At 46.4% G+C, this 243,793-nt stretch overlaps 2 protein-coding genes across 2 annotated transcripts; one reads left to right on the top strand and one right to left on the bottom strand.

The window, feature by feature from the left end:
- Nucleotides 1-513: 513 nt before the first annotated feature.
- Nucleotides 514-121,468, bottom strand: IQCA1 (IQ motif containing with AAA domain 1). Its single transcript, XM_059475865.1, has 21 exons — nucleotides 121,402-121,468; nucleotides 113,574-113,760; nucleotides 101,757-102,081; nucleotides 98,492-98,605; nucleotides 95,981-96,163; nucleotides 95,187-95,258; nucleotides 83,002-83,174; nucleotides 58,792-58,876; nucleotides 52,590-52,709; nucleotides 48,564-48,639; nucleotides 41,263-41,369; nucleotides 40,990-41,082; nucleotides 33,296-33,357; nucleotides 30,777-30,859; nucleotides 28,318-28,425; nucleotides 25,731-25,927; nucleotides 16,132-16,218; nucleotides 13,403-13,580; nucleotides 10,301-10,539; nucleotides 5,633-5,680; nucleotides 514-609 (listed from the first exon to the last, which is right to left on the bottom strand). Exons 1-21 carry the CDS (start codon nucleotides 121,466-121,468, stop codon nucleotides 514-516), a joined length of 2,700 nt encoding a protein of 899 aa, XP_059331848.1.
- A 32,316-nt stretch (nucleotides 121,469-153,784) lies between these two features.
- On the top strand, nucleotides 153,785-159,527 carry ACKR3 (atypical chemokine receptor 3). The gene is made up of 2 exons (XM_059476478.1): nucleotides 153,785-153,946; nucleotides 157,527-159,527. The coding sequence occupies exon 2, from the start codon at nucleotides 157,554-157,556 to the stop codon at nucleotides 158,646-158,648; it is 1,095 nt and encodes a 364-aa protein (XP_059332461.1). The 5' UTR covers nucleotides 153,785-153,946; nucleotides 157,527-157,553; the 3' UTR covers nucleotides 158,649-159,527.
- Nucleotides 159,528-243,793: the final 84,266 nt, after the last annotated feature.

The raw sequence follows: 243,793 nt of genomic DNA, 5'->3' as shown, positions 1-243,793 counted from the left end.
GAGACTACAGAAGGTGTTTTCAAATAGACTCTGATATTTTCAGTGCTTGAAGAGGGCCCGACTACATGACACCTTTTTTGAAGCCCTGATTTACAATGGCCCCAGGCTGAGTGCATTATAATTTGCTGCCAGAAGTTCCAAAGTCACAGTACTTTCAATAATGAGGAGAGAAACCCTAATACCAGAAGACTTTTCCCTTTCTTTCTTTTTTTTTTTTTTTTTTTTTTTTTTTTTGGGGCATTGTGTTTAATGAAAAGCTAAAAATGTGCTAATTTGTAAGTCCTGTTGTGGTAGTGGCATCGGAGGCTTTTGAAATGCGTTACTGACTTGGGGAGTATTAAGGAAAAATTACATTTTGCTACTAGCAGAAAAGTCAATTATAATGTTTCCACACTTTAGAAAATTGCTGATGCAGGATGGGAGTTAATAGAACAGTCAGCTTCACTTTGTGTTACCGGATTTGGGGGGTTTTGCTGAGAAACCTCGGCTTGTTTTTTAATTCTGATGGCAGGTTCAATCCCGGGCTGCCACGGGTGCTGTGAGCCTGGGCTCAGGCAGGCTGGGATGTGTTCCCTGCTTGTTCCCACCTGGAGCTGCCAGCCTGGCGTGCTGCAGAAACAGGGAAATCAGCATCAATGAAGATTTAGTGCTTTGCAGTCCCTTTGATCCATCCCTGGTGGTGCCGGAGCTCTGAGCCTGCTGCACTCTGCAGAAGAGCCCCGAGCACTCATTTCAAACATTTACAGCCAGAAACAGGGGAAGGAGCTGTCCTTCCCCACTGTGCTCCCAGTGCAGCCTTTCCCCCTCATCTCCTGGGGAAGAAAACAGCAGAAAACTTTTTGTGAGCTCCTTGGGGAAGGAGGGTGGCAGTTCTGTTAGAACAGAGTTTCAGTGCTGCTGGTGAATCCCTGTTGCGGTGTTGTGAGGGTCCCCAGGATGAGGTGAGAGATGAGAATTTGACTCCATATTCTCAGGAGGTTGATTTATTATATTATGATATTATATTAAATAAATTATATACTAAAGAAAGAGAAAGGAGACCTCAGAAGGCTGGAAAGGAATGAATAACAAAAACCTGTGACTGATCAGAGAGTCTGACACAGCTGGACTGTGATTGATCATTAAGTAAAAACAATTCACATGAAACCAATCAAAGAGGCACCTGTTGGTAAGTAACTTATGGTAAGTAACTTCTAGACTACATTCCAAGCGATCAGATAATTGTTGTTTATGTTTCTTTTCTGAGGCTTCTCAGCTTCTCAGGAGGAAAATCTTGGCTAAGGGATTGTTCAGAAAATATTCTAGTAGCAAAAGCCCAGGGCTGGAGCTGTCAGGCAGGCAGGGGCAATCCCAATGATCCCATCTCTGGGCTGGCACAGGTGAGGAGAGGAGGCAGAGCAGCTCATGTTCTTCTACTTCCAGCCCTTCCCATGGGCAGGGACACCTTCCACTGTCCCAGGGTGTTCCAAGCCCCATCCTGGCCTTGGACACTTCCAGGGATGGGGCAGCCACAGCTTCTTTGGGAATTCCATTCCAGGGTCTCCCCACTCTCCCAGGGAACAATTCCTCCCCAATATCCCACCTAGCCCTGCCCTCTGGCAGTGGGAGCCATTCCCTGTGTCCTACTCCAGGCATGGCCTTGGGGGCTGCATTTAAAGCACATTAAAATCCACAGGGCAGGAAATTCCTGGGTGTTCCAAAGAGGGGTTCCTGCTTGGTGTGGTTAAAATTAGAGGGTGGGGGAATGAGCATGAAGACTTTTCTAAAAGTCATGTCATATGTAGTTCTCCCGAGTTTGCAGGAAGCAATTAAGGCAATTAATTTATTGGTAAATTATCTGATGATGAAGTACAAAATAACTGCAATGAAATGCTGACATTCACATTAATACCAAATTAGTTACTGTATTATGACTGTTCTTACAATGAATGCCCAGTAATTTAATAGTAATGGGACATTTAAATAATTTAGCTGATCATTCTCTAGATCACTTCCATATATAAATGAGCATGACAGCTTCTCCTCTCAGCTTTGCTGCTGCTGGATTGCTGCCACCTCCACACCAGCAGCCTGGCCCCCTCTTTGCTGTCCCCCAGAGCTCCCCTTTTGTGGTGTTTTCTGGGGATTCTCGTGGCAGGGAGGAATGAATCTGACTCTATGCTCTTAGAAGGATATGATATTAAATTAATTTTATATAATAAAATACAATAAAATTTATTTTATTATTTTTATTTAATTATTCATATTTTATTATTTACATTTTGGTATTTTATTTTCATTTTATTATTCTATTTTAATTTTATTTTTATTTCATTATTTTGTTTTATTTTATTACTTTAAAATTTTCATATTATTTATTTTATTTATTTTAAAATTTTCTTTATTTTATTTATTACTTTATTTCTTATTTTATAAATAAAATTACATATCTTATTACATTAATATTTTATATTAATATATAATATATATTAATAATTTTATAAATTATTATTTATTATTTTCTTTATTTTATTTAATATATTGCTATACTAAACTATACTAAAGAATAGAGAAAGGATATTTACAGAAGGCTTAACAAGATGATAATAAAAAACCTGTGACTCGCCAGAGTCTGACACAGCTGGCTGTGATTGGTCATTGAGTCAAAACAATTCACATGGAACCCATCAAACATTCACCTGTTAAATAAACAATCTCCAACCACATTCCAAAGCAGCAAAACACAGGAGAAGCAAATGAGATAATATTGTTTTCCTTTTTCTCTGAGGCTTCTCAGATTCCCAGGAGAAGAATCCTGGTGAAGGAATTTTCCAGAAAATGTGACAGAGGAGGGCAGAGCTTTTCTGCTTTATGGGATGGTTTGGGTTGAGGGGACGCTAAATCTCATCCAGTTCCACGCTGTGCCATGGGCAGGGACACCAACCTGGCCTGGGACACTTCCCCATCCCTTTGTCACCTCCTGCACCCCTGGAGCTGTTTGTTGAACCAGCTGGGGCTTCTGGATCCTCTCAGAGAGAAAGAAATGCAAGCAGCCACCAGTGCAAGCTACACCTAAAGGAGACATTCCCTTTTTTTATTTCTTGGTTTTATTTGGGTTTTTTTTGTGTTTTGGTGGGTTTTTTTAAGGGGGTGGGGGGAGTTTTTTTTTTTGTTGTTTGTTTGTTTGTCTTTTGTTTTGGGTTTTTTTTTTGTTTTTTTGGGTTTTTTTTTTTGCGGGGGTTTGGGGGGATTTTTGGGGGAGGATTTTTGGCTTTTGGTTTTTTTTGTTTTTTGGGAGCCTTTTGGAGGCAGTTTTTTGGGGAGGTTTTGGGGTTTTTTTGGGGGAGTCTTTTGGTGGGTTTTGGGGTTTTCTTGGTTTTTTTTTTGTTTCTTGGGGTTTTTGGGGGGGTTGGGGGAGCTTTTTGGTGGGTTTTGGGTTTGTTTTGGGTTTTTTTTTGGTTTTTGGGAGAGTTTCTGGGGGCGGTTGGGGTTTTTTTGGGGGGGTGGGGGAGTCTTTTGGTGGGTTTTGGGGGTTTTCTTGGGTTTTCTGTTTCTTGGGTTTTTTGTTTCTTGGGAATTTTTGGGGGGGTTGGCGGAGATTTTTGGTGGGTTTTGGGTTTGTTTTGGGGTTTATTTTGTTTTTTGGGGGTAGTTTTTTGGGGTGGGTTGAGGGGTTTTGTGGGGTTTTTTTAGGGATTTTTGGGGGTGTTTTTTGTTGTGTTTTTTGTTTGGGTTTTTTTGTTTGTTTTGGTTTGTGTTTTTTTTTTTTTTTTTTTCATTTTTAGTTTGGTTGGTTGGTTTTTATTTGGTTTGGTTTGGTTAATTTTATTTTTTGTTGTTTTTTCCCCATGAACTGGTGCCTATCTGGCCAAACCTGGAGGTGTGTGGAAGCTCAGCACCCTCGCTGTGCCCCGGAGATGGATGCTGCCAGTCAGCTGCTCTTGCTCTGCTATTGAGATTGCAGTGAGGCTGCTGAAATATGAGTTAATGGGCTTGCTTACATCCTCCTGAAATGTGCTCCTTCCATCACCCCAGCCCTGCTGTCAGCCCTGGTGTGCAGAGGAGGGCTCTGCTGTCGGCAAGATTGAGGGCAGAATTACCCAAATTAGTTTCCCTGTGCATGAGAGCAGAGATGAGGGGGTTTTAAACACCAAGCCTGTCAGCTCTTTGGAGCTTTTCTGCCCAAGGATGAAGTTAGAAGTGCCCTATTTGATCAATCTGGGGTGTGCTGCTGAGTTTGGGCACCCACAAAGAAGAAGGGATGGGAGGCTGATGTTTGCAGCTGCATGCTGCCATGGATTGAAGCCAGGGGCTGGCAGCTCCTAGTGTGGGTTATCCCACATTATATCCCTCTTGTGGATGTTCCAGCAGCTGGATTTCTGCTGGGGGAAGGGCTGGTGTCCATCAGGAATGCCCTGAGGGGTGCCACAGGGGAGATGGAACAAGAATTCCCTCTGTTGATGCTTGGATTTCCTTGGTGGGGCTGGAGGTGCAGCCTCGAGGTTGGAAGGGTGAAACCATGGGGAGCCCTGAACCAGACTGTGAAATACAGCTAGGAAGGAGCAGAGAAATCCCAAACTGGAGTGGCTCCATCCTGTGTGCTGGGGTAGCCTAAAGGGAGACAATTCCCTTTATCAACCAGACCCATCCAGTTCACAGTGACACAACTGCTTGAATCCTTTTCTGTGCAGTCTGTTACACCCAGGGATCCTCCCAGGCCCTCCTGTGCCTGTCATGAAGGTGCTGCTGCCTCCATCAGCATCCTATGGGGTGTCCCAAAGCTTTAGAGTGTCCTTATAAATCCTTTGCCCTCAAAACTGCTGATTTTTAAGTAAACAAGGTGCATTAAACAACAAACATGTTGCTTTTTATGCAAACAAGCTAATCAGGCATTACTTTCTATGGCAAAATAGATTAAAACCAGATTTTGGTGGCCATCCACCCAAATTACCAGCTAGCTGCTTGGCTTTTTTCTGCTGATACCCACAGATATGAATTTGTCTGTGCTAAGGCCTCCAAAGGTGCAAGTGCTGTTCCTCCTGCAGCTGTGTAAATATCCAGCTTGTGGTGGATTGCACCAAGTGCCTCCTAATCCATCCCAATTAAAAAGCAGTCTTTAGAGCTGTAATGGTTTTATTGAGGACTGTAATGCTTTAGACCCACAGATATATAAAGCAGTTAGTTTTATAAAGCATATAGGATATTAAAGTAATGAAAGACATTAAAGTGACATCAATTTTTAAGGAGAGTTACTTGCTGAAATAAATGAGTATGGCCTAAAAGTTGATGGCATGTTACAGGCCTGAGTAATGAACCCTTCTGCCCCCTAAAATCTCTTAGAATAAATAATGCTTGAGCAAGTCAGTGGTCATTAACTCTTTATCCTCTGAGAGCTACATGTTACATCTCATCTGATTTTCTTCCCCTTTTTTAACTTTAAAAAATCCATTCAGAGAGGAATTCTCTTCCCTGGAATACCTATAACATTAATTTGTCATGCCTTCACAGAGAAATAGAGTTATGACTGGTATGGCCAGGTGAAAAATCCTTGAGGAAGTTACTTTTTCCCTTTTCCTTTCCCTTTCCCTTTCCCTTTTCCTTTTCCTTTCCCTTTCCTTTTCTTTCTTTTTCCTTTTCCTTCTTCATCTGTTGCATGTTCTGCGAGCCACGCTTTCCCCAGCGGGGTCTTGCCATACCAGGCCTGGAGAACGAAAAAAGCATTTAATAAAATAAAATTAAAAAAAAAAAAAAATCCCCAAACCTCTTAAAATCCAGGCTAGCTGGTGGAGAAGCCAAAATGAAAGCCTCAGATCTCTTGAGAACATGATTATCCCAAGAAGTGCAGCAATTGATTGAGCTGAGTCTCATTAACAGCAATACTTAGCTGGGCCATTTGTGTTGCTATAGTTATGGAAATGTTAAATTCCATGATCAACCCCCATTTCCAGAGAATATAGCTCTTGTCAGAGCTCCCTCTGCTCCAGACTTGGCAACAGACAAATCATCCCCTCCTCGTGCCTCTGCAAATCGATGCAGACAGCTTTGATTTCCATGAGGGAGCTCAGGAAGCCAAACAAACCCCCAGCATTAAGAACCTGTTTATTGCTTTCAGATGCCTGCTCACAGGCCTGTGACTTGTAAATGATTCCGCTGGAGCTGCTCTGCACACTTGCCCAGCTCCTGGTGTCAGGGAGGCAGCTCTAGGCTGTGTCAGAGTGATGGGGAATGAAGGATAAGGGGAGGCTTTGAAGGCAGCCCTGGGTGGAAATTACTCCTTCCTTACTCCTTCCTTACTCCTTCTTCCCTACAGGAACCTCACTCAACAAAGTCCTGCCTAAACCAGAGATTCAGATTGTGCCAGGCATTGATAAAATTCCTTCCTGACCATGGGCTGCTATTTAATCTCACATCTCTGCCCAGGTCATCTCCAAGCTCCCTCCCAGTGTGGCATCCTGCAAAATCTGCCTTTTCCATCTGCTTTGCCCCAAACCCTGCTCCCAGCTTGAGCCTCTTCAGGCATCCCTGAAGAATTTGCCTTCTCCAGTGTGTGTTACAGGAAGAGAAGCTGGGAGAAGAGGTACTGGAAGGGAATAGGGAAGGAAAACTCAACATGTCCCTCTCCTGACCCCAGATGGTCCTTCTTGGTGCCACCTTCTCAAGGTGGGCTCAAACATCCACTGCAGTTCTGCTTTAATGATCTGAATTAGCTGAGCTCCTCACCTTCAAAACCCTGATAAGAACATCCTCCAGCCTCCTGGGTGCCCCCATCTGGGCAGGGCGTGGATGGTGGTGGGCAGGAACCCCAGTGAAGTTAAACTTTTGGCTCTCAGTGAAGTTGAATTTTGCTGCCTCAGTCCCAGGCCAAACTATTCCAGGTTTTGGGAGAAGCACAGAGCTGGGCTGTGTTGCTGTTTCTGGTCCTTCCCATGAGAGGGATGAGGTGGGGATTGTGAATTTGGGCTCCCTGGCAAAAGCTGAGGGAAGCTGGGAGAGCCCAGTGATGTCTCTGGCCCTGGATGAGACTCCACGATGCCACAGAGATTTTATTTGCCCCTCAGTTTTGTCTCCTGGCTGTAACACCCTCCAGACCTTCTGTGGGAGGTGGAGAGGGTGGGAAAGCCTTGCCAAGAGCTTTCTGGGAGCTTGGTGGGGTGGAAAGGGCTGTTTGAGCATCTCCCTGCCAGCTCTGGGTCACTGGCAAAGGACTTGAGGCATTTGGCAGCAGAAGCCAAGAGACCCTGGATGTCTCTTTTTGTTCTCTTCCCAATTCTTTGCACAAATATTTCAGTGCACAACAGTAACTTTTTGTCTATTTAGCTGGTGGAGCTGTTCCATGAAATCAGCTCCTCAGACACAGCTAAAATTAAAGTCCATTTATCACCAGCAGCTGCACTGGGGATGGAAGTTACTGGCAGCAGTGACTGATCAGTGTTAAAATATTTGGCTTTTGGAGGAATGATGTCCACAGGCTTTGGAATGGGTTCTTTTAGGTATTTCTGTGGCTGCCACATCCCTGGAAATGCTCAAGGCCAGGCTGGATGGGGTTTGGAGCAACCTGGGATAGTGGAAGGTGTCCCTGCCCATGGAATGGGGTGGAACAAGGTGGGATTTAAGGTCCCTTCCAACCCAAACCGTTCCATGATTTTGGTCCAGTCACTACCAGGCAGAACTGGTGTGGTGAGCTGGCTTTGCCTCTCCAGAAATCCTTTCTGTGTAAGGATTTATATCAACCACCCTGGCGCACTAATTTATAATTTCAAAAAATGGGAATGGGTAATTGGGGCAGAAATTTGAGTAAATGGAAGGCAGAAATCACATTGTCACCAAATTTTGCATTATTTATATCCATTTTGGAACACTGGCAGAATATAAATGTCAGACTGGGAGATTCATGCTTTCAGGGAAGAAAAACCCAAGATTCATAACAGGGCTAATCTTCACTTGGAACACAGAGTTTTAGCTGCCCCACTTCCACAGGGGACACAGCAAAGCAAAGGGAAAGGTCCAGAAATGGCAGTGATTGGAAGCTTGGGAAAAGAGGTTTCTGTGTGAGGAGAGATGGGGATTACTGGAGTTAATTAATGCACAGGGCTATTTTGACAATCCTGCTCCCCTGTGCCATATCACAGGTGCTGCAGCAAGGCTCCATGACATTTAAAAGGGAAACAAAATTCCACCAGATAAAAGGAAATACTTTCTTAAAGGCTGTAATTAAAGCAAGGAGATGATTGCCATGGGATGCTGAGGACAGGATCATTTGAGCTGTGTTCCAAATGAAGGGCTGCCTGGGCACTTTGTGCTGTACAAAACAGGAACATTTTATAGTGACTGGGATAATATTTTCAAGTTAAACTCACACTAAATACTTGCTCTCATGTTTCAGGGTACAAATGGATTACTACTTGGAGCTGGGAATGATGGAGTATTTTTTTTCCTCTTTGCTGTAACACTGAACCATTAGCCTTTCCCTGAGGAGAGATATTGGTTTAGTGAGCAAGCATGAGGAAAAAAAAAAGGGTAATTTGCCAAATATCACAAATTCTGCATGTGTTGAGTGAGCCAAATGGCTCTAAATGGAAATTGGGAAGTACTCAGCAGGGCTGGGAGAAATGTGCACTGTCATTAGGTCAGCAGTGGGAGAAGCCTTGGAGAACACTGTGGGAATCAGCATCCTGGTTGTGGTGGGAGCTGCTGGGGGGAGCAGGACAACAAGGAAACCTCCCAGCCAGGAAAGGTTCCTGGCTGAAATTAGATTACAGGAATTATTCCAAATAATTCCTATAAGCAGTAGGAATTATGGGGCCATGGGATGGAGAAAGCTCTTTTGGGGTCTCCTGGAGCAGTCCAGAGGTCTCACCTCACTGGGAGACAGCAGGGCTCTGCCCAGTGCCCAAGGACCTTGTAGCATTTATCAGGCTGGAAGGTGATCCATGGGTACTTGAGGCATGTGTGGAATCACAGAATCCCAGACTGCTTTGGGCTGGGAGGGACCTTAAAGCTCATCCCATCCCACCCCCTGCCATGGCAGGGACACCTCCCACTACCCCAGACTGCTCCAAGCCCCATCCAGCCTGCTCTGGGACACTTCCAGGGAGCAGCAACAGCTTTTCTGAGCACCCTGTGCCAGTGAAAAAAATACACCTCAAACTCTCTCAGTTCTGCCCTCAAGATTTTATAGCCCTGAGGGATGGAGCTTGAGGCAGAAACTCATTTATTTTAAAGCCTGGAAGGAAAACTTCTAAAGAAATTATTTTTGAAATTATTTAAGAGAAGGGCTTAGAATGGATATTGAATGGCCAGGTGTTTTGCTTTCTCAAGGTGATGTATCCATGCCTGCTGAACACCTCAGCTCTGGAAGGAAAAGGACAAATGCATGGAATTGATGGCCCCTGTGTGTTTTATCCATGCATGTGGACAAAATTCTGCTCAACATGAGCAGCAGCAGGTTCACCAAAGCACTCCGCCAGCTGTGCTGCCAAAATAAGGACTGGTTTGGCACATCCAGCTTGGGGGAGATGGGTTTTGGTGCTGTTGAGCTCTAAATCACCTCTCAAATGGTGAGGTGCCAACCCACCAGCACAGTGAGCAGGTCCCTGCACCAAGTGTGGCTGGACATAGCAGGGGATGTGTCCCAGACTGCAAGGCACGATGTATTCTGCTACCATCTGCATGGCAGTTGTCTTTTGTCAAGTGGGCACTTTTCCTTATCTCTTCCACACCCACTCCTCCCTCTGGGGAGACACCTGCTGATAACAGCTATTGAATGTCACTGCATGGCTGATAAGAACTACAGCATCCCACTGGGAGATGTGAGCCCAGAGGGAGGAGCCAAGCATTGCTACCCAGATATAATCTGGAGATTCTGGAACACCAGCACGGCTTCTCCACTGGATTCCCAGAGGAACAGCAGCTGCCTCTCCTTCCCCTGGATCTTCAGAGGAACAATACATCCTTCTCTACAGGATCCCTGCTCCAACAGAACCACCCCTGACACTGCAGGAGGGCTGCAGCCACATTTCCAATGGGACTGCCACCAACACCCTGACCCACAGGGTGTCAGGCTGGGTTCTGACTCTGTCAGTGTTGTTCTAGTGTACTGCATTGTTTATTTTATCCTTTTATTTTCTTCCCTATTAAAGAACTGTTATTTCCTGCTCCCATATTTTTGCCTGAGAGCCCCTTAATTAAAAATTTACAGCAATTCAGAGGGGTTGGGGAGGGTTTACATTCTCCATTTCAGGGGAGCCTCCTGCCTTCCTTAGCAGACTCCTGTCTTTCCAAACCAAGACAAATGACAAAAGACGTGAAACAGAGAATTCACCTGGAACGCTGCTTCCTCCTCATTGTACACTGGGTCGTGTCTGGCCAGGGAAGTGACAAATTCAACAGTCCTCAGGGGCTTCCTGGCCATCTGCAGCAGCCTCAGCTCAGTCAGCACAGTGTGCACCACCTCCACAATGTGGCCCTGGGTATAGCCATCTGACATGTGGGCCAGGCAGTTGAGGTTCAGCAGCTTGGTGAGGGTCCCACCACCCTGCAGAATGTAGTGCTTCCATAGGGCTGAGCATCAGGATATGCAAAAGAGACAATGCAAAGACAGAAAATCAATGAAAGCAGGAGAAAGATATTTTATTATTATTTATTTTATTACTGGAACAAGAAAATAAGGACTATCAATCAGGAAAGGCAAAATTCAAAATTTTTTTTGTGTGCTCTCTTTTCTCTTCAGATTTGCAGCATAGGGCTTTTAGGCATGTGTGCTTTTAAACCCTTACTGAGAATTTTTGGTTTGTGCCAGTGCCTTTCACTACTGAATTTATGGTCTAGTTATTCAAAGGCAGGCAGGAAACAATTAATTTAAAGAGGAAATCCTTATTTCCAGAATAAATCCTTATTTCCAGTTCAAATATAATAACATTTTATTATTATTTATTTTGATACTGGAACAAAAAAATAAGGACTATTGATCAGGAAAGCCAAAATTCAATTTTTTTTTTTGGTGTGCTCTCTTTTTTCTTCAGATTTGCAGCATTTGTGCTTTTAAATGCTTACTGATAAATTTTAGCCACCAGTCAGTGTTTCTCAACAAGTCCTTGAGGGCACACAGAGTGGGCTGGGTATGTGTGTAAGAAGGGAAAGAACCACTTGTGTGTGTCCACAGAACCTGGCCAGTGCTCCCATTTGGATGTGCAGAGTTTAATACCTTTACCACCAGCCTGTTTTTATTTCTCTGACCCTCATCACAGCTTATTCCTGCTGAGCTGAGGGGCTCCATGTCCCAAAGGCTTCCAGCTATCAGGCACATGTTTAAAGGTGCAAATTTTCTGTGATTGGGGTTTTGCTGGTTACTTGAAAGGTGAACTTGGTTGTATCTTTTAGCTGTGAACTTCTGTGACCTGATTGATTTCTTTGGGGTTGTGAAGTGGCTGAGATTTTGTTCCCAAAGAATAGGAATAACACCAATTTTTTGCTTTGTTTTATGTTGAGTAAAGCTCTATTTCAGAGAAATTTAGGAGAACTTTGATGTGGTCTCCTCAGGCTTTGCTTTAAAGCATTACATAGAAATATTTGGAAAAGATTAGGAGGATTATGGATAAGAGGTTAAAAAGTTCCTTGAATGAGACATTTTGAGTTCTGCTGTGCCTGAATGCTCAGATGTAGCATGAAGATGTTGGGTGGAGGTTGGTGCTGCTGGAAAAGCTGCCTTGTTCTCCCCTGGACATCAATTCCATGGACTGGAGCCCATAACTATTGACAGCTCTGCTCTGCATTTCTCACTCCAGCAATTTGTGGTCTCCCACTTGCCTCGTGCTTGTGCTCAATAAATGTTGGCTGAATCACTAATTCATAAAAGAGGAATTGATGCACACAGGCAGATATTGTGTGCTGCAGCTCCTGGTGCAGGTGTGTAACACAAGGCACTGCCTTGCTGGGTGATTAATGGCAAGAAATCAGTATGGGATTGTGAATCTTCCAGTTTAATGATTTCCATTGTATATTTACTGCTCCCACTGAGCACAGATTGGAATCCTCTGCTCTGTAACCAGAGGGAGGGCTGCAGCACACAGGTAGCTGTGCACTGTGTGTTACAAGTATTTGTTATGTCATTATTTTTCTGTCAAAACAAGTTTCTTTCCTTCTCAAAGGGGGTGTCAGGCACTGAAAACTGACAGCACTGGGAGCTGAAGATCCTATTTCCATAGAACTTCAGGGAAGCTTGGGGCTGAAGAACAAGCCAGGCACTGTCTGAAAAAGGGCAACATCAAAGAATTAAAGCCACACATTTATTCTGCTTTAAAATGCCACAAGTTAGCTTTTTTGGGCATTCTGAAGTGTGCAGTTGAAATCCCTTGAGCTGGCCATTTTTTTGGACTCCAGGTTAGTGGTGACAGTCCCAGAATGTGGCAGTTCAACCCCCAGAAGTGAGCACAGCTCAATTCAGCTGCTGTCACCTCCTTTCTCTGGGTTTTGCTCATGTCTCCTTATCTCTCAGCAATTCCTCGGAGCTGTCACCTAACATGAAACACTTGTTCCCTTGCTTGGTGACCATTTCCCATCCACAGCAGGAAAATGATGCAACCTGGGAGAGGTTTGCAATGTGCTAGGCAGCCAAACTCTGTCCCGGGCTCACCCAGATGTGCAACACCTGGGTGCCTGAGCTGCCCCTGAGGGATGCAGGATGGAACTGGACTGCACAATGTGTTTGTCAGAGTTTTGTAACAAGGTGGCACTGGACAGAGCAGAGAGTGCCTGTGTGCCAAGGTCCCTGACCCAAAGGGGTTTTCTTTTATTGCTGTTTATTGCAGATTTCAGGGTGCTTAAAACCTCAGAACATTGGAGGTTTGTTTTATTAGAAAAAAAACCTGTTTTCCTTGAAAGCTTTGAGTCTCAGTACATGGAATATTCAATGATTTTGACAGAATTTGGGAGGGCTTGTTTATCACTGTAAACATTTGATAGACCAAACATGCAAAATCATGGATGCCTGTACAATTATCTCGTGATCTGTAAGTACAAAAAGTGGAATTTGTGAGAGAGAAAATTTAGTCCTCCTGACGTGCTTTGGTTTTGGAGAGGCTGAGAAGCTGTGTTGTTTGGAGTATGGAGACTGGAAATTCAGAACTGCAAACTGGAACCAGAAATTCAGAAGCAATGTGTTAAAAAAAAATTAAAATATAAAATGTGTGCTGAGAACTCATGGAAAAATGTGAATTGGTGGTGAAGAGTATTTTAAATTATTCTCCCAGCTTCCACTTTTATTATTTGGCCTTTGGAGGAACCTGTATTGATTTAACCTACATTTCCAGCACTTGAGACACACCAGGGGCATGACTTGAGCTGAAGGGCAGTTCTGAGGATGACCAGGCAACAAGCAGGGATTTGAAGCACTGGGGTTAACCCCGAGGATGACTGAAATACTTGCCAAATCTTGTCAGGTAGTCAGGCTTTGAGATGAGAATGATTTTCTGGTAGACTTTGCAGAAAGGTCCCACATTGGCATCAAAGGGTCTCCTGGTGGTTCCCACGAGCAGAACCCTGTCCTTGGGTTTCAGAGTCCTCAGGAACTGGGGCAGCAGCCTGGCCAGGCGCTTGAAGTTCACCTGCAGCACGTGGGAACAGGAGAAGGAAAGAGTTGTTAAGGATGATGACAGCTCAGAGCTAATGAGCTGGAGCTGGACCTGCTGCCTGCAACAGGATTTTGGGGTTTTTTCAGTGCTCTGGTTGTATTTGGTGTGAGCTGGTGAGATATCAACACAAGTAGGAAGATTCTGCCTCCTCAAATTCAGATAAACACTTGATTTCTGCTTCTGTTTTTGTTTTGGTTTGTGCCAGTGCCTTTCACTACTGAATTTATGGTCTGGTTATTCAAAGGCAGGCAGGAAACAATTAATTTAAAGAAGGAAATCCTTATTTCCAGCTCAAGGAGAAATATTGCAGGGACCTGCACACCTGATGAACCTCGACAGGTAGAAAATTGTAACCTGGTTTGGAATCCTCCCAGCTCTTGGAGGTTATGATTTTCTGACTTCTAAGTGTGAAAAATGCACTCCCCTTTTTTTTGCTGTGCTTTTAAACTTTGCTGAGGCTCTGAGAACAAAGGTTCTGGGAGCTCAGGGTTCATTTCTTTGCAATAATTTACTGCTTGACTTTGTAACACATTTTTAACTGCTGCTTACAGAGCAAATGAGTATTGAGCACAACCTTTTATTGGAGAACCTTTTATATCAGATATTATTTATATTTGATAATGTTCAAGTGAATATTGGCTGGAGAAGCCTCACCAGATTGTTGTGGTGTCATTAGTATTAATCCATAAGCTTTCCCACAAGTTTTGGGGTAGAGTAGCACTTTTTTTCTCCTAAATAAGCTTGTCTTAACACAATACATTTGGTGGGCCATTCCTTTTCTTCTCATGGTCATGCTGTGCATTTCTGTCACCCTGGGCTGAGCACAGTGACTGATGCTTGCTTTGGCCTCTGAAGGCTGAGCTTAGCTCATCTTTTAGGATGGGCCTGCTCTAGTGGAAGATGTCCCTGCCCTGCAGGAGGTGGAACCAGGTGAGCTTTAAGGCCCCTTTCAACCCAAACCATTCTCCAAAATTCCAGCACTCTGCCTGTCCTCTCAGGTCCATGCTCTCTCCTCTAAGTGTTGGGTGTGCTGTGAACAATTTGGGATGTGTGGGATCCCAAGCCTGGAGCCAACAGGCTCCCACCAAGGGGGAAGGTCTTGGGATGGGTACCAGGGCCAGAGACCTGGACTCTGAAGTGGGCAGGACAAGAAAGTTTTCTACACAGATGGCAAAGCAAGCAAGGATCATGAGTAATCCAGGCCATTTTGGGCCCCTAATCTTAATTTTAGTCCCCATCTGCATTTTCTGTCAGGGTTTGAGCCCAAGAGAAAGCTTCCCTCCCACTGTGGGGACCACTAAGGGTCCCTCTGATGCCTTGAGAGGCTGCCCTAGAACAGAGGCTGGAGAGAGTTACAGAATAAAGCAGGGATTTATTAAAAGGATCTCCTCAATGGACACACCTTGGGCAGCACAAGAGCCCAGAGAGGGCTACACCCAAGATGAACCAAAATGGTCACAAAATGGGATGACTGGTCATGGGCTCTCTAACTTTTAAAAGTTCTGCTCCATTTGCATATTGGAGTTAATTGTCCCACTACAGCTTTAGGTTATCAAATCTCATCCTTCTTGTTTTTCTCTCTCTAGCCCACATTGTTTGTGCTCTTGGGCTGATAATTGGATCATTTGTCCTTGGTGCCCAGTTAGAGCAGGAATTGTTTTGTCTCCCTGCTCTGTGCACAGAGCTCAGCATCCCCTAATACGCAGCTCAGACCCACACACTAAAGCAGCACAGAATGTGAAAAATATAAAAGCTCAAACCTGAGGCATCACCCCTAAGGATCCCTGCACAGCCACCACCTCACCCAGCCCTGGCAGAAGGAACAGCCCCAGCCAAGGTTGGGTTGCCTTGTGCTGCCTTTCCAAAATACATTCTTGTGACCACCCCACAGACACCCTAAGAAAAAAAGGTTCAATTTTTCACATAAAGCTCTAATAGCAAAATATTCTGCAGGCAACAGGAACTGGGGTGGTGTGGTTGCTGTGAATATGGGGCAGAATTTTAATTTTCTTTCCAATGGGGAAGCCCCACAGGAGAGGAAGGAATGGAAGCAGTGGCATTAGGACTCCTGAGAACCCAAAGAAAATAATCTGTAATTGTAACTATTTAACACAGGCTCATTGTTTTTGCAGTGGAAATCTATCCTTGTTACTTTATTGTTCACTTTGGCTCCATCCAATTTCTCAAATTAATAGAGCTGAACAATTTAAGCTCATCTCAACTTTTAGCTTTTTGCCTCATATTTTGAAATTCTCCATTATTCCCTTTTACTTTCCAGGGCACTGATGAGCAGTGACTGGACTATTTTTAAATAAAGCGAGGATAGGTGGAAGAGAGAAATGTGACCTCTTGGGGGCTCTTAAGAAGTCACAAGACTTTCTTACAAGCTAAAAAAAAAAAAAAAGTTAGTGAGACAAGCTATTATCAAGCAAGCTTTGGCAGGTCTGGCCATAGTGGTATGTGCTTTGTGTGGGCTGTAGTGCAACAGGAGAAATTATCTGCACTGAAATAAAGAAGAATTCACCTCATCTTCTCCCTTCGTTGCCCCTTTGGAATATATTCTCTCTGTGTCTCCAATCCACACCACTGAAGGCTGCAATTCCTTGCCCACCTAGGAGAAAAGGCAAAGAGTTGATTAAAGCAGCTGCAATTTCATACCTGGGAGCCTGTCACTGGGCTTTTGTATCCAGATTGCAGCAGCTCAATTAGCCTGGCTCATTTTTTATCCCTGGGAATGTTGAGCAATCACAGATAGCAGTGCTTGGCAAATCCAACTCTTTCTAGTTAGGAATGGAGCATTAAGAGCCCACCCCAGACTGGATCATTTTGTCTGTTATGCTTATCTTTAATTTCTCAGCACACATTCAGTTGTGCTCCTGCAAGAGGAAGCCTGGATTTGGTGTTCAGTGGAAAATCATGGTCCAAGGGCAGCTTTAGGATCCCACCCTGCTTTTCTGGATGGTGAAACAGGCAAGGCACGGCTGCTGCATGAGAGGGAGGGCACTCTTCATTAAGCAAAACAGTTTGTCAATCTTCTGGTTGAAACATTTAATTTCCAGTGAGCCCAAGAATTAAATTTGAAGGAGTGGGGGGGGGGAGGGGGGGGGCATTGCCCAAAACTGGTTTTTCCTGCTCCAAAGTGGGAGGCTCGATACCCCTGGTTCACAGCAGGATGGCAGCAATGCTACAGGCTTTTTCCACATCCTGCACTCTTCCCCATTGCTATAGAAACGCCAGAGGCTGAGCCATTCCAGAGGTTTAGACACTCTGCTGCCAAATTTTAATCACTTTCCAGTGGCTCTCAGAGTTTGCTCAGCAGCAAAAAGTGACGGCTCGAGGAGTCAGCGGTAACGAGAGAGAGAGAGACAGGCACAGCTTCTTTCTATCCTGCCTTTTGCTTTTTTTATTTTTTTTCCTTTAATTCCCCCTAGTTGAAGCTGCTGCTTCCAGGAAGGCAGCTGACAAAACCCAGGGGCTGTGTACATCACAGGCTGCTGGCTGATTGGCAGCCAGGCAGGAGGAATTGAGTTGTGAACAGCACTGCAGCTCATTTTGGTGGCTGTGCTTCAAAGAGTGAGTGTGGGAGTGCAGGAGGGGTGGGCTGGGGATGGGAGAGAGCACGGGGAACAAGGGCTGGTCACTTTGTTTGCTGTGCTGCTGGTGGGGTGAAGTGGGAGCAGTGCCACCTTCAGTGTGTGACACTTTGATGGTGGCAGCTGGTCAGTTCTAGAATATGTCAGGTGATACCTCCAAGTCCAGTTGGACTGTAGAATCCTGGAATGGTTGGGGCTGGAAAAGATCTTAAAGCTCATCCCATTCCACCCCTGTGCCACTGTCCCAGGGTGCTCCCAGCCCCATCCAGCCTGGCCTTGGACACTTCCAGGGGCAGCCACAGCGGCTCCGGGCACCCTGTACCCGGGCCTGCCCACCCTCACAGGAACAATTCCTTCCCAATATCCCATCTAAACCCACTCTCTGTCAGTTTAAACCCATTCCCCCTTGTCCTGTCCCTGCAGGCCCTTGTAAATAGCCTCTCTCCCTTTTTCTTGTAGCCTTTTAAGGCACTGGAAGTGATGCCTCAGGTTTGAGCTTTTATATTTTTCACATTCTGTGCTGCTCTAGTGTGTGGGTCTGAGCTTCATATTAGGGGATGCTGAGCTCTGTGCATAGAGCAGGGAGACAAAACAATTCCTGCTCTAGCTGGGCACCAAGGACAAATGATCCAAATATCAGCCCAAGAGCACAAACACCGTGGGCTGGAGAGAGAAAAACAAGCAGGATGGGATTTGATAACCTAAAGCTGTAATTAGACAATTAACTCCAAGATATAAATGGAGCAGAACTTTTAAAAGTTAGAGATCCCATGACCAGTCATCCATTTTTGTGACCATTTTGGTTCATCTTGGGTGCAGCCCTCTCTGGGCTCTTGTGCTGCCCAAGGTGTGTCCATTGAGGAGATCCTTTTAATAAATCCCTGCTTTATTCTTTATCTGACCTCTGTTCTTGGTCAGCCTTCACAGGGGCACTAAGGTGACCCCCAAGCCTTCTCTTTTCTGGGCTGGACAATCCCAATTGTCTCAGCCTTTCCTTGTAGGAGAGGTGCTCCATGCCTCTGATCAGATTGGTGGCCTCCTCTGGGCTCACTCAACAGGTCCATGTCCTTCCTGAGCTTTTTCCTTTGGTGGATGGCAGAAGCTCAAACATTTAATGCTAATAGTGAAGATGGAAAAAAATAAAACCAACTTATTTGAAAAGATATCACATTCATGGGGAGCTGCTGCAGTGGGAAACAAGGGCGGTGAAAGGTTACAGAGGCTACAAATGCTGTTGGCAAATGTTGGACACTGCTGGTGTCTCTCTTTGTCGTTCTGGTGGGGTCACCACAGGCTGGGAGGTGCAGGTATTCCTTGTTTGGCTTGGAGATGGTTTCTGTGCTGAGCATCCTCCCTGAAATGCAGCCCCCTGAGGTCTGAAACCAGATTATACCTTCCTTTTAACTCTTACAGGATAATGCTCAGTGTGGTCACATCTTTCATCTTCTTTGCCCCCTTTGTTTCTCCACTAAGTGGAAATAGAATGAATAACCTCAGTTTTGGCCCCTAAAGAGAGAATTCCCTGTGTTTTCTGTTTTGAGGCAAAGAGCTAAATGGAGAAAATGGCCTGCATGTGTTTGTTGCCCAGAGCAGCTGTGGCTGCCCCAGGATCCCTGGAAGTGTCCCAGGCCAGGCTGGACATTGGGACTTGGAGCACCCTGGGATAGTGGGAGGTATCCCTGCCATGGCAGAGTGGCACTGGATGAGCTTTAAATCCCTTCCAACCAAACCATTCCATGATTTGTCAGGTGTTAATAGACACTCATATAACCCAATTCAACACAGTGTGTTTGAGCCTGGCTGTTTCTTCTTGGGAATCCAGATGAGACCCCCAGAATCCACTGGCATCTAATTTAAATTGTTGGCAGATCTGTAGCTGCCTGTATATCCCCCTGTGAAATGCTCCATTTGAATTATCCACGGACAGTTTGAATCCATGGATAATTAAATGCACTGTACATAATTAATTTGTAATTGAAATTTTATTAGCTTCGCTGCAATTCCACAATTTGTTGGAGCTGCCAGCAGATGGCCCCTTAACCCTTCTAATACCACACTGAGTGAGATTTGCTCTTTGGGAAAATCATTATGGGGAAAAAAAAATAAAAATCCCTCTCATCCTGCTGTCAAGAGTCACCAAAGATCAAACAGCACTTTTGAAAGCCTTGGGTTCAGCTTTTCAAACCTGGGAGCCAGAGTTTAACAGTTAAATTGTTACACTTGAAAATGCAGGAATGTGATTCTTGCCCAGGACATATTGCACAAGGCTCCTCCAAACTTGAAGGATTTGATGGAATTTTTTTCTGAAGGCCCAAGATTTTCTGGAAGCTCAAGTTATTGCTGAAAAACTTAGTGCTCTGTAGTTTATACCCCCAGAAATGCTGCACTGAAAGCTGTGATCAGACCTGATCAGCCGGAGCATCACCAGGTAAATATTCCTGTGCTACAGAGATGATGCCACTGCATTCTGGTTTGTGAGGCAGAAAATGACTTGAACAGGATAAATTTAACTTTTAACCTTAGGGTAACACAAGTTCAAGCTGCTTTCTCACAGAAATAATTGCATATTTGAGCACTGTTTGATACTTAACACTTCAAGGATCTAAGAATTCCAGCAGGCTGAGCTGCACCAAGAGCAGAATTGTTTTGGATGCTGGAAGAAACACTCATTGTACTGTTCCCAAATTTTAGCTGTGGTGGGAGAGTCTTGTGGCATGGAAATGCTAAACACACACAGAATTCTGTCAGTGTACCAGGACAAGCTCCTCAACCTGCCAGAACAATGGTCTGGCTGACAATACAGCAGTGCTTATGAACAAATGAACACAAATCAGTGGGAAAAAATTAAATTAATGGCAGACTTCAAAATTCTGTTGCCTCTAAATGCTGGAGTTGTATCATTTAATCTAAATAAACTGCATCACATCCCTTTTTTGGGTGTAACACTTGTACAGTCAGCTCTGAGTGGCTAAAGAGCAGACCCAAAGAGGCTGATAAGAATCCCCCAGCACTGATGGTGCTGAAATATTTCTGGACAATATTAATCTCTGTGGCCCCGCACAGCTCACACCGAGCTGACACATACACACAGAGCTCCCCTGCTGGCATTTCCTCCTGGCCACCTCTCCCCAACCTTTCAGCCTGGCCAGAGCTGCTCTGCGGAGGTTTCCCCAGGTGTGGCTCGGGGCACAATGAGCTCTGTGTGTGCTCTGTGCCCGCAGAGGGGATGGCTCCCTCTGCTAGTGATCAACCCCCTGCTTGGCATTTCATTGCCTGCAGCTAAAGCTCGGAACTACCTGCGCTGTTGTGTCACTGGGTTGGGCATTCTCCCCTCTGCCCGTGCTCCTTTCTGAGTCTGATTTTGCTTCCATGCCTCCTTCCCTGCCCTTCCTTGCATCTTTCCAGGATTTTATGGGGACATAGGAGAGCCAATTGGCACAAGCTGGCAGCTCAGGCTGGGAAATGGGGCTTAATTGGAATATTCCAGGGTGGAATATTTCAGTTAATATTGAAATATTAAATAAATAATAGTTCATTAAATTGTTACATAGAAATTATAAGTTTTTACATAAATATTACATAGAAATAAAGAAGTTTTAATATTGAAATATTAAATAAATAATAGTTCATTAAATTGTTACATAGAAATTATAAGTTTTTACATAAATATTACATAGAAATAAAGAAGTTTTAATATTGAAATATTAAATTAATAATATTTCATTAAATTGTTACATAATATTATATTATTATTGTATTATATTATAATGTATAATGTATAATTATTATTGTATATAATATTACATCATACATATAATATAATATAATATAATATAATATAATATAATATAATATAATATAATATAATATAATATAATATAATATAATATAATTCTATAATATGATAATATATAATTATATTAAGATATATAATATTATAATATAATATTATTATATGAAGATATATAATGTGATTGTATTTTATTTTATTTTATTTTATTTTATTTTATTTTATTTTATTTTATTATTACACATTAGAAATAAATAAGATTTAATATTGAAATATTAAATTAGTAATATTTCATTAAATTGTTACATAATATTACATTATTATTGTATTTTATTATAATGTATAATATATAATTATTATTATAGATATTATATAACATATATAATATTATACATATTATTATAATATTCCACATTAGAAATAAATAATATTTACTATTTAAATATTAAGTAAATAATATTTCACTAAATTGTTGGGTAATATTACATTATTATAATATTATATTGTAATGCATAACATATATTTATTATAATATAAAATATTATATATTATACATATTATTATATTCCACATTAGAAATAAATAATATTTAACATTGAAATATTAAATAAATAATATTTCATTACATTGAAATCATTACATATTACATTGAAATAAATAATATTTCAGTATTATTTTATATATGATATTTCAATATTCATTTTATAATAAAATACATAAATATATTTTATTGTAATAAATAACATTACAATGTGGAATATTCTGCTTCATGCTTCAAGAGTGAGTTTTCTTTTGGGGGGGGTAATTTCTGGGAAGTGCTTCTCTGCTCGACACAGATCCTCCCCTTTTTGCTGTGAAGCAGAGCTGCCCTGGCAGGATTTGCTCAAGCTTTGTGTTTGCAGTCTCTTTCAATAGTTTCCCTATTCAATATCCACCTCCCTTCCATCTCTGAACAGGCAGATTGAAACACTGGTGTTTCTGCTCTGCTATGAGAAGTCATTTCCTCTGGATGACATTAAAATGCCTGCCTGGAGTCACACTCGAGCCTCTCTTGGATCAGGGCTGCTGTGTCTCCTGTGAGTCCCCTCCCTGAGAAAGGGAGGGGGGGAAAAAGAATTTTGCTTTTGCATCTGAAACAAATTAAATTTTCATTTTTTCCCCAATCCTATTCACTTGTTTAGGGCGTCTCCCACCAAACAAGTACCAGCAGCCAACACTTCAGTCATGGAGGGAAAGTTTCCTCATGGTCATTTTATGCTCTCCAGAGTTTCCTTTCATTACAGAAACTCTTTTGTTTGCACATAGGACAGGTAATCAAAAGTGTGAGGTAACTTCACCTATCCCACAGAGCACCATAAATCCTTATTTACTAAATCCTGGTTGTGTGGATGAGAATTTAATAGGCAAAGAGCTGTCATGTTTCCTGTCCTTCACTCACAGCTTGCAGTGCCAGGTCTGCATTTTGCTTGACTAACTCTCCATAAAGGCACTTCTGGGAAGCTGGAGTACAAAGCTGCCATGACAACAGTTGCTGTTTCCAAAGAAAAGCTGCCCAGAAGTGCCTGATTATGGAGATTTGGGGCATTTTCAGTGATCTCTGCACACAGGGCCCTCAGATGGGGGGTACTGTGATGGGTCAGGTAAGACTGAGAGCTGAGAATATTAAATATAAATTATCAGCTGCAAGCTACCAACAACTTCCATGGTTTGTCTGCCACATGTGCCACTGTCCAGTGTAGTCTTACATTAACCAAATAAACAGATTTTTGTACCATGGTGGAAAATGAACTTTTTGGGGAGGGCAGTTACCAGTGCTCAGCTTTCTCTTGTCAAGGAATTTGTTTTGAACGTGTCTTGTTTCCTTCAGCTTGGGTAGCAGTAAATTCCTGCAGGATATAGGAGATTCCTTGTCCTTTAGCTCCTCATAAAACTTTCTCCTTAATACACAAACAATTTTCCTTGTCGCTACCTGTGCCCATTTCTTCTTGTCCCATCTCTGTGCACTCTGGGCAAAGTCTGACTCTGTTCTCTGTGTTATCCCATGAAAATCCTGAAAACAGCAGCTAAACTCCCTCTCACTCCAACTTTATTTTAGCCCCAAACAGCTGGATTTGGCAGTCCAGTTGTGGTCTCATAAATGCCCAATAACAGGGAATAATTAATTATTTTAAGGTGTTTGCTATATTCCTGCTGGTACAGGCAGGTATTTGGCTGAGTTAGTGCTGCTGGACTGGAGCAGAGAGAGGGGGGAACGAGGCACATTTGGCATTGTCAGGAATAAAAAGGTGGAAATTCTGTGGGGGCAGGATTGTTTCCAGCCTGGCTCTGAGAACCTACAGGCTCTGAGCTGAAATGCTCAGCCATGGGGACAGCAGGTGAGAGGAGAGCTGAGACCACCACAGGAACTGGGAATGCAAATAGAGCACAGTGGATTTGGATGCTGCTAGGACAGGCCAGACTGGTTTGGGTGGGAAGGGACCTTAAATCCCATCCAGTGCCACCCCTGCCATGGCAGGGACACCTTCCACTGTCCCAGGCTGCTCCAAGCCCCATCCAACCTGGCCTTGGGCACTTCCAAGGATGCAGGGGCAGCCACAGCTGCTCTGGGCACCCTGACAGGGAAGGATTGAACACCCAGGAAAGAGAAACCCTGTGCTGTTCAAGCAGCAGGGTTTGCAGCAGTGCTGCAGTTGGAATAAGTCACCTTTTGGTAAGCAAGGGTGCCAGGGATGCTGTATTTCCTTTGCTGTGCCTGCTCAACATTCCTGTGAGAATTTATAAAATTAGAGGGTTTTGGGAAAGCTGTAAGAGGTGTGCTTATTGTGATTGCATAAAACTACTGTCAATATGCTTTTACTTTATGTGATTAGTCAAACAACTTTTAAAGTAAGTCGCAACATTAAGTTCTTAGTCTGCTGCCTGAAATGTAAACTGATGGCATCTTCCCATTGTCATAACCATGTAATAAAACTGATGCTAAAAAACAAAACAACTCAAGACACGCTCCTAGCAATCCCATCCTGTTTGTGATTTGTACATAACCCACAACCAACAACACATTCCCACTCTGTCTCCATGGCTGCTGCAGGTAAATTTATCCTGGGCTGTGACAAATATGATCCATCACCTGGGAAAGCCTCAAACTGGGGAAACACAACAGCCCTGGAGAGCTCTGATTCCATGGGCTTGTGAGCGACTCTATCCCAGGAACTCATGGGGGCTCACCAAAGTGTCACTGTCCTTTGCAAGAATTTAAGTAGAGGGAAATAAGCTTGGACTGCTCCCCATGGTTTTGAGGAAGGAGTTGGAGAAGTGTTTCCAGTTATTTTTAATTAATGTGGGAAAATGCAAGGGTTTGAATGTACCTGCAGCACACACGAATACGTGACGTGTGTGTATATTCTTATTAAAGTGTATAAATACACATCTTATGCATGCTCCTCTTATTGTTCATAGTATTTATATGCAAGTATCCAAAAAATCCCTTGCTATCTTCAGCTGGAACCTTGTCCAGGAGTACAAAGGCTTCCCTCATTTCCCCTGTGCCCAAAGCCCTTGTGCTCTGGCCTGCAGCCAGAGCTGAGCTCTGCCATGGGTGAGGGCACAGACATGGAGTGCAGAAAGGTGAAATGTGCAGAGAGGAGGGGCTGCTAGCTCAGGATCATGGCTCTGAATCGTGCCAGGGAGTGCCAGGCCCAGTGCCAGTGCCACGGCACCACAGGTGTGTGATCACAGCACTGCCACTCCTCCCTTGGCACCACCTCCTCAGGGGTGGCTTTGCTCACCTGTCACAAAACCTGCTCCAACACTGGATTCCATGAAATACAGCTGATAAATCCCCAGCAAGGCCAATTTTAGTAGACCACTGGCACTGGAAAAATATTCCCTTTGGCTTTTTCCTAATTTTTTTTTTTTGTCTGGAAATGTTTACCAGCTCCCATGCAGAGCAGAAATACTGAGCATTTAAAATCTGGAAGAAATCTTGCCAGGATAGTGTATTTTTTAATTTTTTTTTTTTTGGAGGAAGGTTTGGGCTGTGTTCTTCACAGTTCATATGCCTGCTTTCATTTCCAGACTTCTCATACATTTCTGTTCCTATAATCCTGAACCAGGATTCCTTCTTTTGAAGACCTTGCTGATAGGTAAACAGAGAGCAATATAGGGGAGAGAGCTCTTGTCCAGCAACAGCCCCAGAGAGGAAATTTCTGACCACCCCCAGCCTAGCATTTGATTAAATGCTGCGTGGCAAGCATTCCTGGCTGATGTGCACATAAACAGAGAACAGAATTTTCTTTATCTGTGCTGCTTTTCATATTCAAGGTAACACAAAGCTCCCATAAATCTTAATGTGAAAAATATGGCTGCTCCCAGTGATTTCTCCTGGGGCATTAAATCCTCTGCAGAGCTGCACACACTGGCTGTCAACAAGTGGTTTCACAGAATCACAGAACCATTTTGGTTGGAAAAGACCTCAAAAATCAAGTCCAACCTTTGACTTATCACCACCTTTCAATTAGTCTAGAGCACTGAGTGCCACGTCCAGTTGTTCCTTGGACCCACCACTCCCTGGGCAGCCCTTTCCACCAAGAAATTCCTCCTGAACACTTGAAGGCAGGGAAGGAACTCCAAATTGGGCTAAGCAGCTTTGCCCAAGCTGTGTATGTTGCTTGTTATGGAGGAACTACCATTCCCTGTTTGTCCCACAAAAGAACTGGGCCACCTTTGTAGAGAATTGCCCACCTTGAGAATCATGTGAAGCAACATGATGAGGCCTTCCTTGCCTGAATAATTCACAGTGTTGGAAGGAGTGAGGCTGAAGAGGTTGGCTCCTGCTTCTGTGCAGATGGCATGGACCAACATTTTCTTTCCAACACCAGCAGGTCCTGCCAGCAGCAGGGATTTCACCAGAGGAGCATTCTCATGGACAGTTTGGGAACCTGTAAAAAGTCATAAGGCATTATTATTGCTTTCATTTAAATCTGCCATAAAGGTAATGGAATGATTCCTCCTTTTTTATTCACCATAAATAATTGATAACATGAATTAATTGTTTCCTTCCTATGGCATGAGTGCTCTTGAGTTCAATTCTGTATAACCTGAGCTGAGAGCCCAGCAGATTTAACATTTCTTTTTGGAACAAGACTCACCCACCCTTGTTTGTACCTCCTGGTGGGAAAACTTCACCTGTGAGCTAAAAGAATGATTTTGGGAGTAGAGGAAATGTGAATGCCAGGGTTGCTGTGCCTGCTCAGCATTCCCACTCTGTCTCCATGGCTGCTCCAGGTAAATTCACTCTGGCTGTGACAAATATGATCCATCACCTGGGAAAGCCTCACCTTGGGAAAACACAAGCACAGACAGGCTTAGGTGGTTGATGGGGATGGAACTTGTCTTCCCTGCAGCTGCCACCACATGAACTGAGGACAGGGGAACCTCCAGAGGTGCAAGTGGCAGGAAATGTCAAATGTTTTGTCCATGCCCCCTTTGCCTCGATGCCTAAAGATGTGCTGTGTCAACAGTGGTGCTGTTTAAATGTGTTTGAAAATCTCTGGGAGCATCCACAGCATCTGGAGGTCTCTCAGCCTGGTGTCCACCAGATTGTGGGAGTGAAACTGGCCCCAAAACTGATGGGCTGCAGAGGGAGCCTTTGCCTCAGCCTGGAGAAGCCCTCTGGCTTAATGGGGATGGCTGCTATTTAAAACAAATCCAATCAGGGTGGTTATCTGTGTCCTAATGGTTTAACATCCCAAATAGATGGCAGGGAACTGAGCACAGAGACAAATGCCTTTATTCCAGCACGGTGCAGGGTGTAGGAAGTTGTCAGCCACCCAGGCTTTATTAATTTTTGGTCATTCCACAGTAATCCATTACTATTGCACAAAGATTTATTAGGAGGGGAGCAGCAGACTCCTCTGTGTTAAAAATGAAGTATAGCTTCTACTATTCTTTCTCCTTTCAGCTGCTTGTAATTTTCTTAATGCCATTTAAGCTGGGGCTTTCCTTGCCATCAGGTGGCTATTTTGAGAAAAACTTTCACTTCTGTGATACACAATTATCTCATGATGAACTAGTTTGGAGACCAATTAAGTGAAATGTCATCCATAACAGATCACCCCATAGGTGAAACCATTCCTGAACCTTTTTTTTTTGGCTCATGTAATGGCTTTTGTTACTCAAAGGCATTTTTCAAACTGCTCTTGCAAGTACCTTTTGTTTGTTTAACTAGTCCAGGGTCTCCTCTCCCTAGAATTTTTACCAATTGTATAAATGGCAGAAAATTTATGGGTTCTCCTGATTAAGGGGTGTCTCAGGGCTTGATTTCCCTAGATCAGATGGTGTCAAAACACAGCTTTGGAGGAGTCTGGGGATAAGTGAAACACATTGTGCAGACAGAGATAACTGCTTAGCAATCTCAGCTGACTGCAGTCAGACCTTCAGCCTTACGCCAAACCAGCTGAGGGCGTTGCTCCAGGTGGGAAGAGCCCCATCCAGGCTGAGGAGAGAATAACCTGAGCACTTTGGGAGGAAGGGAAAACAGAAATTCTGTGCTTGCTTTGTGTTCCAGGGTGGGAGGCAGGCAGATGTTGGTGATTTTGCCCTCTCAGGGGGTTGAGCAGACACTGACACAGCCTGGAGGAGTTAAAATCTCCCTGAGATCCACTGAGATTCCATTCAGGAATGGAAAAGGAGGCAAGTGAAGTATTGAAGCTGGAAAATCCAATCAGGAGTGGAAAGGGGCTCAAACGAGGTTTTGATAAAGGCCCCCCGAGACAGGCACTTCTTGCAATCACTGGAGTTTGGCACAAGGCCATTCCCAAGTGAAAAATGGGATAGATTTTACATTAAAAGCAAACAACCTGACCCAGCAAAGCCTTGCTAGATATTGGCTAAGCCTGGCATTAAAACTACGAGGGCATTTACAACTGTTTTCTGTGATGTACAAAATGTATCCAGGCTAATTCCTCCAACGATTGCACTGTGCAGCACCAGTAACATTAGCCAGCTTGTAAAAGGTAAATTGCAACCTTAGCCCTTGCCTTAACTTGATTAATTTTGATCACCGGAGCTTGTTTGAGTTATTATCTTTCCCAAGTGGTTTCCCTTGATGTGCTGCCATTCACAAACTGTTGCCATGCAGGCAGAGATGGGCTGGGGAGGGCATGCACTCTTCAAGGGATCCAGCCCTCACTCTGAAGGCTTCATTGAAAAACAATTAGACTGCAAAATGCTTCAGATTGCCACTAATCAACCTTGTCAAAGGCAGTAAAATGCAGTTCCTGGCAGGGAGCAAAGGCTCAGAGTGCTCTGCCCTCTGGTGTGCTCTTACCCAAGGGCAATATTCCATAGAGTGCCACGAGCTGCCTGACTTCTGGGATGGAGGGCATGGGCTGGGCCCCTGTCTCACGAAGCAGGGTCCCCAGACAGTCGTAGTAGCCTGTGAGGAGGAAGCAGGAGCTCAGCAAATGTGCCAGTGTCGTTGCAGAAAGCATCACTCAGGGAATGGGGAGCTGCCACAGCACAGGGCTGGGGCACACACTCAGCAGTGCCAGGCTCAGGGACTCAGGCTGGGCAACCTTCTGGTGGAATGTGGCCCTGAGAAAGGTGAAGTGCAGAGGGAAATTGGAGCTGAGCAGGCTGTGGAAGTTGTTCAGCAGAGAGCAGACGGTTTGCAGTAACCTTTGAAAGGAACTTTGTGGAGAAGAATCATTAGCAGCGCCATAAATCACGCTGCTGGCAAAGCATTCCTGGATTTGGGATTTTGCAGGGCTAGAATCCCAGTGAACCATGAGCTCTCAGAAGGATTTCAAAAAGGGGGAAAAGCTATTTTAACAAGCTTTTCCCTGGCTGGGTCCCATCTCAGCTCCTCGCTGTGTCACCTCATTTGGTGGGGCCCTCTGCTTTGCAGTTCACCTCTTCTTTTTTCCCCTCTTTTGTTCAAAAAAACCTCCACAAAACAACCCAAGGAAACTAAAAATCCCTGACACGAGCTGAAAGGATCTTGCCTTGGCTCTGGTTGCAGAGCTATAATCACATTGCTTGCCCTGTCAAAGCCCATATCCAAGCAATGTTGGAGAACAAAGATACAGGAGGATGGGCCACAAGCAGGAAAAGCAGTTGTGATGCAGTCAGTGATTATTTTTAGCATAAATTACATGTGATTATGGTGATTATTATTGAAAAATAATAATATATTATGTTTTACTGGAGATAAAAAGGCAGAGGGCAAGAGGCCTCTGGAGCAGAGGCAAATTAGCAGTGGGTAAGAGCAAAAGTGGAGGTATAATTTGGGGGGAAAAAGGCAGACAAGGCCTGGTGCAACTGCCCCCTCCCCTCTGAAGAATAAAATTAATTTCAGGTTTTATCTTTTATTTAAGGAGAAATCAAAAGAACGGGATAGGAATTAATCTTCACAGATTTAATTAGAAGGCATCAAAGGGTTTAATTGCAACTGCACATAAATCACAGTGGATATTCTCTGACTAATTTAGATAAGGTCACCAAGAAAATTAGTTCAGTGATGTCAGTTTGTCATAGAGGGGGGACATTTCAGTGCCTTTACTGGCTGGGTAGCACAGTTCCACTCTTTGTCCTTTCCCCAGGAACTGGAAGTGACCTTCCTTAGGCTCCAGCCGTGGAAGGCTGAGCAGATGAAGGCTTCTTTCTCTGTGTCCTTGGAACCTTCAAAAGACTTTTTCTGGATTTCAAAAAATGGTTGGAGATGTGCTGTTTTAAAAGCATTTGTGGTGGGGGAATGTTTGTTGGACAAAAGTGACCTTGATAGGTTGGGAGAACAAAGGAAGAATGGAAATCTTCCTTTACTTGGTGGTCTTTAATTAGCATGAAGTGGATGGGACACTCAATTGACAGAATTCACAGCTCTTCAGAGGGGTGGGCAGAGGCTCTGCAGGCTGAACTGGTGCTTCTGAGAGTTTATATAAACATGGCATTTGGGGTGATAGGAGAGAATTTGTCTTTTCTGCCTTGGCCTTGTACTCTCAGCCTGTAGCACTTCTGCTTCTGGATAGCAGCAAATTCAAACCATGGCCTTTGACATAGCTGAATCTTGGGGTTTTTTTTGCTGTTAAGATGCTGTGATTTCACTGTGTGTCACCAAATGTTTGTGGGCATGGTGTTAGACACCTCTAAAGTCTGCAAAAGTGGGGTTTGGGGTTTTTTACCCCTTTTTTTTTTTTTCTCTGTAGAGCATAGATAACCAGGTCTGGCTGCAGTTGCAGCTAACAGAAACCAGACAAGAGGAGTGTGAAATGCAGAACTAGGCAGAGACACTTCTTACTCACATGAAGGGCCAGATATGCCTCAAAGCACTGCTCAAAGTTCATGGGCAGTCAGGGAGGTGCAGGGAAAGGGCTGAGCCTTTACAAAAGACAACAAAAGCTGGAGGTACAATTTTTGCTGCTCTCTGGGAAATATTCTGCATTATGGATTATGACCCCTGCTCTGTTAGACTGGCACTGTCTTGCCACTGCCTGGCAAGGGCTCCTTAAAGGGTGTTGTGGTTCCAGCTCAGAGTGGCTGTGACATCCACAACCCTTCAAGGCTGCTGCTGTTGCTGCCTGGAGTCAAACACCAGCTCTGCAAACAGGTCCTGCCTGAATTCAGCAGCAGAAGTGAAAGCTCCTGAGCAGCCTTGATTTGCATACCTGGCCTTAGATATTCAAAGTGCAGTGACCTGAACTCAGTCCTGACTGAAAATAGGGGTCAGTGAAGGTGGAATGGCTGGAGGTCTGATCAAACACTACATTTTCTCTGAAAGGGGTACTTTACCCATGTAGTCAGAGAGATTCACATTCTTGACTTGGATGAGCAATCTTTCTTCTGCAAGCTGCTGGTACAGGGAATCAATGCTCCTGCAGGCAAGAGACATCACTCAGAAATGGTCAGGAAAGGCTCAGTGCTCTCAGACCTGAGCCAGCCTGGGTGTTGTTTGTTTGCCCAGCTTTATAAATGCCCTCTGTGGCTCAGAGGAGCATGATTAGTGCCATCAGTGTGAAATCAATAAGCACAGCTTCTGTCTCGTGCTGAGCAATGTCTTTCCCTCCCTCCCAGGCTGGGTCCCCCTCTCCTGCTGACTCCATTTACCCATTTCAGGTGATGCCAGATCAGTTATGACTTGTGTAATGGACTCATTCATTAATATCAATTACTGGGAAATTATTTTTAAATTACACAATAATGGCAATCCTAACACTACCATACCTGTTCACCCAGCTCTCCAATTAGTACTAATTCATTAATTCTTCTTGGAATTTACTGTGTTGGCAACAGACAGCCTCATCTCTCTGGGAGCACATTGGGAATGCTTTGCTCAGATCCACCACCTGCAGGGTTGTGGTCAGAGGGGGATTGGGGCAGAAATGTCCAGTGGAAGTGTTGCCCCATCCCTGGTGGTGTCCAAGGCCAGGATGGACAGGGCTTGGAGCAGTCTGGGACAGTGGGAGGTGTCCCTGCTCATGGCAGGGGTGGCACTGGACGGGCTTTGGGGTCTCCTCCAACCCAAACCAGTTTGGGATTGATCAAATGGGCAAGAGTTCCCCAGTAGAAGCTTCTCCCTATCTCCATTAGTGGCTGGAAGTAGATCCCAATAATGAAGGAGTTAAAACACTTAAAATTGTGTGTGATTTTCTCTTGATGTGGATCCTCTCTATGCTTTCTTTTGGAATTCTAAGTATTAATTTCAAGGACATTTCTGGCCCTTGGTTTTATGGAGTAATACTGCTTCCAGGATGATGAAAACTGAATAAACCTGTCAGAAATTCTCAAAGTATTGACAGCATAAACAATATTGGTTTTAGTCTTTTTAGATCTCTCAGTGTTTTTCCACACTTTTCACATTCTTTCCCCTCAATTATTTTGTCTTTCTCACCTATCTTAATTGGGATGTCCTGGTCTGGCTACAATAAATATATTTAATAGTGCCTCTCAGCTGGCTAATAAACCTCCAGGTATAATTTGAGGTCTGCAGCCTTTTTTTCCATTTCAGCTGAGGAGTTTTATGTTTATGTAGTCTTAGTGGCACAATTAATGTAGGAGCAGCAATAAGCAAATCCAAAATTTAATGCACCTTCAACAAGTTTGATTTTGCTGCTCTGACTCTTGCTTTCATCCTCAGTGGTTTTATGTTGGGAATGCATCATAAACCAGGCAGAAGTTGGAATGGGACTAACCTGGCAGCTCTGGTGGGAACAGGACTTCTACTTTTCCTGGTTTATTATTTTTACTGTGCCAGGTAAATGATGCATGTCCCCTCTAGGGGAGGGGGATGTGACCAGTCTGGGCTGGCTGGAGCCCCCTGTGCCCCCTTCACTGGACCAAAAGGGACATTTTGAATCTGTTATTCAGCCCCTCTCTGGGTTATTTCTGAAATGCTCAGCAGGGAAGAGCAAAGCAGGGAGCCAAAATGCCAGATAAAAAGCCAGCTACTAAAAAGCTCATGTTTTCAGCTGGCTGTGTGGTAAGTTTATATCTAAAGAAGCAGGTATGTGCAAGAGCAGTTTTAAAAGCAGGGAATATACCAGATTTTGGCACTGTTCTGTAGGAGAGGTCCTGCTCTGTTATAGTCCATGAGACATGGATTTTAAATATCTGCTTGGAGGTGTTTTTTAATTTTTAAAATATATTTTAAAGCAGGTAAAGAGATCATTGGCTGGTTGTGTGGGGCCAGCACCCAAATGATGGAGTCCAGGTCTGGCTGTTCTTGCACAAATGGGTTTTGGGGGTGAATTTCACTGATTGTGTTGGGCACTGTGCTGTTCTCCAGCCCTGCTCCTGGATCAGCTGCTGCCTGTGGTGATGTGTACAGGTGAAAAATGGCTGGATTTTCAGGGAACACATCACTCATTGAAAATGGCAGGGCAGAAGGAGAACTCCTCTCAGATCCTCCAAATAAAATAAGAGTGCTTCAAAGAGCAAGGGTCCACAAGAGGAGGCCAGGTCTGGCCTGATTGATCCATGGGACTGATTTATGGCATGGACACCACAGCTCAGCCATGAGGGGATTTGGGGACTGTCTGCAGCCTCACTTATTGGGATGGAAAATCTGAGAGCCACCAAAGCAGCCAGGTGCTTCTGCACCTGCAGAGACGGGGAAGAGGCACCCAGGGCCTGTCTCCTGCTGAAATGCTGCATGTGCTGAGCTCTGCCAGCTGCAGTTCACCTGCCTGCAGGGCATGGACTGCTCCTGCTGGTGTGTGACAGCACAATGGGGATTTTAATCTGTGTTTGTGGTGAAGGTGAGGAAAACCAAGGCTGATACTGGAGATGTAATGCAGAGAGGTTCTCCTCACCTGCCAGGAGTCAGATCTTTCTCCAGCTCTGATACCTTTTTCTTCACAGCTGCCTTGCTTACCTGAGGACCACACAAGCAAGCAGGAGTTAGTGAATTTAGAACAGATAAATATTTTTGGATGTACTGAAGCCAAGTGAGGGCCAGAACAGCCAATGTTTCAGTGTATGAATGTAGCCCAAAGGGAAAAACCATGTCCTTAACCAGCAGTGCCACTGCTACATAGCAAAGCATCCCAGGGTCATTTTGCTCCGAGGGAAGAAGCTTCTCTCCTTCCTTTTGCTTGGATATTAAACTTTTTTTTTTTTTAATTGGCACAGCTGTCCAGGACAGAGGCGGAAGCCCCAGCCCTGAAGGAATTTAAAAGCTGTGTGGATGTGGCACTTGGGGACATGGTTTAGTGGTGGCCTTGGCAGGGCAGGTTAAGGGCTGGACTTGATGATCTCTCAGAGACCTTTTCCAGTTGTGTGATTCTTATTCCATGATTTTTCTGGAACCCACTTCTGTGGCTGAGGGGAGACATGGCCCTTGCTCAAGAAGGAAGCAGGAAGGAAAAGGGTGTGGGGTCCAAGTAGCTGCTCCAGAGACTGTTTACACCTTTTTAAAAAACAGATATATATTAAGTAAATATAAATTTACTTAATATATATTTAAGTAAATACATATTTAAGTAAATATATATTTACTTAAAATAGATTACTTATAAATATTAAGTATATATATACTTAATATATATACTTAAATATATATATTAAGTATATCTATCTATCTATCTATCTATATCTATCTATCTATATATACTTAAGTATATATATTAAGCATGTATATATATAAAGTATATATCTATATCTATCTATCTATCTATATATATATATAAACTTAAGTATATATATTAAGTATATATATACTGAGGGGAAAAGCTCCTGAGACTCTGGCTACCCTCCTAACCACTGGACATCCTTCTCCTCCCTAATGCCTCAGGGAAGAAGCTGGAAGAGGTCAGAAAAACACAACCTGCTCTTTTCATCTTTTCACCACAGTTTCACCACAGAAAGATTTTGACTCGTGTGCCTCATTTCTTTACACCCTAAAAAAAAAAAAACTCCTTGCAAACATAAAAAAAGGAAGATGTGACTCAGGCTTGTAAAGCCCCTCCATTAATTACAGCTCAGGAGCCATAAATATGGTTAGGGATAATTAGTAGTGTGGAGAGGGCATCATTAATCCATGTTAGTGCCCACCACTGGTGTCTGAGCTCCTTAAAGCACCTCAGCATTGCTCCAGTGGAGCTGTTTACACAGAAACCTTGGGGCACCAGGGGATTTCTCCAACAGCTTAAATTTAAGCACGTGCTTAAATGCTTAGTTGAACAAGACAGCTTATTCTTTCCAAAAGTTTATGTTCACTTTCCTGGGAATACAGTCATTTACTTTGCCTTTTTTATAAGAGTGAATACTTCTGCAGAGCTCTGGAGGCTGTGTTGTTGAGTTTGAAAAAAATCCTATCCAATTATCTGGAAAATGCTGGGCTTTTTCATAGAATGGATCAGCAGCCTTCAGGAATACATCAATTTCAGGTTTTTCAAGATAGACACAATGTGAGGAACCTGTGGTTCAATCACCTGTTCCTGTTTGTGATGCCACAAAGATAATGCAGATGAAAATGCAGCTTAAGCCCAGCACCACATGGATCAGCTACTGAGAAAAGGAGATGGTTTGGGTTAGGATAAAGCAAACAACTCTGTATTTGGAGAACTAAACCTTGGGTTTCTTTACATAAATAAGTTTGGCAGCAAATATTCGTCCAAATGTGCCAGGGGGATATTGTTTTGAAGAAAAGGAATGGGAAGAAGAAAGCACACGCCATGCTGTTTTAACAACTGTGGAAATATTGAGGCTGTCACTGGTTTATTTTTGCTGTTCCTCCTGTTTTGTCTTTTTAACTTCTCTTCCAACAAGCCAGAAATTACATATATTTGTGTCTGACTGGGAAGAAAAGCTCGTTTCAACCTATGTAAAGACACGAAGCATATGTTGAATTTATTGGCCAACTGGTATTGTCCTCAAGGCAGCTTCACCAATAAAGTAACTCCAGAGCAAAACAAAAATGAACTGTGTGGAGGAAAAATGTGTTTTCCTAATTAACAACAGCACTTGTGGGGAATTTGGCACAGGCTGAGATGTGATAAGAGCAAATATGAATTGTAGACAATGGCTTGTCTCCAAAATGTCTTGCTGGGAACTGCTTTTATTTAGGAAATGATAATGTTTAATGGATGTGAACACGCTGCTCATTTAGAATGGAAATCTCTGGCTGCTCTGCCTCAAGTGCCAGCTGAGCTCCTGTGCACCATGCCCTGACTGGGTGATTGCCTGCTTTGCTGACCCCACAGAGTGAGCTGCACCAGGTGCCAGCTGCCAGGGACACTGGGCTCTGTCCTGTGCCCAGGGGGTGCCTTCTCCCACCCAGCAAAACGTTTTGGGCAGCTCAGGGGCTGGAGCAGACAAGAGCCTGATTTCAGACCCAATTCCAGAGCCCTGGCTGCTGCTGGGGTGGCAGCAGGAGGGAGAGGCTGTCCAAATGTGTCCCTGAGGGGAATGGATGAAACTGGAGGATCTGTGACACCCTTTGGCTGTGATCTCATAGTCCTGGCGGAAGTTATGGCCACCACAGGAATCATGGCATGGCTGGTTTGGAAAATCACCCAGTTCCACCCTTGCCATGGGCAGGGACACCTTCCACCATCCCAGGGTGCTCCAAGCCTTATCCAGCCTGGCCTTGGGCACTGCCAGGGATCCAGGGCAGCCACAGCTGTTCTGGGTAACCTCTGCAGGGCCTGCCCACCCTCACAGGGAGGAATTCCTTCCCAATATCCCATCTAAACCCATTCTCAGTTGGAAGCCATTCCTCCTTGTCTGTGGTGTTTGTGAGGTTCCCAGGAGGAGGTGAGAGATGAGAATCTGGCTCCATGTTCTCAGAAGGCTGAGTTATTATTTTATGATATTATATTAAAGAATGCTATACTAAAACTGTACTAAAGAAAGAGAAAGCTTAACAAGAATGAAATAATAAAAACTGGTGTCTGACTCCTCAGAGCCTCAACACAGCTGACAGTGATTGGTCATTAATTAATAGCAATTCACATGGAACCAATCAAACATTCACCTGTTGGTAAACAATATCCAAGCCACATTCCAAAGCAGCAAACACAGGAGCAGCAATCAGATAATTACTGGGGTTTCATTGATTCCTCTCTGAGGCTTCTCAGCTTCCCAGGAGAAAATGCTGGGCAAAGAGGATTTTTCAGAAAATATCAGAGTAAAACTTGTCCCTTGTTGTAACAAGTCCCTCTCTGTCGTTCTTGTAGGTTCCCTTGGGGAACAGGGACCGGAGGGAAGTGCTCCTGTGGCTTAAGGGAAACAGCAGCAGCTGATGCAGTTTTTTAGGGGATTCCTTGGATCATGTGAGATGTTTAAGATGGGAGGTTGAGCAAGTGAAGCTTTGCACTGGGCCTGGGTTGAGAAGTCCGTTCTGGCAGGGCTGAGATAAAACAAGCAGCTTCTGACACTGCAAAATGCTCAGACAAAGATGCTCCCACTGATTCATTAACTTGCTGAATGAGGGACTCTGCTCTGCCTTCCCTGCTGGATTTAGGATCCAAAGAGGTGACAGCTCCTACAGCTGGCTGAGGGCTCTGGGTGCAGCAGTTACAGGAAATCCAGCAGGGCTTGGGAATCAGAGCCTTCAAACCGAGCCTTTCTTCAGTTCTCACCCAGCTTCTCTCCTGGCCTCCATCTATATCTATATCTATATCTATATCTATATCTATATCTATATCTATATCTATATCTATATCTATATCTATCTATATACCTATAAATATATAATATCCATATAATATGTATTCATATATAAATTTATATTTATACACATATATACATTTATATTATAATGGTATATAATTATATATTGATTTAATTTTATAATAATTATAATATATTGATATATAAAAAGATAATATTTATCTTTTATAATTATTTATATTTATATATATATATATAGATATAGTTATATTTACAGATATATTTATACCTCTTGTCAGTATTTCTGTCACAGCCACTTGTGGTTTTCTTGCTTCTACCCAGTTTCACCAAAAAGGAACCTCCAAAGCTGTGTTGAGGCCTAGCCCAGAAGCAAGTTATCCACACTTAGCTTCTCATGTCCCCTTTTCCTGGGTTTTCTGTGTCTTTTTTTCTTTTTTTCCCCTGAATTCTGGCCATGCCTTTGTGTCTGTGTGGGTGTGTTCATTTCCAATGCATTGCTTTACCTGCAGTGGGGATCAGCAATAAATCCTTGGGGGAGCAGAGCAGGAAAAGCAGCACAATGGGCTTGGGAGAAAGAGCTCTGATAAGCTCTTAAATGTAACTTCCAGATCAGTGCCTGCCATGTTCCTCCCTCACAGGACATCTCCCTGCCAGCCCTTCCTCAGCCTGGCCTGAAACTGAAAATGCAGTTTACAGCAGAGCTGACCCAATTCCTCTGTTCCTCTTGTGTCCCCATCCCCTTCCCAATGACAGTCACGGGACCAGGGGCTGTCTGGAAGAATCAGAGGAAAGCAAAGTGTGTCTCAAACAGAGCACTCTGCTCCATCCCTGGGGGTGGGAAGCTTCCAGCTTGGAAACAGGCACAGGTCTCACAGACATACTTTATGAAAAATCTTTTCTGACAGGATTTTTTCTCCTGAGAAGCCTCATAGGAAAAGAAAAACAACAATTATCTGCTGCTGTGGAATGCAACAGGTGCATCTTTGATTGGTCCATGTGAGTTGTTTCTACTTGATGACCAGTCACAGTCCAGCTGTGTTGGGACTCTGGTCAGTCACAAGATTTTATCATCATTCCATTCCTTTCTTTGCTAGCCTTCTGATGAAATCCTTTCTAATATTCTTTTAGTATAGTTTTAATGTAATATATATCATAAAATAATAAATCATCCTTCTGAAACATGGAGTCAAGGTTCTCATCACTTCCCTCATCCTGGGACCCCTGTGAACACCACCACACACAGGATCTGTGACTCCAGTAACAGCACTGTGCTTTATTGACTATTAGCTGCAATCTAATTAATTTTGCTATTTCCACATCAGTCTGCTGCTCTGGAGACCCACTTGTCATGAGAAGAACAATTTTTTTCACCCAGGTTTGTTCTTCCACACAGCTGCCAAATGGAGGATTTGTAGTTTTACAAAGTTTATAGAGAGAATAGCTCTTGCAGGTGAGTAATCTTAATTTCAGCACTGAGAATGGTGGGGATGGAGGAGGATGGGGTATTTTGGTAAAGGAAGACACTGCAAAGAAACTCCTCTTATCTTCAGGAGCTCTAAGAGCAGCTCTTGGTAGGGCTAAGAGTCAGCTTTTAGCAGTAAGTGGTGTTTGAAGGTTTGGGAATCAGTGATAAAGAGCTCATGGAAATAAAGGAGTGGTTCTGGATAGGCCTGAAGATGTTATATCTTGTTTTTCTTAAATCTAAGACCTGAGATGTCTGGAACACTGAAATTTCCCTTCAGATTGCAGTTCCAAAATGTCCTTGCTGTATTCCCCACAAAAGGGATTTTAAAACTCAGATTGGTTCTTGTGGGTCAGGCAGACTTTTTTGGTTTTAATATGGATTTGACATAAATTTTCTGAGTTGAGAACTACTCATCTTAAGGCTTGGGAAGGCACAGAAGCTCTGGTAGGGATTATTCCCTGACAAAGAGAGCAGAAGAAATCCCTCCCTAAAACAGAGGGAATGGCCAAATATGGCATCAGGAATTTGGGATAATGGTCTCTAGACACAAAATTCCACCTGTAAAAGCTCTCCTGAAGAAATTCCCCTTTCATTGCCCCTTGCCCACTGCCAGAGTGCAGGAGAAGGTCTGATTCCTCTAAAGAATGTTGAATTCTCCTGAGAATGCAGAATATCCCCTTTGTTTTTTTGGCAGGGGGATGTTTCACACTGATCTCAGCCACACTCCTGGCTACAATGAGAACCTGAACCTGTTATTTTGTGCTGCATAGCTGAGGGGAGACATACGGAACTTCAAATGTTGCTTGAAAAACTTGAGATTTTTTTTTTGTTGAATAATAAATTAATGAGCTATTTCCAAAACTTTCCAGCTCATATTATTCTTATTATCTAGAGCAGGTTATCCTGAAGCAGATCTGCAGTCTGTGTGCACAGGTATGCACTGGTTTGGTTTATGGCTGAGATATTTATGCAAACACTAATTGGAAAAAGCCTTTGCCAATGCTGAATGGACATTTTAAATGGTTTTGCACAGGCAAGATGTGTTTTGACTTAAACTGCACCTTTCCTTTGGTTCCTCATCCCTCAAATAGAACTGTTTTGGCTTGGGTGGGGTTATTTTAGATGAAATCTTTAAGGAATTTCTATTATCTAATTAGTGCTTCTTTCCCTGCCTCGTTCTCTCAGGCTACTGGCACAACTTGGGAAGATAAAAGTTAAATAATCTCCCTCCACCCTAAGCTATTCCAACAGTACACTGAAGGGAAAAAAACAAACCCAACCCAGCCCTAAGATAAAGCTCTGTAATTCCAGTGGGACATTTTGCAGCAGGGCACTGACCAGCTGATCTAAATGTGGCTGCCCATGAAAACTTGGGGGAGATTGTTGCAATATTTTGTCTGTCTGTCTTAAGCCCCCCCCTATTTTTGAAGCAGATTTAGGAATCCAGTTGGGATCAGCTTTCAGAGCTGCCCCAGTCTTTTCTTATTAGATAGTCCCTGGAGTTTTGTCAGGTGAAAGAGCATTTTTAAAGATAATTTGAGTAGAAGTAGAGCAACAGCAAATATTTGCATGCTAAAAGGTATTACAGAAATGAAATACAGCATGAGATTAGGGCTGGCTATTTGCCCTGAGGGTTTTAAGTGGATCTGCTGATTGAGTGGTGGGCTGTAAGCTTTGAGTGATTTTGCACTGACATGATCTCTCATTTAAATGCTTTGGTAAGGAATTTTAGGGAACCACAAGCTGTGGAATTCTTCATATGATAATGCTGTAAAACTAGATGTGAACATGACATGTGCTGTGTTTTGGGGAGGGTTTAACCTATTTTTTATGCCTAAATAAACTTGGCTTAATTGCAAATTCCCAAACCCTTCAAGAGGATGTAGTAACATAATGAGTACCTGGCTGTGTGTGATCTATGTGGTGTTACAGACAAATGAAATGTTACATCAAAACATTCAGAGGGAATTTTTTGGGTGTATGGTTCTGAAACATAATAACCAGTCTTATTCAGGAGGAAAACAGCCAGCAGCTGGAAAACTCACTGGCCTCCAGATCCCTGTTTTCCTTGGAAAACTATAAATCTGAACTGGTCAGGCTAAAGAGAGGGATTGCTTCCATTTTGCTGTTTGACTGTATCCAAGGATTTCAGGAAGGTGAAAATCTGAAATACCTTGTAGTGATTTATCTCTGGAACAGCTCAACTTGCCCTAAGAAATATTTATACAAGTTAAAGAGAAAAAGCTAATGGAGAAGGCCCTGGAAATAGCCACAGGTGAAGAGATTTTCAGATGTTCCTGACGTGAGATTCAGTAAATGTTATGGGGGGCATTTTGATGATTGTCCCTGAGGTTTGCACTGATGGAATTGAGGCTGCCCCTCAATTCCCCACCTTGCTGCTCTTACCTTCTCTTTGACAGCTTTGACCTGACCTGGACCTGTCTCTCCATCCACAGCCTCTTTGACTCTCAGCAGCTTCTCCTGCATCACTTCATCGACCTGCCCAAGACAAACACAGAGGGACCTTCCTCAGCTTTCTGTTCAGCTGAACAAGCACAGAACAGGCAGCAGGGACTCTGCAGGGAGGGAAGGGCTGTGCCAGGGCCAGTTCTTGCAGCTGGAGAAAAATCTCCCCAGGTAATGCACGTGAGCAGTGTCCTCTTGCTATTATAAGCTCACCTGCACTCTGATCTCCTCCTCCACTTCTCCCCGTTCCCCTGCTCTGATCAGCTCTGGGTCATGATCCTGGAGAAAATCTGCTTTGTTATCTCTGTTCTCCCAAAAGACTGTTAGCCAAAAGAAAGAAAAAAAAGGGGGAGAAATTACAGAAGGCATTGGTTTCTCCAACTGTTTCTGGAGGCAAAAGAAAGGGTGGTTGTAGGCAGCTTTTATTAAATGATGAGCTGCAGGAAAGCAGCAGGCTCTAGGGACCCTCACCAAGTTCAGAGACCTGTTGTCACCATGAGATTTTCTGAAAAGTCCCTTTGTCAGGATTTTTCTCCTGAGAATCTGGGAAGCTTCAGCTTCTCCATGTTTTGCTCTTCTGGAATGTGGCCTGGAGATTGTTTATCCAAATATATGAATTGCTTTTAATTAATGACCAATCCCAGTCCAGCTGTGTCAGACTCTCTGAGTCGTCAGGGGTTTTTATTATTCATTCTTGTCCACCCTTCTGATGTCTCCTTTCTCTTTCTTTAGTATAGCATTTCTTATGATATGATATGATATAAATAATATCATATATCATATCATAATATATCAGCCTTCTAAGAACCTGGAGTCAAATTCTCATCTCTCACCTCGTCCTGGGGACCCTCACAACCCCACAACACCCTGTTGTGTTAGGATCTGCAAATCTTGAGGTTAAGGGATTTCTGCTTTTGCCTTGGCTTGCAGAATGGGATCAGAATTCAGGAGGATTTTGGAACAGTGAGGCTGTGAAGCTGAGAGCCTGGAGAGTGCTCAATCTCCATGAACCCTGTCCCGTGCCTGATTTTATTTTATTTTATTTTATTTTATTTTATTTTATTTTATTTTATTTTATTTTATTTTATTTTATTTTACTTTATTTTATTTTTTAAAAGTTATTTATTTCATTTAATTTCACAGCACAAGGCTTCAATCTTTTCCATGAAGAAGGCACAGAGGTGGCTCCTGCCCTGAAGGATGTGCTCTCCACCAGTGTCACATGGCTTGGGGACCAAAGGAAGGGGGTTAATTCAACACACAAATGTCCCTTTTTTTTTTTGATTTTCCCTCTTTTTTTTAATTCAACCCACATATTTCTCCCCATGGCTCAGCTAGAGCTGCTGCAACCTGTGGAGCTGCCCTTTGTAGTCATTCCCAGGAGGCTGAAATATGGGAATAGGGGCACTGGAATGGGAATAAAACCAGCACTGAGCACCTGGAGGTGGGAGAGAGGAGGGGACAGTGAGGGTGACAGAGCAATAACCTGCAGCTGACCACAAGGGATGCAAGGCCACACAGAAACTTCACTTTTTAAGGAGATTTTAAGCTCAATTTGGAAGTTAAAAGGCAGTTAAGCCCAAAAGAGACAAGACCCACCTGATCCAGCCCCTCTGTTTTAAAGTGCTGTGCAAAGGAGAAGTAACAAGGAGACCTAACACCCACTCACAGTGAATTTGTGGAACTGGGGATGAAAAAAAAGCTGTTTATGATAAAGTACCTAATGATCCTGAGGTGCAGCTCGTTATTTTTGTTGAGGCAAACTGCAATTTGCTCTTTAGAAAGAAAACTAAATGAAGTCTGACGAGCTCAGTGCATATCTGAGTTCTCTAAGTGCTGGTTTTAATGCAAACACCTTTTTTCCTACACTCCTTGAGATAATTTGAAGGAAGACAATTCATATCTTGCCTTTCAAGCCCTGATTGTATCTTCCTAAATGACAGCTAATCTGCAGCTGTGTGCTAATTCAATTTCCTGATGATTTGAAATGACAGTTTTCCACTTTCAGATGTTGGCTCCTGTATGAATCAGTTTTGTACAGATATTATATTTGTACAGACATTCTATTTGTACAGATATTCTATTTGTACAGATATTATATTTGATATTCTCCCCTGCAGCCCTGGCCTGCTGAAGGCACTGTGCAAATTCAAAAGGGTTTTAACATCCAAGTTTTAATTAATCCAAGACCGGCTGCTCTTTCCATCCCCCCCAAAAATTTTTCAGGGCCCAGTTCAGGCAGAGGATTTGGAGTTTTACAAAGTTCATAGAGGGATTAATTCTTGCAGGTGAGTAATCTTAATTTCAGCACTGAGAATGGTGGGGATGGAGGAGGACGGGAGATTTTGTTAATGGAAGAAACTCCAAAGTACAGACATTTAATTTCTTTAAATTACTTGTGGGTCATCAGAGGGCATGACAGATGGCATGTAATATTGCAGCAGGAAAAGCTGATTTGCCCAAGTTATGAGGTAGCTCCTCCAGCCTGGAATTCCAGCCTTGGGGAAAGGGGACATTACATAGGAGTTATGTGAATTTTTAAACACTTTCCTGACTGGGTCAGCAGGTTGCCAGTGCTATGTTTTCACAGGAGTACCAGGCTTTGGAGATTTATTTTTCATAGTGGGATCTGTAGGTTTTTCTATTCTGTTTTTTTTTTTTTTTTCCCCCATAATTGTTTATTGTCATTTTGTAGATTGATTAGTGGTTAATGCCCACTGCAGGCAAAGCAGGGAGGGTCCTCCCAGACCCTGGGATTACCTGGCAATGAGTTATCTCAGTGTTATATTAACCACTGGGTTAGAGGGGCTTAATTTTAGTAGAGAGATCAATAACTCATAGGTGCTAGATGCTCTGTTATTCTTTTATAGATCAACAAAATGTTTCAAAGTTAATTTTAAAGGAGGGTCAGGAGGCTAAGGATGTTATGTTTTCACTGGCTGGTCAGCAGAGTCTGGTATTTTGTTACAGGCAGGGTCAGCCAGCTCCAGGAGCTATTTCTGTGCCTGTGTGTGTGCAGTGAAATTGATGTCACCTTTTCTAAAATAGTGTATGCTTATTTTGGGATTGTTTTATATGCAGAGCTGGCTCAGGGCTCAAAGGCAGCCCAGAGCACTCCTAAATCTGCATCCCAGCTCTGCAGGCCAGTAGGGAACTCCAATATCCCCGAATTTCACAGAACAGCCTGTTAATAACAATTCTAAAATATTTATTTGAATCATGAAGCTTCTCTTGAAATGGCCACTTTGAACCTCCTGGCAAAAGGATTTGAATCTTTTGAAGGCTGGTTAAAAATACAGAGTATCACCACACCTTCAAGGAATATTTGGGCACACCATGGAGTATTTGAATTCAAATATCCTCTGTGATACAGAGCAAATCATAAATATAATCTGTAAAATGGGGAAAATAGCACATTGTTGCCTCACATTGCAAAAATACACTGCAAAAATACAGAGGGAGGAAAAGGCTCAGCCTTACATCTGCCCCCTGTAAACTCTGGCTATTCCAGTGTGACAGGAGATGCCACACAAAGAGGCTGTTTCCAACCACATCATTCAAAATAAATGTTTTAGGGCTTGGCAAGTGGAGTTTAGCCACTAGAAAAATGGCCAGGTATAGCCTAGGAGGAAAAAGGGCTTCCAGTGATGTTTAGGCAGCTGCTCTAGCTTGGTAAAAGAGTTAAAAACAGAGTGAAATGTTTAGATTTTTGTCAAAACTGATCTAAATTTTAAAAAAATATTTAAGAAAGCTAGGTATAAAGCACTAATTTCATGGGATGGGTACACTTTCTTCAAATTAAGTGTTGGGGGCTGTGACAAAACAAAGATGTTTGTTGTTTGGTCAGCTGTCATTTAGGTGAACTTTAGACACACTTTGAATTACTCCTGATACAAACAGGAGCTTTGAATTAGTCCTGATACAAACATTTCTTAATCAGGCTCTGTTGCTTCAATCATGTCTTCAAGGTTTCTGCACTAACAAATTTCAACTTCTGTGCCAATGCTGATAGCAAGTGACCTATTTCTGTATAAGATTAGGGAAAAAAAGTTCTCAGTAGAAAGTCCAAACTCAGACCTATTTTTTCCTGCATAATTCTGCTACTGAGAGGAAAGCAGCCCAAAAATTAAAAATACAAGAGTCTGTGGTGTTCTGGGTGGATGTTTTTGTAGATTTGATTCTGATGAAAGAATTTGATTCAAAGGATCCATAGTCAAATTAAAAATAAAATCATTTTGGACAACACCCAGGTAGTATTGTGTGAGTGCCCTGCAATGAAAAGCCCAAACGAGCTAATTACTAAAAGGCTAAACCAGCTAATTACTAAAAATAAGTGTGGTGTCAAATAGACCTGGTTCACCAGGAAAAAAGGAGGAAAAAATATCTGCACCTGAAGTTGAACTGCACAGCTACAGACTCCTCCTGTGCCTAAGGCAGAGCTGCAGGTATCCTTTGAAGCCTGCAAGAGAGCTTTTCCCCTCTGAGGGCTCCTGCTTGTGCTCTCTGCAGAAAAGGGCTCCTTCTCATGTGCCTTCAGAGCTGGGGAGCAGCTGGCAGCCCCAGCAGGATGGGCTGGAGGTGTGGGGTGTGTAACTGGGAAATGGGAGCCACAGAGGCACTCACACCGTGGGGATAACCCCCAAAGTTCTGTGTTTGGGAATGGGAGCCACAGAGGCACTCACACTGTGGGATAACCCCCAAAGTTCTGTGTTTGGGAATGGGAATCACAGAGGCACTCACACCGTGGGGATAACCCCCCAAAGTTCTGTGTGTGCAGGGCTCAGAGCAGGTGTCCTGGTGTTCAGATACAGCTTGGTGACAAATCCCCCATCCCCTTCTAACCCCCTGGCTTCTCATAGAGAATAGTTGTGAAATTTGGGAGTCTCCACTGCTGTCAAAGTCCCCACTGTGGTGTTTTTATTCCTCACTCCTCTCAGGTTTCTGTGGTTGAAATGACCCCTGAGGTATTACAAAGTCTCTTTTTTTTCCCAGCCCCACAACCAAAGAAGTAGTTGAGGCTCCTCAGCTCTGCTTCTCACGGTTGTTTAATTTTCCTTATCTACTCCTTTCTCTGACCTGCTGAGATCTGTCCAACAGGTCAGATTGTGGCACAGTGACCACCCTTGGGGTGGTGTTAGCTTTTTATACCAAGAACCATGTGTATTTTATTTACCATAATTTTCCAATACCTATCTGTTGGAACCCAGGACATCCCTCTGGCTGTCCTGGATGGCTCCAGCCCCTGCCAGGGGGCTCAGAGACCTTGGCACAGAGCCCAGGACACCTGTGCCTTTGATTTTGACCCATGGAGCAAATTACCACCTTTATATGAGGAATTACAATTATTCAGTAGAATAATAGTTTCTCATGGGGTGAAAAATAGATTTTTGGGGTTTTAGAATGAGGGCTCAGGGTCCCAAGATGGAGGAATTTTGGCGTGCCCTGTCCTCCTTCTTCTTGGCCTCCATCTTCTGGGTGATGTTGGCACTTTTGGATTGCTTTAAGGTAGAAGCTCACTGTCTAACATAGGTGATAGGTATTGGTAAGTTGTGGTAAATAATGTACACATAGTTTTTATTATAAAAAGATAACACTGCCCTGAGGGTGGTCAGTGTGCCTCTGTCTGACCTGCTGAATGGACCTCAGCAGGCCAGGAGAAAGAATTTTATAGATAAGAAAAAATAAGCAACCTTGAGAAGATAACAGAAGAGTCCTGACTCCTCCTTCCACAGCCAGGCTGGGAAAAGAGACTTTCTGATACATCTTGGGGTCACTCTGACCAGCAGAGATTCCAATACCTATCACCTATGTTAGACAGTCTGCCTCTACTCTAAACCAATCGAAAAGTGTCACCATCACAGCAGAAGATGGAGGACAAGAAGAAGGAGAAGAAGGACAGGACATGCCCAGATTCCTCCATCTTGCCTCTTGAACTCCCATTCTAAATCCCCAAAATTCTACTTTTTCACCCTGTGATAAATTCACTATCACTCTACTCAAACCCTTGTGGTTTGTAACTCCTCACACAAGGTTGGTCATTGTTTCCATGGGCTAAATCAAAGGCACAGGTGTTTGTGACTCTGTGCCAAGGTCTCTGAGCCCCCTGCCAGGGTCTGGAGTCCTGCAGGGCAGCCAGAGGGATGTCCCGGGTTCTGACAACTCTGGTAGCCACAGCTGAGCTGAGCTCACAGCCAGGCATGTTCCCTCCAAGGCAAACCCCTCCTGCCCTGCCCTGGGCACTGCCTGGCTGGAAGCCCCACTCTTGCCAAGGCTGCCTTTGACTTCCAGGTGCCATTTCATGCTTGGCCAGCTCAGGAAAGGAGTTTGGATGGATTTGATGCTTATTTAAAGCTCCTGCTGCCTTCAGCAGGGTTCTGACGTGCTAGCTGAGAGCAGATGGGTTGCAAAGCTCCTTTTTTTTTAGCCAGAAAGCTGCTCTGTGATTTATAAGGTGTAAGAAAATCCTAATTGTTACGAGTCAGAGGTCAGGCCAAACTACTGATGCACATTTAGTAAGTTTAAGTTCACTTCTTTCTCTCCAGCCAGCTGAAACCAGGCAGAAAACTTGACACCAGTAATTTGTCAGCAGGAGGGAATAATGGAGACTTTTCATATGAGGGATTTTAGCAAGGCACTACCTCTGAAGAGTGGAGAGCAGAAAAGATATTTTTCCACATTGTATCAGAACAGGATCTGCAGAAATACAGCAAAAATAACCTCATTTTCCACTTTAGACAAGTGCAAGACTTCCTAATTCATGTGTGGATCAGGCTGAGCACTGAGTACAAGTGCTGAAGAGATAAACAGAAATATCAAAAGCAGAGGAGGGGATAGAAGAGATCTGGAAAAGAACCAAATGCCCTTTCATGGTTTTTATTAAAAAATCCCTGCTTTTTGGGGCTTTCTCCAGGTGAAAAACCAGGCAGACCCCTAGCTCAGTCTGAATTATGTTTTAGTTTCACACACTTGGCATGAAGCAAGGACATTCAGAGTTTCATGCCTCTGCTTGGGAAAATGCTCCTTCTATTCAAAGATATAATAAAAAATAATATGAGCAGCTGTGAAGGAATCCATGGACTCTTCCCTGAGTTCTCACTCTTGGAGGACACAGGACAGGTAGAATTACAGGAGTATGAAAACATTGATGCTAAAAATTCATCTACAGTCTGCTGCTTTTGAATTATTGGCTATTCTGATGTCATCCTTGTTGCTCTCAGAAAATCCTAAAATGCCTTTTTTTTTTGCTTTTTGAAGCACTTTGCTTCGAGTTTGTCCACTTTCACCCACAGAAATGTCCCTTCCTGCATGATTAGCTCAATGGTTTTGACAGATTCCTTGGAAGAATTGAGGTCCTGAGAGCCTCCCTTCCTAAACACCATTTTTAATGTAACATCCTAATTTTTATAACATTCCATAGTTTGGGCAGCTGCCCACTTGACCTTATAGGAATGATACTGCCATTAAGCTGATCTGGGAGAGCATTCCAGCTGGAATTGTTATCTTTTGCTACTGACCTTGGTACTGAGAGCTTCCTTCCTCCAGCATCAAAAGGAAATTGCTTGGAGCCATTTTCCAGCCTTCATCCACTACCTAGATTGGGGGGAAAGTGAAGAGAGGAATTGCTGACAGCATTGTTTCACACAATTATGGAATGGGTTGGAAGAGGCCTGAAAGTTCCCATTCCACCCCCTGCCATAGGCAGGGACACTTTCCACTAGTCATTTTATCAGCTGAAGTCACCAAATTAAACAAGAATTAAACTCCAGCTTGTTTGAAGATGTAATTTAGGTAGGCGACTTGCAATATTGAAATGGAATTTCATTTAAATGCCATTTTTCTTGTTACTTTGCCACATTCCTGAAACAGTTTCATTTAATTGAAGCAGTATTTCTGAGGGAAAAACCTCCCAGAAAATTATCAAAGTTTCTTCACCTTGTATCAGTCATAAGTCTCAAGATGTGAGTAAGGTAGCAGTTGATAAAGAGAGATTAGATCACTGTTTGGGAGCAGGTGTATGTGGATTTATACCAAACAGGATCAGGATTTTGCTAAATAACCTGCAAACCACTTGTTATCAGCAAGATAAAATATCAGCAGCTCGTGGGATGATTAAAACTAAACACTCCCTAAATTAGCTCTGTAATTAGGGAAATATCTGCTACCTGTAGGTACAGCTGCAGCCCCATTATGGGAGTTATCAAATATCTGCTTTTAATTAAAGTATCATTACAGTAATTCCAGTATGGGCCCAGAAGGACAGGAAAATAATACATTTATCACTTCTACCCTATAGATGCATTTGAAAGAGACTTGGGAGGTTCTTGACTGAACATCAAGAACTGTTTTGTTTTAGAACTTTATTTAAAGGATAACAAAAAGTTCGAGGATTTGAGCTCAATGTTACTCCAATGTATTCCCAGTTTCACAGGGTGTGGTTCATCCTTGGATCATTTGCAGCGGGCAGAATCCTTCTTTTACCATTTTTTCCATGGTATTTTATAGAAAATGATTCAACCACGATGTTCTGAGAGGAAATGTGTCAACTATTAAAAAACCCAACAAACCTATTCCCCCCAAACCAGCCTAAAAATGGGTTATTCATTTTTAGCCTCTCAATACCACAGGACACATCAACATTTTATTGTTATAAATAAGCCCATGAATTGTTTTAGTTATTTGCTTCAGTGGTTTTAGACACTGATGTCAATGATATCATTGTGTCAATTTAATTGATTTTAATCAAACCCACTCTCTTGTGTCTTAGGGACAGTTGCTGCTCTGTTTTCTCTTGCCTCAATTAACAGCCTAAGAGTCAACATAATAAAAAGAACTTTTCCTTTGAAGCCAGTTCATATAGTTTTTGATTTTCAGTGGATTGAGTCCATGCTTGTTCTGTTTTACATGAGTTAAGGCCCCTTGAACCAGCAATATAAGTTTGAATTTAGGCAATGTAATCTGAATTAATTAAGAAATGTGGAAATAAGAGCCTCAATCTATTTCTGAGGCTTTCCAAAGCTAGCTCCACACCAGGTGATTCCCACTGGACAGCAGGGAAAACTGAATTAGCTTCACTGTGCACATTTCCTTTGGAGATTTCCCTCAGAGGTTTCACCAGGGACGGGAATGTGCCTCACCATTTGACATTTCTGGGTGAAATTCAGGGATGCACAGCACAGCCTTGCTCCCATTCAGTGGGACAAGCTCCAGCAGGTTGCTGGGTGAGGCAGTCCAGACTGCTGCTGCTTTTGGAAAAAGGGATTTTTTGGGGGATGGAGGCATGGGTTGTTTTTTTCCTTAAGGAAATCAAATCAGCACCTTGCAGAGAAAAGAAAAAGTGAAGTTCCTTTGATATCAAATACTCTTTGTAAAGATTGCTATCAGGCTTTTCAGAAATACTTAAATTTCCTTCTGGGATCCAACTTTTGTTTTCTTTAAGAGCTGAAGTTGGGAGCAGAGCTTTTTTCTGCCTGCATCCCTATGACTTATAGCCTACACTTATTTTAATAAGAGTCCTGCTGTTAGAACTTTTCCAAATACTTCTCAACTGGTCTAAGACACTCTTTTTTTTTCCCCCTGTCAGTGCTATAACCTTGGAGAGAATGTTCCCTTTGTTGTTTCTCAATGAACCATAGAGAACCTGATATAATGGCTCAGAATTTTACTTGACAGGAGTTGTGATGGCTGAGGAGATGGAAATGACATGAAGTTATAAAACCCCAGAGCTCCACGCTGTTATTTCACCCCAATTCAAAACAGCCTTGCAGAGGCTGCCGGGGGATCGAGACATTTCTGCTGTTGTTGGTTCTTACCTTCAGAAATGTGCAAAACCAAGAAGGAATCCAATTTTATCCTGGGCAAGTCAGGTTTTTAAGCAGATGGGTAAGGTGCCATCCAGTTTCAAGAGTTTCACCAGGGCTGAGACAGTGTCACCCAGCAAATTTGTCACAGTAACAAGGGACTGACTGAAGACATGTGTGACCAGAACTTAAAAATTTGGTTTGCACAGGAGCAGTCACAACCTTTCCTAGTTACCAAACTTAAGCAATCAGGCTTAAAGACCTTGAAAAACTTTCATGTAATTCTTCCTTCAGTCTGCTGTGTATTTTCATTTACATTTTTGTATTTTCATTTACATTTTTATTTAAAGAAAAAAACCCAAAACACCCCAAACCCCCAAATAGTATTTTCAAGATGCTCATTTACAAGTTGACATGCAGGTATCTACCTTCCAATTAAATTGACTGATGCTTCCTAAATTCATGTAATTTAGGTTCCTGGCTAGATGTTGTGAGAGCTTTGGCCAGATTAATGGATGTTGTCCAAGAAAAGCATTTTTTTGGAAATATATTTGTTCTAGGGTTAGGCCTTCAAATTAATTTGTGTAAAACTTGCAGTGAAGAGTAAGCTTTGCCCTAGAAAACTCACCCTTCTCCTCCACATATTTAGTGAGAGATTAATGACCCTTATTAAAAAAATATATATTCTTTTAACTTTTGTTTATACTGTGGAGGTAAATGAGAAACAAAAGCCGCTGCTTCAGCAAAAGCTGACCATTTTTGTTGCACAGCTTGCTTTTGAAGATGCCCTTTGGTCACTGCTCTGTTCCACAGGTGGTTTGCTCTGTGAAGATGCTCCTGAAATAATCTGCAAGTGTCTTTTGTGAAAGCAGCCCTTTACCTCAAACATTTCAGGGGGTATATTGTACATTAAGTGGTGTCTATTGACATTTGAAACAAAACTAGTTCCTACCCTGAGGACATGGAAAATGCATGGCTTTATTTATGCATGGCTGATGGGGTTTAAAACTTGGTTTGAAATCCACACAAGCTCTGAGGTTTTTAATTCCTAATTTTGCAAGGGGTGGCAGTGATGAACTCCTCTGCACCATTAAATTCTTTCTAAGGTTCCCTCCAACCCAAACCATTCTGTGATATTTACCTTTCGGGATGTATGCTGAGTACATCTGAGTGCTGTAGAAATTCTACCATATTCTGAAATTGGGAAGGGTTTTCTAGTTTATAATCTCTATTTTCTGTGTGATTCTCCTCCTCTGATAGGGTGCAGTTCTTTGGGGTGATGTGGCTCCTCTCACCTTTTTTTGGTAGCAACTTCAGCTTATGTCAAAAAACGAGGTGAGGAGAACACAATGCCCATCTTTCCATGTAAAGAGGGTCAGGCATTTACTGAGCAGTCAGGGATAGCTTGGATTTTCTATGGAAAGAGGACCAGGGAATGCTTGGTTACCACTTTGTGCCCTGGCAATGATCTCAAAGCCCCAAAGTGGATTTTTGCTCTCACTGATGTCCCTGACAGTCTGCACGTCCTCAGCTCTTCTCACTGAGCTCAGTTGTGGCCATTCCTAAAATATAAGAGGTAAAAAGTTCCCCAGAATCCCTGAGGTCATGGGAAGGCTGAGAGAGACCAAGCTCAGCCAGTTCTTGGTGTCCTGAACCTGAGCCTGGAGCTCTGGTGACCACTTTAATGTCACTTTCCAGTCCCTGCCCACACCTGAGGCTTCACAACCTGCTTTCATTCCTTACCGGCTTTTCAACTTCTGGCTTTTTCTCTGAGGCAGGTTCCTTGGCTTCTTTTTTCTTCTTATCCTTTTCATTTTTCTGTGCCTCTGCCTGTGCCTTTTTGGCAGCCAGCTCCTCAACGATCTGAAAGAGGCAGGGAGGAATGGGATTGGGAAAACACAATATCCAACAGGCTGCACTCTCTGAATTCCAGACCATCCCAGAGAAGCCTTTTTGTGCTGCCCAACTCCAGGACAGGTGCTGAATATCCCAATTTATCATTAGGGAAAGGCTGATTTCTCTGTCCCAAATCATGGGGGCTCTTATGGAGTAAGACCAGCTCCTGAAGCTGTCTAGAAGCAGAATATTCTAATGATACACAACTCAAAGTTCCCTCTGGACACAGACCCAGATGATGAATTCATAATGAATTATCTCAGACCCAGATGATGAATTTGTCCCGGTGTTTGTAAGGCAGATTGATTTTTACAGGGATGGATTTTGAGAAGCTGCCCTGAGGTGTGTCTAATGTCAATATATGGCTAAAGACTGAAATTGTTCTAGTGGCTGAAGGAGATTGGATGGAGATATTGTGACAAACCCTGACAGATACACAGGGATAGCTCAGCATCTTTATCCCTGCCAGCAAGAAGCAGCTGATAGCTGGGTACAGCTCCATCAATTCCCATATTTTTAGTTCCTGGCCAATTATACTTTATTATCTGAAAAAGGCAGGGAAAAATTTGCTGCTTCCACCATTCTGTTGTTTCTAGGCAGCTTTCTTGTCCCTGAGAGGAATTCTAAGATAATTTACTAACGAGTCTAAATCAGAACACCCATTGAAGTTTACTAATGGACCACTAATACTGGCAGTACTGTGAAAGAGTACAAAATAAAACATTTCCATCTGTAGGATGTTTTTCCTGTAACAGTGAACATATTTGTTTTCTCAAGTATACCTTTTAATGTACTGAGCACTGGATGCTGGAGGGGGACAATGACAAGGGCTGTGCTTTGCAGCCATTAGTGGCAGTTCCATTAGTGGCTCTCCCCGAGCATTTCAGTACCTTACATTTAATTAAATATGGTAATTCAAGCCCTGAGCACTGCTCAGTCACATCTTGTGCTGATAAGCAGCGAAGCATTTCATTCCCTGAGATAGATTAACAGATTGACTGGAGTTCAGAATAGGTTTTTAGTGTCCCAGCAGGCCTGTTGGATCCAAAACCAACACAGCTACTCTGAGTGTATCCTTTACTGCAGTGCTCCTACACAGCCAGAACCCAGCCCTGTCACCTCTGCTCCGCCTGCAGAGGGGAAGCAGAACCATGCCCAGCACCTCTGGATACCTGCACAAACACATGGGATTGACAAAAGGTCCCACTTTGCAGCAGGGCCATTCTGCAGCAGTATTTCAGTGCATCCACACTCTGCTTTCATGTTTCTGCACAGAGCAGTGATGCTGGAAGGGGTGAGCCAGAGTTTGTGTTCTCATGAACCTGCTGAGATGGCACTGGGCAGCTCAGGTGTCCTTGTGCCTCTGCCTGGCCTTGCTGCAGCTCCTCCAGCTCTGCTCCAAGCAGCTCCAGCATTGCAGAGCTGGGGCAAGCTGTGTCCAACCTTGAGTGGCTTCTGCTCTTTTATCCAGAACCACTTCCCCTCCAGCTGCAAGGTGTCACTGTCATATTGTCTGAATAATCCCTTCACCAGGATTTCTTCTCCTGGGAAGCTGAGAAGCCTCAGAGAAAATGAAAACAATAATTATCTGGTGGCTTCTCCTGTGTTTGCTGCTTTGGAATGTGGTCTGGAGATTGTTTATCCAACAGGTGAATGTTTGATTGGTTCCATGTGAATTGTTTTTACTTAATGACCAATATGGTCCAGCTGTGTCAGACTCTGAGTCAGTCACAAGTTTTTCTTATTCATTCTTGTTAAACCTTGTCTGTATCCTTTCTTTAGTATAGTTTAGTATAGCATAATATAATAAATATAATATAATATAATATAATATAATATAATATAATATAATATAATATAATATAATATAATATAATATAATATAATATAATATAATATAATATAATATAATATAATATAATATAATATAATAATAAATCAGCCTTCTGAGAACATGGAGTCTGATTCTCAATTCCTCCTTCATCCTGGAGACCCAGAAAATACCACAGCAAGAGGATGCCTGAACAATCTGACAAAATGGGAGGGAAGAAAGGGAATGGCAAGCAAAGGTTAGTTTGAGATTAGTAGGCATGTCACCCACATTTTAGTGTAGGGTTTTTTTTTTTGCTCTGGAGAAAACTTCATGGTGGAAAGAGAAGTAGATATTTTCTTAAGTTGTTTCAGACTCCCCTTTTCTTTGCTAGATTGTCTAGTTTTCAAATGATGCAGAAAGTGGTTAGCAAACTTAATACTGAGGAAGAGACTGTGTTTCAATAGGAGCAGATGAATTTTTGCCTCTTTGTACTTTTTCCCAGTCCTTCTTAGAACTCCTGTTGTACCAGTGATGATTCTTCTCCAGTAACATTTTCTTCAGTGGCTGAAAAGACATTTTCCTTTAAAACTGATGCTCCATGAAAGTTGAATTGACTTTTGTATTCCTATATCAGTTTCTAGAGTCTTGCAGTGCAAATCTCCTTTTTTTTTGGAGGCAGGGGAAGAACTGGGCACTAAACCAGAGTGTAGCCTGTGAATGAAAATGTCTAATGCTGGTTTATATGAGCCGAGAATAAGAAAACTTCAGCTGCCAGCAGGACTCACTTGTTCTGCTGTCCTCAGACTCAGGAAGTTTTGGTGTTGGCTCAGGTAAAAGTTCTTCCTCAGGAATAAAACCGTCCCTTATTCCTTGAAAGAAAACCTTACTTGAACTTCTTGCCTTTCAGAGTTGTGGGCACAAAAGAAAAGCAGGGCTGGAGTGAGTTTGGGAATGCCGGATCTCCTGCTGTGCAGGTGAGAGCAGCCTCAGAGCCTGGCTCTAACACTGCACAGGGACACAGCCCAGTGTTCCTTGGAGGGAAAATTCCTCTCTTGGAATATTAACTCTACTGAAAGAAGTTTTGCTGGAATCTAGGAAATGTTTCTTCTTTATGGAAGATTTTTGGTGGGGATTTTTTGGGGTAGGTAGGTTGATGTCTGTAGGTGAGTGTAATTTAACAGAGGCCAAGTAGAGCTTCCCTCCTGCATGGTTAACTAGAAATATTCAGAATATTTAAAGGCTTTTAGTCTTTCTCTGACATCTTTCTTTTTGTTTTTTAATGTCATTTAATATTGGAAATGAGGAGCTGGGAGAGGGGGAAGTGCCTGTGAAATGGCAACTCTCTTGGCTTATTTTCATGGTGATGAGACTTAATGAGCTACAGGGAAAGACCCTAATTTTGTTGGCAGCAGGATAAGGGCAAAGCTAAAAATTGTCACAACTGATGATTATCTGTGGAGCAAAACATAAAAAACCATTAGGGACAGAAATCTGGAACAGATGCAGGGAGATTACACCAATGTCCTGGAATGTTAAATTTCTCTTGAAGAGCAAGTAAAGTAGAGAAAAATCTTCTTTTCGAGGGACAGCACTTCTTTTTCTGACTAAAGCACCAAGTGCTGTGCATTGGGATGTCTTTGGGAAGGTATTTGTAAAATGTCATGGAAGCAGTTTGTGCAGAAGGCCAGCTACATCACAAAGTCAAGTAAGGTCAGGGTTGTCAAAGGATCAAGAAATATAGAATGTATAATAATGCAGCAATGGTTCGTGAAGTGATTAATTTGTATTTTATTTTCCCCAAAGTGTCTTTACTGAAGCCTTATAAAATGCTCCCTTTTTAAATACAGCTCAGTCTTGATTTTTCATGGAGTTTGACTTGGGAGTAACCCACCCCTGCTCATAGAGGAGCTCAGACAGACACGAGGTGAACTCCTGTCCCCCCTGGAGTCAAGGACAAAACTCCCATCAGCTTCCATGGGGCCAGGATTTCCTTCCCTACGTTGCCCAGCAGACCAGTGTGTGGAACAAACCCAGTGGCCTCAGGGATTTTTTAAATATGCAGCTGACTCAGTGGAAGAAAAAATGTTTTACTTGTCTGGCATTCAGGTAAAATCATGATTGCACTGAACTTTCTCTGGCCAGCTGCACTGGGGAGATCTCTTGAGGCTGTGACACACATTCTGCTGGCTAAAAAGGGAGAAAAAAACAGGCCCCAAAATTGGTGAAAATCAGATAATTGATAGTGAAAATTTGTTAGGAAAATAGAGGAAGGTTTTTTTTTTTTTCCAGAGTGCAGGGAAAATGAGGAGTAAAACAACCTCTCCAGACTTTTGGCTTCCATTTTTTCATGCAAAGAAAAAGCAGATGCTCAGGAAAGGCAACAAAACAGCTGAAGGTGGGAATTGAAAGCAGGGAGCATGACAGGGAGGTTAAACCCATTTATCCAGAATCTACTTCCATATCCTGTATTGCTCAGTATAATTCCTTGCTGTGTTTTCCTCCCCAGCTGTGTTAATCCTTGATGCTGGCAGCTGTTTGGCACCACATCCCCCAAACCCTTCCCCAGCACTCAGCCCCACTTGCTGGGTGGCTCCCAACGAAACCTTCTGGACTCTGGCAGGAGTTTCTGCTTTGGAGGCTGAAAACTTCACTGAGGGTCTCCTTCCCTCTGCCTGCCTGAACAGAAATGTCACTGTCACATTTTCTGAAAAATCCCTTCACCAGGATTTCCTCTCCTGGGAAGCTGAGAAGCCTCAGAGAGGAATGAAAACAAGAATTATCTGATTGCTGCTCCTGTGTTTGCTGCTTTGGAATGTGATCTGGAGATTGTTTATCCAACAGGTGAATGTTTGATTGGTTCCATGTGAATTGTTATTAATTAATGACCAATCACAGCCAGCTGTGTCAGACTGAGGCGTCAGACATGAGTTTTTATTTTTCATTCTTGTTAAGCTTTCTGTCAGTGTCCTTTCTCTTTCTTTAGTACAGTTTTAGTATAGCATTAATATAATATAATATAATATAATATAATATAATATAATATAATATAATATAATATAATATAATATAATATAATATAATATATATCAGCCTTCTGAGAACATGGAGTCAGATTCTCATCTCTCACCTCATCCTGGGAACCTCACAAACTCAGCAGAGCAGAGCCCAGCAGGGTTTATCCCCTGAACTTGGTTAAAGCAGGAGCAAGCCCCAAACCCAGTTTTAGTGGGGCACAGGGAGCTGTTTGCAGCAATTTTGCTGTGTTTTTAGCAAAGCTGGCTGATGGTTAGTGCTGTGCTCTGTGCTGTCCTTACACCCCCAAACCACACAGAGACTGCTGTGTGCCCCAGGGATCCCAGGGAGGACTGGATCCAAAATTCTCCATCCTGGAAGCATTGAAGGCCAGCCTGGATGGGGCTCTGAGCAACCGGGGCTATTGGAAAGTGTCAGGGTGGCTGCAATGAGAGGATTTTTACATCCCTTCCAACCCAAACCATTCTGTGATTCTACAAAAATCCTCTTTTACCATGCACCAGTTGCAGAAAAATCACACAACAATCTCAAGGATGGGGCTTTCAGGACCACAGAATTTGGGGTTTGACCTCTTAGTTTTGCTAGCCCAGCACAGTGGTTGACTCAGGGGCCAAGTCCTGCTTCCTGCTCTCCCCCACCAGAGCCATGACCCCCTTGGCTCCTCGGGATGGGTGGGAAAGGCTCCAAGCGCTCAGCACTGCCTTCAGCTGGGCTTAATCACTTTCCCTGTGTGACACCCAGTGATCAGAGGAAGAGATTATCAGCCACTTCCATTAGCCAGAGAAATCAGGAGAGGGATTTACCAGGAAAAACAACCTACAACACACAAGATAAACTGAGATACTTCCTTTGCTGGGATGCTCAATTTGCTTAATGAGCCTTGGCAGTAAATCAAGGCTTAGCCCTGCCTGCACTGGAAACTCTCCTCTGCTCTTGTTCTCTACTTCTTTCCCATCACCTGAGCACCTTCAGTGGTGATTAAGTGGCTGCACAGCCCAAACGGGAACAGATTTTAGCACCTGATGAAAACACCCTGGGAAAAAACTTCATTCTTTCATTTGCAACAAAAAGCTTTTAACCATAAGGGTCTTGGAGAACAGGAGCCACTGTTAGGGAAAATTGCTACTTAAATAAACAGACACGTTTTGTAGCAAATCCTTCTGCAACCCCATGAGTTTTTTTTCATTAAAAGAGGGACAGTACCTCCTCTGGATGTTTTTCAACAATAATAGCCTTGGAACCACCTGCCTTCTCAAGGGGATAGTCAGGAAACCTGCCTGTGACATGCCTGTGGGAGAAACAAAAGTGGAAGAGGAATTAGAGTTCATCATTTTTCACCTGGTTGATAAAGATGTTAGATAGCAGGGAAGCTTCTTATGGCAGTGGTTTCTGCCCTGTAAATTCATTAAGACCAATCCGTGTCTCTTATCCCATGGCCCAACAAAAACTGCAAATTCTCAGGGAAATTCCTAAAACTGCAGATTCCTGCCTAGCTGAGAGATGGAGATGAAAGTGTTTGTGCCTGGCAGTGCCCAGAGCTGGGTTGGACAGGGCTGGGAGCACCCTGGGACACAGGAAGGTGTCCCTGCCCATGGCAGGGTGGGAATGGGATGAGCTTTAAGGTCTCTTCCAACCCAAATAATTCTGGGAATGGTTGTTATGTTATTTTACACTATTTCATGTTCATAGCCCAGCTCTCTGCTTTCAACATCCATTTTGGCTTTTTTTTTCAAGAGTTATTTTGCTTAAATCAGGATTTAATCTCTAAATGTCAGGATTACCACTCCTAAATTTCCAGTGGACTTGGTGGTGATGGAAGCTGGGAAGGGGCAGTTGTGACTGTGGGAAGGTTTCATGGGTAACACAGGGAGCTCCCAGACCTTTCAGAAAGGGATTAAAAGATACAAAAAATAACTTCAGCCCCAAGGCCGTTTATACTGATAAAACCCTTTAACTTCTTTCCCTTTTGTTGCTTGGTGGAATATATTTGTAAGATTTTCTGTTTGTTTGGTAATATCAGGAAGATTTTTCTGTTCCAAAGAAAATTCTGACAGTGCAGAAAACCCCTTGTGATACTTTCAAACAGCATGGTTATATTTCCTCTAAATGAAATTAAATTTCCCTGGAGAAGAAAAGAGCTCAGAAAGGTCAACACTATTCCTAAAAATGTTTTCTTTTTTTTTTTTAAACAACTGGTACCTTAAGGGACTTTGCTAGGCTGGTGTTAAGCTGCAGGCTCAGTTTTAAGCTGAGATCATTGGAACAGAGCATCTGTTCTGTTTCTGTAGCACCACGTGTAGGGCTGGAATCTCTTGCTGCTATTAATGCAACACCAATTAGGGCAGAATCAACAAACATTCATCTGTGCTTGGGAGCCCTGGCTTGTTCCACAGTTACAAGTTCTACATGCAAACAGATGCAAATCCTTGGTCACTGCATTCCCAGAAACCAGCCTGCATCAACAAAGGGCTGTGCTTGTCAGTGTGTTTTTTAAAAATCCATTAAGAATGGGATTTTGGCCTCAAAACCCTGCCTGATCTATTATTTAATGTTAGCTTGTGTTCCATTTTTTGCAGACAGCCAGAAAATAGCTCAGTTTTATATTAAGCGAAGCCTTAAACGCTGTTACAAGTCTGGTAACAGTAAAAAACTTCCCAAAATTTGTAATTGAGGTTGTAGCTACCTCAGTGCCAGCTGGGAGGAAAGAAAGGCAAATGCACTGTGGGTGAAGAATCAGCTGGGAGACCACTGAACATGATACCAGGGCCAGCTGCCAATAATTATTCATGTTACATTTGGTATTTGTACTCCCTTTTTCACTTTTAAATCATTTACAGCTCTTAGAGATGGAGGGGGGATGGGATTAAATTCTTTTTAAGGTTCCCTCCAACCCAAACCATTCTGTGATATTTACCTTTCGGGATGTATGCTGAGTACATCTGAGTGCTGTAGAAATTCTACCATATTCTGAAATTGGGAAGGGTTTTCTAGTTTATAATCTCTATTTTCTGTGTGATTCTCCTCCTCTGAGAGGGTGCAGTTCTTTGGGGTGATGTGGCTCCTCTCACTTTTTTTTGGTAGCAACTTCAGCTTATGTCAAAAAACAAGGTGAGGAGAAGACAATGTCCATCTTTCCATGGAAAGAGGGTCAGGCATTTACTGAGCAGTCAGGGATAGCTGGGATTTTCTGGCTGAGGACACTGCAGGATGCGATTTTCCATGGTCATCAGGGACCTCAGAGCAGACAGTACCAAACAGTTTGATGTTCTAATTCTTCCAGGGCATCTGCTTTTTTCTTGAGTGTATCCACTGCTGTCTGACGGTCTGGAAGCAGCACTCTTAAATTTTATTTCCCTACCCACCCTCTTGTGGGTTTTCCTCTTTCTCTTCTGGGTTGAAATGACCACAACTTCAATCTTGTAATGCCTGGGAATTCACATGCATGACCCCCAATTGGCAAATTCCTCCCTTCATGAAACCCACTGAGTTCAGAGGTTAAACCAGGGATTCATCTGGCCTGTAAATCTGCCCAGAAAAATGCAGCCATTCATCTTCCTGGTCAAAAGTCCACTTTAAACATAATGAATCTCAATTTTCATTCCCCCTTTACTTTCTGGCAGCGTTCTACTCAGAGCCATCGCAATGGGTTGCCTCATGCATTTATCTTAGGATGTTCATTTGGATTCAACTGCACCTAAATTCCTTGGTTTGCAGTTGGAAACGCCAGGATAAAATGAGCAGCCAGAGAAGCTGTGGCTGCCCCCCAACTCTGGAAGTGTCCCAGGCCAGGTTGGATGGGCTTGGAGCAACCTGGTTTAGTGGAAGGTGGGACTAAATGGTGTTCAAAGTCTCTTCTTACCCAAACCACTCTATAATCTTAAATTCTTATATCTTTGTGCCATCAGATAAGCTGCACTTCATCTAGGGCTGAAGAGGGTCCTACCAGGTGTGTCCCATGAACAGCTCTTGAATTAGGAGGAGCTCCCAAACACTGTGGAAGGATTCTGAGCTTGCTTCACAATATTATTTGTTCAAATAATTTTTAACTGCCTTCCCCTTTTGAAACTTCCTAGAAACACTGAAGTATTGGTGATTAGAGGTAATAATAGGGTAAGAAAATGATCCCAGATGATGCAAGAAGTTGCTCCCAACTGGAGCCCCAGCAGGCTGCTTTGTTTTGTGGGAAGTGTGCAGGGGAGCTTTGTGATGAGAATCCTCCCTGGTTCCACTGCTGATGGGGAGAGGAGGATGTAAAAAGCTTAAGCTCTTGATAACAGGAGCATTAGAGTGTGTAATATATTTGAAAGCCATGGTACATGTCAGAGACACCTAGATCCGAGTCAGAACTCTGTGAATCTGTTACTTATTACTGTCTCAGCATTTGCAAGGGGGAAAAATATCCAACTGTACTTTTCCAGCATCTCATAAAAATGTGTAAATGCCAGAACTGGAAGAAGCAACTCTTATTTTCAGTGTGATTGCTTCAGTGGGAGTGCTGACAACGTGCTAAGCACTGCAAGCAAAAGCAGAAGCAAATTGTCCTGGATTTCTTAGGGAGGACGCAGTTCCAGTAAAAAACAATTGCCTGAAGGAACAAATGAAGTTTATAAAATCCCATGGTGGGACAGGACTCGGTGGCTGAACAGAGTAAAGAAGGGGAGATGGAAGGACAGGGCTAGGAGGAAACCTCCTCCTTGTGAGACAAACCCCAGCAGCAGCCTGGGGAGGCCCTCAGGAGCCCAAAGCCTGCAGGATGGCTCAGGAGCTGAGGATGGCTCCTGGGGGTGACCTGCTCCTCGTTTTCTGCTCCCAGACACCGGGCAGCAGCCTCTGCTTGCACTGCTGCAAATAAAAATGAGGAGTGCTGGAGCTCACAGCAGGCAAGAAGATCCTTCTTTGGGTCAGAGCCACTGCTTTAACACAACTGCTCAAGGTTTCTGTGCTGAGGAAGATGCTGTTGAAGAAGGGACCTTTAGAAATTGTGGTATGTGAGAAATCCATCACTTTTCTGGAAAGCAGTGAAATCCTGTCAACGGAAGCAGAGCAGGGGTTGGAAAGCAGCTTTACAGAAAAGCCATCTAATTGGGATTAATGGGGGCCCTAAATCTGAATCAAAGCAGCTCAAGTGGCAGAGTAAAGGGATGAACAAGGATGGAGGGGTGAAAAGATATGATCTTGCACTCCCAGCTGAAAAGGAAAAGGATGTGATGAGGTTTTTGTGCTGTTTCTCAAATTACATTATGTTCTCTGGTTCACTGTTACTGCTCCAAACCTATTCCTCTTACAATAACTCAGACCTGTCAAGTGTAATTGAAAAAGAATGATCTTTTATGGTCTGCAGTGCAAATCCTTTTGTCTATGATCTGTAGCAAAGAGTTCTGGCTCTTCTGGGCTCAATATTTGTACAGCACAAACCCCACATAAATGTCCAAGTTTTAACTAGGTTCAAATGGTTCTGTAATGTCTCCAAATCACCACCAGGCTGGGACGAGTCGGGGTGATTGGCAGGCTCTGCTCAGCCCTCAGTGCTGTGGCACCTCCATCCTCACCTGTACAATAAATTCTTTGTCTGGGAGATGACCCTGCACTGTGCTTCTCTCATCTGCTGCTTCCTCCCTTCCTCATTTAGGAGCTTCAAATTTTTCTAAAGTGTTTTCTCTCTATTCCACATTGCTCAGGGATGGTTGTAGTTAGGACTAAATATGGCTTTTGATTTATGAGAGCACACCATTGATTTAAACATTTTGTCTGGTAATAGACTCAACAAGTTCCTACCTACTCTGTTCTCTAGCGTGGTTTTACATGTGTTATTCTTTCTTTTTGGCTATGGCTTCTCCAGCTAATTGCATAAAAGGCCTTGTCAGGAAAAATAAATTGTTCTTTGGAGGAACAAGAGCGTTTAACTCTTCTCAAGGGAAGAAAATATGCGGGCTGTGCGCAGAAGAGGAGGCATGAATGATGGTGAAGGCTCCGAGTGGAGGGACACAGGGGTGTTCTGTGCAGAAAAGGGACACAAACTAAGAGGGGGGAGCTCTTAAAAAAATAAAACCCTCCTCAGTTATGTAGTTCTTGCCTGTTTCTGTAATCCCACCTGATATGGATTCTCTCAGAGTGCTTAAATAGCAGTGCTGGTTTATTTTAGGTGTCTTTGCTGCGATGCTTTTTTTTCCCCTTTTTTATTTGTGCTCTCTTTAGCTCTTTGAAAATCACTTCCAGAAAAAATAACCATGGCAAATACAGAATTACTTCTAAAGTGAGATTGATTTCCACGGGCTTCTTATCATCTTTAATGAGTTTGGACACAGACAACATTACAACTGATGTTTTATCTCAGGTCCTGATCCTCCCAGTGTTTGCTTGTATGTGTGCTTGTTATGCATGGAAGCATTTCAGTGCAGGGTAATTGGAGGATCAGAAACTTTATTGTTCTGCATAAATATTCAGCTTTGAAAATTGAAGATCAAGTGTAGTGAGGCCAACAATGTGCAAGGGAAAGCATTCCCATGGAGGAATCAGGAGGCAAGGTTTGTGGGGAAAGGTGATATCCTTTATTATAGTAACTATCATAATTAGAATGGTCTTTTGAGTCCCCAGTGCCTGCCTTAGATCTGAAATGGGAGAAGGGAACTTCAAAGCCAAGTAATAGTTGGGAACAGTTGTTGGAGGGGACAGAGCTAAATGAGGAATGTGGTAATTCTCCCTGATAGTTTTATTACACGTGGTGTTACTGGCCAGGAAAGGTAGACCTTTGGCTGACCCAGTGCAGTTGTTCATAAGCTGCTTGAGTTCTTACAGCAAAAGAGTCTGTTCTGCTTTGTCATGAAGTTATTACCTTTCCAAGGATCCTTCTGGTGTTTTTGGGATAGCAATAAGTAATTGATGTAATGGAAAAATGGGAATCTCTGTTCCCCTTCAGATGGGCTGGGGCATTTCTCTGCCAGGACTCCTGGTTAACCTGATTCCTGCTGTAAAACCCCAAGGGAAAAGGATTTTTAATTTTTTTTTTATCTTCAAAATTCTGACAAATCATTGCTAGTTTAAAATGGGATTAGGTTTTTCTCCTTGAGATAATTGGAGACATGGATGATAGCACTGCAAATGGCTCCTAGGTTTTTGAATGGGAATAAAAGGCAGCTTGGGCATGAATAATGCCAAGGAAAACCAAAGCCACTTATTCTTCCAATGTTAGCTTAAGTTAAAAGAAAACCTGCTACAATCTGAAGAAAAACTGTGTAATATTGACACTGATGGAACGTTCTGGTGCTCTGATTTTGCATGATCCTCCACACACTCAAAAATTGTTGCCCAAAGTTTTCTCAGATCTCCCATTTGAATGAACTGAGGATTGGGAGAAATCACACCCTGGCTGATAGAACTGAACTGCTTGGCAAGAGCTGATACCAACCAAGCTGTGCTGAAGGTTCAGACTAACCTAGAGAATACTCAATGTACCCACCAAGCATGGAAATGGGAAGATTAAAGGGGCTGGAAAGCAGATCCCTGGAAGGTTATTTCGGGTTTTTGGCTTGACTGCTGCAGTGCAGAACAGCTTTGGGCAGAGCTGCAAGGTGTGGAATAACATTGAAAGCATCTCCTGATGGATCTGAGGACACCTGCATGTCCCACGCCTGCACCTGCAGGGAAAACTGACATCCAGCACTACCCCATGCCTGGTTTTCTAGCTCTGAAGTTCCTCAAGTGTGTTTCCTTTGGAGAAGGAAACTCTTTTGGAGTTGTTGATCACCCTGTGTTTACCAGGGCGCATTCCTCCAAGGATGAAGGGCTGCTCCCCCTCTTTCCCAGGCTGGCCGTCCCCAGGCTCCTTTCCAAGGTCAGCTTCCTGGTGGCTGTCTCCAGCCTTTGTGGGAGAGCAGGGTGAGCAGGGTGAGGAGTTCTTGCTGAGCAAGAGCAGGGTGAGCAGCCCTTGCTGAGCAAGAGTGGGGTGAGCAGCCCTTGCTGAACAGGAGGAGCAGCCCTTGCTGAGCAGGAGAGCAGCCCTTGCTGAGCAGGGTGAGCAGCCTTTGCTGAGCAGGGTGAGCAGTCCCTGCTGAACATGAGAGCAGCCCTTGCTGAGCAGGAGAGCAGGGTGAGCAGCCCTTGCTGAGCAGGAGAGCAGCCCTTGCTGAACATGAGAGCAGCCCTTGCTGAGCAGGAAAGCAGGGTGAGCAGCCCTTGCTGAACAGGGTGAGCAGCCCTTGCTGAGCAGGAGAGTAGTCCTTGGTGAACAGGAGAATGGGGTGAGCAGCCCTTGCTGAGCAGGAGAGCAGCCCTTGGTGAACAGGGGAACAGGGTGAGCAGCCCTTGCTGAGCAGGAGAGCAGCCCTTGGTGAACAGGAGAGCAGCCCTTGGTGAACAGGGGAACAGGGTGAGCAGCCCTTGCTGAGCAGGAGAGCAGCCCCCAGGGGCTGCTCCAGGGCTGGGGCCTCGCTGATGGAATAGCTCCCATTAAACTCTCATCTGGTTTGATTTTCTTGTGTCTTTCCAGTCTCTTCAGAGCAAGGTCAGAAATACAGAAGCTGGCTCAAAGAAACACCAGGTCAACTCCCACTGCATTTACTGAATTCCTTACCTTTGGTCAGCTTATCCTGCCAGCACAGAACACCCAGTCCTGGCTCAAATTTGGCAGAATTTCCAGTGCTCAGCATTCAACTTGAGAGACTGAAACAATTATGGGCAGTTTTAAGCAAGATTACTTTAACCCAGACTAGAAGCTTTGTAAGAATAGTTTTCCTGCAGAGTCAGCCAGAGGGAATCAAGAGTACTTTATTAACACAATATGAATCCTGTAAAGAGGAAAATAAAGCATGCCATTTTTTTCTAGCAAGGCCAGCCAAAAGAAATAACTTGCCCTCCAACATCACAAGTTTCTTTGGGATTTGGAGTGAAATGGAGTATAAGAGAGCATTTTGTTTTATGGGATTTGTTTATGAGAAATCTGAGCAAATGTTTTTGCTTCTCAGAAGTCAAGGTGGACCAAAATGCATCTCTACAGGAGGGGAAGAAGGCTCTAACCTGGCTGCTTCACCCTGCTTTGCCATGGCCCATCACTTAAAACTGAGGATAACGCAGTGCTCCCGGGGTGTGCCAGCCTCCCTGTGTGTGCTGTGCAAAGGGACACCCTTTATATCTGCCTGGAAAACTGGGAATGGGAGCCTGGGAGGAGCACAGAAGCTCTGTGCTTTCATCCTTTTTTCCAACACTAGATATCTAACATTCCAACAAGGAGGACATGTAGGAGTGATATGATGATTAGACGAGCCTGCTTGTGGGTAAATGATGTGATTTTCATTGATGTAATTTTTGCAAGGTGATGAAAATGGATGGATCTGAGGTGGCATCAGACAAATTTCAGTATTTCAATACATTTCAGTATTTCTATCTCTGCCTTATAGCTGTGGTATCAGTGCAGAAATCCAGCCCAGGCTGGCAGAACTCATTTTTTGCCTCTCAGGATTAAAATGATGCCAACCACTGTGCCATGGCTGTCCCACTCACACAGGAGTTTAACCTCAGGAGTTTCCAAAGGACAGAGTGTGACCAGGTTCATCAGGCACTGCATCACTGCTTGGGAGAGTGGCTGGAATTTCATTTAAAATTTGAATCACTATTTGCACCTAAGACTGAACTGCCTTGAGAAGCACTTGTGATGCAGCAGGAAAATGTCAGTGGGAAAGGAGAAGCTGAAAATGGTTTTTAGGAATGACCAGACACTGCTTTCTCTTTCACTGCCCAGAATACCAAAAGGGGCCACAGTGAAGGTCTGTCCAGCCTCCCTGCTCCAGCAGGGTCATCCCAGAGCACAGGGCAGAGGATTGTGTCTGGATGGCTCTGGAATATTGTCGTACACATCTTTTTGTGAAAATCCTTTCTTAGGATTTTTTCCTTCTGAGAAGCTGAGAGGCCTCAGAAACAAAATGTAAACAATGGTTATCGGCTGCTGTGGAATGCAACAGGTGAATTTTTGATTGGGCCATCTTAGATGTTTATAGTTAACGGCCAATCAAGGCCGAGCTATCTCAGACAGATTCTGAGAGAGCTCCTTTGTTATCATTATTTTCCTTTCTATTCTTAGCTAGCCTTCTGAGATGAAACCTTTCCTTCTATTCTTTAGTATAGTTACAATGTAATATATGTATCATAAAATAATAAATCTAGCCTTCTGAAACATGGAGTCAACATTCTCGTCTCTTCCCTCATCCAAGAACCCCTGTGACCACTGTCACAGAATATGCCCAGTGAGGGAGGCTCCACAGCCTCCCTGGATGCTCTGTTCACTGCTCAGTCACTGCCCAGGGAAGGATTTCTGCCTCCTGCTCAGGTGGAACTCCTGGGCATCAGCACCTGCCTGCTCCTCATGTCCCACTGCTGGGCCCCATGGAGGAGCAGAGCCTGCTCCATGCTCTGGGATATCCAGACATATAAATATCCGCCCTTTGGATATTTATACACGTTACAGAGGTCCCCTCTCTGCTGTGGCTACTCTTGAGCTCCTCCTTTCCTCCCCAGAGATGCTCCAATCCCTCCATCACCTCTGCAGCCTCTGCTGGACCCCTCCAGGAGCTTCTTGTCCTGAGGAGCTCAGAAGTGGACACAGCACTCCAGAGGTGCCTCCCAGGGCTGAGCAGGGGGCAGGATCCTACCCTGACCTGCTGGGAGTTCTCTTCCTGATGCACCACTGACCTTCTTGTCCCTTAGGGAACACTCATGGCTCAGGGACAGCTCCTTGTCCACCTCAAGAGATCTGGTTCTCTGTGGTTTATGTGAAAGCATAAATGAGCTATTTAATGATAATTCTGAGGCAATTTCATGCAGATGAAAGCAGTCTCGGTGCTTGATTTTTCCATGTACATCCCAAGTGGCTTTTGCAGCCTTATTGCAACAAATCCCCATCAGGTGTACACAGAGTGTAAAACCAGGGAAAACAGGAGAATGTTGCAGAACCCATCTATAAAATTAGAGATGTTTACACTCCTGGCCAATGCTGATAACCAAAGAGCTCACTAGAAAGAAAAATAATTTAGAACCTCTACTTTGGCATTTTAGAAGTGTGGGAAAAGACCAGGAGAAACATTCCAGATGAGCTCAGCTCTAAGCCAGGCATGGTATTAAGAGCAGCCATTTATCAGGAGTTTTAGCTCAAAACCCCAGTCATCTCTGCAGTCCAAGAAACACACTGTAATGCCTGGAGGTGCCAAGTTCCTTAACTATCACCTTTTTAGTTTTGAGAGGGAAAAATTGGGATGTTCTAATCCTGTACCTCTTTGGTGTGGCTCTGGTACATGATCTATAGTTTCTCAAAATTGGCTGGAATTGCAGACTGATAGAGTTGAATACCTTTTGCCTCTCCAAATGACTGATTCCTTCTGCACATTACTCAGTGGGATACACTCAGATTTAATCAAAAATAAGCACAAAGTGCAGCTTTTTTATTATTGTTAATTTAAATGATGGCTTAATAATGTGCTTTTAAACAATTTCTTTGGTAGATGGGGTCGGTGCTGCTGAGAATTGCTGGCAACGTGGCAAAGAGGTTGGAAAACCAGGGATGAAAGGGATATTCTCTGGGAATTTGGAGCTGGAGCCCGCTCTGGGAAGCAGCAGAGAGCACAAGCACAGGTAATTTCCCCAAAGTGGTGGAACAGGCAAGGTGGGGTGGGACGGGCAGTCGGGAGGTGAGCCCTGCAGGGCAGCTTTGCTCAATCTTTGGTGTTGTTTTCCAGGCCTGGAGACGTGACTGTGCCGCTTGCCAGGCCTCTGCAGAGCATCAGCTGTCTGGGATGGCCTCACTGCAGGAAAGCAGAGCTCCCTGGGGCAAAGGATGGGAGATTTGGGCAGAAGGGGATGCAGGCACACACGTGGGAGAGGCAGCAATCAGCCGCTTCCACCAAACTGCCAGCCTGGCACAAGGGACAGGGACAGGGACAAAGCCACGTGTCAGATGGGGTTTTTCAGGAGTGGATGGAGGTGGGAGGATTCTAAAATTCCAGAGCCAGAGCTGAGCCTGTGATGGAAGTACACCTTAGCACATGGCACAGCTCTGGCTCTGGAATGTTGGAACATTTGTGCTTTGCCTTGGGATGCTTGGAGGAGTCCTGCAGCTACACTAGCTTTAGCTCACAGCCAGGCTTTCAACCAGCAGCTTCAGGACTGGATGCTGGATTAGAGAGGCTTTCCAGAAAAAAAAAATAAATCTGGGAAGAGTTGTTTTAGAGCTGGTTTCCCTGTGTGATGAGGAACACAAAGCAGGAGAGTAAATTTCCTTTTCAAGCCACCAAAGGATCACTGAGGCAGTAAGGGGCTCTGGGAAGAGACAGGGGAGTATTTGAACAGATTTCAGGGCCAGCAAGTTTCCTGCTATTCCATAAATGCCTCAGGAAATACTGAACCAGCTTTTTTTATGCTTCTACACCTTCTGCTCAATTGGGGGAATCAAGGGGTACTTTGGGTTGGAGGGACCTTAAAGTCCATCTCATCCCATACCCTGGCCAGGGACACCTTCCACTGTCCCAGCTTGTTCCAAGCCCTGTCCAGCCTGGCCTTGAACTCTTCCAGGGATGGGGAAATTCAAACACATTTGTATTTGGCACAAGATCTTACTGATTTAGTTATTATTACTGTTGATATAGTTATTTTGTACAAGTAGAGCCTAAGAAGAACCACCTAAACTCCCTTATATGCCATTAAATGTCTTTTATTCAGCCTAGGATGATCCTAAGCCTGTCTGACACAGCACACAAACCATAATAGCTGGGTGTTTTTAGAGTAAATGCCTATAAATAATTAGAATTTCTGTTGTCTCTGCACAGAGCTGCAATGCAGCATGACTTAAAAGCCCTGGACTCTGACCTGGATAATAAAAACAACCTGCCTGATGGAGTCTGACTAATCTCCCCCACGCTGAAATTCCCAGTAAAACTGAAACACATTGGCTCTGGAAGGAATGGATGTGACTCAGGTTTCAGGCAAGTTCTTGCTCTGCCCACAGAAATACTGCCATCAAACCTTTCCAGCCTTGAATCTGAGTACACGATTTGGACAGAGTGGCTTTAATGTGAATTTTCCCCTGGCAAGAGCTTCCCTAGGTGCTCACCAACACACACTGCCCAGCTAACAAAGGAGCAGCCTGGTAGTTCTTGAGGGAAATTATCAAATAATTTTTGAAGAAGCTTTGTCTCAAGTGTGCTTGCCATATTTCCCAGCCCTGGGACTGCAGCCAGTGTTCTGCTGTCACCTAGAGCCTGTTCCAGCTATTCCACCATGGAGATGTTGAGGTTTAGGGGATAACCTGCTCCTGCTGCCTGGGTCCTCCTTCCCCCTCAGCTCCGGCTCCTTGGATTTGCAGAGTAAGCCTGGAATTTTCTCTGCTGGGTGTGGAATTCACTTGGAATTCAGCACTTGAGGAACTTGTCAGCAGGCTGTTAAATAATCCTGTTGGCACACTGGAGCCACAGTGCCCTGAATCAGCCTCGTGCTCCAGCAGACATTGCCCTGCCATGGTCCTCAGGGTGAAAAGTGGGAAAAAGCCCCTGCCAGTGAAAACAGGGAAACAACTGGATTTCAGAATTGAACATATCCTTCTTCTCTTGGGGGAAAGAATAACAGGCTGTCATCCACAGCCACATTTCCAGCCATAACTTGATTCCTTCATCTTCTCCAAGTCAAATCTGTTCTCTTGGCAATCAAGTCTTTTTTAATATATTCACCTGCCACAGACATTTGGGAACTGCTCTTTTGTCTTTGCCTTGGAAACACTTCCTATTTTCTGTCAGCCTTTGGTCCTAACTGTGCCTATTTATCAAAATGGTAACTCATAGGGTTTTTTCCCCCCAGTTTTAAGCCTCTTTCATCCCTTCTCTTCTGATTCTGCCTCTCCAGCTCCTCGTGGCTGCTTCTGCTATCCCTTTGCTCTGCTTGTGTCAGTCCATGCCACGGTTCTTTTTTACCCCACTTGCCTCCTTTCTTCTTTGCATTCTACAGAGCCAAGGCTGAAAATGCCTTTTCCAGCTCCTCTGCTTGCTTCTCCAAAGAGATCCATCTGTGGAGCAAGGGCTGCAGCTTGGGAGCCACTGCTCTGTGCTTCATGCTCATTTTTATTCTCCCTAGTTCTGAGCTTTTCCCTCAGTCTTTCTCTTCCCAGAATATCCATTAAACACCTCTCCTCTGCCAGCCACTGGCTCTTCAGTGCTTCTACCAGGCACCAGTGGGACTCCTGGCTCTTTTTTCTTTGCCTGTTTCTTGTTTCTATATGCCAGCAGATCTTTGCTTGTTGGAAATGGGGAAGTGGGAAAAATTGCTTCTTCCTCCTGCTCTGTATTAACTTGCTGGAGAAGACACCTCTCCCTGTCACAGTAGAGTGAAATAATAGCTGGGCTGGGTCTCTTCCCCTTCCCCTTGGGATTCATTCCCTTCTTCCTTTCTTTCTTTCTCGTTGATTAGGACCAGGCTGTGCTGGTTAAACCAAGAGCAGATCAGATGGCAGAGCAGGTTCCCCTGGGCCAAGCCTAGTAGGTATCTAGCAGGATTCCTGAAAGAGAAGCCAGCTCCAAGGTGAACATCAGGCCCCAGTTAGCAGTTTGAAACACCCCACTGCTCTGTTCCTGCCTTCAGAAACCCAGCCTGCTGTGTTAGGACTCTGCTTGAGAAAGGAATAGAGGAGGACAGCAGCTTAACACACTCACTGAATGGGCACAGCCTGCAGGATTTTCCAGGAAAAAAATTTAAAAAAAAGCCCAATCCTGCCTTTCAGACATGTAGAGCTTTATTATAACAAGCTGCTGGCAAGTGTGAGTCCCTGGGTGCCACTGATGTTTGTGTCTGGGTGAGTATCTATGACAACAAATAAACCTAATGTTTGGGAAGTGTCCTTGGGAATTTCACTGGGGGGGTTGCTGCATTAGGTTGGGAACACTTTGCATTTTCAGACTTTTAATTCCTAAGTATTATGGAGATGAGTATGAAGTGCTTTAGGAAAATGAACTAATTAGTCACCAGATTTTATTTTTCTTGTGTGCAAATGGGCCAGCTCAGACTAATGCTATTTACTTTAGCTGATTCCAGACTTTTGGATGTATAAAGGAGGGAATATTTTTAGGAGCTTTAATTCTAAGCAGGAGGCTTAGCCTCAAGGTCAGTGGACTGTGGGTATCCGTGGGTCACTTGCAGCCATTTGAAGAAAGCAGGAAAGGGAATCTAGCCTCAATTTTTTGTAATGGTCAGTTTTGCTTCTAGAGTGCTACAAATCAAAAATTGGGAAGCCTGGAGTTATTCTACAGAGCAGTGCTCAGGATAGGCAGGTCTGTGAGAATGGATCAATATAGTTAAAGGCATAATAATTATGCTAAATAAATGAAAATGTCTATAATTGGACCCATCTTTTTGCTCACAGGAGTTTTACCTTTTTCTTTGGTCCTCGTGCCTTTTGGAACAGAAATGTCTCTGCTATCCCTGTAAAAATTCACACAGGCTGAGGACAATCTTGCCTTTGGTCTACAGCTGAAAACTACAGAGACAGAAACTAGGGCAGGAATGGGGTGGGGAAAAGGTAAAGCCTTTTTGGGCAGAGGGATTTGAGAGCAAGCAGGTTGAGGATTCTGTAGAACTGGGCTTGTGACTTTGCTGATGTGGGGCTGTTGAGATCTGAATGAGCTTTTCATGTTGCTTCTGCATCATTTGTGTGCAAGTGTGGCAAGAGGTGTGCAGTGCAAATCCTGCCTGATGGAGAGCTGGGTATCAGCTCACAAATGCTGGAAGTTCTGAGCATTCCTGCAAAGGCAGAAAGCCCAAAGTGCCACGGCACTGAAATGTGTTTTTCCCTGGTTTTGCATTGGTGAACTGCTTGGAGAACAAGACTGTGATTCTGCCTGGCTGTAACAGCCTTGAAAAAGGCTCAAAACCAACAATGTCTTATTCTCTGAATCCCTGTGGAAGTCAATGGGAGTCTGCTTGGAATGAGGACAATTAAATAACATCAGGACCTGACCCTCTTCCCAGTGAATGCAAAACCTCTCAGGAAAAGGAGAGATCAGTCAGGGAAGGTCCCTAAGGGCTTTGTGATCTGAGATGGCTGAGTGTCTCTCTGGAAAGGAATCACAGTGTTTGGAAAGCTGGTGAAGATGTGCTTATGTGCAGCATTGGTGCACTTGGTGATTAAATAAGGAGCATGACTTGTTATGTTGAAAACCCCTTGGGGAGCTCAGTTTGCACCTATGCTGCTTTAAGAATCTTCTTTTCGTTCCTTAGAAATTTGGATAGTTGAATGAGCAAAATCCAGGATTGCAAAGAGCCCTTTGCATGTGTTTTCAATCACTGCACAGAGGTGGCAATCATAAATCCAGGTGTCAAACTGGAAATAAAAGGTTATCTCGGAGTTTGTGGTGATTTAGAAAGCAGAATTGGTGATCTTATCAATGCCTCTCTGGAGATGTGACACCAGGGTCCAAGTGGCCTTGCTGTTTCAGATAGCTGCAGCCAAGATTTATCTGTGTGTGGGAAATAGATGAATCCAGGGGCTTCCTGCTGGTGCCCCCCAAAGCCATGGAGCTGCCTCCATTAATGTCAGCACTCTCGTAAATTCTGATCTTGCACTGAAGGAGGCAACTTCTACCATTGCACAGAAGCTTCCAGAGGTGTCCCCTGCCTCCTGTAAATCCATGGACACCCAGTAAAGTGGATTAACTGCAGGTGGACTTCATAACAGCTGTCCCTCCTTTGGAATTAGAGGGGTTCACACTTCTAAAAAGATGATCCCATAAGCAAGAAAGGCCTGAAGGGGTTTTTGTTGTTGTTTTGTTTTAAATGGCTTTCAGGTTAGGTAGCTGATTCCAATCTATGGGAAAACAGGTTGCAGAGCTGTTGGCTCCACTCTCCCCTGCCATAAACAAACAATTCTCTTGTTTCTGATAACTTATTTCCCTTCTATTAAAGGAGCCCAGTGGGTTATTTGCTTTGGTTCACTCCTCCCGTGAGCCAGTGGTGCATTTGCATTCCATCCCCCTGCTCCCTCCAGCCCTAAAGATGCCTGCCAAAATTAGTCAACAGATAACTACACAGTGGAAGCTTTTAAGAACGTGTTAGGAAAGGCTTGAACATTACCCATTAATGTTTACAGCTCCTAATTATCTTAATTAATCAGTCTTGGAGGCTGTCTGAGCCGGGAGCCCAGAGGCAGCATTTCAGTTCCCACAGATGGTCTTTAAGTCACTGCCATGGCTGCTTGCAGCGAGGAGCTCAGCAGGCTCTGCCTGCCAGGATGTTTGTGCTGGGTCCTGGGCAGCCTGTGCTGGGGGGTTCCTGCTGGAGACTGAACTCCCAAAAGCACCTGGGAGCAGGCTGGGCTGTGCTCAGGGAGAGGGATGCTGAGTGGAAGCTGTCCCTGCAGAAATGCCTCCTGGCAGGGGACAGAGGCACTCAGAGAGCACCAGCACTCATTGTTGGGATACAGGGATTGCTGCCTTGGCAAAACCTGGGATTGCTAGCTCTGTCAGAAAACAGAGGTGAAACTACTGACAGAAACCCTATCCCCCAGATATTGCCTCTTCTAACAATGTTTCTTTACTTCTGCAGGAAGACCAAGTGTTTGGGCAGAGGACACTCCAGGCTGCGCCATCCTCTTTCAGAGCTTCATTTCCATAATTCAGAGCTTGTCTTCACTCTCCTGAGGAAAACCAGGAGATTTGGCTAAGAGACACAACCCTGCAGAGGAATTCAGAAGGAGAATCTGCTTGTTTTGTGCTATTCCCAGAAGAATTTGGTTTGTGTAAACTGCACAAAGTACAAGAGCGCAGGGGAATATGTATTCAACTCCAGGTGAGGACAGGAGAAAACATGGCGCAGGTACAGATCTCTTTCTAATTTAGTTCACCTCATCCTTGTCTGGTGGAATTAGCAGACAACCACTTATTTATACCCAAATCCTGATTATTACCATGAGCTCACAGCTGCTCCTAGCTGGTAACTTCTGCTCCTGGGTGGAATGCCATGTGCAAGTGGTTTGTGAGCATGTGACAATGATGACAGGGAAAACAGGTAATGAGAGTTTTCATTAGGTGAAAAGAGAATGGTTCTTCAGCCATCTACAGACAGCTCTTGTGGGCAGCAACTCCTCTCTGTGCTGAATATCAAGTGCCAAATACCAAAGAGGCATTTTTTTGGGTAGGTTCCTACAGCAGGAATGCCCCTGCAGTGTGGGAAATGGATTTATAAGGAATTTTTTAGAAGGTTTACATAGTATGTATTTTAATGTAAATACAAATTTCAGCAGGAGTTCCTGCAGGAGTTCCTCCAGCAGGAATGCCCTGCAGGAGTGGCAGAGAAGAAGGGGATGGTTCTTCCAGACTCACAGGGCATTGCATGGAAAGAGGCCTGTGATCAAGGGGCTCCATGTCTCTGGTTGTGTTCCAAGGATCTTAAGCCCGGCACTTGCTTTTGGACAACTGTCTGCTGGAGAGGCCTGTGCCACCAAACCTGGTTTTGAAGCAATTTCCCATCAGCTGTTCCAGGAGTGGCAGCCATGCTGTGTGGAGGCTGCAATCCACACTCCTGGGCTGTTGGAAAGCAGTGCTGGCAGGCTGAGGTGAGCCAGATGGGACTGGAAAGCGCTGCGAGCCCGGCTGGGTTTGGAGCCGTGATTCCCTGGTCTTGTATTGGACTAAAGGCAGGAATTGTTACACCTTGGAAGCAGAGCAGGGGGTGCTGCTGCTGGCACTGCTGGGGTGCCATCCCTCTCTGCCCTGTTGGCCAGGCTTCCCTGCTGAGGGATGGCCTGGCACCTTCACCACTGACTCCAAAAAAGCAGAGTGCATGGAGTGGGAAATGGGCAGTGCCTGACACTGATGCCTCAGGTTTGAGCTTTTCTATTTTTCACATTCTGTGCTGCTTTAGTGTGTACTTCTGAGCTTCATATTATGGGATGTTGAGCTCTCTGCACAGAGCAGGGAGACAAAACAATTCCTGCTCTAGCTGGGGACCAGGGACAAATGATCCAAATCTCAGCACCAAGAGCACAAACAACGTGGGCTGGAGAGACAAAAACAAGAAGGATGAGATTTGATAACCTAAAGCTGTAGTGGGACAACAAACTGCAATATGCAGAACGGAGCAGAAATTATAAAAGTGACAGACCCTGTGACCAGTCATCCCATTTTGTGACCATTTTGGTTCATCTTGGGTGCAGCCCTGGCCGGGCTCTCGTGCTGCCCAAGGTGGATCCACTGAGGCCTCCTACTAAATCCCTACTTTTATTCTTTAACTCTGTCTAGTCTTTGTTCTAGGTCAGCCTTGACAAGGCATCAACACAAATGAACACTTTCCCTGTTCTGTGGGGTTTCAGTGCAAAAACCTCTCTCTCCATTCACCTCCCTCCTGCCTCCCCCTTCCCCAGCCCCTGCTGCCCAGGGAGCCCCAGGAACAGGAATATTGGCAGTAAACTCAGCTCTACAAAACAGGCTGAGGAAAAAAGGGAAACAAAACACCATCACTTCCTATTTCTTTCTCTTCCCTCTGCATCAAAGCCTGGGCTGGCTGTCAGGAATGTTCAAAATGAATAAATAAAGCACAGGAACCCCCCCTGCTTCAGGAGGAGTCTCATTCACTCACCATGAAGCTTGGCCAATTCCTTTTCTGACAGTACTCGAGTCAGCAGGCAGAGCAAGAAGATCATTCAAAGCTAATCAGTAAAGTGTAAACCTATTATGGAAGCACATTTACCCCTCACTGCCTCCTCCCTCCCGAAAACCAATCCCCAAATCTGTGGGAATAACACACAGCCTCCATAAAAGTTGCTATTACTTAGATCCCCTGTTATTAGGTCAGTGATGGCACTGATGAAATGCTCCCCAGAGCTCTGAGCAGTGGTGGATAAATCCTGCCAGAAATTCATGGAGTAATTTGTTACAGCTCGAGGGCATGAGGCACAGCACAGCAGAGCCCGTGCATGAGGCTCTCCCCTGTGATTCTGGAGGCCATGTCTGGTAATAAAAATCTCATCTTGATTTCTCATTCTTTGTATTGATTTCTGTCAGAAAAGACTTGTCTTAGACAAAGATACTGCTGTATTTCTCTGGATAATAAAGGGATCCTTCTCCCCTTTTCTGCCCATCCCTTTTTGAAATTCATTTTAGGGATGACTCTAACAAGACTCGTTCTTTGGGAACTGGTTTATTCTCTGGGCAAAGAGTTCAGAAGATGATGACTGCCTTTGCATATTCAGCACAAAACCCTAAATGTGAAATTACAGAAAAATGGGTTTGGTTTGGAACAGGAAAGGAAATTGAAGCTAAAACCCCAGCTCTGCTGTATCTTAATATGAAACTTTGTTATTAATTGAATGGATGGAATGTGTGGGACTCAAGTGATTACCATCCAGACTCAGATCTATAGAATCATAGCAACTGCTAATTTTGGATCATTTGTACTCCTGCTGTTGGAAAAAAAATAAAAAAAGGGCAGGTCTGTAGGTAAACTGTACAATGCTTCTTCACACAGCATTTATAAACAACTATCTTTCTTTTCTAGTGTGGCTGGACAAGGCCACATGTGTGGTGGTTTGACCGGAATAAGTGGGAATTCTGGGATGTTCTGGTCAAACCAATGGGTGCTTGGATTTTGATATTGGCACCTGGGGTAGCCAGTGGGTTTTAGGACACACCTCCGAGAACACCCAGGGGTTAAAAGCAGAGCTTCGGCCCTGGGAGGCTCTCTTGGGACTTCGAAGGACCGAGGTCGGAGCTCTCCCCCGTCCAGCCGCTGCCGCTGGGCGGGGGAGGGGCAGCCATGCGGTAGGCCTGGGCCTGGACAGACATGGGAGTGAGGAGGCCTTGGAGGATGGAAGGGTGGAGGAAGAGCCCTAAGAGACATCGGACAGCCTTCCCCCCCCCCCCCCCCCCCCCCCGGAGACAGATAGAGAGAGAGAGAGAGAGTGCAGCCTGTGTTAGAAATTCAGTAAATATGTGCTGGCAGCAGGCAGCCCAGCTGAGGAGATGGGGGGGGGGGGGGGTGCAGCCAGGAGTCCAGCCGCCTGGAAGAGTTTTTAACCCCTTTTGGACAATGAAAACCCTACAGAACATTAACCCTTCCTAGACGTGTGATAAGAGTGGAGGAGGACAAAGGAAATGAACCAGTGATGGGGGTCTGAACCAGAGAGGGAGTGAGAGATGTTGAAAGAAGGGAGAAGATGGAGTGGCATTTTATGCTGGACTCTTTTGTGTAGCCATGGACAGAGCCATGTTTCCGTGAGATACAGAGACTGAGTCCAGGGGGAGAAATGTCCCAGTGCCAGAGAAGATTCAGTGTGGGTACCCCTCGGCCCCAGGGGGTATATAAAATATGGGGGGGATAGATGTCCCAAAGGTGAGAAGGTGAGATACTGTGTTTTTCTGGAACTGGTCAAAGCAGCCTTAAAAAAAGACAACCCTGGAAGCAGCCCTGATCCCTGTTCGGTGGTGAGAGCACCGGAACAAGGACGGAAGAGGCCACCACGACACACAGAAGGACTCACTCTCCTCTTGAGGAGCTGAAAGTCTGAGCAATCTGAAGGGTGGTGTTGGACCTAGAATTGGTGATTTGGAGGATGTATTGTATTGGGAATTTAGGGGGGAGGAGGAGGAGAGTGTTTTTGTGAGGTTTTCATTTTCCTTGTTTTTTTTTTTTCTCTTTTGTGTGTAGTTTAGTAATTGTTTGTGTGTAGCTTAGTTAATAAAATTTTCTTAATGTTTAAGTTTGGAGCCTGCTTTGCTTATTCCTGGTCACATCTCACAGCAGACACCGGGGAGAAGGTGTACTCATGGGGGCTCTGGCTTTGCCAGGCCCAAACCATAACAACATGGAAATCTGGAAGGCTTTATGTGAATAATTTGCAAACCAAAAAGAGCAGCTCCACAGAAGTCAACCCAGGTAAATTGAAGGATGGATGGTAAGACTGAAAAATGCAATGTTATATCAAAATTATTTTATCTCCTCTGCAGTAGGATTGATATAAGCAACTGGAACAATTTCATTTAGTCCATTCCTTTGGGTTTTGCTTTCCTTGGCTTTTATTATAACCTCTCTTCCTAAGAAGCTGCTTTGGGTCTTGAAATGACTGAAGCTGCTCCCTTGTGCAATGAAAGCGATAAATATTTACAGCAGCTCTTACAAGTTGAGAAATTTAATATGTGCTCATTCCTTTTGTACTCTAAGAGTAACTGTGCTAAAAGACAATGCCTGCTAATTGTATTTTCTATCACAGTCCTTTCAGAGTGAAAGATAAAATATGGAAGTTTGGCTTTATTTTCTACTCCACACAGCAAAATTTATTCAAAAGAATCTTTGTTCCCCTTTATCTGTTTATTTAATAGACTATAAAAAATAGTAAACTCTGTCAAAAAACCTAGTTGAAGAATAATTTACAAGCTACAATTAGCTGTTGATCTGTCAGACTGGCTTAGGGGAGAGCCAAACTATATCCTGGCAGGTAATAATTAATGCAAACCTTGACACTTCAGGCCCGGCCCTCTGTTGAGCAGGACACAGCTCCCAGCTCTCTGGCAGGAAAGCCTGGCTCTGCAGGATACACACACTCCCCTTGTGGAGAAATAAGCTGATTTTTTTTTTTTTTTAACCTATTTTGGATGCCAACAAATGTGTCTGAGGGGAAAGTGATTGTGGTCACAATAAGAAGAGGCCTGCTGTGAGAAGCAGGGCTCAGCAGCTCGCTCTGGTTCCTCTCAGCTCTGTAAATCACTGCCTCACTCAGCCAGAGTCAAATGAGCCCCAGCACTGGGCCATGGCCAGCCTGTGCTGCAGCTGATGGCAGCTCTCCCACTGCCTTCACCAGGGGCAGGATTTCATCTGCTAAATCACCACAAGAGCTTTTATCAATGAGAGCTGTCTGGGCTTGGCTGAACCATGCACTAATGATTTTTAGGGGTCATGACAGAGAGTTAAATTGCAAGGAGAGAGTAGCAGGGAGTATGATGGGGCTTGGAGCAGCCTGGCCTAGGGGAAACTGTCCCTGCCCATGGCAGGGGGTGGAATGAGATGAGCTTTAAGGTCCCTTCCAGCCCAAACCACGCTGGGCTTCTCTGATCAAACACTCACTGCAACCAGTGTGACACTGTCCCTGTGCCACCTGCAGATTGCAGTCCCACTGTCCCACTGCAATGACCCTGCTCTCAGGCAGGCACAGAATGGCACATCTTGAGCCTAAAAGCAGTTTTAAGCCTAATCAGACCATTTTGATAGGAAATGGTTAATGGTTAAAATATGATATTGTTTCAGATGGGTGGGTTATTGTACAAGGTTGGAAGGGAGCTGTTTTCTCACTCTGTCTCAAATGCAGCAGAGCAAGCCTGACTGGAGGCTTATCTCTAAGCACCCTGTGGGTGTATCTTAGTCCCATCTAGTGTAATCCCTTGCTCAGGGGATTATCCATAAAACTATCCAAGAACAGTTAATGTGGTGCTTAAATTCCAGCATCTCCTTTAATCTTTGTTAATTTTCAAATCTAGATGAGATTCAAGACTACTGAGCCTGACTAGGCAGACCAGAAAAAGGAATCCTTGGAGCTTGCTTAATCAGGTATGTTCACATGCTGGGCTACTGGTGTGCCTCTAGCAGTGAGTCTCACCGGAAGCTGAGATATAAATGTAGCAAGCAAGTCCCATCCTGCTTGTAAGGGCTGCAAAAAGAAAGCTCAGCACTTTACATGCCACCTTAGACAGGAACATGAGGCTGAGGGCGCCCCTGAATCAGGCAGCAGGAGTTTTGATGAAGTGCCCTCTCTGCCACCCCTCTGCACCTCCCTCCACTGAACCATGGCTGCAGCTCCCTCAAATGATCCTTTGGATGACTTAGGCTGCTGGTTGGCCCTGCTGTTAAGGGTCTCTGTGGACCAGATTTAACTTTTAATAGTGTCTCATAATGTCTTAAAAGAGGTTTATGGCTCAGCCTGGTTCTCTGGGAGATTGCCTGCTCCCTGCTAATCTGCTACAGAAACATTGCCATTGGTTCCAGTATTTCAGGGAGTTCTCCCCCAGCTCCACAGCCAAGTTAATTGGACACAATTGACCTATGGTAGAGAATGACTATTAGGTGAGGAATATTAAGCAAAGGGAATAAGATCTTTCTGTAGCTCAGAACATGCTGGGAGCTGTGGGGAATGGCAGGAAATGGCAGCTCAAGGAGTGTGCAGAGCAGGCCCTAGGAGAGGGCTGATTTAAGGAATGGGAAAGTGCTTTGCAATAACTGAGGTTTGTAAAACCAGCGGCTCTTTCCAAAGGAGAGTAAAAATACACTGCAGTCTTGAGAGTCTGTAAGAGGCAAAAGTGCAAGAAAGAAGAGAAATAGGTTGTGGCAGACCTGTGAGAGTGCTGGTTTTGATCATTCTTTCTTTTTTAACAAGCACTTCACTGGAGCACAGCTGCCCAAACCTGACTGAAGGAGTCAAGGAACAAACAGGGCAGGATTTTATCAGAATGCATTTGTTTCCCACTGGAAACTGCATGCTGAAGGCAAGTCCAGTACCCCGAGCAAACACTCAATGATTAATGGGCATGACACTGGTCCATAAGACAAATATGAGCCCTGTAACATCCTTGAGCAGCTCAAGACACAAAAACAGTTTGCAGAGCAGCTTTATGCAGAGCAAATGAAGCCTTGCTGCCAAATCCTGGAAGTTTTGGTAGCTGCTTCCCAATTTACTTTCACACACTGATCCTCTGGATGGGGTAAATCCCATAAAATTATCAAACCAGCCCATATTCCTTAGGGCAAGAGTTCCCAGTGTCAGAATTGCCAGTCTCAAAAGTTCTTTGGCTGAAGTAAACTCCATGAGAGAAGCAGAGGCGTCAGCAGAGGGTTTAAAACTGTGTAAGTACATGCTTAACTCTACTGAGACGTGAAGTTTCCCTGAGATCAGCAGAGTCAGGTTCCATTTGGGGCAGTGGCTCCAAGGTCAGGCCTCAAGAACTAAAGTGTTTCAGATTCATGGCTAATACCAGCAGCAGGATGGCAGTGCCAGTGACGTGATGTGACTTGCTATCAGGCGAATAATGGTCCTTCCACCTCATGGAAGAGTGAGTTTCATCTCTTAAACCTCAGGGAGAAAAGTCACTGCTCCTGAGGTTTAGAGTGTGCTGCTTGCAATTCCAAAGACTGGGCCCAAGGTAATGTGCAAGGTGAAGGTGTCCCACTTGAATATTTGTGGCTTTGACCCACAGCCAGTGACTGAAGGAGCACCTCTGAGCCCTGGCAGGAGCTCTGGTCTCCCTGGTCAGGAATCCTCCAGCTCAGCATTTGGGCTTTGCAGCTGGTGCAGAGCTAACTCCTCACCTGGGACTGGCAGCACTGCCTTAAAGATCGGTTTTGCAGTTTGTAGGAACTCAAAACCAGACACTTGGGGGCAAATGGACTGGTTCAGGGGTCAGTGTTTCTGCTCACCTGCACTCGAGGAAGCACTGGGTGATCTCCTCCTGGAAGGTTTCCTTGATGTGGGGCCCCTCTGCTGCCCTCAGCTCATGTGTGAAGGAGTAGTTTGCTCTTTCCTGGAATTCACCTTCCAGGACATTTGTTTTCTGCAAGCTGATCATTACCTCCAACTCGGGAGGCAGGCTCTGAAAAGGAGAGGAGAAAATAAAAGGTATGAATGAAAAGAAATTTAATATTTACTGGAATGCCAGGTTGACAGTGAATCTGAGCTTAAGCCTTAATTTACTTGCAGGAAGCCAGGAAAAAAAACCAACCCTGTGCTCATAAAAAGTGCCTGGATGCACACAATGGTCTATTGTTGGTATTTCAGCATTAATTAACAACATTGCAATGTACAAAAACAACCTTTGCAGCGTGGGATCCTGGATCTCAATGCGACAGGTGAGAGAGCTGCTGTTCTGCAAATGCCAGCTTTATCCATGTCAGAAGGGTGCCAGAGAATTTTTTAATTGAATTTTCAAATGTCTGGACTTCCCATTGGAGCTTTTTAATTAGCCAGTATTGTTTTTAATTTGTGCACTGAAATTTTTATATGCACACTGCTTGGTCAGTGGTTTCCTGGTATTTTGTTGCAGCTGGTCAGACTCCTTTAGGAAATCAACTTCCCTTGAGGAACAACAACAACAACAAAAAAGGAATAAACATCCCCCCCCCCCAACACTATAACAAAAATCACAGCTCCCCAAGTTTCCCATTATTTGATAACCTTGGAAAGAAGGGCTTCTCAGCCAGTTTCAAGTCCTACAATAACTTCTGCTCTGTGATTGATTTTACACATGTAGTGTGAGGGAGAAAAATGAAAGTCTTTCTGGTATTCAAATACAGAAGCATGAAAAAACCCATCTGTGTGGGTGGGCTGAAACTTTGCATTTTTCAGCTTGTAATCATTGATAAAATTAAGATGTTCCCAGTGTTTTACAAGCTATTGCTACCTTGTAAGTGTAGAGGAAAATCTATTTTAAAAATCAACTTGTGAACTGGCTTTGTGGTTTTAGGTTTTCTTAATTCTGGAACAAATTGTTTTTTTCATGTACTTGGGAATTATGAATCATATTGTCTGATGGCATATGACAAATTTAAGAAGGGAAAAGAGGAGAAAATATGACAATCTGGTTTTGTAGTACAATTTTATTTCTTTTCAAAGTTTGTAACTGACATGGGTGGCAGCATATGTGAACAAAAGCTTGGTTTGCATGAAAAAAAAAAAAACCAATATAATTTTGCTCTGATCTTTCAACTTCAGGGCATACAGAAATTGTCCTTAACTGGCACATCTCAAACTGATTCAGTAATGCATTCTTCTTGCTCTGGTGTATTTTCTGGTCTGCTCCTCAGTTCCTGAGGCCTCCCATGAAGACAAAAAGCTCTGTCAAAGCTTTGGCCAGCTCATATTTAAGATCTGTTATTCCCTGGTTTTCTGTGCTTCCACCAGGTTCCAAAAATCACTAATAAGTGCCAAGCAACTTTGGTTTCTGAGCACCCAGAGGGATCCCCCACTGTCCAAAGCAAGCACACAGGCCCCATTCAGAAAAGCAATTTACTGCATCTGGGATGTGTGACTTGCACTGTGTTCCAGGAATGGGTCAAGGCCACCAGGGAGAAAATATTCAGGAGGAAATAAGAACAGCAGTGTGCTTCTGAAAGGTGGCTGCACATGTTCCCTCCCTGAGTATGTGACCCCAAGTGCTGCCTTTTACCCTGAGATGTTGCCTCTGCTCCATTCCAGGTTTTCAGGGAAGTTGTGTTTCCAATCTTCTCCCTCACCAGCACCTATTTATGAGTATAACACAGCTACTATTGGCAGTGTTTACTTGTATTTCACCATTGCCTGCCTTCCTGATGTTGAACAAAGCCCAGATGTGATGCTGCTCTCTCAGGGGCTCCTTTGGGAACCAGAGGAGCCCCCACAGGGCCTGTTTTCCAGACTGAGATACAAAACCAACTCCTCTGTTTGTTACAGCAGTCCTCAGGGGATTCCTGAGAAATTCCCAGCAGATGGGCACGAGGGTGCCTGCAGCTTTAGGGAGGCTGATGGACAGAGACAGGCTCCTCTCCAGCACAGCCTGCGCACTGAAAGGTGCAATGTCACCAGGTGACCAGGGAAGGGAGGGATCCTGCACCACCTCAGCTGCTGGGTGCATGATCCCTCCCTTCTGCCCAGGCTCTGGCACTCACCTGAGCCTGCAGTGAGCCACTTCAGCTCCCTAAAAACTGGAAAATAATCCCTTGTGTCTTTTCCTCTCCTCCCACCTCCTCAAGTTACTAATTTCCCACTATAACAAGGTGGATCAGCCAGCTGAGGGCCAGTGCCACAGCAAGGGCAGTGGGAGCAGAGCAAGGTGGGGAGAAGCAGCAGCACAGGCAGCAGAGCTCCTCCCCGCCATCCCAGATGCTTTGCAGCTCCTCTGAGCTGCTCTCCACTGCACCTTGAGGGGGCCTTGCATGACCAGTTTGTCCCACTGTGACTTTATTCAGCAGCCCCAAAACCAGACAAGGTAAGAGCTGTTTGAAGTGGCAAACAGGAGGTGCCAGTGTGAGATCAGCACTAGGAAATTCTTATCTCAAAAAGAGAATTGCTACAGCCCATATATGATGTCAAGAAGCTGCTGTGGACACAGCCCAGGTAGCTCTGAACCAGCTGGCTCAGATGCTGACAACAACAAGGCCATGGGAAATGTTCTGGTTGGCAAAACCCAGCTCAGCCCTGGGTAAATATTTGTCCAGTTCCCTGTCTGAGCACCATTCAGTTATCAATACATCTGCTAACAGGAGTTTATCAGCTGTACTCAGCACCAAGGCTGGAGTACAGACATAAACCTGCAGAACAGCTTATGAGAAGCTCCGTTGTATTTAGTTTTAATTTTTTGTTTTTCACAGTCCGTTTTACTAGAAGAAAAAGAAGAAATGAGAATTACTTCTAGAACAAGACCCCAGCCATTCACCTTCAATATTTCCCCAAAGAAATGCATGAAAGAGAACTGAATTTGATAAGGCTGTACTCTCTCTTTCCCCCAGTCCTCCTGATTTCTTCTTTGGCAGTAACACCCTCCAGCTGTGATGGGAGCAGGACACAAGGAGCACATCTGACTGTGAGAAATGAGGCCTGAAGGACTCAGGGCTGGCTGATGAGGAACTTACACAGAGTAGTGCCCTGTCCATGGGGGAAGAGCAGGAGGGGTCAGGAACCCAAGGCTGGCTCCTGCTCTGGGAGAGGAGAACCAGGAGGAAAGCACTGGCTGGCAGTGAGGACATCATGCCATGGGCACTTGGTTTTTAAATAAAACAGCACAGGTGCATATACAGCTGGCTTGGCTCTCTGTTCTGTCACTTGGAAATCAATGCAGTCATGTAAACAAAAAATGAATGGACTTGAGGAAAACAATGATGAGGAGACATCAGAAGAATTTATGTGTACATGGGCCAAGTGAAATCGGAACTATGTTAAAAACGTAAGAACTGATCCAAGAGTGTGGATGCTCAAGGAAGTGAATTAATTGATTAGGGAGGGAATAAGAAGAGGAACTAGACAAAACTAAGTGTGGAAGGGAATTTAGCAACATGACCTAGACACTGGGGCAGTGGGAGCTGCTAAAGAGATGCAACAAGATGTGCAGAGGGTGGAACTGTCAGTTCTCTACCATTTGTCAGGAATTTCCACAGAAAATACATTTCTTCTGTCGAGTAAATGATGATAGAAAATGTTTTAGACTATTAAAACACTTTAAAAGAAGAAAATAAGCTATGAATAGCATAGGTGATACCTTCCAGGTTTGAAGAAAGCTGCTCTGGTAAACTTGTTTTATTTTGTCCACAGTGTTCTTGACATAATCACAGAAGCATGAACCTCACCAGCTTCAGGGTTTTGTTTGCCATGGAACCTCTATAACACCATTTTCATTTGGGGGGGTTGGAACTGGATGGGCTTTTAGGTGCTTCCAACCCAAACCATTCCATGGTTTTATGGTTTCAGCATAAAACACATTCCTAACCCTGTCTCAGGGTTAGGAGGAGCCAACTGCACAACCTGTGTGCCTTGTGTTCATCTCCAGGTGCTCCTGGGCCTTCAAAAGGAGACAGAATCTCTCCAACAGCCCTGCTGGAGGTTCTGTTCTCTTGCCAGCCAGCCGAGCTCAGAAGGAAACAGGTCTGAAAAGCTTTGGCCATCTGAAGATGCAAGAGGGAATAGGAAGTGAAATGGCTGGAGAGTGCCAAGAGAGAGGATGAATTCCAACAGCTCCAGAAGGAATGCTGGAACCCCTGCTGGCCAGCCTGTGACCTGTGCCATGCAGCATCATGGAAGAACTCTCCATGTTTCCACATGGCTCTCAAGGAGCTCTGAAGTTATCTGAGTGTGCTTCCACAGCCCTCTTATGTGCATGGAAGGAAGACAAAAGCCAATTTATCTCTAACATCCCTTCTCTCCACGCCTCTAATGTTCCTGCTTCTGAATCAAAGGGAGGCATTCTCCAGGAAGATGCTAATAAATAGCTTTTCCTTGGGGGAAGAAGCATTTTCCCATCTTTAAGAAATTTCTCTGGCCATGTGAAATTCAAATTTGTTAACTTGCCCTACAAACAGCAACTCATTTAGAAACAAATTACAAATATTAGATGGAGACAGTGAACTTGATAATGCAATGCTGCCACATCAGTTGTAAAATAATGCATCTTAATGAAGGCTTCCCATGTGAATAAACCATTATATTTACAAGCTTTTCACAGTTAATGACCCAGAACTGGATAACGAAACTCACATTTTTAGTGTGGTCCTCTGTCAGCAAAAGTGTACATATTAATAATTGATGTTGCTGTAAAAATAGGACATATTATGAAGATTCCTGAGTTTGTGGGAAAATAGGACTACATGGTCCATTAACTTAAAAGGCTTATCTAATGTTTGATGGGCTTTGTCTTTAAAATCCTTGTTTAAATTAATAAGGCAAAATGGACATTTGTCTAAAAGAGAATTTTATTTCAACTCATCAGTCACGAGTGTGCTGCTAAGATTCTTCTGTTCTGTTCTTTACTCATTCCCCAAAAGAATTTAGGTTTTAGGGAAGGGGATGATGCACCAGCAGAAGGGAGAAGACATTTCCTACAGCTGCCAGGTGAGTCATTGGGATGAAGGACCATGTGGGTGATGAGGGGACTGGAGAATCTCCCATCTGGAGACAGGGTGAGGGAGCTGGGCATGTTCAGCATGGAGAAGAGAAGGTTGTGTGGAAACCTCAGGGCCCCTTCCAGTATCTGAAGGGCTTACAAGGAACTGGAGAGAGCCTGGAATGACAGGACTAGGGGGAATAGGTTCCAACTGACAGAGAGTGGGTTTAGATGGGATATTGGGAAGGAATTCCTCCCTGGGAGGGTGGGCAGGCCCTGGTGCAGGGTGCCCAGAGCAGCTGTGGCTGCCCCTGGCAGTGCCCAAGGCCAGGCTGGATGGGGCTGGGAGCAGCCTGGGACAGTGGAAGGTGTCCCTGCCATGGCAGGGGTGGCACTGGATGGGCTTTAGGGCCCATCTCAACCAAAGCACTCTATGGTTCCACAGAACTGGGCCTGTGTTCCCTGCCCACCTCAGGGCTTTGCTTGCTGGGATCCCTTTCCTGGCTGGAAAGCCCTGCCTTGGTGCTGAGCCAGCTCCCCAGCAGAGCCTGTACTGCTCTTTGTGAAACACCCAGAGGTGTGCAGGCTGCCTGAGCATCCTGGGGCTGCTCTTCCTCACAGAGGAGGAGGAGGCCCTGCTGTGGAACTAACTGCTCCTCAATTGTTCCATCAGGAGGGCAAGAGGCTCGGTGGCAGTGAAATAAATACATTTCATTTCCCTCCACGTTGGAAGGCCAACGTCCCTATTATGCCTGAGAGGTAGATTTACTGCAGCTTTTATTGCTGGGTACTTAATTTAGGACAGCTTCTTGTCGTAGGCCTGGAACAGCAGAGCTGAAGCACATGCTCTGTGGCTTTATGGGGCTCCAGGAAATGTTCTGCCACAGCCAGCATCACCCCCAACCGTAAGATTTCAAAAGATGGACCAGTTGTGCAATATTTTTTTCAGTACATTTACAGTTTGCTTCTCTGGGGGAGAAGCTTAATTTCCAGATATTTTTAAAGTAAGTAGTTGTAATAGTCACTTATTTTAACCAGTGAAAGTGAAATTCTTTTTTTTATCCATTTGGATTACACAGGCATGAAGACTAAAATAATTTACTGTCAGAGAAGCTGGGGTCTTGTTCTTTACTTACAACTCTTATTCTTCAGGCAGAAGGTGTCCCTGCCCATGGCAAGGGGTGGAATGAGATCATCTTTAAGGCCTCTTCCAACCCAAATCATTCTGTGATGCTATGATACGATTCTGCTGAATTTTGAACTGTGATCCAAACTGCATTTAAAAGTTTGCTGCAGGATTGAGCTATGTCCTTGCTTTATTTCCTCAATATAATTTGTCTGGCTGAGGGAAGAATAGATTTTTAAAGAGGTCTCTTATCTTGTGAATCATAAAATCACAGAATGGTTTGGGTTGGAAGCACCTTAAAGCCCATCCAGTTTCAACCCCCCAAATGAAAATTGTATTAATAGAGGTTCCACAGTACACAAATGGTGATAGCCACATCAATTATATGGCTGAATTCCTAAATTAGGCACAAAAAAAAAGGAACAAGTAAGCAAAATATATTGCATTCATTAAAGCTTCCCTACTCTCTGACTCACTCCAATGGCTTTGCCAATTAAAGTTATTGTCATATGCATTCAAACAAATCATTTGTAGTAAGAGGCCTTGCTAAAAAAATACTGAAAATGGCTGGTTTAGAGATTCATATCATACATATTTAGAAATATATTTACATGTAACACCTTTTAGGAAGATAAAGAAAATTTGAAGGTTTACATGCAGGGCCAGATGAGTTTACATAATTTGGATTTTGTTTATTTCTGATATGATACCTGGGCATGCTGTTAAACTTGACTAAACATGGCAAGCATGTTTTGGGCTCTGAAAGGCAGTGATTTCATTGTTAGTGTGACTGCAGCCAATGAAAGCCAAATTATTTAGAATTCTTTCTTCCCAGAGTCTTTCTGTTTCAAAAATAAGCAGGCTTAACATTTCTATTGAAAACAGGACAGATTAGTTATCACTGCTGAGATGTGAAATAACAGAGGACTTTGTGCTGACACCCAGGAAAGCAAAACTCATTTTAATCTTAAACTTGGCAAAACCAGGCCTGATCTGCACCACTGCTGTAGCTGCCCACTCTCAAGAGCTGATGAAATATTTTAAATTTCACTTGATGGAGTTTGTACTTTGTTAAATCCTGTGTAATATTTATTTAGCCATAGTCTATAATGTTTACACAGAAAGCTATTCTGGGAAATGTTGATTTTTTTTCCTTTCTGACTGGATGAAATGAATTATATTTATCAGGAATTCAGAGAAGGAGGAATGTTTGGCAGCCTGTTTTTTCAGATATAAATAAAGCGTTAACCAAGACAACATGCCTAAATTTGGGTATGTTTAAAAGAGGTACGAAGGAGAGAAAAGCTTTTTATTTAACACCACACAGATCCTTTCATGTGAAAAGGCTCGTGGAATGGTTTGGGTTGGAAGGGATCTTAAAGCTCGTCTTGTTTCATCCCCTGCCAGGGCAGGGACACTTTCCACTAGCCCAGGGTGCTCCAAGTCCCATCCAGGCAGGCCTTGGATATGGAGGAAGGAAGGATGTTGGAAATACCATGTCAGAGAATCACAGAGCAGCAGGTGTTACTCCTCCAACTCTTTGGAAAGGGCTCGAATTTCAGGATAGACCTCTGTAAAAGTAAATTCACAGCTGTGAGACCCTAAACTGGGGTTTGGCTTGTCCTGCAATGTGTTGGAAGTCTGATATCCAGGGAGATGTGTTTCCATGAGGACCTTTAGGAGAAGCTGGATCTGGTGTGGTGAGGAAAACCTGATGCTCCAGTGGGAACCACAGTGGCTCCACACGGCTCATGCATCCTGCTGCACTGTATCCCTTTGAGAAAAATGACAGAAGGAACCATGAGACTTTGTGCCACTAAAAGGAGAATTCCTTAAGCTATGGAATGTTTACTTTTCTGAAGGGATGGGTTTCTGGATGTGCTGCTGGGATTGCAGTTCTCCTGGTGAAAATGGAAGGAGGGGCTGCTCTGACTCAGCCCAGCCCAGGGAGAAGCAGCTTGGGGGCAAATGTATCAGAGCACTGCAGGTGGAGAGAGAGACTTGTCCTTCTGTACCCTGTTTTCCTGGACTCCTCTAATTCCTGCTCAGCAGGTTTAGGGAAGGTAGTGTGATTTACTCTGGGTGTGCAGAAACAACAAAATTCTCAGGAGCTCCAATAACAACTTTTACTTGCCAACATTGGAACAGCCTGACAAAATAAGGCACGTGGCAAACTTTAACTCCTCCAGACACAACAGAGGATTTACCAAAGCATTGACTGGAATTTTTTGGCCTGACTTCCAGAACATTTTGAGAAGAACAAGGTAGAACTGGACACAGCATAGCCTTGTTCTCTGTCATCAAGTAAAAGATGAAATAAAATCAAATTCCAGAAAAGATACATACATTTTTTTTGTGAAGCAAGTAGAGAGTAAAGAAAATAACAGACTGACCAGTGCCCAGCCCAGGGCAGGTACACAAAAGTGCCCTTGGCCACCTGGGCACTTGCTGGCTTCATGTTCTTCCCAATTAATTGCTTTAAACCAACTGTTCCTCCAGTCCCCAACATCCTCCTACCCTCCCATAAATCAGTCTGATGGCAAGCTGTTTATCCTAATGTTTTAGGTTGAACCCAGCCTTTCCTCTTTCCAGTAGCCTGTGCTGTGAGATTAAAAGTATAACTTCCTGCAGGAGAGTGCTGAGGGGGATGCAGGAGCAGTCTGCACTAGCCTGAGACACAGCACTTGCCAAAAGCCAGGTCACACAGCTCTGCAGCAAAATTCAACAATCATAACCTCTGAAGGGGGGGCTTTAGTGACAGGGAATCTATAAATGCCAGAAGAACAGGGCAGTTTAAAAAGCTGGTGTGTTGAATTGAGCTGGGAGGGTAAAGCAGAGCAAGGAAAGGCAGGTTTGCCCAGACAGCACGTCTGTGTTTTCAGACAGCTCAATGTGTTTTCTTGCCACATCAGTGTGGTTTAAACACAAGCCTGTGCCTGGAGCAGTGGTTCTGGTGGTCGTGCTGGAGCTGGCAGTAAACAGCCCTGTGGCAGGAATGTGAGGAAGATCAGGAAGCAGCTCAGGATACAGTTATCAAGATATATGTGCTCTTAGGAGGCTTGCTTCTCTTCGCAAATTAAACTGGGACTGCAAAGTGTGATTTATCGGGGCTTTGGAGAACGGGTGCTGAGGGGATCATGCTGTTTCTGCAATTAGGCTTTAATTAATAATAATAATAATAATAATGAGGCTTTATTTTTGAGCCAAGAAAAATCTCTCTACCATAGGCTTGTTCTGTCATCAAGCAAAAGATGAAACAGAATCGAATTCCAGAAAAGACACGTAAATTTTTTGTGAACCAAGTAGAGAGTAAAGAAAATAACAATGAATAAAGCAGAATACTGGACAATTCTTGGGTTTGACACTTATTTTCCTATTTTTTAGGCCAACACAACTGAATTTTCCCAGAAATCTTTTACAAAGAACTTCAGATGGATCAGCTCTTTGTGCAAAGCAGTCTTTGTCTGAAAGTAACACAGACATTTTTTTAAAAAAGCCCTAATTATAAGAGAATTTATATTTATTGCAACAAAAGTCAAGTCTCCTTTGGGATGGACTTGGAGTAATGGATGGTTGGGTCTTCTAATTTATCTAAGTCGTGAAGCATTAGAAAAGCAAATTCAACATATTTACACATGAAGATCTGTGGTCATTTTTTAGAGGGCTGACGTGATCATACATCAAAGGGACTTGACCTTTGGAGCTCCCTGCCTATCTATCAGTGGGAACCAATGTCTGCCTCCTTTGGAGACCAGGGAAGGGAATGCAGCATGAAAAGGAAAAGGGAATATAAAAACCCTGGAAAGAAGAACAGGATTTTTAAATTTTTATTTAGAGTTATCATTTTTTTCTCTCAACATGCTTTGATTATAAACTTGATAAAGAGCAATGAGTCAGAGTGCAGAGGAGCAAACATCAATTCTCTTGCTTTTTAAAGGAGGTCAGGAACTGAATGCACTCGATGTGTTTGGTTTTAATTCCCCTCATCCCTCTGATGATATAGATTACATTATGCTCCCCATAAACCAGGCCGTTCACATCCTAGTTTCCAGTTCCTCCCACACTGGCCACCATGAAATGAGGGCTTGGCTGTGAATCCTCAGATAACTGATGCCAGATTTACATTTCCTTCCTCGACAGAAACATCGTGGGATTTGACAGGAAACAATCCCTTGTTCTGCAAAAGGTGCCCTTTCCAACTCATTTTCAGTACATCCCAAGTATTTAGGTCTGCACTGGTTAAAATCTTTGAGAATTTTGTCTTAAACAGAGGCAGAATTGGCACCCAAGATTCTGTTTAGCTGTTGGAGACCAGCAGATACTAAAGGAGTAATCCCTAAGGTGTTACCTGTATTTAACATGGCAAAGCTTAGATAAATGTACATTTTCCTCCCTAAAGGTAAGGTATTAATGGTACTTTTAACTGATGTGAGATGTATTCCCTAGGCACAATCAGTTTTCAGAACCCTCTAAAGCAGCTAAGGGCAACTCCATTGCTGGGCAAGAAAATCCCCCAAACTGCCTGGGAAAAGCAGAAAGCATGTTTTAAATCAAAATTAAGTTATTAGTTTATAAATTAATCACTTAAGAACTGTAGACCATGGAAGCACAAATAAACTTAACAAATGCAGAGCAGTGCTGGATGTTTCTGTGATGTGCTGCTGCTTTAGTAGAACTTAACTTGGTACAAGGGCTACTAGAGCTTGGTACAACTGTGCTATGTGAAAAATGGATTTGTAGAAAATGTTTAAAATTTGATAGCAGAAGGATACACTTATAAGGTATTATAATTAAGAAATAATTAGCTTCTAATAATAATAACATAAATTATAACATCTGTATTATCTCATCCTTCACATAAAACTAAAAATAAAATAAAAAGTTTTTAAACACCTCTCAGTTACCCCATCTCTAAACCAAAAAAAGAGTTACTCCAACAGTGCTACTGCAGCTGGACTTGGGTGAGGCTTGACACCTGTTAATGCCTCCAAAAACTTGGAGGGGGGCAAAAAAAGGTCAACAGTAAAGAATTTATCTTATTTTTGGGGTGTTTGTTGCAAGGAAGGGGGTGGGAGGAACAGATTCCTAGTGCAAAGGATGCTCTGATTTTTCTCCTTCACCCCTGTGCATTTTAACTCACCATGGGCAGCTGTTCACTTCCCTGTGCCTCTGCAGTGTGATGTGAGGCAGATTTTGATTATTTTTATATGGACTTAGAGAAATATTGATGGATTAACATGCCAGTTCTTAGGTTTCTCTTCCCTGCTCTTGACATACACAGGCAGTGGCTTGCAAAGGGGTGGGAGAAAAAGATTTTGCTTCTTTAGTTTAATTGGATATTAGAAAAAATTAATTATTTTAGCCCACTCTAAGGGTTGTCAAGCATTGCAACAGGCTGCCCAGTTAAGTGGTAGAATCACCATCTCTGGAAATGTTCAAAAATGTGTGGATGTGGCACTTGGGGACATGGTTAGGGGTGGGCTTGGCAGTGCTGGGTTAATGCTTGGACTTGATGGTTTTAGAGGGCTTTTCCAACCTTCATGAATTCTACTCCAGACATAAGGCAGCTCACCACTCTTGAAATCAGGACTGAAAAGCTGATTAACAAAACTTCCTTGCTGATCATGCCTAGGTCAAATTTCCTGGAACCCAGGGCAAATTCTCCACAGGCAGCTTCCACATCTGCCACACACATTGGAGAATGTATGGACAGCACAAACCCATTCAGCAGAAGACAAATTGTGCTACTCCTGTGCCATTTATCATTTCAGCTGAGCTCTGTATTCCTTGGAGACTCCTTTTAAAATAGGAGGAATCATAGAAATTAATTTCTCCTCTTGGGCTGAATGATAAAAGCCTGAAGAACAAACAGAGTGTGGCATTTTGTGCTCTGGAGGCACAGCCCCACTTACCATGCCCAGAAATATCATCTCCTCCTCTCTCAGCCTCTCTGTTTCCTTGCGCTGCCTGTGCCCACGCCAGACCTGTGTTGTAAACAAAACTCTGATCAGACAAATGGGCCTTGGTACAGCTTCCTTTTCTGGGGCAGACACAGGAAAAAACAAATAGAGGAAGGAAAGGCACAATACACCATTGAAACTATTGCTTTTTAACAGGTTGCCATCTGCTATTCTTTTTTTTTTTTTTTTTTTAACAAATTTTGAGGTTTGTTATCTCCTCATGCTGCTCTGGGTGGCTTCTAAAAACTGCCACTGCTTCATGAAGTTCAGACATAAGATTTAGGCTGAGCTCCTGCTCTCATCAGGCTGAATTGTCTGAATTATTCATGTGCAAGAACTCTTTGTGGAATTTAGCACTGACCTCCCTCTGTCCTTTTTTCCAGATATGGGATGAACTCTTCCCCTGGAGATCACAGAAAAAGGCATGGATTCAGAGATGCACTGAATTCCAAGGGGAAGCCAGAAAGAGCAACTGAGGTCATAAAAATCAGAATGGAAAAACAACGTGTAAGTTACAAAGTCATCCTGCATTGCCAGTGCAGGACTGGTTCCACTGATCTTACATCTGGGGGTCCTGTCTCATTTTTTTAATTTTAAATGATATATTTCACCTTGCTGGACACCCTAAAAAGGATCATTTCAGAAAGCTCTCCATCGTGTGAGCTGTGTTTCTGCCTACAGCTGCTCTCCTGACCAAAACACTGTCATTTGGCTTTGCTAGAATTGTTGCTACACAAGAAACTCACCTTTTGAATGCAAGTGGCAGCTTCATCTGGACTTTTAGTCTGTTGCTCCTGTGTTCTACTTTGCCTTTTCTCTTCAAGGAAAATTCTCCTCATGAAGGCTGCTCGAGCGCGGCCCTGGCGAGCCCGTTCTGCCACCTGGATCACTCGAATGGCCTCCTCGAGTGTCATGGCTGTGACAACTTCCTTCAACAGCACAGCCAAAAAAAGGGAATCAGCAAAGCAAAGTTATGTTTTGTAAATTGCCTGCCTCAGTTAGAAAATGGTATCTTAGCAAACAAAGAGCAGAGACTCCTGTTGATGTGTGAGGTGGAAAACCTGCTCTGCTGGGAAGCCACAGTGGCTCATGCAGCCCTGCTGAACTTGATCCATTTGAGCAGAAAGGCACAACCATGGGGCTTTGTCCCTCCAAAAGGAGAGTTTCTTAGGCTGGGGAATGTTTTCTTTCCCTTTTCTGAAGGGAGGGTTTCTGGAGGTGCTGCTGGGATCACAGTTCTTTATCTGAAAATGGAAGGAGGGGCTGCTCTGAGTCAGAGGGGAAAAATGGATCAAAACAGAAGGGACTCCCCCTTCTCACTCCTGAGACCCCTCATGCTCCCCATGGAAAAACTGAATTAGTGTTTCTTGATGTTCATCTCCCAGCTGGAGGCAGCTCATATTTAATTATTATATTTATATTGTGTAGCACTTACTTTCAGCAGGGCTTTCTAGGACACAATTACACAGACTAGATTTCCTGAAAAGAATCCCATAAACCATGTGCAGAGCAGACTCCTGAGATGAACTCTGCTGGTTTTGATTTATGTTGGACTGCTCCTAACAGCAGTGCCATGGACATGGAGAGCTCCAGTTGGTTACACAGCAGCCAGGATTTCCTGAGAGGATGAGGTGCAGAGGTGCTGACAGCCCTGCAGCAATCCCAGTGGTGAGTGAGCTGGAAGTGCAGCACAGGACACTGGGTTTGCACTGGGTGAGGTGATTTTATTGCTGTTTATTGAATCCCCTGGCTCCCTGCAGCAGCCTGGACCCTGCCAGAGCTTGGTGCTCTGCCTGAGCTGGCTGCTCACTAGACAACCTCATCCCTAATGGATGCCACGCTGGAAAGGGGCAAGAACAGAACTCTGGGGAGCAAAAAGGCTCCAGGATAAACTGTGCTGAAACAGGATCTCTCCAGAGCAACAGCAGGAGAGCAGAGAACTCAAAGAGGGGAGCTCTGCAGCTGCCCAGCAAAGCCTCTTCCCAGCAGGGAAGCCTGTGCTCTGTCTCTGCAGTCTGCCTGGGGCTGCTTCCATCCCTGGAGACTTTCCCTCTGTTGTTTTGTGGGATCAACAGGCACAATTACTGCTGGAGAATTCAGGGCAGCACTGTGACTAAGTGGGCCATCAGCAATGTCTCTTATGGCTACAACACCCATGAATCCAAGTTATCCAGGCATGTAGGCACAGTTGTTTACTTCAGGGGTCAACATGCCACTCCCAAAAGGTCAAAAGTATATCAAACCCAGAGCAGTCCTCACTGCAGTGCTTATGTATTTGTTTGTAATGACTTTTGCTCTGCCAAAACTCAGTTTTCTGCTCCTCCCAGCAGCTGCAGCTCTGTAGCTGCACGGGGGAAACTGCACTCATTGTTCAGAGGTTACAAACAAGTGAATGCCAGCAGTTGTGCTGACCTGAACTCTGAGTTCTGCCTGCTCCAGTGAGGAATCCTGGGCCAGGACAGCTTGGTTTCAGTAGTGATGCTTCAAGTTTTAGCTTTTATATTTTTCAGATTCTGTGCTGCTTTAGTGCGTACACTGCTTTAATCTGAGTTTCATATTAGGGGATGGTGAGCTCTCCTCACAGAGTAGGGAGACAAAACAATTCCTTCTTTAGCTGGGGACCAAGGACAAATGATCCAAATCTCAGGCCCAAGAGCATAAACAACGTGGACTGCAGAGAGAAAAACAAGAAGGATGGGATTCATAACCTAAAGCTGTAATGGGAGAATTAACTCCAATATGCAAATGGAGCAGAACTTAGAAAATTTAGAGACCCTGCGAGCAGTTGTCCATTTTTGTGGCCATTTTGGGTTGATCTTGGGTGTAGCCCTGGCTGGGCTCTTGTGCTGCCCAAGGTGGATCCACTGAGGCCTTCTAATAAATCCCTGCTTTATTCTTTAGCTCTGTCTAGTCTTTGTTCTATGTCAGCATTCTCAAGGCATCAGTAGGACTAATTACAAGATGAGGGTTAGTTAGACAAATAAAGCACTGACTTGGCCAAAGTGCTGCTCTTTCTGACACTCTCACACACAGAAAGCAGAGTAGAATCATTCCAGTCTTACCCAGCCTTGAGATGTGACTGGATATTGTTTGACAGGGAAATCTAAGGTTTCTTTCTGCTTGTGCCTTATCTGTAAACACACTTTTACTTCCTCACTGCTGTAAAAGCACTTCTCACCTCAGTGTCTCATGCTCAGACACATGTGGCTGTGAACTAAACAAACCAAGCACAATATGTAGGTATGGGGTACATTTACCTGTTCTATCAAACCAGCATTCAGCAAAATCTCATGCAGGTATTTCTCCCTGTACTGCAGGATTCCCAGGTTTTCTTGAATGAAATACTTTGGGATGGGTATTTCTATGTCTTCCTGGAGGAAGAAAGTCACAAGATGCTTTTTAGGACCATATTTAAATCACATTACTGATTAATTGAACACCTCTACAAAGTCATAAAATAAGGACAGAGGTTGTTGAGTATTTTTTTGAGTATTGGGGAATTTGACCTTTGTAACAGCTGCTGTTATTTTTCAATTACTTTAGACCTAATTCAACAAAAACAAATAAATCAACCCAGTTTGTGAACCATGTGAGCCCAGAAATCTTTCTTCTTATAATGGCTCAATTATATTATCAAATTGCTAAAATATTTGGCAGGGCTGCTAGAAATTTAAACATGATTTCCACCGAGCTGAATACCTATGGTTGTGTGATCATCCCACTTCTTGGTTTAATCAACATGAAAAATAGATCTGCTCTCTTGCCATTTTTTTTTTACCATTATAAGGAACCAAAGCATAATTCTAGAGTTTTTTATAGATATTTTGAGCTGTAGACAGACTCTGTAACTGTGGTATCTCAGACACTTCTTAAAAAAATTCTGTAATTAGGAAGATGCAACTGATTTGCATTTCCCCCAATTTCATTCCTCACTCCCTCAGCTGCACACTGAGGGACATCCCTACCATGACGCCACAAGAAAGCCTCCAAGTCGGGCTGTGCCGATCCCTGATGATTTTATCAGTGCAGAGGTCTGCTCTGATAAAGTTTCTAAATATTTGTCTTGCTAAGCTCCCTGTTTGCACCTTCCAACAACCCTTGGCAGTTGATGGAAATGATTATATGCTGTACTCTGAGTGCAAATCACTCTGGGTGGATTAAAATCTGGAGGTTTAAGAAATCAAGGGTTTGTCTGGACACCCTCCTGGACGATGAGAGGATTTTTAGGGAACAGAATCAGTGTAGGATTATCTCTGATGTCTCACCTCTCTAATTCCAAGTGATTCTGCATTGTGACTTTTACTGACTGGATAAAGGAGCTCAAACCCCCAGTGCCAGGGCTGGAAGGGGTGGGGAGCCTGCTTCTCTTCATAATCTCTTTTTGGGGCCCAACATTGAAAGGTCAGGCTTGGGATGTTTAACCTCAAGTCAAATGTGTGGCTTTTTAGCCACTCCCAGCTCCACATGGGATTTATGGATCCAAATACCTTCACAATTACCCCAGGAAATGGAGTGACTGGATGCTGGAAGGCAACTGCACAAAAACACAATTTACAGAACTGGGGAAATAGGAAAGCTTGGCCTTGCAGTGACACAGTACAAACCAGGCAATATCATCACACAGAATATAAAATATTGTGTCCTCTGCCTTCACTCCTGCAGGATTTTAGCACTGACAGTAAAAGGAAAGGAATGACAGCAGATATCCTTTCTGGGCAGATCCTTGAGAAACAGGAGTTATTTGTCCAGTAATTTTGTTATGTTACCAAGAATGTTTAAATATTTTTTTCAAAAGAACACCCCATAAATCTATATTCTTATCTAGCATGGAAAAATTTTCTTTGAAAAAACCTGAAATCTCCTCAGTGATTGATTTCTTTTGTGGTAGGTAGGTATGTTATGCCCTCTTAAAATTAAGGTGTGGTGCAGGAATTTGAATTTATGCTTGTTTTGGAGGAGATGTCAGGCATGACTCCTCAGACTTGCCAACTTTTTGCTGCAGATGGATTTACTGCTGAGTCATGAAAACAGCAGGGCTAAGGATTTGAAAATATGATTTGAAGGATTGTTTTCCCTGGAGATGTGTTTAAAATAGTTTAAAACAGTGCTTAATGCTGAAGGGAAAGGGCTGGTGGAAATTCCTGGCAAATCCTCTCCTAAATTTGCAGATGTGCAAACAGAAACACGATGCACATCTCAGAGTGATGCTATAATGATACTGGGCAATTTATCTCGGAGCTGCCATCCTATGAAAAGCAGGAATTTTAAAGCACAAAAAGCAGGAATTTCAGCTGGTTTTAGCAAAGCAGCGGTACCTGAATGTGACAATAGATGGAGCTGTCTGCGAGAGAAGTAACCCTCTTTGCCAGCTCATTTTTCCTGCGGCTTTTAAAGCACAGCTTCCACGCTTGGCCTCATTGTCATATTCACAGTGCTGATTTCACCGTGCCACGAAGGGCAGGCTGCAGTGGACTCCACTTTACTTATCAGTGGCCCATTTTCTATCTCACCCCACATTAAAATCTGGCAGAGTCAAGCTCCTGACACTTAACAGCAAAGCTGTGAAGTTATTACTGACAGAGACAAGGGTTAGATGGGATATTGGGAAGGAATTCCTCCCTGTGAGAGTGGGCAGGCCCTGGCACAGGGTGCTCACAGAAGCTGTGGCTGCCCCTGGATCCCTGGCAGTGTCCCAGGCTGGATGGGGCTTGGAGCAGCCTGGGACAGTGGAAGGTGTCCCTGCCATGGCAGGGGTGGCACTGGATGGGCTTTGAGGTCCTTTCCACCCCAAACCATTCTGGGATTCTGTGAATACAAATTCATGCTGTAATATGGAACCATGGAGTGGGTCAAATTGAAAAGGGACCACAAAGGGTCATCTGCCCACCCTCCTGCTGCCAGGCAAAGACTCCCCTCCCTTCTGAGAAAGGTGGGTGCCAACTGATGCCAGCACTCCTGGCACTGCACAAGCCATTGCACTGTCAAAACCCTCAAAATTATGGTGCTGACACCAGCTGGGGAGCCATCTGCTTCTTTCCATATCTCTGCTTTCAACTGGAAGTATCAGGATCATGCCCCAGAATCCCTTACTAAATGTTCCAGAACCCTGAAATCATTTGTGATCACCCTCAGACTGTGTGTCACCCTTTCCCTGCCCTCTGCATGGAAGATCAGGTGCGTGGGGTGTGAAAACTTGGAAGTTTGCTGGTGACCCCAGAGAGGCAGCAAATTAAACTAGGATTACAAATACAAGGCCTACAAAGAGAACCCATCTTTCCCGTGAAGCAGCTCCCCGTGGGGTGTGAAAAACTTGGAAGTTTGCTGGTGGCCCCAGAGAGGCAGGAGGCAGGGTTACAAATAAAAGGCCTACCAAGAGAACCCATCTTTCTCATGAACCAGCTCCATGTGGGGTGTGAAAAACGTGGAAGTTTGCTGGTGGCCCCAGAGAGGCAGCAGAATAAACCAGGGTTACAAATACAAGGCAGACAGACAGAACCCATGTTTCCTGTGGAGCAGCCCTACCGGCACTCGCTGCAGCTCCTTGAGGACGGCAGCCATGGAGTGGCACTCGCACTTCTCCAGGGCCACCATCTCCCCCTTGATCTCCAGGATGCGGCCCATGACGCCGTCCAGCGCCTGCCGCACGGCCGCGCGCTTCTGTTGGTGGATCAGGGGGGCGTGGGCCTCGTCCAGCTTCCGCAGGATGGCCAGGTACTGCACGTAGGCCGTGGCCAGCATCTTCATCACCTCCTCAGGGTCCTCCTGGGGCTCCTGGAACTCCTCTCTCTCTCTCTGCAGCATGGCGTCCAGCTCTTTCTGGGTGTCTGCCCATATCTGGCAGCAAGTGCTGGTTGGGAAGAGGAGAATTTCGTGTCAGCCGGGTATGAAAGCAGGAGTGAGCGCACAGAGCCAGGGCTCTGAGGATGTGGATTTCTCACAGAGCGAGCCTGGAAGTGTCAGCCATTACATTCATAAGGAGGTTTTTTGTGGTGGTGTTCACAGGGGCCCCCTGTTTCTCATCTCAGGAAGAGAATCTTGACTCCATGTTTCAGAAGGATGATTTATTATTTTATGATATATATTATATTAAAACTATACTAAAAGAATATTAGAAAGGATTTCATCAGAAGGCTAGAAAAGAAAGGAATGGAATGATAATAAAATCTTGTGACTGACCAAAGTCCCAACACAGCTGGACTGTGATTGGTCATCAAGTAGAAACAATCACATGGACCAACCACAGATCCACCTGTTGCATTCCACAGCAGCAGATAATTGTTGTTTTTCTTTTCCTCTGAGGCTTCTCAGCTCCTCAGGAGAAAAAATCCTAGCAAAGGATTTTTCAGAAAATATGTCTGTGACAGTTTTTAACTACAAAGTATTTTGAAAACCATTAGCAGAAGTTTCTGGGTTTGTTTTATTAAAACAAGCTTAATACTTTAAAGCTTTCCAACTTCATTCTAAAAGGCTTGAAGCATCCTTCAAATGCTTGAAGTTACAACCCCCAACAGTGCCAGGAGTTTTATTCAGCTGTGCTAATTGAGAAGATGGTTTAATTGAAAAGGTGTCTCCCTCCAATGCCTTTTAATAGGCATTTTAATAGTCCTTCTCCCTATTAAAAGGGAGAAGGACTATTTGAAACTCTGCACTTTTGGGATCTGGACCAATTTGTGTTTCTAAAGCTGTTCTGCCTTTCTGAAGTGGTTGCTTGGCATTAACTGCAGGGTAAGGGTGGGGTTGGTGCAAATGCTGGAGTGAAGCTGGGGGCCCTAATTCAAATGTGAGGTAAGGAAAATAATTTGATTTATTTCTGTGGTAGCAATTGATGCAGTCCAAGGAATTGCTAAATGTCTGGTCTGGTGGCCGTGGGATTATGTGGCATGGAAGCTGTCACCTCAGGCCATCTCCATATCCAGGAGCAGTAATGCTGCTCACTTGGTAGTTTTGGTAGGAATAGGTGGAGTTCTGAGGTGAGCATGGACTGGCTGTCAGTGGCTTTTCATGGGAAAAGCAAATCAGAATGTCCTGGGGGATAAGCCTAAAGGAGCAAGAAATGAGCCATGAGGTTTTTATTCAGAGAAGGGCTCAAACAGCAGGTTTGCCATGCAAGGGTGTTAATAACACCTGTGGCAGAGAAGACACTTTTAGGTCCTGTTCTCCTTTGCCAGATGGAGACTCTTGGCAGTGAAAAGTGTTAAAAAATCCTACATCTTTGAAAATGCCTCTCTAGGAACAGAGCAAGGAAATTCCTTCTGCGCTGAGCCATGGTTGTGTTGGGAGAAAACCATTCATTCATTGGGGGAAAACAGTGGCAATGGAAACAGGGACAGCTGACTTGCTCCTTAATCCCAGGAATGAAGGCTTCAATGGTGCAGTCTAGACCCATCCTTGCTGAACCAAGTTGCTGTTCCTAGAGCTTCTCAAAGAGGGATGAGAACAGCAAAAAGCCATGCCTTTGTTGGATGAGCTTTGAAAGCAGACCTTGCATTGGGGGAGTGTTGGTTTATTTATCCTGACCAGAAAGCTGGACAGATGTTAGCATTGTTTGTGCATGACAATAAATGCTGGAGCTCTGTGAGCTGATCTTATCATTGCCAGTCCTGGAGGTCAGAGTGACCCAAGGCTTGTGCTGCAAGAGGGACGTGTGGGGTGGGACAGGACAAACTCCAGCCCTGAGTGCCCCGAGTGTGGGGTGCCCTGGGTGGTGACAGGGCTGTGGGACTCTCCCCTGCAGTCAGCAAAAACACCAACAACCAAACCCTGCTACTGAATTTGCACCATTAACGTTTTAGAGGGCATATTATACACTTCAGCTGACCTGGCTTTCTGCAGGATGCAGCTGGCCTTGCTTTTCCTAATGCTTCTGCAGCCCACCCAGCTCTTTTCCCCTTCCCTTTTTTCCTACTTCATTTACATCCCACTGCACCACCCGTATCAGTCAATTGCGGCAATTAAGCCAGGTGCAGGAGATAAACAGAACAAACCCGGCCGAGGGGAGGAGATGGGACCGAGCAAGGCCAGCAGGGCTGGAGCCAGGGCACGGAAGGATGTGAGGCACGCGGGTTTTCCAGCGCGGGAGGAAACGGCGTGGTGTCCTGCGTACTTTGTGTGATTTCTCACGGATAGGGCACAGCTTGTCAGCCTCGGAGGAAGCCCGGCCCTGTGGGGTGTCCCCACAGCCATCCTGCTGACTGATGATGATGAGCCCTGGGGATGCTGGGGCTGGAGCCTTTGCCGTGCAGGTTGCTCTGTGCACGCAGAAGTGACCGGTTTACAATAATCTGCCTTCTCTGAGTGAGGAATGTCAAGTGGTTCCTCCTGCTGAGCCAGCTCATATCCAGTTTCTTTTTACATTGGGAATGGCTGCTGGAGGGAGGAGGGGAGGGGGCTGCAGGACGTTTCCATGAGGCACTGCAGATAGGACATAATTGCTTCCATAAAGCATTAGTTTATCAGATAAGCACAGGGATGATTGCAGGCACGGTTGCTGGGGGTCAGATGTTAAGACTATGGATATTATGGGATGATTATGGCTTTTGCAACATGAGGGCAAAAGAAACGATGGGCCCACTGGAAAATGAAGTGCTGAAGGAGAAGGTGGATGTGAAAGTGGTAAATTTGTAGCTGACAACCCTATGTACCTGCTGTGTTCGGGGTCACTGACACCTTAGGGACCTGCCTCCCAAGTTTCTTAGGCATGGGATGGGTACAGGCCAAGCAGAAATCTAATTTGAGTGTTATACTGCTTCACCCTGGTTAAAAACTAGAGGACACATCCCCAAAATGGGATTAAAATGGTTATCCCAGGTCCAAATGAGAGCCCTTCTGGACTAGTCTGAAGGATGAGCTCTGCCTGGTGTTTAGAGCTCCTTTTGGGGCACTTGGCAGAGCTGCTGTGAAGCAGAGGAGCCTTTCAGCTTTAGAGACAAACGTGCTCAGGGGTAGTCAGGAGGAATAACTTCAAGGTTATGCCTTAAAAGCAAAGGAGAGCACTGCCTCTCCGTGCCTGTGAATCAGACACCGTGTGATCCCTAAGTCCCTGTTGGAATTTTTGCCTATTTGCTCAGTGCCCCTTTGCATTAAATTATGAACTGCCTCAAAATTGCTTCCACACGCTGCAGGGGGAGGACAATGTAGCATTGAATGCACTGGGCTTTTATTTACTGTGACTGGTCCACCTTGCAGGCTCTGTTCTGTCCTGAGCTGTGTCTGTGCCCAAGGATATTCCACCAGATTTAGGTTGGATTAGAGCCTCTAACTCACCTATTAGTGCAGGTAATGAGCCTAGCTTTCTTATTCAAGGCTTAAGAAAATAAAATCCTGGGAAAGAAAGCTGATTCCTGATCTCTCTGTACATACAGCACTGTAAGTAATGCTACAAATTGTCATAGCAACTCCCAAATAGGGGTGTTATGGGGGAAATAAGCAATGCTGTAATGGGATGAGGAAGAAGCACATCAAGTGACTGAACTCCAGAGTCCCCAGAGTGATTTCTGGCAGCTCACAGCTTGGAGGGAAGGTCAGAGCTTTAACTCCTCACTGATGTCCTTTCTCTTCCCTCCCACAGAGTAGAAACAGAGTCTAAAACATGGGCTTAAGAATTTCTTCTGCCCATAGCCTGATTGCCAGTTCAAATCTCACTTTTATTGCTCAAAATAAAGCCTGCTCTCCTTATGCAGAATGAAGCTTAACAACACAGGGTTTTTCTCCTGCTGAAGTTACAAAGAGATGTTTAAAATCCTGCCAAATTGTGCATGCCTTGTTTTAGTATTGTAGGACCCTCCAAGTCTGCATGTTTGCTTGCCCCATCTCTCCCAACACTTGGAAAAGCCTGTTGGTTTGCAGTCCAGCTGAGGTGAGCCTGCTCACTGGTGCTGGGCTGGTTTTAAGGCTGAAGCATGCCCCTCTTGGAAGGGTTTGTGCTGAGCATGCAAGCTGTCCCTCAGGCCACTCCTGAGCCAGGGCAGCAATCTGCCATCAGTGGGGTCACCTTTGTGTGCCTTTTCTTCTTCCCCCCAGAGCGTCCCTGGGTTTCACTCCCTGCCAGAGGGAACACTGCCCCTGTTATTCCAGGACATGGCACAGCTTGTCTCTGGATTTGTGCATGGGTTGAACCCTGGCTTCTTAGCTGCCTGGTTTTTCTGGGCTGCCCTCAGCAGTATCTCCTGCTTTCCCATGCTAAAGCTGCAGTAGTGCAGTGTGCCTGGGTCTCCCCTGTTTATCCTGATGGATGGAAGGAGGTGGAAGGGAAAACATTAGACTCTGACTCTAGCTTTCCTCACCTCGTTTGGGAACTCCTGTGTGATTAAAGGAACTCTAAATTGTGTGTGTTAAACCGCTGCTGAAGGAACCTCTGCTGCCACTGCAAGGCCACCTTGTATTTCTTTCTCAGCACTGGGGCTGGAGAAAGTGCCCCAGGGTTTGTGACAGCCCCAGGGATGCGGAGCAGGGCTCAGAGAGCCTGGCACAGGACACACAGGCAGCATGGACAGAGATGCAGGGCTGGTGACAAGGAAGTGCACACAGGGGCCACAGCTCGGGGTCCCCTGGCCACACTGGGAGCCTGACAGGTCAGGCATTGTGCTGAGCCCTGGGCAAACACGGGGGAGGGAAACCCTGCCCTGCAGCCTCGGGAAAATAAAGAAACAAGAGACAAAGGTTGGGAGGGGAAAGTGAGGCCCTGAGAGGAAAAAGGGTTTTTTATGCTGCTGCTGCTGCTTTTTTTTTTCTTCTCTTTTTCTAAAAATCACCAGGTTAAGGGTGATGCTGGCTGATCCAGGTCAGCAGTTACCTGTTCCCTCACAGGTGTTGGGGGGTGATTACATTACAGGAGTAACCCCCCTTTTCTCTTTTGCCCTATTATAGGCAAACATGCTTTGTGTTGGAGATGTGCAGGCAGAATCACAGATCAGTGTGGCCTTACAACAAAACGTGTCTGAGCTCCAGAAGTGCTTAGACAATGCTCTCAGGCACAGGGTGGGGTTCCTGGGGTGTCCTGTGCAGGGCCAGCAGCTGGATCAATGGCTCTGGTGGGTCCCTTCCAACTCAGCACCGATCCTGTGAACCAAATTGCCTGAAATGTTGTCAGAATTAATTGATGATTTCAAAGCCTTTAGCCTGCAGTCTGGAGCAGTTCAGGCTCATGAGCCTGTTTAAGCCTGCCTTGCTTCTAAAATAAGATTAGTCTCACAATTATGCCAAACATCTCAGCTGGTGGTGAATGTGACTCTGCCAGATGACTTTTTAAGCAGGCTTGCTCCAGCCACGATGTTTTACAGAGTTGGAAGCATTTGGGGGAAAATAAAGGCTAAACCTCAGTAGGCTTTGGTTGTGACAAGAGAAGAAAACACACAGCCTGCTGGCATTGTTAACGTGAACAGCTCTGTGCTTCTGTCATCTCCAATTTCAGTCCTGGCTACTATGACAGAAAGTGAAGGGGGAATAAAAGATTTGTGTGGCAGAAATGTAATCGGAAACCACAGGGAAGGCGAGGAAGCAGCTCCATGGAGCAGTAGCAGCAGCAGCAACACACCTCAGCAGGTCTCAAGCACCTGCTCCAGCCTAACTCACAAGGCTGGCAGGAAAAAGAACTCTTTTCTTTCATGGGTTTTTTTAAAAAACAATGTCTTCCTAAATGACAAAGCAATTAAGGTGTGGGAAAAGCTATTTTGAGCTGTCCAATGCTCCAGAGGCTGCCCTCCTGTCCCTCAGCTCCTGCCTGGGCTGTGCCCTGGGCTGATCCCACAGTGTGAGCAGCAGGAAAGGGGGAATTCTGCCCCTCTGCCCTGCTCAGTGAGACCCCACCTGAAGAGCTGCCCCAGCACAGGAAGGACCTGGAGCTGCTGCAGACAGTCCAGAGGAGGCACCAGGATGAGCAGAGGGATGGGACAGCTCCATGGGGAAAGGCTGGGAGAGCTGGGAATGCTGGAGAAGAGAAGCTTTGGGGTGACCTAACTGTGGCCTGCCGGTACCTGAAGGGGACCTGCAAGAAAGATGGACAGAGACTATTGACAAGGGTCTGGAGTGCCAGGACAAGGGGGAATGCCTTTCCACTGCCAAAGGGCAGGGATAGATGGGATACTGGGAAGAAGTTTGTCCCTGTGAGGGTGGGCAGGCCCTGGCACAGGGTGCCCAGGGAAGCTGTGGCTGCCCCTGGATCCCTGAAGTGTCCAAGGCCAGGCTGGATGGAGCTTGGAGCAGCCTTGGCTAGTGGAAGGTGTCCCTGCCATGGCAGGAGGTGAGCTTTAAGGTCCCTTCCAGCCCCAAACTATTCTGTGTTACATGAACAGCAGCCTCCTGTCCTTTGCAAGCAGAATTTTTCCTTCCAAGCAGTATTTGCCTCTAACACACTTCACTGCTTCTGACAACACAGTTTATTTCAGCTTTAACCATCCTGTATCATCTTCTTTTTACCCCTCTCTTCCTTAGGCCAGGAAGGAGCAATTACCCATCCAGCTGTCTACAATTCATCCATAAAGGGCTGGGTGCTGCCCTATCCCTGCCAGGAGCAGGAGGCTTTAGGCTCAAAGCTGACACCATCTACTCAGTTTCTTGGAAAACTGGAGCCTTTTCTTTCCCTGTTTTCCAGCACAAGTGCTGCTGGGATATTTCCACTGACAATGCTTTTTCCCAGAGGAGACAGTGAAGGAGTAATACACAAGATCTTTCCCTACCTGCTCATTAAGGATGAAGGGAGGCACAGGAGGGAGCTGTAGCTTTGAGTCTTAGCTGTGATCAATTTGATCCTGTCTCTGATTTCCTGCTTTAACATAAGCAAGATGATGTGCTAATGCTCACCAGGGGTGGAAAGAGGGGCAAAGATGAATCTGTGACTGCCTGGGAGATGTATCAGAGAGAACATGCAAGGAATGCCCAGGAGGAAGCTAATAATTGTGGCGTTTGGTTGGAATTTGAAGAATATGGCCTGGGGCCAGACGCTGAATGAGGGGATAAAAAGAAATATTCAACAACGGGCCAATGGCTGCATGAGGCTGGGGCCCCGTGGGAAGGGAATAGGATGTGATCACAGCATCAGAAACTGCATCGTAATGCAGCCACAGAACGTGAGGGGGGACAGCAGGGGGGATTAGAAGTTGCACTGACATTTTTTCACATTTGGGTGTTGCAACCTTAATTTTCTTCAGCTGAGCCTCGGGGATGTGATGTAAAACAGAGAGCTCTGCTTTGGCTGTTTCTGTTGGAAGGGAGATGCTCAGGATCTTGTCTTAGATCAATATTTAACCAGTGAATTAATATAAATTCTATTTGTGACACGAGATTAAATTTTAAAGTGCTCTGATTGTTTAAAGCTCCTTGGTGGCAGTGGCAAATGTCTTGTAGCTGATTAAAACCTGGCAGGAGTGGTAGCAGTGCAAAGGCTTGGCTTTGAACGTGTCTGGGCTAGGGCTGTCAGGGGCAAGGTAAGAAATCACTGGTCAGGATCCCAGGGGTCAAGGAGAGGGTAAACAAATCCATAAAAGAGGAGGAAACAGCAGGAAAACATAAATGCAGCAGCATCTCTGAGAATCTCCAGTGTCTGGAACAGAAGGTACATCTGCATGCAAATGCTGGGGCTGAGTGCTTTGGGAAGTGAGACACCCTGCACTTGATGGCTCTGTTCCCTCCCGAGGCTGAGACTGCCCCTGGAAAATCCCAGGCATGTCTGGGCATGCTGACTGCTCCCTGGGCTGCCTGCTGCACTTAGTGACCCTAAGAGAGCACTGCTGACTCTGAGCTCCCTCCCTGCCCTGACACAGCTTCCTGAGGCAGGGGAATTAAACCTGCTGCTTTAGCCCACACCTCTGAGAATCACAGCTCCTGGAGGATGGTGAACGTGCCTCAGAACCTCAGAACAAGGAAAGCGGTGTAGCATTTCTATTTCTGAAGAACCAAAGCTCTTTCTCATAACAACCCTTGCATTATTGTCTCTTTGTCTCACTGCCTTCAGGTAAGGCAGGCTGTTGGAAGTAATTTTTGTCACATGGCATTTAAAACACCTTGGACATGGCCTCAAGTTGCACCAGGGAAGGTTTGTAAAATAACAGAATCCCAGAATGGTTTGGGTTGGAAGGGAGCTCAAAGATCATCCCATCCTACCCCCTGCCATGGCAGGGACACCTCCCACTGTCCCAGGCTGCTCCAAGCCCCATCCAGCCTGGCCTTGGGCACTGCCAGGGATCCAGGGGCAGCCACAGCTCCTCTGGGCACCCTGTGCCAGGGCCTGCCCACCCTCACAGGGGAGAATTTCTCCTCAATATCCCATCTTTACCTGCCCTCCTGCTTAAGCCATTCCTCCTTGTCCTATTATTTTATACCTGTGTGAAAAGTCCCTCTCCAGCCTTCTCATGAACCCCAGTGGGAATGAGCTACTGAGAGGATACAGGACAGACTGGATATTAACAAAAATCTCTTCATGGAAAGAAGAAGGTGGTGGAGTCCCCATCCCTGGATGGATTTAGAAGCCATTTGGATGTGACTCCTGGGGACTTGAGTTAGTGGTGGCCTTGACAGTGCTGGGTTAAGGCTTGGACTGGATGATCTCAGAGGGCTTTTCCAACCTGAACAACTCTGATTTATGGTACACGGCCAGCATAACCTCACTGCAACCAACCAGCTTAACAGTAGCCTCAGTAACTTATTTGAGATCCAACCCTGGCTCGTATTTGGGAAGGGCTGGATTAGCCCAGCTGTAAATCCTGTGCTGTCCACAGCTACAGTGTCATTATAGCAACCTGAGCCAAGGGGCTTCAACACCAAACTGGAGTGAGTCCCTGAGCAGCACCTTGCTCAGAAACAGGAGTGGATGTGTGCTCTTGTCATGGGGCATGGGCATATGATCCTGTTTATATGGATTTGCTGTTCAGGGCTGGCAATGCCATAGGAAATGCTAAAATCCCTGTCTCTGTTAAAATTAAACTGAGGCAAACCAGTTGAAGCACAAGTATTTTTCCAGCTATGCTCAGTTTGACTCCTTTGGTGTTAATCTGGCTCAAATAACAGCAACCATGATCCAGAGACTGGGTAGGAATGACAGATTCTGAGATAACTCTGAAGAAGAGGTCAAACACTGCTTTTGTGGGGTTTTTTTCTTTCTTCCTTTATCTCTTTTTTCTTTCTTTTTTTCTTTTTTTTTTTTTTTTTTTTTTTTTTTTCCTTTTAAAGAGAACAATTCAGACAACTCTCCACTACCCTGTGAACTTCACTTAACTGATTCCATGAGACTGTTAGGCAGGATTTATACAAGCCCTGCACTGGATCCACCAGGGATCTAACCAAGCTTTCCTCCAACTGCAGGCTGAGATGGGTCTGTCCTTGGACACAGCTCCCAGACCTTCTCTGCCCTGCCCTTGGGGATGTTGTTCTTCATTCCTCTCACCTTTCTCTCCTGAACCAAGGAGCTGTCTGGCTGGAAAGCAGTGGAGTTTTCACTGGTGTCTGGCTCTGCCAATGAGTGGAGGCAAGAGTGGAGTAAAGAAGGCTGGAGAAAACAATCTCAGGGGAAACCTTATTGCTCTCTGCAGCTGCCTGAAAGAGACTTGTGGTCAGCTGGGGCTCAGCCTCTTTTCCCAGGCAACAAGCACTAGGATAAGAGGAAATGGCCTCAAGTTAAGTCAAGAAGGTTCAGATTGGTTATAAGGAAAACGTTTTTCACTGAAAAGAGTAGTTAAGCATTGGAACAGGCTGCCCAGGGGAACAGTGGAGTCACCATCCCTGGAAGCAGATGTAGCATTTAATGATATGTTTTGGTTGAAGGTTGGACTTGGTGATTTTGCAATCTTGTCCATCCTTAATAGCTCTATGAAACCCAAGGCGCTGGTGACAAGGAGAGCTGCTCCGGTTCTGAATTTGGAAGGATGGTTTAGAATCTGAGGGCGTTTTCCCTGGCAAAAAGCTGTGAGTTTGGAAATGGGATACTGGGCAAAAGAAGCAGTGGGCTTTGAGGTTGGTACCACTGATGCCAGAGAAGGGAGACCATGGGAAAGATGCCAGGAAAGGCTTTGCTCACAACCTGCAGTTTGAATATGGTCACGTCTGGGTGTGAAGGAGAGGAGCAGAAGGAGGTAGCAAAACCACCTCAAGGTGTTTTCTATTTTGTTTTTACTAATGCACTATTATTCAGTGAACTTGAATAAGCCATACCCAGCTTGGAACTGGGAAAAAGAGCCTCCACAAGCTGGGCTGTGCTGCTGGAGCTGGGAGCACCAAACAGCACAACAGTGAGGGATAATATTATGGAAGATGCTCACAGTTTAGCTCCCAGCACTGCAGCACAATAACAATAATAATAACAATAATAATACTTGCTGGGTTTGGAGTGATGTTTCTGGGGCAATGAGCACAGCTCTTTGCAGGCACTTTGCTCCAGTGCTGTCATTGTCTATTTTTTGCAGACAAACTCATAAAGCTTTGCACTGTGCTAAAATTACTGGGGGGCAACAAGACACGATGTGGGCTGTAAGAGAGAGGAACCTTTCGCACAAAGGGCCCGAGTAAATAACATTAACATTTGCCTGGTTTTCCTGTGAGGACGTGGTGGCTTTGTGGGGTGCACCCATCTCCCCCCGGGCTGTATCTCACCCCTCTGAGGTGATTTTCACAAACAGTGGGCTCCCAAGTGGTGGCCCAAAGGCTCAGCCCACCATGGATGGAGGAGGAAGCCCTGACCCTGTAAGAGAGCTGTAAGAGAGAGGAACCTTTTGCACTAAGGTCTGAGTGAATAACTCAGACTAATGTTAACAACTCAGAATAATGTTAACATTTAAGAGGTTTTCCTGTGGCTTTGTGGGTGCACCGGCCTGCCTCCTCCCGGGCTGTGTCTCCTCACCCCTCTGAGGCGATTTTTGCAAACAGTGAGCTGTAAGAGACAGGAACTTTTTGAGCAAAGGGTCTGAGGGAATAACTTTAGCATTTGCCTGGCTTTTCTGTGATGATGCAGTGACTTTGTGGGTGCATCTGCCTGCCTCACCCCAGACCGTGTTTCACCCCTCTGAGGCGATTTTCACGAACAGTAAAGAGAGAGACACCTTTTGCACTAAGGTCTGACTGAATAATGTTAATATTTAAGTGGTTTTCCTGCGAGGACGCGGTGGCTTTGTGGGGGGCACTCGCCTCCCCCTGGGCTGTGTCTCACCCCTCTGAGGAGATTTTCACTAACAGTGGGCTGTAAGAGAGAGGACCTTTTTGAGCAAAGGGTCTGAGGGAATAATATTAACATTTTCCTGGTTTTCCTGAGAGGACGCGGTGACTTTGTGAGTGCACCCACCCGCCTCCCCCGGGCCGTATCCCAGCCCTCTGAGGGGATTCTCGCCCTCAGCCCCGCTGCAGCCCCGGGCTACTCACTTCTGGGACATGCTGAGCGCCGAGAGCCGCCCCGGCACCGAGGCGGGGCCCGGGTCGAGAGGAACCGAGCCCGAATCCCGCTGGGCCGGCACCGGCACGTCCCTGGAGCCCCGGGGTACCGAGCCTGAGTTCGCTGGGCCGACACCGGCACGGACTCGGCCCGAGCCGCCCGCGGCCGCGGCGTTGCCTTGGACACAGCCCGGGGGGGGCCGAGCCGTGCCCGCGGCTTCTCCTCCGAGCCAAGGGAGCTCCAGCCTTTCCGCCTTCTTTTTTAAACTTTTTTTTTTTTTTTTTTTGCCCGCAGAATCACGGGGTGGTTTGGGTCGAAAAGGAGCTCAAAGCCCATCCAGTGCCACCCCTGCCATGGCAGGGACACCTTCCACTGTCCCAGCTGCTCCAAGCCCCATCCAGCCTGGCCTTGGGCACTGCCAGGGATCCAGGGGCAGCCACAGCTGCTCTGGGCACCTGTGCCAGGGTCTCAGCACCCTCAAAGTCAACAATTTCTTCTCTTAATCTGATCTAAATCTCTCATTTTTTACTTTAAAACCATCCCTCGTTGCAATCATTATCACGCTGCCTGCTCCCTTAGTTTTGGTTTTTGCCCCGAGTTTCATTCCCAGCCCCCCATTACTTTCACCTCCCCATTAGTTTCCTTCACTCCCCTTTCTTTGCCTCACTTTATTTTCCTTTTTCCTCCCTTTCTTATATCTTCCTTCCCCCTCTCCCTTTCACCCTTTCCTTTCTTTTCCTTCCCTCCCTCCATGTATTTTTCCTTTACCCCTCTTTCCTATATTCTATATTTCCTTCTCTCCCCTTTCCTATATGTTCCTCCCCCTTTCCTGTACTTTTCCCCCCTTTTCTTCCCCTTTCCTATATTTTTCTCTTTCCTCCTTATTTATTTTTTACTTTCCCCCCTCCCTGTTATTTCCTTCTCCCACCAAGGGCTTGTCCCTGTTGCATTCACATTTTTCCTCTTTCTTCTTCTTATTTCTTTCCCTATTGAGGCAACTTTCTAGAGGTCTTCCATGCCCTTAACACTTACAAAACTTAAAAAGTTTAGAGGACAGGATTACGGCACAAATTTTGGGGGGAAAATGCACTCATCCACAGAGCCAGTGAGAAGGAAAAAAGCAAGAATTTTGGGACAATAAGTAAAGTTTTGCCAGTGATCATATTTTTTTAACACAAATTTCTGTATGCCTGCATTCCTTTTCTTTCCCCCCCCCCTTTTTTTTTCTCCCATTGAAGCCCCAGTTCACATAATTAGGTGAGACTCTTGGCTATCAAGTTTTTGAAATAAAGTTTCTAGCCCTCCCTGGTTTTGGAGGAAAAGCTTGAAAACATGTATCTTGAAGACCATAATAAAAGCATCTAAGAATATTGTTTTTCAAGCCATATGATGACTATGCCCACCACATCATTTCTTTAAGTGCATGGGATCCGTGGGGGGTTTTTAGGAGAACTTGTTGCATTTTCTTTGTGCTGAGGTTAGAAAATGCTGTAAAATCAGCTTGTAATTTTCAATTAATTCAATAAATTTCAGTTAATATCAAAGGGGTTCTTCACGCTGAAATTAACATGGGAAATTTGTCTGCTTCCTTCCAGTGCCTGATCCTCATCCACATGCAGGTCAGGAGGGTCTCAAAAGCAGTAAGTAACTTGTATTTTGTTCCTTTTTAAATAAAATATTCTAGTCTTTGCAGCCCAAATAGGAACCTTGCATATTTATTTCCATTGGTGCTGGCATCTGTACGCCACTTCTGATGCCAAACTGTGCTTTTTTCAGCCAAAAATTTTACCTGCAGAGTCCCAGCAGTGCTGTCTCCATCAGCGTGTGTGGCTTTAAGGACTGATCGACCTATTGCATGTGTTTGCAATAAAGAAGTGGGAAGATTTCTGAAGCAGTTGAAGTGAGAGCACCAAGATGGCTTGATATGATGTGGATGTTAATTATTAATCTGGATTTATTGCCCTCTGTTAGCACCTCGGTGTCACAGTGCACAAGATTGTCATTGTATTAATGATGAAATAATATTTATTGCTCACTTTCCCCACCTGCCTTCTCCACCCTGCCCCCCCTAAAAAAAAGTTGGAGGAAAGCAAATGTCTTCCTTTTAAAAATGGGAAATTAAGCTACAAAGAAGTGATGCACATGAGAGCGTGCAGGGAAGCTGAGGGGATTTTCATTTTCATCAGTTCCTAGAGAACTTGGGGAAAAAAATGAGTTGTGTTGCTGGGAAAAGTCATGAAGAAAAATTAATTATGAAATGAGGAGAGTTGGTTTTTATTTTTTCTTCCATGGGAAAGGAGCCTGGTTTTGAGCTGAAATGGGAGCTGTGGATGACTAAGAGTAAGTAATTGGTTTCGCCTAAGAAAAAAGACATTTATAAAAGGGGAAAGCAGGGAGTGGGAGATGTTCTGGTTTCCAACAGGGTTCCAGTTGAGTCCTTGAGCTTTTCAGTAATTTGCAGTGAAAGGACAAAGGTCTGCCTGGGCTGTGATGTCCCCACAGCTCAGCCTGGAGCAAAGGAGGCTCAGGGGGCCCTTGTGGCTCTGCACAGCTCCTGACAGGAGGGGACAGCCGGGGTGGACAGGGACAGGAGCAGAGGGAACGGCCTCAGGCTGGGCCAGGGTGGGCACAGCAGGAATTTCTCCATGGAAAGGATGCTCAGGCCTTGGAAAGGGCTGCCCAGGCAGCAATGGGGTCCCCATCCCTGGAGGTGTCCAAGGGTCTCCTGGACATGGCACTCAGTGCTTGGGGTTAGGTGACAAGGTGGGGATTGGTCACAGGTTGGACTTGATGATCTTGGAGGTGTTTTCCAACCAAAATGATTCTGTGCTCACTGCAGCTGAGGTCCAGCAGATCTCTCATGGTCAGTGAACACCATGAAACATCTCCCTCTTTCCATTCTGGAATCACACGCCTCCAATAATCCCTGCAGGCTCCAAACAGTCTGAGATGTCGAGGTAAGACCAGAGATTAAAGGGATTTGTAGCTGTTATCCCACTCATTGTACATTTTTTGTACAGCATCACTGGCCACTTCCTCGTGCAGCTTGTGTTGCATTAAAAACTCCAAGTGTGTTATTTGATCTATCCAGCAGGAACAGGGGATGGGTTTTGTACAGCCTGTGCCTTTTGGCATCTCTAATTCCTCAGGCTCTTGCAAACACAGGCTTAAAAGTCCTGCTGCCTTGGAAACTAGGTGCCATCATTTCTGAAAAAAGAATCTTTTATTACGAGCTTAAGAGGTGACTGTGAGCTTACAAAGGGGGTAAAACATAAAACTGGAGGGTCTTGTTCCTCTCAACGTGGGTCCCTGGCAAAGAGCTTAGTGCACCTGTCTGTTATTGAAGAGGGCTTAGGGAAAGCAAGCAACCTAATGGGAATCATGTTCTGCCTTTGCAACTTGTATTTCAAAGCACTTCCAGAGGTCTGGGCTGTCCCTCAGGGTGCAGGGTGGAAGGTGGAGTGGGTTTTTCCTGAGTGTTGCTGGCCCAGAGAAGTGCAAAGGGAGAAGCTGTGGGTCAGGGCTTCCTCCTTCATCCATGGTGGGCTGAGGCTTTGGGCCACCACTTGGGAGTCCAGCATTCTGTTTGCTGTGTGACACAGGGTGTGACACAGGTGTGACAGCCTGGGATGCAGTGTGCCTTGTGCTCTGTGAGGCTGGGCACTCCCAGCTGTGTGGAACTTAACAGAGTGCTGCATGCTGCACCTGGAATGGGGCAGCCCTGGAGGCAGGGACACACTGTGGGGTGAGAGGGCAGCAGGGATCTGGCAGTGCTGGTCCGTGGCCAGCTGGATCTGAGTCAGCAGTGCCTGGAGCCAGGAGGGTCATCCCTGTCCTGGGGGATCACCCCAGCAGTGCCAGCCAGGCCAGGGAGGGCATTGTCCTCTCTGCTCTGGGCTGGGGCAGCTTTAGATAAGATCTAAAGCTGTTAGAGGGTGCTCAAAGGAGACACAGAAGATAGGGAAGGAGCAGCTTGAGGGCACTTGGATTGTTCAGCCTGGAGGAGAGAGAGGTCAGACCTCACTGGGGTCTGCAGCTTCCTCTGAAGGGGCTCTTGGGCACAGGGTGGGATTTTTGGGGTGTCCAGGGCCAGGAGTTGGACCTGATGATCCTTGTGGGTTCTCCTCATCCTGAAGGATGGCAGTTACAGCAGGACAACTGTCCCCAAATGGGGACCTGGTTACAGCTGAGTTGCACAGCAAACCTGTGAGTCTGCAAAGTGAGAAGTAGGACCTTGTGATGGGCAAGCCTGGGAGCTGTTGCTCAGGGCTTCACAGAATCCCAGAAAGGTCTGGGTTGGAAGGGAGCTCAAAGATCATCCCATCCATCCCCTTCCACCCCTGCCATGTGTAGGGACACCTTCCACTATCCCAGGCTGCTCCAATCCCTGTCCAGCCTGGCCTTGGACACTGCCAGGTATCCAGGGGCAGCCACAGCTGCTCTGGGCACCCTGTGCTAGGGCCTGCCCATCCTCACAGGAACAATTCCTTCCCATTATCCCACCTAATCCTGCCCTCTTTTAGTTTAAAACCATTCCCCCATGCACTGGCGCTCCAGGCCCTTGTCCAAAGTCCCTTTTTAGATCTCTTGGAGCTTCTTTAGGGCTCTGAGATCTCCCTGGAGCTTCCTCTTCTCCAGGTGAACACCCCCAGCTCACCCAGCCCACTGTTGTAGGAGGGCTGCTCCCTCCCTCTGACCTTGATTCCTTGCAGGTGGGTGTTTGGTTTTCCTTTAGGCTTGGATGGAAGTGTTTAAAGGAGCTCTGGGTGGCCCTTTGCAAACCTTGGGGTCTTGGGTCACCCTTGAAGCCTCAAGTGCTGGCTTCCAGCTCATGGTGACACCCAGGAGGGGTGGCTCTGCCACTGGGCTGCACTCACCACTTCATTTAGCCTTGTGATTGGGTTGTTTTCCCAGTTAACACTGACTCCTGGATCTCCAGGTGGTTTGCTTCTTATTTCCAAGGTATTTTTCCCAGTTAACATGGACTCCTGGATCTCCAGGAGGTTTGCTGCTTACTTCCAGGCTATTTTTTTCCAGTTAATGTTGACTCCTGGATCTCCAGCAGGTTTGCTGCTTACTTCCAGGCTATTTTTCCCAGTTAACACTGACTCCTGGATCTCCAGCAGGTTTGCTGCTTACTTCCAGGCTAAGTGAAGGGGATTTGTCAGCACTCAGGTCTGTTAGACTTTGATATCACAGTGTGTTCATCAGGCCCGAGCGTGGTACATGGAGGAGGGGGATTGCAGCAGAATTAGAAGGTATAAAGTTCAAATCTAATTTGAAGAATTTTCCCTCTATCACTTAAATGTGGGAAATGTTCCTGTGGCTTCAGGGATAAAATGTCACACTTCATAAGGAGCATGCGTTTTAAATCTCAGCCAGATATTAAGTGCCGTGTGCTGCACTCCACTTCTCTCTTTGTTAAAAAGCAAAAGCCCAAATCATCTCCCCTGAAAGAGTGTTGTTTGATAAAATTAAAGCTTTCCAAAGAAGCTGGTTCAAACAGTGCCAGCTCTGTATCATTATGACACGACAGGGAGTGGATTGATTTTATTCTGTCTTGACAACAGTTCGTCAGTGCTCAGCTATTTAATTATATAGGATGCTGTTCCTAAAGATGCCTACAGCATCAAGAGAGCAGTCAATACAGACTGGCAACACACACCAGATGTTTTTTGGGTGAGAAAGAAACAGAAAAAGGGACCAGACTCGAGCTTCTGGCAATTATCCAAGTAATTTGTAAGTAGACGTTTTAGGACATTGGTTGGCTTGAATGTTTGGCTTCGGCTCAGGAGTTTTTAATAAATTCACACAAACCCTCTGTCAAGCTTTAGTCACTTATAGGGGCAAAGTTCACTTCTATATCATCCTGCAACCCAAATATTGGAAATAAGTAGCATTTCTTGTGAAGATATGTTCAGTATGGCATGTGGAATGACACTTCTAGACAGACCCTTTTCAGTTCTGCTAAGATATACAGAGCCTCTGACCACTTCCTCACTGTACAGGCTCACCATCAGCAATCTGAAGTGCTTTATTGCTTTTCTCATGATTTTGATGGAAAAATGACAAAGTTTGGGTGCTAACACTGGCTTATGTGCACATTAATCTCTGAAAGCTTCAAGAAATTCTCCACAAACACTACACAGCCTCAGCTGCTGTCTGCTCCCTCCAGCTGCAGTGGGATTTTAGCTGACCCAAGCCCCCATGTCTCATGCTGTGGCCAACAGGAGGTTTGGTAGGACCAGCTGGGTTTGTGAGAAATCAGAACAGCAATTTGTAATTCGCATTCCATGGCCCAAAGGGGAGGAAGATGCTGGTCTCTGTTTATTCCTGTGCTGTTTGATGGTCTTCCTGCTCATGAAAAAAGAGCTGTGAGGTGTTATCATGAATTTACAGGGCAGTAGTCTGGGCTTCAGCCATCCTAGACCGTGCACGGTACACAGAGGCTGCTGGAAAGTCCTTTGTGCTCCAGCTGGTGTCTCTGAGCATGACCGGGGTGCAGGAGACCATGAGTCAGGGGCAGTGCAAGCAGCTCAACCCTTCAGAGGTCAAGTCTGCATCAGCAAGATCCCCTTCCAGACCTGACTGAGGGGAAGCGTTTGAGCTCTGGGACTTGAAGTGTCTAAAGCCAGAAGTAAGAGTGACTCGGGGCTGCAGGAGAAGGGGATGTCTGCCATCTGCTTTAGCAGTTCATTCCCCAGAAAGGGAGGAGGAATTCATCTGCTATTCGTGCACGTAGGCAGTTGTTTCATTGTGTTTTGTTTTGTTTTCCCTCCCACTCTTCAGTAAAACACCTGTTGAGTTAATCCTCTTTGACTCAGCTCAAAAGCAAGGAAGTCAAACTCCACGAGACACTGAGCAGCTCAGCTCTCATTTCCCCAGGTTTCTGAGGGGGGCTCTAACTGGTGTGTTTTGAAGGCTTCCAGAAGTGAAACTATTAAAAGGAGGACATGAGGTGAGGGAATACTTGATTGCTGGACCTAAGAATGACTTGAGTCACAAAGTGTTAGTCTGGAAGGCAGAGATGCCTTGGAGCTTCCCAAGCTGTTCTTAAGGATGGTGAGAAACATTTTAGAGGTTTCATTTTGGTGCATCTTCAATGAATTTGATTTAAAAAAACTTGGTCTTGTTACTAAATTGGATGTGTCCTGCTTTGTTTAAAACTTAAAAGTTGAAAGGAAGCAGAGCAAAATGTCATGAGAAAGAACTTGCAGAAGCAGTGGTTCTGTGGGGGACCATGAGCCATCAGCAGCTGAAATTTGGTGACAACCCTTGGTTCTGCAGATGTGCTTGGTGCACTGTGCAAGGGAAGAAGTTCCTCTATGTCCTCTCTGAGCTCTGGAAGATCCTCTTGCTCTGTTGGAGCTCAGGATCCAACCTTAAGTGCTGAGGATGAGGAGTTTCCCTCATCCCTCCCCCACAATGTCCGTGAGTTTAGGCTTTAGGGACGTTATTTCCAGAACGTGGTGACTGAGTTTCCCTCCAGGGTGTCCCAGAATGAGTCAGGCTTAACTGGTCACATCGATGGAGCAAACCCAGCAGGCTGTGCCCTGACCATTAATTAATTGCAGCCAGAGCTGAGGGGTTAATGAGATCCCAGAGCTGAAGGGACAATACAAGCCAGCGCCTGCCGCGTCGCACGTGCGTCACTCCTGCGTGGAAATGAGTGAGAAACCTCTCACTTCTTTCTTTCCTCCTTCTGCTTCAGCTTCTCATGCTATAAATAAACAGCCCAGTGTGAGAAAAAAAAAAAAAAAAAAAAGAATAACAAGGGGCTGCAGCTTTTTAGGTGCCTGTGGCAGGATGTTTTCTTGCTTATCCTGTTTCTTGTAAACACGGCGATGACTTTTGTGGCCCAGATGTAGAGGCAGCTCTGCTTCATTGTTCGAACACCTGCTGGCTTTTCAAATGGACCCAGTGCAGCCCATTGATAAAAATTCAGACTCAGAAACCTGCAGCGCCAGGCTGAGCTCCTGTAGATAGCTCCAAAAAAAAAAAAAAATCCTTGAGGATCCAACATCTGCCCTGTTGAGGTTTTTTTTTATTTGTTTTTTTCTCTATTATATTTGATTGGGAGGGGAAGGGAAGCATAAGATTATTTTTTTCCCCTGCTCTTGTTCTCACAATAGCAATAAAAACAATACTCCTTGGCTTGGAGGTGGTAAACTGTGAGAAATAACAACAATAGCTGACTTGGTGGTTGTGCAGCCAAATTTATGAATGAAACTAGTGGGGGCAGTTTAATTTCCAGGCCTAGCTCTGCTTTTGGTGTTATGGAATGAAACAAAAAGGCCAGAGAAGGAACAGCTCATAAGTGCTGCAGGGTTGTCACGGGGAATGAGCACAGGGAAAGGTTTGGTCTGAGTTGGTGAAGGGGTTTTCCTGTATCACAAAGTATGAAACAGGTGAATTTGCTCAGTCAAAAAGTGGCTTTGCAGGATTTTCATTATTTGACAGAATATTCTTTATTTTCTTTGTTATTATAGTGTGTGGTGATGGGACACCTCTGAGGCAGCAGTTCCTGCTCTTTCCAGTTTGGCTGTGTGAGGTAAATGAAGCAGGTGGGCCCTTGCTGGGATAGCTCTGCTTTGTGAGGTACACAGCAGAGCCACCAGGTCTGGGAAGAAGGAGGTAGGTAAAGTTTAGAAAAAAAAGCACCAAGGATACTTGTTTTTGCAGCTAAAGTCAGTTCTTTGCCTGAGTGTTCCTTTGGATGTGAGTTGAGGACTAAAACCTGCTTTTTGGGGAGGGTTTTTTGAGTCTGGAGCGAGATATTAAGCTGAGGTGTTCAGGCAGGACTATTTGTGTTTCAGCAGCCTCTTCTCACCCAGATTTGCTCTCCACAGTGCTCAGAGCAGGATTTTTCTTGTGTTGAGACCTCCTGCCTCCTTCCCTGCTCCTCACGTGTCCCCCACCTGTGCCTTTGGCTGCAGGAGCAGAGGGGACATGCTGGGTTTGTTTCATGCAGCTTTGAGCAGGGATTTGGAGCAGATGGGGCTGTGAGCATCCCTTCCAGCCTGCATGACTGTACACTCACCCTGCCAAGAGAGGCAGATGCCAACAGTGAGTCCTCACAACGGCCCACAGCAGGTCAAAGGCTTTCTCCCCCACCTCTGAAAGGGTGATGTGGGGCTCTGGAGGAAGCAGTCCAGCCCCAAAATGGTCATTCTGCCTGAGACAGGTGAAACCAGGTGGCCAGATGTGGCCAGTCCCAGATGTTGTGCAGAGAGGAGGGCAGGCTTGAAGGATTCCTTGCTCGGAGTGTCCCTGGGGTGTCCTAGGAGAGGGGACACGGCTCCAGCTGTGGGATGAGGCTGTGGAGGGACCTCTCTCCTCAGCAGCCCATCCCTCCCCGGTGGGTAGCTGGGGAGGGAAGCACCTGAGCATGAACATTCCTGCAAACCTCTCTCTGCATCTGCCTTTCCTTAGGGCTCCCCTAAAGCTGCGGGTGGATGTGGGCGTGCAATGGGACCTGGCTGCCACCCCATAGGCACCGTGGGCAGGAGCCAGCTCCTGCTGGATCATGGGACACAGGAGAACCTCCCAGCAGCCAGCTCCCGGGAGAAATTTGGCTCTTAAATCCAATTATATCTGCAAACTGAGCTCTTTTGTCCTCACTGCTGCCAATGCGTGCGCAGCCTTCGCTTTTCATCCCCGTTTTTTGGTCGCTTCAGACTTGTTAATGGCCGTGTTTCAAACCAAGAGAGCAAGGAGTTGGAAGGTGCTCCATGTCCTCAGCTCTTTGCGAGGGGAATGCCTGTTTGCTGATGTCACCTCGTGTGGCTCAGTGTCAGAACTCCGCGCTGACCGCGCAAAATGCTCACATGAATTTTTCTAGCATGCACGGGGAGGTGTCCTTGGTGACCTTTCACGGTAATTACAGCAGTTAGGAGATGTTTGCCCCAGGCAAGCTTCTCTCCAAGGTCCTCAGCGTTGTGCTCGGAGTTGTTTTGGATTTCCCCTTCCACGTTCTCCATAAAATAGCAGTGTGGCCTCTAATATCTTACTTTTCCCCTGAAATCTCTCAGTCGCTGTTGGGAGGCAATGAAAGCTGCTGGGGATTTTCACAAACAACCCGAATATGGCTTTAAGGAAGCATTTATATTTCCTATTTACGTTTTTCTTTTAAACTGTGACTTCCAGAAATGCATTTTTTCCCAAGAAAAACCCAGACAATCAGACGAATGTTTCTTTTCAGACGTGTGAAAGATGAAGGATGAGGCGTCGAGTTTCCTTTCAAGCAATTCTGAGTGAAACCGAAGCCTTTTTGAAGTGGTTTACTGCAATTGTAGTTTGCTTTGCTTCCTGCTCCTGCTTTGGGCACACCTCCCAGCTCGTTGTGTGTGGCTGCAGGCACTGGGGGAAGTTGGAAGGCCAACAAAAGGCAAGGGGACTCTAAAATCTTATTTCTCTCTCTATTTAGAGTGCTGCCAATGAGACGTTGCATTTTATTCCTTCCTACCATCGAGGCACAATGTGTCCCCCAGCATCAGCACCGGTGGAGGCAGGGAGGGGTGGGGAAGGAATGGGAATAGATTTCATGCTAGATGAGTCTCCAGTTAGGAGTCCAGACTGTGGGCAGGGTAAAAAAAGAGCTTTGTTTAGTCTGCAGTCAGTAGTTTTAGCAGAAGCACTGGGCCCAGAGCTGGGAAGTTGCGTGTCCTCTTCTCAGGCTGATGTGATTTACAGTGTTGGGATCTGACTATGGGATTGACAGAGCCAAAGCAGAGGAAAAAGTGTTCTGGAGAGCTTGTCTCAGTGCCAAAGGGTGGGAAGCAAGGGTAGAATTGCTCCTTCCCTGCAACCACATTTCTCCTCATGGCCAGATCCATCTTTCCTGCCACCCTCTGTGATACCTGGACCATTTGCCATGTTGGAATTGTGCTGGCAGAGCTGTCTGAGGGACTTTGGGATGCACTGGATGAGGATGAAGGAAGCTCAGGATGGCTTTGATGCTGCTGCATGGTTGGGATGTCATGAGTGATGAGGGTTAAGGACACTCCTGCCCAGCTCCAGCTGCCTCCATGAGAGTGGGAAGCACCTCCTGAGCCCCTCCTGGCCCAATTCCTTCAATAAATGGGATATTGCCAGAGTAGGACTCCATCAGCTGGGTGAAAAGCTGGGGCTTGCAGCAAGGCTGTGGCTTTGTACCACCATGGTCTTGCCAGTTCCTCCAGCAGTATAAAAAACTCCTCGCTTTTGGTGCCAACACCACTGGAGGAGCTGACTGCCTGAGTTTTCTTGGTGCTGTTTCAGGGCAATAGCTGTTCTCCTTGCTTGATCAACATATCTGTTAATTACATTAAGGTAATCTGACTCTGGGCTCTTGCAAAAACCTCCTCCTGCTGCTGAAGGTGGTGGAAACCCTCCCTGAAGTGAGCATTGAAGCAGCACATGTGGGATCAGAGGGTGGCTGGGGGATCTGGGCACATCCAACACTCTGGATGGTAAAGATGTGTCATCTCTCTGATATCCTGGTGGTGTTGGACTCACACTGGCCCCACATCCCCGTGTGGCTCCAAATCCAGAGGCTGGCAAAGAGCATAGAGTCCCTAAGAGATGCAGCTTGCATTGCTGAAAAAGCCTGGAAAAGTGGCGAGAAGCCTTTCCCTTTAACTCGTGTCTGGCCCAGGGAGGAGCAGGATTTAAGCACGTACCTAAATTTCAGTATGTGCTTAAGTGTTGTCCTGAATGGGGAGCCTCTTGAGCTTTAGCTGAAGTGCTGTTCTGAACAGGGAAGTCACCTCTTGTTGCCTCCGCCCCACCGTGTTGGTGCTCATTGCGGCTCTCTGGCCGTTCGCTACAAGGAGAAAATCACTTCATTTACTTGCAGCTCACTCAGTAACTGAGAGCAGGCAGGTTGGGAGAGTCTCACATCAGCTGGGAGCGAGACATCTGACCTTGTCTCTTGTCTGTCTTGTTTCTATGATCCTAATTCTGCTCTAAATTAATTCTTTTGTTTAGCTGCTGGGGTTTTTTTTCCCCTCCTTTTTGTTTTCGCATGAATGCTTGTCTCTATATTTAGGTCTGCCGGGGCGGGATGTTATGAATAATTGTTGATTGATATTATTAAACACTAACACGCTTGGCTGTGTTGCACTAATGATGGGGCTTTGGGGATATGCAAATCAATTAATTGCAGTAATTGCTGTAATAGCTGTTTTGGAGGAGGCTGTTGAAGAGCCCTTGGGAGAGCGGACAAAGACGGAGACGTTTGGAAGTGCAGAGGAGAAAGGGTGCTCGAGTGTCATTCAAGAGGGCTCCTTCAAGTTGCCAACTTGTAAAGTTGGGTTTGTTTTGCTCTCCAAAACCCACTCACACCAAATCCTCTCTTGCTTTTTTTCAGTTACCACAGCATGGCTACTTCTGGACTTTTCCACTGCAGTGGAGCTGAAGAAGCTCACGGATGAGACAAAGCCCTTTCCAGGTAATCTCCTGCCTTAGAAATCTGGGAGACCTCCCTGGAAAACACCCGAGGGGGGAAAAAAAACCGCCTCTAAGGCTAAACCTCTGTGTCACCTCACACTCAACAGCTTTGGTTTGTCAGCTGATTCTCATTCAGGTCAAAGCTCTTTCTCCCCTCCTGTGGCAGCATCACGGGGCCTCACAGTGGGCACAAAGGGACGTGAGGTGCCTCAGGAGCCACGCTGGGAAGGCTGTGAAGGGAATGGGATTTTGGGTATTGTGAGGATGGGGAGGAAAACGTCTCTTCTGGCTTCTTCCCCGTGCTATATGTGTTTTCCCTGCCTTTGTGTATTATTGTATATTCTTTTGTCTGGCTTTCCATATGCAACGTGCCTGGGTCTCCGTGCTCCGGGGCGGGTGCTCAATGTGGTGCACAGATGGTGCTCCCAGAAATCCCGTTATTTGCTAATGGGATTTTGTGCTAAGCGTTTCCACTCTTCTTTTCAAAAGTCTGCATGTTTGTGTCAATATGGCCAGACCCCCATCTTGCAGAGACACCCTCTCCCATGCAGCTGAGAACACCACTTTATTTCTTTATTTGCCTGGCTTCTTAATCCCTGGGAAGGATGTCAGGACAGCTTCTGTGGGAGGCAGAGGTTGCAGGACCCAGGCAGCTCTGAGACCACCTTGCACAGCGAAGGAGGGTCAGGATAATTGGGGTTGGATGGCGCCTCTGGAGATCCTCCAGTCCAACCCCCTGGAGCAGGTGACACAGGAATGCATCCAGGTGTGTCTGGATGTCTCCAGAGAATGAGACTCCACACCACCCTGGGCAGCTCTGCCAGATGTCACAGCCCTGCCAGGTGGCCTGGCCGGGCCGATTGGGGCACTCCAATGTGCACTTGTCACCTTGCTGGTGGCCCTGCCCTCACATTTTGTACTGAGATGTACTTACCTATTCAGCAGCTTCCCCCGGGGTCCTGCAAGATTTCAGTAATGCAGTGTTCAGCTATTATGCAGCTATTCCCAGCTATTATGCAGCAATTCCCCTCTGTGCCCTCCATTCTTCAAGCAGTGCTCTAAATCAGGATATAAATAGCAAAAGCCAGGAATATGTTGCTTTTGTTACCAGAGGCCTTTCAGAATAGGTTAGATGTGTGCCTGACAGGGATAATACAGTGCTAACTCTTCCAAAGTGCCCCAGAGCTGGACTAGGTGACCCCCTGAGGTCTCTGCCAGCCCTCATTTTTCCATCCCTGCGTGACATCCCCTGCTAGTGGGTAAGTGGAGCTTTGTTTTGCATCACGCTGGCTGGAGCGAGGTCAGGGCTGTGTGTCAGGAAGTTCCCTGTCTGTCTGCACACCCATGCACGCCTCATCCTGCACAAGGCCCTTCTCCTGGACGCTTCTCAGGCTCCTCAGCCACGGGAAGGTGAGTCAGAGCAAGGCAGAGGTTCTCCTGGAGCTGGCCAAGGGCTCCAGGTGGTTCCTCTGGAGCTGAGCTTAGCCAGAACGATCTCATCATAGCCTGGGCAGCCCGAGGCAGGAAAACTGCCAAGGACTGTTCCTGTTGTGGTACAGGGCCACTGAGATGGTCAGTTTGGGATCAGGAGCTGACCAGGCAAAGAGACCCAGCTGTGGGATATTGCTGTGGAGTGCTGCCCACTGTGTCTCAGGGCCCTCCTCAGCGGCAGAGTTTGGGAAGTAACATTTTTTAGTTCTACAAAAGATGGCAGAGAACCGGCATGGACACTTCTCTTCAGCAATGCCCCGCTGTGATCCGATGTCTCTGCAGGGAAAACTGCTCTTCAGAGGTGTTGGCTTTCCGTGCCCATCGAGAAATAACCTCTTTGCCTCATGTTTTTGCAGCCTCTCAGCCTCGCTGATTTTATCACCCTTCTGATAAGGGTGATTAGATCTGATTTGTTTGAATTACAGCTCGGCTGCTTTCAGCTCTAACAGACACAACACGGTGCTGGAGCAGGGAAGTGAGGAGGGAGAGCCTTTTTCCCCCCTCTGATAATAGTTAGCAGATGTGATACCATAACCAGGTCAAGGATCTGAAGTCACCCAGCAGCAGGAAAAATGCTGTGCTGGGCTGGCACTTGAAAGCCATGCAGGGAAGGATGTGGCAAAGGCTGAACCATCCTGTGCTCAGCAGCACCTCGGAGTGCTGCTCTGCAAGCTCTCACAAGCTGTGGGATTTTTAAGCAGCCCTGGATTGGTGGTTTGGCCCCAGGAGCTGTTCTTCACTTTTAGAATACACCATTAGTGATGTCTTGTTAAAAATCAAGGCTGCCTATGGCTCGTTTATTGCTTGGAAGCTGTAAGCAGTGAGTGTGTCAGTGTGTCTTGTTTTTCTGGAGGTGTGATGCCCCATTTTCCCCCCTTTTTAGATGCTCCTGGACTACTAGAAAGACTTTTCCCCTGAACTAGGTTTTGTGCAAAGTTGGTGCCCTGCTGTGAGCCACACCATGATGCACACAATATTAAAACCTGGCTTTCTGTGTTATCAAGAACATTTTTTTCCCCTGAAGCCTAAAGTAGCTTTCTAGGGTAGTTCAAAAAATCTGGGACAGGTCAGAGAGATGACTGTGCCCTTGTGGCTTTGTCCTTTGATCTAGGGGCTGAAAATCTGAAAGAAGACACACGATTCAGCTGTGGGTTTGGTGCTGGTTTGGGCTCTGGCAGTAGCCTGACTTCTGCCTGCAGGTGCATCTTTCCTGCAGGGCTTGGCCAGAAGCATCCCTGGCTCTTGCAATCTCCTCTCCCCAGTGATTGAAATCCTCATGGCAGAGCCTTGTGGGATTGCTCTTTAAAAAAGGCTGTGCCTTAACTTTGGCTGGTTTCAGTGAGAGCAACATGCTTTAAAAACCATTCCTGGGCTCCAAACAGCCCTTGGAAAAAGAGCTTCCCATGTTTCTGGCCCATGGGGTGGTCATCAGATAGTAAATGGTCACTCCTAGCATGATGGCAGAGAGCTGCAGGAGCTTTAGGGAGACAAATGGGTGTGCTTACAGCATGCCAACAAAGAACAAAATATCTGGGAACACTGGGTTGAGGCTTGAGGAGTTGCTTTTGGGAAAAGGTGAATGAGTTGCATCTTTAAAGGCTCCCATGGGGAGAATGTGGCAGCTTCACCTTAGCACGGATGTGTGTGTTGGGAAGGAAGAGCTCAGCCTGGGCTGTGTTTTCATTGCTGCAGTGGGAAGTGGTTATGTGATCTACTGGTGGTCTTGTGGCAAAAGTCCTGTGTCACAGACATCTTTTATGGAAAAGCCTTTCCTTAGGATTTTTCCTCCTGAGAAGCTGAGAGGCCTCAGGAACAAAATGTAAACAATGGTTATCTGCTGCTGTGGAATGGAACAGGTGGATCTGTGATTGGCCCATCTTGGATGTTTGTAATTAATGGCCAATCACACCCAGCTGGCTCAGACTCTCTGTCCGAGCCACAAACCTTTGTTATCATTCCTTCCTACTCTATTCTTAGCTAGCCTTCTGATGAAATCCTTTTTTCTATTCTTTTAGTATAGTTTTAATGTAATATGTATCATAAAATAATAAATCAAGCCTTCTGAAACATGGAGTCAAATCCTCGTCTCTTCCCTCATCCTGGGACCCCTGTGAACACAGTCACAGTCCTGTCCTTTTCTCTTTCTCTGCTGTTTCTCCTTTCCCCTGCTCCCCTCACCTCCAGCAAGGTGTCCTCCAGGTCAGGTTTAGGCTGAGAGAAGGGAAGTTCATGTGTTCAACCTAATGAGTGGTTTCAGTGCCTGCAGCAGGAATGCAGAGCAGGGGGTGGGACACAAGTGTGCATAGGAGTGTCTGGAGAGACTAGAAATAAACCCCATATATTGCACTCTAGTGTGCTTCTCTCTGAGGCTGCTGGCACATTTGCTAGCCCCACAGGTGGCAAACCCTTCCAGGTGATGTTTGCCCATGGTGAGAGCCCCTGTGACCTCTCCTGCCACTGCTCTTTGCTGCCCAATGGCCACGGGAAGAAAATGAAAACTGCAACGCTTGCAGTGCGCCCGCTCTCTCCCACCTCCCTCCCCTCTGCATCTCCTTCCCCAGCTGCTCTGACCAGGTCGCTCCCCAGCTTTGATTCTCTCCTCCTGCTGAAAGGCCTCCCGTGGCTGCATTGTCTGCAGAGCTCTGGTGGAGGCTGCAGAGCTGTACTTCCACCTCAGCAGAGAGCAGGCTCTCATTAGCAGCGCTCGGCAGGGCTGAGCGTCACCGCCGCCTTCAAAGGCACCGAGATGGAGCTCTGCTGAAGGCACCAGCAGGATCTAAACATCAGCTGGGGAGCGCACAAGGGAGGCAGGAATTGCTGCACCAGGCTGGAGCTGCCAGGAGGACACGCCACCGATAAAAGTGCAGCAGGCCCAGCTCTTGGGAGGGTTTCCGTGCTGCTGCCAGCACTGACTGCTGGCTATCCTCAGGTTCTCCACACCAGTGGCAGCTGCACCATCTGCAGCTGTTTTTTTTTATTTTTTAATCTGTTTTTTATATTTTTTCCACTGACATTCACCTTGATAAGCTACAAAGAGGTAAAAACGGACCCTCAGCTGCCATCCAGAGATACCATGCTGAGGCCCAGGAGCCAAAGCCCTAGTCCCCCTCCCGACCTCCTCCTCTCTGAACACCTCTCCAGGCCCTCTGTCTCCTCCCCCAGAGCTGCACCTTGGTGGATGAGCTCCAGATGGTTGGGTGGAACCTTGCCAAGCACGGGGGGCTATCAGCAGTGCTGGGGATGACTGCAGGCTTCCTGCTGGGAAGTACGTGGAGATCTGTTGGCTTCTTACTTCAGGCCCCTAAAAAAGCACTCTCCCAACTACTTTTGGCTTTCCCTTTAACCTAATGAGTTCTTCTCCTTTTTCCAAAAAGTCTGAGGCCAGTCAGTCCTGAAGTCTCCACAGCACCTCTTTGTCTGATTCCCCTTGTCTGGAAGCGTATCCGAGGAGTGCGGTGGGGTGGAGGTAGGTTGGACTTGGGCCATCCTTTGGCTCCTGCCACGAGTGCATAAACTTTTATCTTTTCAATGTTACCATTAAGGAGAGTTGAAAAAAATAAAAAAGAAAAGGAAAGGAAACTAAACCACAAACAACTGCATTAAAATAATAATCAGAGCCTCATGAAAGCGCATGAAACCCCAGCAAACCCTCTGTGCTTTGAAACTTGAATCTTATCTCCCCCTGTCAAGGTTAATTGTTGCTGGGTTCAAACCATGGACAAGCTTTCATTAAGGCTGGAGATGGGAGCCATGGCTGGGCTGGGTGTGTTGGAGCAGAGTTGAATTTGATCCAGTCTGCTGAGGAGGGAGTCACATCTGCAGCTACACAATTTCATTAGAGTCATTGGATTTAAGTCTGATCTTTAATGTTCCTGGGCTGTCTTCTCCCAGGTTATAACCTGTGGAGCTCTTTTGAAGGTGGTCACTTAATTTCTTTCCATATAACTTTATTTCTTTCCATATCACATTGAAGACTTGAGTGCTGCAGTGTGATCAGATCTGGAGAGCTCAGGAAGAGCTGATAAATGTTCCTCTATATAAAGAGCTTTCTAGTTTATGTGGTGGGGAGCAAGTAGTCTGTCCTGGGAAGCAAATCCTCCTAATTTCTCACTTAATCAACCTACCAAGAGCCAGAAACTGCTGGTTTTCTCTTTGTTTTGCTATTGCAGCCCAACCTGAGTGTTCAGGATCCCAGCTCTTCTGGCTGTGGTGGTTCCTTCTCCTCATGTTCTTCTAAAGGAATGCTTGGAGGAAATGGGCTTCTAAGAGCATTAACAGTGAGAAAAATTCATCACAGCTTTAAAAATACACTAATGAAAAAGGCATAATGAGTGTTGGAAACAGTTTTATACCTTGAAGTAGAAAATATAAAGATACATCAATATAATGACAGTCCCCTTACCCCCTCACCCCCCCCCCCCCCCCCAGAGTCATGGCTAGATTAATTTGGGAGACAGTTTTTCACATGTAAATATGTTGGGGAAAGGTTCTGCTTGGGTGAATTAAAGAAACTGTTCAAGGCCTCAATTTGGTCAACCTTGAAAGAGTTGTCCATCTCTGCTCTGTTTCCTGGGATGCTCAAGCAAAAACGAGGCTGAGGAGATATTGGATGAAAAGAAAATGAACTTATTTTCTCACTTTTAGCCGTTTTTATGAAGTGGGTTAAAGAGTTGCTTGTGCCAGTACTGGAACCTTTCCTGGTGTTTGTGTTAGAACCAGCAATAGGGAAAACAAGCTTGTTTTGGAAATAACAGTGGTATGTTTTTGTTGTTGGGATTTTGGTTTTTTTTTTCAATTTTCATTACTTTTATCAGAACTTTGCAAATTTCTAATCCCAAGTAAAATCCATTTATTCCTCTCCAAGCTTCTTTCTCCCAGCTGCACAATAACTTGGCCAAGTATTTCATAAAGTGGTGGTGATTTTGTAGGGCTGAGCCTTGGGCGCTTTCTGGGTTCTCCTGGTGTAAATCAGGGCAGCTCTGGGATGTGCAGCCATTGCCTTGAAGGAGCTGTGTCCCAAAAAAGAGCCCAAGGAGCTGCAGGACTGGCTGTGCAGGATTGCTGCTGGGCTGTTTTGACACAAGGAGCCCTCAGACAAAGCCAACGGGATGTGGCCAGCCGTGACTTGACATGATTGCTTAGCATTCCATCCCCACCTTTCCCCCAGCCCGCTCCTTTCCTGTGGCTTGTTTTCATTTCCTTGCTAATTCAAGCATGTCTGATGTTAGCAGGAGGAATTCTTGTGTGGTGCAGAGGTCAGGGAGAGCTGACTGGGACTGGGTGTTACAGGTGACGTTCATGTGTAGAGGTGGGGGAGCAGGACAACAGAAAGGTCACGGAGATGGGAGCAGGGAATTGCTGTTGTGCTCAGTGGGGAAGCCTGGGAAGGGGAATGCAGTGGTGGAAATGAGGTTAAAACACTTGTAAATGGGTTCAGTCCGTGGGGATTTGTGTTGTTTTCTGCTGTTGGAGACACAGGAGTGCCTGCTCCCTCTCTGTGGTCACTGTGTGCCCTCACATGCCATCCTTGGTCACCACAGATAGTGCTGGTGATAAGCAGGTGTCCCTGGCTGGCATGTGGGAAGAAGAGTCTGCTTTCCTTGGGAATGTTTTCCCTGGGAATGCTTTCCCCAAAAACTGCTGCAGCCCTTCTGAGGGGCTCAGCCTGTTGCTGTGGCTGGCAGAAACCAGACCCCTCACTTTGGTGTGGACTCTGTCCACCAGCAGCCAGCTGGTGCTGGTATTTGATATCAGCTGGGAAAACCATCAGGAAGCTTTGCTTGTTGTTTCCCTCTTTTTTTTTTTAAGATTTCCATCACCTTCTCAGCCTTGCTCACCGCTCTCTGCTTGGTCTGTGTGGCTCCATGTGCCCCCAGCAAGGACCCACGCAGTGCCAAGCTGTAGGGACATCCCTGATGTGTCTCACTTTGGGCAGCCTGAACTTGGCAGCATTTCTATCAAACTGGAGGAAAAGCTCTTTTTTTTTCCCAGTCAAATGCATTTCCATGAAAGTGGGTACATGTACAATTTATTAAAAGCGATCCTTAGAAAGCTACAAGCTGTAGCTTTTAAATTTCTTCTGTGTTTATTTTTATTAAAAAAAATTCCCATGTTTTCTTCATTAATGGATGGTGTTTACTTTAAGTACAACAGAAATCTGATGTTGAGCTTCAAACTAAGTAAATCTCCATTTATTAAAAGCCTAAGTGCCTCCGTTTCCACATTTTTTCACGGTACATTTAGGCTGCATGGTGGGGACTCAAGGCTGAGCAGCCTGAGCTCTGATCCAGCAGGAAGGGATCTAAGGGTGGGTTTGATTTTGGGGCTGCATTAAAGGCTGGTGCCATGCAGGGGTGTGAAAAGCCTTTAATGTGGCCACAGGAGGACTCTTCAGAGACCAGCCTGTGTGGAGGAAACCTGGGAGCAAGGCAAAAACAGGGATCCAGCCTGTTAGAGGCACCAGATAAGGTTTCATTCCTGGGGGCTTTTTCCTGTGCTCTAAAGCAAACAAAGCCTCACATTTGACTTTGCTCATTTGGTTCTGCCTTTTCTGGAAATGTGTTGCTTTATCAAGAAGTGCTGGAAGCCTCTGAAATCTTGGTTTGCAAGAGGGCACTTGAGCAATTTTTGAGAGATTTCTGTGTCAAATACAGTCAGGCCCTTTTAGCACCAGTGTCTCCATTTTATTCCCAGTCTGAATGGTGCATTTAGAAGGAGAGGTGGCACTCACACCAGTTGTGCTTCCTAAGCTTTGTATCCTGCTCTGTGTGCCTTCCAGGCACCATCATTAGCAGATAATTGTCCCCTTCTGCAATCAGCTGAAGCCTTTGGACTTGCCTTTGATTTTGTCCAGTGTCAAATGGGTACTGAAAGGTTTTCCCTTCTCTCCAGAGGTGCTTAATTCCAAAGGATCTCAAGATGAGATAGGTTAATAGCAACAGTGAAAATCTGTGCCCTTAGCACCTGGAGCTGGGTTAAGGTGGGTGCCCCATTTTCAGAAGAGAGGAAAGCAATTTCTCCCCACTGGCACAGGCTCTGTCAGGCCCTTTTGCAGTATTCTAGTGCTGGTATTATAGTAACAGAACTGGAAATAAGGAAGGCAGAGTTAGTCCAGCAAGGGTGAATCCACCCCAACCAAAAGCTCCAGAAGGAGTTGACATCTCTCTGCCCCTCCCAGTGTTCAAAATGTCCACAAGACTCCTGTGTGCTGGGGGAAGAACATGTTAGGGAATGAGCAGATGCCACAGGTGATGGTCCTGAGGAGCTCTGCCCTCACCTTTCCTCCCTGCAGCCATCTTCCCCTCCTGGAAACATGAGGCCTGTTCCTAAATAAATCACATTAAATTCCACACCTCCTTCCCAGGCAAAACCACCCCGGAGTGATGGGCATTAGCATAAGCAAAGCTAATTCCCTAACTTATCTCCAGCGTGCTGTATAATTGATTTCATCAAATAAAATCTGCCTAATATAGCTCTGGAAGTGAAGGCAAAGCTACAACTTAATTGTAGTTCAGCCAAGAATCAATTCCTCATCTTCTAGCTTGTTTTCTGACAATTCCTGTGTGTTGGTCAGGGCCAGGAAAAAAATGCATGTTTGACAAATATTTCTATCCCCTGGATCACTGACATTTTATATCCAGACTGAAAATGAAAGGAAATTTTGCAGATTGGATCAGCCACAGTAAGGAAATATCTCTGTCAAAATGTCCAGCAATAAAGAGCTTTATTTCTCCATAAAGCTAAATATGGATTTTATCTGTAAATTTGTATTTTAGTTCATCCTGTTGCTTCCCCTGAACACAGAGTTAAGGAAAAAAGGGATCAAGACTAACTTGTTTTATGATGTCTTCATTTCAGAGACACAATAGAAAGGTGAAGCACAATAAGAAGTTACGGGCTCAGTCCTTGTTTGCTGAGTGAAGATGTTTAGGAAATGTTTTGGATAAAACATCTGCAGCGAAATCCTGCAGTCATGCACACTGAAAGATATTCAGCTTTTATTTGTTTTCAGTGTGGAATTAAGTGTCATATCCAGGAGGAAAAAAAAAAAAGAAGGATTGGACCACATTTATCCAATTTACTTTTTGGAATGCCTGGGTAGCTGGAGAGTGATGGATGGTCTGGGTGAGCAGGTGCTGCACAGGCATAAATTGCCTGTGAAAATAAATGTTGTAGGAGTCCAGCCCAGCCAAAATGCAAGATGTAGGGGTTTTTCTCAAGATGGAACTGCTTCCCTTTTGGGAATAGCTTGGATCTCTCCAGTGGGAATGTCAGCTGCAACTTTTGAATGCTTTAGTTCTTCACCTTGTCGCAATTTATTGCTGGTTTTCAAGACCAGAGAAAATGCAGGAGATGTTTTGGCCACGTAAGAAGCCTTAAGCTCTTCAGAGGAAGATGCTAAGGGAAGTGGTGAAGTGACAACTCCCGTCTCCTCTCCTTAATCCTGTCAGCCTTGGGATTTTAACGTGGGCTGCTGAGACGGGAGCATCACCTCCATTTGGAGCTCCAGTCCAGGTGGGCTGAACGTGCCAGATGCAGCAGCCTGGCTTCAGCAGGGATTAGTTAAAGCAATCATAACATGGCAGGCTTTTAATTCTGGGGATGCCCCACGTGTGTCTTCAAGCTGAGAGGCTGCAAAGATCAGGGAGGGTTGGGAATGGGTGGAGGAGGAAAAAGGAGTTGTGCTGTCCAGAGCCTTCCACACAGAGCTGGCCTTCACCAGAGATACCTCTCCTTGCTTTCTCTGTTTGCACAGCTGGGTTTGAAGCACGCTCTTGCAGCACACACATTCAGAACAAATATTATCCCCGTCCATCCTCCCCTGTGTGCAGGACCAGCAGCTTGCCGCCCGTGCCTCAAATCCTGCAAGATGCTGCAGCCACCCTGAGAAGCATGGCCTTGAAACACAGCCTGGTGCCGGGCCAGGCCCCAGGACACTGGGAATGGGGGCTGGAAGGTGCCTTCAGGCAGGCTGAGGATCCTGAGAGATGTTTCAGTCTGCAGGGAGGAGCACGAGGTGTCACAGGGCTGCCTTTGTGCAGCTCATTACGCTCCCGTCGCCGATTTCTGAACGGAGTCCTGGCGCTGAGACAGACCAGGTTTGCTTTTACTAAAAACAGAGGGGTGGGTTCTTTATTTTTCTTGTACCAAAGTATGTAACTTTAGATGGCCATCTCTGTGCCTGGTCACCTCTGAGATTTTTAAATTTTTTTTTCCACTGACATTCACCTTGATAAGCTACAAAGAGGTAAAAAACTACAGTGGCTTGCTGTGTCTTGACTAGTGTCTCGCTTTGATAGAAATCCTCAGGGTAACAAAAACACCTTGTGCAGCGAAAGCAAAGGCTGAAGTGGCTTTCATGGAGCAGGCTTAGTTCTCCTGGAGGACTGACAGGCCCATTTTTGAGGCCTAATTGCACGAAGTCTCCTGTGATAATTTCTTAGACAGCGATGAAAAGCAGCCCCTGGCATTGAGGGGTACGAGCCCAGCGGGTCGGAGCTGTGTCTTGATAGGGCAACAAAGAGATCCAAAGCCTTGGACAACAGTGATCCTGTCGGATGTGCTTAGAGCCTTTCTTCATCCATTGCTGACACAGATCCCCAGGGGTGATCAATATGAAAATGCCTCCCTGGAAGGTGTGTTTCCTGTGGGACGATGTTGTGAAGATAAAGGAGGGCTTTTGTAGCAAGTGATGGTGGGTTTGGAGCGGAGGCAGTGTTTGTAAGAGCCCTCAGTCTGACACGGGGCTGATGACATCAGCCTGGCCACACAGGGTGATGGCAAGCACCCATCAGCAGCACCTGCCTTTGTGTGGAGGGACCACAAGCCAGGCTCCCTGCAGCAGAAACCTGAAGGTTTTGTGTTCCTGGCTCCCCCTTTTCAGGCTTTCCATATTTCAGGATCAGGCGAGGCTGTGCTGACTCTCTGTGTGTTACTCCCTTCCTTGCTTTCCCGGTGATCCACTGCCCCAGCCCCGGGCTCAGCTCACTGCAGTGTGTGGGGTATTGATTTCTGTCCCACAGAACGATAGCCTTCAAAGGATGGCTGGGCATAATGAGCTGGGCAGCTGCCAATAGCTCCGTGTCCCCAGCAGCTCGTGACTCTCCGTGTGTCAAAGCTTTGCTGCCCCTCAGTACTTCAGATGGCTTTGTGTCTGTAAGAGCAGGCACAATGTCTCAGCCTCTTGGGGTGCGCCTACATCTTCTGAACCCTTTTTGAAGCTATTTCTGCATTTGATTTGGCAGCCTAAAGCCCACTGAAGGGAAGAACATAGGTTTGGAGGCACGCAACCCCTACGTTTAACTTGGACATCACAGCCCCCTCATAAACCCCAAGGAACAGGCAGTTTTGAAAGCCCTCTGCAGTATTGATTTATCACTTTCTGCAGCATCAGCATCACTTTGAAGAACAAGGGGCTTTGTAATGTAGTTGTACATTTTTCCTAAAAGTATCTTAAGTGCCTTATAGGAGTGCAGGATTGCTCAAGATGCTTCATAATTTATTCCTTCTCACATTTTTCAGCTGTGCAATAAAATATTGGTGAATATCCAGGAATGAGGGTCCTTAGAGATGGCATTGACATGTACCAGGCTCACATGAAAACCCTCACATCCTCTGCAGGAAGGAGAAAAAGAAGGTAGGAATGAGCCTCAGAATTTTCTGAACCTATGTGGCGGGTTTGAAACACCTGAAAAGGTTTTAAATGTGGTAATTTTGCTTCTTGAATCCTGTTCACTCTCAGCAGTGTTGTTTCTGTTTAAGTACTTGATAGGCTGGCTGTTGAGCTGGTAGCATCAGGTCCTTTAGGATTTTTGAATCCTTTAGGATTCTAAAAGCAGCTGTCCCAAAGTGTGAAGTTCCCCTTGTAACTCAGAGAAGACCTCAATGACCAAATGTATGCAAGGGATTACAAGCCCCACTCGCCTCTTGCTGGTGAGAGCAGGCTTATGTCATCCCAGATACTTTTTGAGAGTAAATAAATGGCTTTGTTTTCCATTATTTGAGAGAAGCCCAACAGGAAATTTGCTCTGTTGACTTCAATGACCTCGAAAGCACTCGTATTCATTTAATCTGGCTTGTTCAAGTTCTGTGTGGATTTGTTATGGGGATGTAAATGCTGGTTGAAATCTTACAAAGATAAGTTTTCCTTGAGTGGGAAGGCCAAGAGACTGCAGTTCAGTGAGTAAACAGAGAGGAATATTTATTTCTGGCTCCATGTTGGGATTTCTAGCTCACTGCTCCTCCAGGCTGAATGCCAGCAAATCCTTGAAGGTAAGGCAGGGCACAGGGGTCCTTTGACAAAACAAGTCTTGAGGGGTTGAGATACCATCAGTATAGCCCTGTCTGCTTAAATTAGCTGAGGCAGAGCTAACAGTGGTTGTGTGACTCAGGGTATGAAGTAAACACCAGTCACTGCTGAATGTTGATCTCCGGAGCACAGGAATTGTTCATGGCGTGTTGACCTGCCCTGAACTCCTGGGCAGGCCCAGGAGTTACTGATGGTTACAGCCCAAACACAGTGAGCAGCACCTTTTGCTCTGTGCAAACACACTGTGAGACCAATGCTGAGTGCCAGGGACTGCCCTAAATCCTTCTTTGGTTTGCTCTGACTTCCCAGCATGGCCAAGGCATGGAGGGACTGATCGTGAGCACCAGATGTTTACCCTACCATGGCTGGCCATCCCTGCTACCCAAACACCTGTCTGTGCTAACAAGTACTTCATGCCAAGTCCTGAAGGATGAGCCAAAATGTCTTGATAGCCTGGGAAAACCCCGAGAGCATGTGTAATGTCTGTTTTGCAAGAGCAATCACCATGTGTGGGCCTCTTGCTCAACAGGGGCTGCTCGGTGAAGGTCCTGCAGAATGGTTGGGAGTGCCTTTTGCCCTCTCCTTCATCCATCTGGCCATTCATAGCTTGTTGGGGGATCCAGAGGATTTAGAGGGACTGGCAGAGGTGGCAGCTGGCCTGGTGGCAATGCTGCTGTCCTCTGGTTGCCTGTAATAACCCATGAATTTCCCTGCCTCTCTCCTGGAGGCAGGGGTGGGTGTGTGCTGATTACAGCGCTGTGCCTGACTCGTCATTGCAGCTTGCTTCAAAACCAAATGTATCCTTTTCTTTTTCGTGTCAAGAGCATGATTAAGTCCTCCTGTTTCTGTGCAAGAGCCTGGAGCAGCTGCCTCCATTCTCCTCTGGCTGGACTGTGTTTCTCAGGATACAGGAGGGATGCCAAGGAAGCAATGTCTCTCCTGGGAGAGGGTTGGATGAATCATGTTAAGGGAACTCCGGCAGAAAGTTTCACCCACAAAGGGTGGGGAACAGCAGCTGATCTAGACCAAACGATGACTTAACCTTGAAAATTAAGATGTTGTTCCTTCAAATTTTATCCTGCTGGAAAACTGAAATTATTTCCATGATGGTATGTCCATGAAGCTCAACCTTTTTTTTCAGCAGAAAACCTTTCTTCTGCCCAAAGCCTGCCTGTTGGAACACTCCCCAGCAGCTCTACTGGTGGGCTGGGAGTTTTCCAGGACTAGCCTGAAGTTTCAATCAAGGAGTTGTTTGGGGGCTTTTGGTTTGTTTATTTGTTTGCTTTTAAGGCAGCCAAGCAAAACAACTGCTGGCAAGAACTTTAGTACTTGATTCATCCCTATAAAATTCTCTGCAAAGTGAGAAGGCATTTGCTTTTAAAACTGAATTTTCTCTGCTACTCCAAGCAAGAGTTAATAAAGGACTTAGAGGTGTTTGTTTCATTTTGGGTGCCTAATCGGTTCTCAATTTGTTTCAGATGAGCCATGTTAAATTTATCACATGACCCTATAATTACAACCTGTCTTTCCATCCCTTAAATAGCCACTCTGTCTTTTCAAGCATCATTTTGGTTCACCTTCCTGGCATCCAGTTTTAAGTAAATATTTTAAGCTCTGAGGAGTGTGGCTCTCTGTTTCCTGGTCTCCTGGCTTCCTTGAGAACAGCAAGGGCTCTACCAATTTCCACTGATGGGCTTCAGATCAGCTCCAGATTTCTTTTCTGGTGGAGAACAATATTTGGGCTGTTTAAAGAGTGGAAAGCAGCCTCGGGGCACCTCTTTTTTCTCTTTGACAGTCGAAAATGGGCACTTTCTTTATCTTTTGTGCCTTGGTGCAGCTGAAAGGCGCTGGAGCAAGCCCTGGAAAGGGAGGGTCCTGCAGAAAGAGGAGAGGATGGGCCCATCCTTCCTGGAAAGGGTGGAGCAGGGTGGCCTCTGGCTCTTCAGGACGTCATGGAAACACCCATCAGATCCTGGGGATGACTTCAGACTGGCTTGAGGATGGAACACCACCAAGGAATGACATTTCACTTGGACTTTTAAAGTTCTGGGCACAGTTTCTGCTCCAGGTCTCATTGGTAACTGAGTTCATAATTTTGGCTTCCACTCCTTGGCCACAAGCAGTGTGCTTTGAAATGGGACTATCCATGAGGCAGAACTGGAGTTTTTCCCACCTCCTCCTCCTCCTTAGTGCCTTCCCTTTCCTGCATTTCTTGTGCTCCTTCAGCCTTTATTGCACTGCTCAGGAAAGATGGAGTTGAAATAGCCACAGCTTTGCTTTGAAGACTGCTGCATTAAAAAGAGCTGCTTAACTCCCTCTATGTCAAGCTTGTGATATTAAAATCAATAATTTTCCCTCTTTTCCAGCTGGTTTTAGTGGTGTGAGCTGTGCAGAAAGGACTCACGTGCTGTGGCTGCAATGCACTTGGCACCTGAGCAGAGAAGGGGCAGGTCATGGATAAAGACTGGGCAGGTCTTCTCCATGCTGGGCCTTCTCCTGGTGGCTGGAATATCTCCAGGTTGGTCTTGCTCATGTTTTTGCTGTTCTGAGTGGAACTGACTTATAGAGTGTTAAGATGGTCCTGCAAACACAGAGGGGTTGAGAAGTTCAGCTACTGTGGTGATGGGTATTTTTTGGGAAGGGAAGATGTGTCCATTGAAAAATACTCGAGTTTCTACATGCATAATGCCTAGACCTGCCTCAGCAGAGCAAATTCTTGTCAGGTGAGAAGTGATTTTACAAGGATATTTAGGACAGGACAAGGAGGAATGGCTTCCCACTGCCACAGGGCAGGTTTGGATGAGATATTGGGAAGGAATTCTGCCCTGTGAGGGTGGGCAGGCCCTGGCACAGGGCCCAGAGCAGCTGTGGCTGCCCCTGGATCCCTGGCAGTGCCCAGGGCCAGGTTGGACAGGGCTTGGAGCAGCCTGGGACAGTGGAAGGTGTCCCTGACATGGCAGGGGTGGAAGGGGATGGGCTTTGAGGTCCGTCCCAACCATTCCATGATTGTCCCAGAGCTCTCCAAGATGAGCAGTGGCAACAACCTGCAGAACCCCCATGAAAAGACTGATGTGTGCCTTTCCTCTGTCTGAAGGAGAGACAGGTAAAGCCCTCCCCAGCACCGGTTTCTTCGGATGGCATTGCCTGCCTGTGAATATTCATGTGCAGCTTGTTTCTGCAGCAAAAGTGTGAGCAGGGCTGTGATGCTGCTAATTGCAAGTGAAAGTGTTAATTTTCACACAGTTGTAAAAGAAATCCCAATTTGTGAAGATTTTGCTTGAGTCAGGGGTGAAGCTGCTGTCACTTTTAGAAGGCGCAGATGGGAAATGTTGAGTTGGAATATTCAGCCCCTCTTAAAATACTTTATTCCATCAGAAAGATTCCCAGGCTCTCTCAGCATGTTACTTTGTCAAACTCACCTTTTTTTTTCCCTGAGAGAGGTTGGAGTCTCGACTTATTATTCAACTTTCTATTGCAGCTTTGTTTAGCGGAGTTTATACATTCCTAGATCAAACATTATACAATCTGACCAGGAATCGTGCAATCACAGTGGGAGATGCGAGGAAACAGCATAATTTATTTTATAAACAAAGGCATCATCCACATTAAAGTACCAGTTGGTTAATAAAATGGGTTTTAATGCAATAAAAAAAATAAATATGCAGCTTTCCCTGAGCTGTGTTTAGAAATAGTTGCACTCAAATGAGGAATGTGGCACTCATGTCTTCCCACAGAGGCTGCCTTCATCTCCTGAAAGCACCTCCTGAAACCCTGGCTGGTTTTGTCTGGGAAAGCTGCAGGGATTTGACCAGCTCCTTATTGTAAAATGGAGTGGATAATGAATGTCAGCAGAAGGACTAAACTCCTTTTAATATTTATCCAGAGATGAACCAGCTGCTCTAGGTTGGAGATGTGCTAGGAGAGCTCTGAGGAGGCTTAGCAGGGACAGAAAAAGGTGATGTCCAAGCATCACTAGATGTTGTCATCACCCACAGCTTGTTCTGGAGCATGCATTCATTGGATCCTGTGGGACAGCTTTGCTGGTAAAGTTGGGACTTGGGGAAAATGGCCAAATTACTGTGCTTGGGCTGCTGGCTGGGCAGAGGATCCTCCTGAGGGGTTGCTGGACAACCAGCCTCGTTGAGGAGCTGGAAAATGTGCTGAGGGGGATTTGTGTTGTAGGCAAAGAGCTGGTGGATCAAGCTGCTGCTTGTGGAGCTGAGCCCTGGGAAGGAGGAGAGCTGGGGGGATGCCCACTCTTTCTGAGGATGTGGGAAGGGATCTGGGAATTATCAGCTGGATCAAAACTTGCTTTATCCAACAAACATTTTGACAGCTCCTGGAAGAGGAGAAAGGCCAACTTCAATGAAGGTAGTGTTACAGTGAGCCAGCAGAAGGTTTCATCCTGGAGCTGCAGTGACTACAACCTGGACTGCAAACCAAAAGCTGCAGAGAGTTATTACACACACGTGCACACAATAGAGCTCAGAGCCCAGCCACTGAGACCCTTCCTTGGGGATCCATATAAAATACCTCTCACAAAAGCTGCCCTGTGTGCAAGCAGAGGAACTCCTGCTAGTGACGTTAAAAATGGTGAAGAAAAAAAAACCCAAAAAATCCCACATCCTCTTTTTCACACACATCCAAGTGGTGTAACTCTTATCTGGCTGCCAGGCTGTTGGAGATACCAGCACAGCTAAGCAGCACACAGCATATGGGACACTAAAATGCTGCCTGGGAAGCGCTTTTCAGTCACTACTCTGAGCTGTGCCAATGTAAAAAATGTCCCCTTTGTCGTGGTTGTGAATGCATCTTCTTGTTCCCCCTTTTGCCTGGATTTATGTTAAGCCTGGCTGTCAGCCCAGTTTGATCTGCTCACTTTATTGTATTGCAAACAGTAGTCAATGGCTCTTCAGCTCGAGATCGCCTGGATTTATTTTCAGGTCAAGTCAACTCTCCTTGACCCAAGCCTGAACCAAAATACATTCCCAGAAGATTCCCCCACAGGATATGGGATCCAGAGACAGAGTGACATTGTAATGAGTTCAAGGTTTCAGCTCAGCACAACAGAGCCCCTGTTGGTGCAGGGAGGGCACTGAGCAATCCTTATTTCAGCAGATTTTGTCACCCATCAGTACTGCCCTCCACTGAGCAGTGTCACACCACGGAACCCCAGGATGGTTTGGATTGGAAGGGACCTTAAAGCTCATCTTGTTCCACCCCCTGCAATAAGCAGGGACATCTTTCACTAGTCCAGGTCACTCCAGGCCCCAAAACACTGCTGGTGTTTGTGGTCTGCAGGGAAGCCAGTCCTTATGGATGTGTTTGCATGGCTCTGACATGCCTGCGTGGAATTTGCTGTGCAGGCTTTAAACAACTGATGAGATGGTCTGCATTCTTTTATGATTTTTTATAAAGAAAAGTGGGATGTCTTGGGGACTGCCTGGCACAGGGGCAGAACCAGTTGATACTGTGTCATGAAGTGTAAAACACTGCTTTGAAGATTTGGGACAAAACCAGAATGAACTCATGGATTTAGCCTGGGTGATAAATCTTCCTTCAAAATAAGGCAGCCTTATGTTTGGTACAAAAGACTGTTTATTTCTTCTATGGGAAAAAAAAAAAAAAAAAGAAAAGAAATGGTGTAATCAGCTAGGATTAAGTTTCCAGGGGCCCTGGACAGAAGCTAAAGCCCACATTGCCTCCTTCTCCTGCTCACACTGGATAATTGGAGTAGTTTAAAATCTCTCTGGCTTCCTATGGTTTTGGGCTACGAGCTGCTGCCAGTGTGCCTTGAACCTAAAGCCATTGCTGAGGACCTCAGCAACAGAAATTAAATGTCCAAGTGTTTAGCTGGTATGGACTGCCTGTTTCAACTAGGAGCCTGGCCCAGGTGTGGAAAAAAAAATAGGGCTTTATTCCTGTTTTCCATCTCAAGGAGGTATTGAATCCACATGGCAAATACACAGCTAAGGTCCAGCTGACTTAATGCTGCATTTAGGGTCTTTGTGGTTCGGGTGCACTGCCTTTGTTGTTCTGCCTGCTCGTGGTTAATGTTTCACCAGCCCTTTTTTACTTTATCTGCTCATGTAATTACCCAGGAACAGCCCCGTGTGCACTTTGGTGATGCTTCAAATTTCACACCTCGTTGGGATGGATGCTGGGGAAGCTGTCAGTGTGAGAGCCGGGCAAAGAGCTGGAAGTCCTGCAGGAGCTTGGATGTGTGAGCTCTGCTGGGCAGAGTGGCCTGTGCAGTCTGAGTGATAAGCAAATCCCATCTTTTCTGGTGGCTCAGGCTGGGTTATCTGTGCCTGAGCTGGCTGAGAGTGTGACAGGGTCAAACAGGCATCGATTGTTTCATGGCGCAAGAGCTGCTCTGCGGTCCCTGCTATCTTGTGTGGGGAGCTTAAGCTGTGCTCTCCCCTTGTTCCCATGGTATAAACTCCATGGGATGGTGAGGGGATGGCCATGGGCAGGAGCAGTTACTGTGCACTGAGTTGTGTGTCTGCTGAAAACCCTCCTGTAGCTATTCCCTCTAGAGGTGCTCTTCTAAAATCCACAGGTTTCCCCTGAGGAAAGATATGCTCCAGGGAGCAAAAAAGGGAACAGGGATGCTCCTCTTCCAAAGGAACACAACATTTCTGTGGTCAGGAGACAGGTGGGAAGCCAAGGGTGGAGTATGACCATACCTGTGGAAGGGGGCCTGTGGCCAGTCCCACTTGCTGTGTGCAAGGTGTCTGCCAGGAAAGGTCTCTCCAGGGAGGCAGGGCTCTATCTGCCTCCATGTGATGGAATTTGGGCAGGAGATGGGGCTGGATCTGCAGCAGGAGCATCTGGCATGTGCCACTGGAGCCTCCTGGAGAATGGAGACCAGGCATGTAGGGAGACTAGGCTGGGAAGCAGCTGGAGCAGGGAGCAGGGCTTTGGAGAGCCCATGTCCTGCAGGTGGCTGCTGAGGTCTCCTCAAGTCCTGAGTGTCTGGCTGGACTGAGAGCCAGGAGAGCTTGGCAATTTCCACTTCTGCTGAGCCAGAATTTATCCAGAAGGAGATGACCAGACAGTTCCCAACCACCAAACATCAAATGAAAGCAGCTGCAATGTCTTTGTCTTCTCACCTGTTTGCTGGTGGGCAGTGACTGTTCACGGTAAAAAATTACCCTTTGTGTTCACTTACTTAACATTTTCAAGGAGTTGTGGCTAAATGGAGGTGACCTTCAGTCTCAGCTCCCATGCACGGGCTCAGCTCCAAGAACTGCAGTCAAATCACGCTGACTTTCAGCAGCTGGGACTTGGGCCCTGCGTTTAATGTCCCTTCCTCGGTGCTCGTGCACTCGCTTTTCCTTGCCAAGATTATATTTGCTTTCCTTCCTCAAGGACTGCTCGAAAAATCAGACTTTAAAACAATATGTCTTTTTTCCCCTGCAGAGAACAATATGATATGCCACTGTTGAATTAATATGTCCATGAGAAGTGAATATAATCTCCCCAGTAGATCCCCTTTCCAAAAGATTTACGATTTAATGAATTTTTTACTTCTTACCGGCCTGTAACATTTAGTTGTTTTACACCTACAGGGCTCTTTCCCATGGAAGCAAGTGAAGGTGGGGGGGATCCCATCATCCTAATTCCAGCTCCTTTCTTTCTTCTCTCTGTCCCCAGCCTGCCACTTGCTGCTGATGCAGCTTTCCATGGCATGGCTCCTGTCAAAACCTACCCCTGCCACGTTCACGTCTCACTGCTAATCTGAGAGTGCGCTGTGAGGACAGGAGAAGTTTTTGAATAATGTTTATGTAAAAATCAGTGTCTCTGAAAAAATCTTCTCTGCTGCCTGCTTAGCTGCTCCAGGCAGGATTTCTGGCTCAGGGTTTGATGTTATCCTCCTCACGGTCACATTCTGGCACGCTCTCAAATAAATGGCAGTAATGCCTCTGACAGCAGATTAAGAAGCAGCAAATAACATCCATTGGTAACACCTTTATTTAGTGGAAAGGGTAAGATGGAAATGAACTGTGAAGGGGAGACCCATCTTCTATAATTACTGGCTACACAGGTCATATTCCTAATTCCACCACCAATTGATTTCTCCTGAAAGCTTTCATTACATTGAAAATAGCAAATTGATTGCTCTGCCAGCCCTTTCCTCAGCGGATCCTGCTGGAACTGTTGCCGTATCATTGCTTGGCTTGGGGAAAGCTTGCTGAGATTGACAGAAAATGCCCTGCCATGCAGGTGGACAAGACCTTAAACCTTTCTCCTGCTGTGTCTCTCTCCTTCATCCCTGGGGCTGTCCAAGGAATGCCTGGATGTGGCAGTGGGTGACAAGGTGGGGATCAGTCACAGGTTTGACTCGATGATCTCGGAAGCATTTTCCAACCTAAGCCACTCTATGATTCTGTCTCTGGGTGGACAAAGGCAGAGAATGGTTAAAAGCCTGGGTGGCCCAGCTGAAGAGGGCCACGTGAAGCACTGTGTGCTTTGAGTTGTCTCTCTGAATCAGAGCTGCTCACCATCACTTGTCAGGAGGCGAGAGCTGACGGCAGCGTCCCCGCGCCGGACAGGGCCCGGAGAACACAGATCCCTCCCGGCAGCTTTTCACAAAGCTTTCAGCATGTGCTGCCTCAAACCATGGATGCTGCAGGCCTGTGACAGCCCAAGAACTCAGCTTTATGCTGGAAAACCTTCCTCTTCAATGTGGTCGTTACTGTTGTGGTGCTGAAGCTGAAAATGCAGCCTTGGAGCTGCAGCAGAGATGGAAACCAGCCCCCGAGCGGCTTTTTGCAATAAAAATAAAATATCTCATGAACCTTTGAACTAACAGGTGGGTGCTGTGGAGGAGGAAGGGAAGTTCCTGAGCTGTGATTTCTCTTTTATTGCTTGGCTTAGTGGTTTAGGGGAAGCAGGAGCCTTGCCCTGGGATGGGCTGTGGTTGCCCTGGCAGCCTCTCCATGCACTTCTCTTCCTTCTTTCTCCACTTTTAAGAGTTCAGCTTGTTTCTAACACAGCTTCTCTAGCACTGCCTTTCCCACCCCCGATCAGCTTCCTCAGCTTCGGCACCTCTGGCTCGCTCCATCCTTGTGCAGAGGAGGACTCTGGTTTCCTGGAGCTGCCTGTGAGCACGTTCCTGCCTGGCAGAGGGAGGCTGCTTCTCCCCGCTCTCTTCCCCCTGCCTTCCTCATTGTGCGTCTGTTCCAGACTGGACAGGATGGAGCTGGACAGGAGAGCAGCCCTGGGGCTTCCCTGAGGCTGCTGACACTGCTGGGGGCAGGGTTTGGCACTAAATGCCCTGATTGTTCCCTGCTGCTGCTGCTGGGGGAAGTGAAGCCGGGCATCATTGCTGGAAACGCGTTGCTCATTTCCTTTCTGCTGCTGTTGCAGAGGTGACTCCTGACGCAGTCAGCTATTCATTCCTTTTGTTAGCACAGGGGCTTGTTCCTCCATCCATCCATCCATCCATCCATCCATCCATCCATCCATCCATCCATCCATCCATCATCCATCCATCCATCCATCCATCCATCCATCCATCCATCCATCCATCATCCCCGTGATGCAGCGAGGAACACAACCAGGAGAGGACACAGGGCTGGCTGTCTTGGCGGACGGAGGAAGCACAGGATGCTGGGTTTCCCCTTTGGACACTTCATGGATCACAGCCTGCCTTCCTCCAGGGCTGTGCTGGGTTTTGGTGTGGCTGGGTGGGTGTTTGAGCTCCTGGCACTGTTCTCTGTGTGTGTGTGTGTGTGGGAGGCTGCTCCCACCTCGCTCCTGCTGCACGCAAACCCTCTCTTGTGCAACTGGAGAAATGTTTCCCCTTTGTCCCATTCCCATACTTGCTGTGCAGTCAGAATGCTCCCCCACCCAATAGAATCCGCACTTTGCCTTCTTGACCTTCCCTCTCATTCCCAAACCTGTGTCTTCCCAGCACTCGAAGCTGCCAACTGGAGTTTTTTACTTTTTATTTTTAATTTCTCTGTTGATTTGAGTAGGCAGGGCTGAGTGTCAGCTTCCATCTGCCTCCCAGCTGGAAAGGGAAGCCTGAAGAGAAAGGGAGGGTGCTTTCAGCCTGTGTTCCCAAAGTCAATAGGGAAAAGCTGTGAGGACTGGGAGAAATTCAGGATTTTTTCTCTCCCCTACCCCCATTAGTAAAAACTTGTGCTTTTGGAGAAAAAAAAAAAAGAACATATTGCTGTAGTTCAGACAGTTAAACAAAACATAAATGCAAACCAAAGCAGTTAAATAATGATCTGGCTTTCAGTGCTGCATTTTGCCCAATGCTGACGTGTTGCCACAGACTCCTCCATGACAGGGTGAAAACTGCAGAGCTTTGCTTTCCTAAATCATAAAATGGTTTGGGTTGGAAGGGACCTTAAAGTTCACCCCATTCCACCCTCTGCCATGGGCAGGGAAACCTTCCACTATCCCAGGTTGCTCCAGGCAAATGGCCTGGGACATTTCTAGGGATCCAGGGGCAGCCACCCTGTGCCAGGGCCTTCCCACCCTCACAGGGAAGGATTTCTTCCACCTAACCCCACCCTCTGGCAGTGGGAAGCTATTTCCCCTTATCCAAAATCCTTCTTCAGCTCTCTTGGAACCCCTTCAGACACTGGAAGGTGCTTTAAGGTCTCCCCCGAATATTCTGAACAATCCCAGTTCTCCCAGCCTGTCTCATTTCAGTAAGTGATGGATCACCTGGACAGCTGCATCTCCAAGGAGCTGCTGGCCACAGCAGCTGCAGTCTGCCATCACATCTCTTGGGTCACCTGCTTGGATTGGTGGCAGACACCAATTAATCATGGCAAGCAGGCAGCAGCTCGACCTTCTGCTGATTTGATCCGAGGTTCCCAGCTCTGCTTGCTCTGTTCTAGGCAGGTGGGTTTGCATCGTGCACATTTTTAATGCCTCAGCACCAAACAAAATCCAGTTTTTGTAGCTAAAAGGGAATTGGCCCTGGCTCTCCTGTGAGGAATGTGCTCCTATAAAATGACATCTGAAAGGAGAAACCCAGAGAGGGCAGTGAGGGCTCTGCCCTGGGCAAGTGCAGGACAGGGGAGGCTGCCTGTGACTCCTGGACTTGCAGCTGCTTTGTGGTTCCAGGTGCTGGCTGGTATTTTTGGAGAGCTCTGGAAGACTTTGCGCTTTTTGATGTTATTTTCTGGCACACCAAGTAAGGCAAAACCACTCCACTTGCTTTTTTGGCCAAGTGGTCAGAGTGCTGCTAGAGTGCCTTTAGTTTTGTTTTTGGGGGTTTTTTTCCTCCCTAGGATTTACAGAGCCCGATTTAGCCAAGTTCTTCAGTCCCTGCTTATTTTTAAACCTAATCCTGTCACTCTCTGACATCACTGTGCTTCAATCCCACCAACATCCATGGACTTGGGCAAGCACTCAGAATTCAAGCAGATGCTGAAACACTTTGCTCACCAACAGCTGTGAAGCTGGGAGGACCTCACCCAGGGAGAGCAGGGGTCAGGAAGGGAGATGAGACACTTTACATCCCACCCTTTCCATCCATGGGTGTTACATTCATATTTTCTGAAAAGTCCCTTTGCTTAGGATTTTCCTCCTGGGAAGCTGAGAAGATTCAGAGAAAAAGGAAAACAATAATAATCTCATTTGTTTTTCCCGTGTTTTAATTTTTTAGAATGTGTTTAAAAATTGTTTACTAACAGGGGATTGTTTTATTGGTTTCTGCTGTGAGTTGCTTTTACTCATTGGCCAATCAGTGCCAAGCTGTGTCAGAGCTCTAAAAAGAGTAATGAATTTTCATTATTATCTTGTTAGCCTCCTGTAAGTATCCTTTCTGTATAGTTTAGGATTCTTTAATATAATGTAGTATCATAAAATAATAAATTAGCCTTCAGAGAATGGAGTCAAATTCATTATTCCTTCCTGCCATGAGGGACCCCACAAATACAATACATGGGATGGTGGGAGACTCATCCCTGTGCTCTTGTTCCCTTTCCCAAACCAGAAAGGACCCCAAAGCCCATCCAGTGCCACCCCCTGCCATGGGCAGGGACACCTTCCAATATCCCAGGCTGCTCCAAGCCCCATCCAGCCCGGTCTGGAACACTTCCAGGGATGGGGCAGCCACAGCTTTTCTGTGCCAGGGCTTCATCACCCTCCCAGGGAAGACTTTTCCCCCCATATCCCATCTAAACCTACTCTCAGTTTGAAGCCATTTCTCCTTGCCCTGTTAATTGCCTGTGGATATAGGATTATGTGTTTTTGGGACAGGTTCAAGGGCTGAACTTGAGCCCTGTATCATCCAGAAAAGCCATGGTTCAGAGGTGTCAGCTCAGCTGCATGTGCTGGCTGGGCAGTGCTCAGCCCTGCTGAGGTGATTTAGGAGCTGTAGAGGTTGGTGTGGGTTCAGGGGGAGGGTTTGGGGGCTGAGCTCACCTGGAATTTTGGGAGCTGTCAGTGCTGCTGGCAGGGCTGGGCAGGTGGATGGACATCAATCCCAGCATTTCCCTGGGACACACAGCCTGACTGACCCCCCTTTCCCTCAGAATTATTGTTTCTGCTTCTGATAAAGGCATGGGGCTATTTTTGGGCTGGGAACAATTTATTGCCCAGATAAACATCAGTCTCAGAGGCTGGGAGATTGCAAAGGAGCAGCAGTCATAAGTTTCTTCATTACAAGGTAATGTATAACTTTCTAAACTAATAGACAGTTGTCACAGGGTTTAATTTGGGTTTCTGAGCTATCACTTTTACTTGTTCCTACTGCACTGTGGATACTTTTATCTAATGGGATATTATCACATGACATGCTTCGATTAAAACTTGTAAACTCTTAGTTACTCTATAAAATGACAGCCTTACATTATAACCCTTCACCATCTTATCAATATTTTCCTACATTATAAACCCTTCACCATCTAATCAATGCAGTTTCCTACATTATAAATCCTTCACCATCTTATCAATATTTTCCTACATTATAGCCCTTTACCATCTTATCAATATAGTTTGTCACTTAAGGCATTTTCTTCCTTACAACTATAGAAACATAAGTTTATTATTTTTCTGCTTAATGTCTGTGTATTGTATTTTTACACTAATCTAAGCTTCTTCTAAGGTTGCAGATCAAACCCTTCAGTGTCTGTGGAAGTTTCTATTTTTCTGATTCCCACACCTTGCAGGAGCCATGCAAGGAAGGGGATTTTCACCTGGAGTCAGTGACTCCCTGGCTTCTTGCTGCTTTTCCTTGGTGTTAGTTTTTCTTGCCCTTGGGGAGGGAGCAGAGGTGAGATCTACTGCGTCCCCTTGCCTCGTCTATTTCAATATTTTATTGTGGCGAGGAAAAAAAAAAGAAAATAGAAAACAACTACACACATGCTGTTTAATTTTTTTTTCCCTCTTACATAATTTTTTTATGCTTCTTCACATTTTAAAATATTTTTCTTTCCCTCCCCTTTTTTATCCCCTTCTTTCATCATCTTTTCCCATCCTCTCTCTTCTTCTGTATTTTTCTCTTTTTATCTTCTTTTTTTCTTTTCTCTCATTTTTTCTCTTTTCCCTTTTTCTCCCACTTTCTCTTTTTCACCTTTTTTCACTTTTTCTCTCTGTCTTTTCTGCTTTCTCTTTTATCTCCTTTTCTCTTTTTCCTTCTCTTTTTTCCATTTTCTTTTTTTCTTTCTGTTTCTCATTTTCCCCTTTTCCCTTTTTTCTCCTTTTTTCTTTTTCTCTTGTTTTCTCTCTCCTTTTCCCTATTTTTTATCTCCTTTTCCCTCTTTTTCTCTCCTTTTTTTCCTCCTTCTAATTCTCTTTTTCTCTTTTTTCTTTTTCCTCTTTTCTTCTGCTTTTTCTCTCACTTTCCCTCTTCTCTCCTTTTCCCTCTCCTTATTTTCCTCCCTCTGATTCACTTTTTCTGCTTTTTCTTTTTTCTCTTTTCTCCTGCTTTTGCTCTCCTTTTCCCCCCCTCCTTTTTTCCTCATTTCTCTTTTTCTCTCCTCTCCTTTCTGTGTCTCTTTTCCCCTCTCTCTTTTTCTCTCCCTTTTTCTTCTCTATTGCTCTTTTTCTCTCCTTTTCATTTTCTCTTCCTCCCCTTTTCCCCTTTTTCTCTCCTTTTTTCATCCCTTTGATTATCTTTTTCTTTCCTATTTTCTCCTGCTTTTATTATCCTTTGCCCTTTTTTCTCTCATTTCCCCTCTTTTTTCTCCTTCTCCCTCCATCTCTCACCTTTTCTCTCTTCTTCTCTCATTATCTCCCTTTCCCCTCTCTGTTACACTTCTTTTTCTCTCCCTTTGCCCTATTTCTCTCCTTTTTCTCTCTCTTTTCCCTCTCTCTCTCTTTTTCTCTCCCGTTTCCCTCTCCATTTGTCACTTTTTCTCTCCTTTTTCCCTCTTTTTCTCTCCTTCTCTCTTTTCCCTCTCTCCTTCTCTCTTTTTCTCTCCCTTTTCCCTCTCGCCTTCTCTTTTTCTCTCCCTTTTCCCTCTCTCCTTCTCTCTTTTTCTCTCCCTTTTCCCTCTCTCCTTCTCTCATTCTTATCTTCCTTTTCCCTCTCTTTTCTCTTTTTCCCTCCCCATTTCCTCTCTTTTTCTCTCCCTTCCCCCCTCTCTTTCTCTCTCCCTTACCCCCTTCTCTTTCTCTCTCCCTTTACGCTCTCTCTTTTCTCTCCCTTTTCCCCCTCTCTCTCATTTTCTATCCCTTTTCCCTCTCTCTTTCTATCTCTCTCCCTTTCCCTTTTCCCTCTCTCTTTCTCTCTCTGTTTTCCCTCTCCCTTTCCCCCCTGTTTTTCCCTCCGTGCCGGTATCACCCCTCCCTACCCCGGCTGCCCGCACCCCTCGCTCCCGTTCCCGGAGACCCGGCCGGGGCCGGGCCGGGGCCGCTCCGAGCCGGGGCTGGGCTGGGCTGATCTGGGGCCGCTCCGAGCCGGGGCTGGGCTGGGCTGATCTGGGGCCGGGCCGGGCCGAGCCGAGCCGGGGCTGGGCTGAGCTGATCTCTGGCCGTGTTGAACGCCTTTGGGGCCGTGCCGGGGCCGGCCGATCGCCTTTGGGGCCGTGCCGATGGGAGCCTGGCGGCCGGAGCCGCCCCCGGGAGGCGGGCTCCCCTCACGGCCGCCGATATAAGGCGGCGTTGGCGCCGCGGCCGCGCTCACTAGCTCCGGCAGCGCTGCCGCTAGGCCCCGAGGTAAGGGCGGCCCCGGGGGAGCCCCGCGGGGCTGCGGGACCCGGGCTCGCTCCCGCTGAGCGCTCGCAGCCTCCCCCGCGTCCCTCCGGGCTCGTACGGGGTGGGGGGAGCCTCTCCTGCGTGTCCCCACCCGGGTTTCCCGTGGCGGGAGGGTCTGCGGGAGCTCGGAGCGGCCGCCGCTCCCCTGTGGGTGCCCCTGCGCGCCCAGGTGCGCTCCTCGGCTCCGCTCCTTGCCCCGCGGTTGTTGTTTGTTTCCTCAGCTCGGAACTGCCGGGGAGTTTGAATGTGCCGGGCTCGGGCTCGCAAAGCCCCTTGCGGGCATGGGTGTCCTCTTGTGGTGGCCGCCTTCCCGTGCTGGGGAGCCGGGACACGGGCAGGGTGAAGGCGTGCGGGTGACAGCCCGCCCGGCCATCCTGACTTTTCCTTCTCCCTTTGGGAAGGGCAGAGCGCAGCTTGCCCACAGTCCCGAGCAGTCGGGAGGCAGGTCTGAGTGCGGGCAGGAGCGGGCTGTGGGATTCTCCCCACATTGCTGTGGGCTCGGACGCTGCCCTGCCGTGCTGGGCTGCCCTCCTAGGCAGGGGTGCTGGTGCTTGTTTGCTTTATCACAGCCCGCAGGAGTGGGATGGGGAGGATTCAATCCTGCAGGCTGCATCTGTTCCACGGACAGCTCTGGGGCTCCGGAGCAGGGTTTTGGGTGCGTCTCCTTTCCTTCTTGTCCTGTAAACCAGCAGCGACTGGACTCAGCACATGTGCTTGCCAGGTGAAGGGGTGATGGCCTGCAGGAGTTTAGCAGTGTCGTGGACACAAATTGCAGTCCCAGCTTCCTTCAGGAGTTTTTCACATGCTGTGCTGTCTGCAGAGAGCGCTGAAGGTGTTTTCTTAGGAGCACGGAGTGGCTTTATTGAGTTTGTCTGGTGGGTTGCCCCCGTGCCTCCCAGCTAATCTGGGTGGGAGTGGGAGCTCGGGTTAGTGGGAGCTCGGGTTACAGCAGCTAATCCCAGACTAGAGCCCGGTTTGCGGGGCTGTAATCCGTGAGCACAGCCCTCCTCCCCGGCGGGGCTGGAGCCTGGGAGGCCGGCTCGGTGTCGGGTTTTTATGGCCGCGCTGGGGATGCGGAAGGCGCAGGCAGATGGATGGATGCACGTGTGTGCAGCAGCCGGGCTGCGATCGGCCCGAGCATCCTCCCTGCTCCCGAACATCCCCAGGGTGGCTCTGAGCCACCAGCTGCGGCTGTGGTGGCCGTGGTGTCCTCAGCATTGATGTAAGCCCCAGCCTCGGGGGCTCTCTGCTGCCCTGGTGCTGCCTCTGTCGGAATCTGACACCCTCAGCCAGGTTTGAGTTTCTTCTCCATGAAGTATGTGCCGGAGCTGCGTGGTCGCAGTCCTGTCGTGAACTGGCGTCTTGGGATGTGGAGCGAGCCTGTTCCTCTTGTTTTAGACCATGTGCCTTTCCAGAGAAGCCCAGGCCCGCCCATGCCACTTGTGTGGGGTGTTCCTCCTGCTGTGCTCTCCTTGCTGCCCCCAAATACCAGCAGGAGCAGCCTTTGCCATGGGGCTGGAAGTTTTGTGGCTTTGAGGGAATTTGCTTTAATCGCTGCAGAGTTTTGAGGTGCAGGAACTTGGGGATGCTGCTGCTTCTCCTGTGTGTGAGAGGAGTGGGAAGTGTTTGTGCTGGGCATGCAGTGGGACCCTGGGTGAGGTCTGGCAGGAGCCCCATCCCTGTGTCCCACTTGAAGCCTTGAACATCCAGGGGAAGCATCCAGCCCTGCAGGCAGCAGCTCTGGGGGGTGGATCAGCCCTTCTGCCCTGCATAGCGTGGGTTAAATCACTCTCTGCTTTCCCGAGATGAGCACGGGATCGGCTATCCCAGGATGGAGAGCTGCCCCTGGCTCAGCTCCCTCTTTAGCCAGTGTTTGAGCAAAAGCCGTGCTTAATTTGGTTTGAGTCTCGGCTCCGTCTTTCATCAGGCCAGCAGGATGAAAGGCATGGGCCAGATCTCCTCACGGGCCAATTTGGGCCTGTTTGTGGAGAGATTTGATCTCCCCTGAATGTGTGCAGGGCCCCCCTAATTGTTAGTGCCACCAGCTTCCCCTCTGCTGGGACAATAGTGCCTTGAGTCCTCTCGGGTAATCTCCCCCCTTATCTCCCTTCTCTTCCTGAGCCTCTGTCCCTGACAGGCAGGAGGGTGGGAGCTTTGGGAAGAGCTCATTATGCAGATGGAGAGGTGCTGTGTCTCCCTTTTTGGAGAGAGGGGGTGAGGAGAGGGTGTTCAACACATCCGAGCTCTTCCCTGCTTACCCCTCACTCTGTGCTCCTGGAAAGCCTCCCAAGAGATCCTGTGGTGGGGTCAGGGATATTTGGAGATCCCTGTTGCTCTCTGGTCACTTGGCCAAGCTAGCTTTGCCCCAGGCTGGTCCCTCTCTTTGTGGGGTCGTGGGGAAGAGCGAGGTGACCATTGCTGGGGATGCTGGATGTGTCCATGGGTGGCCTGATGGGCCAGCTCAGGTGGAGCCATGAGGGAACAAGGATCCATCCCTTGGGAACAGCTTTATTTTGGCATGTCCCAGGCTGGATCCTGCGCTCCAAAACTGGCCTGGCCATCCTGGGCACAGGCCTGTGCGTGGTATACTGAGGGTCCTGTGAGGTCCCAGGGAGGGGGACAGCATTTTTATACCTCCCCAAAAAACACAAGGGCAGTTACCAGCCCGCTTGGGGTTTTGTGTGAGCCATTAAGGGCCTTTTCTTTCTGCTGGTGACAAGTTAACAAGTTGTTTGTCCACTGCCTGCAGGTAGAAGAAAGCACTGAAGAGGTAGCAACAGTAGATATAGAAAAGCAAAAGGGTGAAAAGGAGGCAGTTGTGGAGCCAACTTTTGGGGGAGTGTTTTGAAATCAAAGCACTCTTCTAAAAAGAAAACTTAAGACCAGCAGATCTATTCAGCAGTCAAGCTCTGAGGTTTTTTTTCTTTTCTCGGTGCGGTGTAATGATTGTTAAGTGCAGGGGATACTTTGTAAAATAGAAAGGAGGGAGGGAGGACAGAGCAGAATTTAAATTTAAGTTTGGATAGCAGTACAAAGCCCTTTAGTTCCCCACTTCTCCTTTATACATCTGTATGACTTGACAAGATGCTGACCAGAGCCTGTGGTAAATGTTTTACGGTACCATGTATCAGCCAGATCAATTCTACTGCGCTTGAGGGAGTGCAGATGAAATGGCTTAAAGGTTCCCCTGCTGAAAGCGATAGGAGCATCGTTTCTGCCAGAGGAGACAGATTTAGTCGCCTGACATTTATTTGGCCACGGTGTACTTTGCAGATTTCACACCCGGGGACGATAGCCAACCTGATGATGTCAGATGTGAGCTGGAAGAGAGGGGAAAATCACACAAAATCTGGTGCTGCTCCTCTTTTGTCAAGCAGATGAGCTTTGCTGAGTGTCTTGGTTGTTTTGCTCCACGGAGTGCTCTGGTGGAAGGTGCCTGGCAAGAGCGGGCTGTTACTGAAGCGGCGCGTCCCGGTGTGACACGGCAGCAGAAATAGCTCCGTAATTTACGTCATTTCTTTCAATCCTGTTTTGCCTTTAGGTCACTTGCATTCCAACCCGAGCGACCATGAGCGCGCTTGACTTGACTTCCATCCTGGATTTCCTGGAGACGGCCAACCTGACGGAGATCAACTGGACGTGCAGCAGCGGCGAGTGCATCACGGTGGACGCCACGACATGCCCTGGCACGCTCAACAAGAGCGCCCTGCTCTACACCCTGTCCTTCTTCTACATCTTCATCTTCGTCATAGGCCTGGTGGCCAACTCGGTGGTGGTGTGGGTCAACCTGCAGGCCAAAATGACGGGCTATGAGACCCACCTGTACATCTTCAACCTGGCCATCGCCGACCTGTGCGTCGTCATCACCCTGCCCGTGTGGGTCGTCTCACTGGTCCAGCACAACCAGTGGCACATGGGAGAGATCACGTGCAAGATAACCCACCTGATATTTTCCATCAACTTGTACAGCAGCATCTTCTTCCTGGCGTGCATGAGCGTGGACCGCTACCTCTCGGTCGCCTACTTCACCAACTCCAGCAGCCGCAAGAAGAAGATCATCCGCCGCTGCATCTGCGTCCTGGTCTGGCTCCTGGCCTTCTCCGCCTCCCTCCCGGACACCTATTACCTCAAGACTGTCTCTTCCAACAGCGAGACCTACTGCAGGCCCGTTTACCCCGAGGAGAGCTTCAAGGAGTGGCTGATTGGCATGGAGCTCATCTCCGTGGTGCTGGGCTTCCTCATCCCCTTTCCCGTCATCGCCGTGTTTTATTTCCTCCTGGCCAAGAGCATCTCCGCCTCCAGCGACCAGGAGCGCAAGAGCAACGGGAAGATCATCTTCTCCTACGTGGTGGTGTTCCTGGTGTGCTGGCTGCCCTACCACGTGGCCGTCCTGCTGGACATCTTCTACAGCCTTCACTTCATCCCCATCAGCTGCCAGATGGAGAACTTCCTCTACGCCACCCTGCACATCACTCAGTGCTTCTCGCTGGTGCACTGCTGCGTCAACCCCATCCTGTACAGCTTCATCAACCGCAACTACAGATACGAGCTGATGAAAGCCTTCATCTTCAAGTACTCTGCCAAAACTGGCCTCACCAAGCTCATCGACGCCTCCAGAGTGTCAGAAGCAGAATACTCAGCTCTGGAGCAAAATGCCAAATGACTGCAAGCCCAGAAAGGAACTTCCTTGACTCTCTGACCTGATGTGGGTTTTTTTTTTGGTTTTTTTTTTTTTTTTTTTTTTTTGGTTTTTTTTTTTTGTGTGTGTTACAGTTTGTGGATTTTTTTTTTTTTTTACCTCTTCCTTTCAATGTGCTTGTTATGAACGCGGCGTGAATTCCAGCCTACAAAAGAGAGAGGACAAAGTGAAATTTAACAGTAGGATCAGTTGCAAAGTGGAAGTGGTACCAAAATGAAAACCTTTTCTCCTCCTAGCCTAGTGTGGACTCCTCAACAACGCTATGCAAGTGGAAATTATTTCCTAGCAGACAAAGCCATTGTGTACCATAGATAACATGGATAAGCTTCTCCTTCCACGTCTTGATTCCCTCTTGTCTCCTTGTGTATGTTTATATATATAGTGTGTTGTATTTAAAAGCTCAAGACTTTATTTTCTGCCCCTTGGTGTACCTTATACAAGTATATTTGAAAGTTAAATATATTTTTATCATGTATTTGAAGTATATTGCTGATGAGTGTATCCAGAGTGCTTAGTCTGAGTGTTAGGTGGCCGTTTGGCTCCAAGAGGATGCTCATAAATAGGATGGAAATGATCTCTTGGGAGCATCCTCCCTGGCTGGCACACTTTATGGACCATGGCTTTATGTGGTGTCACACCCACATGCCGGAGCATGAAATATATGTAGTGTAATATAGCTGCCATCATGTTAAAATTAACAGTATTGTCAGAGTCCTTAACTCCTACACCCCTGCTTCACCAGGCTGTATCCTCCTGCACAGAGTGAGTGATCTTACTGCTGAGAGTTGTATCTATTTGTAAGTTATTTTTGTAAAATAAAGATCTGAGAAAAAGAAAACAAAACCTGTGCTTACCAGTGGTTTGACTTGCCAGCCTTCTCCTCAGGGGAAAAAAACTAAAAGCCAAAAAGGAGGGATCTCAAGGCCACTTCAGTCCTTTGGTGCAGGAGCAGATGGGTCAGTCAAGAGTTTTCCTGGTGTTTGGTGGCCAGAAAGAACTGATGGAGGAAGAGGAGATGGCACTGGAGCATGGTGAGCAGGGAAGGGCTGGGAGGAGTGGGTCTGTGCTGGTGGGGAAGGTAAAAATGATGGATTTATGAGGTAAAGGCTGCTAGGACTGATGAAAAGCTGTGTTTGTAGCTTAGAAATAAACACAGGGCAGGGAAATAAAGAAGTGTGCAGATGGAGTGGATATTTGGACTAATCCAGGTTCAGCCCTCTGTGATTTTTGCTGGCTGTGGAATTGGGGGTTAGCAGTCCTGACAGCACTAAATCCCTTTTTATCTCTTCTTCCCTTTGGTGTGGATTTGCAGGGCTGTAGTGTCCGAGTGGGGCAGGATCCAGGCGCTGTGGGGATGCCTCAAGTGGAGCCTTAAGCCAGCAAAGGACTGGAATCGTGGTGGTGTTCACCTCAGGACAAGGTATTTAATGTCAAATCATGATCTCTCCCAGCCGTGTTGGCTGCTCCAGGGCGGTGCTACACTGAAATTCCTGTTCAATCCAAGCATGCCCTCATCCCTCTGCCATCCCAGCAGCCAAACAATCTGGGAATGACTGGTTTTTATTTCTCTCTACACCTTCCATTACTGCCTCCTCAAAGGTCGTCCTGTAAAAACAGATGTTAAGTCTGCCATCCCCTCCTTGTACTGGTGTTGCTAAAAAAGCACCAATCCATTCCCAAATGGGGATAAATCCCAAAAGAAAAAGGATTTCTGGTTGCAGGGAAGCTGTCAGCATGGAGAACAGGCGTTGCTTTTTGTGCTGATGCTTCTTGTGCACTGTGGGTATTTTGAGTTTCCTGTTAACCTTAAGCTGCTGCCGAGCTGCAAGGGAAATTCTCCCTCGTGCTGACATTGAAATGGGTTAATGCTGAGAAATTGATGCCCTGCTTTAGCTGGGCATTGCTTCCCTTCCCTCAGCATCGCTGTGTGCAGCTGTGTGTGCTGGATACAGCTCTGGCACCCTGCTCCTGTCCCCCTGTGGGGTGTTGCTCGTTTGAGAGCAGCAGAACTGTTTCAGGTCAGGTTCCCTCTCAGGCAGTGGGTTGTTCTCATGTGGTGCTGTAGCTTTACACTGCCAGAAACTCACAGAATTTCTTTTTTTTTTTTTTCCTTTCCCTCTGCAGTTTGGTATTCACAGAGCGGCGTCAGCCCTGCACAGAGCCTGGGTGGTGCTGAGTGTTGGGGAGATCCTGCAGACCTGCTGCTTCAACCACACTGATAAAGTCTCCTCCTCTGGGAGGTGAATTGTGGTGTGATGGTGCCTTTTCCACAAGCAGGGTCAGACAGGGAGCAGGGAAAGGTCAGGACCATGACCCTTGCTGTCAGTACTGTGCACACATGGATCCTTTCCAGCTCCTTGATGGGAAAACCTGGAGCTGGGGACTCACCTTGTGCCTTGAAAGGTGAAGTGGGAGGCAGCACCACCCCACACCAGCAGTTTGGGAAGTGGGAACCTTCCAATCCTCTCTCCAAATCCTCTCCAGGGACTGGCACTGCTGAGGGGCCCTGAGGTGGCCACGACTCTGTGGGAAGGGGCAGAGGATGGGATGGCATTTGTAATTGTGTGTTTCTCATTAGGACTTTGGTTTCATGCTCAAAAGTCTCAAAAATCAAACTGCCAAGGGTGTAATAGCTAAAAAGTTGTCTGTGCTCTAGGAAGCTTTTCTCCTGTGTGACACAATAGCCCAGCTGGTGTTTGCACTGAGACCAAAGTGTGGATCTGGATTCTTGGAGACTGAAACGAGGGAATTTATCAGCAGATAGCAGGTGAGTGAAAATAGGTGTCTTCTGTGAGGGGACTGTGACTTAGAGTGACTGATGTGATGGCTGCTGTCACTTTGTTTGGCCAAGCGTCCCGAGCCTGGAACTTGAGGTGTTCAGGAAGAATTTCTTCATGGAAAAGGTTGTTAAGCTTTGGAAGGGGCTGCCCTGGGGAGTGATGGAGTCCCCATCCCTGGAGGTGATCAAGGAAAGACTGGACGTGGCACTCAGTGCTCTGGGCTGGGTGACAAGTCGGGGTTTATCACAGGTTGGTCCTTGTTTGAAAAGACCTCCCAGACCATCAACATTACTCTGTGATTCTGTTTTATGAAGGGTCCCTGCTCCTCCCTGCTGTGCCTTTGTGGCTTGCTGTGCCTGGGGATCTCCCTGCTCCTCTGACAGCTACAGGTGCCCATGGGGATTCAGGTCCTACCTTTTCCAGGAGGTCAAATTTGCTGTGTTAAGGCTTGGCTGGAAGAATGAGCACAAATCAAACATAATCCATAACCTGGAGCAAGTCCTCCTGCTTAACTCTTGGGCTTTTTGGTAAAGCATATCCACGTGCCTCAGAGGCAGGCACTGAGCAAATAAAAATGCATCTGCTCCGTGAGAAAGGCTTTATTTCTCTTCTTCCACAGAGAGTGCAGTGCTGCTTTATTGTTCCTTAAACACAGCTTTCCTTTTATGAGCCATAAACGACGTTCAGGTGTAGCGCAGTGACTTTAAATCAGCTCCTCTGGCATTATGCAGATAATGTACTGCAAGAAACACCCAACTGGCCCCTTTCTCCTTGCTAATTCATGGTTTCAGCGCTGCTGACTTTAGGTACTCTCCTTTCACGAGTTCACTGAGCATAAAAGCCAGTTAAAATTCCTAAGAAGCAAGAAATAACTCAGCTGTGAGCAATATTGAAGCACGTGGGGGCGGGGGCAGTGGTGCCAAAGCCCAGCTCTTAATTCTCTTTCTGAGAGTTCCTCCATGACAAGAGTGGAGCTGCTACGTCAGAAAGTGAAGGGGTGAGATGGGGATGGGTTTTAGGGGGAATTGGTGTATGCAGAGCCCAGGGTTTGCTTTTAGCCTCTCTGCTCCATGAGGATGTGTGGCTGAAGAGCATCTGAGGCAGAGCCTGCTCTGACTTACACCCCGGATTTACAGTGGGATAATGCTGCTGGTTTTAAAGGAGCTCTCTGGGGTTTATAGGGCTTTTTATAAGCAGGATCAGGAATTTCAGCCATAATCCTGTGCAAATGTATGGGTGTGAGTGGCGATGTGTGCATCTGCATGGCTAATGCAGAGTAATACCCACATCAGCTAGGGCTCAGAGATGAAATCACAGCAGCACAGCAGAGGATAACCATGGCAGTTTGCTCCCACAAGAGCACTTGCATTACAGGGCAATAATGGGATTCAAACCAGGCTCCCAAAGATCCTGGCATGGATAAGCCAGCTGTAAGTCTAAAACATGTGGCTGACTCTCCAACACCCACTGACATGAGAAAAATCAGCCTCCTTCCACTTCGGTAGTTGTTGTTTGAAAACAATTCTTTTTATTTTCATAGAAGTCTTGATCTCTTTGTTTTTATTACGTGAAATACATGCAAGGCCTTAGTTAAAGGAAATGCTCTAATTTAAAAATTTAAAAAATCCTGTAACGTAGTACCAACATCCCAGTGATGTGAATCCAGGGAGACCCCTCAATCCTAAAATACTGAGCAGGATGGCACTGGAATGAGCATCAGAGTAAGGCTTTTTGGGGTGTTTAACTTACTAAAAGGTACAAGAAAGCACTGGGAAACCAACCAGACCCTCTGCAGATGATGCCTCTTGTCATCCTCTGGTTTGAAGCCAACTCTGATGATGGATGGTGCCTCTTGCCTTTAGGTTAAGGGGGGAAAAAACCCCAAGCCCCTCTCGTGTTTGCTGTCTGTACAGTGCTATTTCCAGACTAAAGAAAAAGAGTTAAATTACATTTTAGCAGAACAATACTGACAACAGCAAAGGTCAGGAAACTCTTACGTAAGGTCACCCTATCGATTGCAGCAGTGAAAGGAGAGACATCAAATACTTGGCCATGAAAGGCTGAAAAGCAGTAAATTCAGCATGAGATATTGAAACCCAAGCCTCTTTCATATGTGGCAGAGCCTCTGACATAGCAGGTTTACTGTTCAAGCTGAGATATGTTGCCTTGCCAACATACATTCTGAGTTACCCAAGCAGATTTAATGTTTTTGCAGTGGTGACTTCTCCCTTTTTATTATTTTTTTTTTGTGTGTGGGGGAGGAAGGCTTTTCTTTTTCTTTTCAAAAAAAGCAAAAAATTGTTGCAGAAGATTTCAAACCTACCTAGGAAATGACCTTAATCAATTTAGTTCCACCGATGAGTGTGAAAACTCAGATCTTTCTTTTTGCTTTCTCTGAACATTGTCCTGCCTGCATTGAGCAGGGTGACCGAGTCACAGCTTGAGAGAAAAGTGTGTTTTGTTTGTTGTTTTGTTGTGGGCTTTTTTTTTTAATCCATCCAAGTGGCAGCTCTGTTTTGTCCAAAAGGATTGACGTGACTGACAAGTGTTTTGAATTTCTAAGCTCCGAGGTCTCCGAATGCATGAAAAGCGAGTGACACACACATAAAAATGTAAATCTTTGGAAAACAAGCACCAACTACACACAAAAAACATAACAATTCTGCAAAAGGGTGACAGACGCTGCATTCACTCTGAGGGTTTTTTTTTTCCCTTCCCTCCCTTTTTCTTTTTTATAAGCCAGTGTTTCTGGGCCACCTACAGGCACATTTGTGTGTCCTGCAGTGGGGAATTGGGAGGCACAATAAGGCAAAGTCATGGCTGTGTGTCAGGGTGGGTCTGGCTGCAGCTCCCATCGTCACCAGCTCACCAGGATCCCTTCCCATCAGCTCCATGGCCATCGAGGTCACTCCCTGGATCTTCATCCAGCAGGCACACAACTCTGCAATGTCCTCGTTGTCTGGGGCCTGGGCTGTGGGAGTCTCCCAGGGGACTGAAGGCACTGGGCAGGGCTGTGCCTCCCACCCTGGGAGCATTGTCCAAACCCTCCTGGAGCTCTGGGGAGCCTGGGTCTTGTATTTGTGGGGTGCCCTGTGGCACGAAGAAATGATGAATCTGACTCCATGTTCTTAAAAGGCTAATTTATTATTTTATGATGCCATATTATATTAAAGAATGCTATACTAAAGAATATAGAAAGGATACTTACAGAAGGCTAGAAAGATAATAATGAAAACTCCTGACTCTTTCCAGAGCCTTGACACAGCTGGACCCTGATTGGCCAAAGAGCCAAAACAACTCACATGACACCAAACAAACATTCATCTGTTGGATAAAAAAATCTCCAAGCACATTCCAAGGCAGCAAACCACAGGAGAAGCAAATAGGATAACATTGTTTTCATTTTTCCCTGAGGCTTCTCAGCTTCCCAGGAGAAGAACCCTGAGCAAAGGGATTTTTCCAGACAATATAACTGCCATACCTGGGCAGTGCCCAGCACCCTCTGGGGGAAGAACCTTTCCCTGATCTCCACCCTGAGCCTGCCTTGACAGCTCCCTGGCATTCCCTCCTGTCACTGGTCACCACAGAGGGACCACAAGGTGTGAGAGGGAAGGAAAAGCACATTTCTGGGCTCCCAAGCAGCAAGCTGGCTACTTTCTTCTTCCAGGCATCCCATCCAGGGCTGGCTAGAACCTCAAGGTCGTGCCTTTGGTGCGTGGCAGTTCTGTAAGGAGGAGAGGTGGTGGGGAGAGAGGTTTTCTTCCCATTTCCCATCCTGTCTGGCCTGGTGAATGCCGCTTTTTGGTTGAGGGGTTTGAGAGAGCAAGGGGAGCAGTGAGCTGGAAAGGCCAATCCCACAGCTTCCCCTCAGTTCGGCTCCAGTGCTTCCCCATGGCTGCTTTATGGGAAGCTGGCTGGCACAGGAGGATCCATACCTTCCCTTTGCACTCCATCCATAAAACACCCGAGGGTTTTGGATTCCTGCTTCCAGCAGAGAATAGCCCTCATTATACTGCTGGAGAATAAAACAGGAGAGGGAGACTCTTCCCCACTCAGGCTCGGGCTCCCTTGGCTTAGAGGCAGCTCCGCTCACCCACGTTTGTTTTTTGGCATCATTCAAGGATTTCTAAACCTTGCCTGAGTTGTGGCGCAAATGCCAGGCATTCTTTGCTCAATCAAACTATGGGATAAGGGTGATGGAGCCTAGGAGATCCTTGGGGAAGAATGGAAAGTGGATTTTTCCATCAGCAGCCCTTGTAGTTTGCTGTCGCAGACATCCTTTCATGAAAATCCTTTCCTTAGGATTTTTCTTCCTGAGAAGCTGTGAGACCTCAGGAACAAAATGTAATCATTGATTATCTGCTGCTGTGGAATGCAACAGGTGCATCTGTGACTGGTCTCATGTGGATGTTTGGAATTAATGGCCAGTCACAGTCAGCTGGCTCAGATTCTCTGTCTGAGCCACAAATCTTTGTTATTCATTCCTTCCTATTCTATTCTTAGCCAGCCTTCTGAGATGAAACCTTTTCTTCTATTATTTTAATACAGTTTTAATGTAATATATATCATAAAATAATAAATCAAGCCTTCTGAAATATGGAGTCAGATCCTCCTCTCTTCCCTCAACCTGAGACCCCTGACTGTGATTGGCCATTAATTACAAACAACCAACACGGGCCAATCACAGATGCACCTGTTGCATTCCACAGCAGCACATAATAATTGTTTATATTTTGTTCTTGAGGCCTCTCAGGTTCTCAGGAGGAAAAATCCTGAGGAAAGGATTTTCCATAAAAGATGTCTGCAACAGGGAGTGGAGGGTGTTCACACTTTGGAAAGCTCTCTGAGCTTTCCAGTGTCTGCTGCTTCCAGTCAGGCTGGGATCCAAAAATGCAAAGGCTTGTGAAAGTGATTAATAAGGAACAAAAACCAGACCCTGAGACAGGTTCAGCTCCACAACAGCTCTGAAATCATGGGCTTGCAGCAGCCTCGTGCTTTCCTCAGGTAGGTTTGCTCTTGGAAAGCTGGAAATCCATTTTTCACTCTGCATTCACTTCCAGATGCTGTTTGTATAAGAGTGAGGAATGTCCCCAGGTGTAAAATTTCCAGAGTCTGCTGGCATCTGTGTCTTCCACTCCTTAACGTGGCTGGAAAGTGTGGTGCAGGCAGTTTGGGGAAGTGAAGGGGATTTACTTGTACACGTGGCCTTCTCCCTGAGCTTCCCATAGACCTGGTGACAACCTCTTTTCCCTGAAGCCACTGAGAAATTCCCAGACACCTCTCAGCCTGGATTTCTTCTCAGGAAGTTTCTTGACTCCCCTCTGCCCTGTGAGACCACAGCTTGTTGCCTGTTGGGAGGGAGAGGCTGTTTCCCATTTGTGCCAAGCAATGTCTAGGCAGGAAGGTGGTACAACCCAAAGGATGAGCTGCTGTCACACAGACTGTGAAGGGAAGCAATGCTCAGCACCAGAAATACTGCTTGGGATCCCACAAATCCCTTCTCCTTTCCTTTGGGAAGTGACCAGCTCTTTCCAAGCAGTTGGAATAGGTCCACGTTGCTGCGGAGCTAAAGCTGTGTCAGCTTGCAGGGTGATGGAAAAGGGAACTTGGAATGAGCTGCAGGTTTGTGTTGCACACGCTGTACCTTCCTGCAGGGAGTCCTCACCAGCTGATTCAATCACCTTTCCCCTTCCTCTGACAGCTGGAGTTGTGCATTAGAGGGAGATTGTAAAGGAGAACAGCTCAAAAAAGGCTCTGAGGTAACCCATCAACCCATCCCTCACAGGAGAGGGATGGAGATAGCTGCTGGGGGAAGAGCAAAGCTGCTGACTGTTTCCAGGACCTGTGCTTCACAGCTAAGGAAGGGTTTTTTCCCCCTTTGCTGCTCTAAGATATAAATTAAGCTGCCCTCTTAACCAGAAACACATTCAGTGCTGATTTTGAGTCAGCTGAGTGTGCAGCCTCTCTGGGTGCTCCTGTTGTTCATTTGCAAGGAATGAAGGTGAGAGCTTCAAGAAGTCCACATTGAAGTGGAGGGCTGCCTTTAGCAGCAGCATCTGCTCGATAGCCAGCTCTCCATTCATCAGGATGGATAGAATGGATTTCTCTTGATTGATTTCACTGTTCTCTGCCTCCTGTGCTCTTCTTGCCCTCCTCCTGCAAAGCTGAGGCTGGGCAAACTCTTTTCCCTGCAATGGCAGGAGCTTTATCTCTGCCTTACAGCCAGGAGCAGGGCCCTATGCTATGTACTGCTGCTGAAATCCAGCAGGGCTGGCAGGAGCACCAAGCTCTCTGCTCACCTTTCCCAGGTCCTTTCCTGCTGGGGGACATTCTTCTGGGCCCCCTGATGCAGTGACAAGGGGTGATGCTGTGTAAAAGCCATTTTGGGGCTGAGGAGTGCCTCAGGCCTCCCTGGTGCTGCCAGCAGTGTTGTTTGTAGGGAGCAGAATCTCCTGTTCGATTATCCAATAGATTTGGGAAAAAGCAGACAAGCCACTCCTCAGGCTAAATGCAGGTCTGGTTTTCCCCAGCTGTGTCCATGCTGGTTTTTCCAGTGGTGCACAGATAAAAGCCATGTGCTCCCTACTGTTCCCAGAGGAGCTGCTGGGGTCCAATTCCTGCTCTTTTTTTTTGCCTGGAAGCCCCTTGGGGGGTGATCCCAGCCCAGTGGGGGCTGCCATCCACACCAGCTGTTCACAAAGATGTGGAGGTCCCTTCTCCTGGCTGGAAGTGCCTTTTCCCTGTGGCTCCTGAGGGAGAGGCTGCCCACAGCCCCTTCCCATCCATGCTTGACAGACTGAAGCAGCTTCTTGTGAAACCCCTCCAAGAAAATTGAAGTATCTTTTGGTTTACACTGACTTTTTATTCCTGCACCACCAGCAGCCAGTTGTTTCTGTGCAAGTATAATACAGGTTAGTTATCCGTCATGGAATAAAGTTATGAGTTTTTCTCCAGTGCCAGACGCTTGGAAGCATCTGCTGAGATAGAGGAGTACCCAGCATGGATAAATCATGTTTAAAAAGCTTGTAAATTTTAACAGCTTGTTAAAGTGCTTTGTTTTCCCTCCTGTGTATGCTTCCACCTTAGGGGCATCTCCCCAGCTGGCTGGCAGTGAAAGCCCAGCCCAGAGGATGCTCTGCTGGAAAGGCAAGAAAGGCAAGAAACTGTTCTGAATTCAGTTTTGTACCTCATTTACTAGGGATTGCCTTTAAAAGCTGGTTCTTCAGCTAAAAAAAACCCCAAACAAATACGTTTCCTTTACTCACTTGGCAAAGGAAATATTTTGTGCAGGGTTCTTGTCAGAGCATCTGTTCCCTTTGTTTAAAGCCCAGCTTTTTGAGCTGTGCTTTGTAAATGTTTAGTGCAGCATATTGCTGAGCTAGTAATTCCCTGCTCCTCCTAAAAATAGGCTGGGATGTTCTCTCAGCCCCAAACACTGATTGTTGGGATGGGAGTTTTCCAGCTGAGGTGTCTGCCTTGGACCAAGTTCTTCTGGAGAAGCAGCAGCTCAGCGTGGAACAAAGAATAAAATTGTGAAAAACCAAATAATTTTCCATGCTGAATTAAGCCTGGTTCTTGTGAAAAGGCAAAGGGGAAAGAAGAAAGGCTGTGTTAGAGCTTTGCAGTTAATTCCCTGAATATGCCTCTACCTGGGTCATGTTTGATCTTTCCTCTGAGCTGTCCTTAGTTTGTGCAAGCCTGAGGGCTTTGCCCACAAGGAGATGGGCAGCCTGGTTTTGGGGGAACTTCATCTCCTTTTGGTGGCTTCCAGCGGGATGAAAAGGGGCGCTGAACTGGCTGGAAACAAGAGGAGTTTGCAGTTCATGTTTTTATCAAATTTAAGACTATTTTAAATATAATGTCTTTACTTTTTACAGACAGACCATAACCCAAAATTAAAGAAGTTATATGAACTGTTAAAATCTGGGTGAATTAATTACACTGGGGCGACACCTAAAGTTTTGTCTCCAGTTCTGGGCCCCTCATGAGAAGGACCTTGAGGGGTTGGAGCATGTCCAGGGAATGGAGCTGGGGAAGGGTCTGGAGCCCCAGGAGGGGCTGAGGGAGCTGGGAAGGGGCTCAGCCTGGAGCAAAGGAGGCTCAGGGGGCCCTTGTGGCTCTGCACAGCTCCTGACAGGAGGGGACAGCCGGGGTGGACAGGGACAGGAGCAGAGGGAACGGCCTCAGGCTGGGCCAGAGGAGGGACAAGTTGGACATCAGCAGGAATTTCTGCATGGAAAGGGGGGTCAGGGATTGAAGGGGCTGCCCAGAAAGGTTTGGAGTCTCCATCTCTGGAGGTGTCCAGGGAACTACTGGAGGTGGCACTCATTGCTCTGGGCTGGGTGACGGCCAAAGTTTGGACTCGATGACCTCGGAGATCTTTCCCAACCTAATCCTGTGATCATAAAAACTACCAGGACATGGAGTTGCCCACCAGCAGGACAGAGCTGGCTTCCTTCAGGACCCCCAGTGCTGACAGCCTGGCAGCTTGGGCTTTGGGCCCAAGTTTGGGGCCTGCAGAACATGCCAAAGGGGCAGTGGCTGTGGGAATGCTGTGCTGAGGAGCTGTCACCCTGTCCCATTGCAGATGGGGAATTGTGTGCTGAGGAGCTGTCACCCTGTCCCATTGCAGATGGAGAATTGTTGTGCTGAGGAGCTGTCACCCTGTCCCATTGCAGATGGGGAATTGTGTGCTGCTCTCCCCAGCCTCTTACGGCAGGGACACGGCACAAACTGCCTGGGCTTCAGGGAGCTGCTGGCTGCTCTCCCAGAAAGGAGTCCCTGGTGCTTTCCTCTTCAGGGGAGCTCTGAAAGTGAACATATTCAAAGCTAAACAACAAGAAAAATTTATTTACATGAGCTAAAGCCCCAGCCTGTTGTTTTGCAGCTGAAATCTCCCACCGGGTTTTCCTGATCAGACAGGAGGGTGTGAGTGGGGTGTTATGGATAATTTCTGGATGCACCATATCCCAGGGATTTACCCCGGGCACTGAGATCTCCCCTGGACCAGCTTTATGTTCCATTCACGAGCGATTTGCTGCGAACAAACGAGGCCGGGTGTGATCTGCATGACAAAAGCCCAGAGATCCAGCTGCAGGGAGGGTGGCCCAGGCAAGGCCACCTTGGTGGCAGCCCAGCTTCCAGGACAGCAGCAGAGGCAGCTGGGTGGCTCTCTAATAGATGAGTGGTTGATATCCACAATTAACAGGCAAATATCATGGGTATGTGTTAGGAGAGGTTTTACAGATTTATAGTTATGTTTTACCCCTTTGTGCTGTTATCAGGGGGTGCCCTGGGTTTGGGACATTTGGGAGGGTCAGCTTGTCACTAATGCTGTCACTTGTCACTTCCTTAAATCCTGAACTCCAATCAGGATTTAAGGCAGTGATCTCCACCCCTGGACAGTGATGGACAGAACCTTGGGAGAACTAAAGGGTTAAAAGGCCAAACCTCCATGGTGTGGATGAGGACATGGTGGGAAAAATCCTCTGCTCCTGTGCTGTAATATTTCCTCTGTTCAGTCTTCTGTTGTATTTTTGATAAGGTTTTAATCAACCTTTTACAATTTTGGAAGTGGGTGTCATTTCTCACAGCTCCCAGAGCAGCTCTGAAAGGAAAAATTTGCTGGATTAACTGGGTCCAGCAAGGCCTGCTCAGCAAAATCTCAGCTGCTCCTGCAGGGTTTGGCCTCAGGGTTCATGTTTTGGGGCAAATCCTGTGCAAGGCATTGTTATCCCTCATCATGCACAGCACAAATGAGTTTCTGCAGTGCTGGGGCTGGGCAGGGCAGGGATTGCCAGCATCAGGACAAACTTCCCGAGGATTTGGGCAAAGGTGTAAAAAGGCAAAGAAAATTCCTGTAGAGAGAGAGGTGGCTTTGGCTGCTGCCTTTCAGAGGAGAGAAACTCTTCCCAGTTTTGCAGTTTTACCCCATCCCAGCAGTGAGCAGGAGGGTTTGGTACCCCAGCTGCCTCTGTTGCCCTTGGCAACTCTCCTGCCCTGATGCCTTTTCAACCGGTGGGAAAGGTTGAAAATCATCTCCCTCCTCTCTCAACTGCTCCATCCCCTGCTTCTTTCCAATCCTGCTGGAAATCTCTAGGTGCAAGGGCATGGCTCAGCAGAGCACTTAGCCCAAGCAGATTAGGGGAAAGGCAGGAAGGGCTTCTGAATTGTGCTCTATCTGTGGCATAGGTGTTGAAGATGTATTTGTGAGCCAGTCAGAGAAGAATGCTGAGGAAATCCTGTTTGGGTTAATCTTGTTTAATTTTGTAATAAAAACCAGATGGCCGGCCATCTGGTGCTTCTTGCAATCAAATATCTCACAATTAACAGTCATTTACTTGCCCTGAGACTTCCATGATCTTCATGTGCTTTTTTTCCCCTCCAACCTGAGCCTGTGTGGTCCCTTCCCGGAGGAAGGCTGAGTGTGAGCCTGCCTGTGCAAAGCTGGGATGCAGGGGCTCCAGGGAGGCATCTCCTTTCCTCCTGGATTTTTACCCCCAAAACCAGAGGTTGGGCAGCACATCTTGTGCTTTTCTGACCCTCCAGGACCTGTGTTCAGGATGAGCAAAGTGAAGGACTGTGTAAAGCTGTGGGTGGGTCGCTGCAAGGTGTGTAAGTCAGCACTTCAGGGGAATATACAAATTAAATCTGCATTTTTCACCAGGCTGGGGGATTTCTTCAAAGCTCAACGTGGTCGTACCTAAAGTGGTTTTGCTCCAGCAGTTGGAGTTGCTGGATGTAATTAAATGAGATGCAGGCCATCCTCAGCACTAGGAGGGCTTTCTGAGGGAATTAGCAGCAAAATGGGATGCAGAATAAAATCCATGGAGCAAATATAGAATCACAGAATGGTTTGGGTTGGGAGGGCTCTTAAAGCCCATCCAGTGCCACCGCTGCCATGGCAGGGACACCTCCCACTGTCCCAGGCTGCTCCAAGCCCCATCCAGCCTGGCCTTGGGCACTGCCAGGGATCCAGGGGCAGCCACAGCTGCTCTGGGCACCCTGTGCCAGGGCCTGCCCACCCTCACAGGGAAGGATTTTTTCCTAATATCTGCTGATTTTCTCTGCAGTTTTTCCTCCAGGAGTTTGAGAGCCCCCCAGGGTTTGTTATTCCCAGAGCTGGCATTGGATCCTCTTCAGGATCTGCAGCACTTGCCCTTCCCCAAGCACCTCTGCAGCTGAGCAGCACCAGTAGTGAACAGGAATAAATGAATTCCACATGAGAGCTCTGCATGCCCTAGGTAGGAAATCTCCAGGCATCCCTGGGTGATTGCTGCCTGTTTACCACCCCAATATTTTTTTGCTAGCAGATTAAGGGAAAAAAATTGAGCTTTTCCCTTTCCTCTCCTCCCCCAAACCAGCTCGGTGTGCACTCAAAGGGTATATTCAGATACTGGGGTACCTCAGTGCTGCTCTGCTCCAGCCCCAGGCTGTTTATTTAAATATAGAGGAGCCTTCTGAAGGGCAGGAGCTCATTTCACCAGGGTTCCCCAAGGGGCTGTCAGGGCAGCAGGGGTAGGGTTTCACACTGCCCCAGCTGCCAAATGAGCCCATTTCAGCCTGGGAGGGGATCCCACATCCAGCACCTCACCTTCCAGCCCAGACAGGGGCAGCTGGGAACACAGAGTGAGCACTGGAATGGCATGGGTGCACCGGTCACTGAAATGGGAATTATTATTTTTATTATTTTATTTTATTTTATTTTATTTGCATTATTTTTATTATTGTTATTGTTATTAATCATAATCATTAATTATTAACTTCTAATGTAACCTGGTGGCTTCATTTCACAAATCGTGCAGAGAACCCCTCCAACTTCTGCCTTACTTGTCTTTCATGTAGATATCAAGAAAAAAAAATGCTCATGGATAAGCATTTAAAAATGTATATTTTAAAAGTGGCTTCTTTCGGCTTTCCTTGTTTGGTGTTGCCAGCTTGTGCTTGTACATCTGGAATAATAGTAATAATAACAACAACAACAATAATAATAACAACTATTATTAATGTTATTGTTATTGTTATTTTCTAATGTAGCCTGGTGGCTTCATTTCCCAAATCGTGCAGAGACCCCCTCCAATTTCTGTCTGCCTGTCTTTCAAGTAGATATCAAGAAAAAAAAATGCTCATGGATAAGCATTCAAAAAATGTATGTTTTATTCAAAACCACTTTTTTTAAAGTGGCTTCTTTTGGCTTTCCTTGTTCGGTGTTGCCAAGTTGTGCTTGTATCTCTGGAATTTTTATTATTATTATTATTATTATTATTATTATTATTATTATTATTATTATTATTATTATTATTATTATCATTATTATTATCATTATTATTATTATTATTATCTGGATATTGTTATTATTAATCACAACAACAACAACAATAATAATAATAAATTAACTTCTAATGTAGCCTGATGGCTCAATTTCACAAATCGTGCAGAGAACCTCTCCAACTTCTGCCTTACTTGTCTTTCAAGTAGATACCAAGAAAAAAATGCTCATGGATAAATATAATTTTTAATATTTTAATATAAATTTTATATATTTTAATAAAGTATACATTTAAAATATATTTTATTAAAAAACACTGTTCTTTTAAAGTGGCTTCTTTTGGCTTTCCTTGTACACTGTTGCCAAGTTGTGCTTGTATCTCTGGAATTATTTGGTATTGGTATTATTTGGATAATTATATTATTTATTATTATTATGATTATTATTGATTATTATTATTGATTATTGGAGCAGTGGGAAGCTGCTGCATGTGCTGACCCAGGAACTGTGTATGTAGAATCATTCATGAGCATTTCCAGGCAGGTGCTGCTCATCTCACAGTGTGTTTTGGGCCTGTTTCCCCCTTTTCTTTCTCCCTTTTTCCAGGTGGGACCAGGGCAGTCTCTTTGGCCCTTTGATGCTGCTTTGCCCTCACCTCATGCAGTTGTTTTGGTTTTTTTAAATGTTTTTTCTGAAGCAGGAGAAGAATGGATGGGGCTTGGATCAACCTGGTGCTGTGGAAGGTGTCCCTGCCCATGGCAGGTGGCTGGAATGAGGTTTTCCAGGCCCCTTCCCACCCAAATAATTCTGTGTTTCCACCATCCAGTGATGTCAGGTAGCTCCACAGGCTTTTCCTGAGGGATGTGCTGCTTGGGATGTCACTGAGGATGTGATTGCAAGCTTTGCTGCACCCTGCTTTGGAGGGTCCGTGGTGCCCCTGCCAGGCAGGGCAAAGCCAGCAGGCACTGGGGACAGATAAATGCTGCTGAATCAGCCATGCCAGGAAGTGAACCTTGCTCTTGAGGAGAGCTGGATCTTGCCAGCACAATAGCTGGATTACAAAGCCATTTCCTCCAATTACCTCCCCTGTCAAACCTCTGGGCTGTCGAGAGCTCGGATTCAAATTCGCTGTGAATCGGGGCAGCAACACCAGAGATTTCTAAATTAATATCCTGCCAAGAGGAATTGAGCTTGTTTTTTCCAGCCATGTCACTTCTCATTCCTTTGCTTGTCAGGGAAAACCTGGGCCTGCCATCTGTTTTCAAGGGCACAGGGTAGGGGAGCTGTGGCTTGTTCAGCTCAGTGCAGTGAGCTGCAGGGAGCTTTGGGGGGGAAAAAGAGAAAAATCAACTAAAAGAGCTTAGTGGGCCATTCCCAGCACCTGGCAAAGAGCAGAGAGGGAGAGCAGAGGCACAGGGTGCTGCTGAGAAGGAAAAAGAGGGCATGACCTCTTCCTTGGAGCAGTGGGAATGTGCACAGCAGAGTGGAGTGGGATGAATTACTGCCCTCTCCACGTTTGCCCAGCAGAGTCATCAGCCATTCTGGGTGCATTAACCATGGTCTGTTTGCTCCACAGGCTGCATTAAACATATTCAACTGAGTGCCAAAGGGCTCCTTTGCCCTGCAAAACCCACAGACCTTAACATTTCCAGGAAAGGAGCAGCTCCTCTGGCACCGAGCTGGGCTCTGTCTCGCCCTCAATGTGTGGGTTTATAAATTGGGATGGCCTTGGGAGGGAGATCTGCACAGCTGATGATGGGAATGCTGTGGGAAGGGAGGATGTGGAGGAGCTGGGAAGATTGGGATGGCCTGCATATCCTTGTGCTGTTGCAGACAGGCTTCAGGAAGAGAAGGGTGCAGGGAGCAGCTCAGTGCCTGGTATTCCTCCTTCTGTGGGAGCACATTTGGGCTTTGTGTCCCTCCTTTTGGCTGCCAGTGGGTGCAGGAGTCTGCTGGGGTGTCCCAGAGCTGATCCCTGCCAGCTGGTGCCACTGAGGCTGCCCAGCTCCTTTGTCCCATCAAACACAGCCCCGGGCACCCAGCCAGGGTCACCCCCTGCCAGCCCTGGGTGCCAGCAGGTGCCACCCAGCCCCTGGGAAGGGACAGCTGCTCCCCTGGGCACCCCTGGCATGGCTGCAGCTGCCAGCCTGGGCACTGTCCCCGTGTCTGTCCCTTCCCTGCCAGCCCCTCCAGCTGCAGCAAAGGGCTGGGACAGGCAGTGCTGGGAAGGGGGAGGCTGCTGTGTGCTCCTGGGAGTCTGGAGAGATTTCCAGCCCTTTCTCCCTGAGCTGTTTGTACAAACCCTCTGCCTGGGACCTGGGGGAGCTGCAAGGACACAGCCATGGGTGGTGGCAGGTCCCTGCCCAGGCTTTTCCTTGGCATGTCACTTGTGACCGTGTTCACAGGGGTCTCAGGATGAGGGAAGAGATGAGGATGTGACTCCATGTTTCAGAAGGCTTGATTTATTATTTTATTATATATATATTACATTAAAACTATACTAAAAGAATAGAAGAAAAGGTTTAATCAGAAGATTAGCTAAACTAAGAATAGAAAGAGGAAAGAACGATGAAAAGGAAACAAAGGCTTGTGGCTTGGACTCTCTGTCTGAGCCAGCTCTCTGTGATTGGCCATTAATTACAAACATCCAACATGGGCCAATCACAGATGCACCTGTTGCATTCCACAGCAGCAGATAATAAATGTTTACATTTTGTTCCTGAGGCCTCTCAGCTTCTCAGGAGGAAAAATCCTAAGGAAAGGATTTTTCATAAAAGATGTCTGCAACAGTCACTAAGGATGTGAATACAAGCTTTGCTCCAAATGCAGTTTTCCCACCCACTCCACTACTTTATGTGCAGTAGATGGAGGCTGTGGGGCTCTCCAGGTGGGATTGCTGCTCCATGAACACCCACCATCCTCGTTCTCAGCCCTCTCCCTCGGTGTTATCCCCACATCCTGCACTGCTCAGCTCCTCACAGAAGGATGGGCAGCTCTCTCTCCCCCAGCAGCTGGGGAGCTGTTGATTGTCACCCCATTTTTATCACCCCCTGCCCACCCAGCAGCTACTCTTTATCTCTGTTCCCAGCTCTGGGGCTGGACAAACCCGTGTGTGTCACCCTCGGCTGCTCTGTCCCCGCTTTGGGCGCTGGGGACATTCCAGGTGCTGCTCCCGGCTGCCGGGGGCTGCCTCAGGCAGGGCTTTGTACAGCCCAGCAGATGTGGTTTAGAAAAGTTCAGCTCTGGCTCTCCAGACGGCTTCCGAGGAAATTTGCACTTCAGTGGATGTGCGGAAAAATGGCGTTTTCAAAGTGAAAATGAAATGGAAACCAGCCCTCCCCCTCCCTCCCTCCTTCCTTCCCCCAGTGAAGCAGCATTTGCAAAGTGGGGCCTCTGTTTGGAGACATTTGAAGCACACAGACGTCCTTCTTTCTGCTCCTTCCGCTTTGCTGTTCTTTCTTTGCTTCTATTTCCCCGATTTTCTTTATGTCTCCAGTCCATTCCCAGGCAGCTCCCAGCTCCCCCTCCCTCAGCTCCCCAGTCCATCCCACACTTGCAGGGTGTTGGGTGTCAGGAGAGGGCTGCTGAAGGCTCATCCAGTGGGTTAAATCCTGGTATTTTCCATTTTCTTGGGGGTAAAATGTGCTCAGAACTGAAACTCTCTATAGAAACTTTCTGCTTTTTCCACAAATCAGGCCTTATAAATGATTCCTGCTTCCCTGAGGCCATGCCTGTGAGGTGGGAAGGAAAGGGGATGGATCCCCAGGAGCTGCTGGCTTACCTGGGAATGGGGAGCCTGCTTGCACTGGCAGCTCCAGAAAATCCTGAAAATCCTCACATCCTGCTGCAAATCCTTCCCTCTCTGGCTGAAGGGGGTTCCTTTTGGCAAGTGGATGTTCAGGACAAGGGGCAGTGGATTCAAATTGACAGAGGGCAGGATTAGATGGGGTATTGGGAAAATTGAGGAAAAAATTTGGAAAAATGAGGCACTGGTTACCAGAGGAACTGTGGAAGTGTGTCCAAGGCCAGCCTGGATGGGGCTTGGAGCTGCCTGGGCTAGTGGAAGGCGTCCCTTCCATGGCAGGGGGTTATTGTGGATATTTTTGCCCCTGATGAGAGGGAGAGAATGATGTATTTGACTTCATCTTATTAGAAGGTAATTAATTACTTCATTATATTATTTTATATTCTATTACACTACGTTACATTACATTTAAACTGAATTTGTTAAGCACTCAGCTCTGCACATAACTGCACAGAATTTTGTGACTGTCAGCTGACAGTCCTGGTAGGCCCTGACAGGCCAAGGAAACAAACCACCATCACTCTGGGTAAACAACCTCCATATTTTACTTTATTTTGGTATAAGACAGGTGCAGCAAATAAGATAAGAACTGTTTTTTTCCTCCTCTGAGGTTCAGAGAATGTGAAACCCAGGAATATTCTCGGGAGGAATTGTGCCTTGCTTTTCTCTGTGAGGAGAAACGTGGCGACAGAGGGTGGCACTGGATGATCTTCAAGGGCCCTTCCAACCACCCAAACCATTCCATGACGCTGCCTGCAGCTTTCCTGTGCCCACACAGCAGATTTAAGGAAAAGAGCTTATAAAAAAAGAGCAGGGACACCTCAGAAGGGGGTGGAACAGACAGAGAGGAGCAGAGGCCGTGGCGGATGCCGGCTGTGCATCCCAGCTCCTGAATCCCTGGCTGAGCCCTCAGGGATGCTGTGAGGGAGGCCAGACTCATCTCTGTGTATGAGGAGCTGCTCATTTGGGCTTGGCTGAGGCAGGATGTCCTTTCAGGAGAGGGAGAAGGGAGCAGATGTCTCATTCTGGCCGCTCACAATGCGGCCCCTCCCGGCGGCGCGGCGATCCATCAGGGGCTCCATCAGGCCCCACAGAAAAGTGCCTGACACGTTTTTACAGCAGGGCCAGGTTCTCACCACTTGTGTGCCTGGGTGCCCCTTGACAAATAGCTCTTGGCTCTGGTTTTGTTCAGAGTCATGGCAGTGTCAAGCACGGGGCTCCCATTCAAGTGCCCACCAACAGTGGCCCACAAATCGCCATTTCCTCCCCTTTTCTTGCTTTGTTTCCCCCTGACAGTCACTCAGGAATTTTATTTTTTTTTTTTGTCTCTCACTGGGTATTTTTAAAGACAATTTTCAAGGAGTAGAGCAGCACCTCTGTAATACAGGTTATAAAATGCCCTGGGAGTACACAAGGTGAGGGATTCCAGTTTGCATGGTTATGTTGCTGACACGACATTCAATTGCTTTTTTTAAAGCAAATTTTCCAGCAAGTTGATTTATGGAGCTGGCGGGCAAAGCCTTGAATGCATTGAGAAGTGCTCAGACTCCTACAATGGCCCAGTGCATCATTAATGAATGGTTCCCTGGTAAAACCCAGGGAATTCAGTCATGGAGCACAGTGCCACTGGGGTGTTCTGTGGAGAGCTTCTAGAAAAATGTGGGTTTGTAGCTGAGGAGTGCTTTGTATCCCCTGCAAGGCTGCAGCTTCGTGCTGCACCTCTCCATCTGCAGTCCCCCTCTGACCTCAGCGAGTTCATTGTCTGTTCAGAGAGCGTTTTCCATCACTTGAGCCTGCAAGGGGAGAGGATTTATGGAATGGGGAGCGTGAGGCACCAGCTCAGCACATACCAGAGTGAGTATGTAAGTGCTCACAGGTCGGAGATGGAGCAGCACAAGTGGTCTTGATCATCTTCAGCCACTCTGTGTTCCCAGCTCCAAGGGCTGAGAACGTGCAGCACAGGTTGCACAAGAACAGTTTCAGCTTCTCTAAGGAGAGTTTTCCTTCTGCTCTGGTCATGCATCTCCTTCTGATTAGTCTCAGCCTGCTGATGGACTTAGAGCCGCCCAGCTGAGCTCGTGTTGGCAGTGCTGCAGGTTTGTTATCTCCTTATGGCCTTAGCCTCCATTCCCTTCAGTCCTGCCAAGCCCATTTTGGTGTCTGTGACCTCTCAGGGCTTCTCTCTCCTTCTGGCCTGCTGATGTCCTCCCTGCTGCCATCATTACCGAGGTTTTTGGTGGCCCTTCTGCTTTTTGGTGGCCCCTTGTGCCTTACACTTTGTCTAGAGATCAGCTTCCACCCCAGCCTTTCAAGCTACCTCCTGCTTCTTTCCAGCCAGGTAAAGCCTCAGGGATCCCATGGCAGATAATGGGAGAGTCTTGCCTGGTAATTAGAAAGCCAGGATCTGTAATTAAATTTTCTATAAAGCTCTGGACCCCAAGGTGTGCCTTCATCCCCTCTGTTAATTAGCACAGGGAAGGGACACTCCTGTCCAGAGGCAGAGGACAGAAATAGGAGCGGGGACGAAGCAGAACTGGCTCCTTTCAATGATAAATATTGTTCCCTCCATGCCTGAAATAAAATGAGAGCTTGGCTAAAACCAGTGGGGTTTTAACCCTTGGAAGCACTGACTTCAAAAAGAATTGGAGGAAATAATCCTGGAATAGGCACCAGAGACCTCTTCCAGCAGATTCCTGTCATTCCAAGGCGAGCTCAGCAATCACCTGTGTGGTTCTTGGGAAATGTTTGCTTGACCTGTTTCTGGGGCTGCTGAAATGTTCTTTTTTTGCAAACAGGAGGTCCAGGAGCTTCCACAGTTCCTTGGGTTTGCGTGTTAACCCTCGTGAGCTGTGGCTTTGGGAAGACACCAAGAATTGGAAGCGCTGTTAGCACATCATTATTTGCTTTTAAATACGATTTTTTTTTTGATTAGCAACTTGGAAGCAGTTTAAAAACTCTTCCCTGAGAGGAACTGTCTGAGAAGGGTTTTTTCCCAAACCTTCATTCGGAATTGATTATCCAGTCCTATTTACTGGAAGGAGAACTTGATGTACCTCCATATAAATCTACAGGCAGCAGGACTTGTGCTGCCAGATTCACAGGGAAGAGAGGAGTCCCCTTGGGCTGAGGGCAATAGCCAGCAAAAGCAGATAGTGCCTGACAAATCTTTTTAACGTTGAGGATTCAAAGGTGGCTGGGCTGCACAGCACAGCAGCTGGGTGTCTGTAGGATGCCTGCTTGAGGACCACGCAGCTGTGCCAAAAAAATGGGGGCTCAAAAAGGCAAAGCAGGCAGCTGAAGTGCTTGTTGGTTGGCTGGAATGAAATAAAAATGAAAAAAAAAAATTGAAAAGCTATTTCAGTTCATCCTTTTGAAGGGTTTTGGGGGACAGTTGGGAGGAACACTGTGTGAGTGATGGCAGCTGGACTTGTCCCCTCAATGTGGGCTGATGGGCACCTTTGGGAGGGCTGCACTGCCATTCTACTCCCCAGACTCACATACCCCAGTGGGAAGCCAACAGGAGAGCCCTGTGAGCTGCTTTGGAGGTGTGGAGGTGACAGAAAGTGTGTTCAGACTTGGCTTCAACTCACCACTGAGCCCTGGAGCTCCTTCCAGGAGGTCCGAGCGTGTTCAGATGTCTTGGCTCTGCATTGCAGGGATGCTGAGAGACAGCTGAGCTGTTGTGGGAGGTTCTGAGCCGTTGTGGGCGGTTCCTTGAGGCAGGCAGCTTCCCTGGTGGGTGTGATTTTTTTATTTTTTCTTTTTTCTTTTTTTTTTTTTTTTTTTTTTTGTTTGGGTTTGTTTTCCTCATTGCAAAATTCCTTGGATTAACGCCCTCTGCCTTTTTCCTCTTGGTGACTCAGGTCGAAGGCATCTGACTTCAGGGCAGTTGTTTCACGGGGTGTTTTGTGCTTTTCCAGATGTGCAGGAGCTCTGGAACCATAGCTGGGATGGGGATGAGCGTTTTGAGTGGTGCTGGTGCTCAGCTCTGGCTCTGCCAGGAAGGGAAAGGGAAGCACAGGGAACCCCCACATTCCATCCAGGCACAGCCCCTTTGGAGCTGGGACACTGACAGGTACCCACTGAGCTGTGCTTCAGGTGAAACCACCACCAAAGGGGTGTCCCCAGGTGCCCAAGGAGGCAAATGTCCCCAGGGCTGGCCCTGCTGAGGCCTCTCCAGGGCTGGGGCCAGTTCTGGCCACTCACAGCCAGAGGGACACTGAGGGGACACTGGAGAATGGCCAGGGCAGGGAATGGAGCCCCAGGAGGGGCTGAGGGAGCTGGGAAGGGGCTCAGCCTGGAGCAAAGGAGGATCCAGAGGGATCTTTTCCCTCTCTGGAATTCCCTGCCAGGAGGGGACAGCCGGGGGGGTGGGGCTGTGCTCCAGGGAACAGGGACAGAAGGAGAGGGAATGGCCTCAGGCTGGGCCAGGGCAGGCTCAGGGTGGAAATTGGGGAAAATTTCCTCACTGAAAGGGTTGAGCAGCCCTGGCACAGGCTGCTCAGAAAAGTTGGGGTGTCCCCATGCCTGGAGGGATTTAAAATCTGTGTGGTTGTGGCACTTGGGGACGAGTGTTGGTGGTGGCCTTGGCAGTGCTGGGTTAAGGGCTGGCTTGCATCATCCCAGAGGGCTTTTCCAACCTTAACTCTTCCATGATCCCATGAAACGAGAGGCTCCAGTGAGCAGGATGCAGTAGTTCAGCATGGATTCTCCCTGGAGACACTCACAAAATGAGGATCCAGAGTCCAAAACTGGAGACTGTCCAGGCCTCCCTGCTTACCTCCCACGTTTACTCAACCTGCTTGGTCTTGGAGCCATTAAAGTTCCCTCAGGTTCTGCCTCTCCGTCACCCAGCACCATCCCTCTCTCCCTACAAGGAGTGTCTGGGATCACACAGGTTTCCAGCTTGGACTCTCCAGAGCCAAAGCAAACCAAGCTCTTAAATATTTCTGAACTCTTGAAAAGCCCTCAGACCCTGTGGTACTGAGCCCAGAACTGCTGGGGTTACTATTATTATTATTAACTGCTAATGACCCTGGAGGGCTGCCAGTGGTGTCATCACAGTGTGGGGAAAGCTCAGGGCCTTCAGGTGGCTGTTTCTGAGCAGCCTGGGCTCAAATTGGGGGGTTTAGCATCAAGAAGGGCCTTAAACCCCATTCAGCTCCACCCCTGCCATGGGCAGGAACACCTTCCACCATCCCAGGGTGCTCCAAGCCCCATCCAACCTGGCCTTGGGCACTGCCAGGGATCCAGGGGCAGCCCACCCTGTGCCAAGGCCTCAGCACCCTCACAGGAAGCAATTCGTTGCTTCCTGGGATATGTGTTTCACTTTGCAGTGAAAAATACCCAATGGCAGCTCGAACATTTGAGTTTTCCACCCTGCAGCAAGCCACATTTCCCTTTTCCCAATTTTTCTCCCCAAGCAAAAGTTTTTTCACTGAATTCCCACTGGTGGAGCTGCCTCCCTTTCACACTGTGCAAAGGCCTGGCAGTGGGGTCAGGACTTATAATCCACAGCTGGCCCCAAATCTCATGATCCAAAGTATCATGGGAGATGCTGGAAAAGGGCAGAGGGAATTTCTGAGTGTTTCAGAGGGAGGGGTGTCCAATGTGAAAGAACATGTGCTGAGGTCTGTGGAGCCAAGCCCTTTTGTCTTGGAATTATAATGTTAATTAGACCTGACCAGGCATTTCCCAATGTTGATATGCAATGATTTTTGCAGGTTGAATTTTCTAGAGGAAAGTGTGTTGAAAGAATGTTAAATTTTTGCCAAAAAAAATTTTTTTAAGTCCTTAAAAGAAACAAAACACCACAAAAAACCCCAAAAAACAAAAAAAACCCAAAAAAAACCCCCAAACCCAAACAACCTTTTCAAACCCCTTTTGGCACACACCTACCCTGCCTTTGCCACATTCCCCCTAAGTGACATGCCAAGGTCCTGTAGGTTTTTTGGAAGGGCGAGGAGCAGGAGTGCTGCTTTTCTTTTCCTTGGACGCACATCTGGTGTTATGGGATTGCTGCTTCCAGCTGGGATTGGCCTCAGCCAGAGCTTGGCTTCATGGAAGCAGGGCCAGTGGTTTTTGTGCCCTCACCAGCACAAATGGAACTGGGGGGAAATTGTGACCGTGTTCACAGGAGTTCTTGGATGAGGGAAGAGGCGAGGATCTGACTCCATATTGCAGAAGGCTTGATTTATTATTTTATAATAGATATTACATTAAAACTATACTAAAAGAATAGAAGAAAAGGTTTCATCAGAAGGCCAGCTAAGAATAGAATAGCAAAGAATGCTAACAAAGGTTTGTGGTTTGGGCTCTCTGTCCGAGCCAGCTGACTGTGATTGGCCATTAATTACAAACAACCAACATGGGCCAATCACAGATGCACCTGTTGCATTCCACAGCAGCAGATAATCAATGTTTACATTTTGTTCCTGAGGTCTCACAGCTTCTCAGGAGGAAAAGTCCTAAGAAAAGGATTTTTCATAGAAGATGTCTGTGACAGGAAATGGAGCTGGGACCATGCAAAGTGGCCATCACGGGAAAATGAGAGTGCAGCCCCATCCATTCCTGCCTCCTGTCTGTGATTTTCCAGCTGGATGGCTGATGGGAACAGTAGGAATCCAGCTGTCCTCTCTGCTGCTCTGTGTCACCACCAGAGAGCTCTGAAGGAAATCAGAAATGTGTTTTTACACCTTGTGGTCCTAAAAGCTTCTCCCAGTTCCTCCTCTGTGCTGACTCCTGGCTGTCAGTGAGGTTGTCGCTCTCTTGCTGGAATTTCATGGAATCAGGGAATCATTAAGATTGGAAAAGCCCTCTGAGATCATGGAGTCCAACCATTCCCCCAGCACAGGCAAGGCCACCACCAGCCCACATCCCCAGGTGCCACATCCATGTGGATTTTAAATCCCTCCAGGGACTGCAGCTCCACCACTGCCCTGGGCAGCTGTGCCAGGGCTGGACAACCCTTTCAAGCTGTTTTTCCTAATCTCCAATCTAAACTTCCCAGCGATGCCATCTTGGCAGGACCTTGCTTTTCTCAGCTCTTTGGATGCCATCAAGTCACAGGGCATCCCAGGAAAATGTGTATCTTCATTTATCCCTGCTTTGAGAATATTCTTGGTCTCTTCTTCTGATCAGCCCCCCTTCCAAAGATGTGCATGAAGCCTCATCTGTGCTCCCAGTGCCTCCAAACCCTGCCTTGGTGAAGGCTGCTTGCCCAATTCCCCACTTCCCTGAGCTTTGAGCTGGGTCAGTGCTCCTTATCTTCCTGTGGATGATGATAATGGCTTTGCAGCCCATGCATTCCTAATGGCAGGGACACCTTGCCCTGTCCCAGGCTGCTCCAGCCTGGCCTGGGACCCTCCCAGGGATCCAGGGGCAGCCCCAGCTCCTCTGGGCACCCTACTGCACCTTGAGTTAGGGCAGGATCTTAGGTTTGAAGTGTAAAGTTTAAATTTGAACCTGTCCCCAGTCCAGGTTAGAGGGTTTCCTGTGTAACAGGGGAACTAAAGGCAAGACCCTGATTGTTTCATGCAAAACCTATGCATTTATTCTGGATAAAAGTAGTGCTTGAAATCGACCGGCAGGGTTATCAGGACAGGTCACCAGGCAAAGGGTGATTCAGACTCTCTTTTGTCTCAGCCCACAGCCTCCAAGGCTTCAGCAAAGCCTTTCAGACAAGGCCAAGGACAAAGATTTGAGGACTTTCCCGTGAAGGGTCAGACTTTGGTTCCTGTCTTGATTAAATTAAGCCGTGTACACGGTGAACTCACATAAAATTCCTGCTCTCCACTTCCCTCCATGCTTTATTAGGTGCTTTAATTGCTTTACACCCTTTTCCACACTTTGCCTTGGATGTGCTGAGCTTTGTTTTCCTTCCTACAACAGCCGCTGATGGATTTTGACTGGAGTAATCTTGGCACCAGCCTTCTCCTTTGGGGAATGCCCCTGTGAATGGGCCAGAAGGAGTTGATGACATTGCTGTGCCCAGAGGCTGCTGCAGCAGAGGAAATCTGTGATTAGACTTCAGCAGGCTTGGGATGGAACCTGCCCTAAGGAGACAGTGTAAACGTGCTGCTATTTCCTGAAAATCAGCCTGGCCTGGAGCAGGGATCACATCCAGAGGGCTCTAATCAGTCCTTCTGGCCTGTTAGTGGTTGCAGGGGATACCAAAGACCCATGTAAGGCCTGGACAATTCCTTTTATTTATTTTAAGCATTTGAGCATGAGCCTGGTCCAAGCAGCGCCAGTGGTGGAAGACCGGAGAACCTGAGCCTCTCCACACGGAATGTTACTTCATTTTCCAGCTACTTCCTACTCAGGGAAATATTGTTTGCAGATGGTGCAGTCACAAAAGCATCATGTACCACTCTGTTATTATCCAGATGGATTTATTGCTGCCGGGAAAGCTCTCTGCTGTCTCGTTTTGGGAACAAGGCTCATACACATGGAATGGTTCTGCTCAAGATCCATCCAGTGCCAAGACACAAAAACTCCACATCCATAACCCTGACAGACTGGCTTGCTGTTGCTTCCTTTAAATCCCAGCCTGGGCTTGGCAGGATGGGCAGAAAGGCCTGGAGATCTCGAGCCCTTTTGGGGTCAGACAGGGAGAGACTCCATTCCCTACAGGAAAAGCAGATGCCATGGAGGAGGTTGTGTCCTCTGTCCCACCTCAGCTCTCAGGGGAGCTGGGAAAATGCTCAGCATCCCAGCAGGAAGGGGACTTGCTGCAGGTGCCTCTGACTTCTTTGCTCACCATTGGCAGGAGTTGCTTCATCCACTTGCCAAAAAACTTGGAAGAAATGATAAAGGATGTAATGCCACGAGGCAGAGCAGAGCCACCTGGAAATCCTGGAAAAACACCTCTTCATCCTGTGGTGTGAATGATGCCAACATCTGGCTGTGCCTTCCCTTGAAGACACCCATTTTCAGGCTCCCATCAGCCTGCCCTGGAAGCAGGTCCAAAACACCACTCCACACTGAAACTCCAGCTTCCCAGAAAGCTGAAAAAATTCTCACAGGTGAGAGGAATTTCTCCCTGGTGACCATAGAGGAGAACCCCAAATTATTCCAGAGAACCCTGACTCCAAATGAGCAACCCTCTCATTTTCCAGTCAAACCAGAGATGGGGAAGCATCAGGGCTAGAGCTCCAGGCTGGGTCCTGGATCTGCAGCAGGTTATTCTTCCTGCCCTGGTCACGGTCTCTTAAATTTCCCAACTTTTTTTTGGCTGGCAGCAGTGTTTTTGAAACAGCATCCACGGAAATTATGGTCTTGCTTCACTGCCCACACTTGGATGACAGCTGGCTCTGGCTGGAGCTCTTTAAATCTAGTGGTCTGCAATTAAATAAGTTTCATTTATTAAAATTAGGTGAAACATAACTCTTGCCATAAAACAATATTTGGTTTTTTTTTTTTCAAGACCTGCTCAGCGCTTTCATATTTTCCTTTAATCGAGCCTTTTGATTAACTCTGTATTTTATTTTTTTTTCCCTTGCAGGTTATTTCTGTGTGTGCAGCCCATATTTGTGTGGGTTTGGTGCTGATCAGCTGCGTGTGTGTTTACAATAGCCCTTGTGTTATCCCAGCCGGCAGCCTAAAAACACTTCCAAATTATTCCACATCAGAAGCAATGAGGGTTTGGATAGGCTCCTAGGGGAAAGTCTTGACATGGTGCCCAAACCTCAGTCCCAGTGCTGTAAGTCAGGCACGTGGCTGATATTTTATCCAGCCCAGCCTGGACTTTCACAGGCTGCTTTGTTTGTGGAGGAAACGGGAACTTGGGAGCAATTTTAATCAGGGATTTCTTGGAGATGGGCTCTTCCTCCATCCCTTCGTCCTGTTCTCCTCTCCTGACACATGTGCCTGCTCTCTGCCTGGGTTTTCTGTGGAAAAATTATGGAAAATAAGTGCCCAGAAGCACAATGGGCAGGCTGGACTGGAAGAAATCCCTCGGTGGAGAGGGGCTGACCTGGCTTGTGCCTCTTGAGCAATGTTGATTTTATGTATAATTCTTTTTTTTTTTTAATTATGTATAAAACTTGGATGAGTGTAGGTGGGTGACCACCAGGGATTTCAAGTCCAGCTCTGTTTGGTGTTCAGGTCTAAATAGTGCTGTCAAAAATACTGGAAATGCTCCAGTAAATCCCAGAGTGGTTTGGGTTGGAAGGCACCATAAAAACCATCTCATTCCACCCCTTGCCAAGGGCAGGGACGCCTTCCACTAGACCAGGTTGCTCAATGTGGAAAAAATCAGTATTGTCTCAAAAACAAATTCCTGCAACATGTGAGTTCAGTTCTGGAATTCTTTCCTTTTTAGCTGGACTAAATATGACAGTGTTTTCCACAAATATTGCCATTACTGTGGCTTGAAGACTCAACACCTGGGCCAGCTCTGGTCTTGGACCCTCAGTTACTCATAAATAACCCACTGTACTATTGGAGCAAAGATCACTTGAAAAAAATGTAATTTAAAACCTGCACATGCATTGATTTAGGAATGCAAAATGATTTTTGTTGCTATCTCATCTCAAAACCTTTCCCTTGGCCGTCTGCAACTCCAAATCACAAAATGTGTTCCAGGAACGCCCTTGTCGTGTCCTGCAATGCGAGGGAAGACATTCCAGGGGGGTTGTTTTTCTCAAAAACATTAAAACATCACAAGCAGTGTGGATTCCCCATCCCTGGAGGTGTCCAAGGCCAAGTGGGATGGGGCTTGGAGCAGCCTGGGATAGGGGAAGGTGTCCCTGCCATGGCAGGGGTGGGATGGGATGGACTTTAAGGTCCCTCCCAACCCAAAGCAGTGTGGAACTCTCTGATTCAGAGCTCTGTCTCTTTTTCTCTGGTGACTCCTTTAGATGAACACCTCACAGGGGCTGTGCACTGAGCCTCGGAGAAGGACATAAATTCCTTCTCCTTAAGGCAATGCAGAAGTCCAGAAAACAGACCCAGATCCTCTTGGATCACCTTGTCCTTTCCTCTGCGGCTTTCTAAAGGAAGCCCAGGGACCTGGTGGCGCTGAGTGACCTTTCAGAGAAGGGCAGGAATCCCTCTGGAACCCCTGGCAGGTGCATTCCCTTATTAGGCAGTGAAGCTTTCACCTCTCCTGCAGCAATGACCCGTTTCTAAAGCGCTTCACACCCACTTTAAACCTCGGAGAAGGCCATGAAACTCCTCTGGCCGTGGCCGTGGCCACACGGTGTCTGCTGTTAAGCAGAGTGTTAAAATTAATCAACCCAAATTAAGCAGCCGAGATTATCACTCTGCTGAATCTGCGCCCTCAAGAGACAGATTAAACCTCTGAAAAATCCTGGCAGGAATTGTCTGTGGAGCAAAAAAAAAAAAAATCTATGGGATGAGAAAGGCTAGGTGTGTTGGTCTGCTGGACTCCCAAGTGTCCCTCACTGCAAACCCCTTCACCAGCAAACCTCCCCTCTGCCTGAGGAGAGCTTCTGTATCCCAAATTCCCATTCTCTCTCCTGATCCTGTGAGCTCATGAGTGCTGCTGGCTCTAACTCACACCCCAGTACATAGAGCTAGCAGCAAAGGAGATTAAAAACCAAAACAAATTGGTAAATAGCCATGATTTGCCTCAGAGCTAAGGCTGGAGGCCTCAAATCATCCTTGGAGGAAGCCCTGCAGAATCCAGGGTGGGAGAATGGGCAGGAAACTCAAGCCCAAGTGCCTTCATGTGCACTTGTTGGAAGTGCAGGGCAAGAGGATGAGGAATGATTCCCTTGTGAATTTTCCCACTGGGCTGCTGAAACAGAAGCATCTGCATCACTTCTAAAGGCCTGTTGGACCCCTGGGCAGGCTGGATGGATCCCTGAGGGAAAGGGTGCTGCCTGAGCATTGGAGAGCTTTAGGGGAAAGTCCAGGGTGGAGTCACCAACCCTGAAAGTGCTCAAAAAACGTGTGGATGTGGCACTTTAGAACATGGTGACAGTGCTGGGTTGATGGCTGCACTTGGTGATCTTAAAGGTCTTCCCCAGCCTAAATAATTCCATGATTCTATGTCTGCAGAGCCTCCTTCCTCCTCTCCTTTCCCTGGCCTTCACTCTCCCCCTCTCTGAGAGCGAGTCTGGAGGCAGCAATCACCCTCATCCCCAGCAGAATTTAATCTCCTGGTAATTAGAGATGGAAAATCACAACATTGGGAATGTTTGTGCTTTAATAGAGTCCTGCCAAGACTTGGATTGCGTTGGAGCAAGCAGAGTGCTGTCAGGATCACAGGATGCCGAGCTGGAAATTTGGGAGGGGGGCAGATCCTGCGGCTGAGGAGGGTGGTTGCAATGGCACTGAGCTGAGCAGAGCTCTGGTTTGTGTCAGCTGGGGATGCAGAGCCTCTGGAATCGTGCTGGGATCCTGCTGGGTGGAGACTTGTCTCTCAAAAGCCAGCAGATGATACCTGAAACCTGGGAATGTGTTTAATATCATGTGCAGCTCCCCCAGCTCTGCATAGTCTGGCCCTCCAGACCAAATGCCATCTGGTGCCAATAGCTGCTTTGGATTATTCTGTGGTTTTCTGAAAGGCAAACAACTTCCATGCAGGGCTAAAGGAGGAGCTCCCATCTCTGCTGCTGGATGTGCCACACAGCCCAAAGCTGAGGAAATGGAGTGAAACACAAAAGTGGTCACAGATCTTTGCTTCTTGCAAGACCTGGAATGTTGCACCTGCAGTAATTTTCCCTTTCCTTTCCTTTCCTTTCCTTTCCTTTCCTTTCCTTTCCTTTCCTTTCCTTTCCTTTCCTTTCCTTTCCTTTCCTTTCCTTTCCTTTCCTTTCCTTTCCTTTCCTTTCCTTTCCTTTCCTTTCCCTTTCCTTTCCCCTTTTCCTTTCCCCTTTTCCTTTCCCCTTTTCCTTTCCCCTTTTCCTTTCCCCTTTTCCTTTCCCCTTTTCCTTTCCCCTTTTCCTTTCCCCTTTTCCTTTCCCCTTTTCCTTTCCCCTTTTCCTTTCCCCTTTTCCTTTCCCCTTTTCCTTTCCCCTTTTCCTTTCCCCTTTTCCTTTCCCCTTTTCCTTTCCCCTTTTCCTTTCCCCTTTTCCTTTCCCCTTTTCCTTTCCCCTTTTCCTTTCCCCTTTTCCTTTCCCCTTTTCCTTTCCCCTTTTCCTTTCCCCTTTTCCTTTCCCCTTTTCCTTTCCCCTTTTCCTTTCCCCTTTTCCTTTCCCCTTTTCCTTTCCCCTTTTCCTTTCCCCTTTTCCTTTCCCCTTTTCCTTTCCCCTTTTCCTTTCCCCTTTTCCTTTCCCCTTTTCCTTTCCCCTTTTCCTTTCCCCTTTTCCTTTCCCCTTTTCCTTTCCCCTTTTCCTTTCCCCTTTTCCTTTCCCCTTTTCCTTTCCCCTTTTCCTTTCCCCTTTTCCTTTCCCCTTTTCCTTTCCCCTTTTCCTTTCCCCTTTTCCTTTCCCCTTTTCCTTTCCCCTTTTCCTTTCCCCTTTTCCTTTCCCCTTTTCCTTCCCCCTTTTCCTTCCCCCTTTTCCTTTCCCCTTTTCCTTTCCCCTCTTCCTTTCCCCTCTTCCTTTCCCCTTTTCCTTGCCTGTTGCTGTGGTGCTTGATAAAGAAGGATGTAAGACATTTTACAATGCAAAAAGAAAGGATCAGTCCTGGTTTATTTTGTGTGTCCCTTTTTATAGGGTTTTATAAAGAACATCCCCTGTCTATCCCCAGTTGGTCAGTAACAAGTTGTTACTCTATTGATTGGTCACTCAAACCCACAGTATTTTGTGAGAGATATTTTTCATTTTTCTATCTAACAGCATAAAAACAGTTTATACAGGTGGCTAGTATTTATCACAGTCCTAGAGTTCCTTCTCAGGGAAAACAAGTTGTTTTCCACAGTCCTAGGGTTCTTTCTCAGGAAAAACAAGTTATTTTCCACAGCTGCAGAATTCTGCTCTCACTAAGAGCCGTCAGCTCAGTCAGGATTCAGTCTGCAGGGCTTTGGCTGCTGTTTCACCAGCACACTTCCCCACAGTAAAAACTTGTCCAGAAGCTGCTTAGCAAATTTTGACAAAATCCTGGAGTGCCACAACAAGGGGGAATGGCTTCAAACTGCCAGAGGGCAGGGATGGATGGGATATTGGGAATTAGGAATTGTTCCCTGTGAGGGTGGGCAGGCCCTGGAATGGAATTCCCAGAGCAGCTGTGGCTGCCCCCGGATCCCTGGCAGTGCCCAAGGCCAGGCTGGGGCTTGGAGAAGCCTGGGACAGTGGGAGGTGTCCCTGCCATGGCAGGGGTGGCACTGGATGGGCTTTGAGCTCCCTTCCAAACCCAACCCACTGAGTGATTCTAGATTCCCTGAGAGCCAGTCTGAGCTGTTGGTCTGATCTGTTCGATCTGAGGACATCTGGAGGCTCCCTTCCTCCCTGCCACCATCTTTTGGCAGGAACAATCCCTGATGGAGCCACAGGCACTCGGCTCCTGCAGCTGGCAGCCAGGGCAGCCCCTGGATCTGTGCCCACTTGGCAGCCCCCTCCCTGAACCCAGGGCTCACTGTGGGCTGGGAGCTCCCAGAGCCAGCCCCCAGGGCCTGGCCAGCAATTCCTGGCACTGCCTGGGGCTGATTTGCATCTCCTTTGGTCCCACCAGCCCACCTCAGTGAACAGCTCTGCCTCGCCTTGCGCTCCTTTCCAGCGTGCCAGATTCCAGCGTGCCAGATTCTGGAGGCTGCAGAGACAGAAAGTCTGCACAGCTTGCTGAGGAGGAAAACCCTGAATAAAGCCTTGAACCAGAGCATTTTACAGCACTGGGAGTGCTCCTGGCATTCCCTGGTGTGAACAAGCCAGGATGGGATGGCAAAATCTGAGCACCTGTCACATGCAGGATTCCCTTCCCACTGCTGCCCTTCCTCACACAACTCCAGTCCAGGCTGGATGTCCCAGCAGGTATCACCCACAGCTTCACTCCAGGCTGGATATCCCAGCAGAGATCACCCACAGCTTCACTCCAGGCTGGATATCCCAGCAGAGATCACCCACAGCTTCACTCCAGGCTGGATATCCCAGCAGAGATCACCCACAGCTTCACTCCAGGCTGGATATCCCAGCAGGTATCATTCAGTTCTCCACTCCAGGCTGGATATCCCAGCAGATATCACCCACAGCTTCACTCCAGGCTGGATATCCCAGCAGGTATCACCCACAGCTTCACTCCAGGCTGGATATCCCAGCAGAGATCACCCACAGCTTCACTCCAGGCTGGATATCCCAGCAGAGCTTGTCAGGAGAGAGGGAATTCCCATGTTCCTGCTGCCTGCAGCTGGGCTGAGGGACTTGTTCCATGCTGACTCTGCTCTGCACTCCCACAGCACAGCAGTGACCTGAACTTGTGTCACTCTCCTGAGCTACAGAGACAAAACAGGTGCTTGGTAACAGATATCCTGATTTCCCAGATTAATGCCTGCTCTCTTTTTATGTCTCCTGAGCTCTGGCTCACTACTTTATATCCTTCAGAACTCGCTTTGCTGGTTGCATGTCATGACACCTATTTTATGGTGTTGTTTTTATCTGTTAAAAATGGTATTTCCTAAAAGTCAATTTTTTCTTTGTCTGCACTTCGCCTTCTGAAAGACTCATTTGAAAGTCTGGTTTTCACCACTCTGGTGCCAATCACCAGTATTTTCTACTTATGAAAAGGAGAATAATTTGAATTCAAACGTGGCTTCAAAACACAGAGTTTGGGGGTTTTCCCTCAGGGTAAAATAGGTGTAATTTCAAAAGTGTTTTTTGTCTGTGTTAATGTCAAAGTAAATTTTAACTGCCTTTTTTCCTTTCTTATATTTTTTTCTTTTAACAGAAGCTAGAAGTTATTGATAATGAGACTTTTGGACAACTTGACTTGAAAAATGGATGCTTTGAAAGATGTGAAATGTCTGAGAAAGGCTGTCAACTTTTTTTTTTTTTTAGTGGTTAATTAAAAATAACAATGGTTTTGGGAAGGGGCTTATTTATTTATTTATTTATTATAAATATTTTCTATATTATTTATTAGTTTTATTTTATTATATATTTATTTTTAATATTTATTTATTTATTTATTTCCTGGCTTCTTGTTGGTTCTCTCCAACCTGTCTTGTCTCTGGTGATGGAAACTCATCCCAGAGCTCTCCTCCTGGACCTGGCTCAGTACAGGACTTGCTTCTGGAGGTGCTGTCACACAAAACCAAAAGCTGTGCCTCTTGTAACTCACTGGGCACAAGCCAGCCTGGCATTTTCCTCAGCAGGGCTCACCCCAGACTGGTTTAAGAGCTGAAAGGCAAAGCAAAAGGAGGATTAGAGCAAAGCAGTTGCAGAGCACACGTTGTACATACTGATGTCTTGTTGGAGCAGGAGAAGGCTGGAAAAAGCACTGCCTGTGTTTAATTTAAAAAAAGGGTGCAGTCCTGCTTCCTGAGTGCCTCCTTTGCCAATCAGATATTCTGCATCGCTGAAGGAGCCAGGCTAATGAGATTATGGGTTATCACCTCGAGAAATAAAACCCAAGCACTGGAAGAACAAGATTTCTGTGGGAATGGTGCTGGAGGCTGGGTTGGATGGCTGGGCTCTGCTCCTGGGGCTGTTCAGGGGAAAGCACTGAACCTTCCAAGTGCCTCCACAGAGGTGACTCTGCACCTCCCAGCCAAAAAAACCAAACTGGAGTCACTTTATATCCTGGGTTTTACCAAGGCTGAGCAAATTTTACATGTGGCACATCACAGGTTTGTTTTGCCCCAGCTGCCAACGCTGTGCCTGCTGCACCACTGAATATCCTTGGGATTTTCCACAAATGCTGCTCCCCAAGAGCACAGCCAGATGTGCAGGCAGAGGAGGAAACCTGCACAGCAGTGATCTTCAGGAAGGGATGTGAAGTGTTTTTCCAGCTCTGTGCCTGTTTCTGGTGGGTTTAAAAAGTAGTTTTGCAGTTGGGTTTCTTTACCTTTTTTCCCCATAAAACCCCCTGCTGGCAGAGCAAACAGTGATGCTGTGGAGAGAGATATCCTGGATTATGGAATCTCCTGAGCTGGAAGGGACCCACGAGGACCATGGAGTCCAACACCCCAACAACCCCATCCTGTGCATCCCTGGGAGCATTGTCCATTGTTCCATGGGCTCTGGCAGCCTGGAGCTGTGCCCAGCACCCTCTGGAGGAAGAACCTTTCCCTAAAATCCAACCCAAACATCCCCTGACACAGCTCCAGCCATTCCCTGGCTCCTGTCCCTGTGACAGGGAGCAGAGATTGGAGCAGCCCCTCCTTGTGAGGCAGCACAACAACCTAACACCACTCTCAGTGGGGAACAGAATTTGGCAGCACAAGGAGCCTTCGTGGTTGAGGATTTATCCCTCTCCACTTATCCCTCTCCACCTGTTTTCCCTGTTGGCATGCTCCAGACCTGGCCTAGGGTGTCAGGGGGTTCTGAACTTAACCTCGAGTGCCTTTCAAACCTTCTCTCCCCCTTGGTTTGCCCTTCACCTGCAGGAAAAATATTTGCAGAAGGGCAAGGGGTGAAGGATGGATTGCTTGGGCTGTGATCCAGGCCAGGCTCCCTGGGGATGCTCCCAGGGCCACCAGAGCCAGGGACACGAGTGCCACCATCACTCCAGGCTCCTTGCTGGGTGCTGGAGGACATGGACTGAAATTCCTGATATTTAGGGATTTTTGACTCAGTTATTTTTTGAAACATAGCTATGGACTGGCACCCTGCCTAATCCCCACTCCTGGAGCACCAGCACTTTGAATTGTCTGGAGAATTGGAGTTTTCCCCTCTCCCGTGTCCAAGTTCTCCTTGCAGAGCCCTGTGCCACTAATCACCAGCACTTTGAATTGTCTGGGGAATTGGAGTTTTCCCCTCTCCTGTGTCCAGGTTTTCCTTGCAGAGCCCCGTGCCACTCTGGGAAGCTCACAGTAATCCCCCCTCCCTGCTTTATCCAAACAAACCTGGCGTGCCACATTCCTCCTGTCTGCTGCTCCAGGGGAGAGGCAGTCCCAGGAGAGCCAGAGTGTGAGGTGAAGAGAAACAAAATAGGAGAGAGGGGAAAGAATTGGTGTTGTGGAGCAAATCCTGGAATTATCAGTCCTGCTGCTCCCTTGGGTGACAGAGTGCAAATGCTCCAGTGAAGCTCTTGGGAATTCAGCATTATTCATATTATTCAGCATTATTTCATATTATTTTATTTATTTTATTTTAATTTGCAGAATGCTCAAGCTGAGCCACGAAGCCCCAGCAATCAGCTTCCCCTTGGGGCACTACCCTGCTCTCTCTTAGTTTAAAATCCCAGGATTTTCAATATAACTGTGTTTGGGTTCTTCCTCTTTGGTTCCCAGCTTTCAAAAAGGCAGTTTAGAAAGTTCATTTCCCCCTCATTTAACAGAGCTTGTTAGAAGAACAGAAGATTTTAATGCGCAGGTACCAAAGCAGAGTTTGGAATCAAAGGCCTCAGTGCTCTGCTCTCAGCTCTGCTCCCCCTCTCCCTCATCCCACAGGATGCTCTGATGTGGCATTTGGGATTCCTCAGCTCCCCATGGTTTATCCTTACCTTGAGTGCCACCATCCTGCTGCCTTTAAATCCCTGGGATGGAGGGGAAGAGAATGGGATTTGAGGAGATGGAATAGCAGGGAGCTGCTAAACCCAGATGTCAGCCAGGGGGAAGAGGATCAGGATCCCTGGATCCCAGGCCCTTCCATCCCTCCCTGGGGAGGAAGAGGAGGTGTCAGGGTGCCTGTCAGGACAGGGTTTGCCCTTCAGCCTCAGGAGCTCACAATCAGAAGCTATTTCCTAATTACAATGCATTACCCAACTATTTCCTAATTACAATACCTTATAAATGTTTCTTGGCCTATCAGCTTTTGCCACACCATGCTGTAGATGCCTTGAAGACAATAATCTAAAATTACCCCTCATGGGTCTTGCTGCAATGCACCTTTCACAGTCCTATTTCTCCAAAGTATCCAGCCTGATTTGCAAGGCCATTTTTTGAAACTTGTTTTTAGTCCTATTTCTCTCTCAGCAATGTCTGTCCTATTCCAGGGCATTTCTAAGTCAGCATTTCTCATCTCAAGGTTTGCATAGAGATGTATGAGCCTTCTGTCAGGCTTTGAGAATTCTGAGAGGTTTGAGACTATAAATGTATTTCTCACAGGATGTGGTGTTTTTGGGGATGCTGACTGGGGGATGCCGCTGGCTCTGAGCTCTGTGAGCACACCCAGCTCTCCCCAAAGCCTATTCCCCATCCCGGTCATGCCCGAGCTGGCGTGATCACAGAGGGAGTGGGGATTACAGGGATAAGCGGGGCCTGGCGAAGCCGGGCTCTGATCTGCGATAAGCCCTGCACTAATTGCTCCCGATGGAGATGCTCCCTGCTGGGAATGGGGGCAGCATGGATGCAGGGGGGCCCAACTGAGGTGTGCTGGCACCGGGATGGTTTTACAAGAGATGGAGACTACCTCTTGCTGTTTCTGCAGCAGGAAAATGGGGTGGAGTGTTATCCATGCAGAACGAGCCCCAGCCAGGGAATAACGGGCAGGGACTCCATGATTCAGAAGGCTGAATAAGAGCTTTATTAAGTTATGTTATGTTACCTTACGTTACGTTATTACTCTGCATTATATTATACTAATACTATACATATACTGTCTATATAGAGAGTTATAGTATTATAGAGAGTATATATTATTATAGTATATTATATAGTATATATAATATATACTATAATGTATCTATATACAATATTATAGTATTATATATAAAATACATGTATTATCTTATATATTTGTATATAAAATATAAATATATGTAGTATATTATGTATATTATATACCTATTATACACTATAATATATACTATATACTCTATATAACTCTCTACACTATATTATACTAATACTCTGTATATACTGTCTATATACTATAATATATACTACAATATATATTATAGTATTATATATTATATTTAATAAATATTTTATTTATAAAATATATATTATATTATATTATATTATATTATATTATATTATATTATATTATATTATATTATATTATATTATATTATATTATTCTATACTATAATATATACTATATACTCTATATTACTCTCTATACTATATTATACTAATACTCTATGTATACTTCCTATATACTATAATATATTCTATAATATATAATATATATTATAGTATAATATTTAATATATATTATATATATAAAATATAGCATATTATATATTTTATAACTATTCTTATTATAATATATACTATATACTCTATATGATTATACTATATTACACTAATACTCTCTATATACTCTCTATATACTATAATATATATTATAGTATTATATATTATATATTTAATACATATTTTATATATAAATATATAAAATATATATACTATTATATATTATATATAACTATTCTATGCTCTAATATATACCATATACTCTATATGACTCTATACTATATTATACTAATACTCTATATATACTCTCTATATACTATAATATATTCTATTACATATATATAATATATATAATATATAAAAATATGTAAAATATGTATAAATATATATAGTATTTTATATATATTATATAACTATTATATACTATAATATATACTATATACTCTATATAACTCTCTATATATTATACTATACTATAAACCTAAAGAAAAACCCATGACCCTTTCTGACAGTCACGACACAGCTTTGACCCAATTGCTCAATCAATCAAAACAACCATCACCAGAGTCTAATTGACAAAATCACTTTCAGTAAACAATCTCCATAACACATTCCACATGTGCCAAACCACAGGAGCAGCACATAGAGATAAGAATTGTTTTCTCTACTTTCTCTGAGCTTTCTCCCTGCCTTCCCCAGGAGAAATCCTGGGAAGGTTGTGCCTGCTGCTCTCTGTGAAGGGTGTCTCCCACAGGGCCCTGAACTCATCAGTTTTCATCATGCAAATGAGGCAGGAGCATGGCAATAATGGCTTTTAATGGAGACCCACAAATGATGCCATAAGTTTTAGCTTTCATATTTTCCAGGTTCTGTACTGAATTGGTTCAGAACCCTGAACTTCATATGAGGTGTTAGCAAGTTCTCCTCACAGCTTAGCCACACCAAACAATTCCTTTCCAGCCCCAGAACCAAGGACAAAGCATTCCTTTTCCAGAAATGCTGTAAAACTGCTGCAGCTTCAGGCCCAAAGAGTGTAAAAACAGAGAATTGAGGAGTCCAATCTGGGAGGATGGGACTGCAGAGCTATTGCACTTGTGGGGTGCCCAGACCAAGGAGGGAATGATGAATGTGACTCCATGTTCTCAGAAGGCTAATTTATTATTTTATGATACTGTATTGGATTAAAGAATACTAAACTGAACTATATTAAAGAATACAGAAAGGATACAGACAGAAGGCTAAAAAGATAATGAAAACTCCAGATTCTTTCCAGAGTCCTGACACAGCTTGGCCCTGATTGGTCATTGAGTCAAAACAACTCACATTAAACCCATCAAGCAATCGCCTGTTGGATAAACAATCTCCAACCACATTACAAAGCAGCAAAACACAGGAGAAGCAAAAGAGATAAGAATTGTTTTCCTTTTCCCTGAGGCTTCTCAGGAGACGACTCCTGGGCAAAGGGATTTTTCCAGAAAATATGACTGTGACACAGAACCTGGAGCTGTAATTGGACAATCAGCCCCAACATGGAAATGGACCAGAACTTACAAAAGTGTTAAAACTCGTGACTTGGGGTCCATCTTGGGTGTAACCTTGGCCAGGCTCTTGTACAGCCCAAGGTGTATCCTTTTAATAAATCCCTAATTTATTCCTTAACTCTGCCTAGCGTCTGTTCCAGGGAGTTTCTTAAGCATCACACAGAGCACGACAAAAAAATCCCAAAAAATCCAACTGTCCCTGGGATTGTCCCCATTCCATTTTATCAGAAATACCCATCAAAGACCTCCTAAATTATCCTGAAACAGCCAAGTAAGGAACCTTGTTTTGAAGGAAATGCTTTTGGTTTTCCTCTAACTTGGAAAGCCTTCTCCTGTTTGTGGCTTTCTCCATCAGATTACTGATTTGCTTTCCCACAGGAATTGCAAACTGTGTCTCAAAATGTCTACTTATGGCAGTGGATAAATTAAATATGTAAGTTATTTGAATGTGCAATGGGTTATACTGAAGTAAAAAAATTATAAAAATAATTTTTTAAGGGTTTACTTTAAAGTTTATTTATTTTTAAGGGTTTGGGGTTTTTTGTTCATTTGGTGACATGGGGGTTTTTCAGGGCAGGATTTAAACTTTTACTGAAGGTGCAATCAGTTTTCTGGCATCTAAAGTGTAATGTAAAAGACTCATTTTCCCTCCTTTCCGCTGCTGAAGGTCTTTATTCATCCAGGGTGAGAGACTCAGCTCCTCAACCTATTTTCTGACACTTCGTCATACTCTTCTCCAGTTCTTTTGTTGAAGAATGGAGATTGGTTTTCAGGTTTTTTTTGGTTTTTTTTTTGGGTGGGTTTTTTGTTTGGTTTTTTTTGGTAGTGGTGTTTTTTGGTTATGGGTTTTTTTTTTTTTTGTTGGTTGGTTGGTTGGTTTTTTTGTTTGGTTTTATTTGGCCTGAGGTTTTTTTTAATTTGGGGGGGTTGGGGTCTTTTGGGGTTTATTCTTTAGGGGGTTTTGGGTTTATTTTTTTGTTTTTGTGGGATTTTATGGGGTTTTTTAGTCTTTTAGGGGTTTTTTTGTTTTTTGTTTTTTGGGATTTTTGTGGGGTTTTTTGAGTTTTTTTGTGGTTTTTTGTGGGTTTGTTGTTGTTGTTGTTGTTTTGTCGTTTTGGTTTTTGTTTGTTTGTTTTTGTTTTTTGTTGTTATTGTTGTTTTGAGTGGAAAAGCACTTTTGCCCAAACACCAGGTGGATGTTTCAAGCAGGACCGCCCTGCTGATGTCCATGGGGATTGTTCATCTCCTCCAGCAGGGAATCGTGATGGTGCTGCTAAGCAGGGGTTTGGTTTCACCCGAAACCACCCGGTGAAACGTGCTGGAATTGGGGTGTGGGGTTTGTAGGGCAGATTTGTGTGCTTGGCAGCTTTGGTGAGGAGCTTGATGCAGGCAGGGCAGCTGTGCATGGATGATTTCTCATCCCTGAATGCCTGCAGCCCGTTAATTTTTGGGTAAGAAGAGAAAAGAGAGGAGAATTGGATGAAGCAAACTGCTGCAACCCTGAGCCTGGGGAGCCGTGTGCTGTCTCTCCCTGTGGTGCCACGAGGCAGCCACGGCTCATCCATCACTCTGAGGGATGTGTCCAAACCTTCTAATTAAGGAATATAACCTGGGGTAGGGAGCTTAAACTGCTTCTGACCTGTATTTTTTAATTAAGGCATTTTTTAATACAGCCCTTGCTCGGGGTCATCTGATAATACTCATCTGGACATAATGCAGCCTAACCTTGTTAACCCTCGATGGTTCCTGCTGCACTTTAAAGCCAGTCCTAAGGAAAACCATCCCAAAAATCCAATACCAGGCAGCCACAGAATCCCAGAGTGGTTTGGTATGGAAGGGACCTGAAGATTGTCCCATTCCAGCCCTGCCATGGACAGGGACACCTCCCCCTAGACCAGGTTGTTCCAAGCTGGCCTTGAAGCATCTCCAGGCTCTCCTTGGGATTCTCACTGCTTCCTTGGATCTTGCAGAGCAGAGGTCTGTGACAAAGGGCTCTGTGGAGGAGAGCCTTGCTCCCATCAGCAGATGGAACAGCTGCTGAACTCAGGGGATTGAGGAGAGAAAACCAAGCACTGAACAGTTTGACAGAACATTTCGTACACTTGGGTTTTTGCTTAGCCTGTGGTGTCCTGCACGCAGCAACATTGCACAGGGAGAGCTGCTAATTCAGGGATTTCACTGGGAAAACTGCTAATTCAGGGTTTCCACACAGGGGAAACAGCAATCTGAGTGCATTCCTTTGTGACAGTGTTTACAGAGGTTCTTGCATGAGGGAAGAGATGAGGATCTGACTCCATGTTGTAGAAGGCTGATTTATTATTTTATGATATATATTACATTAAAACTATACTAAAAGAATAGAAGAAAGGATTTTATCAGAAGGCTAGCTAAGAATAGAATAGGAAGGAATGATAACAAAGGTTTGTGGCTCGGACTCTGTGTCCAACATGGACCAATCACAGATCCACCTGTTGCATTCCACAGCTGCAGATAATCAATGATTACATTTTGTTCCTGAGGCTTTTCAGCTGGAAAAATCCTAAGGAAAGGATTTTTCATAAAAGATGTCTGCAACATTCCTTCACCCAGCCTAAGGAACCAGATCCATGAAAATCCCATGCAATGTGCCCTGCCAGGCCTGGCTCTTTCATCTGGCACCCTTAAAATATTAATAAAATAATAAAAATTGCTGGGTGCTTTTGTTTGGGTCCTTCTCTCTGTGCACAGGTGTTCTCAAGGTGGGAAAGGTGCTCTGCAGAGTGGCCTTGGGAATGGTTTGGGCTGGGATTCCCTGGGCTGGAGCCAGTGACAATAAACACACAGCCTCAGGTTTTTCCTTGCTTACCCATTCTGGGGTACAGCAGGAGAGGAAAAACTCCCTGCTCATCTCAAATACAATAAAAAGAACCTGAGGAATGGGAAGAACAAAAAATTTGAGAAAAAGAGGCTCCTCCAACCCCCCCCCCCCCCCCCAATAATTCCCACCAAGCTCAGTGTTTCAAACTCAATTTACTATCTCCTTGGTGGGGGGAGTGTTTACGACATATTCCCTGCATTCCTTTTCCAGAAATGCTGTAAAATTGGGCTGGGTTTTTTGGTTGTTTTTTTTTTTCTTTCCCTTGCATGTGATGCAGAGAGTGACTCACATGTGGAAAATTCACCTTGCACTGAGCTCTTCCCAGAGCAACTTACCTGGAGGGGACACCAAAGGTGACCCTGAGTGTGCTGCCCCACTATTTTTTTGGTTTTGGGGTTGAGGGTTCCTTGGCTCTCGTTCTCAAGGTTGTGTATAAAAACTACATGTATATTATTTACAATAATTTTCTAATATTATTACTTATGTTAGACAGTTTGCCTCTACTCTAAACCAATCCAAAAGTACCATCATCACAGCAGAAGATGGAGGCTAAGAAGAAGAAGAAGAAGGAGAAAGACTGAGCATGCTTATATTCTTCTATCTTGCCTCTTGAACCCCCGTTCTAAAAACTTCAAAATTCTACATTTTCACCTGGTGATAAATTCACTATCACTCTACTCAAACCCTGGTGGCTTGTAACTCCTCACACAAAGTTGGTAATTGTTTCTATGGGTTAAAACTGAAGGCACAGGTGATTGTGACTCTGTGCCAAGGTCTCTGAGCCCCTGCCAGGGTCTGGAGTTCTCCAGGGCAGCCAGAGGAATGGCCTGGGTTCCAGCAGGGAAGACCCAGCCAGGCACTGAAATCAAGAGAAGGGCACCAAATTGCTGCTTTCCAAAGATAAAAAGGTTTAACCATTGGCAGAGGCGTCTCCAGAGCACCGTGTGCCTCTGTCTCAGCTCTGCCCTGAGTTTGTATCCTTGCTGCAGTGGCAGATTCCCCCTCAGCCCTGGCTTGTGGGGCTTGGTGGAGGGATTTCCACCCCAGCTGGGTGTGTGTGAGGATCCCTTCCTGCTTGGCAAAGCCCCTGCTCCCGTCTACGTCTCTTGCCACGAGCTGGGAGCCCAGCCCAGAGGGTGAAATTCCATACGGCTCACCCACGAATCCCACCCTCCATTCCCGCAATCTGCCCAATTGCAGAACCCCAGTCGGCTCGGGAAGGGGAAATCTCTGCCTTCCCAAATTCCCCAAATTCCCCAGCTGCCCACCAAGGCTGCAGCACCATCTCCTGCTCTCCCCAAGGGCTGTGCATCTCCCCTGATGATGCACGAGGGTGTCAGGGCTGGTTATGGCACGTCAGGGGATGCAGGGGAGAGCTAATGGGATGAGGCAGGAGGCGCTTGGGAACGGGAGACAAGGGAGAAGGAGGCTCTCCGTGCACCAGAGCACACATCTGCTCTGTGGCATAATTCCAATTAACTGGGGGGGGATTCGCTGCCTCTCGCGTGTCTTCTGTGGTGACACGCAGCACAGAAATGAAGGCTTGGAAAGCTCTTGTGAAAGCTCAGCAGCCACAGTGGGTTTAAATTGCTTTTCTTTTTTTTATTTAAAAAAAAAAAAAAAAAAAGAGAGAAAGGAATTCTGACGGCAATTTCCTACTCTTGACCGATTTTACATAATTTGTGCTTGCACTGATTGCGGTTCTATAAACAGGAACTCCAGGGCTCTGTGTCTCTCCACCAAGGGAGGAAAGGTTTAGCTTTTCACTTTTCACTTTTCTCCTGGGTGAAATGTGAATTGCTGCTGTTTCATCCCTAGGGATGCAGCAAGGAGATCATTCCCAGGGTGAGGAAATCTGGCTGCTCCAGGGACAGCCCACACAGCCCTTTTCTCCAGGAGAAAAGGGGATGGAAAAATGAATCTGAATATGGGATTTTCTAGGGGTAAGAAGAACCTGTGCAGTCCTAAAACCCCCAAGAAAAGACCCCTTTGTGAGGGAATCAGGAAACCAGAAACTTCTACAGACACTGAAGAGTTTAACCTGCAGACTTATAAAAAGCTTGAATTGATGTAAAAATACAAGATACAGACATCAAGCAAAAGAAAAAAAGTCATAAACTTATGTTTTTATAGTTGTAAGTAAAAACGTACCTTAAGTAAGTAAAAACTGTATTGATAAATAGTGAAGAGTTTAGAATATAAGAGTGTAGTTATATAAAATGAGCTAAGAGTTTAAAAGTTATAATAGAAGCATATGTGTGTACATGCCACAGAAACCCATGAGGTTAAAGGATCCACAATGCAACAAAATTGAGTAAAAGTGACAGGTGAGAAAAGCAAAATAAACCTTGTAGAAACTATCTATTGTGTTAGAATGTTATATATTGCCTTGTAGCAAAGAAACTTATAACTACCTTAAACCATGTAATTAATCCTTTACAATCTCACAACCTCTGAAACTGACGTTTACCTGAGCAGTAAATGGTTATTAACCCAACAATAATGCCATTCCTTGATTACAAAGCAGTGATAATGGCACCTTTGGGGGCTGCTGGTGTCCCAGATCTGCCTCAGGTGGCCCAAGAGAGGCTCAGCAGCAGCAGCACAAGAAGTGGCACCTCAGGGGTGCTTTAAGGGCTGTGATGAGAACCTGTGCTGAGGGCTCCTCCTGCCCACAAATAAAACTTTGGGGCCTCCCAAAGCTTTTCCTGCTGCTGAGGAGGAGCCTGCTGGGGGTGGCTGCAGGTGGAAGGGTCAAAGGCACAGAGTTGGAGCCTGGGAATGTGGGAATTGCTTGGTCTGGAAAAGGGATTTTGTGCAGTGCATGTCTGTCCTTCCCCACTGGGTGTGATAGTGGAGCCCTGGAAAATGTTAAAGATAAAACTCTGAAAATGTTGGGCTTTGTGTTTTCTCAGATCACTGCACCTGTGTAAGCGGTATGATAAGTGATATAATTGTTAGATGTGATGATTGTTTAGTAATTAAATATAATTATTATATAACCATAAGAAGAATCATAAGAAACTATGTTGGAAATTTAAGGGGGCCATGTTTAGCTGAAATCTATGTATACAATAGAACAATATAAGTTTAATAATTAACATGAAAGTTATATAACGATAGAATATAAAACATGATCATTACAGATGTATGGTCACAATCAGATTTGGGTGGAAAACCTACCCCGATTCCCAGAGCTCTAAATAAAAAGCACCGCATATAATCACTGAGTGATTATGTGTTTTTGGACACTAACAAGTGCAGCCAGTGAAGCTGCAAGGAGATACAACCTCTTCTATCTGCTGCCAGAATTGTTTTCTCCTGCTTTATTTTTGAAGGTATTTCACCACCTCTCAATAATTTTTATTTTGCCTCTCCCCTGTTTCCTCCCTCCCCAAGTGTCACTGCTGCTGCTTGGAATGCAGCTGAGCAATCCTGTGTTCTGTGGGAAGGAGCACTCCAGGAGATCCCCCTGTCCCCAGCCCCCTGGAGAAGGATTATTTCACTTATTTTACCCTTATCTGTCACAGACGTGGCTGCCAGAACCCAGAAGAGGGAGAACTGCTGGATTCTGTGTTCTGTTGGGTTCTGAGTTCCCTTTTTGCTCCATCTCCATCTCCACCAGGGATCTCAGCTGAGGAGGTGTCTGGGGATGCATCCAGTGGGGAATTTCTGGCTTTCCCAGGTTGTGTTTCTGAGGGTCAGCCTGACAAATGTGAAGAGCCTTCCACCCTGTGCTTTTGGCCAGCTGCTTTCTGCCTCCCACAGAGGAGAGTTTGGGGCTGGAATCTGTATTTTGAGGCCAAGGGCAGTGGCTCCAGACAGCCCCTTTTTGCTTTGGGAGTGGGTTATCTCTTCTGGCTGCCTTTATCAAGCTCTCAGGCTGCCCAGTCCAGAGCTGGATCCTTGGGCAGGTTGTGTTTGGCTCTGATCCTTTTCTTCCCTAATCCCTGAACTTCCTGCCCGGTGGCTTTGGTGGCTGCTCCTTGCCATCCTGGCTGGGGAAGGCAGCTGGAAGCAATCTAACAATGCAAAGTCTTTAAAAAAAAAAAAAGGTGGAGATTTCCCTTTTTTATCATCCTTGCCCTAATCCTGCTCTCCCTGTTTATCTAGTGCTGGCTTCAGCACTTGTCAGCCCCTGATTTAACTCACTAACCTGGCAAAAAAGGCAGCCAACAATAACACCAAATGATTTTATTCCTTTTATTCCTTTTTTCCTGCTGTGTCTGAGTTAAAACAGCTCTGTGGGGCTGGATGAGGAGCCCAGCCCTGGAGTTTGCTGGTGCTGTTGGTGAAAGCCCTGCTGAGTCCTTTGGCTCTCCCAAATTTGCAAATATTCCCCAGTTTGAGCCCTGGTCCCTTTGCCAAGTGGGAGCTTTGGTGGGGAAAATCATTCTGGGCTCATGGTGGTCCCTGCTGCTGTTCCTTGCTCTGCTCTCTCCCTCCCCATGGCACCCACTGCTGTGTTCCTGGATTTTGGGGATGAAGGAGCAAGAAGCCCACCTGCTCTGGAAGCAGGTTTAGCCCTGGGGTGTTTGTAAGAGGCAGATGAGGGATTTGTGTAGTCACAAAAAGGCAAATTCTTCCCCAGCATCCTCTAGGAACACCTCCAGCTTCACCTCCAGCTGGTCTGGGAAGGGATTCTATTCATTTCTTTAATTACAGCTAACTTTTTTTGGGTGGTGCAGTTCATTTTACCCCTTGGAAAAAATATCCCTAAGTCTTGTAGCTGTTTCTGAAAATGCAGGCAAGCCTGCAGGGTGCTGTGCTCTCCTTTGGGATCAGGGAACTCATCCCACTGCTCTGCCCCCTCTCCCCTTCCTCCTGCTGGGCCAGAGGGTTTGAATGAGGAGGGTTCTGTTCACCAGACTGGGAAAGGTGGATTTGCTGTGCTTCTGGTCTCTTTTTGGTGGCTTTTCCAGGGAAAAGGTGTCCCCAAAACAGGGGATGGATGGTGCAGCCCCCAGGTTGGCAGGGAAAGGGTGGCTCAGCTGGAGGCAGGTGGAGCCCAGGAGGAAAAGGCCCTGCCGGCTCCCCATGTGGATGATGAGGGAAAAAAAATTTAAAAAAAGAGCAGTAAAATCAGCAGGGAACAAATAGGTTTTGTTTTCCTTTCCTGGATGGAGAATTTGAGCTTCACCTTCCTCCTGGTGGCTGTGGAAAGTGAGTTCAGCCAGCTCCCAGGGCTGGGCTATTCAAGTTTTCCAACAGAAAAACTGTGCTTTTGCAGGGCTACTTTCCTCCTTAAACAAAAGGGACATTGTCCAGGGAAGGATTTTGATTTTATGCTTCTTAAGTCGGGACACTCCTTCCTGCAGGAGCTTTGCAGTGGCTTTCCCAGCACGTTTGCTCTGCCACCTCTCTCGGGCTGCTTGGCACTGTCCCCAGGCTGGCATCACTGCACCCCTGGTCCCTAACGTTGGTCTGGCTCCCTCAGGAAAGCAAAAAAAAACCCCTCAGACTGCACACCCACCCTGCCCCTGGGGCATGGATTGGATGCCAGGGACTCCTGGAGCATCCCTGGATGCTGTGGGATTTATTTATCTGGGTTTTCCCTTGTGAAGATCTGTGCAAATGTGCTGGGTAACAACCACTGTTGTCACCACTGTGACAGCCACTGCCATGATTGTCCAGCTCCTCTGCTGCTCTGTGGTGTCCCTGAATATCCCATGTGAGCTCCTTGTTCCCTGGAGCTACAGGGAAAAACGGGCCTGGGCTGGGATTGAGAGCCAGCTGCAAAAAAGGACCATCAGAAATAGATATACTTTTGTGGTTTGGGGTTTTTTATCCTCACATCTTTGTCCCATTTCTGCTTCCAGCCAGTCTGGAAGAGCCAGAGGAGCCCAAGCTCCCCTCCAAGGGAGGCTGGGAGGAAGGAGGGCCCCCGTGCTTTGCTGCTGGGGAAATGGCAGGCATTTGTCATCCTGCAGAAGCCAGGGTGTGAGCCAGGCTGCCAGACGTTTATGACAGGAATTTGTGAGATTCATGGCTGGGATTGCTGCTCAAACCCAGCAGGGATTTGGGAGCAGCTGGCCTGAAGGGAGGCTTGGCATGCAGGAAGGTTGTACTTCCATGTTGCTTGGCACTGCGTCTCCAAAGAGATCTTCCAGAGCAGGGGAAGGTGGATGGGATCAACCTTTCCCTGCTGCTGGCAGATCCTGCTCTCCCAAAGGAGTGCTTAGGCTCCAGGTGGGGCTGTCACAGCTTTCCCTTCCGGGGGCACGTTCCCTAATCTCTGCCTGAGGGCCTCCTGCTTGTCCTGAGGGCAACAGATGTTGAGGTGTTCCAGCTGTTGATGAATCCCTCACATGGATGCATGTGAGGGAGTTGGTGGCAGCTCTGTCTGCAGGGACAAGGCTGAGCTGGGCCACAGAGACCCCTCCATGTCCTCCCCTGGGGCCCATTTCAGCCTGGTTCTGCTGTTAGAACATTTGGTGTTTTCCTGCCTCCTCCTGCAGGGATGGGATTGCCACGGTTTGGTCTTCTCCAGCAGGGTCTGCTTTGTGCTTCCTCTCCCTTCTGGGGCTTTACTGTGTGTGTATTTCTCGGGTTTTGGTTGTTAATTGCTGCCCCGATGTGCAGGATGTCTCTGCTTCGGCCCATGCAACTGAAGAACGAGTCTGGGCTCTTCACTTTTCAGTCTTGAGGTTGTTTATTAATTCTTATCTATAAAATTTTCTTCCTGCCCAGCTGAGGTTTGCTCAGCAGGGCAGCCACAGGCACTCTGTGTTGTCCTTTTATACTACAAACTACATATAACATATTTACACTTAATTCCCAACACCTATCGTCTATGTTAGACAGTGCACTTCTATTCTAAACCTATTCCAAAGTGCCAACATCACTGCAGAAAATGGAAACAAGAAAAAGAAGGAGAAAGGCTGGACATGCCCTCCATTCCTCCATTGTCCCCATAACCCCTATACCAAAAATCCTAAAATCTACATTTTCACCCTGTGATCATTTTGTTATTACACTATTCAAACCTGTGTGACTTTCACGTCCTCATACAAAGCTGGTAACTTGCTCCAAGGGTCAAAATCAAATCCCAGGTGTTCCGGGCAGCATGCCAGGGTCTCTGAGCCCCCTGACGGGGTCCTCAGCAACTCTGGACATCCAGAGGGATGGACTGAGTTCCGACACGTATTTATCCTTTTTCTGCTCTTCCAAGCATGCTGAGCTCCATTAAGCTCCACGATCCCAGATTCCATCCATTGGAGCATTAAAAAATGTCTCAAAGGAGTGAAGCACCTCCACCCCTGTGCAGACACAGCTGTGACACAGTGAGGAAGGAGGCAGGCAGGGACATGCAGCACCACTGGTGGCCCTCATCTTGGGCCAGTTGTCATCCAAAACCATGTAGCAAAGGAGCAGCACCCTGGCACAGCTCTGCAGCCCCATCAGGCAGGGCATGGGCTCAGTTAGAGCCCCCCAATCCACCCAAAAAGGGGTGAATTTCCTGCCAAAGGGGGCAGGGTTTCGTGCTCCAAGCACCCTTTGGCTCCGCGGGGAGGTGACAGGGGACAGATGTTGGAGATCTCATCCTGGAGGGACAAAGGGGGAAATCCTTCTCTAAACAAAGCCCTCCCTCGTGTCCTAAAGCTTCCTAAAACTGCTCCCTTGTGACCTGCAGATATTTATCTCTCCCCTCCTCTGCGTGTGTGTACATTTATAGATGTGTACACACAAATGCATGCGGGGAGTGTTTGAATCTGTTACCAGTGACTTTGTGTTATTTCAACAATAACATCAGGGCTGGGGCCGGAAAATTCATCATTGTGAGAGCTCAGCCCTAAAATTCATCATTATGAGGGCTCAGCCCTGCAAACACCATCATCTTCTGGATGTCAAAACATGGATGTGGCTCCTCTGATGTCTTGCAAGGATGCCTGATGCAAACCACCCTCACTGCCTCGTCTGCGCGAGGGCCAATTATCAAATTAATGTGCTTTGGGTTTAAGCCCGTGCCCACAAGCCAGGTGCCTGGTTCTGTTGGAGATTTTGGCAGGTGTGGGAGGCTTGGGCAGCAGCTGGGTGGGAGAAGGTAGGCCCAGCCCAGCAAATCTGCCTTTGGTGTCTCCTGGGGGGAAGAACAAGGCCCAGGAGTGAGGAGGAGGAGCAGCAAGGAAAGGGAGCTTGGGGTTACAGATCCCAGCATGGTTTCGCTTGAAAGGGAACTCCAGGACCATTCCATTCCAACCCCTGCCCTTCCAACCCCTTCCATGAGAGCAGGTTACTCCAAGAGGAAATTTGAGGACTGGCTCAGGGATGTCAGAGCAAAATATTTTTCCCTGACTTCCCCTCTGGATTTCAGGTTTGCTTTTGTGGGTGTTGAGGCAAGTTTGTTTATTGCAGAGAATCTAAATATTGTGGTGCATGTGTGTTCCAATCCATATGCAAACGGGAATTGCCCAATTTGTTTTTTGTTTCCTCCTGCAAACAATTTCCCCTCTTCCTCCTGTGTAAATCAGGAGCATGTTCTTCAAAGTTGATAAATTCTGGGCTCATCTAACCCTGCTGAGGGAAGAACTGGACTCTCTGTGTTTATAAACACAGAGAGAAAATATAGATCTCTCCCCACAGAGTTTACATTCCACATGGGTTCTCTGGCCAGGGTGCCCAATAAAAGAAAAATATGGATTTCTTGTCAAAAAGAGGTGCTGGGGACATCTGGCTGGGTGGCACCATCCCCAAATGCCATGAGAGGGATCCAGAGGAGGCCAAGCACAATGCAATTCAGGCTGCTTGCTAGGGACAAATCAACTTTGTGATTAAAACTGGGAAAACTGGGCCCTAGGGCTCTTAGGAGAAGCCTTGATGGTGGCTGAACATATTAATTAATTTCCAAAAGTATTCTGATGCCTCTTTTGTCGTGGTTATCCGTGCACAGCTGTCATCCCATGTGGTTCTAAACTCACTTGGAAGAATTTTTGGCAGGTTCCTAAGAGTGTGAGGTGCAGAGACATTATTTTAACCATTAATTATTGCTGTTGCCTGCTCTCCTGTCCCACCACTTTGCTGTTCCTTTACCAGGTGTCAAGGCAGCTTCTCAGCAGGGATTAGAAACTGGCTGGAGATGAGGAAAGGGAACTTTAATATTTATGAATAGGAGAAAACAACAACAAAAAAAATTAGTAGTTGATGTATCAATCAGCTTCTGCATCTTGGGCCAGTGGCTGTGCAAGCACTTGCTGGGATTCTGATGTGACAAATATTTTTTTTTAACGTAGCATTAATGTTCTGCTCACTCCATAAAATTATTTGAGTAATCTCTGATGAGACTCCAAGGGTGAAATAGTGACAGAAAAATCCAATTCTGTGCATGGAGCACAACCTTTTCTCTGTTCCAGCACCGAAGTGCTCTTTCCAGCAAAAACAGGTATGAAACCACAGACATTCCTGGGGGCAAATGTTGGGAAGGTTGGGAAGGTGGACACAGCATTTCAGCCCCACGGGGCACTTTGAATGCTTGGCGGTTGCGCAGGGACAAGCCTCAAGCTTCTTCTTTCTTTTCTTTGCATTTCAGCAGAGTAAAAATCCTTATTCACCTCTCACCTCTGTGGTATTTTCCCCTCCCTGATCCATAGTTTGGCTTGTGGCTCTGCATTATCCACCCCGCTGCTCACCTGCCACGTCCAGCCTCGTCCTCAGGGATCTGGGGTGGAAATCTGTCTGACAGACCAACGAGCTGACTCCTCCTCTCCTCCAGCACCCTCAGGTTGGTCTGTTTTCCAGAACAAGTGGACTGGAGGCAGAGAAGGTGCTCCAGTGGGTATCTTATCTTTGATAAGGGATCTTGGTGCCGGCCGTTCAGCCAGGATCGCTCTCCCTTGGAGGAACGAGGACACAAGCAGGATTTACTGGATGTCCCCAACCTCATCATTCTTCCCACGTTTCCCCCATAGTGGTTAAGTGAGCGTGGGGCATCTTGTCGGTCACGAACCCTGAGGGCCCATCCCTGGCTGCAGAATTCCCTGAAGGAGGAATTTTCCCACTGCTGATCTTCCGGTCGAGGAGCGCGGGCTCTCTCAACGCAACTGTTTGTTTTTATCAATCACTGAACGCTCTGCAGCTCGAGCTGGGTGGTCTCTGAGATGGCTCACGTGGGCTGGGCTGGGGAGAGGAGAGGGTTTTATGGTCAGGGAGGAGCCAGCCAAACTCCTGATGGGACCTGGTGGAGCCCCTCCTTGCCTGGTTCAACATAGTGACCCTACCCAGTCCTGCTGCCCTGCCCAGTCCTGCTGCCCATCCCTGTGAGGAGGACAGCAGGAGAGCCCTCATTCCTGGCAGGATTGCAGCAGGTCAGAAAATCTCACTGGCAGGGTCTCAGCAAGAACAGGGCTGGTGAACTCCACAAAAAGCCACCTGAGGAGCATCGACTAAATTCATTTAATGTGGGCACAGCTCAACTGGGAGGACTTCTAGACCTGGAGCCTCAGGGGGTCACCTTCAGGTCTCTGATCCAAACCACCACATCTTGCACCAAGGGTGGCTCCTTCTTCCTGCATTTGGGTTGTGTGTGGTCAGTAGAGTGACCCTGTGCTCTGATGGCCAGTGGGAATGACTAACAGAAGGAATTTGGGAGCCAACTCCAGCAGAGAGCTTAGGGCTGGACACACTTTGAAGGCTTCCACTTCCCCAAGCATTTATTTCAAAAGACGGTGATGGGGTGGAAATTATCCTCAGCAAGGGATTGCTTCTTTTCCCAGTCTTATTTTCCCTGCTAGTGAAAGCATTTCACAAACAACTGGTGAAGTTTTGCATCATCCCGTGGCAGCTGGAAGCAGCAATGGATTGTTGCTTTATTTCCCTCTTCAGCTGGGAAATCTTCAGCAAATCGGGAGGTGCAGGTGGGTAAAGGGACATGTAATTGAAAAGGAAGGGGAAAAAAACCCTCCATGTGCTTGGAGAGTCATGGAAAACACCAATAAAGGGATTGGCAACAGGTAGGCAAATCCGTCTGGTTTTCCAGCAGCCCCAGAGCCTTGGGCAGCAGAATTCCATGTGCTGGTGGTGTCACCTTGGGGGTGTCACCTTGTCTGAGGAGGGACAGCCCAGCCCACCCCACCCCACAGATGTCCCGGTGTTTTAGTGGATTCAGTTGCACGTCCCATTTTGGGATGAAGGCCAGTTGGATGCTGCGTTACAATTTAAGTTGGACTGGTTAGATCCTGCTCGGGCTTGGACTCCATCCTCAATTTCCTTTGTGTGGTCTTCTCTTGGCAAGCTTTAGAGAAAACCAGCAGTTTGTTACAGAACGTCTGGATCCCGTCCAGGCAGCGTCTTCCTCGTGCCGTGGGCTACTGTGCAGCTCCATCCAAAGCAGCCCTGGCCACCTCCTGCCCTTCCTGGAGTCCCATCTCCAGGTGTTCAAGCCCTGGGGGTTCTCCCTGCCCCGAGCACGCTCAGCAGCTGCTGCCATTCGGGAATGGGGGGGTCTCCAAGTTGGAAATGTGCCCACCCTGGGCTGGAGACCACCAGACTCGCCTGCTGTGCAGCAATGAGCTGCCAGAGGCTCTCAGCCATCCGAGTTTCCACCAGGCAGGAGTTCTCCCTCTCACAGGGATCCAATTCCTTCTTCCCTCTGTCTGCAACCTTCACCTTTCAGATCCCTAAGTCGTGGAGCTGCCTAAATATCTGGATCCCTACAGGGCAGGAGGCTCAGAGGATGAGGTGAGCCCAGGAGAGGCATGAAAATTCCGCTCTTTTGGATGAAGTTGTGCTATTTCTTCACAGTTTTTCATGAGGAATAATTATTGTCCTTGACCATAGTTTTTCCTCCCAACTCTCGTATAATTTTCCAGGGAAAATTGGTTTTGCTTTTGGTTTCATTTCATCAAAATGAAACCAGGACAGTTCCTAAAAAAATTATTTGTTTTGTGAGTGGGAAACTTGATAAAATTAGTGTGGAAGTAGAAAATATTCTCCCTAGCTGTAGGGATGCTGCATGGCAAAATACTTTTGATTGAGACTAATCCAATTACTCTTGATTTGGCAATCCTGAAGGATGAGTTGCCAAACCCATCCGTTTCCTGGAACTGAAGTCCCTCAATGTTCCCAGGTGCTAGGAATGCCAGGACCTCATGGATGCTGCCAAGTGCAGTGGTGCTGTGTTGTTGTTGCCCTTCCAGAGGTAATATCCTCAATTTCAGCTGTAGAGCTGCAATAAACTCCATTCTAAAGAAACCCAAAATGGGAGAAATTGGGATGTTTACTATCTCTGGCAGAGGATGCAGGGGAGATGGTTATTCCCCCATCACCCTTTACCTCTAAACCCCAAAAGGACCATTCCACAGGCAGGTTGGACTCTTTCACCTCTTCTTCCCATATCAGGCATTTCCAGCTTTCCACCTTCCTGAAATGATTTCCACCTTCAGCCCTGGCAGTAGCTGTTCCCAGGTGCTCCATCTCCCATCCCAGGAGGTGTTTGGCTGCTTTGAGGATTGGAGAGCAGCCCTGAGGGCACCTGAGTGACATCCTGTGACTTGCCAGGAGCATTCCTGCACCCAAAACCTGGTGGAACACATGACTGGAGCAGGGCCAGCAAAGAGAGGCAGGAAGGGTGAGGAGCTTGGAAAGTCTTCCAAACAGATTAGGGGTGTTTGATCCACTGAGGAGAAGAGTTAGGGATGCCAGGGTGGGGTTTTGAGAGAGTGAGTGATGCAGAGAAGGTCAGGACACCACTGCTGTCTGCCAGCTCCCATGTTTTATAGGATACCTCAAAGGAGGGCTGGAATATTAAATAATACTTATTCTAATGTATAGTATTAAATAAAATGTTTAAAATTAAAAAAAAAAAAAGAGGGGTTTTCAAGTACATCAGTGCTCCAGCTGTCCTTGAGTGGTGATGTTAGGCCAGATGGTGTCAAGGTTTTGGGAGCAACATTTCTCCATGGTCCACAAGGGATTGCAGAACAATCTTCTGCCTGCCCCAAGAGGCAGTGAAATAATTCTCAGTGGATGTGGAAATTCAGCTGAGGTTTTTAGGATTAAAGGCTCAACCTTTAAAAGATTATTGAGGAGTTTTGCCTGCCTGGCCGTGTTGGGATGTGGTGAATGACCCATTGGGAAAAGGACGTGGATGAGGAGCCATGGTTTGCTCTCTAGGAGCTGTAGCATGATTTGCTGTGTGAGGCTGGTGCTCCAGAGAGACAGGTGAGGTTAGGACAAGCTGTGTCACCAGTTCAGTGTGACCCTGTGTCACCAGTTCAGTGTGACCCTGTGATTCCACTGTCACATGGATTTACCCTAGCAGAAATATTTGGGATGCCTGATGAAAGGGGTTTGCTCTGCTGGGATGTTGTGATGTGGTTGTGCTGCTGGGTGCTGGTCTGGTGAGGGTCCTGCAGCCCTGGGATGGAGCTGAAAATCCTGCAGGCTCCTCTTGGAGGCCATGAAGGGAAGGAGGGAGGCTTCCAGGGCTGGGTCAGCAGCTTTGGGTGTGTGGTGCTTTGTTCTGCTAATGATGCTCCTTCCACCCTTCCCCATTCCCCTGCTCACATTGGTGACCCTCTGCCTCGCTCCTGGCTTTGTTTTAATCTTCAGTAATGGCAAAAGAAAACAACTGGTGCTTTGCTTCCACCTCAGTCCGAGGATGCTCCTCAGATCGGGGATTAGGGATGGATTTGGTCCAGCCAAAGCTCACAGAGGCTTTGGTGGGTGTTGCTCTAAGATTCCTATCTGAGGAGCACTCCCAGGGCAGGGATGTGCAAAAGGAGAGCTCAGGAGCTTGTCTGGTTGCAGCAGCAGGGCTGGGAGAGGAGCACAGGCACTGGGCACTGTGTGGGGACAGCAGGATGCTGTGCCGTGCCACCGTTCTCTGTCTCAGCACCAAAGCACAAAAATTCAAAAAGTGCCTGTGAAAACCCCTTCTCCAGCTCTCCTGGATCCCCCTCAGGCACTGAAAGGGGAGCTGAGGTCTCTGGAGCTTTCTCTCCTCCAGGTGAGCACTCCCAGCTCTCCCAGCAAAGCCCAGCCCTCACCTGGATGACAAATCCCAGAGTTGGGAGCGTTTCTTTGACAGGGAAACACCCAAGGACCATGGCCATGGGGTTGCCCTCGGGTTTTAGAGGAGCTGTGAGATGGGGCATCCCTATTCCACGGGGCTGGGGTGCCCATACCCCATTCCTCTCCTTGGAAAGTGCAAAGCAGCATGGAAAGGTTTGTGGGGCTGTTTTTGAATAGCTGTGAAAGGTTAAGGAAGGCTGGTCAGGAAATCAGGGGCTGCTCCCTCCTGCTCTGTGTCCAGCCTGTTTGCTGAAACACAGATGGGGGCAGCACACCCTGCCCTGCCTTTTGCCACAGGAAAAAACCCAGTTTCTGTGAGAGCTGTGGGAAATCAGCTGTGCCAAGACCATCCAGGTGGAGTTAAGCTGAGCATGGTACAGCCTGTCAGAGAATATCTCCTGACAAAAGCCAGGCATGAATCACTCTGCTGAACATGTTTCACCCACCTGGGCCTGTCATTCCATGGTGGGGCTAACCTCACACAGACAGTAAATAATTATTCAGCCCTATCCAGCAGCAAACTTGGCTCTCTCCCTCTTCCCCATCAAGAAGGAGAGGTAAGGCAGCAGGATTGTCCATGCTGGCTGGCCAAAAAATGAGTGTACAATCACAGATCCCGTGTATAGGCACAATGTGCTTCATGGCATTCCATCTTTTTCCTGTTTTATTACCTAGAAAAGGTGGCTTTGGCTCAGAGGATGGGACTTGGAGCACCCTGGCATAGTGGGAGGTGTCCCTGTTCATGGCAGGGAGTGGCACTGGATGGGCTTTAAGGTCCCTTCCAACCCAGACCCAAAAATGATGATTTTATACACAGAACCAAGTTCCTCCTCTCAGCAGTGCTTGGGATTTGTTGTGGGGCAGGTGGTGGTTTTTGGTTTGTCAGTGTCTATCCACCCATCTTTGATATTAAAATACTAAACTGGATGAAAATATTCCTCCCTCCTATAGTGGCCCAAGTTTTGTTTAAAAACAAGGAGCATGTGCAAAGTGGAATTTGTCACTTTAAAGCATTAAAAAAAAAAAAAAAAATCATAACCAGGCCTTTGAAAGCTCAAAGATGTTGTGGGATTGGTTTTGGCAGGAAATGAAAAAATTTCCTTTTCCTTGATATTCTTATATTCTTCTCTTTGCTTTTTAATTTTTTGATATTATTAATTTTTTTCCTAAGACGATGTAATTTCCTGACTCTCCCTGATCCGAGCTGTGCAATCAAAGGGAAGGGAAGGCAAACTGGGATCACTCCTTCCTGTAAGGAAATTATTTCCAATCTTCATTTGAATGCCCTGTTGCTTTGCAGGCCTCATCCTTCAGATATGACTGGAAGTGTTCTTTGGCAAAGGTCCTGCCTGCAGAGAGAGAGAGGCTGGGCATGGAGGGGAGAGAGGAATGGCCCAAGGTGGGGAAAAGGCTCCCAAGCAAATTTCCCTGAGTTTTGCAGCAATTTCTTATAATCCAAACAGTGCTTTGTGTTTATTTTTTGCCATCATAGCCTGGCTTGTGTATTCAAGCAATTCCTTTTCTTATCTGATCAATATGAATCCTGGAATGGTTTGGGTTGGAAGGGAGCTCAAAGTTCATCCCATTTCACCCCTGCCATGGCAGGGACCTTCCACTGTCCCAGGCTGCTCCAAGCCCTGTCCAGCCTGGCCTTGGACACTGCCAGGAGCAGCCACAGCTTCTCTTCTCACCCTGTGCCAGGCCTCAGCACCCTCAAAATTTATTCCCAATGTTTTATCTAAATCTCTTTGAGTTTGGCTCTTCCAGGCCAAATTCTGGGAGTAATTAAAATTTGCTCCACTAGAAAATGGGAATATTTTGCATCTTTCAAACCAGCCTAGGACGTTAGCAGCAGTTGCTGGCAGGGAAACCAAGTAGGAAATGCAGGAAACTCCCCCAAAACCAGATTTTCCAAGAGGATGCAAAGCTTTATGCTTCAAGCACTCCCCAAAAAAATTATGGAAGGCTGCCATGGTGTAGTTTGGTTGGGAATGGGGTTTCAGAAAGCTTTGTGACTGTTCTGGAAAATGCTCCTAGACTTGATGCTGACAGACTCTGCCAGTGGGACTCGTGATCCTTGGCTCCAAGCAGGACTTGGAGCCATTTTGGAAGCAGGAAAACACTGGGAAATCTGTCACTGGCAGCAGCTTTCCAGCCACATCTGAAGCAGCATTATGAAAGGGGTCTGGTCAGGGTTCCCACATCAAAATGGTCAGCCACAGATCCAGACCTGGGGAGTCTCATCCCAACTGCAGCCCAGCTCTCCAAAGGCTTCGATTTGCAGCTCTATTTTCAGTCCGCTTGTAATGGGAAAATGGATTTTATTTTGGATGATCCCCAGGAGTTTCTCTGTCTTGCAAACTTCTGATTCCCAGATTTGTGTGCAGCACAGAGCAGGGGGTTGGAAACCTGATATTTTTTTCAAGCTTTATGTTCTTTCTGCATAATCCAACTGCTTCTGCTTTTGGCTGGGTCAAATTTCCCGTTAGGGAAAAAAAGTGGGAAAATTTGCATGTTCTTTGAAAATACAAAGAAGTTTGCTTATGAACAAAGCCCTGGATCCCTGGAAGTGTCCAAGGCCAGGCTGGACAAGGCTTGGAGCAACCTGGGATAGTGGAATGTGCCCTGCCCATGGCAGGGGGTGGGATAAGATGAGCTTTGGGGTCCCTCCCAACCCAAAGGATTCCATGAGAGCTCAGCCTAAGAACCTTTTAGTCAGACCCTGGTCCTTATTTTCATTTTCAGCCAAATAAATTTCTCTCTGTTTCAAGAGTTACGGCCTGATCTAAGGAAAAGAAAATGTAATTCTTATGGAACTTCTTAACAGCGGGTTGCCTTTGTCATTTACTGGGTGTTTTGCAGTATAAAACCTCCCAAATACTTGGGAAATGTTCCCTTTAATGCCCTTATGGAACCATTCTCTTGCCCCTGCAAAAAGCCAGCAGGAAATCATTCGTACATGGAATTGATGATCTTAGAGGTCTTTTCCAGCCCTAATGATTCTGTGCTGTTCGCTATTTAAACAGCATGTTCACTATCAGTAGGTGCTGAGGAAATATGGTGTTTTAGACTAGAATTATTTGACTTGTAAAACTTTAAGGGAATGTTGAAAACCATTCTGGCGCTGGCTAGAGGAAAATAGAGGATTTGAGCTTCTAGTGGGATTTTTTTTCCTGCTTCTTTCCAAAAATGGCAGCTTCTAATGCACATATTTGAGACTCCTTGGTATTTATCACGGCCTTATCGAGGGATCATTTTCAGGGACTTTGAAAAAGCAGAGGGAAAAGGGTTTAAATCACTAAGAACCTATTTAAATCATTTAAATCTATGTAAATCACAGAATTGTTTAGGTGGGAAAAGCCCTCTAAGACCATCAAGTCAAATAATTCCCCCAGCACTGCCACAGTGTGCTCTTACCCATATAACTTTTAAATCCCTCTGGGAATGGGGGATTGCCCACCACTGCCTGGGCAGCCCCTTATAAGGCCTGGCAACCTTTTCCATGATGGAATTTTTCCCAATCTCCAATCCAAACCTCCCCTGGCCCAGCCTGAGGCCGTTCCCTCTGCTCCTGTCCCTGTTCCCTGGAGCACAGCCTGACCCCCCGGCTGTCCTCTCCTGTCAGGGAATTCCAGAGAGGGAAAAGATCCCCCTGGATCCTCATTTTCTCCAGGCTGAGCCCCTTCCCAGCTCCCTCAGCCCCTCCATTCCCTGCCCTGGCCATTCTCCAGCCCCTCAGTGTCTTCATTGGAACAAGAGGGCCAGGGCTGGGCACAGGCTGTGGAAGGAACTGGGTGTTATTTTGTAATATTTTCCACCAATTCCACAATTTTAAATTTCTTTCCCTGCTATTTTCCAGCTGCCAGCCCTCGCTCTGCTCTCAGCTCAGCCTCTTTCCCTCGTGAGTGTCTGCAGGCACCCTTTGATCAGCTGTAACATCCCAAAAGCTTCATTTGTCCTGGGAAATGAGGCAGTGGCAGCTCTGGAGGTGCACAAAGGCTGGTGGTGAGTTTGGAATTAAGGGGAGACACCTCCAAGCACCTCCTTTCCACAGCAGCAGGGCAGGACAGACTTTGCAGGCCAGAGGACAGAGCCAGCTCTGGATTTTCAGCCTGCTGCATCTGCCTGGATGGTAAATGGTTTGTCTTGCCCTTCACCAGGATGTGTGCTTTCTGTGCAAGGTTAGAAAATTGAGGAATAAGGAAAGGAAACTTCACACAAATATTCTTTTCACCATCACTTCACATCTATCATTTTTTTCCAGCCTGGAGAAGAGAAGGCTGTGGGGTTTTCCAGTGAGGGAAAGCCACAAGGAACATGGGGAGAGACTATTTACAGGGGATGGAGTGATAGGAAAAGGGGCAATGGCTTCCCACTGGCACAGAGAAGGTTTAGGTGGGATATTGGGGAGAAATTCCTCCCTGTGAGGGTGGGGAGGCTGTGGCTGCCCCTGGATCCCTGCAAGTGCCCCAGGCCAGGCTGGATGGAGCTGAGCTTGGAGCAGCCTGGGACGGAGGAAAGCGTCCCTGCCTGTGTCAGGAGGTGGGATGGAATGTGTTTTGAGGTAATTTCCCACTCAAACCATTCTGATTCTGCTTTCAGGGCCTTTTCTGACAAGCTCAGGGGGTTTTGGAGTTCCCTCAGCTCTGCAGCAGCACACAGGGCAGAGCATCCCTGCTCTGCAATAAATCACTGCTGCCCAGGGGCCTGCAGGCTTCAGAAAGGAAAACACTGGGAGCTCTCTCTGGCCCAGGATGAATCTCTGTGTGTATTTACACACACACACATAATGGATGTGTCTATAGATCCTCAATGGATCAGTGAAAGGAGCTTGTCTAGGACCACAGCATGCAGCTTTTCCCTGCCAGCAGCCTTTCCCCCAGGCTGGGCTTCAACGTGGGGACCAGATGGGCCCATCCCAAAAGTTCTGCTCACTTCTCTACACTCTCTTTTAGGGTTTTTTTTCCCCCCCCACCCCACTGAAGAGCAGCAGGAGCCACATGGTCCAACCCTGCAGCTGAGGCTGAGCAGGAACCAGGAGGGGCTGCTCACTCAGAATGCCATAAATAGCTAAAGAGCTGCTCCCAGCAGCAAACAGGGACATATGAATTAGGAATAAACTCTCCCACCAGTCTGTAGACATTCCAGTTGCTTGTTTTAATATCTTCATGTGGCTTTTTCCCTCCCCTCTCCTTCGCTTTTCTTGGTGGGAGGTGACGCAGAGAACAATGAGCAAGGGGCCCACTCTGGTTATCTGAAGCAGAATGAAAAAGAAGAGGGGGAAAAAACAAAAAAAAAAAAAATAAAGGCTGGGATTCTTCAAAAGGAGCCTAGGCGAATTAGAGACCTCAGGCATTTGGGAACTGCGTATTCAGTTCTTTGAGGGCACCCTGAAAGAGCCTGTCCTCACGATGCTGGCAGAGGATTTGGGGATGCACTGCCAGCTTGGGGCCTTTGGATGAGCTTCCAAAGCTTCCCTGAGCTGTCTCAGCCAGCCTCCCCTTCTTCTTGACAGCAGCCAAAGCTGTCCAGAAAGTGGAATTCCATGGAATGAAATGTCCTCATGGATTTTTCTTTGCTTTTGTTCCAGATGAGGGAGAAATGTCTAACTTTTTTCACTGAGTGGAAGTTTTTCTGAAATGGAGTCAGATGTGGAAAATTTAGTGTAAAAACCAGGTAAATTTGATACAAATCATGGGCATCCAGGATGGAAAGAAAGGGTGGAATAACCAACAGGAAAAAGAAGAAACAAAGCTTTTGGGTCTGAACTCAGAGATTTTGCTGTCCAACTCCTTCAAAATCCCAATTCTCCCGCAAAGTCAAATTAATTGGGATGAATGGGAATTTTCTGTGGTTTGCCTCAAGCACAGCCTGCTCTCACACCTGTGCCCATCATTATAACACAGAGCTCATATGGACATCCAAAATTTGGGCTCCAGCTCTGAGTCTGGCCCTGCTTTGAGCAGGAGGGGGGATTAGAGACCTCCTGAGGTCCCTTTGGACTTTGGAGATGTCCACAGCCCATGGAAAAGAGTGATTTTGCCAAGAGATCAAGAGGGAGGAAGGAGGAGGGAGGAAAAAAGCAAGAGAGGAGAATTAAACCATGGGTAGAGGAACACATTTTGTCAAAGCCATGCCTAGAAGGAAAAAACACTTTCCAGGCTGAAAATTTAAAATCCCTTCCATCTTTTCTTCCAAAATAGTCTCAAAGTGATGGTTTGGGTTTGAAGGAACTTTAAAGTCATCTAGTCCACCCTCAAATAATGTCTTCCAGCCACCTAATGGAGCTGAGCTCAGCAGTGGAGAAAGGATTTTCCAGGTGTGGTGTCTTTGGGGACATCTCTGACTGTGGGTGCACCCATTAATGGGGAAGGCACAGGCTCATTAAGCAATAGGCCATTAACTTTTCCCTCTTTGCTCAACAGAGAGGGGAAGAAAAGGCAGCCAGAATTCCCAGCTCAGATGGAGGAGCCCCTGCATGGATCCAGAGGGAAGAGCAGGCTCAGCACCCCATGGCAGAGGGAGCACTCAACAGATTGGGAGGTTTAGTGAGCTGAGAAGCATTTGGTTGATCCAGCACTGATTTTCCCCGGAAATCTTGGAGCTGCACAAAAATCTGATGGTGATTCTTGCTGGTTGATCTTCAGAGAATCCATAACAGAGAGGTCTGGGTTGGAAGGGACCTTGGAGACCGTCTCAATCCATGGGCAGGGATACCTTCCACTAAAACAGGTTGTTCCAAGAATATTGTTGGTCTGAGAAGGAAATCAGAGCTCAAAGCCATCCAGCCTGAAGGGACAGCAGCGTGGCCTTGGTGCTGGTGTGGTGTGAGGTGGAGGCAGAGCTGCCTCGCAACGTTCGGGGCCGGAATTCCAAGAGTTCTCGGCTCTGGCTCAGCCCAGCCTCATTCCAAGGCAGCAGGAAGGGCTGACAGGGAGCCAGCAGGGCTCTTGCAATCCCTTTGGCTCCCCTAATTACTTCTGGCTGCTCTGGAAGCCCCAAGGAGTTCAAAGGGATGAGGCTGGGTGTGCGCGGGGCTGTCTCTCCGCATCTCCCATCCCGGCTTCCCAGCCCGTGGTGGTCCAAAAGGGACTGAAGAAAACATTAAAATATATTACAAATGCACATTCCCACACAGACAAAGGCAAGGAAAATGGAGAGAAATCAAAGGGCTAAGTGAACAATGGAAATTCAGCTTTTTTTGCCTCTTTTTTTTTTTTTTTTTTTTTTTTGGCTGTAAATGGAAAAGCATGTGTGGGAGATGGAGCTGGCTTCTCCAAAAGGAGAAATGGCACTTCTTGGGGTAGGTTTAGATGGGATATTTGGAAGAAATTCTTCTCTGAGAGGGGTTGAGGCCCTGCCACAGGGTGCCCAGAGCAGTTGTGGCTGTCCCTGGATCCCTGGAAGTGTCCAAAGTCAGGCTGGATGGGGCTTGAAGCAACCAGGGACAGTGGAAGGTGTCCCTGCCATGGCAGGGATGGAATGGGCTGAATTTAAGGTCCCTCCAACCCATACTATTCTGGGGTGAAAGAAGAGAGTTTCTGGTCCAGGCTAAGCAGAAAAAGCCCATTTTGCTCTTGGTGGAGGTTTGATGGAGGTGTCTCCTTGTACCAGTGGTGGCAGCTCAGGTGGATAAGGGAAGGTAGGCTGGAAATTGATGCTTTCCATACCCCATGGATGGGCAGCAAAACAGGGCTCTGGAACCAGAGCAGTGAATGTTCCAGGGGACTTTTTCTTTTCCCAGAGCACTGCCCACCTTCCTCAGCCCTTTTGGGTTGTAAGAGTGAAATAATCACAGGCTTTCTCCTGTTAAGGCTGCTGGGAATGACTCCTGCATGACTCCACATCCTAAAAGACAAGGAAAGATGGATTTTATCCCACTAGACATCATCAACCCATGGATCTTCTGAGCAGTGGGGAGCAAGGAGGGTGGGGGCTCTTTATCCATCAGGGGATCATCCCATTTGTTCAGCTCTTGGGACACAAAGTGGTGGCCCTGAGCCCCAGAGGGTTTTCCAGGCATGACGCTTGAAAAACACATCCCAGAGCTGGATTAACCCTGCCCAGTGTGGACCTGCTTTATAAGGAATTGTACCATTACTCATTGAGCTGGTGGGACAGCTCTGGGTGGAGCAGACATGGCATCATCACACAAATTTAAGTGATTTTGGCAAAACGGTTCTGGCCAAAAGGAGGTTGGCTTTGTTCGCTGATTTTCTCCCATTTCAACCCCGAAGGAAATGGTGATTTCCAGCCAGCCAGGCAGTTCTGCCTATGCTTGAGCAGGCTTTTAGTAAGCTTCAGAGGCTGGCAATTGGGGTGGTAAAGCCACTTTATGGGCTGTTATTCACAGTGCTCTGCTCAGAGGCAGCAAAACTCATTATGTGCAGGAACGCTCCCGTGCACCCACGCAGGGAACCTTTCATGCTCCCCCTTTTCCGGCTTCCCAGCGATAAAGACACATTATTGGGGGGAAAAAAACAACAAAACAAAAGCCTCAGAGCGAGCTGCTGGTTCTCTCAGCCTTCAGGCTCCTGTGCTGGAGGTTTTATTTGGCTGCTGAGGTCCTGTGGATGGCTGAAGAACAGGCACTTGGGTTTTAGGAAGTCGGCCAGTGTGGTGCACTCTCTGTTTTTTATTTAGCTGCGCATTAAATGCTCCCCTTTGCCCCAGGTTTTATTAAGGAGAAATTAAAGGGAGCCTTGTTAAGCTGAGGACATGAAAAGAGAGCAGGCCGTCCTGCTGGGCCGGAGAAACAACCTCAGGATCAACTCCACAATTAGCCCAGTTCTGCTGGCCTGATATAATTATGGGTATCACAGCCTGCAAAGGGCATGGGAACAGCAGGAAACTCCTCTCAGAGAAAACTGGGGAGAAATAAAGGCAGAGAGGGACTTTGGAGTTCATCAGAGCTCCCAGCTGGAGGATGTCGGCGCACGCTGGGTTTGTGGGGTGGTGGAGATCCCTGCATGACCCTTCCCTGATATCCCAACATTTCCCTGTAAATTTGGGCACATTTTGTTACCTTGAGCAAGCAGAAACACCAAAGCCCACCAATGTCCCAGCCAGCTCTCGTGGCTGTGAGTGAAAAACTCGAAGAAGTGAAGGCCCTGTGGAGGAGGCCCTCAGGACACAAAACACCAGAGGCTTTCCAAAGGTGCATGGAATGATGTCCTGAGTGCTGAATTCATGTTCCCCACTGCCTTGGCTTCTCCAGCCTCTCCCACTGCTTTGACTGAACCCCTGGTAGCACAATCAGGACTTTATTAGGCCTTGGTGATGTTTTTCCCCATGCCCAACCCAGTGCTGGAGTCACTCAGTGGCAGGAAAAGGCCCAAATTAGGTCGGTATTAACTAATACTGAGAGCACCATCTGGTGGGCTGAGGGGCTGGGGAATGTGGCCATCAGAGCCAGGGATGGGCTTCTGAAAGCATCCCAGAAATGCACCTGGGATGGGGCCACCAGGAGGTTGTGGCTCTGCCTTCCCACAGCCACCTCCTGACAGGCTCGAGGAGAAGGTGGAAATAATGGCCAAACATCCCCAAATCCTTCCTGCTTTTGGATGGATGGATGGAGCTTGATGTGCTCCCTGAAGTGTGGAAAAAACCCTCTAAGTGAGATGACTAAACTCCTACATAAACATCCATTTGCTCTTTCTTCTTTGGACTGCATCATCCTTGTGGGGCTCCTCCGCCTGTGATTCTTTGGAAGTGGATAAAATCTTAAAATCAGCTTTGTTGTGGCCATGGGTTCCATGGATCTGTGAGTGTATATTTAGATAGATTTATTTCATATATAAAATATATATAAATACCTATCCATTTTCAGCTGGCTGATATTCAATGTTCCCATCTGTAGCCTTCATCTGTGAGAGAGGGATTAAGCAGTGCCTGTGTTCCCTGGACCATCCTCACTATACCTGTCCCTCATTAATTTATCCAGAGCCCTGTGAGATCCCATTAACCCTCCCACAGACCCTCCATGTGCTGTGCTCACAAAACCCAGGCATGGTGACCTCCAAAAAAGCAGATGAATCACATGAAAATTACGCAGCATTTTAAAAACCCCAATCTTTTCCTTGACATTTCAGCATAGCCCGAGAGCTCTGTGTGTGCTTTGGGGTTGGGAACATCCTCCCAGGATGTCACTTGGCTTTTTCCAGGCAGCTGATCCTTCTGATCTGCAAGAAAACAGGTCAAAGATGCTCCTTAGAACTGGAGTTCCTTCCCCTGTCCTGTTTGCTGCTGGCCATGGCTCTGTCCCTCCTTTAGTCCACAACAGGGATAAACTATCCCAGGAACATTTTTATGCTCTTATCATATAAATTTTGATCTGTCAAAGCATTTTCTATGCATGACCTGTCGGGAATATGTTTTTTTGTTGTTTTTCTATGCCCTTGAGCTCAAAGATGTTTTGCTGTGGTTTGGCTGTGCACCTGCAGGAGGTGAAGGAGATGTTGGCAGATGTCAGACTGGAGATAAAAGTGGGATATAAGTGATTATAACCCACAAATTTGTCATATCTCAACTGGCTGGCGTTGTTGAGTGTGTGCTGTGACTGTTTGGGGGCTCTGCAGAAGAAGCTGGGTCATGTTCTATAAAAGGTTTACAGGGAATTTTATTGTCATTACTTGTTGTGGGGATATCAGATGTTGTGAGGCCATCGGATATCTCATAGAGCCATGAATTAAATAATCCATGTGAATTATTTAATAACAGGGGCAGATGATGGTATTTTCTCAGAGCTGGGTTTTGATGCAATCAGCTCAGATGGAGCAGAAGAGAAAAACGAGTGCCAGGGGAATTTGCAGCCCTGCCTCTCCGGGATGCTTTTTCCTGGCTTGTTCCCAGGGCTCTCTGCTCCATCCTGCACTTGTGTCCTCCCTCTGCACCCTCCCCTCGAGGCTCAGGCACTTGTGGCACCAGTTCCCACGTCCTCTCAGAAGGAAGAATCCCAGAAGAAAACACATGAGGCATTTTTCTCATAGTTTTCATAGCGTGGCAGGTGGAAACGTGCAGGAAGAAAATCCAGCTGGGTGCACCCAGCCCTGCTGTCAGTGTCAAAGGTGCTCATGGAAGCTGCTCCTGAGTAAAGAGCAAACAAGCCCCACCCCAAAAACATTTCTTGGCGGCAGCCTTGGGCAGGTTTCCCGACCTGGAGGGCTTTCCCCTGTAGGCTGAGAGCCCTGGCAATGCCAGAAGTGCCTTGTGGAAGTTTCCACACCTCTTGCACAACCCCTTGCCCAGCTCACTGCTCAGTTTGCTTTGCCAACAGTGCAGACTTTGTCCTTGGAGGGGAACCAAGGCACTCAAGGAGGCCAGGGGCAAGGGCTTAGCTCTCCCCCTTTCCCAGTCCTGTGCCAGTGTGACTGGGCTGCTGTCACTGCCACTCTGCCCTTGATGGATGGGTGAAAGATGCTCATCCCCCAGTGCCAGCCCCAGCTGAGCTGAGCCATCCCTGTGCAGCTGTGCTGACCCCAGACTCCAGATGTACTGGCTGCTGTGTTTTGGGATCAGTGGGAGAGCCCAGAGCTGTGCTGCACACCAGCATCTCTGCCACAGCCCCTTGCCAGCAGCTTGGCATCCTCAGGGAGCACAGGAGGAGGTAAAACATGGAATATCCTGGGCTGGAGGGGACCCACAAGGATCAAACTCCAGCTCCTGGCCCTGCACAGACATGCCAACAATCCCACCCTGTGCATCCCTGGCAGTGTTATCCAAATTCTCCTTGGGCTCTGGCAGCCTGGGGCTGTGCCTGTTCCCTGGGAGATGTGTGGGAAATGGATGCTTTGATTAAAATTGCTCGGTATTGCAGCTGAAGCAGGCTTTGACTTCTGCTGGCTGCCCAGTGATGCTTCTCCAGCAGCTCCTCCCAATCCTCCCAGAAGAGCCAGCACCCCTGCGCTGCAATTTAAGAAGGCAAAAATCCTAAAAATCCCTCATGCAGATGAGTTTCCCCCTGTGATGTCTGCTCCCCCTTCCCACGGGCTCTGAATCACAGCACCTGCTTGCTTCAGCTGCTCTGATTAAAAGTGGAGAAGAAAATGATCAGTGAGGCTTGCTTTCTTCTCGCCAAACAATGCCCCCAAACCTCCCCAAACTGGCATGTCCTGTACAAAAAAAAAAAAAAAAAACAAAACCTCTGCATTAATAAGCCAGCCTTTGGACCCTCAGGAGTGTCTTTTGTGTGGGGTTCTCCCTGCATTTTAATAAGCCTGGCTTTTACAAAGGACCTCCCCCCCCCCAAAAAAAAAAAGAGAGAGAAACATACACAAGCACAAAGACAAATTTCATTAGGCTCTAATCTCCTCCCTGACAAATACACTCCTGCAGATCCCTAAGCCCTTTCAGCCCAGCAAAGCTTATTTTATTTTATGTATAATCTTGTTGTTGTTTTGTTCCCCGCCAAAATAAAACTCGTTTTCCCAGCTCCCAGCACGGATAACATCTCTTTCTTTCGCAGAGGTGTGAAGTTGTTAATGAGCTGCCTCACGTGCTGGAAACCCCAGCAAATCCTTTGATTAAAACCAGTCCGAGGGACAGTATTATTGGTGCTCTGATGCCTTGGAGGGATGGAGGTGGCTGTGGCTGGGGAGAGAGGAGGGGAGGATGAGGAGGATGAGGGATGGCACTGGCTGGGGGCAGCAGGTTTGCTTGGCTTGGCAGAGCAGTAGAAAGGAACGTCAGGGAAAGGGAGGGGGTTGTGAAATGCCATCAGCACTCGGTGTTGTATAAACAGAGATGCTGGCAGGAGGATTTGCTGTGAAATCCAGCGGTTTTTGGAGGAGAGGAGCTTTGAGTGGTAAATTTGAGGTCAGCAGGAGGGTGCTGACACGCCAATAGTCACACCAAGGAGTTTGGGAGGACTTGGCTGGTACTTGCTCTCTGCTCTGCATCCCTTCCCCTTCACAAAGCTCTTCAGCTCTGCTTTATTCTCCCGTGGCTCATGGGAACACCCACCCATCACATCCCTGCACAGACAGGGTGAGCACACCTGGAACTGCCGAGCTGCAGAACTGGGGCAGAACCAGCAGGAAAAGCAGAAATGGCAGCAAAAGGAGCAAACCCCCCTCCAAGGGTAGATCACCTATTGTGGCACTGCTGGAGGAGCTCACACTTTTGGCTAGGAGCCCACTGGAGCATTCCTGGCATAGCTGCTTTAGATTCAGGCATTTTGGGTGGCTTCTGTGCTCCCAGGGCTGGGCTGGGGTGGGAAGGCAGACCCTGGGTGCATTTTGGGCATTTTGGCTGGCTGGGAGATGCTGAGGGAAATGCCACCCTGGCATCTGCCGGCCTGAGGCCATGCTCAGGGCTGGAGCCAGGGGAATGCAGTAAACATCTGTCCATCTGTTCCATCCTGGGATGAAAACCAGCGCCGGTTGTTCTCCCTCTTGGCTGCTGAGGTTCAAACACTCTCAGCGAGTTCCTGAGCCTCAGAGGAGCCTGGAAGGTGCTAGCAGCTGCCTGTTCCCCCTTCCTACTGCACATCAGGCTGACAAAAGCAGCACAGGGAGCAGCAGGCTGAGCTGGCAGCCTCATCTGGCACTTGGATCGCAGCTCCAGGGTCCCTTTGGCTCCAGCCCTGGTGCCTCAGCTCCATGTGGATGTATGGCACGGAAAGGCTGGCACACCAGCCCTCTCTGGAGCCCGGCCATCCCAAAAAGCAGCCCCCAGCCTGGGCAGGAAAGGGAACATCTCAGCTGCAGCCCCTGGTGTCTGTGCTTGTGGGGGTTTGGTGGAAAATGGTTTTTATCGTTAAAGCACATCTGTACCCCCTTGGGCCATTTGTAGCCCCTTAAAGCTGAGCCAGAGGTCGCTGCTGGTCACTCCCTGCTCTGATGGGGTTGTTTTCCTGATCAGAAGGGGAGAAAGGCACCTGGCTTTTTGCAGGGCTTGGGGAAATGACCCTGATGGATTCCCCTTTTTCAGGGAAAACGACCCTGATGGATTCACCTGGTGGAAAGAAAGGAAAGGAGCCCCCTGTGTGAGGGAGCAGGGTGGCCAAGATCCCAGCACCTCACCAAACACTCTGCACTGGTGGAAAGGTGAAGCCAGGCTCTATCCCACCCTGAATTCCTTCTGGCACTGGATTGTTTCCATTTAAAAAAAATAAATAAATAAAATTGCAAAAGCCAGCCAGGGCTGTGAGACTCCTCTGTCCCTGGGGAAAAGGTTTGGGGCAGAAATTTGAAAAAAAGTTCTGTTATTGCCTCCCAAATTATCCTGTGCATTTGGCACAAGGGAAACACTATCATGGCTCTGTTCCTCTTCCCAGAGGAAACTTCTGGGCTGCCTGCACAGAGAAAAATTGGGGGAAAAGTCTGATAGCTTCAAGTATTTTAGAGTGGAAATATTTGGAGGGAAGTGCTTAATGGGCACAGCAAACATTTGGTTGCCTCAGAGATTTCCTGCACATAATTTGTCTTCTGGTGAAATACTCTGGCTTCGTTCTGGAGCCACCTCTCTCTTCTGGGTCAGAAAGATGTAAAACCAACCATGTACTTCAATATTTTTACATTATCAATATAATATTATAATACATATTATGATTATAATATGTATTATAATACATATTATATAATACATATTATTATATATTATATAATAGTTATAATATAATATTTTAATATAGTATCTAATATATTGTTTTAATATTATTAATTATTACTAATTATTATTTAAATATATTATATTAATATATTATAATAGTAAATTAATATATTATTATTCTAATATATTATATCTTAGAATAATAGTAATGTATCATAATATTATAATAATATGTATTATATAAAATGTTAATATAATATTTTATATTATATCTTAGGGGTGGGTTCCTCACAGCTGCAATGAGTGAGATCTTAAAATTTTCCACCTTCTCTGTAGCAGATACTCCTTCAGGTATGAGAAGCAGCAAAAGCCCTGGTGGAAATCACCCTGTGCAAAGCTTGAAGGGGGAAAAGGAAACCCCAACCCAACAAGAGCTTTGGGTGAACAGTCAGACACAAGGCTTGCAGAAGGGGTTTTGCGTTTGAAAACTCCTGTGCTCATTTTACCCAGTGATACCATTTGGGGCAAAGGGAGATGTAGATAGATGTTGAGGCTGTGGTAACCCTGCTTTAAGTTTGGAATGGAGCAAAGGAGATCACAGTAAATGTGTTTGAGGACTCACCCTCAATGTGTTGAGCTCACAAACTCAAAACTCCCTTGAGCCACTCCCTTTCTGCCAAAGAGGCAGAAAGCTGCTGGATTCCTCCTTCCCCTCCATGCATCCCAACCACGTCCTCCTCTTCCCCTTGTACAGAACAACAGTGAGATGCAGATGAAATGTCAGGGATATTTTTGGGAGACAAACCCCAGCCCCAAACATCTGTTCCTGGCTTTCTCCTGGCCAGAGGAGACAGGTCAGGCTTAGCTGCACTCCAAGTGCCTTTTGCATCTGACAGCTCTGCACAAGCTCAGCCTTGAGCCAGGCAGATCATCCCTGCTCTTGGAATTAAACACACCCAGGAGCCCTGCCAGCATCTCTGTGCAGGGCTTGGGGCTGAAGGAAACGATGGGTTCTGGACCAGAGCTGGGAAAATGAATAAATAAATGAAAAGTGAATAAATAAACTCCTCTGTGATAGTGTTCACAGGGGTCTTAGGATGAGGGAAGAGATGAGGATCTGACTCCATGTTGCAGAAGGCTTGATTTATTATTTTATGATATATATTACCTTAAAACTATACTAAAAGAATAGAAGAAAAAGTTTCATCAGAAGGGTTAGCTAAGAATAGAAAGGAAAGAATGATAACAAAGGTTTGTGGCTCCGGCTCTGTGTCCGAGCCAGCTGACTGTGATTGGCCATTAATTAGAAACATCCACATGAGACCAATCACAGATCCACCTGTTGCATTCCACAGCAGCAGATAATTATTATTTACATTTTGTTCCTCAGCTTCTCAGCTTCTCAGGAGGAAAAAATCCTAAGGAAAGGATTTTCATGAAAAGATGTCTGCGACACTCCTCCTGTGATGTTTGCCTTCATGTTGGAGGTGAAAAAAAGGTGCAATAAAAATGGCACACTGCATTACTGCAAGAAGGAAATAACTCTCTGTGCCTCCCCAGCCACCAGGGTGGGTGTTAGGGAAAGGATTCCCTGTTGGAGAGATTATTGTGGGATAAATTGGAGCAGCTCCAAGCCAGAAGCTTTTTTGGTTTGTTGTTTGTCCATCAGCCAGGGCACAGCAGAGATGGGGGACCAGGGGCTCCATCCTGCCTGAGGCAGAGGGTGAAGGCAGAGCACACCAAAATGGGTGTGTGGAGAATGGTAGTGGGAACAGAGTTTTAAAAATTAACAAATTAATTAATTTCAGCTAGATGGAAGGGAATGATTTACTGGAAAATGGGCCCTGGCTGTAAACTTTTCTGCCACTCATGCTGTCTATAAATTGATTTATCACATGCTTACCTTTGGGCAAGGATTTTCTTCATCTCTGCCTGCCAACAGGATTTCTGTGAGGATGCACTTTAATTCGGGCAGGGCTGAGGTGATTTGGGAGCCACAAAATCAGTGGCCATTACCAAGAGGTGCTGGTTTCCCTGGGAAATCCAGGGTTGTGCTGTGGCCCTTGGGAAAAGTGACCTAAATTGGAAGGGGAATAAACTGTGGAAGAACAATAAAAGCCGGGGAATGGAGTGAAGGGTAAACAGAGCAATGATCGTGTGTGATGTTTCCCTGACTCTGGGGCTGGAAGACATCTAAATATAACAAATACTGAAAGCTTTTATCCCATCCAGTATAAACAACAACAAAGTACTGAGTGGGGCTTTTTTTTTTCCCCCTCTGCCTGGCAGAGAAATAGGAAAAAATTCCTTTTGGATCCCACAGGCAAAGTGAGGACAGGATGGAGTCCTGCCCCAAAAGTGGAGGCATGGCCCTTCCTGACCTCTCTCTGCTGAGCTCAGCTTCCCAGTCCACTCTGCTCCACCTGGGATGAACCATCTGGGACCAAAGCCTGGGATGTTCACTGGGAATATCCAGCCCTGGGGGTCTGCAAGCCCACCCCATAACTTTAACCCTATAACTTTTGTGGCTGGGGCTCCAGACAGAGTTTTCCCTATAGGGAAGGAGCACAGGGCTGAGGAAATTGGGGAGAAAGAACATCTGGCTGCTCCCAGCAGCTGCAAGGATTTTAACTGAGTGTGGTTTCCCGTGGGAGCTGCAGGGACCCTGCCCCAAACTGTGTCAGCTTGGAGTTGTACTGAGGTTTTTTTTGGTTTTTTTTTCATTAATTCTTAGGGTAAAAATTAACTTAATTTAAATTTTAAAAATCTTAATTTATCCTAATATATTTTAAATAAAAATATACTAATTATATAATCCTAATTATATATATCCATATTGAAATAAAAATATCCTAATTTATCCTAATAAATTTTAAATAAAAATATCCTAATGTATCCTAATAGATTTTAAATAAAAATCTCCTAATTATATAATCCTAATTATATATATCCATATTGAAATGAAAATATCCTAATTTATCCTAATATTTTTAAAATAAAAAATATCCTAATTATATAATCCTAATTATATATATGCTAATTGAAATGAAAATATCCTAATTTATCCTAATAAATTTTAAATAAAAATATCCTAATTATAAATATCCTAATTGAAATGAAAATATCCTAATTTATGCTAATATTTTTTTAAAATATCCTAATTATATATATGCTAATTGAAATAAAAATATCCCAATCTATTCTGCTATATTTTTAATAAAAATATCCTAATTATCTGGCAGGCAGAACAGGTACCAGGAAGCACAGTTGAAAGCATGGAGGGGACAGAGCCCTTCCAGTGCAGGCTGAAAATATTAATTAATATTAATTAGTATTAATTAATATTAATTAATATTAATTAATATTAATTTCCCTGGAAAAAGCCCTGCATATCCCCACTGACTCCGTGATTTTAGCAGGTCATTGCCTGGCAAAATATCTCTCAGCCTTCATCATCCTCTTCCTCCTCCTACCACCCTCAAGCTGTGGAGGAGAAGCTCCTTACCTGGCGAAAACGGAGTGGAGTATTCAGTGTTTACTCCCAAAATCACTTTCAGCTCCAACAGTTTGGCTTTTGCAGTCTCCTCCCTCCTCCAGGGCCAAGGGTATGTGAAAGAAGGAGCTCTGCGACCTGCTGGGGACTCAGCTGGGTGAAGAAATCCCTCAAACAGGCAGGAATTTGAGGTCTTTCTGTGTCATCTATTTCTGATGTCCCAGAGCCCCGGCTGGGAACTGCCACCTTGGTGTTTCCAGCATTCCTGGGGCGGGGAGGGAAGCCTTCAGGAGCAGATGGACTGCAAAATATCAGAGCATTGGGAATGAATCAGTTCTGTGGTAGGGCACACATTGGAGCATCAGAGACACTGGAAGTGATACTGCCTGTAAAACTCCTCGTTCCAGTGGGATGAATTCAGCCTTGGATCAAACCTGCAGGCAGAAATAAAGAGCCAACAGCCAAGTGTAGGCTGGTCTTGGCTGTGCCATGCCCAGTTAGGCTGGGGGTTTGTCCCAAGGAATTCACAAGAGGAATTCCTGCCTGCAGGCCAAAACTAACAGCAAGATCCTCGGTGGAAATCCTTGTGGAAGGGGAGGGAAGTCTGTCTGCCCCTCAAAGTGCACATCCCCTAGGTCTGAGCCAGCAAGAGCTGCTGGTGATGGTTGGAGGCACAGGATTAGCAGTGGCACACTTAGGAGGGGACAAAGGAGCAGTGGCAGAAGTTGGGGATTGTTCCATGGACGTGGCCAAGGATAAACAGTGTTAACAAAGCAGTGCATAAACAGAGGATGTCAATATGCCCTGATTGCTATCATGGAGGCAGCTCCCTGCCATGTGGCCGTGGTTTCCTGTTTATCCAGAAGGGAGAGTCACAACAAAAGCTGGAGCACTCAGTGCCTGTGGCTTATCTTTTATTTATTTTTATTTCTAGAGCTCCTCATTTCTGCTGGAGCTCCTGCTGGAGCACAGGTGACCTGATCCCAGCTCCTGCCACCCAACCACATCTTGCTGGAATCTCTGAAATCCTTCACTCCATCTGAGCAAGGGAGAAAGTGCCACATGCTTGCAAGGAACAAAGGCGAGGAATTAATTCCCTGTGATTTCTGCTGCTCCTGGTTTGACACTCGATGACAGGCGCCTCTGGAGTCAATCCTGGGAACACATGTACAGCTGTTGGGGGGGAAATTCTGCCTTATCATCTGTCAGAATTTATGCTCCCAGGGCTGCTTATCTCCTGCTGCCTGGTGGGACCCCTGTGAGCTTCTGTAATTCTCCTCCTTCCAGGCTTTTGGTGCCTCCCGTGGTGCTCCTGGTGGAGCAGACCCAGGATCAGTCATCGCTGTGGTCTCCAGGGAACCTTCCAGTTTCCCTGCTGAGAGGAAGGGGGAATCTCACCTAGCTTTGGCAGAGGAGACCTAAAAGAAAGAAAGAGGAGAGTCTTTTTGGGATTATGGTGGTGTGAGGTTGGCAGGGACCTTGAAGCCCATCCGGTTCCATGGGCAGGGACACCTTCCACAATCCCAGGGTGCTCCAAGCCCCATCCAACCTGGCCTTGGACACTTCCAGGGATGTGGCAGCCACAGCTTCTCTGGGCACCCTGTGCCAGGGCCTTTTTCTGCTATTGCTGTCTGGAAGCTGAAGAACACAGGTGATGAACCAAAAATATTGTGGAAATGGACCAGCAAAAAAACTTGCTTTGAAAGAAAAATAAGGAGATTTTCTAAGAGCCCTTTCTTTGGAAATGAGGGCTGCCCCAAAGTTTGGCAAAGCTTTCCTTGGAAGAATGGAAGGCAGAATAAGGAAAGATAAATTAGTTTTACTTTAAAAGAATGAATTATTTGGTGAGATCTGCAGCCATTTTGCCTGTTTTCACATAGTCCATCTTTATTTACCTTCGTGTCACTCTAGCAAGGATTTTGGCTCTATTTTAATGGCATATAAAGAATTTCCTGCTTGCTTGTATTTTAGGGAACTTGATGAGTATTTCCACATAAAGAAAAAGACCTGAAGGAGAGGGTTTATCTCAGCAAGGAGAAAGGTCTTCATTTTCCAGGATGTTTGAGATGATGCCACAGAGCGCCTGGCTTGTGCATGGGGCTTGGAGCAGCCTGGGGTAATGGAGGGTTTCCCTGCCCATGAAGATGAATTTTAAGGTCCTTTCCAAGCCAGGCTGGGATTCTGTGGTGGCCAAACCATGTTCACCTGCCCACCAGGAAGCCAAAGCTCATCCCTGCCATCAATCCACATCAGGAACCATCAGTGTGGTGGGATCACAGGGCAGGGCTTTGGCAGGGCCACTTGTGAAACTCTGAATGCAGGGAGAAGAAAGCAGCAGAGCTGTCAAACCACCCCAGTTCCTGTTTATGTCACCAGAGCCCCTAGGTTAGGGCTTGAACAATGGATTAACTAATATGTTACAGGCACAGAAAGCCCTGGAAAAAGGAAGGAGGAAGAGGTTTCCCTCCCACGTTCGGAATATGTGACGTGGGGCTGCTGGGCAAGCAAAAGCCTTTTGTAAAGCCAAGGAAGGCTTTAAAAAATTAAGGGGAGCTTGCAGGAAGGCTCAAGGAGAGAAGAGAAGAGCTGGAGGGATCCTCAGCTGCTCTGGGAGCCACGGGTCCGTGCAGTGAGGAGGTCAAAGCCAGTTCAGCACTTGGAGCCTGAGCTCTCCCTAGAGCAGCTCCTTGCTCTGCATCACACATTGTCTGACCAGGACCATTCCAGCTTGTTCTTACTCTGCCTAATCACATCCCTCTGAGGAAACAACTGCACCAGTGCTGGGGCTGAGGCTTTGCTGTTCCTGGATCATCCTGATAATCCCCAAATCCCAGGAGGGATGCATGAGGCTCGCTCTGCTTTTGGCCCTGGGCGAGGAGAACCCTCACACCCACCCCTGCTCCTGGCCTCTCAGCCAGCATCTCTGCTGAGTTTCACCCCAGCAAGGCCAGGTGCAATGGTGGGCCAGGAGAACAGCTGTGGGTGAGGCCTGGGCTCAGCACCCTCACGGCAAGCGAGGAAATTCAAAGTTCTCTCCCTTGCTTTGCTGTGTGCTGTTAATTTGTCAAGTTTTATCTATTTCTGCTACCCCTGGCTGCTGCACTCTGTGTAAAATCCTCCCTGTATCACGTATGAGATGCTCTGCCAGCCTTGGACTGGAAAAACAAAAGCAGAGGTCCATTTTTATGTAAATGTCTCCCAAATCTGACTGAAGGCACTTAAATTGGTTTAAAGCCTTGCAGTTCCATGCTTTTGACAGATCCAGCCACAACCAGCTTGTTCTGGCATCTGTGGGCTTGTCACATGATTTTTTTTTGCTCTCAAATTAAGCTTTTTTTAATCACTTAACATCAGTTAATAGGCACTTAAGATGAAGTAATTTCCTTTTTATTTTCTCACTTGGTCTCTGCTGATCAGTGCAGGATGAGATCACCTGAATTTTATTTTGGGGGGGGGGGGGTGGAGGCCAAAGGGAAAATTGGCAACATCCACCTAGGGCTTATTTTGGTTTTATTTCCCCCTTCTGCTTTGAACAGGGCGGGATTTCTGCAGAACAATTAACATTCATTCGCTAAGTGTTTTTGCAAGCGTGTTTACGAGAAATGCAAATACCCCAGGACTGCGGTGGGCTCGTTTTTCACCTCAATTTAGCCCCAGATCCCGTGGGCTTGTGTACACATCGGAGTCTCATACTACAGCACTTGAAAATTTGCACGCCCGGGGCCGAGCATGTCTGCAAACCTCCCTGGGGTGGAGGGGCTGGGGCGTGAGAGAGCACGGGATGCTGCAGCACAGCTGGAAAATCCAGGCTGTTCAGGCCTCTCCAGAGGTCCTGGAAGGGAATTCCAGAGCCTGGACACCACCATCCCATAAAGAGCGTTCCACCAAGCGGCCCAAGGTAACCCAGGGAGGATGATGCCTCCAGGACTTTTCCACTTCAAACCATTCTGCTGGCAGAGCAGAGGACATAGCAGGGCTGCCGTGAATTCTGTAAATTCTGTAATTTATGGGGTGAAGGCTGAGCTCCCAGCCAGGAGCAGCAGAGAGGTTTTCTATGGGAAGTGTGACAGCCCCGAGGAGCAGGACCCACATTGGGTTTCCCCAGCCTGGTGAAAGGCACCCCCAAATCAGGGTTTTTTCATAGGAATTGTAGGTACAGAAAGGCAGCAAGACCTCTCTCCTCCTGTTTGGCCTTTCCAAGGAGTTGGCCAATCTGTTGAGGGATGGAGACACAACAGGCAAAGCCCCATATTCTTTCCCTAAGGAAAAGAAGCTAAAAATGGAATTCCTTCTTCCCAACCGATCAATGGACCTCAAAGAACAAACCACGACCAAGGGCTGCTGAAAAGATTGGCAAAGGACCCCTCAAACCATTTGCTGGCAGAGCAGGGTTGCCGTGAATTCTGTGAATTCTGTGATTTATGGGGTGGAGGCTGAGCTCCCAGCCAGGAGCAGCAGAGAGGTTTTTCCATGGGAAGTGTGACAGCCCCAAGGAGCAGGATTTGCATTGGGTTTCCCCAGCCTGGTGAAAGGCACCCCCAAATCTGGAGTTTTCATGGGAATTGTAGGCAGCAAGACCTCTCTCCTCCTGTTTGGGCTTTCCAAGGAGTTGGCCAATCCATTCAGGAATGGAGGGAGGAGAGGAAAGCCCCATATTCTTTCCCTTAGGAAAAGAAGCTAAAAATGGAATTCCTTCTTCCCAACCAGTTGATGGACCTCAAAGAACAAACCACAACCAAGAGCTGTGGAAAAGATTGGCAAAGGACAGTGAGAAGGGGTGGATTTAACAAGGCAACCTGGATATCCTCTCCCACATCACAAACACAGTCCCTTGAGGGCACTCACTGGGAAAGTCTCTGCTAAATTACAGAATTACAGCCTAATTGCTGCCCTGGGAGCAGTGCTCACGCCTTTGGATGATGGCTTGAGACTGGCTGGTGGAAAACTGCTCCCAAAGATGTTTTTTTAGGATATCAGACCCAAAGGAAGTATGCCAGGGAGTCATGGGTATGGTTGGAGCAGGGAGGAGAAGAGGCATATCCTGTTCAGGGAGTCTTGGAAATATTAGTGGAACAGCAGCAGCAAACACAGAGATAATTTATCCTTTTTATCCTTCAAACTTCATAAAAAAGAAGCTTCTTCTGCAGGGAGAAGAGGGATAATACTGGGGGTGGGCAAAGAATGACCTTTACAATATTAAAACCCAGTTGCCTGGAAATCAAATACTAGAAGATGATACAGAAACTTGGATTTAAAGCAGGTTTTTAAACCTGATAGGAATTAAAAACTCATCCAAAGGACCTGTAAGAAATGCTAGCTGATAAGGATGATGGTGGATAACTGCTCAATAAATAACCAGTGTGGTCAGGGCAGGGGGGTGAAAGCTCCTCTGCTTCTTCTGCACCCCTGGAGGTCCCCAGGGAAGGCCTGGATGGGGCACCCAGTGCTCTGGGCTGGGAGACAAGATGGGGATTGGGCACAGCTTGGACTCCATGGCCTTGGGGGTCTTTTCCAAGCTGAATGATTATGGGGTTCTGTGACACCCCCCCAAACACTCAGCCAGGACCAAGGATGCTGCACCTTCCACCTTCAAGGTGCCACCTTGGGCTCCAGACTCGGAGCTTTAATAAAATCACCCTTGTTCAAGGTTACAGCATGAGTTGATTGCTCCTGATTAGGGATTTGTATTCAGTTGTGACATTCTGCCATTTTTATTACCTTTTTGGCAATAATTGCAAATAATAAAATGACAAACTATTGTAATTAAATTTTAATTAATTACGAATCCATTACTTTTAAGTTTATTCATGGTAAGGACAATGATACCCAAAACAATTCATTAAAGCACTTGATATGTAAATTATGAAGCCTGACATTAATCTCAGGCAGCTCATGTATTCTCCATAGCAGTAGGGAATTTGTTTAAGGAAAGGCAGCTCTGGATGATCTTAACTGTTCACTTGAGGGAGCAGGGAAAGGAAATACTCTCAAGCTGAAATGATTCCCAAAGTCAAGTTTGACTCCAAAGGAAAATGCTAAGGAAGCAAAAAGAGATCCCTGGCTGGCCTCCCTGCTGTGGGGCTTTACTCACTGCCAGCTCTCCACTCTGAAACGATCCCATTTGGGATGGTCTGTCTGCCACCAGCTTTTGCTGGCTTAATTTAATGCACAAAGCCATGCTGGGCTTCGCTTCCCCCAGATAACCTGAGCGCGGATCCCTGCACATCCCACGGGGAAAATGGTCCATGTCAGGCACAGGATGAGGGTTATTCCTGGTCAGAAAGGCTCATCCTTGGCCCTGGGTGTGCAGGAAGAGTGCCTGGTGCAACAAAGGTCGTGTTGGATGGGGCTTGGAGCAGCCTGGTCTGGTGGAAGGTGTCCCTGACCATGGCAAGGGTTGGAATGGGATGAGCTCCAACCCAAACCACTCAGGGATTCTGTGATCTCCACAGGGTGTGGGAATGAGCTGTTTGACAACCTGGGGCACTCTGGCCCGAAGGAGGTCAGCACCAAGCTCTTTAATTTTATTTTTTCCCTCCAGCACTGCTTTATCTGGGGAAGCACAAGGCTATATTTGCCTTTTGCCGAGGTGAGCTGGTATTTGGCTGCAGCACCCCCTGTGCTCCCAATTGTCTGGGATCCATGAGTAATCCCAGCCAGCCTGGGAGCTCTCCTGTCAAGGGGGGAGGCACAGATGGAGGGGAGACGTGATCAGACAGCAAGGCACCTCGCAGGGAGCCTGAAGCAGGGAGGCACACCCAAGGTTAATAACACGTTGCTCCACCAGCTTCTATCTAATCTTGGAAAAATGTCCTCTGCTGCGAAGAAAAATGGGAAAGTGATTATGTGACTTGAAATAAGGTCTTGCTCCACTGTCTAGACAGCTTTAAAAAACATCAAGCTGGGGTGTTCCTATTTATGAGGAATGCAGCTGCAGCGCTGCCTTCCGCGGGCGAGGGAAGCGAGCGGAGCACTTGAGGTCATCTGGCTGCTGGCTGAGCCTGTCCATGGGAATTTATTCCTCTCTCCTCCTTGCTTTATTTGTTTTCTTCCTTCTGCTTCCCAATCTGCCATCCCCAGCCCTTTGTGTCCCTGGGGGCTGTTTGGCAGCGGGACAGGGATCCCTGTGAGGGTCCCTGCTAATCCACGCTTTTTCCTTCCCAGATTATTGCCGTAGGGGTGAATGCCCACAGCAAAGCTGCAGACCGCCTCCAGATCCTTAATAGAGTCTCTTGTAACCTCTCTTTTAAACTGGAAGGATTTCATTGGCACTAAATGCAACCTCAGCAATTCCCCTCTGCCTTTTTTTTTTTTTTCCCCCCCGCCAGAGCGTGTAGAGTTGGAACTTTTGGATCAGGCAGGTGGAATCTGACGCCAAAAACCGACTGGGGCAGGATTTGCAGCAGGGCTCAGCATCCCCAGCACCACATTCCTGCTAAGGCTCAACCTTGGATGGTCTGGGGAAAAAAGAAAAGAAAAGAAAAAGAAATAGAAAAAAAGAAGGAGAAGGAGAAGGAGAAGGAGAAGGAGAAGGAGAAGGAGAAGGAGAAGGAGAAGGAGAAGGAGAAGGAGAAGGAGAAGGAGAAGGAGAAGGAGAAGGTAGATAAAGAAAAAGAAAGAAAAAAGAAAAAGAAAAAGAAAAAGAAAAAGAAAAAGAAAAAGAAAAAGAAAAAGAAAAAGAAAAAGAAAAAGAAAAAGAAAAAGAAAAAGAAAAAGAAAAAGAAAAAGAAAAAGAAAAAGAAAAAGAGAAAAAAGCCCAACTGGTCACGGGGCTGTGTCCTACAAAAGGGGGAAATGGGTCAGCGGATCTGTTAATCCCAGCTTGATCTAAAGTCTGCGGGACAGGTGGCAACCTCCATTTAATGAACAATGAGATCATTAGGAATCGGTAATGAGGGGCAGTGCAGCCAGGGAAGTAGGTCACCCCCAGCCCAGGGAGGCTCCAGCCTGTCCCCGTTGGTGGCCAGGGGCAGGGTGACAGCTCTGCCCTGGGCTTTGCTGAGCCAGATGATTTTAGGAACACAGCGGGGCACAAAATGGGTTAGATCATCTCTAATAATAAAATACCTGAAAACCAGGCTGATGCAGGTTTAGGTGCTGTGTCCCACTGGCTGCCCATGATTTGTGGGGAGGGTGAGAGAACCAGTCAGGCCAGGGACAGTGATCAGCCAGGAGGGAAAGGGAAGAGATCCTGTCCTCATCCCCACGGGAAGCTGTGCCCATCCCTGAGCATCACACAGATCCCTGTTTCTGCATCCTGAGGGCCTCCCAGGAGGTCTCTCCTCTTCAGGGCTGAACTTTGGGTGCTTGTGGCTTGAATGATCCTGAGGCAACTCAAATAATAATGTAAAAGATCCATACCGAAGACATACCAAACTTTACCAATTAGCCCTGCCCAAGGTGCCAAGCCTTGCACATCAAATATGATTCACATCTCTGAATTTATTTCTTCTCCCACTGACCCCTCGTGGATGAAACCCAAGTGCTCCTGGTAAGACTACAAAATTGAAAAGCCTCTATTCTTCCCTCCACCTTAATTTGCTCCCAAATCTTGATATTCCTACAGCCCTCTGTAACTTTCTGAACCACCAAGCAGGCACTGCTGCCCTGCAGGAGCAGAGAGCTTTGCTCAGCCCCAAGGTTTGAAGATGGGAAAGGTTAAGAAAATATTTTGCCTAAGATGCAATAAGCAGTAGTGGGGTTTGGAAGGTCATTTCATTTTACTCTTTTTTTTTTTTTTTCAAAGGGGTATTCAAGCAAGCATTTTATAAATATTTATAGACAAGGAACTGTACTAAAGTAACACTTGATGGCTGGTGCAGGAAGCTGAGGTGGTGCATGGTCCCCATGTGGCTCTCTGTGCTGTTAGTGAGGATCCTCCTGCTCTGCATTTCCAGGAGTAGCCTTTAGCTGTTGTCCCTGTTAACTGCACCTTTTGCATTTGGTCCCCATGGACATGCGACCCCAGGTGGTGCTGGGGGAGTGCCCTGATGTGCCCTGAGGTGTCTGTCCCATCAACTCAGCAGAAGCCCCCTCAGTCTCCACTCCCAACCCCACCAAAGCCTCTTTAAGCCCAGCCCATCCCACTGAGGATTGTCACTACTCCCCATGAGCACATCAGAGGACCAGGAGTGCCACCAGGCCACAGGAACAGGTCAGTTTTTGTCCCCCTTCACTGGGAAAAGCTCCACAAACCCTCCCATCCCTCCACATCTTGTCCACATCCTCTCCTTCTGGGCACAGGTGCTGGAGCTTTCACCAACACTTAAAAACATCAAGAGGGGAAGGATTCTTCCTCTCCCTTCCCAGTTTTCCTCGTCTTGTTGATATTTTCTGTGCTTCTCTTCACCTGCCCACAGCTCCAGGCTTTCTTTCCATCCATCCACACTCCTGTGGTGCCTGAGCTGCTTCACGAGGAATTTCTGTCCACGTCCTGCTGGATGGGATCTGCACTTCATTTACTGAATGAAACCAGAAAATGCTCCAGGTTATCTCCCTCCCCACAACCCCAATTTCCTGCCAAAAACAGCTTTGGAAGACGGGGAGGGGCGTGAAGATCCTGGTGGAGCTTGGAGAGGAGCAGGACTGGGACACTGGTGGCACCTTTGGGACACTGGCGACACATTTGGTGCAGCCAGCTGGGCTCTCCCATCCCAAGGGAGCTG

The sequence above is a fragment of the Ammospiza nelsoni genome, chromosome 7, assembly GCF_027579445.1.
Source record: "Ammospiza nelsoni isolate bAmmNel1 chromosome 7, bAmmNel1.pri, whole genome shotgun sequence".
NCBI classification, from domain to species: domain Eukaryota; kingdom Metazoa; phylum Chordata; class Aves; order Passeriformes; family Passerellidae; genus Ammospiza; species Ammospiza nelsoni.
This window is presented reverse-complemented; position numbering and strand designations above follow the sequence as displayed.

Coding starts and splice junctions, on each gene's coding strand:
- IQCA1 (XM_059475865.1), bottom strand. CDS start 121,468: ATGAAGCAGAGCTGCCTCTACATCTGGGCCACAAAAGTCATCGCCGTG. Junction 102,082..113,573: donor GCGCTCAGCATGTCCCAGAA/GTGAGTAGCCCG, acceptor CTTCCCAACCAG/CACTTGCTGCCAGATATGGG. Junction 48,640..52,589: donor AGCCAGAAGTTGAAAAGCCG/GTAAGGAATGAA, acceptor CCCCCAATCTAG/GTAGTGGATGAAGGCTGGAA.
- ACKR3 (XM_059476478.1), top strand. CDS start 157,554: ATGAGCGCGCTTGACTTGACTTCCATCCTGGATTTCCTGGAGACGGCC.